This window comes from Labrus mixtus, chromosome 4 (genome assembly GCF_963584025.1).
Source record: "Labrus mixtus chromosome 4, fLabMix1.1, whole genome shotgun sequence".
Lineage (NCBI taxonomy): Eukaryota > Metazoa > Chordata > Actinopteri > Labriformes > Labridae > Labrus > Labrus mixtus.
The window spans coordinates 16667203-16934762 of NC_083615.1; the positions used below are offsets into that span (position 1 = coordinate 16667203).

Here is a 267560-nt window from a genome sequence, read left to right on the forward strand (position 1 = left end):
ATTTAGCAGGAGCAGCTTGTACTGTCATAAATACTGCTGCTTTAAGTTTCTTTGCATGTTCTGGGTTTGTGTTGCTGTAAACAGCCTTAAATAACCTTCTGCAGTAACATCAACACATAACTTAAACGGAAAGAGAGAGCGAGAGAGAGAGAGAGAGAGAGAGAGAGAGAGAGAGAGAGAGAGATATTTGACATTATAAAGAGAAACTTACACTTTGATTACGTTTTCATTTTTATTTCAAGTAGGAGTTAAAGTCATGTCCTTTAATTCCCATGTTACAGTGTATCCGTGCTCTGTTTGACTTACAGCCCATCAGACTAATGAGTGGGCGTATAAGAGGAGCTTGGTACCGCTTCATATAGCTTGAGAGTGAGCTTTGATCTGAGAAGGTAATCTGGGGAGGGATTTTTTTATTTTTTTTGGTTCTGTGCAGCATGTGAGAAAAAGGCCTATAGGTTTCACACAGCACAGCTTCAAGACTGACCTATCATGTTCAACTGTGTTTGATCTGAAGGTGCAGGAGAAGAGAAAAACAAGCAAGCAAGACGGAGAACAGATCATCAAAGCATACAAGCCTTTCACTTTTCTTTTTGAGCCATGGCCGCCAAGCGTGAGACCACTTAAAGCTGTTTTTTAATCACTTTGGCTTGTTACTAGGCTACACAAGGGCACATTTTACTCTGCCAATCAAAGTGTGTAGAGCTCAACCGAAAGTATTGTTAAATTAAAGGAAAAGGTAGGGATGCTGGCTACAATGATACCCCCAAGGCGAGGTATCATATAGTGATTTTGTTGTTATTTTTAGTCCACTTTTGTTTCCTCAAATTGGAGCAGTGCTGAAGTATTTTCATCTTCAGAGGAGTGGATTTCACACCCATTAACAACAATCCTTTGCCTCACACCCACTCCCTTTTGGAGCAGAGAAATCAACTCTGACCCACTGCAGGATCTCGGATGAAGAAACGCCCACAGATGAACCTTTCGGCTTTTGACAATAAAAACATCGGCCTTAATCTGCATTTCAGAGGAGGATTTCATGCATGGGGCCATCATGGGAATTTTCCCAGAGCTGTTTGAGAAAAGGGAATGGAGACATGGAGACAGTGCTTAAGAAGAAGTATAGCGATGAAAGTATTTCAAAAGTGCACTACGTTTGTTGTTTTAAGACAGTTTTAATGATGTATTTGTTAAGACACAACCAGAAAATATAAAACAATACACAATTTTTAGACCAAAATGGCTTGTAGGCTAAATTCGGTATTTACTGTGACCCCCACAGCCACATGTCCGATGTGTCTTTGGGCAAGACATTTAACCCCGAGTTGCTCCTGCTACTTCGTTAGCGGCGTATGAATGTGTATGAATGGGATTAGTTACTCCTGATGGACACTTTACATAGCAACCTCTGCCATCAGTGTGTGAATGTGTAGGTGTGACCTGAGGTGTAAAAGTGTTTTGAGTAGTCAGAAGACTAGTCCATTTTTCCATTTACCCCCCTTTGCTCTTTGCACCTGCACTGAACTCTTTTTGGCAGACTGTCTTGATTTGTTTCTTAAGTCATCTTCTGGTTTATTATACCAGACTTCCTTCAACACTTCCCTGAGTTCTTCTTTTGGTTTAGGATGTCATTTATGTCTTTCTCTGTGCAGGTGATCCCATACTGCCTCTATAATATTCGTGTCTGCACTCTTTGGAGGTCAATCCATAACGGTTTAAAAATGTTTTTTTCTCCAAATATGATTTCACTGAATTGGCAGTGTGCTTGTGTTTGTTGTCATGCTGTAAAAAGTTTCAACCAGGTGCTTTCCAGAGGAAATGAAGTGATAATATACAATAACATTGCTTAAAAAATGATGGCCTTTGACTTTTGCACAGTACTATATCATTATGCACATTTCATAAATATATATTAAATCTGTAAGACATTGAATACAAAATAATTGTGGTGTTTTTTTTCATGAAAAAGGGGCTTCTGAATACGATCATTAATATCATTTTGAGTTTTTCTGTTTATCTTAAAATGTTAAAACTGTTAGATAAGCTACCTGACAAAAGCACCAGAGTTTGTCAAAACCAGATTTCAAGACCTATCACCAGAAGATGTATTTTGTAGAGGTGTGCCCAACAATTGGGAAAATCATGTCTGATGCCGATACCATACCAGTGTTAGAAATAACAATAGCCGATTGCTGATTCCGATACCGATGTTTGTGTCATGGCTTCTTTTGGTGTAAGACTCCCATAATGCCAATATTTTCTCTCATGTTTGACAGTGAAAACAAGTCAGAGTTTGTTCAGCAGATGACTTCATCTGCCCAATAAAACAGCTCCTCTCCCTAACCCTAACCCAGTAGCAGTAGGTGTACTAGTTGTCAGCAGTAAATTGATTTGGCACAACAAATAAACATTGGCTAATGACATTGGTTCATGCCATATTACTTACCGATGTGCATGTGTCAACAGGGCCAATATCGGCTGATACACACACACATTATCTAGCCTTTGGACATATACGCTGACATGTGAGAAAACTTTAAAGGTCATGAAAGCGGTTGACCTAATTAATTCCAGCCATATAAATACATTGGTACAAAGTCAAAGTATTTTTCTCTGGAATAGTTGACTAAATGTAAAAAGCTTTAAATATATTAAATAAAGTGAGAAGCTTTGTAGCTACAAGCATAATTAAGAAAAAAAAGCCAACAAATAAAACTATGTCAGAGGCTGTTTGTAACTGCAGCTTAGTAAATTAAAAATATTTATCAAGACATTTTATTAAAATGCAGCACATAATCGGTTCACTTTAGTTTCCAAGGTAATTTAGGCCAAATGCCCTCAGTGTGTTTTTTTCCCCCCTTCATCAACAGCGGGAAAGAGGGGGCGGAGCTACAATTAAGAAGCCATGGCTGCGATTGGCTGAGAGTTCGACGCACGTGCTTCTGCTCTACGTTTGCTGCTCGTGAGTTTCGAGCCGCACAACAAGCTCGAGAGGCAGAAAGCGCCGACGTCCGGAGATCCGCCGTGCCGTCCCTTTAACTCTACTGTACCACAGACTGACAAAACCAGCAGCCATGAAGGAGAAGACAATTTTCCCCCTTTGGATGCAACTTTTCGCTGCTTGTCTCGTGTTTGGGGTGAACGGTAAGTTGCTTTTTCGTGTTTGTGCTGTGTTAGTTGAGAAGTCTTAACAAGCTGCTTTGTCTGCGCCTCCTTGTTCTCCCTCTTTCTAAACATTTATCCAGTAGTAGTAGTAGTAGTAGTGGTAGGGTAGTGTTTTTCGTTTTCACACACGCCTGCTGAAGCGTGTTTGGTAGACTATGTGATGACTTCAATGTGAGCCTTGGCACAAGTGGCACCGTCACTTCATCACCAGAGTAACCGAGCTGTGGACATTTGTAGCAGCACAAGTTCAAGCAGTCCTTGAATAAGCGGACAGGACGTGTGGGAATGTGAGAAGTCAGACATTGTTCAGCTGCCTCTGGCCAATCTCTTCTTCTTCTTCTTCTTCTTCTTTAAAATGCATGGGCTCAAACCAAACTATATACATTTGGCTGCAACATGTGTGACCAATTGTGCAGAAATAAGCAGTAAACAGAAATTATGAATCAATCTCACTGTTTTTTAATTCGGAAATTCTGGGGGTTGATAGTCAACTCTATATTGTTGTTGTTTTTTTTTTGTTTACTGTTACCAGCTACTTAAAACTCAATCTAAGTAACAAACAACAACTGTGGGTCATGTAAGATGTAGGGTCTGAAGTGTTTTATAGAAATTCAATTGTAAAATGTACCTTTTTTGGCTAAATTTTGAATAAATTGTTCATTTCAACTATTGCAGTCGACAGAAAAAATGCAAATGTTCGATTAGTTAGCCACTTTGGAGCAATAACTAAAAAAAAAAAAGGATTGTTTTCTTTATAAGTGAGGGTCTTACATGATCTGCTTTTCCTTTGTGTTGGGATTCAAAATGAACATCTCATATAGCCTGCTCAGGCTTTTTACTGCGAGGAATAGAGAATCAAATGTCTGTATAGGGCTCAATGATCAATATTGTCCTGAGAGTTCGGCTCAAAATGCACGGTCAACTTACTGTACAGCAGCTGTTATCTAGATCTGATGCTGTAAAACCAGAAATGTTTACATGAAGAGATGTCACAAAATGTAAGGAATGAAAATGTGGATCTCTTTATGTTTTGTAGGCCAGCCGCTCATGTCAGACTGCTGGCTGAAGAAATAACGCCTGAGGGGAATTTTTGTGCAGAGTGCCCCTTTTAAGGCGCATGAAACAAACTGGTTGGCTATTATACTCGTTCATGTCCGTATCACGCCGTTGGCAGCTGTCTTTGTTTGCATTTCCATGGATCAAACACATTTAGGCCAGTGGACAAAGGGAGAAATAGGCTATTTCACCTCCGTTCTTTCTCCTCTGCACAGACAGCCAGGCGGACAGCATCACATGTCACACACGTTTTCTTTGATGTGGTGATGTATTTTCCAAATGTAAAAATCCTGATGTTCCACTGAGCTCTTCTGCACATTAAAAAAAGGGCTGAATGTATGACTTCTGTGTTGAACCTCTGAGAAAGCCTGAGACTGTATGTCTCTTATCAGATTAAACTTTTGGACTTTTGAGTTCACACACAATCCAACCTTTGACATTTTCTCCCGCTGTTATCAATGCTTGCAACCAGGTCACTTGAGATTTGATAAAAGGTGCAGAGAAGATAAAAAAGTTAGCAGAAAAGCATGTAGAACATATGACATGTTAAGTAGCCCTGGCATTGGCTTAAAATAACTCACTTGCGTGATGGACTGACACTGCTGGATTCTCCCTGCTGCATCGCTTACATAAATGTTTGAAACACTTTTTTTGGAAATTAAACTGGAGAAAAGAGCGCAGCCAGAAGAGAAGCACACATCCCTGTTACAGGACGGGGCAGCCTCGGAGAATAGGTGTGGTTGCACTGGCCACAAGGTTGAGTCACATTTCTGGATGCCGCTCGCCAACACAGATGACACGCTGCCAGTGAACTTCCACCCACAACATTGCCCACGAAGACCTCGGGGGTCGGAGGGGACTGGACTTGTTCCTGCTGTGTCATACAGAGTGTTTACAGGGCAGAATAAGAGCTGAAGGGGGAGAGGTTTTTTGCCCCTGTTTTTCCTGATTAGGCTCAATTCAGCAGGTTGAAGCTCACTTGTCGTATCCATTTGCTGCTGAAGGGAGAAAAGTGGAAAATGGTGTTCTGTGTCAGGGCTGAGGCAGTCTTTTCTCACAACAACACCACTTAGGGCAACTGAGTGAACCAGCGCTAAATATAGCCAAACGCTGGGCCAATGGCGTGGCAGCAGTGTGTGGATGTGGGCAGGTGCATATTAATTCTTTTCAGTTGAAATTGGTGCAGATTTACATGTTGGTGCAAGAGAGGGTTTAATTGCCAATACATCAGGCAGTCATTGGACTTAATCTGAAATGTAATTTCCAGCTATTGTGAGGGACGGTCATTTCCTGCAGATGTACACATTTGAGTTACTTTTATTTAGGGTCATGTGATGAAGGATTTCAGCTCTTCAGTATTTATTTTTCTTCTGAAGAGATTTATCTTAGTACTGAACAGGTCGTAAAACAGGTTTTAAAATCTGTGATTTAAATAACAAATAAGCTATTAAAAACAGACGTAACTTAATCTGGAGCTGGATGCTATTTGTGTACATTTAAGATCATCATCAGTATCTGATCTCATGACACCAGAACAGAACAGACTTTCAATGATTGGTTGATAAATCTGTCAACGGAAAATTGAATATAAATGATTTTTCTAATAAATTATTATTTTTATTGATAATCTTCTAATAAAAAAAAAAACAGGCTTTTTGTCAGGTTCTTGAGATTATGTTTCCAGATTTATCATATCTGTCTAACGCATGGCCCAATACACAAAAATTCTTTGCAGATTCAGGTCAAAATTCTTTGGAGTTGAAAAATAAACTTTAGGAAGTCATGAGCCATCATGCCATTGTTGTATCACTAAAGTAATGGGAAGAATGTTTGTTTGCCAGCATATATAACTGCACTTTCAATTTCAAGTCACACATGTCAAATTTGATTAGCTTGATTATCCTGAATTGAAATATCAGCAGTCAACTGATCTAATCTAGATCTAAAATGTGCAGCTCATATTTGGACTGTGGGTTTTAGTTTTTTTTTTTACTATTTTCAGAGATTTAATAGACAAAATAAGTAATCGATAAATTAGGAAAATAATGAGCAGATTATTTGGTAATGGAACTTATGTTTAGTTGCAGTCCGAGAGTAAATGTTTTTTGATGATTTGTTCTGATAACCTGAAGTCTTGTCACTTAATTTTGTAAATGGGAGATAAGTATGTGTGTGTGTGGTCGATTGTGAACTCTCTCTTTTACCATCTGCCTGTGCCGGCTCGTTCCCTTCAGGCTGCTGTCTTCTTCTCAATGATGACTTTATTTTTACCTCTCTCTCCAAATCCCTCAGGACAGGAAACGACTTGGCGTCTTGTTCTTCCATTTGAATTTTGAATACCCTCCTTAATCAATGTTTCATTGCAATATGGAGTCTCTTTCTAATTTGGGACACTTTATTAGCGTGTGCCGGCCCACTTTCCAATCTGCCATGTTGAATATTTTACACACTGTCATCATGTCATCTTAAATGTTGAGCCAGGGACAGAGACAGCAGTGCATGAATCCAATCCAAGTCTGAGTAAAAGTTGTGACTTACGTGATCAGTAGTGATGACAACTCCGTTCAGTTCAGAGTGTTGTTGTGTTTCTATTCCAGGCTCTGTTTCAGTTACCCTACTTCAGAGAAAAGCTTGTTGTTACGTTGATGACACGTGTGTATTTTTAGACGCTGGCCCTTTTTATTTTTTTTGGGGGGGGGGGGGGGGGGGGATCAGCAGCAGCAGATGTCTGTAGTGCTCTGGAGCGGCCAAGATAACAGAAAGCTCACCTGCAGATGGAGCCCCGCTGAGCGCAATCTTAATAGGACGCAGGTCATTTAAGGACTCTCTCAGGTAAACCTGGCCTTGACAAATCCATTTCCTGTCATACGTGTACTCTGCACTTTCTCCTGATTTCTCTTTCAGTGCAGCAGTGAATGTTGGCAGCAGCAGATATTTATTCTAGATGAGCACTCTACAGGTCTAAAGACATCTTATTACGCCTCAGCACATCCTTAAACGGATTAAACAAGGCCTGGACATTTGTGTGTTTATGTGTGCACAATGCAGGCGTCTCTCCTTGGTATTCTGGAACACAGAGTTCCCGCACAGCCTATACACTCCAGCATGTCTGTGGGAGCGTGACAGAGCAGAGGGCTTACTGTTTTCAGGCCTCAGGACAAAGCAGAAAAGAGCACTGATGTAACCACACTCTCACATATATACACTTTAAACTCACATGTTCACTCACAAGTATGCATGTATCAGCCCTTACACTTCCACCAGGTTCTATTGGATTTATGAACCCCTTACAAACCTAAACATGGGAGCTCATTTCAAACACACACGCCTCTTTTCCCTTTAAGAAGCCACTTCCTGCAAAGCCTTCTTAAACTGTCAAAGTGTATCACTTTTTGTATTCTACTGATTTCTTCCACGTCATCGTTGATAACTCAAGAATGATTCTGATGAAAGAGATTTTTGCCCCGGCGGTGCAGTGGATGTATCTTCTTAATGCGTCATGTGAACCTCTCTGCAAAGCTGCAGCCTCCAGGAATGATTGTTTCACATCAAACTGATTAAGACTCGCCCGCTCACTTATGTCAAGCTGATTCTAGTCGCTGTTAGTGTCCCTTAAGAATTCACTCCATCCTTTTATGTCCTGAAATGCCCCCTGCGGTCATCTTTACCCTACTGCATAGCCCTAAAGGACGACAGATTTTACCATACAGTGCTCTTGTTGTGTTGTCTATTAACGTGTAAAGGGTTATGATTGGTGCATTCACCTGTGGGCTGTTCTGTCTGAAGAGCGCAAAACAAAGACATTGTATAATTTTAAGGATGTTATCTATGGCAGAGTATTTTCTGGCACAACTTCCCCGACTATCAAGGTGCATGAAGAGTGAAAAGCTTGAAGAGGTCAAAAAGCTCCAGCAACACTTTATTTATTAACAAATTAGACAGACGCTTTTCGGCTTGTGGCCTCCATCAGGAGACACAAAACAGACGTTTAAAACCCTCTGCTCCTCCTCCTACTGACAACCGATATTATACGGAGGAAGTCATGGGCTCCAGCAGGAGAAGAGCGAGTATGTCTCCTCAGGATGATAGTTGATCCACTCAGCAGAAGTTTTATAGACTCTATTTTTTTTCTGTGGAGCTCCTGTAGGAAACATGTGCCACGTGTTTCGCTGCTGCTCATTTGTCTCCATTAAGTAAACACAAGATTGGTCATGGTCAGTCGGGCCAAAGCCAGCCCTGCAGTAAAAAAAAAAAAAAGTCACTCGTTCATTTAAGACATGAGGCTGCTTTTCCAAATATTTCCTCCTTGCAAAATAGTAAAACTTTTAAGCAAAGGCATTAAAAAAGTTTCCATTACAAATATTGCAACATGCTCTGACTTGATGCCCATCCCCAGCTGTGTCATTTTATCCTGATTTCATACTTTTTTCATGATTTCATACACATTCCTGTTGTTGGTGGGGACTGGATTATTCTGTGTCTCTAGCTCTCACTGTTCTGTGTTTTTGGTCTGGTATTTGAATCGTATTCTCGGGCTGAGGCATGATGGGAAAGGCACAGACCGTGACTCATAAGGAGGGAGAATAAACACAATGCCCTGTGGAAATGCTCCGTCCTGCCAAATGTAAACTCCACATACTTCCCTAATCTGTCACTGCGGGGCTGGCACAAAGTGGGCCATGGAGTTTGCAACTTTTCACTGGGGTGTTTTTTTTTTTTTAATATGAATGAGATATAATCGGTTTCACTGCATTTTTTAAATGCTGCGTAAGATGTGTTTGTGGGCCCACCCTCAGATGAATCATAGCTGTCGTTAGTATTTTTTTAAACTTATTAGAATGAATGTGTGTTCACATAATTAGATTAGATAGATCCCAAACTGGGAAAGTGTGGAATAATGAAACAACTGCTGTATATTTTTTGGAATCCAGCCTTTAGAGGGCTGTGCCAACACTAACTGGAATGTCAAGAAAACATTTACATGCTTCGTCTTGTTTTAACTGTTAAAGAGACTTAGGTTTCACTTCTTAAGCAACAACCTTCTTTAATCACATGCAGCCCGAGGAGAGTTACTGCAGAGGTCAGTGACCTGTGGATGAACAGCAGTGAACGTTTTGTGCCAGTGCTGGGTTTATTTTTGGATAACTGATTAGTTTAGGACATTTTCCTTTTATAGTCAGCTGCAGGGGCGCAGTACACAAGTGTCTGGTGTAGTGTATAGAGAAAAAGCATTTTACACCCAGATAGTCATATCTAGCTATGCAGATAGTCTGTGTCCACCATCAAACTAGTGTTCTGCTTTTGTCACCTGCAGCATTTCAAAGTTGCATCTGAAAACTTGCACAGCAACAGTTTTCATGAGGACTATAAAACGTGTAAACCCAAAGATTCTCTGCAATAGATATCACAGGAGCGTAGTGAGGAAACATCACCTTTTTTGTGGGGGGGAGGAGTAGGAGCAATCCAACCTTTCTAACTCTCGGTTTAGATTGTTGAAATTCATTTCACAATAAATGGAACTGAAATTACAGCCGCAGATTTCCCTCAAAGTAAAAATGCATATTGATAATAGAGAAGAACACGTTTTGGTTTCTTCTGAAAAAGCGAGCAGCTTACAGTTAAATTGGGTTCACAACCACATAACATGGAACTGCATTCTGTAACTGAAACTAACTCTTCTTTTTAAGTGTCTGACGGATCCTTGTGTAAAGCTAAACTAATCTTATAATATTTCAAATAAACTTCATGAAAAGAAGAAAAATGTAATGCCTCCATTTTCTCCATGCATGTGAAATGTGATACAAACGTGGTGTTTACAGATGGTGGCATCACTTCAGGGGATTTTCATGGAGACTCTGGTGGTTTAACCACCGACTCTTGGCCGACCACTTTGACTAATACATGACAAATTTCATTTCCTTCTGAAAATAGCTTAGAGGCGTGTTTCAAAGTTTCCCCTCAGTCAGAGCATGAAACCTCTTACAGTGAGAGTTTAATGAAGAAGTGTGACTCTCTTATCACTGTTCTTATCCCAAAGAAGGTTGTGTTTTTATTTCAGGTTCATCAGTGGGACAGTTATACATAAAATATCTTCTTTTAAATCATCCATTCATCATTGTTATTCCTCTGTACTTGGAGGGCTTCCTGATGGGGGGAGGTCTACCAGTAGAGGAAGGGAGGATGTGTTCCTTTCCCAGAGATAAATAGACACTAACTTTTGGAGGGAGGATTTTGTTGGCGGTGCCAGCAAAGCCTGTTGCCCAACCGTCTCATGAGATGTGAGCGCACATGAAGGCCATGACACTGGATACAGCCCTGATAAGATATGACATCCATGCAGGAAGAGCAGTTCAGATGAAAAACAGGATGTTGGCAAAGTGAATCTCTTTCTTTCTCATCGTCCTTTTCTCTCTGTGACGATGACACAAATGTAACCTACTACAGCTCCCGACTACTAATGGATGATAAATCCACATTCTGTATATTTACAGTATGCACTGAAAAACTTCCTTAGGGTACTCTCCGCCTTAAGTGTTTTCAAGAGAGGATGTGTGTGCATTGTGAGGTTAGAACGATGGAAAGGACACAGCAATGCACAGGAAGTAAGACGCTTTTTAAAATCCCATTTTCAGCCTTGGCCTTGGGGCCTCTGAATTATACCCTCAGCAGGACTAAAAAGGCCACTCTTCTCCCTGAGAAAACTACAAAAATATATGTATCTACTCCCACGAGTCGGCTTTGTTTGAGGTGGGAAGAGGTACCCCGCTGAAACACTTTAAAAATGGGGTCAGAGCTCCTTTTTTTTGCTTGCAAGTCAGACACTGTGGGACTTAAACCACCAATTTCACACTTGGGGTTCAACCTCAGGTTCCCTAACAATTATCCAAATGATAAGTGTCAACTTGGTAAAATCCTCCCTGTCTACAGGGGTGTAAACAGGCTCCCAATTATTTACTTCCTTCATACATAAATGTCAAAACAGGGTGTAATTGAAAAGTTCCTCTCCAAAATTCTATGTGCTGTGTCTATATTAAGAAAAAATTACTGGTTCATTGTTATGCCTGATTTACTAGTTGCTACAATCCTGACAAGGCGTCCTCACATGTGCCACGCTTGTAATCCAATTTCTGCCTTTATTGTTTAGTAAGAATAGTTTCAGGACAGACATAAGAAATGTAACTATTTGTCTGTAGCTGTCTTCATGATTCTGAGAAACCACTGAACGCCTCTTGAATCCTTGTTTCCCCACACAAACCGCTATCTGACATGATTTCCCTCGTGCTCAGCGAGCTGCCAGACTGTCAGGTTCAGGCTGGGCAGCAATGATGCTGCTGGAAGCATCCAGTGTTTGTGTTGTGTTTACACTGTAGTGATGGCTTACTCAGCTGTTCGCACCGTCACATCCAACCTGCAGCAGGCTGTTTACTTTTCATTCAGCTGCACAACAAGGGGGAGAAGTGGCCGACTCAGTAAGAGGAGGAACAATACTGAATTCCCTCTATCCTACGCTTTTCTGTAATCGCTGGTATATAAACGGGTTTGGATCGTTAGAATTGACCACATTCAGTAAAAAAAAAAAAAAAACATGCATTAGACCACAGCTACAGTTTGTGATGATTCTCTTCCTGCCCTGAAATATGAGCTGGAAATACCAGATGTTTGACAGGAAATGCCGAGCTTCTTCAGGCATTTATGAGAGTGAGATGAAGAGTTCACAACCATCTCTATATTCTGCTCTTCTTTTAAAATATTTATCTTTTGTGGTATTTAGCCGTACTTTAAGTACAAACATGGGTCTGGGACACAAAACTGCTACTTGTGAATAAATACTTTCTGAATAGGTTTTTGTTTATTTGTAGTGTTTTGAGTCCAGTAGAAGTGAGTGTATCGTCTTCCTTCTTTCTCCAGGTGAATACTGTAAGGTGAACATGTGCAGTAATGGTGGAACCTGTGTTACCGGAGCAGGAGCTCCATTCATCTGTATCTGCCCTGACGGCTTCACTGGAGAAACTTGCTCCGAGACTGAGACTGGTAAGCATTGCATCTGAGGTAGAAGGTGTAATTTACTGTTAAGATGAGGACCATGGAGATAAAGACTTTACTGATTGGGTGCCACATATAGTCTTGACTGGGAGACAACCTGTTATTTGTTGCAGCTCTGAGGCTGAATATATATATATAATTTTGTCAAAAGAGTACTGTAGGTCAGAAAAGCTTATACCAATGGTGTCCAAAAAACTTTTATACCTCAATCTTAACCCTTCCCCAATTCCTGAAACAGAAAAAAACGATTACTAAAATGTCTCAACCCCTGCACCCCTGTACCTCTGTTTAACTTGACTGCCTTCTCCTCCACCCTCTTTGGTTTTCTTCCTGACCAAAAGGGCCCTGCAACCCCAACCCGTGCAAGAACGATGCCACCTGTGACGAGAGGGGTCACTCACGTCGAGGTGACGTCTTCAGCGAGTACGTCTGCAAGTGCCAGCCAGGCTTTGATGGAGTCCACTGCCAGAACAGTAAGTCTTTGTGCCCTGTTTCATAGTTGTTGTTTTTTTTAATTTCTTGCTATTTAATAACTTGTAGTTTTTTGTGAATTGGGTTATAAATGTTTATCTTCGTGAGATATTCAGTGTATTCATAGTTTTATAGAGTTATTCCCAGCTTGGAAGAATCCACTTTAGAGTGAGCAAACAAAAAGAAAGGATGACTATGACTGAGTATTCATCAAATAGGAAACCTTTCAGTGTCATCTTAAACCAACATAATACCTTTTCTTTTCTTTTCCCCTGAAACATTTAATAACTCTGCTTCATGGGAATTTAAAACACAATCTGTGTTCCCACTCATTTATCTTTTTAACTACAGGAAACATCCACCATCATTTTGTTTAATCATGACAATAAATCCCGACTTCCTTCAGCTGTCACAGAAGCACAGTTCTTTACACTGTATTAGCAACTTTAATGAGGTCCCTGTTTATCCGTCTCAACTGACACACTTACATGGAGACAGCTGCTGTGAGCGCCAGCCACCAGACAGACAGCTGTCGCCCTCATGAGAGTTTTATTCAGTCGTCACTCAAACCAGGTTAGTTCAATCAGGGTCAGCCTAAGACAGGGACTCGATGCCGGGAACATGTGCTGCGCTCCTCCAACTGCCTGCAGCCATGCTCTACTGCGAGACAGATGGCTACTGTTTGTGTGAGAAGGCGGCAGAGAAACAGTGGCCAAGTGTGCACAAAGAAGCAGCTTAAGAGGAATCAAGTGGGACTCTGAGGAGAAGCCTATTTTTAATTTGTGCTTGATCATGTTTGCCTTTTTATCCTAGGTGTCCAAGGTGCAGATTTCAGTTCAAGCAAAGGTAACAGTGGAGTGTCAAAGAGAGAAAGATGTCTGTGTGTTTGTTATGAGCTGTGGTCGCTTTTCCTTCTTGAATCCAGGTGCTCTCTGTTCTCGAGGCTGTAGAGTACAACAACACACATACGCACACATACAGCAAACTGCTGAGTTCGGCACTATCTCTCCTTGTTTCTGATTCAAGGTAGAAGGATCTCACATTGTTACATACTCCTCCTTTTATCAGTTTAACCCTCTCACGCCTCAAACCCTCAGTGAAACTCTACTTATGTATTCTTATTGTCTTATCAGTTCACCTTTCCAAACAGGAAGAGGAAGACGTCCTTTCACACTAAAAGATTTGTTATCATGCCTCAAACCTCAGGCCATTTTTTAAACAAATTTGTAGAAAATAACAGGCAGGCTCCCCCTGAAACCTTCGTCGGTTGGTTGTTCACAATTGCACATCAAAGCAGGAGACTATTCCTGTCTGACAGGAAGGGGGCGCTCAGGAGGCAAGACATGCCTTTAAAAAGAACGACACGGTAGTGAAGGACGACGCAGCAGAGTCGGTGCTATGATGACAATATATATATATATATATATACCATGACTACATATTCATAAACTCAACTAAAGAGCAGAGAAGAACGTGCTTGTGGACGGACTATATAATGAAGCAGTTTCATTATGCACATGAAGATTGTGCTGACGATGCGCTATACAGTCTATGGTCATGCGCTGGCTGCAGGATATAAAGGTCATCACCCCCTCCTACTTGCTAACTTCTCACATCACCTCACCTCAACCTCACACAGAAAATTGACTAGAGGGCTGGCTGGATAAAAATTCAGAGTAAACATCGGAGTGTAAAATGTGTCTGTTTGCATTGACACATACAGCTCACCTGTGTGAATGCACCTTCAGAGAATCTCTATTGTTGTTTCTAAGTTACCATCGATTTAAATCTCAACTCCCCGGCACTTATTCTAGTCGTTCATTAGACTGCGGAGAAAATACAGCAAACAAGTTTGTTTGTGTTTTCATTTACCCATGTGAACCACAAATCACAGCTCATCAGAATCCATATATTCCCAATTCCTCTTGGCAGACACTTTGAGCCGCGCTGCCAGAATAAGAGCCCTCTGCAGAGCAGGCTTTTACACTAATTAGATAATGCTTCAGGGATAATGATGAGGGGAATTTATTTGACCTTGTTGGTTTTATAAGAACCCCCCTGAGTGCTGCCTTGTTGGGGAGGCCCCCCTCCATTCCCAACTCCTGATGAGTGTGTTGTGACAGTTTAAGTGCTCTCTAATTTGTGTGTGTGTGGGCACTGAGTGAGGGTCACAGCAGTCGGCTTCTACGGTTTGTACGAAACAGAGGGAGACAGGAGGCTGCAGAAAACCTGTGACTGTGGTGAACCCCAGAGAGGCAGTTAAAGATTTAACTAGCATCCTCACACTCACTTAACAGATTAAAATACATATCATCTTAGACGTTTTAGGAGTTTAAAAAAAGTTCAGAAACGCCACCACAGTCCTGTTGTTGGATCGACTGTGAGAGCGTATGGAAGCCTGCTGTTTGGGAGTGGACTCAAATGTGACCGTTTTCGTTTTGGAGAAACTTGAGTCAGACATAAAGTTTCTGTTCTCATGCTAAACTACAAATAGAAAAACAGTAAAGACAGAAAAAGGGAAAATAGCAACACCCACTCCTTAAGACAATTAATGGAATGAAGGCCATATAAAGGATTTATTTTGTATCAGTTTGTACCTGAGATGCCTTCCTGTCTGAATAAAGACAGTTATTATTTCCAATAACAGATCATGGCAGCACGACAATATATACAGTGCCCACCATAACAACCACACACAGCTCATGATCTCATATTCACACTGTTTAGCATACACATAACCACAAGGTTCATCCCCTCGTTGGCAGTCCAGCCAACAGAAAGTGGCTGTCCACGCTGAGCGCTCGCAGCGTCAGCTCTGCTACTGTTGCCAGGCGAAAAAAAAGTGAACGTGCAGGCGGAACGGTGAATTAAGTCTGTACCTCCAGACAATGTCACACTCACTACTCGGGTCTGACTGTAGCACCTCTGACTGTCCTGTCAAATTGTCCTGAAAGCTTTTATGGGTTGCAGAGAAAGAGAGAGAGTGAAGGAGACGCAGAGAAAGAGATATCAGATGGACAGCAGATGGATGGGAAGGAAGGAGGAGTATTTTTTCTAGCCCACATGTTCTGAATCTGAGCTTTCATAACAGATTAAGGCAGACTTTGCTTCTTACAGGGAGCTGGAGAGGACGTGTATGCCTGTGCTGCTTTTCAGTTGTTTTAGGAGAGTTTTCAGCTCCTCCCGGGATGTGATCTTGTGGGCAGACTGGGCACCATGCCCCCTGTGGAGTACGGGGGTCGGAGTACATGTAATATATAGATACTGTAGATGCATGTGTTTGTTATCTAGCCGGTCGTATAATTCCTGGTTCACTTTTGTTTGAATTGGACGTGTCACATCTTCTCAACTCAACCGGTCTCGAAAAATGAAGCCAATGCGGAAGAACAAAAAACTGCAGTTCCTCGAGTGTCCGCTTGAGGCTGGCTGCAGCAGCGCCTGAAGTGCCATAAGCCCACAGCCAAAAAAGCCCGTTTTTACCACATGAATCAACATGTTTACAGCCTGGTTCAAAAAACGAAATATATCTGATTAGTTAGTGACCTCATGTGCTCCCACTGTGGGGTGGGGGGGGGGGGGGGGGGGGGGGGGGGGGGGGGGGGGGTTTAACTCATCGGATTTTATTTTATTAAGGAAAACGGTTATGCCCATATAAGGGTTGTGACAGATTTGATTGACAGCTCTGCGCGCTGCATCTGTCTATCAGGTCAGGAGGCTAACAGCTTGATCCGTCTGATTTCTCCTCTTTTTTACTTCGTTTGGAGAGTTTGTTTAACACATACCTGACAACATACATGGCTTGCTGTGCGGTTAACAGACCATCCAAGAAGTTGATGCTTCAGGTTTTTTCGGTAAGTGATATAGTAGTGTTATATTTACTGCATACTCGTGTCGGTATTTATATTTACGGACCTAGCTTGTTTAACGTTAGCTTGTAAACCAGTCGGCTAACTGTACTCAGTGTAGCCCATTATTTACAGTCAATGGTTTAGCCGATCAAGACTCCCATTCATGCTAAAGATGCTAATGTTAACATATCTAGCCAGCACTATTAAACTGGAGAAAAAGTAATTCTGAATTATTTGAAATGTTTGTTGTTAAGATGTTGTTGTTGAAAATAATGAGTTTGTGTGATGTTAGAAGCTAAAGGTTCACCTCGGTGGTTAACCGCAGACTGTAAATATGGTTATCTGACGTTATGATGACGTAAATGTCGACATTAAAAAACTAAACTTTGTGTAGTAATTATCCGTCAGTAACATAAACTTAACTTAACTGAACCTAATATGCTGTGTAGGTTATAGAGGATGACATTAAAGTTACATGGTTGATGTAGTGTCTTAAGATTTGTACAAACTGTTACCAAATAAAAAAATGTTTTCACTTTGTATGAGTTCAGGGAAATTTAATATGGTTATAAATATAGTTCTTAATCATTACAGATGCTCTTACACAGAATATAGCAGTAGAAATATAAAATATATAAATAATGAAAATAAGATATAAAGCAACAAGTACAAGAAATAGTTTGAAGAATACAGCCATGTACCGAGCTCATGTTAATAATAAATGAGCTACTGATGCACAGAGAGTTGGGAGCTGTTAATGATTTAAATAATTCAGGTTATATTTGTTTCATGTTAAGATGAAGTACTATCCACAATAAACTGCTCAATTTTTCCTCCAAAATCTGAGACAATTTGATGTGGAATATCATTGTGCAAGTGAGTGAGAGAGCTGAAAATAGCATGATTACAATAAGGTTTATCTTCTTAACTGAATAGATGTTGATTACCTGAATACTATACCTTTTGTTGTCTGGGTAGTACACTGTTGAATTTATAAATGTGCTCTTACACACAGATGAATATAACTGCTATTTTCTCTCTTTCTTTGCCATCCTGAAGACCCCGCACTAAAAGTCCATATTCTCCATGTCACATGCTCGAGCTTCTTCAGAATGACTTTTCAACGGTTGAAGTTCTGGTGAGAGAAGATGGCCAGCAGATAAGACAGCAGTACATCATCCACAAGCTTCAGGAGGAGGAGGAGGTTTGCACCTTAGAAGACTGTATTCATGCTTCAGCTGTTCAAATAAAAATAGATCTCCTCCAAACAACTTTCAATCAAACCCTTTTCTTCTCATTTTAAAACCCTTTGTCCAGTTTAGATGGGAGATAGTCAATATTGATCTAGGAAGACTACATTTCTAAATAATTTTTTGTGTTTTTAAGTTATTGATCTTATTTACTCTCGATGTATCTTGATTTAAGAATGGGGCTGTGTTTAAGGGCAAATTTTTGCAATGACTCTCTTCCATCCCATTTTCAGAAATAAACTGAATTAGTATTTGGTAAAAAAAAAAAAATGTCTAAAGAATAAAAAGTTGTGTAAAAGTAGACTTCCTTTCCTTAGCTATTGAGTTGAGCATTAATGCACATTTTAGTCTTGTCATTTCAAATCTAAAGTAGACATAAAGGAGTACATTTATATAGAAATATTTATTTAATCTGAAAAACCACATTCAAAAAGTCTGTTTTTACAGCAGAGATTAACATGTTTACAGCTTGGTACAAAAAACCAAATACCGTAGGTCTGATTAGCTCATGTCTCGATCGACACACACGTACGGGGGATGACTGTTTTGATGACTCATCAGTTTTGATTTGATGAAGGAGTTATTCACAATAAGGCGTGTAGCTGACCAGCTTGGCGGCGGGCTCGATGTAACAGTTTGTCAGGACGCTTAAAACCCGCCTCAGCTCTCAGCCTGTGGGTGTCATCACTCAGGCCATCCGGGGGAGACCTCCCTCGCAGCGAGTTTTTGAAGAATAGAAGCAACTGAAGTCCACCCCAGAAGAACCAACAAATGCAGATGTTGTTGAGGCTCAGGTTTCTTCCTCTGTCTCTGCAGCTCTCTGGGCACCTCGACGGACAAGTCACCAATAATCCACACTGTGTCTATAGGAGAAATACAAAGGTGTTCAATTAATGCCTCAAACAAGACAAAATGTACAGTTACCTACACGTGACAGCTCAGGCTGTTTTTTTGTTATTAGCCACATCTGCAGGGATAATATTTAACAAGGTAGCTGCAACTCATAAGATGCCAGTCTTAAATACTATTTTTTTTCTAATACTTACAGTTTTTGGTGTGAAGCTGATCACTGTCCACAGACTCCATGACTTCACGACTTTCTATAGAAAACAAATATCTTATAATAAATACTAAATAATTATTTTTAAATTGTCATGTTCACCCACATCACTGTTGACATCAGTAAATATAAGACACAGACATTCCTCTTTTTGTCAGAACAGTAACATGAACTGTATGCGTTGTAATATTGATTTCTTCTGGATGTCTCACATATTTATTTACAGTCTATGGTCTAACAGTAGTTTTATCAACAACAAAGAAACGAAAAAAGACGCCAAAGCTCTGTCTTTTATCGTTTTACAACAGACTTCTTATCCTTAAACATGTTCTTACACCCAAGTAATGATTTGTAACACAATGTTAGAATTTAAATGTAAAGATTAGCCTCAAAATGTTTCTTATATTTTATGATAAAAATTTGCTAATGTATTTCTCTGCTAACCCGGACAAAGTCTAGTAACTGCGCTGACAAATAACTAATAACCATAATTGTATATTTAAAAAAGTGTAGTTTTAAGACTTCAATAAAATATTTGGGTTGAATATAATTTGTTTTAACTGTGTTGTAGAAAAGTTAAATGTTAATTTACTGTTTCTAGAGTTTTCTCAGGACGAGCAGGAAAGTCGTAGGGGATGCTAGCAGCCGTAGCCGTTTAGCTATGCTGTCAAGTGGACTGCTAACGTGGAACTGAATGGGCGGAGTTAAGTCCCGCCTTACTGCTGTTGCTAAGTTGATCCGAAGTTAGGTTGAGACTGCAAATCCAATGTGGATGTGGCCGTCTATTGGACTCATTTGCTGCCTACGTAACAGACGGGTCAGGGTTTGTCCAGTAATATTTACAGTCTATGTGAGGAACACAATAATCTGTTTGGTGTTTAGACTGGTGATGTCAAACACTCACAGGTAAACAACAACGACAGACTTACTTTATAAGGGCTGTAAAATCAATCAAAACTCACAGGAAGGGCTCATTAGACAAAAAGAAACACAGCTGAAATGAATTCTGAGAAGAGAAGTGACGTAATGTGTTATGGACGCAATTGTTATCATCCTAAACTTTCTTGAAATAAGTTTCCTCCAAATTTGTAATATTGTCATTTAGGTTTCAATTTTTCTTGATCTTGGTTTTGTATTTGGCATGGTTAAGCTTGAGTAGGTATAGGCTATGTATGAATGTGAAGCCATACAGCCACCATTCATGCAGTTATCTGGCTGTTCAAACACATTGTTAGCCTCTTTCATGTTCTGATATCCACCAGTGATTAGCAAGGGCTAATGTGTCAGCCATCATTTAGCATAGCATTCATAGCTGGGTTGACTTGCTGCGCTTGCTGCCACCACGACCCGACATATAAGTGGAAGAAGATGGATGGATGGATGGATGGATGGGTTCATAGCTTTGATAACTGAGAGCATCTCCTCTAATGCTGCTGGAGAATGCTGACTGTGAAATATAAAATTGCTGGCAGAGCATTTTGTAACTCACCATTCATTAACCAATTAAAAGGAACCATTTTTGATATTGGCAGTCCTTCCTTCTCCTCAGATCCTAACTCAGAGGATATACTGTAATGCTACACCACGCTCATCATCACGTGTGCCACTACTGTGCAGATGACCCACACGGGTGTCAATCAGTGGAGATCGGCCACACCCACACAGTCTGAAAGAGTGGGCCAGACAGCAAATGATGCGCTCTTTCAAAGAGGTTGAGTAATAGTAAAACACTTTTTAATTTAATCCTGTTCAGTGTTTGATAAATAATCAGACTGTTATTATGTCATGCCAAAAGTCCAGTTAATTGTCGGTACCTATCTTCTAGTTGGTTTCGATAAAGAATCTTCTTTGAGAAAGTAACGATTAACAGTAAACTCATAACACAGACCGACCGCTGTATTTCAGGATCTGCTTAATGAGCAAATCATGACCATTTTATAAATAAATTAAGTTACAGAGATGGTAAGCTCTTTTTTTTTCTTTGAGCGTATCTGCATCTGTAATCCTGTAAGAAGCAGTTAAAGGGTTAATGCCTTTCTTAAAATCCTTCAGAAACACTGACAACCACAGTTGTGTTTCTGTAAAAACCATAATGTGGTGTTGGATAACTCGACAGGTTAAACTGAGGGAAACCCATCCGCTCACACTTCAAAGATGCAGTTTTTTTTATATGTAAGCCACACAAACAAAAAGTCATGACTCTGTCAGAGTGATGACGCTTTATTTCTCTGACTAAGAGGTTGGTCAGAAGAAGTTCTCTCTAAAGAAGAGAAAATCTAGTAAACATGTAGAGAATCATCATGTAGCAAAGATACATCTGAGCTGAGGGGTCGGTAAGACTGAATGTCAGTTCAGACTTCGATAATGAAAGCAATAATATTTAAAAAAAACAGCGGAAGTAGTGGCAGATCTAAGAAGAAGCACAGCTTTTATTTAACTGTGTGTAGGATCTGATGTCACCATGCCTTGATTTATTCAGAGGGAGCCTCGACAAACAGCGCTTTAAATAAAATACTCTGTCCATAAAGTTCCATCTCAGAGCTCTGCATCCTGGCAGAGATCCGGTTTGAAGCTATTCCTGGTGCTACTGGTGCTCCCTGGTGTCCTTCTGCCAGTTGAAAGAGTACACAGCAAATTACACATCTGGAAAACTTTAGGCACTTTGATTCAGTATTGCCGTTGTGGTTTTATATGGTGACCATAATGCCAGTAGAGCAACCCCCTTAGCTGCTTTACCATGGCAACAGTTAGGGTGGAGATTAGAAATATGTGATTATCGTGTGTCATGTTGGTTGGAAGACAGGACCAAATTGAATTCTCTGAAACGGTCAGATTCCAAAAGTTGTGCATAATGCTGATGACTTGTTGAGGATTTAATTATCCTCTTGGGATGGAAGATTCTTACACTTTCTTTGTGTTTCTCCTCACACTGTCTTCTCTTTGACTTTGTCGAGGAGTGTTGTTGTCCAACCATGAATATTGCAGATGCTTTAATTTAAAACTCAGTTTGAGTAGCTTGTGGGCCGAGGCGTCACACTGCGAGCTATGGAGAACTTAACTTGTTGTACAGCCCCATCCACTCCTCTCACACTGCAACAGAAACACAGATTTTGGCTTTAGATACCGACTCATACCCTTTTGTTAAGGCCCAAATCCCTCTGGCTGCAGCACAGATCCTGGGTGTTCAGTAGGTAGCTTTGCTGATCAACACATGCACTGCCAGCTGACCTTGGCTTTGCATCGATCGGGGTCAGGTTTTAAACAAGCCGCATGAGATTTTTTATTGGTTTTCGCTTCTATGCTGGGACGGATATTGACAAACTAAATATTGCGGCAGTGTGCTGTTTCTGTTACGAGCTATAGGGTTTGTTGGATACGAGCCGTGGGGATGTTCAGTCGAGCACGTCCTCTGCCCCTGACAATCTATTTTTATATGCCAACTGTGTGCTGACAATATATACCGCTGAATATGTACCAGCTGATCAGATGACAGTGTTGTTTTTATTGGTTGTTAACTTCAGAGTTGCACCATTTAACATATTATTGTTAAAGCTAATCAAAGCACCAAAGACTGTATACACTTCAAGCATGCATAGACTCGGTAATAAACAAACCCACAAGCCTTTACAGTTGTGAAAGTCCACCTGTTCCTCTACCTGTATCAGGAGTGCTCCTCAGGCCCCTCCCTCTACTGACCCACATCTGAATGTGAGATAAATGGATTAGATCCTGATGCTGACCAGGCTGCGTGGTTCTCCTGGTGCCCAATCCTCTTACTAGACAGCCACCAGCTGACACACGTGAGGACCAGGGTTTCCCTCACCTACTCATAGAGGTCTTTGGCTTTGTATGCCACCAGGTCATTAACCTCTCATGTTTGGTTGTTTGTACTCTGACATCATGGAGCATGTCGACAATCTGTCCAGTTCAAGTCTGAAGTTAGAAATGCTTAAGAAACACTCTGAATACACTCCATGTATCGGTATCAATGAAGTGAATTAATGATGAATCTTTTCCTTTGTCTTCAAAGCTGTCTGAATTTAATTTACAATCTGTAACTCTGACATGTAGAGTTTAAAAATAGGTACTGCAGTCAAAATACTCCCCCCACCCCCTCCTCTCTAGAGTTGATACTCACGCAGGTTGCCATGTGGTGGACACTGAAGCTTCAGTGTTTATCCAGCTCTGCATGGGTCTGTAAGGCTTTCTGTCTTCTAACCTCTCTCCATTTTTCAAAAACATCTCTAATATTGATCCTAGTTTGAGCACGTTTCTGCTTGTGGAGCTTATTAGAAACATGCAGAGGCTTTTTAGGTCGAGTACAATCACTTCTATCTGAACCAGTTCTCTTGCCCGCTTCCATCACCTGTTGGTTTGACCTGATAACTGGTCTCATATCTGGCAAACTGAGGGGCGTCTAAAACGGCCGTGTGGGGGTGCCTTTAAACCACCTACCTTCTCTGGTCCAAACAAATCCAGAACATTCAGGACCAGAATCTAAAGTTAGAAGGAGGACATACTGGCTGCTGCATTGTTGTCAGAGAAGCCAGCACTTCAACACAGCATGTTTCCTTAATGTCTGATCATATAGTAAGCTCACTTTATCATTTCAGTCAACAGATATCTTACATGTCTCCTTCAATAAGACTTAAATAATCTGTATTTGGTTATTAGCAACAAGCCATGTTTCAAAACCAACCAAGACTTAATGGTTACAACACCTTCAGCATTTGTTACACATCACTCATTCCTAAGTGTGGGCTGTTGCCCCCTAGTGAGTAGAGAAGGTACTGCACGCAGACTGCAAGAGGTAATTTATCATAAGTAAATAAACACTTGTGTTTTTAACCCGAATGTACCCTACATTTATAAATATTTCAGGAATCAGATACACCCAGGAAGCTGCTTCTGTTTGAATTAATTAACAGTAAAATGATGAAAGAGCTTATTTGCAAAGAGTAATAATGTTTCAAATATTCATCCCTGGTCCTGCTGTATGTAATCTGATGTGTATTATTTAGTGTAAACTAGCAGAGCCAGAAGTCTCATGACTGTAGACCTCGTTATCCAGAGTTTGAGGATGCACATTTCAACACGGCTGTATTCCTCTCGTGGCTGTGTGAGAATGAATATTTGGACACAGAGCTATTTATGGAACGCGCATGTGGGAAGGGAGATGCTGCCATGTGTGCGCCTGTCGGATTAAAACATAACATCAGTGCGCCTGGGTTGTTAGCGTGCGTTTTCTTCCATAATAACAACCACAGAGGGTTCAAGCTTCAGAGACTCACTGAAATACTCCTTCTGGTGTGCAGTCATCTGTGCAACCAGACAGACGTTCTTCCTTGTGTGTGTGGTCAACATGAAGCGTGTATGAAGCCTGTTTAGTCACACCGACAGTTCTTGTGGGCGAGAGATCCAAAGGTAGTTTTTTTTTTTTTTTTCCATTTAATGCTGTTGATTCATTTTCCTCTCTGAGTCATCGAACACAGACTTTCATACACAGCTAGCGCCATCAAGAGGCTGTACAAAAAAATACAAGACAATCAAACTCACTATGCCCTGGAATGTCCTTTTGATGATGCTTTTCTTTTAAAGAAGCATGAATCAAAGTTACTTAGTTCAACACATTATGTTCCCCCCATCCTGACTGCATGAGCTCCGGGTGCAGCTGCTCCTTCAGTCACAGATATTCTGATTAACGCTCCTCTCTCCAGCCTCCTCTCTGCTGCAGCTCGAGCCCTCTCTGGCATGGCTTCAACTAACCTCAGTATGAAGCAGCTGAAGAAATGTCCAACCTCGTCTCTTAAGCATGACATGTGATCTCCTTTCTTCTGACTCTTTCTGATGTATAATGTTCTCCTGTGTGACCGGCTCATGACAGTTGACCAATCTGCTGCTGCATGATGTTGGACTATACTGATGTGACTTCATTATTTTTCTTTACATAGATGTGAATGACTGTGCCGTCCAGCCATGCCAGAACGGTGGCACCTGCAGGGACCTGGAGGGAGATTTTAAATGCCACTGCCCGTCCCCTTATGTGGGAAAAAACTGTCAACTGCGTAAGTGTGACCAGCTAACTCTCAACTCATTTCACTCCGGACAGTTTACGGTCATTCAGGTCCTGATGTTTCCAGACTTGCCTTGTGCTTTGGTCTGTGGAGAGCTTGCATGTGGAAGGGGAGGATTCCTCAGTAATGGTGACGGTTCCTGGGTTTACATCTCTGCAACAGAATGTTTCCCCAATACAAACACAATATTTGAAAACATAATACAGACAACTGAGGCAAGCAGTGAAGACTATACAGTCTGTTGACAACGACCGCTGTATGACCGACACTGCTCCATTTCTTTTTACTCCATGTTTGAGAGTTTATTTCCCGATCACACACAGAGCAAAGACGATGTGGGTATAAGACACGAACCGTAGGCGGTTAAACTACAGGGAATATTATACATTTTGGAAAAGAGCGCAGGTGAAGTCAACAGCGCCTCTAAAAAAAAGTTGCAAGATTTTCAACTCAAGTGCTCAGAGTGGCCGGGGGAAGAAGACGCTGGGCGCTGCGCTTTTTCTCCAGGTGGCCGCCTGCTGCTGAGAACACTCTCTACTCATTGAAAACTATTGGGGGAAAAACGCTAGGTGGACACGGGGCCTTAATGTCTTTCTCTTCCTGCGTCACACAGCTCAGTTAAAGCATCAAGTAAAAGAGTTATTTGTATCAGACTTTAAAACCTCTCGTTCTGTTTCTTGTGTTATCAGTTAGTATCAGTCCTCTTATCGCGCACTCTCCATTCTCCTTCACACCCTGACAATGTGAGTGTGTAGCTTCTTAGACCCAAGCAGGGTTTTGAGGGCTTCTTGTGTGCACACATTTCATTAGAGCCCAAGTGAGATATCTTACACTGACGTCAGACCTCTCACCTCTTCTCTACAGGCTGTATTTCTCTGCTCGGCATGGAGGGAGGGGGCATCGCTGAGTCTCAGATCTCAGCCTCATCGGTCCGTTACACCATGTTGGGCCTGCAGCGATGGGGACCTGAGCTCTCCCGCCTTAACAACAAGGGACTGGTTAACGCCTGGAGCCCTGCTGGACATGACAAGAACCCATGGATACAGGTGAGGTCAACAAGTGACACAAATGAAAAATAGAAAGATTATGTTCATTTAATCAGTACACTATTTGTATTCTCTGATTACCTATCTACATTGATCTCATCCGCTTTTCATGCTTTTAGATCAACATGCAAAGAAAGATGCGATTCACAGGCATGGTGACGCAGGGGGCCAGTCGCATTGGAACAGCAGAGTTCATCAAGGCCTTCAAGGTGGCCTCCAGTCTGGACGGAAAGACTTACATGGTGTACAGGACAGAGGGAGAGAAGAAGGACCGTGTAAGGAGACACAACACTAACCAATCAACTACAGCGTATTCCTCATGTCTGTTTTAAACTGATTCAAATGTGTCAAAGTCAATACACTCAACACATGACAAGATAGTAATGAACCACTAGAGGGAGCAATGACAAATATAAAACTTGTACAGAACATACAGGAGAGGTCTGACACCATCTTACCATCATTTTACTTGTACACAGAGAAAGAAGTTACTTTTTCAAAGTTTCCTGACTACTCCTTTCTTTTTACAGGTTTTTGTTGGAAACGTGGACAACGACAGCACCAAGACAAACCTGTTCGATCCTCCCATCATCGCTCAGTACATCCGCATCATCCCCGTGGTGTGTCGTAAAGCCTGCACAATGCGCATGGAGCTGGTGGGCTGCGAGCTCAACGGTAAACTCAAAACACAAAAACATCAAACATACATCCACTGCGCGTTCAGTACACCAATGTTTCTGAACTCCAGCATGTCATTCCTATCCAAAAGTCTGTTTTTCCAGCAGTGTTGAAGTTGTACGTTTGTTTTCAGCCCGTCGCTCAGTGACCGATCATGTTTCAAAAGACGTTACTCAGATCATTGCTCTTCTTTGAAACTATGAACACAGATGCACATTTATCAAAACCAAATGATGTTCAAACACTTATGTAATATTGGCAGGCGTATCGCAGATTAATGATAACGATACAGTGCTTTTTAAACAGCTTAAAACAATTAACTCAAAGTCATCATCTCAAAGCTGCCGCCCCTAGCTGGCAGAAGTTAGACATCATTATTTTGAGTTGTTTGTATTGCAGTCAGTTTCTGTTTATATTGTCCCTTTGATGTAACGCCAGCGTGGTGATTTGGTATCAGTTGCCTCATTTCACTGTTGAATGTTCAGTTCTGGATTTCTCTCGTCTATCAGATCGCTGCTCTGTTCTTCTCCCATCGGCTGTGCCGCTCAGTTTGTGCATGTTTGCTTCATTTGTTGCATGTTTGTTTTTTTGGGCCTCTTCTAGATCACACGCAGAATGAACAAGTCCTGGCCCTTTTTTTTAACACATATTCACATTTTCAATGTTTGCTTTGGTGCAGGATACTCATTACAGTGACTGTGAACACAGTTTGTTTCCTGATGCTCATTGGCCCGAGTTTTAATTGATTCCACTTCATCAAGCAAATGAACTGAAGTGTAAAATGATGTTGTGAGAATGAGACAGGATGTTGCATAAGGAGCCACATGATGCTGGACGGCATCTTTGAAGATAAAGCCATGAGAGTATTTCCTGCATCTCTCCACCTTTGTTCTTCTCCCCTGCATGGCCAGCTGCTTCACTAAACCACACACATTGAAAAAAGTTTATTACAGACTCAATGGGCAAGTTTGTCTCTACTTCAGTGTTTACTTTCTGCCCGTTGACATAAACATGAGATATAAGACAAAGTGAGAGAATACTGAAAATCTGCTGTATGACTTTATGTTGTTGCTCTGATCAACTTGGTAAAAAGTAACATTTCAAAGCACAGTAAGAAGAGCTTAAAGAGCCTAAAGCGGCTCATTTATCGCTTCACTTGAATGCCAGATCCGTGTCCTCTTCACCTGCCGCTCTCATCCTCCGCATTGTCTTTGTTTGCTGCTTCACATCACCGACTGGCCTTGGCTGCTTCCATCTGTCCCCCTATCTATCATACTTTTTTCTTTTCTCCATGCCTGATCTCACCTCTACAGTGTATTCAAACACTGCAGGTTGTTCAGAGCCAATGGGCATGAAATCCCGGCTGGTGACTAATCGCCAGATCACGGCCTCCAGCACCTTCCGCACCTGGGGCATAGAGTCCTTCACATGGCACCCTCACTACGCCCGCCTGGACAAACAGGGCAAGACCAACGCCTGGACCGCCGCCTCCAACAACCGATCTGAGTGGCTGCAGGTGAATACGACAGAGAAGCAGATTTTTGACCTTCAATTTGCTGATCTGTGTTAACACATGTTTTTTTTGTGTCCTTAGGTGGACCTGGAGTCTCCCAAGAAGATCACAGGAATCATTACACAGGGGGCCAAAGACTTCGGCTCCATCCAGTTCGTCACAGCCTTCAAAGTGGCTTACAGTGATGACGGAAAGTCCTGGACCATGGTGAAGGATGAGACCACAAAGACAGACAGGGTCAGTCCAAGTGTGTTGGAAACATGAGCACAAATCTGAGTGAGATCAAACTGAATTAAAAGCAAATCAACAGAAGAAGGGAATGAACAGAAAAAATACAAGAAAAACTTTATTGTCATTATACAATTGTACATCAAAGTTAGAAATGCTTTACCTTGATGTGCACAAACATACAGGCATCCACAGCGTAAAACAACCGACAACCTGCATTCAAGTAAGAGCTGCAGTGTTCTACTGCAAATAATGATATTACTAGATTTATTCACCAGTCAGATAGAATTTAGTTTGCGTTTTATTGTATTACACTAGCAGTTCTCTTTCACCAGCAGAGGGCGCTATATGGATTACAACAAACATCATCACTCTCCAGAGTCAAGCTGTGATGCACGTAAATGCTCAGTTACTTTCCAGTTGAGTGACCATCTTGTCTTCATTATCAATCTTTTACACAAGTGTTTGAGAACTGCATTTGAGCGATCAACGCAATGAATGTAAATGTATATCTATCTATCTCAACAGGTTTAATAGATTTCTGAAAGATATCGGGCGATATATCAGATTTTTTTCCTCCCCCATATCGATGTCGGTATAGGCCCCAAAAACCACCATAGAAGGACCATAGAAAATATTTATTCGTCAGTAAAAAAAAATGGGATTGTAAAAAATAAAAGTATAAGTAGTACAGCTGAAAAGAGAAAGGAAAATATGTTATACATACATATTGCAGAGTGGGGAGTTCTATTGCTGATTGCACAAGAGGGTGGAGGGAGCTTCAGTTCATACTAATATGAGAATATTACGAGGGGGTGTAAAATACAAATATGAGACAAGAAACATAAAAACATCCGTAGGAAAATATATTAAACGTTATGAATATAAACTCCTGAAGGCTTCACTCATTTATAAACTTCAACATTAAGGAGTTTTCAGAGTTCTCTTAAAGGAAACTGTAAAAATAAGTTGTATTTGCATACTCATCTACACACCTGGATCAGATTATTATGACAACCCAGTTTGATTTGTGTTCAGTGTTTACTCTTTCATGATGCATCCAAACAGACACTCACCTGCCAGATGTGCACATCTAGAACAGCCAAATAAAATCATCAATCAAGGATGTGGGCGGTTGACAGTTCTCTCCGACTTAATCAATTAAACATGACGGATCAGAATTTGTCTTTCTTTACTTGTTTTCAGGCTGAACTTAATCATAAATGTTTTGTTCCTGGTTTATCCTTAGTTCAATGCCTCGCAGTGTCAGTGTGTTCATATTCAGCTAATAACTAATAGAAAGGAAGCAGTTTGTTGCTGTACGAGTTTGTTTGTATGGCAGGGACAGCAGTTCAGTTTAGTTTTAAAGCAAGCTTTATTATGAAAAAATGTTTAAATTATCAAATTAAATAATTGAAGTCTAACAGAAGTATGGGGGGAAGTTAAAAAAGCAAAGTAAAATTTTTCACTTGGAAAGCTCACAAAACGTTAATGAAAAAAACGACCAGGTGTTCTTGGTGGTGAGGTGGTGAAGTCCAGGTACATGCTTGGTGATCTTGAGGATAAAAAAGGGTTAACTTCAGCCACATGACTAAACCGACTTTTATTTCATCATGGTTTTAACATCAATTCCTTCCATAGTGTCTCAGCAGATGTTATCAGTGTTTTAATGATCGTCATCTATCCTCCGATCAGATTTTCCCGGGAAACAGCGACAACAACGTGCACAAAAAGAACATCTTCGAGCCGTCGTTCTACGGCCGATACGTCCGCATCCTGCCCTGGGAATGGCACGAGCGCATCACCCTGCGGATGGAGCTTCTGGGCTGCGACGAGTAGCACCACCCTGAACCCAAATCCCCTTCCTCCACCTCCCCCTTTTCTCTACCCACCCACCCACCCACCTTCCCTCTCTCCCTTCTCCCCTCCTGAGCCACACCTGCACTGCCTTGCTCTCAGCCCTAGGGGGCAGCAAACACCAGAGTAGCACACCTCCACCACCCAGACCCCCGGCTGCTTGGAGGTGGGGGATGTTACCCTTAACCACTGTTACCAGGACCCTGATGAAATTCAGATCAGTGTCTCCTCTTTGTTTGTTTCCTGAGGCGATCACTCGTCTAAAAACAACTCTTTTTTTTTAAACCGAGTTTGGCTGGGGTCCGATTTGTATCCCACCCACTGAGCAGATCAGAGGTGGTGACTCCTCCCTCCCTGTGTCAGAGGTCAGGGGTAACAGGACTGCTGCTGTTCATGCTGGTGCTGCCTGGACTCCGATCCTAGATCAGTTCTACCTGGAACATTTAAGCTTCAAGACCCACGGCTGGTGATGTATATACGCTCCACTTAAACGCTTTCACACATCCTCTAAGTGAACACTTCACCTCCTGTAGAGACACACACAATACGACTTCAGGTGATACATCGATAACTTATGGTTGATTATTTTCCATATCCAAAAAATGAATCTGTGTAAAAGGAAGTCTGTTTTGGTGAATAAGCTTTAGATATGATAAGAAGTGCTCCTTGCTCGTTAGAGGGGGAAAAAAGCAAATAAAAAAATAAGAAATGAGGGACTCAAAATCTCAAGGTGTCCCGCTGTGTGTGCTTTTGAGCAGTGAAAACGTCTCCTACAGGTCGTTTGTTTGACCCGCTTTAGAGGGTTAATATCCAAACTGTTATTAAAACATACTCTTGTAGCAGCCAGTAACAGAAGAGTCTCTTTAAAGCTTTTTGTTCTTTTGTGTTACCTCGTGTTGATGCTTCAGACTCCATCGAGTCATCAGCTCATCTCGGGCCAACGCCCACTCACATGTTTCTGTCTGTGGGTTTCTGCAAGTATTAGTACACCGACACTCACTCCCAGAACTAAAGATCCATCAGACACATTGAACGTGTTTCATTATGAGACACAAATCATTCGACAAATCGTCACAGTCACTCCGTTTAGCAGCCGGAGAAATGTGATCTCCAAGGCGGAGGAGAGAGAGACACCCTCATGCACAGACAGGAAGTTATAAACGAGTGTGTGAGATCATTGTTGAGAGACAAGAGACGCTTTACTGCTGTTGAAAAAGCATTAACGCCTTTAAATGAGGTTTACACATGCTGCTGTAATGAGCTGGTGGGACACGCCCAGCCCAAAAAAGATTTCACCTTTTGAGTTATTCCTAGCTTGATTAAAAAACTAATTCTCGGCATGGGACAGTTGTTCAGTATTCTTATGTTACTGGCTGCTACAACAGGAGTGTCTAAGCATGGTTTAATGACAGAAAAAGTCATGTTTTTGAAAGTTTAATTTAACTAGCGTCGTCTTTAACGAGCTGTTAGAAACATGTCAGAGCTCACTCTAAAATGAACCAAACAGTTTTAATATCAGAAGGAATCGTCTTTGCTTTTTTATCAGCGTCATAATCTGAGAGATGAACAGAAGTGTAAAGACTTTGGTAGATATAGATAAGGTAAATATTTTGGCTGTTTTTGTTTCAGGTGGAAGCAGATCTGCTCTCATGTACAGAAAAAGCTACTGACTCGCTCTGCTGCGCTTCTAGTTGTGTTCACAGTTTCATTGTTTTTTGTTTTTTACGGCACTTTGATGTTTGTGTTTTGATATTTGAAATGTCCAAAAAAAAAAGAAGGAAAAAAAACTGTAAACATGTTGATTACCACGTGAAAAAATAAAAAACACCCACTCAGTTTCTTTGTTGGATTCAGTCGAGCTTTCACAGTCTGGGTTCAAATATAGTCGATGTTTAGTGTAAATAAATAACACGCACACACACACACATTTAGTTCTTCTGGACTGAACTCATCTGTCTTGGTGGATGTTAATGTCTCCTGCAGATCATCTACGAGGAGTCCAACATGACGCCTCCAGTTCAAAGCTGAGGCCGTCCTGATAAGATCGAACGAGAGAAACAAAATTAAATCTGAATTTTACGGTTCCAGTTTAAAAAAAAAAAAAAAAAAAAAAACGTGACACAAACCGCCATATCATCTCCGCCTCTGCCTCCCCCGTCACAGTCCTCTAAACCTCTCTCCACCCCTCCATGAATTATGTATTATGGGCTTGTGCAATATGATACCGTGTTAGTTTTGATAACAATGAATATTAATTCAAGACCCTTTAAAAAATGCATGAGGGGGATAGCGGCGCGGCTGAGAGGTCGAGGGTGGATGCTCGTGTCAAGCACTGTACACTATGTGTTATTGTTGCAGACGATCCTGTGAGCTGTCACCCTTTGTTTTTCCATGTCTGCATGCTTTTTAAGGAAAAGTGTTGCTCAGCTTAAGTTGTCATTTATTGGTGACGTAGTTTCATTTTCTTCTAGATGTTCATCGACATTCAGAGTGATGTAGAAACCTTGTTTCCCCAATGTTCAGGTTTTCTATTAAAAGTGTTTTTTTTTATGGTATTAAGAGTTCATTTCTTACTAAACTGTCGACCTCAGACTTTTGACTGGATTTGTTTCCTTTTTATTTTTTACTCCAGTATTGTGTTTCTAAGAGGACTCCTTTCTGTTTGGCCTTTGTATCTTTTAAATTAAGATTAAATAGTAAATGAATAAATAAAGTACTAAAAACACATTTTCCTTCTCCTTCTGTGTGAAACCTGGGCTGGTGTTTTGAGGGTATAATATTTATTATTTGCATGAATGAATCGGAGCTGTTTTCCATTTAAAAAGGTGCGAGATCAAAAGAGGAGAAAGCACAGAGGGTCGTTTTTGCCTGTTTAGCATTTCAACACCCAGGGGGCCTAATCTCTCTTTGTTCAATCTTACCTTCAACCGAGGACGCCGTGTCCCCTTCACTGTCATTACAGTCTGAAGGTCACACACTCAAGTCCTTCACGGTAAGCTTTAAAACACACAACGTACTTAAATAAACTCAATTTAAAGGGCTTTCACACTTGCAGAAATCTCCTGAAAATCTCAGGATATTTCCAGGCGGAGCTACTACTGTACAATTCTACAATTCATTCAGCATTATTTTAGCCAAAGTGACGTACATCAGAGAGTTAGTACAACACAAGCAAGGATCTAGAAAAGAGGAAACAATGTCAGTAAGTGCAAACGATCAGCTTTGAGTCGGATTGGACACACGGGTGCTGATAGGAAGTGACCGGAGGCAAAGCACAACATCGAGGGCAGTTCTTGAGAGCTCTAATCAGTATAGAAGCCATCTTTGAAACCATCGCTATCAAACAAACCGTCATCATCATCAATAATATCCAAACCATCGTCATCATAATCATTTTTTTTTTAATCCTTTATTTTAGCAGGGAGGACCCACTGAAACAGAGGTCTCTTTTCCAGGGGTGCCCTGCAGCAATACAAAAATAGAAACAGCACAAATATAAATATATTAACAGTAAACAATAATAGCATCTAGACACTGAAACACATATTCACACATGTAAACCATGTCCATTTAAATGAATTCACATTGTGAAACAGTTGCAATTTCCTTCCTGAGGTAGTTTGGATATGAGGTCTTTAAAAACGCTGAATGAAACAAGAGAGGGCAACTTAGCTATCCTCTGAAGGTCATTCCATATAATGGGTGCAGCAACACTAAAGGCAGTCTTTCCCCATTCAGTTCTAAACCTCTGTGTTTTCAAAGTTATCCAGTTTTGAGACCTTGTCGAATGACTCAAAATGTTTATGGACAGGAGAGTAGTAAGGTAAGAAGGGAGTTTACCTATGAGTGCCTTGTAAATTAACAAAATACTGTGTTGCTTTCTTCGTTGACCCAACGAGGACCAGCCTGCAGGACGATAAAGGTCACAATGATGAGTTTGAAATCTGTCGCCTGTGACAAAGCGAAGAGCACTGTGGTATAAGGCATCTAAAGGCTTCAAGACAGAAGCAGATGCGTGTATGTAGAGTGTGTCTCCATATTCCAAAACGGGCAGTATTGTAGCCTGGACAATCTTTTTTCTATTATGCACTGTTAGGCAGGATTTGTTCCTATACAGAAAACCAAGTTGCGGTCTTAATTTTACAGAAAAACAAGAAATGTGAGACCTATACGACAAATCATGATCTAACCAGATACCTAAATATTTAAACTGTTGAACACACTCAATGTTTACATTGTCTACTGTTGACAATGTGGCATTAATGGGTTCAACGTTCTGTCTTGAGAAGATCATATATTTAGTTTTTTCGGGGTTCAGTTTCAATTTAAGATGAACAAGAGTTTGCTGGAAATAGTTAAAATCGGTCTGTAGCAATGAAAGGGCTTGAGTATTGGAGGGCGCAATGGCATATAATATTGCATCGTCAGCATACAGGTGAATTTTACAGTTTTCAATATTTTCTGCAATGCTATTTATATACATTGTAAATAGAATTTGTCCAAGGATAGATCCTTGAGGTACTCCTTTGTTGACCTCCACGAAGGGGTACTTTACATTATCCACAACTATTGCTTGGGTTCTGTTAGTTAAGTAGTTGTGGAACCAGTTCAATGCGGTCTCATCAAATCTGGAGAATATCCTCCTGAAATGATCCAGATATTTGTTAAAATGGCTTTAGTGACACTTTGCAGCAGAAGAAATGGAGGAGACTCTTTAAATGTGTGTTTGTGTTACAGCACAGCGGATGTATTTGGGGGGCCTAGATGACGTCACCCTTTGTTCTCCATTAGTAAAAAGCAAGTAATTATCATGTTAGACAACAGTTGTCAGATGAGCTCGTGTTGTGCCCACCAGCTGTTTTCCCCTCCGGAGTCACTGGTGGTCAAAATGTTGAGGGGTCTAATGACAGCTTTCTCCATGTCTCTGTCTCCTTCTTCTACTTCCTCCTTTCTGAAAGGACAAACACTGACAGGCTCTTCAACAAAGGGACGATTGTTTCCTTTCTATGTCCCGCTCCCTGACACTTCAGCATTTTATGGTTCATTTCCTGTTGTCTGGCAGTTAAATGTTTCCAATATATCATCATTTATTGGTTAGAGCTTTGATTCTTTCTGTGTGACGGCAACATGACAAAATAATCCTCCTAACTCTCAACTCTTTTTTCTAACTCCGACAATATTCATCCTCAATTAATTTAAAAGAAACAAAAAGTGGCTGTATTTTAAAATCATTACGAGCTCTTACACTACTTTTGTTTTATTGCCAGCCAAAGGTACATGATCTTCACCAAAGCCAGAGATATTGATGTTCACAGTGTACAGTTCAGGAAAGCAAAACAAGATCAGCACACCAAGAAGCTCCCGTTTGAAGGATTTATTAAGTGACGTTTTGAGCCAACATGCTCCTCCTCAGTCTACAGTTATCCACACTCGATGGCAGCAGTAAAGAAAGGGTCAAAGTGTATAAATATCTTGGCATTCGGCTGGACGAATTGTTTACGTTTAAGCATCATGTGGGAAATCTCACTGGCAAACTTCTGTTCATTGTAGGAAAAGTTTTGTTGACGCAGTCTTTATGTCGGTCCTCGATTGTGTAAAAATCTTGTAAAATCATCTCAAGGTCTTACTTGTGTTTTAATGGATTTACCAATGACATTGAGTACCACTTTGAAATGAGGTTCAATTTAATTAAGACAACCTTTTTCTTTTCACAAAGGTTAATCTTATTATTATTGAGCTGCTTTTACATAAAACAGAGAACAAAAACATGAAACTAAAGAGCTCAAATTAATACTGATGATAAATAATCAGATATAAAGAATATCAAAATATAAAAAATCTGTCAGGGAAGAAATAAAAAAGCTTTAGAGCACTAGATGTTTAGCTGTCAGCTCGATAATATCAAGAGTTTAAACCAGAAACATTCAATTCAAATCATTCCTCACTTAACTCTACGGAAGCCCTAAGCGGACAAACTTCTGAACATTTGATCAAACTCTGTTTGCCCGTGATGACGTATAATGGTTTGGTTTCTGAAATCTTGACTTATTTCTGCGTTATCTCAGGAAAACAGTGCTGGTTTTCTCGTGAAAACAGTTTTCTCCACATTCACTCATTCTCACAGGAAATCCAGAGTTGTTGTCCCGACATAAATAAGTCGAGATCTCAAGTAAATAAACTGAAAATGTTTCCATTTCACTGAAAAACTGAGTTAAATGGATGGATGTCTATATATTTATTATATCACTCAGTTTATACCATTTTGATAAAAATGTCATTTTTCTTCTACACTCGTGATCTCGAGAGCTACGAGACGTGTTTTGTGTAAAGATTGTGTATGACAAAAGAAAAACAAAGATTCTCAGTTAGGATAATTGGAAATAACACATTTAAAAAGGTGAAAACTCTTCCTTCTAGCTCTCTTAAAAAGACAGAATTTAATGCAGTATTTATTAGGGCCTGACCGATGTGGGATTTTTGGGGCCGATACCGATATTAGGGAGAGAAAAAAAAAATCTGATACCGATATATCGGCTGATAACCTGCTTCGATCTTTAGAGATGGATTGATATAGATATTTATTACATTGATCCCCCAAATGCAGTTTTCAAACACTTGTGTAAAAAATGTAAAACGAAAACTCGTCACCACTTGACACGGTGTGATGATGCTTGTTGTAATCCATATAGCGCCCTCTGCTGGTGAAAGAGAACTGCTAGTGTAATACAATAAAATGAAATGCTATTCGAGATCGACGGATATCGGCGCCGATGCAGATGTGACTTGATATGCTAATATCGGTTGATATTATCGGCTGGCTGATTTATCAGTCCGGCTCTATAAATTATTATAGTTTAAAAGTTTCTTTAAATTGGTGTAAATTGCGTAATATCTTGCAGAGTTGTCTGTTTCAGATTTAATCCGACTGACTGCCCCCTCCATCGGCTCTGAGCCTGGTTTCTCCCCGTTTGGTTTCCTGATGTGACATGTTGGACAAACTGAGGTGTCAGGCCAGAGGATTTAGGAAACTGGAGGCACCGCGGCGGGTTTAAACAGGAAGGATCCACTTTCGGAAAACAGCGGCTATTTCAAGTCAGGTATGCATCAACACAGGCAAACTCCTCCAGGGATGCCGTGTAGGAGAAGGGAAATCCTTTGTTATTTCTGCATGAAAATGTTAGAAACCGTTAAATTAAAGAGGTGGTGAGAGGCTTTTACTCACTTATGATCCTAACTGTACCCTTCAGTTACCATTTAGTTTGTTTAATGTGCACTACGGTAACATCGCTTTACATTCTTTCTTTTAATCAAGTTGGAAAGAGCCCTGCAGTTCACTCTCTTGTTTCAGCTTTCCTCTCTAATCTGTTCCCTCACACACCTTCTGTGACCCTCCATCCTCTCTATGATGACTTAACCCTAATGAGAGCGTGTGACTGCTCACACCGACACAATCAACCGCTTTGCTCTTCAGTCAAACCGCACAAACACAAACACACACACACACACACACACACACACAAGCAGTCATCACTTCGTCTTTCATGTGGTGTCTCTGGTCCTCGCTCTGCTCGACACTCTGGGACTGAATGTTGCTGTCTTGCAGAAATTACACCCCTCCAAACGCTGCAGCCACCCAGAGGTTCACAGGGGCTGCTGGTATTTGGGGCCCCAGGCCAAAAGCTTTCATCTGAGGGCTTTGGGAAGAGCACCGGTCTGGTCTCTTCAAACACACGGAGAGATAATGGCTTAGAGACACAGAGGGAGGGGAAGCGGCTGTCACACCGGCTGAGAGCGGGGGCTGCAACACACCGAGGAGAGATTTTAGGAGCTGTTGACAGCTCATATTGCTCAAAAGAACAATCTCACTTTCTCAATTCAATTCTCGAGTGAAGATGAATTAGCTTTAGGTCTTTATGATGGTATTGTTTACTGAAATTCAAACACATCCTTTTAACTTTGATTCATACTTTTAAATTGATCTACATGCTCATCATTCGGGCTGTGCATCCGTTCAATTTTATTCAATTCAATATCATTATGCACATCGATGCACATGTCTACATTTTCATCAATGGAGACAAGCAGTCAGATTAATATGAAGTCCCTTTTTAATTATTCAGAAAGTGCTTTAGAAATCAATGACTTTTCATTCTAAACCAAAATAAATGAGTCTATAAATGTTTTTTTCATGTTAAGTTTGTCGTTAAGGGTCGTCGTCTCCAACTCCCGCTGCATGTTGTCTTCAGCACATATGGTCAGAAAGGCCTCGTTGGGGGTCCACTTGTCATACGTCTTTTTCTCAGAGTCCATCTTTAAACACATTGATTTGCATCAAGATGAGAACATTTAAACAAAGGTCTTGCAGCTGCAGTTGTTAAACATGGCGCTAACTCTACTAGTGCCTGGCCAATCAGACGTTACCTAACGCTACGAGAGCCTGACCAATCAGAGATGTTCAGTGCTACAGGCGCTGCCCCAAATGTCCCTGGACCTTTGGAAAGTACTACCCCCGAGCAGGGTCTGTCTTCGAGGTAGATTATTTACCCCAGAACTAAATTCATACCCTGGTAGATTCGAAACGCACGTAGTTCTTCAAAAAGACCCCAGTTCTGGGGTAAAGTTCCTCCGGTCGAGAGAGCAGCTCAAGAGGTAGAAAACTGCTTGAACAACAAATCGATCAGAAATTGCAATCAGCAGTGGTATAGAACGAGGTGATGTGTTCACAGAACTGTGCTTCAAGAAAGCAAAGAGAGAATTCCAAACGTCTTTTTGACAACACCAAAGTGGCTAAAAAGGAAATCCCAGTGGAGGAAGCAGGCCACTGTCTGAACCCATCGGAGATATTTGGTTTCAAAGCACATCTTTTAGATGTTAATGAAGGCGAGCCAGGAAGTGGAGAGAGATGGAGAACATGACTTAAAAAGAATTCATTTCAATTCATAGTTTTAGCGTTACTGAGGAAAAAGAGGATGAAAATATTCAAAACCTTTAACCCAGACCTCCACAGAAGATGATTTAAATGAGTAAATGTTTCCTCTTTATGTGACTAATGTGGTGAATCATCACATCATCATCTAAATATCGAACTGAGTACGTTTTTTAAGGAAGACAATAAAACTTCCCATAGTAGAAGGAGGATAAGTTGGGTCTTTATAGCTTCAGGGTTCGACTGACTGACTGACTAACTGACTGACTGACTGACTGTGGTTGTGGGTTTTAGGATGATGAAGAGAAAAGACATGTTAGCAAGCCAAGCCACTATACTATTACTGCTGTTAGCATATGCTATCTCACTGCATGGCAGTTATATGTGCAGACTGAGAGCTACATGACAACATCATTCAGTGGAATAAGAAAGACGTAAAACAGAACTTCAGCTGTTTTTTTTTGCTTTATTTGTATTTCTTGAGTTCTAACGTTAACAAACATAAGCTGTTTAAATGTATAGAAATTAAAAGGACAACAACTAACAGTACAATAAATGTTAATACAACGTTGACTGGACAAAAGACAATAAAAAGATCAAAATGAAAAAAAGAAAACTAAATAAATCGACTAAATGAACATTAACAGGGATAGGGTAACTTGTCACCCACCTTGTATATATAGTCAGACTAAACTGTAGCCTTTTTCACACATGCACGTCACAGCAGAGACTTTCCCTGTCGGAGAGGTGTAGGGGGGGTCTCCGAAGGCAGGACATCATGTTTTACTGAATTGAACAGATCGTGCAGCAGGCGGTGTTTTAAATCAAGCCGGCTGTATGGAGTGTCTCCTCCTTGGTCTGCCGACCTAACATGACCTGCAGCGCACTCTCCGATCTTATTAAGCAGTGTTGGGCTCGTCTTTTCTAGGGTATAATTTCCAGATCTAGAGCTGCTGCTGTTGCCAGGACAGGATTCCATTCCATTGTTTTCATATTTTCTTGGTGACATTTTTAAAAGCGATCTGAACCAGAGCAGAGAAATGGACACAGGCCCCAAACCAGAAAGCTATTGTCTGTAAATGTTTACAGAACCACTTTCTCTTTGGAAGGGAGTCATCATTTGATTTTCATTTTAATGCAGAACTTTTCATTTCTCAAAAACTATGAGTATGGTTGCAGACATTTTGGAATGCTGTTTACAAACAAATTATGCAACCAGGATACAAGCTGGCCTTGACTGTTCACCACAACAGTGATTAAAAATGGAACCCTTGACATCCCGGTTTAAATGTATAGAAATTAAAAGGACAACAACTAACAGTACAATAATTGTTAATACAACGTTGACTGGACAAAAGACAATAAAAAGATCAAAATGAAAAAAAGAAACCTGCAAAGAAAACTAAATAAATCGACTAAATGAACATTAACAGGGATAGGGTAACTTGTCACCCACCTTGTATATATAGTCAGACTAAACTGTAGCCTTTTTCACACATGCACGTCACAGCAGAGACTTTCCCTGTCGGAGAGGTGTAGGGGGGTCTCCGAAGGCAGGACATCATGTTTTACTGAATGTTGCATGATGTAAACGTCATCATCCCCTCCCACCATTTTCCTGAATATTTCCTGCTGCGTTCCCACATCGGCTCACCCTGTCCTCACAAAATAATTTTACAAAGGGACCGGTTAGATTCAGGGTTAAATAACGAGGCTGTTTTGCCACATGCAGCTGACATTTTCCGATCAATGCGGTGCGAAGATTAAATGCAGTAAAAGTTCCATATCTTGTCAAATGTTTTTCTCTTATTCCTACAGGCCTGTGTCCGCGGACCGCGTTATTTTGAGCTGGCAGTGCTCATTTTCAATACAAAACCAATGTAGTGTGGGTTTTTGTCCCGGCGTTCCCAGCACTCTCATTTGAAAAAGTTGAACTTTTGTAACAGCTCTGTGTTCGTCAATGTCACTTACCGCCAGTGTTGGACAGGTTACTGAAAAATAGTAAATTAGTTACTGAATTACAAACTGAGGTATTGCTTTAACGTTACTGTATATTATTTGCGCCAATCCTCGTATTAATGTTGAGATTATTAAGTGTTGCTGTGGCAGAACAACAACTCGGACATTTCTAATTACACTGAAGTCATTTTCAGTTTGTGGGTATTTTACCGGTTAAATCTCTGAAGGCAACAGACTCATCCATTGATATTAAACATGTCGCCTCCAACAAACCTGTCTATGAGTCTTTAGTTCGGCTCACAGATTGTGCAGCAGGCGGTGTTTTAAATCAAGCCGGCTGTATGGAGTGTCTCCTCCTTGGTCTGCCGAGCTAACATGACCTGCAGCGCACTCTCCGATCTTATTAAGCAGTGTTGGGCTCGTCTTTTCTAGGGTATAATTTCCAGATCTAGAGCTGCTGCTGTTGCCAGGACAGGATTCCATTCCATTGTTTTCATATTTTCTTGGTGACATTTTTAAAAGCGATCTGAACCAGAGCAGAGAAATGGACACAGGCCCCAAACCAGAAAGCTATTGTCTGTAAATGTTTACAGAACCACTTTCTCTTTGGAAGGGAGTCATCATTTGATTTTCATTTTAATGCAGAACTTTTCATTTCTCAAAAACTATGAGTATGGTTGCAGACATTTTGGAATGCTGTTTACAAACAAATTATGCAACCAGGATACAAGCTGGCCTTGACTGTTCACCACAACAGTGATTAAAAATGGAACCCTTGACATCCCGGTTTTCCTCCTGTGGCTTCGAGAGCAGCTTTTCTCTCAACATCCTCAAACCAACCAGAACATCCCCACATCCTGCGTAAATTGTAGTGGTCTTGGGTTTTTGTCATGACGGCTTGGTGTCAGTCAAGTCACACGAAAAGAACATCAGTGGCTGCAAGGGGCTGACCACAGAGGAAAGCATAGCGTGCAGGATTCAGAGAGACTGTGGACTTCAGAAGAATTCAGTGCTGCAGATCTTTCGGGGTCCTGACATCGACTATATGCCCGTGTCAGGAGGTTAGCTTCCATCTGCACGTTGATAAATAACCTTCAGCCAGATAATCACGAGCAGCACATTCTCTCAGGCCCCAGTGGAGAACTGGCATTGCTCTTGTTTTTCACCATGGCTGCTTTTATTTCAGCAAATGACTGAAATATGAGTTCATGTGAAATGTGTGTTCATGTGTGTGCTGTGTTACTGGAGGCCATGGCCAAACCGAGGTGTGAAATCTGCTCTGTCAGCATCAACATACCAGGAAGACGGGAGTTGGCAGCTTTTAGAAACGCTTGGCTTTAAGAAGACATGAACGGCTTTTACACTTCAAGTTGAGCATGAAATGAAAAATACATTTTCCCAGTTTAAATCCAGCGTTCCTGCGTTAAATGTTAATTTATCTGCCAAATATCTTCAATAAAGCTTTATCTGAGTATTTTTACAGCAAAGCAACTCTTACCTTTTTTTTTAAATTTTCCTGTAAAGCGTTTCAAATGTGTGATGACTCATCCTGCAATCAGGGGTGTTTACCAATTTTCTACTTATTAAAAAGCTTTGTCGAAGCCAACGATCCAATCAAATTAATCCAAACGTTATGTCCCGCCTTCTTTTTTGTGATTGGTTCTATCCCATGTCAGTTGTTAATGCGTCATGCCTTTAAAAATCAGACCATCCTGATCTTAAAGATGGTTTTACCTTGAAAATGAAAATGATGTGTTAATGAAGGCTAACAGTCATAAAAACAATGTTTCTCTTTTGTTTGTTTGCTAATATTTGATTTTTGCCGCAGGTGAATTGTTAGCGAGCTAAAGTGGCAAATTGTCGCTGGCACAAATCCCGGGTTTGGCCCTTTGCTGTATGTCGTCCCTCTCCAAACAAATTACTTAGAAAAAATGAAATCAGGAGACTTAATTATGAGTGAACAATCATTCAATTTACAAGTGTAGAAAAGGAGAAATGTGACTCCATCGCGATGCCTTCAGGTACTTGTAGGAGTAACAAGGCCAACAGCAGGATATATAGGCCTACCCCTCGTATTTTAAAATATTACAGCTGCAGGATGAGTGTTACTAGAGGTCATGTCAGAATCTGGTTGGTTAAGTAATTAAAGCATTAACGCTCATAATCAGCTGATCACCTGAGCAGGAAGATAGAAGAAGTGAGGGAGTTTCTTTAAAATATCCAGGGTCCTGGTCAGATCATTCTTGGTTGCCTCGCCCTGAGAGAAGGCAGTAAAATACACCTGCATTGTAAACTCTTAATGGGATTCAAACCCAGCTGTTAAATTGACTAACAGCTGATAAACTCAGCGGGGTTTAGCTGCTAATGTGAAACAAAGATTTTCACCTTGGACAGCATGCACATTATACTGCACAGAAATAACTGTGTTGTTGCTGCTGCATGTTGTAAACAATAGCTGGAAGAAAAAATAGGATATTTGACCCATTTTAATGAGATGAGAAAAGGTCAAGGGAAGGATCAACTGCTCTGACCTGACCCCCGTTAACTTTAAACGATGATGCAAACAGAGTCCATGCTGAGTCTGTGAGCAAGATGGGGCAATGGAGTATCAGAATCTCAGTTATCTCAGTTAAAACCTTTATTTATATTTCATATTTTAGATCTGTTTCTCCTTCAGGAAATGCTCTTCCTCAGGAACACACCTGAGGAGCACATCACCATCTGAATTGTGTTTCATGGTTCGACCTTTGCTCTCTAAATCCTTCCATTATAAATAGCTTGCTTTGTAAATTGCCTTGTATTAAATTTAAAAAAAGAGGCTCTTAATGCTCTCCCGGGGTCAGCTGATGTGTTTCTACCTGCACTGGTTTATCTGTTGGGCTCGTGCATGAGTGCGTCAGGTTCGGAGCTCCGTTCACTTCAACATCGTGACGTCACCAAGCGCGCACCTCTGAGCTGCTCCGGGACGGTCCGGTCAGCGTAGACACGGCAGAGGATGAGGAGGGGATGAGCTGAAGACACGCCGGGCGGACGATTGCTTCTCTGTGAGTGACTTTTGACTTCTTGTGTTTTTTATTTTTTTTATTTTCCCTTCGCGAATATCAAACATTCACGCGGCTGTTTAAGAACAGGAAATAGTTCACTTAAATATCATGTTTCATGTAGGGTTTGCAGTTTAATTTTAGAGCGATGGTATAAACAGAGAGCTGAAGTGACACTTAGATTGAAAAATACATCACAAGGCTGCAGAACCCCTAAATAAGACATTGAAACAACGCGATATTTATTACAAATGTTTGAGTTAATTCGATAATTTCAGCGAGAGAGGCAGACGAGAAAACTGCGAGGAAATAATAATAAACGCACATGTTCAACTTTGTTCGTATGATTTAGATGAGGGAAAACGTTCATCTTTAGGCTATTATAATAGTTTGTAGGCCTTTTGTAATTCATGAAAGGACACTTTATTACTTTATGAATAAAAGCTGTTTTATTGTTAAGGTTTGATTATCATGACTTCTCTATTAAAAGTGGTCGCCTATCGGATTTCTTTTGGACTAATTTGTGAATTTTTACTATTTTTTAGCTCCTGTAGCCCATCAAACTATTCCGAGCTTTAATTTCATCCTGCTTTCTCTCCAAACAATGGACTTTCCAGTCTGTGATTTCACCTCGCCCCCTCCCCTCCTGCTGGTATTTATGACAGTTGAGTAGGCTACAATAAAGAGCTCAGTATTTATTTTGACCCGCAGAGGACAGCATCATGCTGAGTCTACTGCGCCACCTGCTGGCCGTCTTCCTGTACCTGCTGCTGCCCGGTGCTCACGGCAGGTTCCCCAACTACAACAACGGCTTTCACTACCAGGACATCAGCAACGGCAACGGCAACGGAGAGAGTAGGTATCGTGTGTGTGTGTGTGTGTGTGTGTGTGTGTGTGTGTGTGTGTGTGTGTGTGTGTGTGTGTGTGTGTGTGTGTGTGTGTGTGTGTGTGTGTGTGTGCGCGTGCGTGCGTGTGCGTGTGTTGTGTGTTGTGTGTGTGCGCGCGCGCGTGTGTGTGTGTGCGTGCGCGTGCGTGTGTGTGTGTGTGTGTGTGTGTGTTATTGAAGTAGCTTTACCATCCTACGCATTCAACAAAGTCTTTCTTTAATCCGCTTGCAAGAAGAAAAAAAGTTACTTAAATTCAAAATTAAAATGTAGGATATTAGTGCCAAACTAAACTCTATATAAGAGCATACCAGAAGCAAAATAACCCATCGTGCAGCAATTTCCCATTTTCAGAGAATCACATTTTATCATAGGATTCGAACAAGCAAAGACAAGCAAAGCAGTATTTGTACTTCACTTGTAAAATGGGATCTAAAGTTAACTTGTCCATCTACTGGTAACTAGTTGTGGATCAATAGTTACACCTTGTAACCCTGTTATAATGCATCATTTTTGTTTGCTGTACTTTGTACTGTAAATCTGTATTTGCAGAAAAATAAAATCAAACACATTGGAGTCTAAAGTACAGTAGCCTATATACTTTTGGGTTGAAGAACATTTAGATCCTAAAGCTGAGGAAAAACAAATTGTACACTTGAGTAAAAGCTTTATATTACTTTCTAGACGTCAGCGTGCAAACTTATCTTACTTTTTGATTTTAGTTGTTGAGTGGGCTTCACTAATTCACTGCAATTAGTAGTTTGAAAATTGTATAAAAAATGATGCCCATGTTGACAGGACTCAAAATAAATTGTGGAAAACAAACTCAAAATGTTTTCAGTGAACAAAGGGGGAATTCCTCATGTACAACATAACAAGCGTAACTTTCTAATCCCTGACAACAGTTGGACAAAACAAAAGAAAACGTTGCATTTTGTAAAACACGTTGCGATAAAGCCCCACAAGAGTGAGGGAAAACAAAGCAGCGGGAGCTATTCAGGGTTTAGTGTCTTGCCCAAGGACACTTCGGACGTGTGGCTGTAGGAGCTGGCGATCGAACCCCCGACCTTCTGGTTGAGATGACAGACTCTACCAACTGAGCCACAGCCGGAAAAAAGGAAAGACATGATAAAAAACAAGAATCCTTCAGTTGTGTTGTTTAATATGACCCAACATTGGAGGAGTGTGGGAAAGTGTTAATATGTCGCTTAATAAAACTAGATGTGTAGACAGAAAGGATGAGGGATGAACTAAATAGAAAATGGCAATTTTGTAGTAGACTATTACTGTTTATATTCCGCTTGTGGTACTGTTGTATAAAAGCAATATCTCACTTGCTTATAGTGAATCTTAGCAAGTTTCCTTCAGTCAAGTCAAAGTGTGCTGATATTCAGTACAACAGCAACCCCTCTTTGATTATGTTGCATATCTAACCCCATGATTACAAAATATGCAGAGCAAAGTTAAGCTTCCACTGCTTGACTCTTTTTGTGTTTTTGTTGTCTTGTTTAGTCTTTTTCAATGGTGTTCGTCTCCTCGTGGAATCCCCGCAGCTTGCCGTGTCGGCCTCCAGGGGGAGCAGCGTCATCCTTCCTTGTCACTTTCACTACGAGCCGGAGCCAAACACACCACGCAGGACACGTGTCAAATGGTCCTGGATTCCAGCCAACACCATCAGTGAACCTGTGTCCCCTTTAGCGACCGCCAGGGAAACTGAGGTCATGGTTGCCATGGGTAAACGTCAACGCAGCTACGGCAGCTTCAAGGGTCGCGTCCGCCTGCGACGCTCAGTGCCAGGGGACATGTCGCTGGTGATCAATGAGCTGCAACTCAATGACACGGGCAGGTACCGCTGTGAGGTGATTGACGGCCTGGAGGACGAGAGTGTGACAGTGGATCTGGAGCTGCGGGGTGAGGAGAGTGTGTGTGTGTTTTTATTACATGGTGGGGACTGCAATATGTTCAGCCACTCACAATATGGGGTCCAAAATGTGTGTGTGTGTGTAAGTGGAGTTTTATTATGACATGGTTGAGACCACAATGTAGTAAACCACTTACAGTATATGGTCCAAAATGTGTCTGTGTGTTTGTTTTTATTACATGGTGGGGACTTCAAAATGTTAACCCACACACAGTATGGCACCAGATACTGTAAAGGAGCCACCATGAAGTTTATGATGAGTATGACGATAAAAACAAAACAAAACAACCTGTTAAAACTTCCTCTGTACAGGTGTGGTGTTCCCGTACTTTTCTCAGAAAGGACGCTACCATTTTAATTTCTTTGGGGCCCAACAAGCATGTCAGGATCAGGATGCCACCCTGGCTACATTCGAGCAGCTCTTCACGGCGTGGGAGGAGGGGCTGGATTGGTGTAACGCGGGCTGGTTGGCTGATGGAACAGTGCAGTATCCAATCGCTGTGCCACGTGACGGCTGTGGGGGAAGCGATTTGGCACCTGGTCTACGCAGCTATGGACAACGACATCGCCTGGTCCACCGCTACGATGCTTTCTGCTTTTCTGCGTCCATTAAAGGTCAGTATGTGTTTATGTCTGTTACGTTCCCCGGGATGGCTAGGGGATGAGCGGAGTAACAATAATATAAAACTCAAAGAAAAGAAGGAGGAACCTAGTATAAGCAAATTATGAAATAACTTCTTGACAAAATCAGAACACCCTCCTTTGACAGAGGGAGCACAACTTCTACAAGCTGGCAGAGTAGCACGCCGCCAAATGGTCAGCTGACCCTGACTGCCAGCTCCCCCTTGCTCTTTATATGCTGCCCACTGATTGCAGAGTGGGCACAGGTGTGCTCGATCAGTGGCTGCAGCGAGGCAAGGAGCAGCACCTGAGAGAGAGAGGGAGAGAGAGAGAGAGAGAGAGAGAGAGAGAGAGAGAGAGAGAGAGGGAGGAAGAAAACGAAAAGAACAGAAAAACACAACACTGATATCCACTGGATACCAAAGTTCTCCTTTTCCTTCTTACAGTGTAATTTAAGGATTTATGGACTTTATAGTAAGCATCTAAAAATAATAAGAAACCAGTCTTAACCCAAATCTGATATTAGGTGTAATTGTGGTATTGGTAAGCGCAGATATTCATTATGAAATTCATAAAATAAAATGGTAACCAGTGAAGTAGCTCGCGATTAATATTTATTTAATTAAAAAAAGATATAAATATATGAGGGCAATAAAGTGCAAGTTAATAATTGATCAATGCACTGGATACATTTGTAAAGCAACAAAAGAGAAAATATAGTATAGTATAGTACATGTAACCATGTGACTGTCAGGTATTGTGATCTAATTTATTTTTCCTTGTCATGCTATTATTATTTATCATTTCTCTTCTACTAAGTGAGGTAAGTCACATAACTGTACATTTTTATGTTTTGTTTATGTTAGAATATAAAAAAAATATAAAAGGCAATAATTTAAAAAGAGATTAGTAAATTAAAAAAAAATTATATCTTCCTTTGTTTATTGTAAATGAGTGGTGACTTACCTGCAGTACCTTCAACCCACACTTTAGGAATTATTGATAAAAACATTTAAGCTAGCTATTTTTGATGTAGGATATCTAATATTTTGAACATTTATTTTTACTGAGATTGTTGTGGATGTTTTTATGAGTATATCGTATTTGTAACTCAACTATTTCAAACCTTTTCCTTCTCCTTTAGGGACTGTGTACTTCTTAAAGCACCCCACCAAGCTCAACTTCACAGAAGCAGTCAAGGCCTGTGTCAGTGATGGAAGTCAAATTGCCAGAGTGGGCCAGCTTTACGCCGCCTGGAGGCTGATGGGATTGGACCGCTGTGATGCCGGCTGGTTAGCTGATGGTAGTGTCCGTTATCCCATAACGATTCCCCGGGCAAACTGCGGCCCACCAGAACCTGGTGTGCGTGGTTTTGGGTTCCCCCCTGTGCATCTGAAATTCAGCGTTTACTGTTATCGATAGATACTTTTTCGCTCAACACCAGAGAAAACAAACAATTTACAAAGCTCACTGGTTGAGAGGTTCGCTTTAAATGTATCCTGGAAGCAATTTAGCGGTTAGCCAGTTTGTTCCTCCACTTCAAAAAGAGCGTAGCTGATAACATTTAAACTAAGTACATCTGAATCCATGGGCATTAATATGCTGCTAATACATCTTTGTTGAGTCTACAAGTTTTTGGAATCTGGAATCAGAAGATTTTTCTCTAATTCAGTCACAGCAGAATTAGCTAGCACATATATAGACATTGGGCATTTCACCTTTTTCCGGCATGGGAAGCTGTTATAACGTCATACCACTTTGATCCACTTCATTGATACCAGCTGTGATCTCGTCCCAACCACAATGACAGTCTGCAGAAAAGGAAAACACCTTCCTGTACTTTTATGTACAATCATTTAATTCTAGGGAACATTTAAGATATTTCTTAACATTTTGCAAAACAGCTCAGACTTTGATCAACCACCAGCACTGACATTAATTAACAGATGATTCATCATAAACTTAGAGAAGATTTCAGACAGAAAAATCTTTATGCTTGGAATACTCTCAAACCTTGCCTACATCCTTCATCTACTCTGTACTTAATTCAAGACATTTTTTTCAAACCATGCCCATTATAGTCAAACTTCAAAGCTCTAAAGCTTCAAACCACATCTGTAACCTTTTGTGTTAAGTGCCTTGCTGAATGGCACCTCTGACGATTAAAGCAGAGGAGAATGTTTCTGTTTAATTTCCCTATAAAATCTCACTCACTGTGTCGCCACACCAAGCAATCATTCTGTCTCTCCGATACTGTGAAATATACTGAAGTGTTTGTTCGTTTACTGAAATGCTTGTTTATCCCACTTTATAAAGTATAATGCGTCTCTTCTTAACTTTTCTCTGTGTTTGAGGAGAATAGTTTGTGATAAAGAAAAGTTATCTGTATCACTGTAGTATTTAAACGCTCTTGTTTACATCCGTTGTGGGAAAAGAAGAAACATTGTCTCATTACATATATTCACGTTTTTGTTTTCATTATCAAATTTTTGTATTTGTACCATTTTCTACAAATTGATTAAAACACTACTGTACAGACTTTTTGAATAAGGAAACAGTGTATTTTGGGAAAACTTTTATTTGTTAAAGACCAACGTTCATTCATATTTTAGAGTGTGTAAGGAGCGACAAAGGGGTCAACACTAAGACTTAAGAAACCATTCATGCAGTTTGCAATCTTGCCGTGGTGATGTTTTTTTAACAATGTTTACACCAATGCAACAATTGGGAATCTTTGTCCTCCATGCCTATATCAGTGAAATAATAGGATGTCTACATCGAGAGAAGAGCAGTCTTAATGTCTGTTTCCATAATCTGGCCAGCTTCTTCAACAAGGGCTGTGCTGACCGCCATTTACTGAACATAATACTTGTCAGTATCCTCACTTAACCAAAATAAATATAAATCAGAACTATCCCTTTAGCCACCGCTGGATGGCATGCTCTTGCAGTCCAAACAGGGATACCAGGATGGCGAGGTGAGTTGGGTCAGTGGTCCGTTATAAAACAGCTTCTGTATGTCAACAGCGTCACTCTGTCTGAGCTCGATACACTTTTAGGTAAGTGTGTATACGAACACGTTGCTACGCCCAATCTCCAGCTTCCGCATGTGAACAGAAGTCCCACTGATGATATGGCCAAAAGGTTTTTATAAACATGTTTTATTTACACCTGCCCATGTACCTATACATACAGAGCTACTCTCCCGGTAACACACACACATACACATACACAGTAGATCTGTTTGCGGTGACTGTAGTGATGAAGGCACTCGCTGTGCAGGTTGATGAACGGGCTATTTACTGTGTGTTTGTTCACGGCTGGGTTCCACAGGAAGGTAAAAACAAACTAAAAGCCAGTTCTGTTCCCCTTGCCTCAGAGCGTTTACCTCAGATTTAACAGCTCTGGGTAAAGACGACTTTCCAAAACCAGCAGAAAAATAATTTTTCGATTTTTACAAGAAAGATAACATGAAGCACAGGGACCTGTACAGCTGCTTTCAATGTCAATGGATTGATATCTTTACACTAAAGGACAATAATGTAACAGAGGCAGATGATTCCAAGTTTTATTTGGCACAGCACAGAATACTGTATGTTCACACATCAGGTTTTGGGATCTGAACAGAGTCATAACAGAGGTGTGAAATGTTACACATATTTTGGTTTATTGTCGAAAGATTTGCTGAAAGCTCCGTTTGTACCAGAATCCCAAGGTCACAAACCCTGATACAGACGACTACTTTCACCGATTTGGCTGGTTATTAAAAACTGTTCCTTGCCTAATCCCTTAGATTTTGTTTTTGTTATACTGAAACGTGAGCGTATCCTGATGTGAAATAGACTTTGAAATATTCATTGACACACCCATAGCATCCCAAAGTGTCTTAATTCAACAATACATTAATACAATTTTCTTGTATAAAATGTGCAAATCTTTGTGCAAGCTGTGTGTTTCACTTCACAGCTTTGCCAGACTCACTCATCATCTTCTTTCATTTTCTGTTGTGTGTTAACTGATGTGTGTTTTTGGCTGTGTCAGCGTGTATGACTCATCCGTGGAAGTCAGATATGGACACTAGTATCTGCTCTAAAGTTGAAGCAAATCTTGACCTCATGGTCAACATTTTATAATCTCCTCTTCCACCTCTACCTTCTCTATCTTTCTCATCATTTATATAAATTTCTACTGCTTTCACAGTTTCTTTTCCCTAAAATTGTTTCATTTCACGAGTTTCAAGACATACTTTTCTGTTTATTTGACCCTGTCACACGAGGAACAGCCAGAAACCTCCACAAAAACTCCTGAAAAATCAGTTTGTGTTCTTTTAAAGTTCAGCTTGCGGTCACACCCACTTAATAAACAACGCATAACTGCACCTTACCAGTTATTAAGACTAACAAATCAACAAACAGGTTGATGATAAATCAAACGACTGTCTGCTCTGCAAAAGGTTTTGACAGATCCTGCTGTTCAGAGAATTGTAGAGAAAATATTTACAGTGAGAAACTAATCCATTCCGTTAATCTAAATCTTATAAAAGCAACATTTTCGCATAATTCTCAGAGTTCATTGATTGCTCTTAAGAAGCCCTAAACATAAAACTCAACCTGCCAAACTTGGTGCACATACTTTGCAACAGTTATCCCAATGTATTGGTCTTCTGCACTGTCCTAGTTGTGTGTGTGTGTGATTGTTTTTTATAAGGTGCACTGGATTCAGATGATTAGCACAGAAGTTACTGAATGCTCCCAAAAGTGCCTGAGTGCTGACTACTTCGATCCAGGTTTGTTGCAAATCCTCTCTAAACTTGGCTTTCCGTTATCATCATCACATTGAAGAGCACAATCACCTGTGAAAAGAAGGCTCGGACTAATCCGAGCCTTCTTTTCACAGGTACAACTTCCAGATGTAAAGATGCTGCTCATGCCAGGACATTATTGCCTTACATTGTTTTTATGTTGATGAAATGTCCTTTAATAAATCCAAATATTAAGCATATGGAGCAATTATAAAATTGACATTAGTGTCACTACAGAGGAGAGTGTGGTGAGCCAACTTTCGTACCCTTGCAACAATAAGCGTCTGTGAGAAGCACTCTCAAATTATGGTCATGAGTGCTGCCAGCTCGAAAAAAAGGCAATTAATGGACACATACCCTTATTGGGCTGTTTCATGGACTTTAGGTGTCACTCTAAAGCTTCTTATGTCCCCATCTTACAGCTTTATCTACATTACTTTGTTTTGCAGTGCTGGCAGCTAATCGCAGAAAGTTTGTGCATTCAGGTAATTCTTCCAAATACTGGGTCACAGCTATAAATAAGAGAGTATAAATATATAGAAAAGTGTCTCTAGAAGATTTAGAGTGACACTCAAAGAAACACAATTTATGTTAATTACTCTACTACTGTCTAAATGTGCTTTAAAGTGTGTGTGTGTATATACATGGGGAGGAATATTATCTTTTTGGTAGGGCATTTGCATTGGTGTCCATGCCTCTTTTCAAGAGGGGTCCTTTGTGGCTCTCTGCAGTGTGTCCTTTCATTCCCGCTCAGTGCTGCTTCCTCTGTTCCTGTTGGCTGCTGACACCTTTACTTCTCCTCCTGAGGGATCTTTTGTGTAGCCTGTTGCTGTTGGCACCAGCTGAGGAAGAAAAGTTAAGCATACTGATGAAATCATACACAGTGTGTTGCTTAAAGCCTTGTGCTTAAAATTGAAGTGACTGTTGTGGCTAAATGATCAAGTCAACTGGCTAATGACCAAATTCAAACAGCAGCTAATTTCTCAGCTTGTAATTGTAGATTAATGGTATCTGAAAATTATTTTAAATTGTATCGTCTTGAAATGAAGGAGATTTGCTTTAACAACAGAGAGGGAATCTGGTCATACCTTAAGTTAAGACCACACATTTGATATCCTATCGAGCAAGATTGATTGCCAGAAAAAAGCTAAAGGGTCAGCTACAGAGGAAAAGGCATTAATTCTGAGTTTGCGTTATGTTAGCTTATGTTATGCTAACGAACTCATGGCATCTATTGCATGATGTATGGCAACAGTTATGTTGGGAGTCACAGACATAGTGATGTTTAATCCATTTGAGTATAATTACTAGAAGACAGATAGCAATTTCCTGAAGGTGTACCAGAAATAAATATCAATTATCAATACAAATGTAAAAACTAAACCTAAAAACCAGGTAAAACAAGCACTGTCTAAAACATAGCCAGTGTCAATCAAATCTGATTCCTGAATGTAATGTGCAATTCATATGTGACAATCACAGAGAACTTATGAAAGGAGGAAAAAATTGATTGATTAACTTAACATGAATCTTTGCCTCTTGAGGGAATCGAGTACTTTGTTTTAAGTTTTAAAAGAGCTTCACTTTTCTTTAAACAATATATCAGTAAATCCATATTTCAGCATTTCCATTGAAAAATTACCTTCTGTACACTCCACTTGGGGCTCCTCCCACTGTCCATCTGGCATACATCGTATGACAGGCAGGTGTCGCTGTGTGTAGCCTGCATCACACTGGTAGCGGACTATAGAGTTGACAGCATAGCGCTCTCTGCTGCTGCCCATTGGATGGCCGTGTTCCACCTCAGGAGGTGCTCTGCACATAACTTGAGAAGAAAGAAGAATAAAAAATAAAAATCAAGATTATAGTTATTGTGTCATGGTTCAGTCCAAGAGGTCTTGGAGATGTCCTGTAAATTTCAGAATACGTAGGTGGAGTGGTGGTGATGTCTGACTTCTGACTGAGATTGTCTTCAACCACAGAAAAATACAATTTATAGTAAACCACTGGACCACATTTCCTGCAATTTTTCCATCAAAAAGAATTCCCAGGATCACTTTTTGTTCAGGATTTATTCCAAACCAATAAGCCTACCTGGACCAGTCTTGCAGGTGAAGGGAAGGTGGTAGTTGCAGGGCACGTCATTCCACTGTCCACCCTCGTGCCAGATCATCACCACACAATCCTCCCCAGAGCTGAAGTAATTATCTGGCTGGTTGGGCCTCCAATTCTCAAAGGTCTAAGAAAATTAAAAGATGTTTAATTATATGGCACCTTCCAGGACAAATATACAACCGCAAATGAAAAATACAAGAAGATTGTACATAAAAGGGTATATTTTAGCTTCTTTAAAAAAACGATTGGACAAATTACATCCTTGTGTTTTAAATGGTGTCATTGTTGAGGACCTAAACTCTTGTCTTGGATGTGGAACCCAGAGAGAGCCCAGAGGTCTGTTAGTGAGAACCAAAATTACGATTTACATTAAAAACAAACAAACAGGGAGCTAGCGGAACAAGATGAAAGAGTGTTTTTGGTGTGATCATCTTTTGGAATGTGTCACAAGCCTTGCAGCAGCTTTCGGGGCGTGTCCAAATAAACTCACCAAAGGACTGCCATCTGTCCAGCGGAACTCATTCTGCACATCTTTGTCGTTGAGTCCAAGCCACTGGTAGTCCTGACCATTGGCTGTATATAAATTAGGACAGATTTAAGCTTTAAAGAAACATGTATATTGCTCTTCTTTCTATTATGTTTCCATCCATCAAAAGGCTATTGTAGTATCAAGCTTCATCCCTCCTGCAAGGCTCAATGAAAATACTTGGAAAGCAAGTTCTCCCGCACTGCATTCCTTTTTATTATATAGATTAATACCATAACCACAAGTCTCCACTGTGTAAACCTCCCCCTACTCTACCACCCACTTGATGATCCTCACTGGTTACCCACCCACAAACTGGCAAGTTTCAATTCATCATAACTTGACAAGCATTAGCATTAATAGGCTTTTAAAAAAAACATCTTACGGCTCTTAAACCATTAACTGTCTTTAAAAGTTTAAAAGCACACTGACACACACTGACACACACAGCTACTCACAATTGACAAACTGCTGCTCCTCCTGAGAGCCGACGCTAACCAGGTGGGAGTTAAGCTCCTGACAGCGCTGCTCAGCCTCAGACCAGGTGTCTCTCTCCGAAAAGTGGAGGTAACAGCTGCCCATAAACTCCAACCAGCCCTCGGCACAGCCCTGCACATCTACGTAAAGAAACAGTCACATCCAGGTAAATTATGAAAAAGTAAGAAAATACATTAATTATGACATTTTAATAGTTGTATGCTAATTCTCCTGTGTGCAATGTGCAGTTTGTTATGGTTGACTCACGTGTGGAGCAGTCTTCGCCAGTGAAACCAGTGGGACACTGACAAACAGCAACGTCTCCCTGCACAATGCAGGTTCCTGACCTGCAGGGGTTTGGTTCACAGGGGTCTGCAGAGACTGATATCAGAGAGAAAGAGATAGTACTTTGTCAATTTTGTGTGGTGTAGTTCCAGTTTATTAGTGGTACTGACACACAAGAATATTTCTGAAGATACTCAGGTGGACTAATCTGTTTATTTAAAAAATGTAGAGCATGCCACCATGGAAGTTTTAGTCTAGTTATACAGTATGTCAGTGAATTAAACATCTAAATCATATACCTTCCACGACTTCAGGCTGCTCAACAACAGAAGGAGTTGCTAAAGACACTGATGGTGTTGTGGTTGGGCTGGTGTAGGCTGAGTCGGGAGTCACGGAGTCAGTGTAGGTCACCTGGTCACCACTTCCTGACTGATGCAGTCTTTGGTCCAAAGTGCCACTGAATTCATGATGGATCCCTGACCCACTTCCTTCCCCGCTTACCTCCACCTCCCCTCTTCCTTGCGGAGGGTGGCTAACCTGTGGGGCTACAGTCACTTCGATCAAATCAATGTCTGTAATGTAGACGATGTCGTCCCCAGAGGCTGAGCCGCCACTTGAGACACCAGATGGAAAACCACTTGGGAAGCCGCTGTGGAAGGGTCGATATCCAGACACCTCCTGCTCACCAGATGCCTGAACAGTGAGATCAACAGCACTGTGGTCTATAAATGAGATGCCAGAAAATCCACCAGAGCCAGTCCCAGACATATCTCCCGATCCTGACATGCTTGATTCCAAGAAGGTCCCACTGGAATCAATGCCTCCATGACCTAACTCTTGCTCAGTGGGGGTTTTCTGAGTTCTTGGCACTTCCACCGTCCTCCCATCCACCATGATGATCATTGTGTCTCCACTGCTACTGAAGATGTCTCCACTTCCACTTGTGAAACCTGATCCTGAAACACCAAAGCCAGAATGCCTTCCGTCCAGCCTCTCCCCAGATCCAGAGGCACTACCATGTTCTCCAGATGTGAAGATGACAGAACTTCCTCCTTCGGCCTCTTGTGGGCCTCCAGAAGCAGACGGTTCTCCAGAGAAGATGTCTGTTTGTCCACTGAAGATGACATTCTGTCCTGATCCAGAGGCGTCTCCACTGGCACTGGAGGTGCTGGACTCTCCTGAGATCTGGCCACTGGTTGAATGATCGGCTGAACCAGAGCCAGATTCATCAACATGGATTGGAGGTGAAATTGTTTTCACTGGCGGAAATATTAAGAATCCAAACAAAAACAATTACATGTATTGTAACATCATGTTCAGCAAATTTAAATATTGTGTTTAATTAATTGATTTAAATAAAACTATTGCATGTTTTGCAAAAAGCGGAATACATTTTAATAGCTATATTCCTCTAAAAGTTAAAGCAAAAAACTTCGTACACAGTTATTTCCAGCCCCCTTACCAGTAGGAACAGCTTGCTGAGTTGTGATGGTCGTCTCGTTGATAAACTCCTCTATACCAGTAATATTTACACTAGTTTGAGTTTCATTGTAATGCACTGTAGTATGCACTGTAGTTTCAACTGAAACAAACAAAACATACAGAAATGAGATTTGGCAAAACATGGACTATATATTTTGATAATGATATTGGACAACAAAATCAGGCCAAAGTCATAACAAGGACTTAAGAGAGCAGATTTCATGCGTGTTACCAGTGGGAGCCACATGATCAATTGTGACGGCTGTGGTCTTGTCGATGACATCTACTGTCATTGTTGTCACATTCACAATGGTTTCTGTTTCAACATGTACAACAGTACTATCGGCTGAAAAAGACAAAATGAGAAAGGGACAAAATGAGCCAGATTACATTTTTAAGAAATAGAGTAACTTTGACGTAGGCAGCATTCGGTATGCTACTAAACGTTATAGAAATTGATGTGGTGAGAATATTTTTGATAAAACTAAATGTTATTATGAGTTGGTCATGTTTTGCCCTTTGCTCTACCTACGTAAACAATTTCTTATTATTCATATCCAACTAGGTTCAACCATTTTTTAATCACTTTGGGCTTACCACTTCAACCCCATATCATATGACTATAGCTAAGTACCTACTTGTAAATAAAATGATATTAGTTGATCTACACATCAGTGTTATGCCCCCATTGTTAAGCATGAGTAAGTATGACTGGGAATAAGTGCAATATAGTCAAACAACAAGTTAAGTTTATAGTCAAGTTTGTAGTCATACATCTTGACGGAAGCTGTATGTTTTACCTTTCGTGAGAGATCTCAACAATTTATCTGTTACTTTCAGCCAACTATTTCTACCATTTTACCTAGCTTGCTACCTCTTCAACAAGTGTTGCCTAGCGATGCCAGAATGACAAGAGTTTCCACGTGTCATTTCAAGTGGGTGATTTTGAATCTTACACCAAACAGAATCAGTTTTGCCATTAAGCATAATTTTCTTCTCTATGTCACTGTTTTATTTACAAGAGGTTTTTTGTTTCACATTAAAATGTATATGTAACTCACCTAATCCTTTCCTACCTTTGAAACAATAGGCGTCATAGCGTGAGTGCTCATCAGGAAATCCTGTCTGGTTGGGGTAGGCGTAGATAATGTGGACTCCAACCTGCCCGCCTCCACAGTGGGACCTGGGGGTTGTGATTGGGTAGCGCACGCTACGATCCATCAACCAGCCTGGACGACACTTGTCAAGGCCTTGGTTCCAAGCAGCATAGATCTGCCCAGTGTTTGCCAGGGTGGTGTTGAGTTTCTGACAGTGCTGCACAGCCTCCTCATAGGAAAAGCTGTCGTAGTCACTGGTAAAGAAGACCTCACCTAAGAGAATCACAGAGGTATTTACCAACATTTAGAGGACTTTGGATCAGTGGATAGGTATGTCGCTAGACAGTTTTCTGTAATCCACCATGATTGGGCTCCTCACCTTGAAGACGTTCCACATAACAAAATACATCGTAAAGTTCACTAGCTGGCCTCAGCCCGTAGGATCTGACTCCAGGTAGGTGGGGCAGATTACCATTACAATTATCTCTTGGTGATACAATGGGATACCTGTGAAAGAAAGAGAATGTTGGTACAGTTTATCATTTTATTTCAATGATTTAAAATGTTATCACTACTGTACAAACCCCTGAATCAAAACAAAAAGGAAAATGTTTTGTTAGAATTGCGATGTTGCTGATGTTTCCTTCATATTGATATATTTGATGTATCTCTATTATACACATGCCTCTTTCTCACCTGACTGTCTGGTCACGGAGCCAGCCAGCATCACATTGGTGCAAGCCTTTCTCAAAGGCTGCCTGTAGCTGCTGAGGGCTGGCAATGATCGCCCCAATACTCTGGCAGGCTCTGGCAGCCTCCAAAAAAGACAGCGTGTAACGACCAGTGATGGGTCGGTAATGGAACACCACACCTGTGAAATGTGAAAGCAGGAAGAAATTAAAGATAGTAGGACAAAGGGAACAACTTTTTCCAGTTGTGATGTTGTATTGTAATTCTTTAAGGTGAATTCTTAAAGCCTATATACATCTTCAACAAAGTGGTCTCAATAATAAAGTTCATAACCAGCTTACCTGTGGGAGCCATGGCAGCATATATGTCTGTCAGTCCAAGTCCAGGCTCAGGTACAACAGGAGTCACTTTGGTAAATGTGTCGGTCACACTTGGTGGGACAGGCAATGGGGACAGGGTGTCAACTTCACTACCCTTGCTCTCCTCACCCCTGGGAGTGGGAATGATACCTGGGTAAACTCCTGAGGCGGGTGTCAGGCGAATGATGTCTGGGAAAGGGGTGGTCTTCACTGGCACAGTACCTTCATCCTCACCAGCTGAGCAAACCAAATTACACAAGTGCTTGATGAAATTGATGTTTCACACAAATACGTCCATAAATGCACTAAACATCACAAACTGGTATTCCATTTTTTTCGGGAGTATGTGTTCATGAGGAATTTACCTTCGAAGCAGATGGCATCATAGCGGGAGTCTGGGTAGGGGTATCCTGTCTGGTTGGGGAACAGGTAGACGGTTCTCACTCCAAGGAGCCCGCCTCCACATTGAGGTCTGGCTATGTTGATGGGGTAACGTACACTCCTGTCTCCCAGCCAGCCAGCGTTACACACATCCATGCCAGCCTGCCAGGCCAGGTAAAGTTCTCCAGTAGTGGCAAGGCGTGCATTAAGTTTGGCACACTGATCCCCAGCTTCATAGAAGGTAAACTTCTCCACAGACATGGAGTAGAAGACTCTGCCTGGGAGGAGAGAGGAGGGAGTTCAAAAACAGTGGAATTGGTGGAACTATTTTGTTCATCTGTGGTGCTATACTTGATAGATGAGCCTACCTGACATCTTCTCAGCAAAACAGTAGACGTCGTAGGTCTCATTTACATCTCTCACACCATAGGTTCTCACACCAGGGAATGTCTCCTTGTCTCCATAGCAACGCTCGCGGGGCTCCTGGATAGGGTACCTTGAAATGTCAAGATAGATGTTAGTCAGAAGACACCAACATCAATTATTTTACTGTGTTAATTATTACAAGTCTGTTGGTGCATAAAAGGCATGTTTTTATATTAGCACTGTCATATTGGACTCTCCTACTATATCATCTCCCTAAAGTAAATTCCCTCTGAATGGCTCAGCATTAATTCATTAATTTATACGTATATAGGGCCAAACCAACAAAAACAAAAAAGATATCTGCCTCTTAAATGCTGGAAATGCTTAACGCAGATGGACAATAACTTAGATGGACACTACCTGACGGTCTGATCTGATAGCCATCCAGCATCACACTGGTGGTATCCATCATCATAAGCAGCCTGGAGCTGGGCTGGAGTGGCAATCGTGGCACTGTTCTGGATACACACTGCTTTAGCTTTCTCAAAGGTCAGGGTGTAGCGGGTGGAGATGGCTCGGTAGTGGAACACAATACCTGTACAGAAAGTAGTCGGAAAAAAGAAAAGCTGTGGAATATTTCTTACATTTTTGTGCCTATTTTGAAGAGTCATTTTCAAACAACACTTATTTCTTATGTTGGTAGCTTATTTCCATACATACCTTGAACCTGAATGTCCACAGTGTCATAGTTGTCCTCAATGCCGTGCATCACCTCACAGCGGTAGGTGCCAGAATCTTTGGACCTGAGCTCTGTTATCTCTAAGGTGGCATCAGTGGACACCAGTGGGTAGTTGATCATCGTCACTCTGTCCAAATACTCGGTCTCCACTTGAACTTTTCCCTCTGACGCCACCAGGATGGTGGTGACTTTCTCCTTGGTGACGTAGGTCCATTTAATGCGGTGGGATAGTGGGGCAATGGTTGGAGCTCCAGGGTCGTTGACAGTGCTGTCCTGAAAGTAACACGGTACCACTACCTTGCTGCCGAGCAGAGGGCGGAGAGGCATCTCCATTGGGATACTGACACGCAACGTGCCATCCAAGTCTAGGGTAAGACCAGTTAGGGTTAACTTAGACTAGATTTTTGCACAATTGTGAATATTGGTAGAGACTACATTTAAGAACTTTCTTTAAGTTTTCCAAAAGCTTACTCAGAGTAATATGTTCTGATGCTGCTTGGGGGAATCCTATGTTTTTGGAAATGACTTGCAAAGAATGGGCTCAAAAAAATTAAACGAAACTACAATCTCTACACTTAAGACATAAAAACTTGGTCACTAAAGCCAATGCCTTTAGAAGATATATCACAGAATATATTAACGATATTAGACTGATGAATACTTTCCATTGCACAACTTAGCAAGTTTTCCAATGGGTCTGAAAGGTATTTGAAAATTACACACTGATGATGAGAATGAGGAACTGTTCAACAAAAAAAAACTTACCATCGTGGTTTTCAAGCAATATTGTTGCCGAGATGATGGGCAAGGACACACACAGCAGAAGCAGGGGGGTCATGGTTACCTGAAAAATATCCAAATACCCCAACACTGGTGTTAAACATGTTGATCAAAATCATTAATGACAGAAAGGACTAGCATGGGAATGGTGCCGCTTACTTTGCCCCCAATTTGCTCAATTTAAATAATCGAACAAATCTGAAGTGTGTGCTGGGATGGACTGAAATTCTGACTTCTCTTTACCAGAAGTGCACACAGCATGAACAGTAAAGTAAGTGTTAAAATGAGTAGGAGGGTTTATGATCATTTCCTTTGCTTCTGAATGCAACTGTGTTTTTTCCTAGCTCCTGTGCACTTACAGTCATATTCCACGGGATTCAGTATATTCAGTGTGTTTGGTTGTTACGTCAGACCTACTAGCCAAAATGGAAATAGACCGTCAAAAGTCGCCAGCATCATTTAGAAATACCAAACATGCCCACTGAGGAATCAAAGCCCCTCTGTCTCTGGGAACAGGAAATGTCTTTAGCACTAAAATAACTTCAGGCGGAGACGAAGGAGTGTGATTCATTCATCTCAAATGCTTTTCCATTTGTTTCACACTTGTGCATAAAATAATGAACTGAGGCAGTTTTTCCATCTTTCAAAATGTCCTTTCAAAAAGCATCTTTGTCTCTTTGTGCTTTGTATAAAATTAACCTAAACCACTTGTATGAACTGTATTTCTTTTCTCTATATCTGTTTTCTGGCCGATGAGAGTGTCTTTTCGTGCCACACTTTAATCTGAAAATCATTAATTGTGAACTAATATGTGCTTTTGAATAATAGCTACTTTGAATCTGAGACCTCAGTTTAGTTATTTTAGTGACATACAGTAGCTCTGGGGAATGGCAATGTTGGTTGCGCCAACAATGAACACCGATTCACTAGCAATGCCCACTACTTCAACGGGATGCAATTTGTCTATTATTCATTAGTTATATTGGAATGAAGATTCTGAATCAGGTGATGTTGAACGTTTTTCTGTCATCAGTTTAGGGAAGCCTCTTAGGGGATCCGCCGTAGCTCCCGGACGTGACGAACCTAATCTGGTGTTATTAGCACCAGCATCATTTGTACTCTGTGATTACTACTAATGCTAACATGCTAAACTAAGTTGTAAGCATATTATTCTTGTTTAACATCAGTATGTAAGCATTGTCAGTGATAGCAAGTAAGCTTTCTATTGCCAACATCACCAGCAGGTTGGCTATAAACTCTGAAGACAGTTTCCAGATATTCAGGTACTGATAATATCTGGATTTTCCCTTTCACAAATTTCAACTGGAAATAGTCTGTCAGGTTTGCTGAGGTAAAGGGGGCCTTGATAGAGCATGCAAGACGAGGAGAATGACATCTGGAGGATGGTCCTCCAAGCGGGCGGCTCGGGTTTGAATCTGACCTGTGGCTCCTTTCCTGCATGTCATTCCCCACTCTCTCTCTCTCTCTCTCTCTCTATCCGCTTTCCTATCTCTAAAATAAAGACATAAAAAGCCCCAAAAATATATTTTAAAAAGTCTGGGTTAATGAATTCAGACATTTGCGTTCACTATTGAAGCCCAGTTGAACGATCTCAGGACATTTTCAGGTGAAAGGTGCATGTGTGAACGTGCTTGTCTGTAGTCTTTCTCCTTTTTTATAAGCCGTACATTTCTGTTGAAATTCAAGTTATCAATGCAGAGTCACTAACTCACACAGAGGATTAATTATACAGCTCCCTCAGTGAAAATGCTCCTTTTTGGTGGGTTTCTACCTTCGTCTAAAGACTAATCCGACCATAAATATCGTTTAATATCAACGACTGGAAACTCCAGTCCAACATAAAAAAAGCCACAAGAGTAAATGCAGCGACCTTTTCAGAACGAGTGACTCAGCTTAAAAAACAATAATTTCTTTACTTTAACAGAGTGGAAGAAGCCAGAACAACTCTGGGCAAACGCCTCACATGAGTAAGTGTGTGTGGGTGTGTGTGTGTGTGTGTGTGTGTGTGTGTGTGTGTGTGTGTGTGTGTGTGTGTGTGTGTGTGTGTGTGTGTGTGTGTGTGGTCTGCTAGCATTCTCAGAGTTCCACAGATCCAGGACATACAGTATGGTAGGTCTAATATTTGCCCTTCTGTCTAAGATCTGTCTGCGACTGAATGTTGGCCCAGTTTTGTGCGGAAACAAAAAATATGAAGATGGATGGACACATCTAAGCTGCAATATCGCACTCTGTAGTTCGAGTTCAGTCAAACTTTCCCAAATGTTGCCAACTGTCTTTTTATGGCTTTTGGAACTTTTTACTTTATATTCCATCTGACTTTTTCTGAGTTTTTCTTCAAACTTAAAGGAACAGTGAAGACACAACCACAGCACTGTTCCGCCCTGCTGGCTCCGATGTTACACATTTCCACGCCCTCGCCTCTTTTCCGTCTCTGTTTCACCACTGAAGGCAAATCAGGGGCAGGACAACCTCACCCCACCATTATGCCTCGGTGGGTCACACACTGCAAATGAGGCGTAAATATCCCACTTTGAACTGACAATGTGTAAGGGGCTTTTTCAAGTTACTGCACAGAAATATGACATTCTGCCTGATGGCCTCTTTTGTTTTAGTAGGTCATAGAGAGCCAGCAGTATTGATGTCATGATGTTACAAACTTTTCACCAAGTAGCAAAGGTAATCCTAACATTCCCACAATTATACCTCAAACTTTTAGGGTATTTAGGTTGTTAGGGGGATTTTGTATGTTTCTTAAACACAGAGAACACAAGCAAATACCAAATTCTCAACTCCTCACTGCCTACTATCCGATAATTGAGAAGAAATGTGTCTCTCTTTAAATGCATCATTTAAACTGTGGCCACTTCATAGTTTGTTTGTTTTTTTACACCAGACCCCCTCTCCACAGTGTGTTCATTCAGTCAGAGGGGCGGCTGCTGCTCCCCTGTTTGGTCACTGTGGTATGTTCCTGCTCCCAGCTGAGGAAGGGCGCTATAAGGCCTCGGTCTGTTCCAACAACGGACAGGAGCAGGGACTTTTAGGGAGGGGGTGGGGGTGGGGTGCAGACCTGCCAAGGTAAACACAAGGCTGGCATCCAGAGGAGCCCCCCTTCCCTTGACCCCCCCTCACCACCTCCCACCTCCATATACTCTCCTCCAAAGCTCCAGAGACCCTCAGCAGAGGAACAGAGTTGACATTGATACCTTACACACACACAAACACACACACACACACACACACACACACACACACACACACACACACACACACACACACACACAGATCACGTCTGAAGCTCCTGGGAGAGAAAACGCTCTGCAGTGTGTGTGCATGTGTCAGTAATAGCACTTACTGTAAGGCCTGTGTTTGACGACACACACACACACATACACACACACACACACACACACACACACACACACACACACACACACACACACACACACAGCCACAAATAAACACACACCCATGTACAGTAAAGTGGAAACATTCATATTCAAAGTTGTTTGTAGGTGCATTAGTACACGCCTTCATACTCAAAGGCATGCTTTAGAAACATGCACATTAGTTTAAATGTCAAATATCAAACATATCAAATGTGGTTGAAGTCTCTAAAAAAACATCTCAGGTGCCAAATATTAATTAAGATCCTTCTAAAGGCTTAATTGAAGATTTCTGCTATAATGGATTCCTTTGTCCCATTTCCTTTTTGATGAGTCATAACGTGTCCTAACACGGCCTGATGTCGCCATACAATCAGGAGGTCACTCTTGTTTTTAGTTTTTTTTTAAATCTTGCAATAAGAAATAGTGTTTAGAATCAAAAGCTTTTAAAGAAATCATTCTCCTGTTTAATTTAAAACATTTGTAAAGCTGATCATAAAAGAGAGTTATAGGGCTGTACATGTTTAAAATTAGCATCATGCACTGTACATAAATGTTGTGAATATTGGGATGCCAGTTTAGCTCAGTGAGTAGAGCGCTCGTCCCGCACACAGAGGCTCTGACCTCTGTCAAAGCGAATCTGGGTCTGACTCCAACCTTTAGGTCTTTGCTACATGTTATCCTCACTCCTGTTTCACTTGTCTCTCACTCTGCTTTCCAATAAGACCTGTGGGTTAACTCGAACTCCAAATATGAGGAATTATTCACAATTTGCTCTGAAGGTCAACACTTTAATTTCTCTTGTGTCTCAAAGTATTTTCCTTTTTTTGGTCTGTTAAACTGTGTTTTTTCTGTATCTCAACATCTTTCTTAATAAGGGGAACCTTAAAGATGTATGAGGTTTAAATATTTGCAAACATTTAAATAAAATAAAGGCAAAAGCCAACAATAAAATCTTGAAACACAAATGCATATTGTGTCATCAGTGGTTCCCAACAAATGTCAGATTATTTCAATGAATCATGATAGAAATCTCCGGATATACAAGATTATTAGAAAAAATTAAAAACATATTCCCGCCAATTTTTTCCAGACTTTTCTCTTGTCTTTTGTGACTTTTCTTTTTTTATATTTCAGGGCTCTAAAACAGATTCAGAAATAATGAAAAAAAGGGGTGCCGGAGTGCCTAGCGGTAATGCCATGCGCGCCTCTTACAGAGGCTGCAGTCCTCATTGCAGCGGCCATGGGTTTGAATCTGACCTTGGCCCTTTGTTGCATGTCATCCCTCAACTTTCACCGCCAAACATTTTGCTCTCCCTCTCTTCAGCTGTCCTGTCCCATAAAGGCAAACATTTCTCAAAAAATAGAATTTTGAAAGAAAAAAAAGAAATGATGAAGGAAGAAAATTGCCTGCTGATTAAAGTGGTCACACGCCATCAAGATTTTAACCACAAATAATTCAGGAAAAGAGTCAAACTCGAACTTGATATTTGATCATTCAGTAATGTGATTCTCAGCACACAGGGAAGACATCCCGGATGTGAAATAATCAATTCATATAAATGTCCTTATTCTTAATTTAATTTCCAGATCTTTCAAACCCTTTTTAGACATATTAAACATTTGAAAATCACTGTAGAAAACACAACACAGAGCAGCAATGTCAAAGCAACAAATCAAACACAAACGACTCCATTCACTCCTCAATGAAGTCAACTCAGTAAAACCTCTGAAATTCAAACCTCCCACTGCACACTGAGCGCAGAATCTGACCTAAAGTTTTCACCAAGGATCTTATCACGCTTAAGTTCTCTTTGCTGTGATTTCTACGAGTTATGGTTAACTTTCCAAAGAGCAGCCCAATATTGAGATAGAAAGCATTATCTTTATTCTAGCATCAGTACATTACCTCCACCAAACACCTGAGGATGAAGAGTTTTTTTTCCCCTTTTCACAAATATTCCTTGTTCAGGGCTCCAGCAGTGAGACGTAAACGTACCGTTGATGCTCCAAAGCTCCCGGTGCCAGCGACTCCAGGGGCCTCTCACTCCTGCCTGCGTAGGAGAGCAGAAAGAAGCTTTATTCAAACTCCAGCACACATTTAGATGTTGGAAAGAGAGAGAGAGAGAGAGAGAGAGGGGGAGAGAGAGATGTGGTCCTTTCCTGCCAGGTGGTGAGGTCATACAAACAGCCTCGAATATCAGAGCTGAAGTTCAGAAGAAAGAAAAAAAAGGAACCTGTGCTACTCCTGGACTATACACAGGATATCAGAGTTTCTTACATTTTATTCAAAAACTTTTGAACTAGGTCACATGCTGCTATAAACACAAAATACAACAAACTAGCCACGTAATTCATATACATTCATAGTTAGGTATTCATACAATAATATGCATATTTTTAATCTTTAAAAAAATTAACAACATTATGTAGGAATGTGGTTTGGTGCGCCTTGGCGCTCACCAAAGATCTGACAATAGAGGAGATTGTAGAGCTTGTTGGCATTTTTCTGCCATTCAAATGGATGTTAGGACTTTAAAACTGTTCATAGGACAATGGTTCAGGTCATTGTTAGAAGAATATGTTAACTGTGTTTAAAGGAAGACCCAAATGTATACCTTCTTCATATTCAAAATATTAGAATTTTCTGTCCATTATTTCTTGGGTCAGGCATTATAGGGTTACAGGTCAAATATTATCCTCCATTTCAACCAGTTTAAATAAGTCTCAGAGCTCCTCAAAACATGTGTGTGAAGTTTCTTGTTCTAAATCCACTCTGATCCTGTATTTGATCATGTCTATAAACCCCTCTATTTCAGCCCTGCTCAGAACAGGCTGTTTCTGTGTCTGTACCTTTAAATATGTAAATGAGCTGACAACACCCCCGTGAAAAGGCTTGGGTGTCTCGGGCTTTCTCACTCCATGTCCTATTGTTTACAGTAAGAAGGCAGACTCAGAGGGCAGAACAAACACCTAGCTGTGGGAGTTTCAACCACCTGGGGGAGGGGTTACTGCCCTTTGTGATGTCATGAAGGGAAAATCTCCAAACGGCCTGTTTGAGCACACATTTTCTGAAAAGTGGAGCAGGCAAAAGACGGAGAGGACGGACTTTTCTCATCATTGGGGGGTTTGTAGACAAACTAGGGACACTAGGGACTAGTGTTAGAGAAACATGGTGAACAGTATTTTGCATAACGTGACCTTTAAGAGATGAGTGCTGCAGAACAAATCCTGCAGTCGAGCTAAAGACAAGCTAGGTGTTTTCCATCTTTTTTACTTCATGCAGGTGGCTTAATAGCATTTACAGTATATTTACAACAGTATAAGGATTAAGAGTGTTTTGAATCTTTGATAATCAGCTGCAATGTTTGAAGTCAAATAGTTTTTCATTAATGTGTTGAAATAAGCCGTTTTCACACATGCATACAGTCTTTGGTCGTGCACGGATGGCAGGGAATAAATGTCACCAGCCCCTTCTGCTCACTCAAGATGAATTCTCCTGGTATATCCTGCTGCGTTCTAGCATCAGCTTACTCGGACTTTTGGTGGAAAAAATAGTAGGAGGCTGGCAGGAGAAACTGAGTGAAAAATTCAGCTATTTGCGTTCACACATGCAGTTTACCCTGAACATTTCTGGAGTTTTTCAGAGGTTTTGGACAAGTGTGAACAAAGCTAAACAGATTATTAGCTGCTTGGTTAGCACATGTGTCAACGGGTCAGATTAGAGGGCATAGAAAAGCTAATTGGACACATGAAGGAGGTTTGGTTTTCATTGTTAGCTTATCTTCAAGTACATAAAGGGCTAACGCAGATATTTTCACATTCTGCAATAATGCTTCAGAAAGCGTCGACTTTTTATGCTAAAAAATCTAGAGGAGTGTATGTCGATGTGTCGGTGTTTGACACTTTGCAAAGCAGCCAATAAAAAAAGCAAAGAATCACGAGTCATGCCAGTGTGAGCACGTGTTTGCACACGCCCATTCCACTTTGCGTGTACACTGCCACATGTGTGTGCTGCACGAGTCTGTGTGTATTCAGTTTAAAGTCAAACATGCTAATGTTGGCCTGAGGTGGAGAAAGGCGTGTCTCCTCTCCGCTTCCCACTTAACTCTATTCAGAGGTGTAAATACTGGCTGTGTGCTCGCTGCACTCGCTGACGCACACTCGCCGTCCACATCTTCAAAGGAGAACGTATTAACAGACGATTCAGTCTAATTTGATGCTTATTTGCAGACTCAATGTTTATTAAGCAGCTGCGGAGGGAGATGGGATGGTCACATCAGGTTTACTCGCCATCATTCATGTCAATCAGCTGTTAGATGCTCACATTCCTGAAGGAGCATTTTATGCCATGACACCTACAAACCTTTTAATGTTCAAGATTTAATTTTACTCTTTTTTATTGCATATAGATTCTCGGATTTATAGCCGAAACAACCACTTTCTAATGTTGGCAGCTCAGCAGCTTCACTAAGATGTCGAGCAAAGCTCCTTCAACAGGATTCAGTGACGAGGAAGAAGTTTCCCTACTGTCCAAGTAAGCTGGTCTGGGGAATCCATCTGGTGCTGTGAGTCACAATAAACACTCCCCTCTCATTTAAATAAAAAAAAAACTGATGAAGTATGATCAACACTTTCTGTTTTTTTGAAACCATGCCAATTATTATTAATGTTTTAAGGTTTTGTTTGTTGGCCTTCATTAGATAGGACAGCTGAAGAGAGACAGGAAATGTTGGGAGGAGAGAGTAGGGGATGACATGCAGCAGAGGGACGAGGTCAGATTCAAACCCACTGCCAACTATAACCTCTGTGGGGTGCGCAGCATTACCGCTAGGCTATATGTCGCCTCAAAGCCATGCAGATTATGACTATTTTGTAATTTATTTAAATTATTTTTAAGAGTGGGAACTTGCAAATAATTAATATACATTAAAAAAAATAACATGACACAGTCCCTTCAGGATGTCAAAGGATTTTCTGTGATCGTCGTGGGGACCTTAAAAGTCAGATTTTGGAAGCCGCTTTTTGAAAAGTTTTTAATGCAAGTCGTGATGTTTTTTAAGAATATTTTGTGAGAGAAGGGCTCAGACGTGATGGGGCTCCTGGTGGATCTTGTTTTAGATTGAAGGTTACGACTTTAGTTTAACTGAAGAAAGAGTAACCTTTTACAGATTGAAAAGAGAGTGAAAACAGTGAGAGGGAATGGTAAAGAAAAGAGAAATGTTTGATCTACAAGGGGATACGATACGATACACTTTGTTGTCCTCTTGAGTAAATTTGTCTTGGACTCAAAGTGCTGCCAAACATTCAGCTGCTTCCTCTCATAAACAATAGCAAAAAACATTCACAATTATAATACTTTTGATTCGTCAACTGAGCTGTGTAGGATTTTTTTTTAAGTGACATGAGCCGTAGTGATGTCGTTCTTTTCCATCACTCTGGCTGCAGGGAGACGCTGCAGTGGCTAAGCTATACGGTGCGTTACCGTGCTCCTAAAGGGACAAAATAGCACACGTTACATTACATTTTTAAAAATTGATATATTATTGTCTGACCTTAGTCTAATGGTGATCAACGCATCCACGCTGACAGCCCTTATAATTAAGTGTTATAATCTGATCCTCCTGTATCACTCCCGCAGTAGTCAGAAGCAGAAATTCTGTCTTTCAGAGATTTAAAAAAAAAAAACTGAACCCCTCTTGAACTTGAAACCTTCCAGTAGATTTTAGGATCATCTGGCTGAAACTGCACTGAGGTTGTTAAAAGTGTTGAGTAAATATACTGCATAAATAAAGGCTTTATGTGTGAGGTTACCTATAATTCACGGCACACAATGAGTCTCTAGTTATGGACATGTAAGGTCTGGGTCGTAAAGGATTGTGGGTGTATGACTATGGTGTTGGGCTGACTCACAGAATCAATAATGTAACACAGCAAAGGACTGTCGCATGCTAAGTCGACCATGAATGGTCCTTTTCTTCTCACAAAAAGTAAAGAATTGTGTTAATTTCCTTCTTTTATAAGAGTTATGCATATCCCAAATTGGTCCTTCTGTGTATGTGCATAGAGTCATCGCTTAAAGTGACTCCTTTCAGCTCATTAGCAGTCTCTGTGGGTGCAGACCTGACTTACAACTGAAAGCTTTAGTCCACCTGAAAGACCTCTCAGAGTGGACGAGGGAGGTCAGCACAGAGACGCCTGTGTTTGCGCTTTCCCCCTGCCTCAAATGATCCAAATATGAGCAGCCACACGCTGGAAACATGCTGGAATATTGCTGACACAGAAAGTGAGGCGGGATCAACTGAGACTGGACTGAGGCTTTTTCTTTCTTCAGGGTGACAAACATTTCAAGCTCAGAAAAAGTGCTGAGGCGTCAGTTTCGTTTGAGGGGATGATGCTCCTCTGTTCACACAGGCCAACACACATTCATTTGACTTTGACAGCTCCTTTGACACCCACACTGAAAATGTATTCTCCTTGTCTGAGTGGGCTGCATCTGACACCAGAAATATCCAAATCTGTTCTTCCTGACTTTAATATTGCTTTCACACTTTCAGAAAACTCCTGATATTTGCCGGAGGAGCTGTATGTGTGAACGCAAACAGCCAAATAATTTACTCTGACTTCACCTGTAGTTTCTCCTGACAGACCCCTCACTCTGACTTTTTACACAGAAAGTCAGAGTGAGCTGATGAGAGAACGCAGCAGGATATTCGCTGGAGAATTCACCTCGAGCCAATAGGAGGGGGAGTGACATTTATAAACTGTGACTGGCTGTGGACTGTGACCATGGCTCTTTCTGTAAACATAAATGTAACATGATTTCAGCATAAGCTTTGAACAAACATGGATTTGTATCATCACCGCGGTACATTGTGTCTGCTTCATCACTTTACAATAAAAGAGAATGTCTCCAAAAGTTATTTCATTTTGGACATTTGTTTTGTTTTGACCGTGACCTCTGCACATGACTAAAAGTCTGACTTGCACATTTGGACATTAGAAAGTCATTATAATAAACCTTTCACACATTAAGAGTCTGCAGCAGCGCCGTAAAGATGCTGTCACTTTGCATCACAACAGCGTACCATTAGTGTTACAGTGAGCAGTTCACGTTGTGTTACAGTAATGCAGGAGCCTGAGAGTTGTTAAAACTCTAAGAATCTGCTATATTTCAGACAGTCATATGTATCACTCGCTGTGAATCTTTGTCATTAAAAATGTGAGGAAAAGGCTTTTTCTGCAGCTGTTAATCGCCTTGTCTTACACCTGCCGAAAACATCAGGGGTTTCAGGAACAGACATAACTGTAAAGACAAAAAAATTAACTTTTATGCTGACGCAGTGGTTTGATTTTTTAGGTCATATAGAGGCATCAGTATTAATGTAAGACTGTTTTGTAATCATCTAATAAGTCCTAAATACAGATCTGTTAGCACGAGCTACCTGCACCGCTGTGTTTGTGTGGAATTCCTACTTTTGTGGTATACAACTTAATTTTAGAGTCGACCTTGGCAGCACTCCAAGCCAGAGGGGGGAACCGACTTAAAGACATGTATTTATACATACAGGTTTAAAATCTATCGGTATGAAACAGGTCATACATACTCAGTAATGTATACAGGCGGTACCTGGTCGAGCATGGACACAGAGAAATTGTACACAACCACTTAATTTGCAAATGCAAATATTCCATATTAGAAAATCTAACGTTATTAATGTCAGCGGTTTCAGATATAAAACATGTCCGCAGCTTACAGACCTAAACTTGTCCTGTCTGATTTTGTAAGTTCTGAAGGCTGTAAATCAGAGAGAGAGACGAGGAGGGGCTTAAAGACGGACAGAGACCAAATTAATGGATTAAAAAAAAGAGAAAGAAACTTAACTGAACAACAGAAACTTTCAGATGTTCAAACTCAAGTAGCATCCTTGGGTCCAGTGACCGAAAATCATGACACCTCACATTACTCCTCCCTGTATTTTAAAACTTTCCTGAAATAGTCGCTCAGTTTAGCGTTTTGTGGTGTGAAGTGTGCGTGAGGAGTTTCTTTCTTTGTGTTACGGCCTCCTCAACCAAAATAAGGAACGTAAGGCTGAAAAAAAAAAACACATGGAGACAGAAAAAATATGGACGCTTTATTCAAGCTTTTTATTCAAAATATAAATATCCCCCTCACCCCAAAGTAATCAAAGACAAATGATGGCACAAAAGGGAGTGGAGACCCCGGTCAAAAAGAACAAAGTATGGGAAGGCGCCGAGCCAACCTCGCAATAGGCCGTCCCCCTAAAACGACCTAAGAAAGAAACTAACCGACAGAACAAGAAAACCGAATCGAGTATCTCCAGCCAGAAGTAAAATAACAAAACCCAGAAACCCCAAAAATGTCAAAACAGAAACAACAGGGAACAAAATCACTAGATATTTAACAAAATCATTGAGTCCCACCTTGTCTTACTACAGGAACCTATAATTCCCAGTTCTACTGATTTCTTCTGGTTTCTTCATTTAATTTGATACAGTAACAATAAGTTTGATATCATGCTGAAAGTCAACTCAACTCAACTTTATTTATATAGCACTTTAAACACAACATAGTTGATCCAAAGTGCTGAACATTGCAGAAACAAAGCAGTAGAAAGTAACAGACAAGAACAACAACAATAAAAAAAGAAAAGAACAAGTGACAGTGAGTTAATTCCAGTGTAACACAAGAATAACAGAGCTATGGGTTTTTGTGCTTGATGGGTTACTGAACATTAAAGGCAATTGAGTAAAAATATGTCTTAAGGCGAGTTTTAAAAACACCAATAGTGTGAGAGAGACGGATGTCTAGGGGCAAAGAGTTCCACAGTTTTGGTCCTGCAATAGAAAAAGCATGATCCCCATTGCACCTTGTCCTGGATGTAGGCAGTGACAGAAGGTTTTGTGCTGATGACCTAAGACCTCTCAACAACCTGGCATCACTGAACTCCAAATTAAGAGTTAGGAATGTTTAGCTGAGAATAAAACATCATGTATTTCTGCAGTGTGTCCTGCAGCTTCTCTCCTTGGCCAGCAGAGGGCATCAACTATTCTGTACCAGAGCCGTTACAGTAAAATGAGATACTGACTTACATTTTAATATAACGCTGCTGATGACAAAATGCAATTGTAAAACCTACTTTGCTCTATCTTGCTATGTCGTTTCTTTTTCTTGCCGTCTTTAAGTGTGTGTGCGTGTGTGTGCGTGTGTGTGTGTGTGTGTGTGTGTGTGTGTGTGTGTGTGTGTGTGTGTGTGTGTGTGTGTGTGTGTGTGTGTGTTTGTTTCCCTCTCATAAGGCCTTCTTTCAACTAGTCCTGGCTGGGCATCTCCTCCTGCTATCCATTAAGGAAAGGCAGCAGTGTGTGTGTGTGTGTGTGTGTGTGTGTGTGTGTGTGTGTGTGTGTGTGTGTGTGTGTGTGTGTGTGTGTTTAAACAGCCTCTTGCAGTCAATCAAGTGGGAGGGCTGCATTTTTCTCTTTACAGCCTCTTCATAGAGGTGAATGGCTTCTTTATGGATGTCGGGGCTCGCTCACTTTATATAAAACTAAGTCCGAGTAGGAGACACACTGACAGCTCTTGTTAAACACATATGTACAAAATATCTCCTCCTCTTGTCTTCAAGGCACTGTTGATGTATTATTTAGTTTTAGAAGATTATTCTGTGACTTATTTTGGAAATCAGGGCACTGTAGTGACACTCTCAAAGATCATTTAAAAGTAAAGCATGTGACACAGATGCAAAGGGTAACACACTGACTGCAGAGAGAATACAAACCAGCGTGACACACATTGGTTTGTATAACGTATGTTGAGAGTAAAGCCTGGTTGGTGTGTCTGCGTAGTAGTGTTGTAGTCAAGACCACAACTGAGACTAAGACATGACCAAGACCAGAGTGCACTGAGACCCAGTCAAGACCAAGACCAAGACCAAGACCAAGACATTTAGGGATCGAGACCAAGACCAAGACCAAGATCAAGACCAAGACCAGAGTGCACTGAGACCCAGTCAAGACCAAGACCAAAACCAAGACCAAGACCAAGACCAAGACCAAGACATTTAGGGATCGAGACTAAGACCAAGACCATAAATATCACAGAAAAACCCTCATCTTGCGTTTAGGGGGTGTGTCACTCACTTAGATCGTAACACGGGGAAGGTTGCGGACATAACTGGAGGATAAAAATCAAATTATGAATGAATTGAAGTTATTTGTTATTTTAGAAAGAGGTGTTTTCCTTCTAATCACAGTGATGAAGTGGAAAAATAGCCAATCAGAGGTGGTCTTGATCGATCTTGATTTAAAATCCAGAGTCCACCCCGTCCGAGACCGAGACAAGACCGAGTAAAAATGCTTTCGATTCCGAGACGAGACCATCAAAAAGTGGTCTCAAGACCGATTTGAAGTTCTACAACACTACTGTGTATAGCTCTGCAATACTCTGCCTAAATATCCTAGTTGGCATTATTCCAACTTCTATGCGTGTTATATTTCTTGTTTTTCTGTTCTGCCATTTTCTCTGCTTGTTTATAGGAAACCATGGCAACTGAAAGCGAGCGTATTAAATTGATGTCAGAGCTGATGAATATTGAGCTGTAGCTTTCAGCGTTTGTCCTTCTGAAGAATTTCGGAAAAAAGGCTGAAATGTTGTAAATGCAGTTAACGGTAAACCCAGCGGTCCAATCACAGTGCTTGAGGTTGCGTCATTTCAACATTTAGTTATGCATGTCAGGCTACATGCATAGGATTTTCCGTAGATACAGGTCTAAGCGAACTTATGGCGTGGATCCGAAACAGAAGAATAAATCCGGTTTAACTCAATAACAGTTTTTAAATATGGACAACGCCTGTCTTTCTCCTTCCCTTGTACAAAAGCGAAGCCAAAATACATATTGACATTTTGCTGGTGACGTATTTTAGAGCCAAGACGTGCGCAGAAAGGAGCTGGCAGGCGGAGCAGCAGAATAACTTACGGACAAAACGTCAAAGATCCCTCAGGCAGGGCGCTGGTGGCCCAGTGGTTAGAACGTGCGCCCAATGTATGGAGGCTGTAGTCCTCCAAGCGGGCGGCCCAGGTTCAAATCTGACCCGTGTTTCCTTTCCCGCCTGTCATTCCCTACTCTCTTTCTCCCTGATTTCCAACTCTGTCCTATCTCTCCAATAAAGGCACCAAACACCCAAACATAAATTTAAAAAAAATAAAAAAGATCCCTCAGGCCGGTAAGTCCACAGCAGGTCAGATTCTTGTGTCTGTTTGATGTCGCTTTTGTTAACAGAGCGGCCAATAGTGATGTTACATTTACTTTAAGGAGAAGTAGGTGCACATGTGTATGTGTTGTATTATTACAAAGTCACTTTGCCATCTACTGTCCTGGCATGTATACTAGAGTGTTTTAGTCTTTTTTTGTGGATCTGTGTGCACGGCGTTGTCGTCTGTTCTGACTGAACTTTTTTTAAAACGGAAAGCGACGCAGTTTCAGTGGATCATTCTGGTGTAAACGTGGCCTTGACGTATGCCCTCTTCAGTAATGTATCCTTCATCGCTCCTCATATCTTTGTATGTCACACTGCGGTTTAGTGACCTACCTTTTAGAAATGTTTTATGGTGTCACCTGGCTGCAAAACGAATTTCCCCTTGAGTGACGACAAAGCTGAAGTTAAAGGTGGAGAATCTGAAGTTCGGGACGGGATGAAAGAACCAGAAACATGGAGAGCCTCTTCTTGAACCCGTTTACCTTATTATCTGTCATTAGAGACTCCACTCGCCTCGCATGGAAACTACATGAAGGAAACGTTCCTGTTGTTGTTTTAACCATATATTTGGGTTAGGAGCTAAATTGGTCACAGCGCATATATTTTAACAAGCTCTCTCTGTGGGTGTCTGTGTTAATTTGACTGCTGACAATCTTATAAGTCTAATGTTACAGCTTTAAACGGACCTTTTCACCTCTGTTTCCTCTCTGTTTCTGTCTCCTTACAAACTGAATATGACTTAACACAGACAAAGACGTGTTTGTCTGCAGGCTTTAAAAGTCCAAGACATGCATCGATGAAAGTGAACTCATTGAATCAGTGAAGACAGGCTGCTACAGATACATTTTTGTAAACGTATTACATAATTTAAGGGTTTAAAAAAAGGGGATTTTTGGATGCTAGATAGGTGGTGAGAGAGCGAGGATGAGGAGAAGGAGGGAGCGGTGGTCACTGTTTTTTTTAGTGAACACTGCTTCCTTATGCAGCAACACAGACTGACTTCTCACGTCCTGCTGCTGCATGAGGGGGGGCCACGGAGCCGCTCCACTTTTTCTTGACAGGTTGCCAGACTCGCATCAGCCTCACCGGGCTGTGTGGCAGCGTCCGGAGCCACGCCGATGATGGGAACGGCTCGACGGGAAGCAAAGGGAATGCTGGGATCATGGACATCTATGTGAGGCTTGTTTCATAGCTCATCTGACTGTGTGTGGCTCCTGTGTGAGGCAGCAGTGTGTGATGAATGACTAATGAAATCAAAAGTCTGAGAGCGTCCCTCTAATGTAATTCATCGTTTATGTGAGACAGCTTCTTCTACGGAAGCCTTTGGTGGACAAATCCATACATTTTATGTACACTAATTTCCTTTGATAATGAGTAATTTCTTCTTTTTTGGGGGGCTAATCAGTCCCTCCATGCTAAGTGCTAAAGCTAGCTCTTTAACTCAGTGTGATGCCAAATGGAGCAGCAAGAAATTCAGCCAGTCTCACAGATGACTGGAGTAGATCCTGAAGTATGTACTAATTCATAAACAGACTTTGAATCAATGAATCCAGAATCATTTTGAATCTGAAATCTATTCTGAATAAGGATTCTGAGGCTGTTTCTGTGTCTGTAGCTTTAAATATGTAAATGAGCTGTGTCTGACCACGCCCCCTCTCTGGAAGTGCTTGGGTGTACTCGGGCTTTCTCTCTCCATGTCCTATTGTTTATGGTGAGAAGGCAGACTTAGAGGGCAGAACAAACACCTAGCTGTGGGAGTGTCACCCACCTGGGGGAGGGGTTACTGCCCTTTGTGATGTCATGAAGGGAAAATCTCCAAACGGCTTGTTTGAGCACACATTTTCTGAAAAGTGGAGCAGGTAAAAGACAGAGATGATGGACTTCTCTCATCATTGGGGGGTTTGTAGACAGACTAGGGACACATATTAGTGTTAGAAAAACATGGTGAAGTGTATTTTGCATAATATGTGACCTTTAAAACATTTAACATTAAAGTGGGCCTACAGTAATGGAGTCCAAATAAATACTCCTTCTACTTGAAGGCCATAGTTTGTAAAGCAAAAAACCTTGTGGAAACACTACATGTATTCATTGTTAAAAAATATATATCTTGAAGCCGACCTACAGTACCTTCACTGCCCACCAGAGGGCCAGAGCCCACACTCAGAGAATCACTGATTTAGACAGTTTGGCCCCAAAGCTGTTACTCAAACATACTGTGGGGACTTTTGAAGTAGTCATGATGAGACTGATTTAGAGTAACACTGATGCCTCTTTTTACAGACACAAGAAACCAAAATCAACAGCCAGAAGATTCATAAGATTCATTATTTTTCGATTTCTCTCAGCACTGCCACCAGGTCAGATAAAATGATATTCAGCTTGCAGACCAAAAGTGATTTTTTTCCCGTCCTCTGACTTTGCTTCTTGCTCTGTTTGTTTGTTTTATCTTTTGACTTGTTTGTCAAAGTCAGTTGTGGATTATCACTGCAGAAGTACTATATTTAAGAGCTCTAAGGATGTGTCGCCTCCTAGTGGACTATAAGAGAAGCACACGGGAGAGCAGCAGTTCTTAGTGCCACACAGAAACCCTCTTTGGATTTTTTAAGTTTGTGCATCCTTGTTTTCATTCCTCTCCTCGTCTCCTTATTTTTGCGGTCGCTCCTACCTGAGATATGAGCGGAGGAGGTGAGGAAGCGTCGGATGACGGAGCAGTTCAGGACTCAAACGTTCATCAAAATGATGCCAGGACGTCAGAGCGGCCTTTTAAAGCAACAGATTCAAGCTAACATCACTTCGTTAACCATCCATTGTTTTGTTAAAGTATTTGAAAAACTGGTTTTATACTGTATGTGCAAAGAATTATCATTTTATTTACATGTTTTGTTTTGATTTGTTCTTGTTTTGAAATATTTTTTGGGCCGTGGTTGTCTTTATTGGACAGGACAGCTGAGGAGAGTTTCTTCTCAAGTTGCAGTCGGATTGTGAACAAACACAAAACAACAGAAGGACATACTGGCTTGAAGTCATTTAATCACAGACCGCTGGCTGCACTCCATCACTCTCAGAGGTTATAGGTTATTAGGCTAGAAATGATTTGATATCCATATCCACATCCTCAAATGTGCATCCTCAACATGTAATCATCACACAGACCTTTGAAGTAAACTACTCCAGAGTCTGTAAGGCTACACAGATAAAGAAAGAAGGCTTCAATAGACATGTTCTAAGATTTATTGTGTATACATTTTCTTTGATTTTATTATGAAGGGATGAAACACGTGAATCTGGTTTCAGGGACCAACTGGATCCATGTTGCCAGGTTTGATTTGATCACCTGTCGGGAAAAAAAAAACATCCAAATCTATGAATAGAATGTTTTCGTATTTTACACTTGTTGTTGTTATTATGTATAATCCATTTCAATTTAATCAATTCAATGTCTGTATATATGAAGCACACATGTTATTATCCTGTGACATAAAGACATTTTCAGGTGTGCAGTGCTTTAATTAAAGGAAGAATGTGTGACTTTTTGATCCAGTAGATGTCGCCCTGGAGCATCAGCATGAAACCAAAACAAACTGTTGTTAGGTGACACCTCCTCCGTACTGTTCTCCTCCAGCGACACACCTCCAACCCCTCTCCACTCGCACTACAACTTACCAAAATTGGAAGGATCAATCCCTTTTATTGTATTTTAATTTACCGACCTCCTGGTCAAGCAGGACAGTTTTTAACTGAGTTCACTGACTTTTTAACATCTTGTATTAAACTGGACAGAATACTTTTAGCTGGGGATTTTAACCTGCATATTGATGATGTTTCCAATTCTGCAGCCACTGAATTTCTCAATATTACAGATTCTTTTAACCTCAAGCAACATGTTGTAGGCCCCACGCACATAAAAGGCCACACCTTGGACCTGGTTTTTTCTCTAGGGATAGATGTCAACCATGTCCGATGTGAAGACCTACTGATCAGTGACCATAGAAGTATTTTCTTTGATCTTTGTGTAACCATTGATCCTCCCAGTGTTGTAAGAACCTTCCACTCCCGCATCATTACAACAGATACAGCCGATCAGTTCTTAGCACAATATGATTGGGATTGTCATTCACACCTAAACAATACTGACCTTTTACTACAATCTTTTAATCTTCATTGTGCCACGTTACTGGACACAGTGGCACCTTTAAAGACGAGGACTAAGGCCATTCCTAACATTTCCCCATGGATGACCAATGCTGTCCGCTGCCTGAGACAGCAATGTCGAAAGTCTGAACGACTATGGAAATCCACTGGACTAGAGGTACATCGCCTTTATCTCAAAGATTTGCGGCATTCTTTTAATGAAGCAGTACAGGAAGCCAGAACTGCTTACTTTGGCACTTTAATCTCTTCCTCTAGAAGAAATCCAAAAGTTTTATTTGACACAATCAACAATATTGTCTCACCATCTCCATCCACCTTACCATGCTGTTCAACTAATGACTGCAATAAGTTCCTCTACTTCTTTGTTGATAAGGTATTGGCTGTAAGGTCCAATATGCAGCCGAACTCTCACCCACCTAGAGACAGCTCCTCTGCTACCCCTACTGTCTTGGACTCCTTCCACCTTGTTAGCTTTGAGGATCTTATGGATTTGACACTGAAAACAAAGCTGACTAATAGCTCCTTGGATGTCTTACCACCTTCACTGTTTTTAAAACTTTTACCTACTATTGGTCCTGCTGTTTTATCCATTGTAAATTCCTCATTGCTTACAGGATGTTTCCCTACTTATTTTAAACATGCAACGATTCAGCCCATCTTAAAGAAACCAAATTTAGACCCAGCGCTGCCTATGAACTATAGGCCAATTTCAAAGTTGCCATTTATGTCCAAAATATTGGAAAAAGTTGTGGCCAATCAACTCACTGCTGTGTTGGAGGAACATAACATCTATGACACATTCCAGTCAGGGTTCCGGAAAGGGCACTCCACTGAAACCGCTCTATTAGGGGTCTCCAACGATATTTTAATGTCTGCTGATGGAGGTGATTGTTCAGTGTTGGTTCTTCTTGACCTCAGCTCCGCCTTTGATACGGCTGACCACCCTAACCTCATACTGGCCCTCACTTGTCAATCTGGTGTAGAAATCAGCATACGACAGGGTCCATGTGAGACCTATGAAACGTGCGTATCTGGCTGATCACAGCGTATGCAAGACCGGGTGATCTACGTTTTATTGTGCCAATTACTGTTCCTGGTTATAGCATTATTTTATAATGTCATCCATGACGTACTAATTTTTTATTTTTTCTTCTTTCATTGTATGGATGCTGTTGTTGTTTTTTGTTGATGTAAAGCACTTTGTGTCCTTTGTCTGCGAAAAGCGCTATATAAATAAACTTTGTTATTATCATTCCTACAAAGGTTTTAGCACAAGCGGCAGACAAAAATGTCCTTTGCTCGAGCTGCATAGTTGAGCTAGCATGCTAATGTTAGCACTCTTTAGTTAGCTCGTAGCTTCATGTTGCATGTAAATTGACACAGAATGACTGTGATCTAAAAACACTTAAGTGGCATTCAAATAATCAGTGAGTATGTTCTTCTTCTTCTCTCTAGTCCTTGACTAAAACAGCTTTTATACACAAGGGGAGGAGCCGGCCGTCCTGTCCATGTTAACACATCTCTAACAACAACACAGCCAGCGGGACTCGAGCTTCTCACTCATTGTAGACAGTTATGACTCAGAGACACATTTACACAGGATAGACTTGATGTCTGTTGTATTAATGGGTAAAATGTTGCACATTCTTCATTCTTCCACAAGTCTCTACACTAAACTCAAGGAGGGCAAGGCCAGGTGAGTTCATTTTAAGAGCACATTTCAGCAACAAGGCAGTTCAAAGAGCTTCACACAAAACATCAGAACATCATGACAAGGAGAAAAGAAGAGAGAGCACAGGACAATTATTAGAACACACCTTCTGAAACAACTTCTGAAACAGAAGCTTAAATATAATAAAACATGATGTAGTAACAGTGTCGCTAACTAAATAGTGCCAGGATCATTTGCACCAGAAGAGGGAGAATACTGAAAAAGATACTGCTTCAAATAAAAGATGTGTATTAGGATTTGAATCTTCATCAAAACATAATAAGTTGGGAACTCGCTCTGAGGTTGTTGTTGTTTCAGTAGGCGACAGGAAAGTAAAGGACATTAACGAGAAACAAAGCAGAAGAGGAGAGTCAGATACTTACTCACTGTTTAACATTTGTACAGCCTGTTCAGTCTGGTGATGTCGTTTTGGCTCATCTGGGTGGCCGTGCCGAATTCAACATTGGCGTTGGGGATGGGAGCCATCGTGGGCTTATTGTTCCCAGAGAAGGCGTACCTGGAAATATACACGATACAGATAACGATCATTTATTTTGTTGTCTTGGGAAGTAGAAAATGATTGGTTCACTATCAGCTGTGTCAAAAAAGGCTCAGGGAGTGTGGAAAATGTATTTGGACTTGTGGAAAGCACCACCCCCCTTTAAATATGCATACTTTCCCAAGGTTGATTCTGCTTCAAAGTTTGGCATTTTAAAATACAGTATAAGGGGATTGACTCACTTTGGATCCCAGCCCCAAGTGGTCATTTGAGGTACTGCAGCTTGTGACACTTCCTCAGTGGCTGCATTCGCTTGTTACAAATGTTTGTACTTCAAGCAATAGTCACAATAGTGTCGCTTTAAGGAGTTAATAAGGACTTATAACAGTTCATGTTGCAGCTCTTTATAGAGGGTTTTTTTCTTGTCTCTTAGTAAAACAGATTATCTAAAAAAGTGTTGACAGAAGCCGAAGAGGATTCCTGCTTGCTTTGATGAAATGAAACTAAGATTCCCCTCGTCTTTATCCGAATCATATTCATAAAGTCCCTTAAATCAAGATTCATACAAAAAATTATCGCACAAAGTTATTAAAAGAAAAACTTTTGAAAAATCAATTAAATATCGAAAAACAAGAGATGCTGGATGAAATGAAGTCTGGCCAACCTGTGGTACTGCATGACAGAGTTGTAGTCGTAGGGGGTGTTCTGGTTCAGAGTGTTGATCTTGTCGAAGGCGTACTCCCACCCTAAAGACAAAAAATAAATCACAACAAGGGTTAAAAGAAAAATAGAAACTGTCAACTGTCTTTTAGTTTGCCCGGTTAGATCTCTGGATATTGCATTGAGGGAAAATATGAAATGTGTAATTTAAATTGGATTTTTTGTGCCAGTTTTTATCATTTGTTAGCTGTGAAGCAGGAGGATTACTTTTGTGTTAAGATTGAATTTAAGCTATAAACCTGTTTCACAGATGCCATGATTTCTCAGCTCATCTTTGAGTTTTGGACTTTCTGTTTACAACAAGTTTACACGACATATATTAACAAATAAAAATGTCAAAAAGGCACGCACATCTGGGAGAGTTTAAGTACTGGGTGCTGGACAAAAAACATCCAAACATAAAAAAAGTGCTGAGTCCGCACACCAGAAGCTGCTGCAATTAAATTGAATTGAATGGAATATCCCATATATACAACCCCGAGGTCACCTGACATCATATCACATGACCTGTCAGGTGACCTCTGGGTTGTGTACATATATATATATATATATATATCTATGTGGAGGTGTGTCCATTAACTTGTTCATGTCTGATGAAGGTAGAGAGCCTGAAACGTTACATGTGATATTCCATTAAATTCAATTTAATTGGAGCAGCTTTTGGTGTGCGGACTCAGTACTTTTTCTTTTTTTATATATTTATGTTCATATAAACCTCCAGGTTGTATTTCAAAGATGAAGATATGATCAATTTAAAAAAGCAGATCTATCAGAAGTTTTTTTTAATCCTCAGTTGGGTCCACTGATGAGTTTATCCTTCTTCTAAATGTAACATTATAAGTGTCTCTTTGGTTTGTGTGTTAGAGGCTGAAATACAGACCGGACTGGATGTTCTCCCACAGGATCTTGATGTATTGGTCTCTGTCTGAGCGGCACTGTTCGTGGTTGAAGCCGAGCGCGTGGAGCAGCTCATGCTGCACAGTGCTGTGGTAGAGGCAGCCCTGACGGTCCAGAGACACCGTCTGAGAGTAACCACGGCGACCGACGTACGAATAACAACTGCAATCAAACAGTGAAATAAAACATGAGATGATAGAAGCAAAAGTGCACGGCTCAATAATTTGCTGAATAATTAAGAAGATAGTTATTTAATATGAAATAAAGTCTTCACTGACTCTGACGCAGCCGTCTCCCCCCGCCCCCTCCTCTCTAGAGTCGATGCTCATGCAGGTTGCCATGTGGTGGACACTGAAGCTTCAGTGTTTATCCAGCTCTGCATCAGTCTGTAAACCGTTCTGTGTTCTAACCTCTCTCCATTTTGAAAAAGCATCTCCAATATTGATCCTAGTTTGAGCACGTTTCTGCTCGTGGAGCTTATTAGAAACATGCAGAGGCTTTTTAGGTCGGGTACAATCACTTCTATCTGAACCAGTTCTCTTGCCCGCTTCCATCGCTGCAACACCTGTTGGTTTGACCTGATAACTGCTCTCATATCTGGCAAACTGAGGGGCGTCCAAAACGGCCATGTGGGGGGTGCCTTAAAACCGCCTACCTTCTCTGGTCCAAACAAATCCAGAGCATTCAGGACCAGAATCTAAAGTTAGAAGGAGGACATACTGGCTGCTGCATTGTTGTCAGAGAAGACAGCACTTCAACATAGCATGTTTCCTTAATGTCTGATCATATAGTGAGATCACTTTATCATCTCAGTCAGCAGATATCTTACATGTTGCTCAATTTTCTAAGAGCTGATATTAATTGATTTGTATTTTCTTGCATTGCACAATCACATGTTTGAGGTAATAAAAACATCACCCATTGTCGGACTGGATGTTCAGGTAATCCCTCTGGCTGCTGCGCTGGACGAAGCGAATGCACGAGACGTCATGGAAGGAGACAAGACCACGCTCGATGATGGAGCGCTCACGAGAAGCTGAGAAAAACACAAACACAAATGACTATGATCAGGGGTTCAACATGTTGACGAGCAGCACCTCTGGAGGCATCTTCATCTTTACTTGATTACGAGTTCAAATCTCCGTAGAAGCTTAAAGAATTTTACTCACAGAAATGTCCTGCGATGGTATAAGGCACATAGATTTTTCCATCGGCTGATTTTCCCCACATGCAGCCTTGGGAGGTGCAGGGATCAGCGTTTCTCTCGTTTTCATTGTCATAGGCGATGTCATCGATAACCAAGGGCTCGTCCTTTGTGCGCACTGCAGGAGGACGACAAACAGGATAGGTCAGTGACATCATCGCCGAAGTCCGGTTACTTTGACCTTTAAAAGTGTTTAACTGGAAAGGCTGTCTAAGGGACAACTAATGTGCATGGACTTTCGCGTCATGGACTGTGGCAGCCTTCATGGTCCCCCGTATGGGACACTTCATGTAAGACACCCAGGTCTAAGATTGGCCAGTGGCAGCTGGGATCGGCATCAGCAGTATAGAAAATGGATGGATATTTCTCCATCATTACCTTACTATGTTTTAAAGCCACCATAGCTTTTGCCACATTTGACAAATGACTTCAATGTATACTGAATTCATAGAATTATGAAATGATTCACACTATCAAAGTTAAAATGTAATAAACACATTTGTCTTACCTACATCTTTGTTGGCCCTCCACAGGAGCTCAGACACAGACAGATCCTAGATCAGGAAGGTCATGTCATTAATAAGAGGACAGGAAATGATAAATGGTCTTGAGCTTGTAGAGTGCTTTTCTAGTCTTCTGACTACTCAAAGTGCTTTTTCACCGCAGGTCACACCAATTCACACACTGATGGTAGAGGCTGATATGTAAAGTGACCATCAGAAGTAACTAACCCCATTCATACACATTCATACCCCGCCACCGAAGCAGCGGGAGCAATTCAGTGTCAAGTGTCTTGTCCAAGGACACATCGGACACGTGGCTGCAGGAACTGGGGATCGAACCCCCAACTTTCCGTTTGAGAGAAGACGGACTCTACTGAGCCACAGCAGCCCCATTTAAACAAACGGTCTGCAAATTCAGAAATGCAGAGGACGCATTTTTGAAAAATATATGTACAACAGTCCAAAATAAATGCAACCACTGAAACCCGCCCACACAGTTATTTGAAAAAAAAGAAGCATAAATAACAAACGTGCTGTTGTTGCAGGTTCAAACATAAAGACATAGATAGTAAAATAACTCTGAAACAGTAAAATAGATAATTTTTAAGGCACAATGTTGAGACTGAATTGTTGTTGTTACAGAAATAGCCATTTTAGTTAGATGACCAATTAAAATGTAAGTAACTTCAAATCAATCGTCTGCTCTTATGAACATATTTGTTGCTATAAATTCCGGATGCAAATCTTTTACAGTGTAGTTTGGATTTAGTTGCAGCAGATCTTTATTTTCTCTGTTATTAAACCGGAAATAATAACAGCAACAACAGAGGGCGCCGATAGCCTAGTCACTATAGGCTACCTTGCACTGACGCTATAGTCCTCATCACAGTGGCCATGGGTTTGAATCCGACCTCGACCCTTCGCTGCATGTCGGCCTCACTCTCTGATCCCAACGTTTCTGTCTCTCTTCAAAGAAGCCCGAAAAATATCTACCAAACAAAAAAAACAGCAACAACAGGAAGAAATCCAGAGACTAAACTGAGAGCTCTGATCTGACCCTCGTTTGACCTCTTTCTTCTTTTCTGTTATTTTAAAATGTGAAAGTTTCCTGACCGTATCTTCAGCCCAGGAGCATTCAGAGAGCAGCAGCAGGACAACGAGGACACCGAGCGAGCACTTGAAGAGAGCCATGTTTCCGTCCTGCAGGTGAACAGAGTGGACACCTGGGTCCTGCTGCAGATTCCATTTATAACCTTCACTACATCTGCTTTGCCCGGTGATAAGAGGCACATCGCCTTGAAAACATGCGGCTGATTCCCACATTAAGTCAGCAAAATAAAATCTGTTTATGGAAGCAAAATAAATATTGGAGCACCTTCATGTGACATCGTGGGAGTGAAGGTGGGGAGGACACCTGCTAAATGTTGAAGTCTGATCCATGACAGATAAAGTCGAATATTTATAGACTTGATTGTTTAAACTACAGATAACTGTTTCCTTAGAAAACAGCATGAGGGATTAAGCTAGACGTCATTTTTTATATAACAATGTACTGGCCATTCATACAAGGGGCTGACAAAATAAACGTTCTTCTCTTAGCAGAAAAAGTAAATTCATAAAGAAGCAACACAAGATGTGAAATCGATGTTTTTTTTCATTTTGTGAATTCATCTTTCGACTTTACATCTTCTTAAAGTACTTTGTCTCTGTGTTGTTATTTTGACTCAGCAAGTTTCCTGGCGGGTACCACAGCAGTGGCTCAAAATGTGCTTAAGTTAGCAATGACAGTAGGAAACCTCCCTAAGGGGGCCGCATTGTACAGCACTCACTCATATACCAGTAAATGACTGAAATCGTCTGCTCTTATGACCTGAAGAGTCATAAGAGCCACAACCTTAGAGCCACAGCGCTAATCATTCAAGTGATGATTCTCTCATCACTTGAATGGAATCATTTCCACTAAATTCCTAATGTTCTTCATACTTTTATTTAGAACTAATAATACTGATGTGAAGAATGGTGGTGAGTGCTGGTTGAAGGGGCCCCCTGTGAATCTTTGTCTTGGACCCCAACAGACTCAAGAATCGCCCCTGGTTTGAATCTGAACTTTGCTGCATGTCATCCCCCTACTCTCTCCTCCCAACATTTCCTGTCTCTCTTCAGTTGTCTCATCCAATGAAGTCAAAAAGGCCCAATAAATAAATTGTATAAAACAGGGGTGCAAACTCATCAGGGATGAAAAAGGTGACCCCCTAGGGGGGTCTGGGGGCATGCCCCCCCCCCGAGAAGTTTAAAAAAAATATCAGCTTTAAAATGTTAATTTACAGACCATTTTAGCATGCAGACCGACTAAAGAAGCAGTGCAAACAATAAGAAAAACACAATTGCTTGTCGATATCTATGTCCTGTATCTCCCAACCTTCAGTTCCTTTTTATAAATGGGATGAATTTGCAGAACAGGGCTTACCATGTTCTACTAAGGGCTGATGTGAAGTGCAGTCACTATGCAAGTAGCTCTCAGGGCGAGAGTCTGATAGAGCATCATCATACAGTCATCAAGTATGACAATATTTTCACATATCTATCATATATATGAAACATTATCAATATATGAACCTGATGTTTTGCTCCTGCTGATTCTCATTAAGTTTATATTCCCTCTCTTATTACATGTGTTGACCAGCTGTCACTTTAATGTTGCCTGAGATAATAATGAACCAGAAAGCTGGATGAAGTTACCTTCAGCTAGCACACATTTCTCTCATCATCTTTACCTCTGGCTACCAAACAGTAAATATGATCAGACAGGATGTTTAACAGAACTTGTCTTGGCTTGCTAGCCAGACTTTGAATCTTTCCAAAGTGTTTTCACGGAAAACTAACGTTATGTAAATTGGCCATGTGCTGCACACTGCGACTCATTGAATCAGGTTTCATGCTTCTTGCGGTGGGCGCGAGAATAGTCCACGGAGTGTCTGAGCACCCAGCCGTGCATCTCCAAGATTTTGTAACAACGTGGACGACTTTGTGCCAACCGCGATTGTGCAATATCGCCGCGCAGGACCCGGAAGTACTTTCTTCGGGCCGTGTTGAGCAATCACACCGCTCTGACCGCAATCAGTATGAAACGACTCAACGTTTGCGGGGACCGTGGCGCCGGCCGCAAGAAGCATGACAGCTCACGTCATTGACCTTCTTCTCAACTCTTGTTCCAATAAAAAGGAACGGCAATGATCATGACAACACATTTCACAGAGGGGGCTCACAAACCAATGGGTGACATATCGGTGGCTGCGTCCACTTCTTGTTGTCCATTTTAAAAAACGCACCATGTTGGTTGCCTGAACACAAAGACGCATCAACAGCCGTGACATAAACAACATTTATTCAAACATCGATAAGAGCAGCGAGACAGACACAAATAAAAGTACAATCAGGTGCAGAAAGACTTGGGGAACCTTTCATTATTTTCATTTAAAACACATAATACTCTGATTCAGTAAAGGACTTCTCTGATTAAAACTCTGTACTTTACATTGTTGGATTAGCCTCGACAGTTTCTGAAAACAGAAACCTGCTGAGCCCAGTTCATCACAGGAAACCAGATCCAGCTGTTCAGGAGGATCTGGATCAGAAGGACAGGTTGATGAGCGGGGCGTTGTTCTCTCTTTTGTCTTCTGGACTCCACTTCATGAGCGGAGAGGTCAGATCGATCAGCTGCTGAAAGAAATACATCAAAAACATTCCCCTATGAGGTGAAGCTTGAACATGTCATTATAAGGCTGAAACTATAGATGATATACTAATCAGCTGATTGTTTTCAGGTTCATCACAATCCTTCTTACAGGCAGAAAACGACATCGACCAATTCCCGGCTACAAATTCTAATGCCACACGCCGCATCCCAAGTCCCACTTTCAGCATTTAGCAGGTCACATTATGTAGAATCCACTTCACCATGTTTCTCTAACACTAATATGTGTCCCTAGTCTGTCTACAAACCCCCCAATAATGAGAAAAGTCCATCCTCTCCGTCTTCTGCCTGCTCCACTTTTCAGAAAATGTGTGCTCAAACAGGCCGTTTGGAGATTTTCCCTTCATGACATCACAAAGGGCAGTAGCCCCTCCCCCAGGTGGGTGACACTCCCACAGCTAGGTGTTTGTTCTGCCCTCTGAGTCTGCCTTCTCACTGTAAACAATAGGACACAGTTACCTGAGAGGACGGGCAGGTCTTGCCGCTGGTCCGGATCAAGTCGGGGGTGTTGGTCAGGTCGATGAGCAGTTTCTCTTGAGGGTGCACAATGGGGGCCGGAAGATCCAACAGGAGGACCTGAGGAGATTAAAAAGAGAGAGGATGACGAGTGAAGAAAGTCTGAAAGGCTCTCTCAACTGAGGAGGAGGAGGAGGAGGGTGAAGTTCAGATCAAATTATACTTTCAGAATATCCTGTTCTCTGTTAACCAGGCTCTGAACAGGTTAATCTGCAGCCAGCCTCAAGTGGAAACCAGAACCTGCCACTGGTTTGTGTTTGTGTGTCTTCTCTGACCTCCTGTGTCTTTGTGTTGCTCTCCTCTGTAGACCCGAGTTCGATCAGGTCTCTGCTGGGCGCTGGTTCCACCTGAGTTGGTTCCGATACAGGCTCAATGCTCTCCGATTGGTCGGTGTGTGGAAGGCTTGGGGGCGGGGCAGCAGTAGACTCCTCCTCCTCTTCCAGACAGAAGGGCCGGACCTCAGGGGCAACAACAAGCTCTGCCTCCTGAGTCTCTGCTGGGGTGGGGCTACACAAAAAAAAACGACAAAAAAAACAGAAATAAGTGACAAAAGTGCTTTCAATATTCATTTGTACAACTTAATCAAACTGAATGCACAAAGTTTGATTTTTAAAATGTGTATACATCAAAGTGAACAGGTAAATATTTCAGTATGTCACCTGCAGCTTTTCTCTCTCCTGGCAGCACTGTGGCAGGGGGCGGGGCCAGAGTCAGATGTGGTTGAAGGTCTGGAGGGCAGGGTCCGGTTGGTGGGCGTGGCCGGGGGAATGGCGGACATCCTGCGCTTCACAGGGGTGGGAAGGGCAGAGGGACGCCGTGCCTTCATCGGCAACACCCTGCCACTGCCAGCAGAGGGCGTTACAGGACCGGCAGAGGCCTTCTGAGGGAGACTAACCTCAGCACTGTCAAAGAGGTGGATTAAAATGAACAAACTTAGATTTGAGACACAGAACTGAGTGGCAGCAGAGACTGGACATGTGTTCAGGTGTGTTTTTTCCACCTGGATGACACATCTACTTTCTATAAATATCCCTCTGTACTTTAAATTAGATTAAGTTTGGAGCTGTATGTTGACTTTGTTTTAATTTAATTAAAGCTCTCTGTAGAGAACAAATTTGTCTTTGTGTAACTCCAGGACAAAACTCCAGGACACCAAATCCCCTTAACGGCATAAACTTGCTCCCTTCAAAAGGATGTAAGCCAGCTGTTTATGTGTACAATTTGTAGGGTTTCATTGTTTGCATCTTCATCAACATCCAAATGACAAATTAAGCTACATTTACTCTGCTCTGTTTTTGGACATGTGTCAGTCACATGACCAAAATAATAATAATACTAATAATAAAAAAAAGTTCCCTGCTGATATAAAACTGACTCAAGATTAAAGATGCGGTGACAGTGGGGTAGTGGAGGTTCATTTACCTTTCCACGCTGCTTGTTGACATCTGCCTCTTTGGATTAATCATCTTTGAGGCGTCTGGAGACGAAACACAAAGTCAGAGAGAACGAGAGATTTCAACTTTTACTCACAGACAATAACACCCAACAACACTTTATAAAAGATTTCATGTCTTTGTAAAGAATGAGATTTTGTTTAATACACTGCAGGATGAATGACTTTAACTATTTCACACAAACTACTGAAGATGAAATTGAGCTCTCACCGTCTTTTTGAGCGAATCCTCTGAATCCTCCGCTGGGCGTTGGTAGGACCAAAGCTTCAGGTTTGGATTTAGTTTTCAAACCGCTCTGCAGCCGTGTCGAGGAGCTGCAGGGGATGGAGGCAGTCCTCTCTGAAAGTCTTTTGGCAGGCGTCACCTGGAGGGGCGTGGCCTCAGCTCTCTTCAGCGGTCTACACTTTGTGGTTTTGGGGAGTTCCACCTCTGAGGGCTTCCTCACCTGGGTGGACAGCGAGCGACGGCCAGCGTTGGACGACGCTGGTCTCGCAGTGCCATACACACTTGAGCGGTTTGTTCGGCTGGGATTGGATGGTTTGGTTATGCTGCTGGGGGCGGGGCCAGTGGAGCCACTTAGACTCTGGTTCAGAGAAGAGTTAAGTTTACCTGAGAAGAGACAACACCTGAACTGTGACACACTGTGACTTGATAGTAATAAGCAGGAGAGAGCGTTGCAGATGTTAGTGATTGGCTGTTGGCTGTCGGTCTTCAAAAAGAATTTCATCTTCAATACTAAACTTGTAAAAAAAAATAAAACAGAAGTCAAAGGGCTCTTAATATCTTTTTGATTAACCGAGATAGCAGACAAACTCCTGCATACTGTCTGAGGGAGCTCTCACACTAAGTAATCAGTACCGTGCCTAAGCACACTTCACCCCTAAAGTCCGGTTAGTTTGACCAGTGAGAGTGCTCCGATCCGAGCTCAAACACGGTACACTTCCTCAGCCCTTGCACGCTTGGAAGGTGTGTGCGGCACGGTACAGTGCACGGGCCCACACCGTGGACAGTCTTTGTTATGGAGTAATCCTGGAGTGTTCTGTCTGTATCTGACCAAAATGACTCAAAATAAGACACAAAGTCAGTAAAGTATCTGTCATGTTCTCTGTGTTGTTCTCAGATGTGCGGACGTGGACTCGACCGCCCGTCCCTTGAATTATTTAAATTTTCGAGTCCGTCTGTCCTGTAAACTAAGCACACGTCATAGTTACGTACAATCCTGCATGTGTTGTATTACAACGTTACGCGGGCTACAAGAGGTTACCATGCTCAGGCCCGGTTAGTCCTGGAGCAGTGTGAGTGCAGGCCCAGCGGGGGCAAGGGGAGGGGGTCAATCGTGCTTAAGCAGGTTACCAGAGCACGAGGCCTAGTGTCAAAGAGTAAGGTCTTTTATCTGCTTTTTGTAAAGTGTCCAAAACAAAAAAAGGCAACGGTATGTTGACAAAAAAAAAACTCCTCCCACGAGCTTTAAAAAGAATCTCATATCTTAGATTTGAAATTAGTTTTGCGTTCTTCCGAAAGATTTACTTTTGGGCTTTCAGCCTTCATTTGATAGGACAGTGGATAGAGTAGGAAACAGGAGAGAATGGGAACGACATGTGTGAAAGAACCCCGCAGGTCAGACTTGAACCCCAACCGCCAGCTCGGAGGATTATAACCTCCGTACACGAGGCGCGACCCAACAGCTAAAGGAGTTTTTTAAAATGTTTTATTTTGTTCATTCTTTGCTTTTGACTTCATGGCCTGCCTGTTTGATTCTGCTGCCTTCAGGAAGCACTTTTGTATCGTGAAACGTGTTTTATAAATCAAAGTTATTAATAGAAGATGATTTAGAAAAAAGGAAGAGGTTTGTGATGAGTTAACTTTGAGGTCATAGTTTACCTTTAGGCTGGCACAGGGAAAGACTGTGGGTGTTTGAATACAAAGTAAGCTGTAAGCAGTTAGCTTATCTTTAGCTTAAGGGGATAGAGACAAATGTTAGATGTTTGTGTATGATTGAGCTGTTAGCACTTACATACCTTTAGCAGGAGACAGAGATATGCTGGAGTTGAAGCTGGACACTGATGAAGAGGACGAAGACGTGTTCTTCCTGTCCGTCACTCTCCTGCTCTGGAGGGGAGGAACTTTCACAGCTGACATGTTCCTCGTAAAACTCTGAATCAAAACAACATGATCGGCGATTTGTTAGGAGGTTTATAACAGCACACACAGTCAATATGATAAAACAGACATATGTCGGCCACAATCGTACTTTGCTGGGAGGAGCCATCGTGCGTTTTCCCAGCAGGCTGGAGTTGAAGGAGGAGTCGCTGATGTCAGATGTAACACTCGCCGAGTCAGAGAGCAGATCCTCACTTGAATCTGCCCAGCTGGAGGGACGAGAAGATGGACTACGTTTCCAAATCCCCAAAGCCTACAACCAGTCAACAGCTGACATCAACATGTATTCATCCATTTATTAAAACATCAAACCAAACTGGGGGTCAGGACTCCTGTATGATCAGTGGGACAAGTAAAGAATTGTGTATACTCCAGGTCCACTTACTGGTTTGATCTCTCCGACTTTACTCAGGGGCTGCAGTCTGGTTCTATCCACTCTGCTCTTGCTTGCTGAACAGGAAGCCCTTGGGCCTGCTGGTTTGCTCGGCAGCACGACCCCCAGCGCGGCTTTCCCTCGCAGCCCCATCCTGGGCAGAGCCTTGACCCCGACCACAGGGCTTGAGGTGCTGAGTCTGGCGCTGGTGGAGAGGCGGGTGGATGATGTGGATGATGAAGCTGCATTGTTAGGGCGGATGGCGGAAGTAGTGTTAGCTGAGGCAGGGCGCTTTGATGAAGATGTCGCAGGGCTCGGGGATGGAGCTGTGTTGTTGCTGCTGCTTCCTCTCAGTAGGCGGCGCTGGACAGCAGGCGGCAGCTGCTTCAGCGGACTGTCCTGCACTAAGAAGGTCTGCCGTTTGATGGGGCTGAGCGTGCTGAGCGAGCTGGCGGTGGTCAGAGCAAGCACGCCCAGTTTGGCTTCAGCGTCCTGCAGGAACTCCTCCCCGCGGTTTGTGGCCGCGGATGGCTCTCCGGCCTCGCCGTGTGACTGGCTCAGTTCGCAGCTGTGAATCTGGTCCGCAAGTTTGTGAGCTTCCTGACACACAGCGTCCAGCAGGTCTCCTGTCAGCGGACTCCAGCTCACCCGAGCACAATCGCTGCCCTCAAGCCGAGATGCCACTTTCACAGAGACGCACTTTTCTTTATGGCTGAGTGGACCCACAAACACCTCATCTTCATCTTCGTCTCCTTTGGAGCTGCAAAGAAGAGAGAAATGACGGACATCCCAGCAGAGAGGAGCTCCAAGAGCTTACAGAAGAAAGTTGACGCCTCAACGTCGACCTCAATTAGAACAGTTGACTAATGTTAATGGAAAAACTTTAACATTATGAAAGTTGTTCAAATAACAGAAAGATGTGACCAGTTTGGTGCTAAATGTTTTTTTTTTGGCTCTTCAGTAAAGTTTTCAGGAAATGTTCTTCCTACCTGGCAGGTGACAAAGAGACATCGAAGTCAAACTTCTCATCAAGCAGAAAGGACAGATCTGTTCAAAGACAAAGTTCATAAACAGACAATGTGATTACAACAGTATATATCAATAAAGTTTTATCCTATCCTATATAAAAAACAGACTGGGGGGGTCAGTGAGTGTTCACTTACCGCTGTTAGCTCGAGAGTCCATCCCGCTGTTTGTTTCTGAGGGAATCAGACTAAACCGGACAACACCTGCAGAGGTAAATAAAGATAAAGTTTATAAAATATTCCACATTAACACTCTGACAAAGAGCGGAGACTGAATCCAAGCATAATGTTGAACAGTTCATCGTCATGCTAACGTTAGCTTGTAGCCCATTGGCTCCCCAGACAACGCAGTTAACTCAACTCTTAATCGATATGAGCTTTGAAGTGAGCATTTAAATGTGAAGTTGCGTCCATTCAGCAGCTCGTGGGAGTAAGAGTTTCATTTTAATCAAAACTACAAACCTCAAGTTCTTCTTTTAAAACTGACAATTCTTATGTTCTTCTTCGCATTCAAACGGCGACACGAAAACACGGCCAGGGCAAACGATTCAAATCGGCTGCGCTGCTGGTCACATGACTCCGGCGAGCTCAGCCATTGGTTGGGAGGCGAGTGACGAAAGCACGAGTAGAGTTGTGGGGATTGTAGTCCGTAGAGAGAAACCGACCTCCTGCTTGCATAAAAATAAGCAAAATTAAAGATAAAATACTCAGAATTAACCGAAAAACATTAGCAGATACATACCAAGTAATATTAGTCTTTAACTTATATTTTTATTTAAAGATATTTAATTTACTTCAAACTGTATTTTGCACCTGTATATTTGCACACTTGACTGCTTTTTAAAAAAAATAATAATTCTTTATTTATCTATCATACTATGCACTGGCAGAGCTAGTATTTTGTACTGTTATCTATGAGTAACAGCTACTTATGCACATGCACCATCCATACCACTTTTTTTATCCTGGCTATGTATTGTGGGCTCATGTTTTTTTGTGTGGGTGGGATATGTATGTATGTATGTGTTGTGTTGTGTGTTTGTATGTATGCTGGCTGCTGGAACACCTAAATTTCCCTGCTGGGATGAATAAAGTATATCTTATCTTTATCTTATCTTCCTGAATCCAAAATATGAACAAAAAGGTACATTTTTTAACCCCTTAATTGGCAGTGGTACCATCTGAGGGTATCTGACGACAGCTTAAACTTCATTTGACTGCATCTAAATTGTGTGGAAGTGTGAACATTGTGACCAGGTTTCCATCCATTTTTTAAAATGTGAGAAAGCATTGTCTATTTACCAGAAATTATTTGTTTAACACAATAAATTCAGACTTCTGCGATCAGTTTATTTCAAATGGTCATGTCGCGAGAACGGTACAATTGTGATCAATTGACCAAATTAACACTGTAGACGAATAGCAATGCCTCAAACAATGGCTAAAATTAAAACAACAGAGCTATCATAAATATCTAACCAGAGGCGCTGCTTGTCCACAGGCAAGGCAGGCAACTGCTTGAGGCCCCAGACCAGTAGGGGGCGCCAGAGAGCTGACAAAATGAAAACTAAAGAAGAGACCCATAATTAGCAAAATTTTGCTATGACAGTTGGGAACCTCCCTAAGGGGGCCCCATCTTATAGCATTCACTCTCATTGCCCTGCTGAAAGCTGGATGGAGGGCCACCCCAACTGATTTTTGCGTTGCATCCCAACAGACTCTAGAATCGCCACTGTATCTAACAGCTGTTTGACCGTCTGATCCTGTTACTTTTATGGTACTTTTATTTTACTGGTATGTTCAGTATATAATACTGAATATATTTCATTCTCTTTTTGTCCTTTCAATATTTTTGTACATTTTATTTTGTGTTGCTTTCTCTCCTTAGCCATTAGTTGGGAGTGTTTCTCTTTCTAGAATTCTAATTCTCATTATTTTTACTCTACTTTTCTCTCTTTGTATTAAGGGGGATGCATGCCACTCAGTTGGTATAGTCGGTCGTCTCTCAACCAGAAGGTCGGGGGTTTGATCCCCAGCTCCTGCAGCAACATGTCCGATGTGTCCTTGGGCAAGACACTTAACCCCGAGTTGCTCCCGCCGCTTCATCGGCGGCGCATGAATTTCATTAGTTACTCCTGATGGTCACTTCACATAGCAGCCTCTACCATCAGTGTGTGAATGTGTAGGTGTGACCTGCTATGTAAAAGCGCTTTGAATAGTCAGAAGACTAGAAAAGTGCTCTGCAACCTCGAGTCCATTTACCATTTACCAAAAGCCTCCTGTGTGGTGAGAATTAGCATGCGTGCTAAAACACTCAAAGCATACATCCGGTGCGTCCAATGTAATTGTGATGTCCATGCCGAATAAAAATCTAAATATTCTTATGTAGATGAGATAGTTAATAGGTTAATTCTTTGTATATTTAATGGGGAAAATGATACAAAATAATACATGATGACATGGTATAAAAACTTAATAGTCATTTTAATAGTTAAAGGATAAAAGACACCTCGTTGAAAATGATGTTGGACACATTTCTGAAACATTTAATAGAAAAAAAAGAAATAACTTTTACAAAACTTGTTGAGTTAAATATTAAACAGTTAAAATAGCTAATGGGAGAAATGTCAAAGCATTTAATGGATGAACTGTAGTAAGAGATAACAGATACATTGTTGAAATAGATAATTGCTAAATCATGAGTGAGCATAACACAGATGTCAAAAGAAATAATTCTAACAATTTCCAATGAATGAATGAGTTCAAGAAAGCACATCTGGAACATGAGGGAATACGTGAGGGACACACAGTCACTGGTTTCAGCTTCCACTGTGAGTCAGCACTATCTGTCCACCAGGGGGCGCTCCCTCTGTTTGTCCAGCAGCTTCACTAGAGCAATCCTGCCATCAACAGGGAGAATGCACCAATATCTCAGGTTACAACAACAAGTGCACAGCTAGAAGAAAATCAGTTTAATGGGAGGAAATTATTTCACAGGCGCTTCTTCTATTAGCCAGTGGAAGTCATATCCGCCTCAACATGGGTTTGTCGATTGGATTGTTGAGGTGAGATAAGATGTGCATGTTTATGCACTTCCTGACTTTCCATGTAAGCTGTAAAAATGTTATTTTCCATTTAGCTTTATGATCACATTGTTTGTTCATACAGTTTTACATTTAAACTGTTACTGAGAAACTGATCAAATAAATGACAATCCAGTTCCACTAACACTTTTTTCTTGTAAAATTATGATCTCTTCAAGGTTGCTACTATATTTAAAAAACACATCTATTTTTCCAGATGAAGTTATAAAAATACCCTTAAATCCTCTTTTTTTTTTTTTTTTTTTTTTTTACATTATTTGTCTAAAATGTATCTCTTTAAGCTACAGTTCACATTTTGATAATTGTTTGTGACTGAATTAATTTGAAACGTCCCTTGGTCTGAATCCACCAACCAATCAGGGTTACCCTTCATGTAACAAGCTAATCACAGAGGAGAATGTTTGGGTTGCTTAGCAACAGTCATCCAGATTGTACATGACTTGTGTTGACAGCTCCCTCTCTTGCTCTCTCTCCTCACCTCGATGGTGCTTGGAGCTCACTGCACTACGGCTGTGCGGCACATTCAAGTTCCTACTTTTTAAGTTTTCTAGGATGGAAACTGACAAGCTTTTAATGTTTCTCTCTGAGTTACACATACCTAGCTGAGTGGGTCAGACAGTCAAGGGCGTACAGTGTATGATTTCAGCCCGATTCACACCTGATCTTTGGGTTATACCACTAATTTTGAAGTAGAGTGGTGGTGCAGTGTACAGAGGGTCCTGTCTGATCAGCTGCTCCTGACCAGTCGGATGCATTTCTGCATGTTTGAAATTTTGGTCGTATGACTGCACACACTCCCACAATGAGAGCAGAGACACGAGCTGATTCAAAGACTTCAGGGAAAACAACAGTTATCACATAAATACTAAAATAATTATTTACAATCTTATTACAAATTTTTATTCGAAAGCCACATATTATTATTTGTCTGTTTTTTTCTCTGAACCCGGACTAGGAAATGAAGAAAGAAGAAAACCTTTGTTTTCATCTTTGTTATATTGTTTTGTTGATAATGAAAAGAGATTTTTAACGTATAAATTGTGGGAACAATCGTTTGTTTGTTTTAATATGATCCCCTCGATTCACAATCACAGTAGTTCCTTTTCTCTCAGATAGAAAACTTGATTAAACACAGCTCATTTATGATGGGCTGAGTTTTAATAAGGTTGATTTCTTAACATTCAGTTTTATAATGTGAAGGGCTTTAAACCGCCTGTCTTGTGTTGTGCAGTGAGACAGCTGTCTGTGGGCCTGTGTGATATTTTCAATTAGATGAAGGCAGAGCGTGAAGACCCTCTGATGTGGTAAATTAATCTAATGTCTCATGAAGGAGGTGAAACATCGGCATGGCAGGACCATGAATGACAGTTTGAGTATGTTTGTAGTTTTTGTTTTCCTTTACAAGTGAAGGTAAGGTTTCTATCTCGTCTCTTTGTGTAGTAGCTGTGTCACAAACATCCTGCTCCATAAGTTGCTTTGTTTTTTATCTTTTAATAACATCTTTGAAACAACACCCTAAAAATAAAATCAGACATTAGAGATTTACTACAAAGGTCTCTAAATATTTCCGCCACAGTCCTAAAGGGTTAAACCTTGCAAATAAAACGCGCTGACTACTTTTGAACATCAACATTGATATTTACAGATCTGAAACTGATTATTGATCGATCACCTCACAAACACTCTTCTCCTAAACAACAACTGCAGAGTCCATATCTATTAAATTAAAGAAGAAATCATCAGTCTGTGCACACGCAATGCTCTGTGCACGTCCACAAACACACCTGGGAACATTTCTGCTTCCTGGATTCTAAAAAAACAGTAGTGAACATCTGATAGGAACCAATTAGAGAAGTCTTTTTTTAAAAACATTTCTTTGGTCTTCATGCCTCTGCTCTCAGAGCAACCAGAACTCTTGTTGTAACAAACAGTACGAACAGACCATCGTCACAGGAAGTGCTCAGGTCAGGGGTTCAGAGCGAGGTCTCCAGGCTGTGCAGCGGGCTCCCCGGACAAGGCGGCAGAGTTGCTGAGTTGGGCTGGTTCAGACCGGGCCTGGAGGCGTCCTTAAGCAGCGGAACAATGCGCTCCGTGGCATTGTTGTTCTGGTTGGTTGAGAGTGGCTGCAGGTTGGACAGTACGGTCAGCGGGGGTGGAATGACGCCAGTGGAGTTCCGTTTAGTAGGAGCCTCGTCCTCCCCATCGACCTCATCGATCATGGGTATCTGAGGCTCAGAGTCCTCAATGCGGAACTCGGGAGCGGTCATGAAATTGTGGATGGAGCTGCGAGACTCGGGCGTCTCCAGACCTTCGTAGGGAGATACGCTGTCCCTGAAGGCGTTCACCACACGGATCTGAGAGAAGAAGGAACACAGTCAGCTTAGCATTTGACGACAGAGCTAATAAGAAAATTTGTGGTAATTTTTAACCTGGTTCTTTTTCTCACTGTGTCTGTTTTAACCATTCATAGTTTATTGTTCACATACAGCATGATTCTTTTCCTACAATGAGTATAAAGCATCCAGGGCTGAAAATGCAGCCAAACTAGGTCTGTGACAAACAGCTGATTTAGACGGGCTGGCTCCAAAATGAGTCATCTTAGTAAAGGCCCATTTTGTTCTAATAATATTTAACATTTAAATTGAACTCAACCTTTGGTTTGTGTGTGTTGTGTTTTCCCCCAAAGATGTTTCCATGTCAACGACAGACACTAAGGCTCATGTGGAGTTAAATGTACTAACAAGTTTCCACGTAGTCTGTGCTCCAGCTTTTTCAGTCATTTAAATTCTAGTATTATTATTATTTTTTTTAATGCCATAAATCAATAAAAAATGTCACCGTGATTAATCATAGTTAATCACAATATTAAAATACGATAACATATTTACTTTTGAACATTTTAAAATACTCAAAATGTCCATCATTGAAATGTAAAGAAAGCTACTAGCAGCTTGTTGCAGGACACCAAATAGTGTATTTGGGATTTTGGGCCACCCCCACAATGGGCACTATTACAAGGCATCATTTGGGGGTACTCAGAAAATAAACCATACCTGTTTCTGAATGCGGTTTAGGCCACGACACCAGAGCACATGGCTCCTCCTCATTTCCATCTCAGCGTGATCGATCTCCTCATGGTCCTTCATCTCCTCCAGCTCTTCCTCAGGGATCTCCTCCTGCTGCGTTCCATGACCCGCTGTCTTCAGGAACTTTAGCCAGTTGGTTGGGATGCTGGACACCAGCTAAGAGGGCGACAGACACAAATATTACACCTCTGTCAGATTGAACTCACCTGTCCTGTTTGTAAACACCTCTGTGAACTGAAAATGTTATCATGTCTCAGATTTAAGTCTGGCCAGAAATGTTTGCATATCATCCCTTCCTTTTGAACCATGATGTTTTCTATCTACTTAAAAAAATTGCAAAAAGGTGTCTCACCTGTCCCCAAAGGAGGCTGCCGAGGCCCAAAAAGGTACACCACAGCCACTGCTCAATGTTCAGTCTCACACAGCTGAATGGTTTACCTCCAAACTGCACAATGACGAACTACAGGAGAGAACCAACATACAGGTAGTGTTTTAGCACGTCACACAGTTAACCTGAACAGGTGTGTTGATTATTTTGCCCCTCATAGAATACCTGAATGACAAAGGTTCCGAGGATGATAGAGCAGAAGATTGGGTTGTTGAAGACACCCTCAAAGACGTTCCTCTCGCCGTGAATCTTGCGTGCGTTGAGCTCGTTGAAGATCTGCATCAGGACAAACGTGTTGAAGACAATGGTGTAGTGCTCAGAGGGCGGGGCATGGAGGGGGGCGTTCCTGCCACTGTCGATGTCAAATATCTTCTCACCTATGAGCAAGATTGTAAAAGACCACTGAGCATGTGAAGAATTCAAAGTTATACCCATGATTTTTAATTAAAGTTAAAAACATATAAACATAAATTATAATGGAATACGGTATTAAACTGAATTAAAATGACTAACTGTATAACATGGAGACATTTGTTGCTGTTTTCCCCGCCAAGTTAAAGGATTTTTTGTTTTTCAAACCAGTTGGCTGTTCCAATAAATCCTACAAATCCCCCAAAAACAAGAATCCCTATATTTCCATGCATATACAAGGGATGTGACTCAGACATCAAAGTAAAGCCAAACAAACAAATCAACCTCAACACATTTTATGCACTTTTGCACAACGCCTTTATGTACTTTCAGGATGGAAAAAAGAGATGCAGTCAAAAGCCATGTCAACCAAAGGCAGAATACATTGTCTAATACAGGGAAACATATATTCAAAAGAGTTGTGAGAGAACTGAGAGATTGTTTTGATCAGTACCAGTAAATGTGCATACAGTCAATGTGCAGAATGTAAAGCAGTCTTTGATCTATAGCCCAGTAAAATACAAACTATAAATTTGAACAAGAAACAACAAAGCTCAGCCTGTACCTCAATCACATCGCCTCTATTTTGAGATTAATAATAATAATAATAACAAATAGATTTAGAATGTTTGGGCCTTATTTGCCTTGTAATTGGAGTTGAACCTGCAATAAAAGGGTTCGAAGACTGTAGTCCTAGTACATGAAGCGCCTGCTCTACCAACTGAGCTCGACTAGCGCCCCTTTATTATTCAAAATAAGAGTTGATTTCTAAATAAATACAGCATAAATATATCTGTTCGCCTCTGATCCCTGCTGCCTCACAGCTTGTTAACCGGATGCAGGAGTCACCTGGTTATTCCTAGGACTAGGTCTGGTATGAGACAGTCCACACTGTAAGGGTTTCTAGAGTATGGGTCATTTCCCTGAATGTACTCAATTCTTTACTTTTGTGTCAACAAACAAACTCTTTTAATGTTCACAAGTTCCTGACAGCTAGTTGCTCCTTTATTATCAAGTAGTAATTACGTATACATATTTGTATTTATTAGCATATTCTTCTTTAAATTTGAAATCTTTCTTTTTCTAAAGATATTTTTGAGCCATTTTAGCCTTTATTGGATAGGAAGCTGAAGAGAGACAGGAAATGTTTGGAGAAGAGAGTTGGGTATAAAATGCAGCAGAGGGTCAAGGTTGGATTCGAAGGACTGTAGCCTCTGCACATGGGGCTTGGGACATAACCGCTAGGCTATCCAGCGGCCCATGCTAGATAATTTTTACAATTAAGAATATGCACACTTTGCAGTTCATAGAAAATAGGATGACAAAGGTTATCTGCATTGGATCATAGTTTTCAGAGAAGTGCGGTTCCCATTATACATGGTTGGTTAACTGTATAAACATCCCCTAATCAATACTCTTCTGTATAGTGACAATGAAAACCTGCCATTACTTCTCTGCATCTCAACTCACAATAATTTAATCACATCCTCGTGTAAAGATATGAAGCTGTGGTGTGTTCACTGACCAGCAAAGAGCAGGGTGAAGATTACTGTCAGCTGGTAGACTCCGTGTCCGAGGATGTTCTTCATCATGGTGCGGGAAATAAGCGGCTTCTTGCGACCGTAAGGGTCCCTGAGCAGCAGCGCCTCGGTCGGGGGCTCGGTGGCGAGAGCCAATGAAGCAAAGGTATCCATGATGAGGTTGACCCACAGCATCTGCACAGCTTTCAGAGGAGAGTCCTAGAAACACACAGACAAATGCACAATCAAGGTCTGTCAGCAGAAACCAAAGCCTGATACACCTTGAGCGTTTTGGTTTTCATTCTTATTGCAGTTTTGACTTTTAGAGTTTAAAATATAAAATGTATTAAATGATAACCGTCCTGTTGTTTGTCACTAGCTTAGTTACTACATTCGCAAACTGCAGCGAACTTCTCTTTGAAAAATAGATTTCTGAAGTTTAAGTATCTGACCCTTTATTTGCATTTATTGCTTAATGTGATTTCATATCTTAAGAGTATCTTCAAATGCTTTTTATCCGTAAAGCCGTCAGGTAAAGATTGTAAAGCTTTTATTATCATAGTGTAGCGATTGTATTTCTTATTTAATAAAACATTTGAACATTGTAATCAATGATCTCCTGCAGGCAGATCACCTGTTTTACTATTTTATTGTAGATACCTTTAAACAGAATTACAATATGTATAAATAATCTTCCATGGTCTGTTTATCAGAGATTTTGTATGAGTCTGTTGGTGAGCTCGGTGAAAAGAAATGTCTTAAAGCCATGAACCACCTTGTCTGACAAAGTTAGCACGGCCAGTTTGACTGAACAATAAGAAGGTTACTAATATTTTGTCCATCCTTGTAGGCGACAGCACTAGTGTCAGGTAGAACTGACCTGGGTGATGCAGGCTCCGGTGAAGGCCACAATGACAGCAACCACATTGACAGTGAGCTGGAACTGCAAAAACTTGGAAATGCTGTCGTAGACGTTCCTTCCCCACATCACGGCCTTTACGATGCTGCTGAAGTTATCGTCAGTCAGGATGATGTCAGATGCCTCCTTTGCCACATCAGTACCAGCGATGCCCTGCAGAGCAAAGCGTGCAGGTCAGCTTACACTCACCTAGGTTTAGACTAAGGAGGATGTAGGATACTGTTGACTGAAGGACATGACGTGATCATAGAGCAGAATCAAGAATCAATCATCAATAGTTGGTCTTGTAAGTTGTGGGCTGCTCTGGACTATTTTTATTTCTCCTTCAAAATAATAAATGTGGTATCTGAATACTAATCTAAATATAAATCAATGTATTCATGAGAACTTATACTTTTTTACACCTCTTTACTACTAAGTTCAGTTTTTAGATGAATAACTTTTTACCTATGAATCCCCTCTTAATATTTAAAAATGAGATTACAACCGCTGTTTCATCAGTATTAAATTCAGCGTGTTTTATAACCTGTCAAAAACTCCTCACAGACCATAAATCAATAGGCAGCACTTTGATGACATTGACAGTGACTGTTACCATGGCAAAGCCAACGTCTGCTTTCTTGAGGGCAGGACCGTCGTTAGTTCCATCCCCAGTCACTGCAACAACCTGCCTCTTCTCCAGCACAGTGCTGTCGATGATACCTGTTAAAACGGCAGAAAGAAAAACAGCTGAGACACACTTACAGATGGAATAAGGAGTGGCGGTGTAGACCGACACTAGGAGCCTTAGAATAGTCTTGACACTCTTTTCTTTTCTCTGAGCTGTGCATCATTTCTTAATTACTTCTTATTAAATTATGTTTTTTCACACTTTAATGTTTCTTTTCCCTTATAATGTTTACATGTATCTGTTAAGCACAAAGAAACTGCATTGTAAATCAGGCTGAGTGAAGTGTGTCTAACCTTTCACCAGGGTGTGTTTATCCGTTGGAGAAGATCTAGCAAGGACTCTAAGTTTAGGCCAAATCTTATCAATACGCTCCTGCTCAATCTGAAGAAACACAATAGACATGAATACAAAGTTAATTTAAGTCAGTTTATCAGTTCTTGACAGTGCAATCATTCAACAGCCACAAAATGCAAATGTCATGGGGGTGATAAGTATTGTGTAAGGTGGTCAGAGGACTTCAGCTGCAGACACTGATATCTTATTTTCACATTTTTGTCTGTCTGACCTCTCCCATTGGGTTGCGGATCCTTCGGTTAAACTCTTTGCCCTCTATGCACAGGAAGTCGTCCCCGGGTTGCAGTATGCCACACTTGGAAGCAATGGCCCGTGCTGTATTTATGTTGTCTCCCGTCACCATTCGGACTGTGATCCCGGCGCGCTGGCATTTTCTGATGGCCTCTGGTACCTGATGAGAACAAGAGAACAATACATGTAAGGAGTGTTCAACGTTGAGGTTTTGTAGTGCTATGGACAGAACACTCAAGAAATACAGTGATGATGTCACAACCTGTTCTTGGACTACAGTTTGCTGTTCTGTGAGTTTTGACTCTTACTGTATTTCTGTGTAGAGACAGGGCTCACGTACCTCAGGTCGTACAGGGTCCTCAATACCAACCACAGAGATGCAGGTGAGACCGGAGAGGATGTGTGCCTCATCTTCCCAGTCAGGCTCTCCTTCAGAGGCTGGGAAGTCTCTGTAGGCGAGGCAGATGGTCCTAAGGCCCTCTGAAGCCATTGGCTCAATCACCTTCTTCACCAGATCATCTCTGTCCCGAGGTTTGAAGGATTTGGCATCGCCGCTAGACACAAGGATCTTACAGCACCTATCAAGCACAGGCAGGAGTCATGTAATAATTATCTTAATGAGCATAGAGGTTCATCATCATCAGCCAAAGTAAACTTACTTCCTGAGCAGGATTTCAGAGGCCCCCTTGCTGTACATCCGGTAGCTGCCATCATAGTTCTTCAGTACAGTGCTCATAGACTTCCTCACAGAGTTGAAGGTGTAGACCTTGAAGAGCTTCTCCTCTGGGATTTCATTGCGAACAGTTTGGTAGTCACGTCGCAGGTCCAGGGAGAATCCCAGTAAGGCACATTCAGTCTTGTTTCCTATCTGACGAGGCAGCCCTCCCTCCTTCTCTGGAGGCTGAATAGAGCAGCAGCAGAGTGGATGTTAAATTACAATATTTACAACATATGTTTCAGTTTAAATGGCTAATTGGTTTCTTATAATTTCTGAAGATAAAAAGTAGCAGCCACATATGACAATAACATCGATTCAACATCAGGAGCGTGACACAAATGGGGCAATGTCTGCAAGCTAGTTCAAGCAGACAATTGGAGCTGCACTGATTTCCCACTTGACATGCGTCATTATCCACAATCACCTGACAACACCTCCTTCCAATTGGCGGTCTATTTAAGCTGCAAGATTTCCAATCTCTTTCTCTGCTCTTTCATTGCCAGATCTGACCTGCAACAGTACTGCATTCTTGCTCAGCCCCACCACCACCCAAATTCCCACCTTTAGGCTCCGACTGGGGGCGATTTAGATATCTCATCCCTCCTTAAATTTCTGTATGTAAAATAAAAATGCAAGGAATAATTAAGTCAGAGCAAAGACTGCAAAGACAAACTCTGTTCTGATGCTGCAATAAATATTTAAAACAAATACAAACATGAGTTGTCTGACTAAACTTTCAGAAAACACAAAAGAGGTAATAGTGTTCAGTGTCCCAATAGATTTTACACAGCAAATAATAACTACCGGTAACTGCTAGAATACAGATCATTCACATTTTTGAGACACAGATCAGATATTTGTTCAGCTCAGTCTCTGTCTTTGCCTCTATCCCACTCTTCAAACCCAGAACAGTCGCAGCACATGGCTATTCAACATGAATCTGGTTCTACTCGAGTTTCTGCCTGTTAAAAGGTAGTTTTTCTTTGCAGCTGTTAATTTGTAAATGTTGCAAAGAATGTCTAATCTTTAGTAAACCACAGAGACACCATTTTAAGTCATAACACTAAAACTCTTCATTGTGAATTAGTTAGTTATTAATTTCTCATTTTTATTTTCCAGCAAAAATTGTGCCCTAGGGGCCTGAAACCCCAGGTTAAGAACTATTGTTATATACAACATGACAACTGATAATGGAAATAACGTACAGCAGTCTCAGGAGTGAGCTGACAAATGAAAACTGATTAAAAATGTCTTGGTATTTAGTGAGCGTTTAGGTGACCGGTTCATCTCCTCGATTCTCTGATCTGTGCAGTTGATCCAAGAGCTAGTGATCAGATGAGTCCTGAGCCACTGTGGCAGCTCTCCAAATTATCTTCCACTCTAGGTCAAATGATTAACTAACAGTGCTTCCTGAATGGAAAGCTATTTTTACAGCCTACCATAATCTTGGTGGTGTAGGCGCAGTTGACCCCAATGCCTTGGATGAGTAGGTCCAAGATCCTCGCAGGAATCAGGCCCGGTTCCGGCACCTTTTTGTAGTAGCGTCCTGCAATGTACGTCTGCACCACTGTCATGCGGTTCATAGTGAGGGTGCCTGTCTTGTCGGAGCAGATTGCTGTGGCATTGCCCATCGTCTCACAGGCATCCAGGTGACGGACAAGATTGTTATCCTTCATCATTTTCTGAAAAAGTAGGAACACAGGGTTGCTAGCTTCACTCTGAATTTATAAAGCCATTCACAGTAGGGGCCGTGTTTGGTCCAGGATTGTCTGGACGAAGTCAAATAGGCCCACTAGGGGGTCACTGGTACAACCAACATGGACAACAGCAATAGATCATCGAATCAATAAGTAACGAAAAGAAAATGATCTGACTGAATGTGTACATGCTTGCAGACTGGAAAATGAAGATGTATACATTCAGAGTGACACTGCTGTGTAGGACAGACAGACCTTGACTGAATATGCCAGGGAGATGGTGACAGCCAGAGGGAGACCTTCAGGCACAGCTACCACCAGCACTGTCACACCAATGATAAAGAACTTGACAAAGAACTGCAGATAGATGGGCATACACTCTTTGGACCAGGGAACCCCCTGCACCCAGAAGGTGTCGATCAGGAAGCGAGTGATGAGGATGAGGACTGTGAGAGCCGACATAAAAAGACCTAGAAAAATACACAGAAAGATAAAGCGTTGTGTTAACATAAGCTAACCTCAGAGTTGTACTGTTAGTTACAGATGAAATGAAGAATGAAGCATTATTCCCACTCTGTTCATATTTATCTTGTTTTTGTCTATACCTGCTTCGCCAATCTGCACAGCCAGTTTGGTCAGCTTCCCCTGGAGAACTGACTTCTCCTTCTTTGGTAGGTTTTTCTTCTTCTTGTCTAATTCTCCATCTTCCTTGAGTGGCTGCATCTCCACACCATCCTTGTCTGTTCCTGCTGAAGAGATATCATGCAAACATTCAGGTGTTTGAACACAATCCTTTACAAATTCGACTTAACAGTATCATTCATATAGCTCAGTCATATTTGTCCAGAGTAATGCCTGTGCTGAAGATACTGACTCACTCAAAAAAGAGCTATGTAAGAAAAAAAGGAAATGGCTGAAACAATTGCCTGTAGTTTGCTGTTTAAATGATGTCAATGGCATGAAGCTGTTTTCAGATGTTTCTCTTTTATATATTGAAAAGGAAAGGTTTGGATGGTATTTACAATCTGTATTTTCACAATTAAACAGTGTTCGCACCAGCCATCCCCCCCCCCCTCTTATATCATGCTCTCACAATTTATTTTGTTTGGATAGAGAAATTAACTTTTGACGTTAAATATGAGCTGGAATCAGGCATCCCCTGAGCCAGGGAAATGATTTTATGTTGACCCAAAATCCTAGCAATATTAAGGAACATGAATTGGCACATTGTTGGGCGTTGAATGGTTGTGACAGGAGTGTGGTAGATTGATCTTATTGGGCTCTTAGTTCATTTATTTTCTGTTTCCTCAGTCAAGATAAAAATGGGCAGGACTACTCAAAACATCTGTGCTTTGACTGGTAGAGCAGAACTATTAAAACATACGAGACATAGTGGTTTTGAACTGTGAAAAATCTACATAATACAGTCTGTCCATCCTGGATTATATACTTTTTTGCATGTGTTTTTTTCTAAATGTAGAGCATGTGATGTGTACTTTTCCCTCACTTACTTCAGCGGGTTCTAAAACGTTCATGTCGACTGCCTGATGCGTGCTCTACTCTCACACACTCGGAAGGCTGATCTTTGAAAAATACTTGATTGCCAGTGTGGCATCACTTGTGATAATTTTGTAAAAATGTATTGGTCTGTGACTCTCTGAGGCCATTGCAATTATTAAGGTGAAAAAGCTGTGATGTTTAAACTAGAAACCCTGGACAAAATGTTATAACAGGCCAGGTCCGAATAGGACGGCATTTTGGTGAGGAATTGGTTTCTTGGTCTGTCATTTGCTGACCAAGGCCTTATAGACTTAACTATCACACAATACCATGCACAACAATCCTTCATTTTGTACACTTTTTATATGAATCCCAGAGCTGGAGCTGAGGATGATGATAATAATAATATTAATAATACATTTTATTTAAAGGCGCCTTTCAAAACTCTCAAGGTCACCTTACAGAGCAGAGATAAAAACAACAAAGTAACAACACAACGATAAAATTAACATTAAAAACACAAAAACATAAATGTACAGGATGTAAAGGAGTTATGAGACCGGGTGGGGAATGATCAGACTGAATATGCCAGTTTAAAAAGATGTGTTTTGAGATGGGATTTGAAAATGGAGAGAGAGTCGATATTACGGATTTGTGGTGGGAGGTATGATGTCAGTGTTGGAGTCATACTGCCTATTTGTCTCGTGTTAATAGAGGGAACAATCAGTCAGAGTGTGATGGACAGACTAGTGAATGGCAGAGTCTTGATCGTACCTCTCTACAAGTGATTAATGTTTTTTTCTGTTTCTAATGATTTTTGTTAATAAACTTAACATATGAATGGGAGCCTCCTTCCAAACTTACTTAATTAAAAACAACTCAAGTAACTAACTAAAAGGGCAGCATTATCTCTTTTGCCTCCAGATCGCCACTGCAACAATATACGGCACTGCGGAGTCAAGTGACACATAGCTCAATGTCAGAGAGTGAGGGTATCTGAGTGTGTGTGTGTGTGTGTGTGTGTGTGTGTGTGTGTGTGTGTGTGTGTGTGTGTGTGTGTGTGTGTGTGTGTGTGTGTGTGTGTGAGCTTGCTGATCCCAGCTCAATAATGAGGTTATTAGTGGACAGGCCAGGCAGCAGCAGCAGGCAAGAGAAGAAAGCAGCTGCCGAGCTTAAGGCAGATAATCTACTTGCTCCTAATCACTATCAACAGAGTCAGGAGCACCTGCTCCTACTCCTCGGACCACAGGGACACACACTCCACCAAGTGGAACCACAAGGAGCTAGGAGGATCTGCCAGGGACCAGGAAACATGGGCAAACTCAGAGCCATGATCTTCAGCAGGACCAGACTTTTTTGAGTACCAAATCATGATGTACAGAATCAAATTGAAAAAGAATAACTAAAAGAAAAGCATTATCTATTTAACATTGCAAAAATGTTCAGTAGTGAAAGATACACAATAAGTCTCACCTAAATAAAGATGTTTTTGAATGTTTGGAATAGTTCTTGTATAACATAAACCTGGTACTTTAAGGACTGCCTTCAAGTGTTGGAAAAAGAGTAGGTATAACAGGCTAAAGTTTTAAAAGCAGGCTAATTTGAATTCAGGAGCTAAAAAAAACAAGTATAGAAAGATAGTTTAACATTTTATGTCTACGTGAGACTACAAAGTTTTTGTTGACATCAGTAGCTCAGCTTGCTAGTGAACATCTGTACACTGTTTCATGAGTGGGATGCTCTCCCTGGTGGACGGAAGGGGGAGGGGGGATTTCACAAGTAGGCTGGCAGGAAAAACTCCAGGTACAGTCGGGTTGGAAAATCTTAATCTGTCAGTGTGAGTGCTGAAATCCATGCAGTCTATCAACTAATACATCACTGGCTATATCCTCCACCATTGCGGCTGAAAATACAAGTCTATTCAAAACATAGGATTTTGAGTATTCTTGCAATTCACAAAAGTGCAACGCCAGAAACCAAAGAAGGCCCAAAGAAGGCCCTAAACAACTTTAAGGCTGCATTAAATCCTCCTTACAACAAATTACTGTTTAACACAGTGCTTAGTAACAACTTCTTTTAAAGTATATGTATTGTGAAAAAGTTCAATCATATTATTTTTCAGTATGCTAAGCCAGGGTTAGCCAGTGAATGGTTTTGGAAAGCTGAAGCAAAGAGTTGCACAGCTAAACTCTGTTTAATGCTGTTAGGCTTTTAATAAAGAGAAGTTATAAATGCAGTGCCTATTATACATGCTTCGTTCATTATAAATATGATTTAAAGTGCCCTATGTGTTCTGTTACTCCAGGAGCATAACATTATTTTTTTTATTCCTGCTTAAATCAAACTATTACCTTTTAATCAAACTTGCTGACTGATGATATATTTTGTCTGTGTAAAGGGTCTTGTTAATTTTGTCAAATTATGAACATTTTCTCTTGACAAAAGATACAGATTTTCAAAAAATACATTGTAAATGGTCTCATGTCTCTTGTGTGTCATTTTACCCATAAACAAGCTAAAGTCAGTCTGATTAGTTAAGTGTAATCATATTAAGTTGTTGTGGACTTTCCAGTGCTTTGCATTTTTGTAGGCACGCTAGTTAGGACACAGTAGGAAAGGTAAACTGGTGTGATCATCACTGTAGATGTCTACAGAATCTGTCTAACATCAGGGTATCTCTTTAGCATACTACACATTTTTATTACACATTTTTAATTTGAAATGAGAACATTGTGCAAAAACATCAGGAAAGTTTGAAAATAACCCAATACCTATTTTTGTTGGAGAGAAACTCCTCCACTTACTCACAATACCACATTCTTTTAAGGTGAAGTCTCAGCTACCAAGTGCACTCTTGAGATCGACCTATGGTTTTGACTACTTTTTGAGGCAATTTTAAATGGTTGCTGTTGATCCACACCTCAAAACCACCAAAAGGAAATCAGGAGTCTGAAGTGGTCAGTACAGATGAACTGGACCTGCCACTGTTCAATACCACTATTACATCCACTCACAAACTGAAACTGACAATCGATGTGCAGCTTACCTTTCTTGCTTTTATCATCTTTTTTACCTGTAAAGGAAAAACATGCAACAGAAACATGTAAGTCACAGCTACAACACCAATGACAAGAGCATATGATGAGGCTCCATGCAGAATCAAATAAGGTAAATCATGAATTTTGATGATTAACACATTTCAAACTGGAGTGGTGATCTCTGATTTCCTGTTAATGCATTGACAATTTCATCAAATAATCGATCACTAAAATCTGAACTGCTTGAATATCAAGTAACTGTTTGTAATAGTGATGTTACGGTATGAGTATACGTTGTGAACCTTCATGTCCTTTCACAGGCATACAGGAGTGCTAAATAAACAAGATTTTTCTGTGCATCCAGCTGCAGCACTAACAACAACTTGTCTTATATTTTACATTGTAATTATTTAATATTTTCAAATCAGGAGATATCATTCATTTCTGTGTCGTTTTTATTTTGTGTCTTTATTGGCTTCCTCACTGTTATGTCATGTTTAATACACTACAGGCTATAGCAATTTTCTCAGGGTGATCCAAACAGAACTATGGGCCATACTCTAACTTGCACTACTGGACTTTTTGTTGTTTTTTACCTGTAGTACCAAACTCATACTGAATAGTGATCCCAAAATCGAAGTATTAACTGAACAGTGACTTCTTTGTTCCATGACACCCCTCGTTCGTATGCTGCTGTATTAAACCAACAAAGCAGGCACGCTTATCATCATTTCCCTAATTAGCTGGCTAAAATTTGCTGCCACAGTGGCGTCACAGCAACCCATTCTAACAATGTATTAGTAATTGTATTATGCATTCTTCTTATACATGATGAATGGTTAATTACTTTTAATGGGCATGTATTTTGTTAACTAAATTCTTCAGAACCTCAACATTTAATCAATCATGGTAACATAGGAACTCAGTAGGAAAAGTGAATTAAGGTTTGAGCCCCAGGTTCTTGGGTGCATGCTTCAAAGTGGTTATAACAGAAATTGCTAAAAGGTTGTGATAAGGCAGTTTATAAAGTCAGATTCAGTCCAAATGTTTTAACAGAAGTGTATCTACTTTCCAACACAGTGCCTTAAACAACCACTTTAAAAATCATGTCGATATGAACCATACTTTAGAGTTCCCTTAACTTCCAAAAATGTGTTGAAATGTGAGCTCTGTTCGATATCACAGTCTGGGGTCGTATTACTCTGTATTATTTTCAGCTATGTAGATGCATGTAACACATAGATGCACAAGTAATTCTGCTCTTTATGGGGCCCTTAGCTGTGATCTATCACAAGAAGTGATAAAGAGCATATGCTGAACTTACTTTTTTTGTCCTTAATCTTCTTTTTTTTCAGTTCCTCTTTCAGCTTCTCTTTTTTCTTTTCTTTTTCCGCTTTCTCCTCTCCATCTTCTTCACTGGCTCCAAGCAACGAAAAGATGATTCCAGTCTGAGAGTTAATACCGACAGCACAGACCAGAATCTTGCCAGAACCCTCCATCACATGGGTACCTGAGAGTGTGAGAGAGAGTGAGAAAGAGAGAGAGAGAGAAAGAGAGAGAAAGAGAGAGGAGTTTTACCATTGTTATCGCTGTCTAAGCTTTAAAAACTACACCAGGAGTATAACTTTATGTTCTGTTAGAGGGATCTCTTCTTTGTTGCTCTACTTTAAAGTTGTTGTACCAAAAGTGTGTGCACTGTTTTCATGTGTTGCTTGTTTTACAAAGTGTCTGAATGTGAGTGTTAAGAGTTTAAGTTTGATAAATGCATGTGAACAAGATGATGTAAAACCCATCAGTAGCTGTGTTTAATAATCTTGATCTCAATATTAATACGAATAATCTTGATTAGGATTTTGGACATAATCGAGCAGCCCATATGAGATGGTTCTATTTAGTTCCTTTGTACAACCCTTAGGATAGGATACATGAAGTAATTTGAAAAAAATCTGCTGTGTGTTGATTTTGTTACAAAAAAAATATTTTTTTGTGTTTTTTTCCTTTTTTTTTATTTTTTTCCTTATAAGGATAATTTACTGTTCATTCCACACATGTTAAGACTAGAAAGATAGTCAGATCTAATAGTGGAGTTGACAATAACAGCTCAGGTCACATTGACCTTGGCAGTTTTTTGACATGAATGGAGTTGAGAGAAGCACCTGACAGCAGCATGGGATCTTTGTCAAGAGTCTTCTTGACATGATCTGACTCTCCGGTCAGAGAGCTCTCATCAATCTTCAGATCGTTGCCCTGAATCAGGATGCCATCAGCAGGAAGGAGGTCACCTGGTACAAAAAGTCACACAAGTATGCAATAATTAAAGCTCACCCTCATCAATCGTTATGTTACATCATCCTTACAGCATCTGTCTGTGGCATGACAACTGCAGGAAATACAAACAATAACCAATCCGAATATCATGATATTTATTTCTTAATATTTTGAATAGTTATGTTGAGACTTGATGAGGAAGGATTTCACTCATTATTTTTAGAAACCATTAAAATGCAAGGAAACTGTTACCTTAACAATACATTTTGTTATTGTTAAAGGTTTTGGTCTCTTACCATATTTTACTTGTGCAATGTCGCCGACGACAATTTCTGATACTTTGATCTGGACCATCTGGCCCCCTCTGACTACGGTGAACTTCTGCTCTTGCTCGATGCGGCTCTGAAGGCCACGGAACTGCTTTTCTTTACTCCAGTCATTAAAGGCCGTTACCAGGACCACACACACCACTGACAGTAGAATGGCAGCACCCTCAATCCATCCTGCCTCCGCTTCACCATCCTCTTCCACGCTCCCGGCTGCACTGCCACAATCTGAATAGTGACGACACAGACTGGATTTAAAGTTCTGGAATAATTCAACATTAGTTAATTTTCCTGCCTTTCCATATACTCAACCATTTCACCTAGATAGGAAGAGACCTCCGATTGTTATGCGAGGATCCAAGATTCAAAGGACAAGTCACTCTTCCTTTGGGAAAACAGTCCCCAACTACTTTTCCCTTTTGCTTTTACAACAGAAAGTAATCATTTAAAAACAATAGTCTGTGTTGTTGTCACAGAGAAGTATTTTATTGGGATTACAGCTAAAAAGTAATTTCATTTTAAACATACTGGTATTTTTTCCTGTGTAGCCTTAATATTTTGTTGCCTATCTGACTTATAGTCGATTCAGACAAACGAAGCATCCCAGATGCTCTCCATGATTTCCTACCATATCCAAATAAAAATGCTGAAAGCCCAAAACAAAATAAAAAAAGAAAGAGATGGTAGCTAAATGAATGTTACCAAAAAGTATGTCAATTAACCAGGGTCCGAAATGAACAACCGCCAAATGCGGGTTGATTTGGCAAGTAAATTTCAGAGGGCTATTGGCCACATGTCATATACCGTAACTAACATATAAAGAATCATCATGAATATTGAAAATAGGCCGAGCTATAAACATGTTTGGTTTAGCTGCAGCTTCTTTCTCTCCCTCTTCTGTGTCTCAGGGGCACTGTCACAAACTAACATGCACTGATACACAGGAACGCTAAACATAGTTGGTTAGGAAAGCAAGTGATTTTGTCGAATGGTCAGTTCGACTTCTCTCCATTCACTCTGACCGTGTCTGCATTTATCAACAATCAGTTACTAAACGATCGTAACTTTATCCAGCAGCCTGCTGTTGTCTGTAAACGTAAACGCAGTCAGTGATACATACACATCCGCTAGATGAACGGTCTGGAAATGTTACATGTTTAACATTGTCAAAGTTAAGTTGAGAAAAGATAAAGTTTTGTGGATTAAAGCAAATTTATTATTCACACATGAATTTTTGTGTGTTTGTAATTCTGATAAACAAAGTCTGCAGGGGCAGATCCAGGGGCTGGGCCCTGCTACTGCAAGCAAACATTTTTTACCATTTCTTAATTTCCTGATCTAATGAAATTATTCAATCTGTGTCTTAAATCTGTGATCCGATCCAACGGAACATAATACCTTATTAACTCAATTGAATATACTGAAACAAATGTGTATGTGATACAAAAACAAAATTTATATCATATTGGCCAGCAAAAAATGTTGCTTGTCTAGTGAATTTTTTAATCTAACTGCCACCTTGGCCGGTGAGTCAAAAAGTTAATTTCAGGCCCTGTTTGTAACTGACTAAAAGCAGAAAGTTTGCATGTTCCACTCTGCCTACGGGACCAGGGAGAGAAAATTCAGTCTTTTTAGTACTGTAAAATATTTTTTAACTGCACTCTATTATTAGTGGAGTCCCTAATTACCAAGACAATCAGAGATAAAGGTTTGACTGGAACAAACAATCAACTTACTCTGTCTCTCAGCATCTGGTGGTTTGTAGAAAGAAAGGCCTAGTGAAATAATGGCTGCCACTTCCAGGATTATCAAAGTCACATCCTGCAGGGCTTCCCAGACTAACTGCACAAAGGTTTTTGGCTTTTTAGGAGGGATGAGGTTCTGTCCAAACTCCTGTTTTCTTCGGTCGATGTCCTCTGAACTTCCGTCTAAACCTGCAGGTGGAGACAAACGCATGGCATTAAAAACATGTCCTCCTCTGATCCCTGCGACTTCACATTTAATCTTACATCCAAGTAAATTCTTAATCCTAACCTTTTTGAAACATAGGTCATAAGTTATTAAACACTTTGTGTAGTCATCCCAACTGCAGGATGAAGTTCAGTCAAGTGATCACATTATAGTACTTTTTTAATCTCTTATGATCCTCCAATGTCTGCTTCTTTACAGAATCATCATGTTTGTTAAAATGTAATCCTAAAGTCTTATTGTAAAGTTTCCAGAGGTCCATAATGTGTAATATTTTAGAGCAATGTATTAAAATGATTATTAGGGTGCACATAGGTCAAAGAGTATTTCTGACTGATAAATGTTTAAAACCATTTGTTAAAAAATATATTTATTTCAAAAGAACTAGGATAAAACTGGGAATTTTTCCAAGCGTACAAATGTGTTGCCATCAAAATGCAAATGTGACTCTTCACTTTGTGATGAATGTGATCCATCACTAACTAAAACACACTCTTGAGGTTTAATCACACTGATGACGATCTAAACCTCGAAACAGTAACAAGTAACAAATCATTTCAGAAAGACGCTGAGATAAACAAAATAAACAAGTTCCACCTACAGGCATTTACAATAGAAAGGAAGAACATATTTTATCCCAGCTTGATCCTAAAGTATCGGTATTTAGATAAGCACATCTGACATTTGCTTTAAGACACCTCTGAAGTCTTGCTGAAGATGGGGTACGTTTTGGTCTTCTGGATTGATTGGTGTACAGTTGTCAGAAAGCTCTATTTGAGCATTTAGAAAACAGTGTTTTCTTTTTACTGATGTTCCAATAAAATATAAACATTTTCACAAACGCTGCGACCACTGTGCCCTATGGGGATGTGTTCCAAAAATGCTATCCATCTGACCTCATGTATATTCTGTTGTCTACAGTCAAAAATAAAGCAATTGAGAAATATTTTAAAGAAATGCTTTTGATGTATCAATATCAAAAGGTAATAGGTCAGCACAGTGTGGCTAACTATTAAATGCAACTACCTTTGCCCCACACTAACTCAAGCCATGTTCAACTATTTATTTATTTATGTCTATTTGTACAGGGAAAAATATGGAGCAAGTAAACTTATGCCACATCAGTATCAGTGAGGAATAGAAAACATTCTTCAAATTGCTGGATAGTTTAGTAATGGCCACCTCAGTTGCTTCAATCTGTTTTAAATGAAGTCTTAAATCCAATAAACGTAACTTTAAAGAAAGGGGACATGCTTGGTGTTTGTGTCTATCTCCAGTATGTTAGAGTAGTGTTGTATGTGAGCAGGGAGCAGACTGGTTTTCTCTGGGGAGCAGAACAACATGTCGGAACATGCACAGGTCCCTCTGGACACAATGCATGCAGCACCTGACACGGTCACTTTGAACAGGTTTTAAACCGAGCACTCTTCATCATGTTTGAAAATCATACATCCATTACAGAAAATGAAACTCAGGTAGCAGAGTACTTATTATTTTGTATGCTTTCAGGTAACAGAGGTTACATTCTATAAGTAAATGGATCCCCCCTGCCGGCTGTCACCCTCAAGACACAGAGCAAAGCAGTGTGATGGATTTTCCACTGATTTCAAGCTGCTACTGACATTTTACCTCTCTCTGTCAGCAGGAGTCGAAATGCTGTAGGTGTTTACTGTGCAAGACATACAGACAGACTGAATGAATTAATGATGAGGAGGAAAATGTCAAAGGGCAGACGTATTAGAAACACTAAGTCCACAAATGCACAGAGTCCAAAGCACCCACCGATTAGAGGTCAGCACGACACGCACTTAATTCACTGTCCCAAGGTCAGTGTAACACACGTCAGTGTCATTAATATTAAGTTTGCCTCATCTTGACAAAAGTTGACTCAGTATCACCTGAAGTAAAAGCCTGTAGTCAAATAAAAGCAAGACTTGAATAACGGCTGTGTTTGGCCACAAACAACACAATAAAGAACAAACAAAAATAGGCTTTTCCTAAATATAGTCTGTGGGTCTCTGCATTTATAAAAAAAATAAGTTTAAGCATTTTTTTAAGGATAGAAGGTCACTGGTCTGAAAACAGACTTGCTGTTTGTATTACAGGCACTGAAACATACAAAAAGCAGGGTATTTATTAAAAAGCAGTGAAGGGTTCTGTCAAAACTAGAAGTCCCAGTGGAGTCATGGAGTCTTTTTTTTAGCATGAAATGTCTAACACAAAACACCTCTGGTCATCTGCTGACACTGATTTTTTAAATGACATTGATGATGAAACACTGCTTTTAATTTGGGTTGGTGATCCCAAGCCGATTCCTACTGCTTAATAAGATTACTATCACTGCCAATACCATACAAATGACTGATTTATTCTATGTTCAATGCATCCCTGGTTTAAGATACTCTGTGATTGTTTTACATCATTGATGAAAGTTCCTGCTCAGAATTGAACAAAAAACAAAGTTCTCAATGGCGTTCTTTGTAAAAAGTCGCTTAAACTAATTCTGTGAAACTTCGGAAAACACATCCCTTATAAGTTCGAGCTGCTGTGAACTTTACATGCATTTTTTTTTAACTGTAACTGTCTTTGTCTGATACTGTCCTGAAGTTAACAGAGGGCAGAGAAGAAAAGAGGCTGCAGGTTAGTTTTAGATTCGTATTTCTGAGGCTTTGGTGCCCTAGCAGGCAATGTGACCTGTTGGTTTATAAAGAATCTGCGGACAGAAAATGAAAAATGACAGTGGCAATGGCAGAGCTTTTTAACATATTCACCATCGACAGGCGATGTCCTCAGTCTGGCACACAGTCCATTAACATCTCCATAACACTCCTGAATCTTGGTCACAGACTCTGGTCCTCTGAGCTCCATGAGAGCGCGCAGATCCTGTAGTGAGCAGCTGAACTCCGCCTCATGGTTGGCCTCGGCGCGTCGGCCATGTCTGGACCCCCGAACTGAGTTGCTGGCCATGTCTTCCACAGGGACTCGACAGAGGCCTTCCAGATAAACACAGACTCAGTGGTCAGCCTGAGGTGCAGATCTGGCCTGATGGGGACTGTGTGACTGTAGGGTGACAGAAAATCTTTGTTTTATCAGAGGTCCTTTGGAAATCAAATTAGAAACTCTGGGGAAAAATGTAGAAACATTATCACACAAATGGCATTAAAGCGCCAAAATGTTGAAATTGGGCACACAGGATACAAAGGTACCTTAGCATTGTTTCCACTTTGCATTTTCTTTCTTTTTTTATTTGGGGTATTTTCCCTTTTTTTAGATAGGGTAGTGCATAGAGAGTAGTAAATCGGGAGAGTGAGGAATGGCATATGGGAAACGAGACACAGATTGGACTCGAACCTGAGCTGCCTGTTAGAATGACTACAGCCCACATAGATGGGGTTCGACCTAATCGATAGGCCATCAACACCCCTTCATTCTACATTTTCATACAAATTATATGGGAGGGTTTTTTAAGGACAAATATTTAGTAGGAATCAATATATTTAGTTAGTCTTTTTCTGGCAAATAATATGATGTCAATAGAGTAGTAATAGAGATTGTTGATGCTTGGAAATAACGAGATCATGCGAAACAATAACAACATATACATTCTTTTTTATGTGGTTGGGATTACCCAGGGGGAACTTGGACTCTGTCAGAATTAATTATTTTCCCCAATTATCAATACACAAAAACAGTATCTTCAAATTAAAACATGTGGGCAAGTGCAACATAACTGATAGTGTAATAAATAAAGTGATGCTGCAAGCATTAAACCTCCACTGTAAAGCATTACATCAGTTCTCTTCAAGAGTCAGCCAGATGGTTTAAAATCAGCTGGAAAGAAACTTTTTTTCTTAGATCAGCAAGCATTCAATAATGCTTTACAAGATTTCAATAACAGCAACAGCATGGGGAAGACATTAAAGTAAGGGAAGAACAAACTACTCAACAAAAAGTGTTCACAATAGTGGCTTTATCCTGGACAGCAGGGCTACATTAAGCAACCCCTTCCGCTTGTATCATCTCATCAGTTACAAGCCGTATCACTTAAAAGCCCTAAACCAGAGAAGAAACACAGAAGAAAGAGAGCCAGGACCTGAGCAACCCAATCCAATCACCATCCCTCACACTGCTATGATTGCCGACCCCAGTTCATAAAAACAATCTGTACATTTAAACTGTTGATTGACTTGGAAAAGACTTGGTCTTTTAATTTACACACCTGCTAGTACGTGAACTAAAAGCATTTATATTTGTTCTTTACAGGTTGTGACCTCTGTGCTTTCAGATGTAATCTGTGTCAATCAGTCAGTCAAGGCTTAATCTGAGCAAGAGAGAAGCAGCCTGTTTAAGGCTGAAGGAGAAAGAAGGAGCTTCTGAGAGCAGAATATGCTGAACAGAAGTCATGGCAGTCATATCAATGAATAAAGCCTGCAGCTTAATGTGTCCAGAGCAAGAGCCTCATAAGTGTTTCAAACTAAAAGTGCAAAATAAATTCAGTGTACAGCAGGAAACACAGCAAGGCTATAAATCTTTTGAATTTCGTTATAGATTCGTCATTCTCTGTTTATCAGTTACAAATGAACTTATCATTAGCAAAGAGGCTAATTATTTGATATACACAATACATTCAGGATATTAATACAAATAGTCAGGATACAGAAAAAACTTTTTGTATTCCTGCTTTAGCATTATTGTCTATTTTGCAGCAGTGAGGACAAGAAAGGCTTTACTTACAGAAACTTCCCCCATCGCCTCTTGTTAGCAGCAGCAGGTATTAGCGACACTCTGATTACTCTGAGCAGCTTCACGCTCCCAGGTCCAGAAACAGCCCATAACCTGACCACAGCTCCTCAGCTGGCAGTCTGCACACCTGCTCCAAGACCACAATTTATTCCCAAAAACAGGCTCTTGCTCAGAAATTCAGTTTGACCTTCAGCAAGCTCACAAGCACAAGCAGCACTCCATCGTAGGAAAAAACAGGAGCCGGCTAAATGATTATCTGTGGAAAGCCTCGCTTAATCTAATTAGACAATCTGTGGCTTCAGTCAGCGCCAGAGAGACGGCTGCTCCTGCTGCTGCAGCTCCTCCTGCCGATAGGGACAGACAAGGTCTTCAAGTCACACACCTACACATCTCAGTCCAAACTTACAGAATCAATCAAAACCATATCTAAACAGTGGCACAGTCCAAGTCTACAACAGATACACACAGACCAGGTACTCACACTCGGTCTCAACAGACCAGGTCTACTCACAGCAGGGCAACAGAGACTAGGTCCACACACTAGTTCTAAACATACCAGGTCTCCATAGACCAGGTATACTCACACCTGGTCTATACACACACCAAGTTTATATATGCTACCACAAAAGCTATTCCTCCAGGTCTAAACACATATAAGTAGAACATGTAAAATCACAGACAGGGGGTTAAACACACACACAAAAACTCATGCATTAAATCCCTTCCCCCACTGAGCAGTGATGCAGTCTGACGTCACATCAGGTTCCACACACGCACACACAGGTGGATTACAGCACATGGAGACACAGGAGGATTAAACAAACACACACCCAATGCACAAAGGGTGAAATCACTGATTCACATTTGCATGATAGCTTTTTTTCAGTCAGAACTGGTATGACCTTTGACCCTGCAGTCTTAAAAAGACCAACACAGCAGTAAGTCACAGGATCGTTTGACATTCAGCCAAAGATTGACCAAGCCCAATGCCATCACCATTTTCCAATCAGAGCTCTGGTGACCTAATATTAATACCAATTTTTAAATCTTAATCTACAACAAAAATAAATGCATGTTATAACTCTTATAGGTGGAGTGAGATAGAGACTGGTGTGGATTGAACGGATATATTCAAACCTTAAAACAAGAGGAAAGTCTGTAAAATGACTTCATATATATATATATATATATATATATATTATGTATAATATATACATGTATATATTATATATGACATATGTATATGTCATTTTATGGAATATGTCATAATTCCTAGTGTCACATATTATGACATTATTTTTTCTTAAGTTATTGTAAAGAGCTTAATTCCTCAGGACAAGTTGACCAAGCATCATCTCAACTGTCTGCATTGTGACTTCTGTAACTTGTGTGTAAGTGTAATGCCACTTAGTGGTCAGACATTGACAATACACAGCACATTCTTGAGCAACTCTGAGTCTAGAAAACTTCAGATTATGAGATTAAATGTCACATGTCTGATAAATAATTAAAACCAGAGGCAGAAACAGGAAAAAAAGAAAAAAAAGAAAATAAGAACGGGATTAGTTTTTTATCACGTGCATCGATCAACCTAAACGCAATCGCTGTACACACAGCTGATCGTGACGTCACTCGGCAACATGGCGGACTGGAATAGAGGTATTTATTTTTTGACACGTATTCACTTCTAAACGTACAACCATTAACCGTCTCCATTGCTACAGATTAAATGTAACATTCGTGTAAGGGAGGTTAGAATCTTAACGTCAGGACAGACCGGTTTTATGTTTGTTGTTTTGAGCAGTCACTTTACTTAGAGACAAATACAGACCTGAGCTTAGCTAACAGGCTAACTAGCTGTTTGGTAAAAATTTAAAATTGAACTGTCTAAAACATCAGTCTTTGTTTACTCGGTCCACAAATCCATTATGAATATTAGTTTGTACGCAAGACGTAAAAAGCTGATACCGAATTTAGACTCCATCATCTAATATTCAGTTGAAAAGGTGATTTCTTGTGTATGGTATAACTTAGGTTGGCTTGCTTATATTAGTTTTATATTCTGATTTAAAAAACTAGAATACATGTTAATAAGACGCAGTAGTCTGGGTCGATGACTTTAGCACACACTAACAGCACAAGCCCTTCTTGAACCGGACCGTCCTGTCCAATTTTCCCCAATGTTTTTTTTTTTTTTTTGTGGCCAGACCAGCAAAGGACAAACAGCCTCTGTAATAAAAAATTACATGTATGACTAGTTTTGTATATTTAGTCAGTGTGTACTTGCCAATTAGAAACAGAGTAGATAGACTGATACCTTCGCCATCCTAGGGGAAGAAAATGCAGTATAATACTCAATATTACAATTCAATCAAAAGGTGTGAATAAGAGGGAATCACCCTATGGAGACAGAAAAATATGTGGGTATAGGTAGTATACCTCCCTATACAACAATAAATATGTAAATATAACAACAATATACTGCCGACAATACTAAATATATAAATATAACAACAATATACTGCCGACAATATTAAATATGTAAATATAACAACAATATACTGCCGACAATACTAAATATGTAAATATAACAACAATATACTGCCGATAATACTAAATATATAAATATAACAATATACTGCCGACAATACTAAATATGTAAATATAACAACAATATACTGCCGACAATACTAAATATATAAATATAACAACAATATACTGCCGATAATACTAAATATATAAATATAACAACAATATACTGCCGACAATACTAAATATATAAATATAACAACAATATACTGCCGACAATACTAAATATATAAATATAACAACAATATACTGCCGATAATACTAAATATATAAATATAACAACAATATACTGCCGATAATACTAAATATATAAATATAACAACAATATACTGCCGATAATACTAAATATATAAATATAACAACAATATACTGCCGATAATACTAAATATATAAATATAACAACAATATACTGCCGACAATACTAAATATATAAATATAACAACAATATACTGCCGACAATACTAAATATATAAATATAACAACAATATACTGCCGATAATACTAAATATATAAATATAACAACAATATACTGCCGACAATACTAAATATGTAAATATAACAACAATATACTGCCGATAATACTAAATATATAAATATAACAATATACTGCCGACAATACTAAATATGTAAATATAACAATATACTGCCGACAATACTAAATATGTAAATATAACAACAATATACTGCCGACAATACTAAATATGTAAATATAACAACAATATACTGCCGACAATACTAAATATATAAATATAACAACAATATACTGCCGACAATACTAAATATGTAAATATAACAACAATATACTGCCGACAATACTAAATATGTAAATATAACAACAATATACTGCCGACAATACTAAATATATAAATATAACAACAATATACTGCCGACAATACTAAATATATAAATATAACAACAATATACTGCCGACAATACTAAATATGTAAATATAACAACAATATACTGCCGATAATACTAAATATGTAAATATAACAACAATATACTGCCGACAATACTAAATATGTAAATATAACAACAATATACTGCCGACAATACTAAATATGTAAATATAACAACAATATACTGCCGACAATACTAAATATGTTAGCTGTTAGTCAAGTCCAGTTATCTTTATTGTCATTTCAACCACATACAGAGTACAGAGTACAGAATACAGAGTACACAGTACAGAGTACACAGTACACAGTACAGAGTACACAGTACAGAATACAGAATACAGAGTACACAGTACAGAATATAATCAAAGTAAATACGGATCAAACTTATTTATAAACGCATCGCAAGTTCTCATGAAACAGCCGTTGAGGTGACATTTTAAACTTACACGTTGACATCTCTACCGTTATGTGTGTTCACGTTCTCCACAAATGCTCGGATATTCTACAATTCACTGAGCAGATATTCTATAATGAAACATTACACTTTAAATTCTGAATTGGAAACCACATAAAGTGGGTGCTGTACCCTTGGTTAGTGACATACATACGTTTTCTCAAACTATCCGGTTGTTGTTCCGACATGAGGAACACTTCAAAATGTATTCCCGCTCAGAAACTTCTTTTCTCCATTTTTTTATGACAGTACGTGAATGCACGGTCACTTAACGTCCCCATTAGCATACAGGCTATTACATTTCACCAGTTTTAAACTTATACTTACTTAAAAAAAGATCACTTTTAACAAGAGGGTTTGTATTTGTTTTTAGTAATATGTGATTAGCTGCTTAAAAAAAACAATTTTATGATTGTCTTATAGCTTTCTACTGCAAGTCATTTATGCTCGATAGACGTTAACGTTAGCTAACCGACAGCGCTAGACTAACGCCCGTGTTTTAGCCTGTGTGACTATCCCATACTTTACCACAGTAATCTCTTGCAAATTTACCTCAAAATAATACACTAATTCACATATATGTATGAATTTACCTTTTTTTTATGGAGATCCGCGGATATTTGAAGGAGCAGTCACAATCGGAAAATGTTAAACCCTGCCGCCAGGGGCTGATAGATTTGGAAACCCCGTGCCGATGAGGAACCTTTTTTGATTATGACGTCACACAAAAAAAATACTGCCATATCATTCTGTAATAATTTCTCGTGATTTTATTTTTTTCCGGGATATTTTGCAAAGATATATAATCTTACACGCGTTTCAGATGTTTCTCCTGGCATTTACAAATTATTCACTTTTAGGTGATTAGTAGGTTATTCTATGGGGCTTGTAAAATGAAGTGTTAGGCTTACTCATTGACACATTACAGCAGGTTATCCCAACCTTGGGGTCCTTGGAATTTAAATGGGGCCGACTGAAATTATTATTTATATTACATTAAACACAGGCTACTGTTGGAAATAGCCAATGCCAAAATAAGAAACTTGAAGAGTCTCTGTCTCTCTGTCTGAAACGTCATCCCAGCCTTTCTTCCTCGGTCCACAATGCAGGAGAAAGCCTTAATGTGGTCTAAAATGAATCTGTGTACTTGACACTAGGAAAGCTATGACTGAAAACAATAATTTGAGCAAAAATCTGTATGTGTTTTGGATGACTGGGGTTGCCAGAAGTCAAAGTGTGGTCATGAGCAAAAAAAATGTGGCTAACCACTGCATTACAGTGTAGGCTATACTGAATGAGTTTGTTTATTGAGTTAATTCATTTCAATGTTTTGTGAAGGTATGGATCAACTGCAGAACTTACTGAGGACTTTTAACAGGAAAATCGTTTTTAACATTAGTGAAATGTGTTTGTTTTACAGGACATGACTCTGTAAATGACATGCTGGATGCTGAAAACAAACGGATAGCAGAGAACTTGGCCACCAAAGTCTCCCGACTGAAATCTGTGAGTTGTTAAAAAGAGACAACTTATCTCACTATTTGTCTTATTATGTCTAATCATTTTATCTGACCAAACCCTTGTGATATTTATGTGACTCTGATATAATCAAAACGGACTGTGTGCTTAAGCAAATATAAGATGATGTAAATATTAATTGAGTGCCTTTAACCAGCACGTTTCTAAAAAAACAAAAAAAACCTAAGTGGTAGATCTGTCAGATAACATTGATTCCATGTTTCTAAATCCAACAGCTTGCGTTTGACATTGACAGAGAGGTGGATGATCAGAATGACTATCTGGACGGCATGGTGAGTCCTTTTTTTCTGTCAAGCACTATAGTACAAGAATATAATCAGCGTGTGTTAAAGCTACCCAAAACTTATTTGGAAAGACATGATTTCTGATGGCCTGGCAGGTAAATCATGCAATTCATTATTTTTCTCAAAGGATTTCTTTGTAAGAGGCTGACTTTTGTTTTACATGTTCTACAACAGCATATATCCCATGTTTCTGAAGTTATCAGCACACATTTAAAGCCTCATAGGTTCTGTAGTTGTTGAATGGCAACCAATTGATAATTGTTTTAATTTTCTAAAGGTCCTTCTTCATGAAGGCTGTCACCATTTTAGATACTGTGATACTTGCATGTGTTTTAAAACAATATGTTGGGAACTAATATTTACAGTCTATGGTTTGGAATGTATTTTTGCAATTTAGACAGTATGCAGGAGTTTCCCAGAATTTTTATGTAGGCTATAGGAAACAAGAAATGGCCCAAAATTGGGTGCGTAGCATACCATGGTTACCATGGTATGGAAAGGGTATCCGTTTTTTTTGTGTTTTTACTTGAATAAATTCCAAGTTAATACATCTGGTATCATGACAACCCTTTTCTACACAGTCAAATGTTTAAGCTGACCTTGAAAAAAGTTACCAACATGAGAATTAAATATGGAAAACATTTGTTTCTTAAGTCAAAATGGGGGTCCTAGCTCGAACCTGTATCCTCTTCACATGCATGCTCTCCACATGCCACAAGTGTTTCTGAGTATGTGAGAATTTTTTTTTTTTTTAAGTGTTAAAAGTAAGAGAGACTGACTGTTAAAAAAAAAAAGTCTACGGTATAAAACAGATAAAATAGAAGTGGATATGTTCTCATTTTGATTAAGGTTTGTAGGGCTTAAATTACATTCTTCTCTTTCCTCTCAGGACTCAAACTTCATGAGTGCGACCGGCCTACTGAGCGGCAGCGTGAAGCGTTTCTCCACCATGGTCCGATCCGGCAGGGAAAACCGCCGCATCCTCTGCTATGTCTCTGTGGGCATGGTCCTGGTCTTCTTCCTGCTCTACTACATGATCTCCAGGATTCAAAGCTGACAGAGAAACCAAAAGGGCTAGAAGCTGGTCCTGATGCCGAGCTGAGACTGTAGACTCTTGATTCAATCATCTGTTGTCAGGAGAAGACTTATTCTGGAGTGAGAACACAAACTCGAAGAAGACAGAAAACATGTTGAATCCTTGAACTGACCAGCAGGGGATGTCTGGAAGCTCAACAGGGACACTGTAATGAGATTTGTCTTACCAAAGATGCTGGTAGAAACAAGTTGCTTTCCCTTCCTTCTACTAACAGGATTTAATGTGTGCAAAAAGAAGGTGGAGCTCGACTGATGCTGAGGTTGGAATGACGCTAACCAGATGATGTTAATGGACCGTCAAACCTCTGTCATGAAAAACCTGCCCCACAAAATGTGATGCATCACAGAGGCCAGGGTGCAAATCCTCTTTCCTTCAAGGGGGATTGATTTTAGGAAATCTAGACATTAAATCAAATATACAAAAATTTAATTCCATTTTTGCAAATCAGATCCAAGCCACGTTTGCAGGTGGTATGAAATACAAATTTCATTGGATTTCTAAAGATGCATCTCAGTCTGGAGGCTCAAATTAGATTTCAAAGTCTCTTTTGCATCTGTCACAACACGCAACAATAACATCACTATAAACCCAAACTGTTCACTTACAGGTGACATTGCAGAAAGTCAGTCGGAAAAAGCCTGAACGGAGAAATGAATCAGATTTTCCTGCAGTCTGAACAAAGCCAGAGTAGCTGTGAACTACTTCCAGACTAAAAAAAAAAAACAATGTCAGCAGGATTTTGAGATTTGAAAAAATTAGTAATATAGAATTAAACACACATATGCTGTCATCTCATATCATTTCACAAAGGAAATAGAGGATCAATACAAAAGTGAAAAGATGTCATTGAATCGTTTTTAAACCTTTTGATATTACTAAAGGAAGATCAATGCAAAGAAAAGGATTACATTGTGATTAACAGGGCTATAGAAGAATACTCAAACTTTAAACTTCAACATGTTAAAATATTATTTGAATCCTTTAAACATCAGTTAAATTCCCCTTTAATGTTACAGCACATAAAGCTCAGTTTGTGTTTGAGGGTTCAACCCGTTTACTTCTAACATTCATTGAAAAATGTTGACACCTGTTCTGTTCATAATTTACAGAAATGTTTCATACCATTATTACATTTTGGCTTTATCCTTTCTATATGTGTTTACATTCCAGGTGTCTTTCTGTTAACTCTCTACAGACTATATTTGGTATATTAATGTATCTATAAATAAAATGAAGGGTTTTCAGTGGGGTACATGTTGAAGGTGATTGGGATTGTTTTGGGAATTATTTGATGTATGCATAAGAATAATTTATGGCTTGAATTTATCAAAACTTTAAGAAAGGAGTATATTTTTATTTTCATAATAATAGTTTAACTGAAAAAATAAGATTTTTTTTTGATAAATAAATGAAAATAAATAATTCAATTAAAAAAAAGTTTAATTGAAGTTGCGTCTCTGTCTAGAAATCTCTAACATGAATCAATCAAACAGATCTAAAGGTAGAAAAATGTAGATGTGTGTTTACGTGTCTTTCTGTATGTGCGGATATTAGCCGCTGGGTGTCGCCCCGGATATGCTCGTATTCTTTCGGCAGTCTCCGGTGCATCAAGAGATTTCATGAAAACAGCCGATCGGCCGTCCTCTCTCGGATTTACCCACCTGAATTTTTGTGGAGTCCATTTTTATTAAATAGTAATCGTTAACATTAGCAGTTAATCTCTGCTTCGTACTGGGCACGGTGGCTTTCGGAGCGCGCTCCTTCCCACAGTCGCTCGTTCATATTCGGCTCTTGTCGTTCGGCGGAAGAATGGACGAAGCGGACTCGGCCACGAAGGCACTCGGGCTGGTTGAACCGCCCATCGGCATTCAGCCGGGGGATGGCTCGGATACCGAATCGGAGGCCGAAGTTACCACGATGGCCGTGATGGCCGAACCGGGAAACATCGAAATGGGAGCCGAATCCCTGCCGAACTCTGACGAGGCCGAGGCAGCATTCGCAGGCAAGGCGTGCTTTAAGCTAGCAAGCCGGCTAGCTCGGCGGGGTGGCGCTAAAAACACAAACTGGCTATAACAGTGATCATGTAAATAAGCCTTACTCCATGTTTCACTGAGGACACAGCAGCCTAGTGAATGTTTGAATACAACTACTAAATCAACGACATTTCACACGAGAATTATCATCTCTAATATCTTTAATAACTACATTCAGTTTCCTTCGAATTTGAGATAAAAAGGACCAGTACGTCTGCTGCCAAACCCCTTTCATATATTTTCCATTTTTGAAAATAGTACCCTATCGATAGGTTATACTTTGCATATCTCACAATACAAATATCCCATATATTAAATTATAATTTTGCCTCAAATTCGGCTTTGACTGGAATCATTTATCAACTTCCCAACTTTAATATTTACACTTTTAGAGCTGTACTGCTATCCAAGAGTTAGCACAACATAGTGAGTTAAGGGGTGGATTGGATGGCTTTTGGATTAGATGAGGTGAAGTCTCTTGTATTTTTTTATTATTTTAATAAAATTAAAAGGATGTCGTTTCGTCTATCCTCAAGTTATTAAAGAATAAAATATATTATTTCTGTACGTAATTTGGTTAGGGGTTTAAATTGGGCTCTCCCAACTGGCCAGGCGGCCCCAGTTGTCAGCCAAACAGCTCTAAAAACTTATAATTTATTTATTTTTAGCATAAAAAATTAAACATTTCTCATCTTTGGAATTAAATTTAAAATCGAGCTTTAGATTAATTCAACTCTGACTTAGTTGATGTTTAAATTGATGAGGATACATCTGAACAAGAGAGCTTTCTAATGTAAGCCTTCAGCACTGTGAAGTCTATTGTCAGGGACATCACCTACAATATTAATTATTTTCTGACAAACACACTCACTGGTATGTCATAGAAAAGGTTTTTTGATATTTCCCTTAGTTTCCTGTATAACCCCGTGTAGCTTTATACACTGTCATCTTATCAACATGTTGAGTTTTACCCAGAGACATTATCATTTGTAGTGAAAATGACAATTGTAGTAGAAATTTTGCAGTATAAGTACTGATCTGAAGATTTCTGTGAATATAAAATATTTTAATTTCTTGTTGTTCAGAGGTGACGGCCGTGACGGTGGGAGGAGTTCATTCTGCAGAGGACAACGTTTTTACCACAACAGTTGCCACGTCAGGAAGTCTCCCTGAACACATGCTGGTAGACGAACACACTCACTGTTTCTATGTGCATGCAGCTCATGCTATCACAATACACTCTAAGATTTCATACAACATGTAACACTTAACAGCTCCAACATTTACTCACAGTCCTTGGTATAAGTTTGTTATTTTTATTATTTAACTTTTTCTTGAACCTGTTTTATTGCAATTTTTGATTTCAGTCCTTTGTTAATGTGTGTGTCTCTGTGTCACAGAGTGGGAGGACCACCCTCCAGCTTGGTGAGGGTCTCAGCACGCAGAAAGCCACTTTGATCGTGGTTCACACTGACGGTAGCATCGTAGAAGCTGCTGGCCTAAAGTCTGCTGCATCCATGGCATCAGGTACATGTTGTTGTTTGTGTTTGTTTTGCATGTGTGAGGGCGTGGTCTCACTGGCCATCCGTACCGTGCCCAAGCACGCTTCAACGCTAAAGTCCAGTTCGTTTGGCCAGTGTGACCGCTCCGTATCGTGCTCAGGCACGGTACACTTCCTTGGCTTTGGCACACTTCGGAGAGGTGTGCTTCAGCACGGTACACTTCATGCACGAGCACAAGCATGCGCGTACACAATGCTGACAGCCTTCATTATGGAGAAATCCAGAGTTTCATGTCTGTATCTGACTAACATGACACAATATAAGACACAAAGTAGCTGTCATGCTCTCTGTGTTGTTCTCCGATGTGCGGGTGTCCGTGCGTCTGTTTTATTTTTTAATTTATTTATGCAAAGTCAGTAAAGTAGCTGTCATGCTCTCTGTGTTTTTCTCTGATGTGCAGACACGGACTCGACTGCGCGTCTCTTTTTCTCTCTCTCTTCCTCTCTCTCTCTCGTCCGCCTGTTTGTAAACTGAGCAAGCTTCATAATAACATAAAGCGTGCATGTGTTGTATTACGACGTTATGTACAAGAGGTAATCGTGCTTTTAGGCACGGTTAGTCCTGGCCAGTGTGACCGCGGGCAATCGTGCTTGAGTACAGCACGGTACAGATGGCCAGTGTGACCGCGCCCTGAGTGTTGCAGTACAAAGAATGCCCCCCTCTCTCTGATGTGTCCATATTGAGCCAGGTTTTTCAAGAATAATAATAAAAAACTGAATCTAAATGACAGTGTAGTCCACGGGTTTCTGTGTCTGATCTGGGTCTGTTTGTCCCATCCTCCTGTGTGTCCCTAAGGCCAACAGACTCCACCGACCCCGATGACTCCACCACAGGACAAAGACTCTTGCTCCAAATACAACTGGGACCCCTCGGTCTACAACAATGAGCTGCCGGTCCGCTGCAGGAACACAAGTGGAGTGCTCTTCAAGAACAGACTGGGATCAGGTGATCAGCATATCATAACCAGTAAACCAGGCATTTTGTCTGTTTCAAAAAGGCGATTTATACTAGTATGGCTGCGATAGAAACTTGGAAACTTAACCCTCCTGACTGGCCTGGTGTATCACTCACACTGAGTGTTTTGTGTACAGGGGGAAAAGGTCGCTGCATCAGACACAACCAGCAGTGGTTCACGCCCACTGAGTTTGAAGGCGTTGCAGGAAGAGCGAGCAGCAAAGACTGGAAGAGGAGCATCAGATACGCCGGCAGACCTCTGCTCTGCCTCATACAGGTACTCCTGCTAATGCTTCCCCACAGGCTAATTGGGTCCTATTTAGTTGTTGAAAAAAACTGCTTTTTGTATTTGTTGTGGGTTCAGGACAGACATGTTGCAATTGTGTTAAATATGAAGAACAACAGAGTTAACTTTGTCCATGGACTAACTGTGTGTGTGTGTAGGAGCGTATCCTCAACCCTCACGCTGCCTCCTGTACCTGTGCAGCCTGCTGTGATGACCTGACAGGGGTGAGTCCTGTGTGACAGTCATTTAACAATCGATGAGAGTCAGCGGTAACGACAATATTGTGAGGATTCTTGAGTTTATCTTGGTAACTTGATTGGCCAGGTTAGAGCTGGTGTAGTTTCTGTCCAGGGTTGAATTGTTGAATTAATTATTTGAAGTCCCATATAAATAAAATATATCATATTTAACCTCATGAGCTGAACTTTTTTGTGTTTGTCTCTGATTCTCTCTCTCCAGTGTTCAAAGGAAGGAGACAATGTGGTTTCAGAAAACATCAGTATGGTGAATATATATTTATATTCTTTTGATGAAGCTGTTGCCTCAGTATTATAAGTCACACCTGTTTTTCTCTACGACTAAAGCAGTTAACAAATGCCTGGTAACATTTTTGACTCTTTGATCACGGCTGCTTGTTTTGGAGAAAATTAACAATTCACAACTTAATCAGATAATCAGGTTTATATATTTTTAAACAGCTTCATATTGAAGTAGCTGTGAAACACTAAACCGTCCTGTCTTCACTGTTTGTCTGATGCTGTGTTGATTTCATGTATTTCTCTGTATCCTTTCTTGATTCAGACCGGTCCAGTCCGCCTCTTCGTCCCGTATAAAAGACGGAAGAAGGACAATGACCTTCCTGTCAGCCCTCCCAAAAAGGAACTTCAAGCAGCCAAAAACATAACTCTAACGCCGGGAGCCACATGTACGTCAGGTGACTTCAGTCTGATTTGTTTTCTTGAAAAGAAGCAGAGCCTCTATGCCAACGAGAGAAAGTATTGACATCTCTCGAGTCGGTTTATTCCACAGGTGCAGTCACAACGTCTTCCTCTGAAACGTTTAAAAAGATGAAGGGAAATGTGTCATTTTTAAACCTGTTCTTATTCCTTTGGAGGCAAGGTGTCTGATCAGACTTCCTTCATTAAAAGTTTATTTTTTTTGCCGCTGACTGACTCAAACAAAACTGTCTTATTTCATTATGGAAAGGGTTTTTTTAAAACAGAAAAACAGCAGATCACTGCCTTCAAAGCCACCAGACTCCATATCAAAAACATTCATTTCACTTCACAAAGTTATGGTCTGTCGTTTTGGCTCCTTTGTTTTTGTTGTTTGCTGACTTTGGAGCGTTAAATTGTTCATTATGATCCAGCTCTATATTTGTATAACACACAGTAACATAAAAAATAACAGATCAAGACAGCTGTAGCGATGTAAGTCCTTTGTTCTTCAACGTTAAAATACTGTTTTAGTCAATAGAGTCTGGTGGCTTTGGCCAAAGGATCCCTTCTTATCTTGAGATCTTAAATAAGAACAAGATGTTTCTTAAAGAAAATCAGTTGTCAAAAACAAGAACTTGTGTTGCAGCCATCACAGCCCGTTTAAGGTTTCATGACTTAACCAATCGACTGGAGCAATGCCAAAACCTTTTGTCTCCCATAAGTCACAACAACTCCAAGAGTAAGGAGGGAAAACGTCCTCCATTTATGAACTCTCTCAATTTCCAATTCAATCATTTGCAGTACTGTTGTTATGCTATCTTTTAAGTATTGAATGAACATATTGCTTGTTTTAGTTGGCCACCTTCTTAATGATATGTAACGTTTATAAAGACTTATTGAATGCCGTCTTTGGATCTCTACAAACACGTCTGACATGTCTGTCCTCCACCAACAGTCACCATGTCCCCGTCGGGACAGTTCACCACCTCCGGCACCCTGACTTTTGACCGAGCTCCTACGAACGATGCCTCTGCCGCCGCCGCTGCTGCCGCCATCATCTCAGAAGGTTCAGCGCAGAGCGAGGTGTTCGCCAGCACAGCAGGTACCGCCCATCGCCGCTGTCATACCGCTGAGCTTCATCTGTGTGTTGTTGGCTGTTTGTGACATATGTGGAGTCGTTTAGGGCAGTTAAAATAAAAGAGCAAAATTAGAAGAAAAGCAAAAACTTGTTTTTGGCATTTCAGTGACAAAAAACAATTGCATTGTCTCTCCACTAGATGGTGCTGAGGAGACATTCAGGCAGGATTGGTAGAAAGTTGCTTTAAATGAAGATGTAGAACTGATTTAGATTAAATTCCCATTTAACTGTTATTTAAATGGACTTTTCTGTAAAAGTTGCATTACATTTTCTTTCAGTTGAGTGTTAACGACATAATAGAAGGTCACTTTGTCAGGGACATGCGACAAACTAAAATATCCAGCTTAACGTCGACAGAGGAGAAATGATAACGATAAATAATGGCATGGATTGGGGGCGCATCGGTTAGAGCGCACGCCCCATGTATGGAGGCTGTGGTCCTCCAAGAGGGCGGCCCAGGTTCAAATCCCACCTGTGGCTTCTTTCCCGCATGTCATTCCCCACACTCTCTCTCTCTCTCTCTCTATCTCTCTCTCTCTCTCCACAATGACTATACACTGTCCCTATCTCTCAAATAAAGGCACAAAAAGCCCAAAAATAAATCTAATAAAAATACTTTTTTTAAAGGTTTATTTTTTGGGGCTTTTGTGCCTTTCTTGCGGGAAAGGAGCGACAGGTCAGATTCGTACCCTTCGGCTTTGAGGATTACAGCCTTTACATGGGGCGCCGGCACTGACCACAAGGTTTCCAGCGGCCCCGACTGAATTTTTGAGAAGTAGTGAGAACTCATTTATGTGTGCTTACAGACTCTAGGTCCCGTGCCTGTCATCATCATTAGAAAAAAACAAACATTAGTCTTTTAAAAATAATTTACCCTTCATTAAAAAAAGCTTCTAGATTGCGTGTGTTTTTGTGTTCCATGCAGGTCGCTCTCTGTCCGCGAGCAGTCAACTTCCTGCTCGTAAAAAGCATTGTACCTGGATGCATGATCGTATCTATTGCTTGCTTTGTGGCCATCAGTTGTACACTACTTTTCACAATGCATTGTGGGATACAGTGAGTGCACTATATAGGGTATGATGAGAGACGTGCAACGATCAAAATGTTTACATACTGTAGCTGTACTGCGGCGGTAGGTAGTACTTGGGTTGGGAACCAGAGGGTCGCCGGTTCAAATCCCGGTGCAAAATGTGGAAGTTGGTCTGGTTGCTGGAGAGGTGCCGGGTCAGCTGAGTACTGCCGAGGTGCCCTCATGCAAGACACGGCACCCCCAACTGTTCTGGAGCGCTCCCTGTGTAGCAGCCTCACTCTGACATCTCTCCATTAATGCATGTCCACACGTCCTGTTTGTGCACGTGTGTAATTCTGTCCTATGCGTGTTAGAAGCATGTCTCTAAATAACAGAAGAAGAAGGAGATATGCTTTATTAATCCTGCGAGGGGAAATTCAATTTTTTCACTCTGTGGTTGAACATGCTACACACACATGCACAAACAGGACCTGTGGACATGCATTAATAGAGAGATGTCAGAGTTGGGCTGCTACGCAGGGAGCACGCCAGAGCTGGGTGGGGGGTTGTGTGGTTACGGTGGCACATCTTCAGCTACCAGACCAATTTCGTCGTCCGCATCTGTAATTGACCCGACGACCCTCCGGATCCCAACCTAAGTCCCTACTGACTGGTTGCAGAGTGTGAAACCAGAATTTCCCTGGGGGATCAATAAAGTATGTACAAAAAAAGAAATTTAAGAAGCTAGTTGAATTAGTGGAGAAAACAATATAGTTACTACTGTTTTCTTCTAGATGTCGGTCGTAGAGATGTTGTATAAAAGTGATATCACACTCAAGATCCAGATGTTGACCTTAATATCTTCAGTGTTTCAATTATTTCAGGCACTAAGCCTGCGGCCTCGTCTCTACAGCCGACTCACAGAGGTGCTGATATTCAGCTCATCACTCCCTCTTGTGTCATATTGATTCATTTTGCCTCGAGTATCCCGATAATATTAATTATTTGGGCCTATGGGGATTCTCAATCAATCAGTATTTGTACAGCGCTAATTCATATCAAGTGTTATCTCGAGGCGAAAAGTGGGATAAAATGCAAGAAGGATTTCTGACACTTGTTGTATTGTCAATAATATAGTGGTCACACCTCACTGAAGTGTCACATCTCCGTGATCTGTGCAGAGCTTTTCAAACCATCTCCTGCATCTCTGTAAAACCTGCAGCCTATCCAGCATCCTATCAAACATCAGGGAGGCACCACAGCTGCTTCCTGATTGGCCGTTGTACACCTGTAATGAGCTCTCAGGAGAGGCCTGCTCGCTGTGTGTGACTCACTGTACTGACTTCTCTGCCCCATCCTAATCACCTCTGGACTCATCAGATATTCTATTTAAATGACAGATCTGGTAAAAGTCGGGAAATAAAACTGAATGTTATTTTTAATTATGTTTATTATTATTATTATTGAGGTGAATATTTTTAGTTTCAATCAGCTGACAATCAAAACAGCAGACAAAACATCTACCATTTAATGTGTCAACTGAAGATGTTGATGTTTTCATCTGAGTGCTGGGAAACGCACGCACACACACACATACACACACACACACACACACACACACACATTCACAAACCCCAGTGATCCAGCTGTCACTACTGTCTCTTTGTCCTTCAGCCTGAGGTTAATGAAGCACCCTGGGAGTTTGTGTATTTTTGAGTTTCAGATGATGGAAACAGATCAAAGGCTCAGTTTAAATCATTCAAATCTATACATTTTAAATTAAATTTAGTGATATTCAATATCAGTCAGAAATCTAAGTGATGGTTTGAATATTGGATCTGACTGAAACTTGTTTATTTCAAAATGATAACAGTTTTGAAAAGTTTCTATCTGGTTCTGGAAGTGTCACAGCACTGAGACAGCTCTGCTCGCTGTAGCAAATGAGCTTTTAATGGCTGCTGTGCTCAGTCCTCGTACTCCTCGACTTAAGCGCAGACTTTGACACTATATTGATGATGACATCGTATTGGACAGACCGAGGCACTGAGTAGGGGTCTCAGGTACGTGCGTCATCACGCCTTTGGACATTTATATTGAATCTGTATCAGCCTATTGTTGTCCCAGTTTGTGAATTCTCATTGCTTCAAAGAGTTTCAGAAGAGGTTCCTGTAACTTCTTTGTTTATAGCCCCCCAAAGGCGGCACAGAGAGGGGATCACTTCGTCCCCCCATTACATCTCCAATATATTCATATTGAAGCCGAAAAGCCACAGGCTTATATATCATGCCTTGCTTTTTTAATAGGGCTAATGACAAATTACCCTAAGGGGTCACTGGTAAAATCGTATTGTATCACATCCCAAACTTGGAAATAGTGTAATTTTTATGCCGATCAATCAATCAATCAATCAATTTTTATTTGTATAGCGTCAACTCATAACAAGTGTTATCTCGAGACACTTTACAAAAGAGCAGGTAAAAAGACCTTACTTATTGTTATGTTACAAAGACCCGGCCTATCCATCATGAGCACTTTAGCAAAGCAGCAAAAGTTACAGTGGTAAGAAAAAACTGCCTTATTAAAAGGCAGAACTCTTCGGCCGGATCCCCGGCTCATGACGAAACAGTCTTCACAGGCCTAGACTGCGCTGGGCTTGGAAAGGGATAGGGGGAGAGATGATGATACACAGTTGTGCCTGCCTGTTATTAACACAGACCGTGGAAGAAAATCAACCAGAAACAAAGAGTTAAAACCAAAAATAACGCCCGGATAATCCTACGATTTTACAAAACTCTTTCCCGGAAGTGTCCTAGGATTTAACACAGTTGCTTCATTGTAGTAGAAATGTATATGTAATATGAAATGTAGAAATGTTGGCTGTGGATCTCAATACAGATGAGATAAACAGAGCTTTATTTGCCTGCAAGAGCACACACACACACACACACACACACACACACACACACACACACACACACATTTCCCCACCAGGGACGAATCGGAGCCTGAGATGGATGTCCGGTTATTTTTGGACTTGTCTGTTCTTGGTGGATCTCTGCACAGACGTTAAAGCGGCGTGTATGTAGGTCAGCAGTGGATGTATAGGGGATCCACAGACACATTTGGATGTCTTTTGACCACCTGCGCGGCTCAATTTCACATGCCTGAATTCTACCTTAAACACCTGAAAAACAGGTAGACTCCTCAGAAAGCACCTAGCTGCTTTAGCTTTCATCACTGGAGAGATGCTGCAGCATGCACTCCACATGTGAACCAGGTGTGTAAATATTCATCAAATAGATATATCTACAAAATGTTTCCTGAGCCACCACACTCATCAGTGATGTCATGGGGTTTTGAAGTACACCTGTACAGCACTGCAACCAGGTGTAAAGGTAAACCTCGGTCGAGCACACTGGTTCAGACCTTTCTGATGGCTTCATGTGGCAGTCTTGCGTTGCTCTGTTTTCTCTCCATTCAAGATTAGACCCTGTATCAATCGCCTCTGTCCTTCTCTCCTCTTCCTCAGTGCTGACGTCGTTACCGGCGCTGGCTGTGTCGCCTCAGCCTGTTCATGCCAAGATGACGGTGACGACTGCAGCGGCGACATCTCCGTCGGGGTCGTTGATTAGCGGGCTGGAGGAAGGGCCCGTAGGTGGGGTGGGGCCCATGGTTAGCGAAGGGCAGAAGAACACCTGGCTGTACCTGGAGGAGCTGTCCAACACACTGCTGAGCAACGTCCAGCAGCTGAAGGCGCTGATCGAACAGGCCAAGAACTCTGCGGCGGACACAATGGTTGCCAAAGGACAGACAATCAGAAAGGAGGTGAGAGAACATGAAAATTCAAACGTAATTTAACAACAACTCTTTAGCCTTTATTACTTAGAATATTTGTGGGTTTTTTTGTACGCTTGTGTGTGCCTCCAGTGCGGTCTCAGTCAGACATTTCAGAACCAGATCACGTTTCCACAGCAAGACGACTCGGAGGTCAAAAGGGGCTCTGAAATCACAGAGATCATCATCAATGTAAGACACAAACACAAACATTTCTGATGAATGCTAGGAGAAAACAAAATCACATCCTGCTACCTGTTCTGTCCTCCTTTGTGTTCATGTGTGTTCTGCTGTTTCTGTTCTGCAGCAAATGTGTGTAAACTGTGGTCGGGTGGCGATGAGCGAGTGCACCGGCTGTCACAAGGTCAACTATTGCTCCGCCTTCTGTCAGAGGAAGGTAAGACCCACCACACTGCCGACTCATTGCTCAGAACCAATTTAGTATTAGATGTGTTATTGACACCTGATCATGATTAAAGTCAAACCCAAAAAAAATGATGAATGAATATAAATGATCATTGCACAAAATCACAGGTCGGTCGGTTCATTTTCACTGCAGGACTGGAAGGATCATCAGCACACCTGCTGTCAGTCAGCAGGGGGCGTCACTGTTCAGGAGGAGGAGGAGCCAATCACAGCTATGGACATGGACAAAGTGAAATGAAAGCACAGCAGGCTCCCCCCCCACACACACACACACACTGTATGAATAATTTATTGAAGAATCCATCTGTTCTGAAGACTTAAAAGTCAGGCTGACATCAGAATTAGATCTCTGTTTTCATGAGAGCGGAACTTATTATTTAAATAATGAAATTAACTTTTTTTGCCCCGTACCTTTAATTACAAAAGCAGCTCCGAGTGGACTCTAAAGGAACTGCAGCTCAATGCACTAATGTAAAAACACATGTCAAGATGTTTCCAAGTATTAGCTCTGCCATTAACTATGACTTCTTATTCATCAATAAAAGTTCTGTTTGTTATTATCGCAATAAATGTATTTTTTTAAATTGGTGACCCAAATGGTGGTTTTTATTTCTGCTCTTCCCTCAGTTTTTTCACAGATCTTTATTGATGACAAATTGGACTATCGGACTTACTTTTATTCTGACTCTACCTTCAAAGAGACCTCTCTCCTTCTATATTTATTTTTCCCTTCAGGTGTTTATTTAATTAGTTACTCTATTAATAAAATAAAAGTTTCCGGCTGTATTTTTATCCAACTAGAGTCTCAGGGGGAAAACTCAGCGTCTTCATTTCCTACAGGTTCCACCAGAGAGAATTGTGTTTTTTTCTGTCAAGCTTGTATTCTGTGTTCAGTTTTGCATGTTTGACAGTTTACTTTTTAAAAATCTTTCTGTCAGTCAGCGGTGAAGTGATCTGTCAGAGCTGCTCTACATGAGTCACCTCAGACGTGTTGACATTTGATTCTGCAGCGTCTCAGTCTCGGAGGTCCCCAGGTGTCTGCTGCAGCTTGGTGACAGAGAAGTGAACCCCCCCCCAGGACCAGATATTTCCTAAATTTATCTGAACTGTAACAGGAAAAGGAAACTTGTTTCTTGTAAAGGTTAGACTCGCATAATTTTCACATCTTTCTCAAAACAATAGTCATGTCTCATACATATTTTGTTAGATTGATTTGCCAAATTTAAAGAAGAATTTGTTTCTTTTTGTCATTCAGACTTCTGGAGATTCATTAACTTGAGTGTTTTGTAAAGAAAGACGGTTATGAACTTCTGTCCTCAATCTTCTGGAGATTTCAAGGAATTGTTCTCTTACTGGAGCGAGGTGAATAATTAATTTATTCTTGTGTATTTCCATGTTACCAATTTCTATTTTACTCCACTTAAATTATTTGACATTTTTTATCAAGTTATTTCTCATATTCAGATTATAAATACATCGGAAGAAAAACTAGTGATCAAATGACATCAGCACCACCTATATGTGCTGAAGAAATAAATGAATATTAATCTAATATGTATTATATGCATCATGAAAACATTTCTTTTGGTTCTTTTTTTCTTTCAATCCTGAAGGCTAACTTCATATTTTTGCATTTTATCAGGAGTGCGACTCTATGTGTGTGTGTGCGTGTACTTGTGTGCATGTTAAACATACATTATGGGGACATAATTCTGAAACGTATTCAAACTGTGGGGACCTTTTGTACCAAAGGGGAAAAAAATTTCCTCATACTGAAATCAATTTAATTTTAGGGGAAGACTTGGTTAAAGGTGTCATATCCTCTGAAGGGATTGCAACACTAGTGTGTGTGTGTGTGTGTGTGTGTGTGTGTGTGTGTGTGTGTGTGTGTGTGTCAGTCAGCCTGTCAGTCTGTCAGTCAGTTTGACATCTGCTGACAAGCTTTTAAAGCTTCACATCTGTTTGTTGTCTCTGATCATAAAACTTTGATGTCCATCAGGTGACTTTGTGGAGACACCAAGGACACTCTTGAGTCAGTCTTCATCATACTAACAAGTTTGTTGTAGTTTAGTTTTAAGCTTTGGTCTGGTTTCTAGTAGTTATATGAACAACTAGTTACTTAGTGATTTCATCCCTTGATAGTATTTTTTTGAGTCTAAGACCATCTGTAGCTGACGTGACTTCAGGTCTTTGAGTATTTTAGTTAGTTACTTACAGTGTCTTGCTTGTTTATTGTAATGTCTTCTGTGTGAAGTCTGGGGTCACCGACAAAAAGTAAGCTGTAGCAAAATTGCCAGAAGTCCACAAACACACACTCCTTAAAAAGCTAATTATTTATCATAAAAACTTTATTCGGAGAAGGAAGAAACTCATCATATAAAATCCTTCCTTGTCAGTTGTGTAATGTAGATATTTTACTGATCCTCTGAATGCTTTGCTCCTCAGACTGCAGCTTTTTCACAGCAAATATCAAGCTAAAACAAACTTTGCAGTCATCAAATGTAGAAAAATAAAATCCTCACAAAGGAATGACACATGATGATGAACAGAGACAATAGAGACAATAGACACTAAATCAACAGTCAGCAGCGTCTCTTGCAGCTGTAAAAATTTGTGCAGCAGTAGCGTCCTTATCGGGCGCTCTTGGAGCAGCAGCCTCGAAGGAATTTCTTGAAAAAGTTTCTGAACTCAGTGTTAAAGACGGTGTAGATAATAGGGTTGATGGCGCTGTTGACATAGCCGAGCCACGTCACCACGCTCATCATGGCCGGTGGGACGTTGCAGTCCTGACAGCGGGCTCGCAATGTATGGAGGACAAAGAAAGGTGTCCAGCAGAACAGGAAGGCACCTGCAGAAGGAGGAGAGATAGAGGAATCATAGATTAGGTGAGTTTCTCTTTTTTGTTAGTCAGGTATTTCAGGTTTATTTAGCTTCATCCAGCCAACCCTGTAAGGGTGGGAAATAAAACCAATGTGGAAAGTCCTAAAACTGCAGTTACTGAGTGGCCACTTGAGGCTTGATCCAAAAGCAGTCAGTCTCTGTTAGGCCCCGTATCAAAATGCTAAAATTTACAGCAGAAATAACTATGTTTACAGCCTAACAGCTTTTGTCTCAATGGCCCTGTTCACATCTTGCATCAACATCCATCCTGGGTAAGCTGATAACAAGTGGATATACTTAATGCTAGGTCAGTCAGACAACTCAGGTTAGCATTGTTTCAAATATTTATTTCAGCAGCAGAACAAAGTTTGAATGTGGATCATCACTCCTCGCAGATTTATTTTAAATGCAGTAATTGAGGAGTGATGACACAATGTCTGTAACCCCAGAGCCTGCAGGTGGATGCTGGGGTGGTGGGGGTATTTAAGTGCAGCACTGGTACAAGACAGTAAAGCAATTACAGGGAGACACCAGAAAGCTTGCTGCTTAAATAGACCTGCTCAGTTGGGAGGATGTGTGTTGTTGGCGGTAGTGTGGTGAGTTTAGTTGCTCATTTAATTGCCTTAGAAAAATTAAGAGATTTGGTTGAACACAGCCAACTCACCACTTGCTTTCCCTTACAGACACTTATCCTGTGATGGCACAGACTTTTTGGAGCACTTTGGGTATCGTATATTTCAGTATCATGCTGATGGATTAGCTAGTGACCTAATTGGAACTCTTCATATGGGGTAGCTGTTAATCCATGACATTTACTGTTCACCCTACATCGTGACATAATCTGTTCCTTGAGAAGAAGGAAATCCTGAGATGTTGCTCTCTGGTTGGGATGAAAGTTGCATTATTTTGTTTATAGTTTAGTTGAATACTCCTTTCTGATTGGTCAGATTAAATGTCAAGGCATGGACGAACAGCTGTCCTCAGACTCAGCCATCGTTACCACAGATATGTTTGAACTTCCTTGGTTCAAACTTGTAGGATGATCAGTACAGACTTGGATTTAAATGCATACAAACTATTAACCTTTCAGGCTCATTTTTGTCTTTTTTTTTTTTCAGACATCAGTAATTCTCTAAATGCTTCCATGCCAAACACTGAGTTTGCCTCATGAGCCATCAGGTGAGCAGTTGCAGATTGATGAGAACTACCTGCACACTGAAAATTGTGTCTCACCAGCTTTGCGTAATAATTGGATTTCAGATTAAGGAGCTGCAGGATTAGCTACTGTGTGCTAAAGGGAAGCACTTCTGCGCATTAGAACCAACACTGGTTGCTATTAATAGTTCAACCTTTTGTTAAAGTGGCTCTGAACAGACATCAGAGGTAGAGGTCAGGCATCCAAATACCAGATACATTATCAATAATGTGTTTTTTTTTTCTTCTTCCAATAACTTAATTTAAATGTTTGTGAAATAATCTTCCAAGAGTGACCAAATGTGGCTGTTAGCTAACGGTTCTTTAGTCCTGTTTTCTTTTGGAGGTCAAGCGAAATAGAGGGTCAAACTTCAGCTGCCCTTGTAATGATAGCAATTTTATTGTGAGACATTTTGGCATCAAGGCCCAGGTCCTTTGTAGTGAAGATCATTATATTGATCATTATTGAGCTTCATTAGCCTGCAGCCTTTTGATTTTTCAACATTACTCACTTTTTCTCTCTTTTTTCTTTTTGCACCACAGTAAACATATTACTGTCAAATTACCAGACTTCTTTCTGTGGGTTGAAAGATTACAAGTAGTCATGAGAGCTATAACTGCCCAATCAGGGTCTCCATCGTAAGGACCATGCCATGCTATACAAGGCCATGAGATGCCATGCTATACGCTGCAATGCAATGAAGGAAATGTCTGAAGAGAACATTTGTTTTGATCTGAAAATCTGCTCTGAAAGTGGCATTAGAAGCCTTTAAAAAAGGAAAAGTGAACTCACCCACGACCACAGGAAGCACCTTCATGGCCTTCCTCTCTCGGCTGTTGATCTTAGCCGTCTTCCTCCTGCGTGGTTCAGGGTTGAACTTGATCTCTGCTAAGCTAACTGTTCGCACGGGGCCGTCAATGTACACCGACGGGTTGAAAGGCCGATCTTGATCGTCCGGTGTATCCGTAAGTTCTCGCTCTATGATGGGCGGGAGAGGCGGTGGCAGTGAGGCCAGCGGTGGCAGCGAAGCGGCAGCCTCCTGCAGTTTGCGGCAGGCTTGGATGCTGTTCCTCAGTTTGGCTTTGCGCGCCTCCTCCCAGCGCCGCAGGCCACGAAACATGCCGCAGTACAGGAACAGCATGATGGGACAGGGGATAAAGAAGGAGCACACGGACGAGTACAGGACGTAGTCGTCATTCTCTAGTTTACATTCCGTGGGGTCGCGACCCGGCACGTTGTTGATGCCGAACATGACGGGTGATGCCACCGCCAGAGCCAGGATCCAGGTGGCTGATAAAAGCACCGTCTGACGCAGGTCCACGTGCTTCCTGTTGTAGTTCAGAGGGATCAACACGGCGATGAACCTGAAACAACACATTTTGGAAAAAGATCTATAAATGCAGTATATAAAATGTATGTTTTTAAGTATAGTTATGTCCTTATTCCTTCCCACGAGAACTATCCAACATTCCTTCCGGGAAGTTCAGTTGGGAATTCGCATGAATGTCAGAAAACATTTGGGCATATTTGTGTAGAATTTGTTGAAAATTTCAGGGTTTTCAGGAATTTTTCAGATTTTCTTTTTTTTTATTTTTACTTTTGGGATTATTAATAAGGATTTTTTTGGAATACTTCGGGAGGGTAGAAATTGTTGCCTTTTCAGAAACATACTGGAATTTTCCTCAGGATTTTGAACAAAAATAGTTAAACAAAAAGTTCCCCATGGACTTCTATTCAGCACAGAGAAATGTTGTGTAGGTTTGTCGGGAATATTCATGGATTTTAGAAAACTTAAACATTTTTTGCAGAAACTTTAGGAAGGTTTCCATTGTTTTTGCTTTCTTAACTTTTACCTGAAATTTGCAGAAACCTTTGGTATTTTCTATCAGGAATTTCAAGAAAGTATTCACAAAAAAGTTTGCCATTTTTATAAGCACTGAGAAATGTTAGTAGGTAATACTTAATCGTAAGATTGAGCAGCATGTGTGAAGCCTGAGAGGTCAAACTCAGGGCAAGAAAAGTTGAGTTTCTCAACTTTATACAACAGCTTTCATACATTCATGAGGCCTGAAGTGGCTCACATATTCAATACCATACAGATGGAAAGCTTTAAAGCAAAAAGTGAAAGCAGTACAAGACATTTTGACAGACAAACAAAATTAACTATCAACAAATAATGTCACTAATGACAAAAAAAACATGCTTTAAGATACAAAAACTCAGACTATAACATTACTTCTAATTAAAAGACAGATTTAAATTCCTTTAATCTTTAATTTCTTTTTAAGGCTTAACATTAAACATTCTGAATATTCAAATTGCAACAACCATCTATCCATTATCTATAACGCTATTCCTATCCTGAGAGAGAGCATTTACTTTGGTTTTAAAATCTGCTACTAAAGTCGCATTGTCTTACTTAGGGTACTTAATAAAAAATACAGAGCAGAAAGGCGCTCCAGTCTGTGCTTTTTTGGTACATTTGAGAATGGTGTGAAAAGAAAAGCGGTGAAGAACTTTTGTGATCTGTAACAAACAAAATAAAGTAAATCTTTGATGCATCGGGTGATAGATTCAAGATTCTGCTTATTCTCACCATGATAAAAAATGTAAGCATGGGAGCGAAATGTCATTCTTCTCAAAACAGACGCATACATAAAAACAAGAACAAGATTAATGCTAAAAACAGTAACATTACAATATGAAAAAAACCCCTTTATAATTGATTTTAAAAGATCAAGGATGCCTGTGCTGTGTCTAATACATTAGGGTCATGTGAGTCATTTTCTGACTTTTGTGACGCTCGAGTTAGAGGGAAGTTACAACAATCAATACAGACTTGTGATAAAAGCATGACTTGATGTTTCAGAATTTTCCTGACTTAAAAACAATGTGGCTTTGACCCGTGGACCTTGATGAATATCAAGTTGAATTTTGTTCTTTCAGGCCTCTGAGGATTGAGTGCAGGTTTTTCTCTGGATAGTTAGGTTGTTTCCTCATTATTTCAGTTTCTTCAAAAGATGATTTGTTTAATGACGGCCTCCGCTGAGTGAAACAACATGTTCTATCCAATTGAAAACTCCTCCAATGTGAACTGTACAGAACAATGTTCACAGATATTTGAGTTTAAAGATCAACCTGAACATGAATAATTGGGAAGAACAAGCTTTTTTTAAATCACGTCAATGGAGTTCATCCTGTGAAGAAGATGGATAGTCATGTCAAAGTTTTATCAGTCATCTTGAGACATTTATCTTTGATGTCAGTGTTAGATGGATGGACAGACAGCTCTGGTAAAAGCGTAGTGACACAGCTAGCTTTGAATCAAATTAAATTGATCTTGGAGCCCTGACCTGCATCTTTATTATGTGTTTCTGTTTGACCAACAGAAAACTTAGCTGTTAAACTTTGTTGTAAAGAGTCTGGCTTCATGTGTTCAGAATTTTATTCTGACTTTTTTCTTTGTCAAATATTTTTCAATCTTGTTGTTTCCATCAATCAATCTTAATTTTTGTACAGCGCCAGTTAAATTTCTTTTTTTTTTATCTCAAGACGCTTTACAACGAAAGCAGGTCCAGGCAGTACCCTTAATTATATTTTTAACAGAGATCCAACATTACAGGCTAAGCATGGAGATTCCGCCACCAGGGGGCTCTCACTCAAAACAATAACAAAAGATGACGGCGAGGCTGGCGGGGAAACATGGGAGTTCTCTCTGCCCTCCATCACCCATGAAAACGAACTCTGTGATGACTATAGTCAAGACAAACAGGTGAAACCGAACTGAGGAAGAGAATGTGTTTACCGACGATGTATCCAAGTATAACGTACATGACGTTTTAATCACAGCAGCACATACAGCAACTTACTGTATTCAGCGGTCTTTGACGTAACATCCGGTGTTATCACAGTAACGATAAACATGATGTGTCTGACATGGCAGCCGCCACAAGACACATACGTTACAACTATAAAATCACAGATTCCTCTCTCTTTAAGACCTATTGGAAATATTTGAGGTAATGTAAGTACGCAACAAAATAATATTACATAGGTTTAGACCATTTTTTATTTATGTAGATGTTTGAATGTAAACATTGTAGTAAAACTCTACATATTGTAGGTTAAAAAACACAATGAGAAGAAGACTTGGTACATTTAGCAGAGTAACAGTGGCGAGGAAAAACTTCCTTTAAGAAGCAGGAACCTCGAGCAGAACCAGACTCATGTGCATGTAGAAATATCAAGCCAAAACGATGACTATTATGATAACAGTATATTATTTATGGTTTCATTTTCTTCTGCAAACAGAGCATTAAAAGTGAAGGTTCTGTAAATGGGAGAATCTGTTAAAAACAACCCCAGTTAAAGAATATAAGGAGCAACACAATAAAAAAAATCTAAAAATGATAAGAAGCATGATATAAACACGAATAACTTCAAAATAACTACACGCACTAATCATGTTAATAATTTCAATCCTCCGAGGTTGAGCAGACGCTTGTTTTTTTCCGTCTGATATAAATCTTCCTAACCTAAATCTTGACAGAATCAGAGCACTCTTGTTTTCTTCTTCTTCAGCGTTCCCAAATGAATCACACTCACAGACTTTTTATTTTTTCTACTGGAGACACTTTGACCTTTCACAGCTCCAGAGAATCACAAGTGGAACTAATCCCGTTTATGATATCTCCTTACAGCAATTATTGCAAAATAAGAAGTTAATCATGTCATTAGTTTCACTTTTGATTGGCGGGTCAGAATATCTGCTGTGACAGCTCTTTATTGAATCCTTAATTTAAACAGATTGATAGACGATAATATCTTTTTTTACAATATGAACATGGAAAACAATACCAAACTGTTAAAAAGTTTAATGAAGAGAGAGATTTTTAATGACTGATTGCATTTGATAGATACTACAATGTGAGCTGCAGCGTTACTGAAAATGGACACTTGCAGTGTGCCAAACACAACATGTTCATTGCCTGGTACTTTTCAAAGGAAGCTGTAACTCTCCTGAAGCTGTTTGGAGAACGATGACTTCCTTTTCGGCATGATAGCTAGCCTGCCTGTCGCTGCGCAGCAGGTCCTGTTAGTATGATAAGCTAGGCTATAAGCAACAGCTGCAACCTTGAGATTGATTGAGGTGTACAGACGAATCAGTGTTTAACTTTGACTCGTAGTGGATTGGTGATGTTCCTCGGCAACAACATTGATTGACATTTATGCTACAGACAAATCAGTGATGCTAGCATGGTGTATTGTTGTGTTTGGTTAAAACCGGGACAGGGACTGTTAAAAACCAGGGCATATTAGTGTTTTATAGATATTTGAGACTCAGACAATGGAGCTTGAGAAGGGGTCCTGGTCAAACCGGGGATGGAAGGTCACCCTAAGCAGACAGCCTTCATTAGCTTCAAATAGAGCCAGGCATCAATCCACTCATCAAATTCTCTGCAAGAAGCTAATAATTGCTTAAAATCCTTAAAAAAAAAAAAAAAAAGCTTGGATCATGTGGATCATGATCCAAATCATGTGATACGGATTGTGGAGTGACCTCTTTGACTTTCAGAAACAAATATGAAATATCCGCCCCTTCATTCAGAAACCATCAGCCCTGAGGTTCCTGCTCCTTTTCAGGAAGCTGGTCATCTTTCAGTTTGTTCATCATCAATCATTAGACCTGCCCAGAGACCAGAAGATTCCCTCCTTCAACAGCAGGTGGATTCTCTGCAGACCTTCAGGATCTGTTCCCTGTCCGGTCTGTTGAATAATTCAGACTCTGTCGTCCAGCTAAACCTCTAACTGCTGCCGGCTGCCTCAAAAAGCTTCAGATCATCACCATCAGTCCACGTTAGCCTCACTACCTCCATCAGTCTTTGATGTAATCATATTTTCCTTGAGTTGGGACATCAGATTTAGGTTTTTTAGCTCAGATTTTCATCCTTCAACATCATCTGAGAGTTTGGATAATCTAATTTAGTAAAAACCGCACAAGCAAAGAGCGAGTGCTGGCAGTTCATCACCCCAGACTCATCCCTCTTTTGGGGCTCTAAGATTTGCTTAATTTTTCTTTTTGTGTAGCTTTTACAGGAAACAGACAAAGTTAATGTGGTGTTTTTTCAGAGTGATCTGTTTTGTGACAGTCTGACCCTGACCACCTTCAGATGGAGACCTGAGAGTCTCAGCAAGTGGTCTTCAGGGCTCACGTTTGATAAATAAGCTGGTTGTTTCTGGGTGACCCCGACCTGAGGGTGATTAAATCTCTGGTTATGACGCTGGATGTCTGAGTTATAGCTGAACTTTGGCCTCATCCTTTTAATCAAGTCTACAGAGTTTCCTCTGATATCTCTGCAGGAGTTTGCAGGAGAGCTGGATCTGGATCACTGCAGCTGGAGAAACTGTACTGTTTGGTATTTTGTCATATCTTACTGTATCATATTGTTGCATATTTTATTGGACTGTATTGTTTTATGTCTTGTTGTAAACCAATCTGTAAGATATCTACTAAATGATAAAGTGAGCTTACTATAAGATCAGACATTAAGGAAACATGCTATGTTGAAGTGCTGGCTTCTCTGACAACAATGCAGCAGCCAGTATGTCCTCCTTCTAACTTTAGATTCTGGTCCTGAATGCTCTGGATTTGTTTGAACCAGAGAAGGTAGGCGGTTTTAAGACACCCCCACACGGCCGTTTTGGACGCCCCTCGGTTTACCAGATATGAGAGCAGTTATCAGGTCAAACCAACAGGTGTTGCAGTGATGGAAGCGGGCAAGAGAACTGGTTCAGATAGAAGTGATTGTACTCGACCTAAAAAGCCTCTGCATGTTTCTAATAAGCTCCACGAGCAGAAACGTGCTCAAACTAGAATCAATATTGGAGATGCTTTTGAAAAATGGAGAGAGGTTAGAACACAGAAAGGTTTACTGAGCTGGCTAAACACTGAAGCTTCAGTGTCCACCACATGGCAACCTGCTTGCACATCGTCTCCGGGGATGAGGGGGCGGGGGGAGACAGCTCTCTACATTGTTTCGAAATTGGACTGCAGTATCCATTTTAAACTCTAGGTGTCATAGTTACATATTGCTCCTTTAAAGCACTTTAAAGAAACACAGAAATAAAAAAATAAAAAAATAAAAATAGTAAAAAAGGCAAGAAAGGAATCGTAATGATAGACAGATGTTTGCAGGTGAGCACTGACCTGTCGATGCTGATGGCGCAGAGGTTGAAGATGGAGGCGGTGCACAGCATCACGTCCATCGTCATCAGACCGTCACAGACGGTGGTGCTGAGGGTCCAAACTCCACCCTCGAACTGAAACACACAGAAACACGTTGGGTATGTTTACTTTTAAACAACACACAAAACTTTACAGACACACAGGCCGTACATTATTCATCACATGACATTCCCGGGTCTCATTTGTACCTGCTGCTATTTGTTTGTTAAATAGCAGATTCATTTTAATTTCTTTTCTTTTTTTTAAGATTTATTTTTGGGCATTTTGTGCCTTTATTGGAGAGATAGGACAGAGGATAGGGTCTGAAATCAGGGAATGACATGCGGGAAAGGAGCCACAGGTCGGATTGGAACCTGGGCTGCCTGCTTCGAGGACTACAGCCTCCATACATGGGGCGCGCGTTCTAATCACTGCGCCACCAGCACCCCAGATTTTAAGTTCTTGCTCGTTGCAAACTGCACTTTTATTTGGATGCTGGAGCATCTTTGCTGGGCTTTCTTGTTTCATGTTTTATGTATTTATGAACCATATCTTTCATGGATTATTTCTTAGTTTTGTTAATGTGTTGTATGTTTCCGTCTGCAAACAAATTTCCCTGTGGGAACAATAAAGATACCTTCGACCTTTGACCCTTTGACTACACACACAAAAAACAGGGTATAAAACAAACAATGCCAAACAGCAATCAAAAGTTCATGTTCAGCGAGGCCTTTTGTTCAGGACTGCTGTGACTTTTGTAACAGCAGGGATCAGACTTTCCCCAAGGTGACCCCCTCTGCCCCTCACTGCTTTAAGGACACTTAACAAAACAATCAACAAGACACAAGACATGGGCGCGGTGTGGAGTCAAACAGAGTAAGGTCTGTGCTGTCGCTGAGGAGTGTGTGCCAGTTTAACCTTTACTTTATACTGGTTTTTTTCCCAAATTTTGGTTCAGATTTTTTTGTCATATTGCCTTCAATGTATCCTTATTTTGCCTTTATTGTAAAGCACTTACTAAACTTTAAAAAAACGATAGGTGTAGTAGCAATTTAAAATAAATAATTTGACTGATTTGCAGTGAACCAGGACACATAACCCAAAACAATGTCAACACAATGCTTTGTTCCTAAAGGGGGGGCGTCTCTATTTGTTGTTGTTTTTTTCTTGAATATTTGTGACAGTTTGTCCCGATCAAATCGACCGGCCTGAATGACGTGTTTGTATTCATTGTTGTGATAAAAACAAAAACAGTTATGATAACAAAACGTGAGGTGTGAGGGTAAAAGCTGTGATGAATAAAGAAACTGACACAAAGGCACGCGACAAAAATAGACGCCACAAACGGACAAACTTTGACCCCTTCTTATTGTTTTTATCCGGTCCATTGTTGATGAGGGGCCCCTCATGGGAAGTAAAGGACAGACTGTGTATGGGACACAAAGACTGACTGTTTCAGGAAATACACTGCACCAACACACATTATTTTACTCCTGAGGTATGCATGAAATTCTGTTTTCCTGTTTCCTGTTAAATTCAAGTTAAAACAAGTAAAACAGTAAAAAAAGGAGGGGATGAGTAAAAAAGTTAATTAAAATAAGGTATGGTTCTAGGTCTGCACAGTGATGTCACATGAGGGGGCGGGGCTTCTTCAGAAGGTCAGCTGTAGTTCAAATCTGACATTTAAAGTTTAAACACTGAGGGTACAATTATTGAAATGAATCCATACAAAACATACATTTAAAAACTATAAATACAAAAATATAAGTATTTTAGATTAGCTTATATATAAGTACAACAAAAACAAATAGTGTTAATAAAAACATCTAAAAGTTCAATTCTTTTTGAGGGCTAAAATGCAACAAAATATAAACATATTAACCATAAATTTTGTTACAGAACGTTGAAATTAAATGCATCAATAAGATTATGATAATTATTGACACCTCAATGTGTTCTTCACCTGAATACTGTTTGATTGTTTTATTTTCATGCTTTTCATAGGATTTTATTGTTGTGTACTTTACGGTTGGGATTTGATAAGTGCTTTATGCTATGTATCTTCTCTATAATAATAATAATACATCTTAATTTGTTAATGTACAAAATGCCATGTTTAAAGTTATCTTATGTATTATTATTATTTAATATTATAATTTCATTTAAAGGCCTTTACATACATGTAGTGAAGTGACAAACTACAAACTGATCTCTTTAGTGAAGTAAAAGTTCCCAAAGGTGAAATGAATCTGAAATAAAAACATAACTTTATTCTGACAAACAGAATGTTTAAACTTTCTGACTTTACTTAAACCTTCTGTTCCTTCTTCTTAGTCTATGTCAGTGGTTCCCAAGCTTTTTCTGCCAGGCCCCCTTTGGCAGATGAAATATTTTCACCCCCCCCCCCCCCCCCCATCCCTCACTGTATCGAGACATCAACATTTATCGATATACTATATATCGATACTAAACACAGCGTTAGTCACGCTCTTTGATAACACATTCCTACAGTTTTAGGATTGAGCTCTAACATAGTCTGCAAAAAGTTCAGAATAGAAACTTCTGAGTTTGAGACAACAAATAAAGAGAAAAAACTGACGAGCGGCTTTAACAGAGGAAGCAATTAAAAGTGACACTGCAGCATGAAAACTTCCACATTTTTAAGATGTTAAAACACTCATTGCTCTAAATAGATTTTTGTAACCCGACTCTCTGAAGATGAACAACTCCTGAAAAATAAAAACCAGATGAATGTCTTCTAAGATGTAAACTTCCAGTGCTGCAATAATTTAAAGGAAGAATGGACAACATGTTACACATAAATCAGCAGAGATCAAGTCTATCCTGTGTAAATGTGTCTCTGAGTCATGACTGTCTACAATGAGTGAGAAGCTTGAGTCCCGCTGGCTGTGTTGTTGTCAGAGTTGTGTTTACATGGACGGGACGGCCGGCTCCTCCCCTTGTGTGTAAAAGCTGTTTAAGTCAAGAACTAGAGAGAAGAAGAAGAACATACTCACTGATTATTTGGATGTAAGAGTTTTTAGATCACGGTCATTCTGTGTTAATTTATTTTCAATGTGTAGCTACAAGCTAACTAAAGAGCGCTAACATTAGCATGCTAACACAACAATGCAGGTCGTTGGCAACTGCAGCTCGAGAAAAGTACAATTTTGTCCGATGCTTGTGCTTAATGGTGTTTAATTATGGTGCATTGTAATTCATAACTCCTTAGTGTGAACGCGAGTAGAGGAGGGTTGGAGGTGTGTCGCTGGAGGAGAGCGGAGGCTTCAGAATAGCAGTTTGTTTTGGTTTCATGCCGGTGCTCAAGGGCGACATCTACTGGATCAGAGAGTCCCATTCTTCCTTTAAAAGACCAGTGTGGGCTTGTTTTCTGCTCCAGATCTCCTCAAGTCCTGAGTGCAGCTGTGAGACTGACCCCCCCTTGTCATAACATCGGGCCCCCTGAGGGTCCACGGGCCCCACTTTGGAAATCACTGGTCCATGTGAAATTCTGTAGTTAGTTTAAATCTACACTCTGATTGGTTAATATTGTTAATAATCCTGGCTGAAACAAAACGAGGAAATCCTCACACACGGATGTAACTCTTTTTGTGTGTCTTTAAAATGACTCCTCTTCTCGTTGTGAGCGTCTCTGCGGGTCGTGTCTCGTGACCTCACTGCAGTAAAAAGACGAGTGACATGTTATACTCCACATGTTTCTCTGAGAAAGTCTCTGTTGTTTAATTGATCCATATTTATTCATTCACATATTTCAAAATATTTTTTTATTGCCAGCTTAATTGCTGAAGGAGAACTTGTATGTCTCACGCCTTAAAACGCCATAAAATTTACACTGCACTTTCTTTACTGACGTTCATGGACTGATGTATTGCACTGTCCTCTCTTTGACGATGATCATGAGAAATTAAGGTTTCAGAAAATTACATGAATCAGGTTCATATTTTAGCAAAGAGTCAAGGCAGACTTTCTCTCTTCTTATGTCAGCTCTTCCTCTCATTTCTGCTCTTATTTGTCACACTTTTTTCATCACTTGAAGTATCGTTATGTGTTCATTAATTTTACGTTATTTTTCCCCTCCTGTAGGACGATAAAGATCTAAACTGTGAGGTCAAAATGTCACAAGATCTGAGCATCAACTATCGACAAGAAAGGCTCCTGAATTTAATCAGTTCACCTCAAAATCCATGAAAACCTCCATAAGTACCAACAACCCTAAAATAATGGAATACTAACTGAATAATACACCAATTATGATATTTTAAGGCTATTTAATGGAGAGATAGGACAGTGCATAGAGTTGGAAATCAGGGAGAAAGAGAGAGTGGGGAACGACATGTGGGAAAGGATTCAAACCTGGGACGCCCGCTGCCTACTAACCACTGTACCACTGCACCACTTTTCTTGACTTTAGTTGTATTATCATTTAAAAACTCTGTAAACCCTACAACTATACGGTTAAACATTCTGCATGTATCTGAATCTGTTAAGTGATGAATCAGAGATGGATTGGAGCTGGATGTTGATGCAGATTACACGAGCTGAATAACATGTTACAGGCAGTGGTGTAGAGGTGCCTGAAGAAGTGGGTACACTCTAAATTTTTACCCAAATGAAGCTTTTAAGGGGCCGCTCCAGCAGAGGATAAACAGCCTCTGCAAACAGTGACATGTAAGACTGCATATTTAATTCACCTTAAAAGTTGATGTTTTGTATTTGCACATCAACACTCGATTTTTAGAGTAGGGATTGTCATGAAATTAGCATTAGCCACAGAAGAGGAGCAGATTTTGTAACTGGTCAACAGACTAAAGGATGAGACAACTCACATAGTGACACATATACGTGCATGGTGTCGGAGGGGATGAGTTACAAAGCAATCAAAGGCGGTAAACTGGAACACAATTACCACCTGAAATAAAATTGATTTTAGACTTAAAATCTTTTATGAAAAAGGTGAAATGCTGAAAGCAAACTAGAGCTGTACCCACTTTTAAATGTTCTGTAATTTAAACTGGTTTATAGCAGTTGTGTTGTCATATTGTTGTACATGTATTTTAATGTATCCTCATGCACTGTAGTGAACTAACTCTGATTCTTTTTTTAATTTAACAAGTTACATAATGCATTGGTTTTGCAATTCAAGTAATCAGTTGTTATTATTATTATTATTATTATTTTTTTTTTTTTTAAGATTTTTTTGGGGGCTTTTTGTGCCTTTATTGGAGAGATAGGACAGTGGATAGAGTCAGAAATCAGGGAGAGAGAGAGAGTGGGGAATGACATGCGGGAAAGGAGCCCGCTTGGAAGACAGCCTCCATACATGGGGCGCACGCACTAACCACTGCGCCACCAGCGCCCCAATCAGTTATTATTTAGAAGTGGGTATACCCTATGAGACTGAAAAATCAGCAGTATACTAAATGCATATATCCTGGATATAGGGGAATGTCACCCAACTTCTTAAGGAAACGACTAAGGGCTGAAATCAAAGTGATGTGAGGGAGTTTGGACTCATGAGTCGATCCATAATAAATCTTAGTAATTAGAAATATGTCACATGTCAATTGAGGAAAAGTCAAGCACATCTTCAGGGCTTTAATTTAAAGTTTTAAAGGGCTTTGACGTTGCCTTCTGAAATTAATAAATGAAGGGATCTCTGGTTGCCAACTGAAGTAGGATTTGAGTTTGTTGTTGGTGAATTAACGTTTCTTTGAGGGGCTTTGTCACACTTTTAACAGTTCCAGGTGGAGAAAGTTTCCACAGATAGATCTGAAAGGGAAAGTTATGATCATCAAACCTGCAGAGATCTGCATCTGGACGCCAAAGCTTAAGAAGGTTTTTATGGGGACCCTTCTACAGTTTGGGGTTCTCTGAGGCTGTGGATGCTGCTGTAAGCTGAACGTGTGAAGGAAAAAAGAATCACCTACTCTCTAACTAATTTGTAACATCTTCTCGGATTGTGCTCAGGTTGATCTCACCTCGGAGTAGACGAAGAGCGGCAGCACGAGCACCGCGAGCATCAGATCCGCCACCGCCAGGCTGACGATGAAGTAGTTGGTGGTGGTCTTTAGAGCCTTCTCGGAGAACACGCTAAGACACACCAGCATGTTCCCGCAGATGATCACCACGATCAGCAGCACCCCGAACACCAGCGCCGGCAGGTTGTGCTCCCTCGCCACCGCCTCCGGTGCTGACGCTGCCGCCGCCGCCGTGCTCAGGTTGGACGCCATCTCCGCCGCGGCTCCTCCGCTCCGTCCCGGTCCGAGCCACAGCAGCGCGGCCAGCGGGATCTCATGAAGGCCGGGCCAGACCCTGTTCCCCGCACTGTGATATCATCTTGGCTACTTGACTCAAACTCTGCAGTTGAGCTCCAGGGCGCACCGGTGCGCACTTTACGCAAAGAAACAGCGCGTAAAACAAGATGGAACCAGGTGGAATTTGGTCTTCTTCACAAATTTGAACGCTAACTCATGATTATTAAAAAGATGCAGGAAAAGTTTCGGCTTTGCTCTGGAGAAAGAACACTTATAGCCATGAAGATGGGGAGGATCAAGAGCGCGTTTAAATCCTCAAACCGTTAGAAAGTTGAGGAGCTCCATGGCTCCTCGGTTAAAAAAAAAAAGAAAAAAGAAAGAGCTCAGTTTGTTGAGTTGCCGACCATCCGGAGCGTCTCTGGGGTCAGTGAGTGTGTCGGACTGCGGGTGGTTTGAGCTCCGGTGTGTGTACCTGTAGCCTGCTAAGGGCCACCGGAGCAAAATTAGTCGATTAAAGCCGCTTATCAGCTGCGCTTTAGGTAGCGTGTCCTTCAGTCCTTGAGCTCTAGCAGGAGACAGTCTGTCCACCTATCTGCCTGTCTGTCCGAGTATATGTATGTGTGTTTGTGTGTATGTGTGTCAGAGAGAGGGAGAGAGAGAGAGAGAGAGAGAGAGAGAGAGAGAGGAGCGACCACTGCAAAAAATATCAACAGTTTTATTTAAGAAGTAATTGAATTTAAAAAGGACAGTAAATGTCACAGAGAAGAAAAACAACATGTAAAATTTGATAGAAGAGTTTTATGAAATCACTATCAAGAATCATCAGATATTTTCCTTTGAATTTTCCATTATTTCACCTAAAGATGTATTTTAGGTATCCATCTTAAAGGTCACATGTTAAACAAAATAAACTTTACCATGTCTACAAACCTCCTTATTATGAGAAAAGTCCATCCTCTCCATCTTTTACCTGCTCCACTTTTAAGAAAATGTGTGCTCAAACAGGCCGTTTGGAGATTTTCCCTTAATGACATCACAAAGGGCAGTAACCCCTCCCCCAGGTGGGTGACACTCCCACAGCTAGGTGTTTGTTCTGCCCTCTGAGTCTGCCTTCTCACAGCAACAATAGGGCATGGGGCAAGAAAAGTCAAGCCCTTCCAGAGAGGGGGCGTGGTCAGACACAGCTCATTAACATTTAAAGCTACACTGTAAAAAAAAACTAGTTGTTATAACTTTAAAAAGTTAGTGTCCGGGCTGCCTTCAAATTTTAAGTTAACTGAACTTAAAAAGATAGGTTGAGATAAATTTGTGATTATTCCAAATAAATACAATTTTCTAGTCAATTAAACTTGACATCAAGTCAGTTGTACTTCAATCTTTAAGTTCACAAAACTTTTGATCACAATTCAGTTCCTGTGAAACTATTTAGCAAAACGGTCTTTCACTTTCTTTTAACTTGAAATCCAAAGTTAAAAATACATCATCAAAAGTTGAATCCACCTAAAATATTGAGTTAAATTAATTCATCAATTTAAATTGAATATATGTATTTCTATTTTTAAACTTACATCAGTTTAGTTTATACATTTTTAGTGATTCTCTTTGCTTTTGTGTTTTCAACTTCCTTTTAAATTACAATTAAAAAAAGGTCTCACGTGAAACCTCCTCTCCACCCTGCAGGTGAGGGGGCTTTGCTTCCTTTAAAGGGCCCATATTATGCTTTTTCTGGTTTTATATGCTCTTTAGTGTGTTTTCCAAGTGTCCTGTGCATGTTTAGGCACATCTATGTGCAAAAATTAAAAGTCCGCGGAAACGCGGCTTCTCCTACGTCCTCCTGTTAGCTGTAGCATTAGCTGCATGTAACTCTCGGTTCTAGCCCCCCTCGATAAAAAATTGTCAGTGCGGCGTCATTGTCAGTGTGAGATCACTGATCTAAGCTCATTGGCTCGTTGTGGCAAGCCCTGCAGCTCATGTTGCACGCCCGTTAACTTCTGTAGCACGCCCACGATATGCCGTAGCCTGCGGTAGCACAGTAGTGCTAAAGTGCTAATGTTTATGCTCCCCTCGGACGGAGCCAGTGGCTGCATTCCCAATATGGTAAAAGAGGCGGGACATTTCCGAGAACCGTGCTGAGCAACTGACCAATAACGACAGAGCGGATCGGCAGACCAATCAGAGCAGACTTGGCCCAGGTGGGGTCTAACAGTGGGGGCTCAGCAGAGCGTAGCTGACGGACTCAGAGCGTAGAGGGAGCAAGAAGGAGCAGTACATGAAAACAGACACTTTTTTCAGACTTTAGCTATTGTGAACGTACAAAAGTAGGTACATAGATTAAATATACGAACCCCAAAAAGGGCATAATATGGGCTCTTTAATCCAAAGTGTCTGGTATTAACACGTTTCAGAGTGACAGCTGCATAGAAAGAGACTTGAAGAAAAAAGTTTGTTGGTGTGAGACTTCTTGCAGTGTGGAGTGACGGGTAAGTCTGAGCAGAGGGCCACAGGGGCAGAGAGGAGGAATCCCCCCCTCAGACAGAAACCTGCGGGTATCCTCTGCTGCTGTTCAGTGTCAATATCTGGACTTCATCACGTCAGCCGAGGCAGAATAAAATCACAAACTATAAACCACTTCTTGTTGTTGTTCTTTGATACCCAATCACTGTACAAAAGTTGAAACAGCACTATCATTTGTCATACAACAGGCCTTTAACGTAGACTGTAAGATAGACCAGTGGTTCTCAATTGGTGGGTTGGGTCCCAAAAGTGGGTCGTGGAGCCTTCTTAGTGGGTCACGATTCTGTCCCTGAAAAAAAAAGGAGTGTCATGAAGTCAGTGAAGCGCTTTTTAAACGTCTTTGTTTTATGTTGCAGACATATTGTGTCGGTGATGTAATCTGGAGCGAGACTCACAGTATTGAAGCCCCGCCCCTTCTGCTGAGCTAAACACACATTAAATATAAGGATTAAACGCCAAGACCCCTGAGGTCAAAACCTATTATCACCATCTAGTGTGCTATTAAGTAAAAAATAAACATATAAACCAAACCATTGAAATACAATTCATAATCATACACGCACTAAACAACGGCTCCCTCAATGACGACCTCCATTGATCAGCTTCAGAACGCCCAACAGATGACTGCACTGAGACTACGTCCATGTTTACATCATAAGAAAGCACAGTTGAGTCTTTGTAGATAATATAACAAAGTGTCTTGAGATAACATTTGTTATGAATTGCCGCTATACTAATAAAGATTGATTGATAGAAAGTGTGTCTTTAAAATGTGTCCTATACAAGCTGCAACCTCCTAGAAACCTCCGTCTAGAAAAATGAAGTCAGTGCGGAAGTGCAAAATCCTGCAGTTCTTCGAGTGTCCACTAGAGGCTGACTGCAGGAACACCAGAAGTCACATACACACACCAGGAAAAAAAAACGTTTTGTACAGCATAACTAAACATGTTTACAGCCTGGTATAAAAACGAAATAGGTCTGATTAGTTATTGTCATCATGGGCACACACTGTACGGGGGGTGAATTTTTGTAAACGGCTCGGTTTCGATTTTATGAATGATATGTGTTATCGGTGTGTAGCTGACATGATCGACAGGTGGGCGCGCTGTAATGGTTCATCAAGAGGCTTAAAACCCACCTCAGTTCCAGCTCTCAGCCTGTCGTTAGGTTGATTGAAGGTTAGACTGAGACAGGATTTCCAACATGACGGCTGCTGCTGATGAGCCTCCAGAGCCCCCTGCAGGAACAGATGGGTGAAATCACTCAGGCTTCATCTTTTAATATTTACAGTCTGTGCTCCTATCAATTGTTTTTTGACTTCCAGTTGAACCACTTTTACATCTTCGACTCCCATGAAACCCTCCACTGGAAATGTATTAATAGATATGGTTAAATATAATCAATTAACCAAGTTGTCAACAGAAGGCTAGAAATAGTCCTGAGAGTGATGGAGGTCAATAAATCCTTGAAGGAGACAGCTCGGGCAGACCGACTGCTCGTCTCCTCCGCTCTATGTTTGTCGTTCATCAGACGTATGAATGATGAAACAGATTCAAGCTATGGTGTTTCTCGAGAGTCAGCCGCTGTTTTCAGTCAGTGAGTCAAGAATCACTCTCTAGCAGCTTGAAAACTGAACACTGAAAATCAGGAATAACGAGCAGAGGTCCAGTGACATGATGCAGCCATGGGAACCTCTTCTTTCAGGTGAAACTTTTAGAAGTCTAGACATTTTTATGTAAAAATGTCAGAGCTAATCCAGAGAGAGAGACAGGTCCAATATTTTAAATAACAGAAATATTTACTGGTGGGAAAGTATAATGAAGTCTTATTACAACACAACGGGACTCCATGAGTTGTTGTTGTTAGTAACATTTTCACTATAAATATTTTTATTATTTATTTTATAACTTTATTACAAATATGAGATTGATAGAAGAAATCTCCTGCAAAGTTATTGATTTTGAACAGGGCTGTCAAATGCTAAAATTGACTAGTCGCAAAATTTCAATAGTTAATTGCGATTAATTGCATTTTTTAAACCCAAATTTGAAATTCTATATTTTTGTATTATGAAAAAGTGTTAGGCTTTTATTTTGAAATGTTGTACTGTTTTAAGATGAGTACTTTACTTGCTGTTTGAATTTAACCCAGCTTTTACTTTGAAATAAGGTTCCTCAGGATCTTCAGACCACTTTATCAATTACACAAAGTTGTTCACTTTTCCTCAGCGGTAAATAACTTGTGACGCAGTTCTTCCCAGATCCTGAACTTTAAGGACTCCTTTCTTTCCACGTCTTTTTCCACTTGACATCTTTGATTCTTCTATGAACCCGTGTATCTGTTGCCTGTCCTTCCAAAACGGTGGTCACCGTCAGCCCTCTCTTATCTTCTTTTTTTATTTTCAGTCCGTGCTGTCTGCTGTGCTGATGGATCACCTGAGCAGTGATGTCAGTCAAACCTCGTGGGACACCAACCTGTCTGTTGTCAGGCAAGAATTGTTTAGAAAATGAGGAATGGGATACATCACCGCCGGTATGTAAATGTTTGTCTTACATGTCAGTGTTTATTTATTTTAAGCAAACTACTAAACTACTGCTTTAATATACAAACATTTGTTGACATTTATGGGGGAGCTGGACGATCACGTCCTTCACGTCTCCAAGTTTGCAAAGAACCGCACAGTGGAATAGAAAGTCACAGAACGTGTGTAACTCTGTGTCATCAGAGCTCTCGTTCACTTAATGATGAGACAGTGGGACAGCACGAAACACTCACAAACAAACCCCACAAGAGTGTTGGGTTTGGGACTGGGCCAAAGATGACTTGGACCTGTTTAGAAACTATTGGAACCACTTTTAGTTCAATGACCTCCAGACTAAAGGATAATCACAACGGGCTGTTTCAGACGACTGACAAGACTTTTCCTTCAAATTCAGCTCAGAGTCTTGGAGAAAACTGATTAACCTGCAGGCTCTTCTGGAAACACCCTGGCCCTGTCTGCTTCTACAGTGTTTCTGAACATTTATTTGGGTAACCTGAGTCTCTACCGACCCACAAAATGTGAAATAAACCCATCCAGTCCTTTGTTTGTGGTCTGCATAAGTCTTACAACACAGAGAAAAATGCTCCGTTTCTAATGTGCTTCCTTGTGATGTCACAGTGGGATTCTGGTTAAAAAAGAATCCCCAAACTTTTGTGCAGATTAGCCATTTTTATTCTCGTTATAAAGGAGTGATGTCTACGGGGGAAACTCAGGGGGGGTCAGTGCATTTAAAGAGACACACACACCAAAACAGAGCGTTCTGAGAGAGCTGGTTTATACAGGGTCACAAACCTCCTCTGGTGCTTGAGTCATGTTATATTTTGACCAAAGCACAGCACAGATGTTTCATTTAGACCACAGGGGAATGTTTGAAAAGGTGGAAAAGGAGGATATGTCCTCTTTAAACAACAGCAGTGGCTCAAAATGTGCAAATTTTGCAATGACAGTAGGATACCTCCCTAAGTGGGCACCAGCTGACAGCACTCCCTCTCATTGCCCTGCTTAGCGTGGCATGCATTTTTACTTATTTACTTCATCTGTCAATGAAAGTGGTGGAAGAAAAATGAAGAGGAATTATCTGTCTGGGAGTGAAAAAAGAAAGACGAAGACGAATAAGCGTCAGAAAAACTGGTAGACATATTGGTGATGAATGCAGGCTGGAGGGGCCCCCTAATGAATTTTTTCTTAGGGCCCCAACAGACTCTAGAATCGACACTGATTAACATCCATCTCGGAGTGACTGGATCACAAGTGGATGGCCTAAACGCTATCAGCCTACATACGCAGGTGGCCTGGGACCCTGTTAACACCTGGTACCAACATGTGGTTTCAGTAATTTGATCAAAAGTTATTTTGATTTCAATCAATCATTGTTGGTAAAGCGCCAATTCATATCAAGTGTTATCTTTAGATGCTTTACAAAAGAGCGGGTAAAAGACTGTATACTTGTTAAGAATAATGGGATAGGGGGAGATGGGATAAGATGCAGGAGCTCAAGTCCATTTACCATTTACTGAATCACAATTTCCCTGAAAACAACTTAAGGCAACCTGGAAAAATCTTGTTTGGCAAGCCTTTCCAAGGATGATGGGAGCCCTTTAAAAGACCTCTCAAAGGACTGCTCGAGTCTCTTCATGGAATCATGGAAAAATCTGGAGGACCCCTGTAACTCCCATAGGACTGCTAGGAGCCCTGGAGTCTTCTCAAGGACCTCTTTCACATGTAGCAGTACAGGAGAACCTCATGTCTCCGTGTCATCCCGATCGACTCTCCAGCTGCAGCTCTTCTTTTTCTGTTCAGTGTTACAATGATGGGAAATAGACATCACACTGCATCCTGAAAACTTCCTCAGGATCATTGGAGTCATCCCAAAGGATCAATGGAGCCTTTTCAATGACCTCTGTAACCCTCCTAAAGAATACAGGAACTTTCTGAAGGACCCTTGGAATACCTTCAAGGACTTCTGCAACCTTATTAAATACCAGTACTATGGACGTCTATGTAGTTTATTGTTGTAGACTTACTGCCTCTCTACATGGGTTATTCACTAAAGCTCTCTGCTGCCACCTGCAGGCATTCGTCACACTACAGAATTAAAAAAAACACTCATAATGGCAATATTTCCACTTTCCCTTTTAATATTTAATATAATGATTTTCTTCTAAAACCACATCTTAAGACCACAGATGTGAGAAAACCCTCTCACTTAAGATTTAACTTGTGCTCACATGATATCAAGCTTTTTTTTTTTACAGGATATACATCTCACTGACCATATACACTTTTTCATACAGTTCTCAGAAGAAAAAAAAAAAAAGTCAACAAACACTCGCTCACAACTACCACATCGTCTACCACATGGACGAGACACGTGAAGTGGATTTAAGGAGTTGAAGGTTTTTGGAACTGTGCTAAAAGTAAGAAAAAGAGCAGTAGTAGCAGAGTAAACAAACAAACAGGTGCTGCAGGTAACCAGAAAGTAACAGAAAAATTAAACCTTAGGATTGGTTAGATTGACACAGCTATAGAAGACTAACAGACCCTGTTAACAGCTTTAAAGTAACATATCATGCTAAATACAGCTCACCATGTTTCTCTAACACTAATATGTGTCTTTAGTCTTCAAGATATATCTTTTTTTAACAATGAATACATGTAGTGTTCCCACAAGTTTTTTGCTTTACAAATTATGGCCTTCAAGTGGAAGGAGAATTTATTTGGACTCCATTACTGTAGGCCCACTTTAATGTTAAATGTTTTCAAGGTCACATATGCAAAATACACTTCACCATGTTTTTCTAACTCTAATATGTGTCCCAAGTCTGTCTACAAACCCCCCAATGATGAGAAAAGTTCATCCTCTCCGTCTTTTGCCTGCTCCACTTTTCAGAAAATGTGTGCTCAAACAGGCTGTTTGGAGATTTTCCCTTCATGACATCACAAAGGGCAGTAACCCCTCCCCCAGGTGGGTGACACTCCCACAGCTAGGTGTTTGTTCTGCCCTCTGAGTCTGCCTTCTCATTGTAAACAATAGGACATGGCGCAAGAAAGACCGAGTACACCCAAGCCCTTCCAGAGAGGGGGGCGTGGTCAGAAACATCTCATTTACATATTTAAAGGTACAGACACAGAAACAGTCTGTTCTGAGCAGGGCTGAAATAGAGGGGTTCATAGGCATGATCAAATACAGGATCAGAGTGGATTTAGAACAAGAAACTTCACACACATGTTTTGAGGAGCTCTGAGACTTTTTTCAACTGGTTGAAATTGTCACCTTTAAGGGACAAATGTCCAACAATAACAGTGTTTAAGTGAAAGCTCATATTTCCTTTTGTTTGTGACATAATTGGTTTTCCTTAAATTGTTCCATTGCACAGTTACTTATTTGCGTCTTCTGATTATTTAACATCTCATAATGTAATTTTGCACCTCAAAGGTTCATGATCTGAAGAGACTCCTGAAGTGTAACAATGACAAATCCTGTGGTTTTAGTTTCTGTGGTGGGCGGGGCCTCACTTTGGTACACTTATTGCTCAATGAGCGGAGAAGATTTGTTGGATGAGCTGTTAAACTTCCAGTTTCATATTTGGCAGCTTGTTTTTAAAGACAGAAGCTGTGTCTCAGTTCAGAGGAAGCATCCTTCACAGGCTAACCCAAACTGAAATAAGACTGTCAGCGTCACCAGCTGTCCTACACTTTTGTTACCAAGCTCAGCTCCTGTCTCTTAGCAACCTCAACAGCTGTACCAGAACTGGTTAACATAACTAATTGGGAGCTTTTGATTGAGATGAAATCCATTACATTATTATTGGCTGCTTTGAGTCTGCCAGCTCCTTTGTATTGGCATGCAATGGATCTCCAGATTCATCGGGCCATGAAAAAGTAGGACGGCTATTTGGTCAAATTTGAAGTAGCCTTGGACATAGGACAGCCGGTAACACGCCTCTGTGACATTACCTGTCTTGTAATTCGCCTTCTGAAGGATGCAGCACCTGATTTGGGACACACTTACAGCGATGTTCTTTGTGAGATCATGAGACATCATGACGTCCTGTCGTCATGTCATCACTTCTCCAGGCCACTGGAGCTGATGCTGATCATGAAGTGAGGCTGCAGCACCGACAGGATTGGACCTCGAGGCGCCCCGGCCAGGCAGTACGCCTCGTCCACGCTCAGACCGCTGGAGCGTAGCGTCAGCAGGGAGTCGGCGCAGCGGTCCCTGCCGCCGTGCAGCGTCACCAGGATGAAGCTGAGAGGGCTGTCGCTCAGCCTGAACCTCCGCCTCATCTCACCCATCTGAGCCGCGAAACTCTGCAGACGGAGAGAATAAAGAAAATGAAGGTCCTCAGCACGAGTTGAAAAGTGATGTGCATTTATCCACAGTGTACCTGAACGGCCCGTTCGGTGCTCGCCGGCGTATGTCCAGAGTCAGGCTGGATGACAGCGTCCTCACAGAACATTACTCTGAGCTGGTCTGACGGAGAGAACGCTACCCGCTGGTCCAGCAGCGCCGAGAGAACACCTGGACCGAAGAGCACCGGACACCTCTCAATGTGTTATCAATAATTATTACTCTATGATGCATTCTGGTTCAACTTCACAGTTTTTGAAATGGTAAATAGACATGAGCTTGTATCGTTCTTTTCTGGTCTTCTGACTACTCAAAGCGCTTTTACACCTACACATTCACGCTATATGGTGATAAATCATTCTGCTGTGATGATCTCCAAACTCCTTTATGTGCTCCTTCTGGTTTTCTTCTTCTGTGGTTGTTATCTTATATCTCCCCCCCCCCCCCCCCCCCCCCCCCCGTGGGAGCGCTGGGTGCGTCTCGAGTTCATTAAAGACAGAAAGGATAAAAACGCCGCCTTTACCTTTCTGCGCTGCCTGCGACGCCTCGTTCCTGTCTGTCGTCAAGAAGAGCTGCACGTTATTTTTCTGCAAACCCTCGGCGAAATCGTCCTCGCTGGCGAAACAGAACCTGCTGATTTCAAGACCTGAGAACAGAGCAGCGTCGTGACAGGAAGTCAACACGGTCATCGACGAGGATGCAAACTGATCAGCTGTCAGTGCTGCTGATGTAAAGTCACATTCACACACTGATGGTAGAGTTTGCGATGTAAAGTGACCTTCAGAAGTAACTAATCCCTTTCATTGCAGCGGGAGCCACTTGGGGTTAAGTGTCTTTCCCAAGGACACGTCGGACATGTTGCTGCAGGAGCTGGGGATGGAACCCTTGACCTTACGGTTGAGAGACGACCGACTCTACCAACTGAGCCACAGCTGCCCTGGGAGTGTGGTTTCAGCTGATACTGTTTAGGGTCAAATTAGCATGATATCCTTGCAGCTGTTGACGGTGAAGTTAAATGACTGTAATGTGTGAGACTGCTGATATAGTTAAAGAAAGTAAATATGTTCGGTGACACTCTGGTACAAGTTAAAATGTTTATATGTTATGTTTGTATTACATTTATCTCTGTTTCTGCTGGTTACATTTAAATCACATCTCGTCTTTACAGCTGATAACGGTCAAGGCAAAATGACCACAATGAGTGAGGCTTTTTGTAGTGGTAGCTTAAATATTTAATCAACATGCTGTCTGGTGGTGCTGCTGTAATGCTTTCTATTCAGAGCGAAATTACCGTAATGTTTCGTGCTGCTGATGATGCGGGAGCTCTGCTGCTGCCGCTGGCTGTCCGTGGTGATCAGGATGACATCAAACAGGAGAGGCTCTTCAGGATTTTCCTCCTCCAAACGTTCATTAACTCGGTGCAGTAACTGAAAACAGGAAGACATAAGAGTTTATCTTTAGATGTGGATTGATTCTCTTGTTGGTCCTTGTAGCAGCTGGATGATGTTCGTAGGATGGAGTCATAATAATGGGACAGGCTTTATTAAGAGACAAGCTTTAATTATTGTCTGACAACACATGTGCACAGAAAAGATGGGAGAGACTACACAATTGTAATTTTTTACCACAAAGAGAGAAGGATAGCTCCTGATAATATCATCACTAACGGCTGCAGTGCAGATTTTATAGCGTTAAAACGATAAATAACCATCTCTAAAGGTCAGCACAAGCAGCAGAGTCCTCCCCGTCTCCCTCTCTCCGGTTGCTCACTGAAGTTAAAATGTCTTTCGTTTTTATCCAGATCATGCAGGAGACTCTCAGAGAGCACTCATGCATAATGCACTCTATTCTGCTTTTAGTTGTTGAAATGATTGATGTTGAAATCCATCTTTAATATTTGTGTCTTGCTGACTTTTTCACCACTGAATGTCTAATGATTTTTTGCCTAGGGCCCCAACAGACTCTAGAATTGCCACTGGTGGTAACACCAAGCTACTAAAGAGAACAGGGCATTACATTGGGATGGGCTGGTAAGATAATTGAGAATTATGTGATCTGGTGAAAAGGTGATGGCTCGTTGCTGTGTTTTCATAAGGTATATGACCAATAAAAGAGCTTCACAGGACACAGAAATATCATACATCAGCTTGAAATACAGACTTTGATGGATTGACGTCTTTTTACATTTTGACTCTGACCTTCAGCAGCAGGTGAGACTCGTCTATTTCCAATATTTCACCGCCATCATCGGGTCCATTTTTAAACACTTCACGGGACGTCACGGCCACAACCACCGCCCGATCAGCATCTTTCTGCAGCGTGGGACACACAACGTGAATCTTCATCTGCACTTTTGTTTGAGACATTTAAATAAGACAGGACATAAAACCAACGCCGAACCATCAGAGAACCATTGAAGCACCAATGTGAAATCATTTGAAGACCAAAACAGGACCAACATGGATGTCTGCTTACAGTACGATAAAAAGTACTGAATTTGGAGTTCAACACGGCACTTGACTCCATTACTCCATGATTTAACCAATTTGATCGCACCAAAAAAAATCTGTATTTAAATACTAATTTAATTGACATGTTTTGTCTGTTCTGGGAAAGAGTGTGCTCTGCATCCAGATTCTGTTGAACTTTACCACAAGTCGCACCTTATGGACTCAGATTTTTGCATGCCGATACCCCTTGCAAAATATGCAAGTTAAGCTTTTAAACCCTAATAAGTGATCAAACTTCCCAATCAAAATAACAACTTCAGGCGTCATTTTAATCATTATGACTCACTGACAAATTCGGCACAAGTTATTTCAGCTATAGTACATATTTTACATTTATGAATGCAACTTTTAAATGGTATGCACTGTAGTTTTTTCCACTATGAAGTTAAGTTTGTCATGATAGTACAATAAGTGTACTCCACAATAGACAATAGTGTAGAGGGAAAAAACACACGAAGAAATGCTGCAAAATACAGGATGGACTTTCTATTGTGCGTCAGAACGATAGACTGCAGGCTTTAAAAATATATACATTTTAAAGAAGTCCTATTATGGTCAGAAGTTCATGGGTGTTGTCTATGTTGTAAGTTCTGCCACTTGTCTCTTGGGTTGAGATAGCCCTGCAAAACACCCCCGAGGTGAGTCCCTTACCTGTTTTACGTCGGTGTTCTGGATGGTGGAGGCCATGTCCTCCTCTCCGCTGAAACTCTGCTGGATATAATCTGCAGGTTTCAACAGGGAAATCCACCGGTATGTTTCCAAATACTTCCACGGAAACTCCTATCAAACTTACTTCATATTGCCCCCAGAAACAGAGAACTGCCTGTTCGGGTTCCGCCTGATGTGCCGATCACGAACGAGTCGACACGAAGAGCCGACTCTTCTTGGAGAACGAGTCGAGATGACTTTTCTTATGTTGGTTAGTTGAAGGGATAGTATAAAGGCTTTCTAAAGCTGCAGCCTTGGTAACATTCACAGCTCTTTATTATGATAACTACGGAGCCCATAAGGTGACTTACTGTTTTGGGCACCCGTTTTATAAATTCCCACGCTTTTTGGTAACTTGAACGCACATCTTTATGAAAACATAATTTTTTTTTTGATATCACATGCATTTTCTACATATTGAACTGATAAGTTGATTCTCTGCAGTACAACTTTCAAACTCTTCACAACTTCTAAACTTTCTTTCATTTGAGCCATCACAAGAAAAATAAGAATGTCAGGTTATCAAAATCACTAAGGCATAAGCCTACATGTATATTCCATAAATATCTACAGCATGGGGTGATTGTGGTGTCAAAATGGTGTCAATAGCACCTTTTAGTAAAGGAAATAAACGAAAGAACAATCAAGTAGTTTAATTTATTTAAATAAATACATGCTTGCCAGTTACTTCAAAGTGTGCGCAATTAATAAAATGGGTGCGTGAAATAGGAGTGTAAAAAAACCCCAAATAAATCCATGTCACCTCCAGGGCTCCGTAGCTATGGCCACCTGACAGTGAACTGTGCAGGGACATACAATATTAGACACAGTTGTTTCTATGAATATAAGCAGGGTTAAATTCAAACATCAAGTAATGTACTCTCAGTTTAAGACGGTACAGAAATGATAAATAAAAGACTCACAATTTTTATTTTCAAAGGTGAAATGAAAAAATTTCAAACATTCAATTAAAAATAACTACTTACAGCTCCAATTTAAATTAATTTAAAAATAAATTTATCGCAAAAAAGAGAAAGTTATCAATGTATTAACATATGTAATAGGCTAATGTTTGATATATATTTTGTTTTTTTACACATAAAATTGGTATTCTAGAAATTGTAAGGCTTAGTAAAAATCATATTTAATAAATTAAGACTTAAAACTTTACAAATATCCATGATAGGACAAAAATTACTAAATTTGACGGAAGTCGTTTTTTAAAAGCGAAAGAACCTATTTTAAATTCTGAACCGAGTCAAATGTTTCGACTCACTGAAAATAGCCGGACTCGCCACCACTGCTTCCGCTTTCCTGAACCGCGACGTTCGTTTTCAGAGCGCGGCGTGATGACGTCACTTCCCTGTTTGTCTGCCGCTAGCAACCCCGCCCACAGCAGTGATTATTGTGTCAGGTATTGAGAAACTCGGTCGGGTTTACCTCTTTTTTTAACCCTCAAGATCTTTGTGAATTGTTGGGAACGGTTGGAAGTGGATTTGACCCGGGTTTGGAGCGGGTTTGTAACGGATCCGGACCGCTGGGAAAACAGAGAAGGAGGGAAAGTTTGCTTCAGCTTTATGCTCACGGTGAGAAATCCTCTCCCTGTTCACTCTTTCCCTTCCTATGGTCTATACCTTGGTCGTCTGAGGAGTCCCGTGTGTTCAACCTGATCCCCGGTGACTGGTCGGGTTCTTGTGAATCCTCCTTGAGGTCTGCAGGTGAACAGCGTGTGATTGGCTGTCACCGGTACAGGTAGCTAACAGAAACAAAACAGACTCATATCAGACTGACAATCAGGAACACACAGTGTTAGCTGCCAACCAGAAGACGATCAATCAATCAATCACTCAAATAAAAAAAACAGACTTTATTCATACAATTTAATGCAACACGATCCCAACAAGCTCCAGGGACTCACACAAACATCCTGCATCACACTTATGAAGCAGGAAATGGACTAATGACTCTGTCAGTTTTGTGTGGTGTAAAAAGCTCAATCAATCTTCACTTGTAGCAGCAATTCACAACAAACATTATCTCAAGATCCTTTAGAAAAGAGCAGGTGGAAAACCTTACTCATTGCTCTTTTATCTACTGAGACTCAACGTGAATGCACCATGAGCACTTAATAAAAAAATAAAAAAAACATTTAGCAAAGTTGCAGTGGCAAGAAAAAACTTCCTTTAAGAGGCAAAAAATGTTGGGCAAAACCAGACTCATGATGAACAGCCGTCTGCTGAAACTGCACTGGGCTTGAAAGATGGAGATAATAATGATAGTAATGCATTTTATGTATGGCCTCCTTTCGCGTCAGTCAAGGTCGCCTTACAGACACAGCAGTAAAACAGTGAGTGAAAAACATGAACACGATCAACTACATAAAAACATGAAAACAAAGACAGCAATAGTGAGATGGGTGTGGTCAGACAGAATAAGATAAGCTAAAAACTTCGATTTTGAACTTCGATTTGAAGGTGGAGAGAGAGTTAATGTCACAGTTGGTTTGAGAGTTCCAGAGTCGGGGGGTTGCACGGCTAAAGGCTCGAGACCCCATTGGAGATGCATGAAGAAGGCTAGGGACAATCAGAGGGGGGTTAGAGGGTCCATAGCAGCAGGCCCCCATGGTGAATGGATGACTCTCCCTTCTCTGTCTCTAATTGGCTCATACACACTCACTAAATATTCAAAAGGAGTCTTACATATCACCGTTTATAACACAGGCAGACTATCCTCCGCTGGATGGGCCACATAAAAAAGAGAGTATACCCACTTCTTTGGGCCCCACTACACCACTGCATGCAGTGATATAAATCCATGAAAGGAAACTGGTGGGGACACATTCAAAATGTGTAATACTAATATTGAAAGAGTAATGCTTAACATGAAAACAGCATATTCATTATATCAAAGGAAACAATTTCAAACCCCTGTATGAATCTAGAAATATGTCAAATTATAACAATCTGTTGCTCACTTATTGTCCCTCACATATGTTACAGTGTAGGGGTGCAGCGACTCATCGACTACATTGATATATCATTTTATACCCCTACGATCCAACCGCATCAACAGGTGCTCGCCAAGTTCTCCTTCACGGGGGACATGATTCGATATGCAGGATTAATAATCTTTTTAATGGATGCTAAGAATGTCCACATTGTGTTTAAGCGAGATAAACTACATATGGATGTACACTGATAAAAGTAAAGAAATGTTACACTGATTCACTCTCCCTGTATGACGTCGTCATTGATTTTTTGACATGATTGATGGGCCGTTCTCTGTCAACCGGGCTGATATCGACTTTAAACTGATTCATCCCTATCGTTATTTAATAGGCAATAAAAAGTCAACATAGGGAGTCTTTAGTGCCTACAGTAGTAGTTTAAAATCACTCATTCAGCTCTCAGTGGTTCAGTCAGTAAAAAACAGTCTCTCCATCTCCTCTCAGTCAGTAAACTGTCAGTCAGTCAGGCTCATCAGTGTGAACAGGGCGGCAGTGTGTGTCAGAGACTGAGACAGTAATCATGCAGTTGCTCTCTGTCTGTCATTCAGTCTGAGCAATTACACCTAACAATGTCGGCAGAGAGTCAGTCAAACACGTTCAGACGGTGTCGTAGAATCAGATAGAAATCATTAGAAGCAGTCAGACCAGTCGGACAGCTCAGTGATCCTCAGACTGACACCTTCACCCTTTAATGCACAGCAGCACTCCACCATGAGAGCGTATCAGACCCAGGCTGAAGCTTTAAGACTCCTCTGTTTTTTAAAAAGATTTTTAAAGATTTATTTTTGGGCTTTTTTTAATGCCTTTAATGGAGAGATAGGACAGTGGATAGAGTCGGAAATCAGGGAGAGAGAGAGAGGGGAATGACATGCGGGAAGGAAGCCACAGGTGGGATGTGAACCTGGGCCGCCCGCTTGAGGCTACAGCCTCCACACATGGGACGCGCGCACTAACCACTGCGCCACCAGCGCCCCAGACTCCACTGTTTGTACACACTTTATGATCTTTTTCTAAAGTCACATCCTGAGTCAATATCAAGAAGATAGGTACAATCATAGGAATATTTAATATCATGGCAAGCATGCTAATCACTTACTGACTGAGTAAGATGTGAAGATTGAAACCACTCTTAGCTGAGCTCAGCATTATGACAGGAAACGGGGAAAACCGCTAACCTGGCTCTATCCAAATGTTACAAAATCCATTTACCAACACCTCAAAAGCCCGATGATTTAAGTATTACCAGTAGTGGATGGGACAGATAATCGATACAGTGTAACATTGAGGTCCTGACTCGTGTGATACAATTATCAAACCCCTGGTGCAAAATGTTGATTTTATAATAACAAAAGAAGTGAATGCTCTAATTTCCTTGGCAAGTTTCTCACCACTTCATGACTCCTCGTGGTGAGAGATAGACAAAGAAGATGATAGTGAGATATCGTCAGACTCAGTGAAAAGACGTCAAGTGATGAATCAATCAGTCAATCATTATTTGTATAGAGGCAATTCATAGTGTTATCTGGAGCCGCTTATCGTTTCCTCCTCCCTGAACAAACAGTGATGATGACAGCACAGTGCTGCATCTTGGCTGCTCCACCTGTTTGCATTAGTGGCTCAGGTGTTGATGCTCCCTGTGTAAATAAAGTTCAAATGTAGTGTTGAATAAGCCTCACATTCAGGTCAGTAATAAGATTCTCTTGGAGATGAGTGAATCCAAACCGAAAGTTCATATTAAATCTTTGGAAAAAGACAAACTGTCAAAAACTTACCTCAGAAGTCCTGAAAACACCTTCAATATAAAGATCCCATATTGTCCTCAGCTGCTGTCTCTTTAAGGCCCCCCTCCCCTTTTGCCCACTTTTGTCTGATTGGCCAGCTCTCTGGAAGCCTTCCAGGGGGGCAGAACGCTGCAGGGCTGCCAATGGAGGGCTAGTCTCCAGTGCTGGGAGAAGAGAGTCTATGTAAGAGGTTTCAACGGCTCAGGTAGAGACTTGAAGCCGTCTCTGGAATTTCTTGGTTTCATATTGGGGAACGATGGCTAGAATATGTACAGGTGTGACTGAGGCTCCAGAGTGTTTCTGAATCCTTTGTGACTCATTTTGAGTCTTTTCCCCCCACTTCCTGTCTCTGCAGCGCCAACATCAGTCATGTTCAGGTAGAGATCGACTCAACAGCGCCCAACCATGCGGAGGCATCTAGACAGGATCCGGTTCCGAGGCCAGAGACGAGACGAGTTCCAGGATCTGGCCGAGTCTCCAAACACGTCCGACACAGAAAGCGCAGACGATGTCGGGCTTAAGCCTCAAGCCTCCATCATAGAGTCTGTGGAGCTGAGGGATGTGGAGGGCGAGCAGCAGAGTGACGCTCAGGTAAACAAACACACCTGCAACAGAGAAAATCAGAGACACACCGTATATCATTCAGGAGTTCAAAGGGAAACATTTTTCCTTCATTATTATGAAAGCAATAGTATAGAAACTGAACACAGAGCTCACACATCACAGGGAATCAGCAAATACTTTTAATGTTTACATTTTTAAAGGGGCTATATGTAACTTTAAAAAATACTGTGTTTGTAATTACTATAAAATTAAGGGATTTCTCTGATAACTTTTCTTCTAGATCCTTGCTTGTGTTGTACTTACACTCTGATGTACGTCGCTTTGGATAAAAGCATCTGCTAAGTGAATTGTAGAATTGTAGAACTGATGGAAATATTTGAGGTAATATAAAAACTTAACAAAAATAAATTACATAGGTTTAGTCAATTTTCAATGAATTTTGGATATTTTAGTGTAAGAATTCTACATAGTACATGTTTAAATTCAATAGTAACAAAGTGTGAAAAATAGAGGACCCAGGATTGAACCCTGTGGAACTCCACATAGAAGTGAAATCATGACTCACGTCACTGTCATGTCTTCAAACTGATACTTTTGATACTTGTAATTCAGTTTAGTTGTTTGTGACTGATTTTATTTAACTTATTCTGTAGTATTCACAACCTGTTTTTTATTTCTTCATGTTTCTGTCTGTGTGTTTTTTTTTCTCTCAGGCTGGTCCGGGCTCATTTTCTGCAGCTCTCCAAGATGACACCAAGACAGATCTCAACGAAGTCAAAGGTCACCTAGAAATCGCCTTGTTAGAGAAACATTTCTTACGTGAGTAGTCTGACCTGAACTACAGCCTGTTCAAGTTCTTATTCTGCCCTTAATCTAAAAGACTTTGCGAGCAAAAAGTTTCCAATGTTGAGCTAAAAACGGCTAAGCATTACACCTCAGTCCATACTGTTTAAAGTACTTCTTTTCTTGTCTTGATATTTTCGTGTAAAGTCAAACATGTTTTACGTCGTATCGCATTGTATCATATTGTTTAATTTTGTGTTTAAGCTTTGGGGGGGGGGGGGACCCTGAATTAATGTTCTTGCTCAAAAAAATAAATTATAAAAAAAAGAAAGAAAGGCATCTCTTTTAATCTGTGCAGTAAGAGATTATGTGGATTGGGTCATTGTTGCTCCTCTCATTAGTGTGGAGTTAAACGTCCTACAGCACAACGGCATGCTGGGTAATCCATCAATATCTGCCTGTCAGCTTTATGTAACCAGCACGCACACACGCGCACACACACACACACACACATACACACACACACACACACACACACACTTCTATTAATAACCCTGCTGAATTCATCTGACACACAAACACACATGTTGTACATAATGATTAAATAAGCATCTTGTTTATCCTTATAAGGTATTAGAGGACAACTTCCTGTCCTATGTTTGGACACTGAGATAATTGGTGAAATATGATTAAGAAAAAGTAATAGTTTTAAGAACGTTGGCCCCACCAGAGAGAATATATCTACAACATTCTAAATGCCCCAAGGTTAAAAACCACCTTCATTCTCAAACCACAGGGAGTTAAAATACAGAGAGAATAAATATTGCCATTCAATAATGAATCCATATAAATACAAAAACCAAAAGACCAAATCTATAACTTTCACAACACTTCATAATCTGTCCGGTTCAGTTTCATCAGTATCTAAAATGACACGGATGAATAACCGACCGTCTCACCTTCTTCACTGTCCATGAAGGATATTAACTATGAATTTACTCCAAATAAGATTTATAGGTCATTAATAATTTAAATGTTTTATATATGAGCTCTGCAGCTCTTAAAGGGACAGGATCGGATTGTTTCAGGTCTGTTTCAGAACACTAGGTACTAGATTTATTTTTGATTAGTATTATCATTTAGCTACAGCATCAACTATAAACAGAAGATACTTGCAGCTGTGCCTGACGACATTTACTGGTGAATGGATCTTTTTATTCATATAAAGGTGTTTAATTCTTATGAATAAATCAGTATTGCTTTTGTGAGGTGTCACTGATGAGTCGGCCTTCTGAAGCTGAAACATTCAAACATTTGATTTCATGCTGGAGGGAAAAGTCAAGTCTATTTTATTCTCTAGATCTCAGTATCACAGTTTGACCTCAAGCGGGATAAATACTTGCTGAGCATACGACACTTTCTAGATTTCAATTTGTGATTCAGATCTGAAAAACGTCCCTAAAAAAACTTGAACAGAATAAATGGAAGAAACATAACAAATGACACCACAGGAAGAAGACACAGATGCTCTTTGTTTAGAAGTCAGCACAATTATAATCCCAGTTTGACAATCAAAATTTCAGAGTAGTGTAAACATTTTAGGGGCGGCTGTGGCTCAGTGGTAGAGTTGGTCACCTCTTCACCTTAAGGTCGAGGGTTTGATCCCCAGCTCCTGCAGCAACATGTCCGATGTGTCCTTGGGCAAGGCGTTTAACCCCAAGTTGCTCCCGCTGCTTCGTCGGCGGCGTATGACTGGATTAGTTACTTCTGATGGTCTCTTTACACAGCAGCCTCTACCATCAGTGTGTGAATGTGTAGGTGTGACCTGCGGTATACAAGAGCTTTAAGAGGTCAGAAGACCAGAAAAGCGTTATACAAGCTAAAGTCCATTTACCATTTTAATTATATTTAAAGAGTATGCATAAAGAAGGAGGACGCCGAGCAGCCTTCCATGGGGTCAGTCATGGTTTTGTCTCCTCTAAGAAAGACTCTGATCTTGTTGTGACTCTGCATCTGTTTCAGAGGAGGAGCTTAAAAAACTTAAAGAAGAGTCCAACGTGGACTCGCTGAGGCAGGAGCTGGAGAAGGAACGCAGCAGATGTCTCGAGCTGGAGCAGAAGGTGAACGACGTCCTGAGATCCAGGTGATTATTTAACCAAACGAAACGTCTTATTTTAGGAGCTGGTTTGAGACATCAGTTAACACAGCGCTATCCTGTGCTTTTTACTTCTTGTCTAACTGTTTATTTGTTTCCGCAGCCTTGAAGACTCGCCGCCTCTGGCACCCAGAGCCCCGCCCCCTCCTCCACCTGCAGTCAGCAGCACAGGTGAGAGAGTGAGAGAGCTAAGATCTCCAAGTAGTCCAGTTTGGATCCAGCATCACATTTTTTTTTTTCAATGTAAACAGCCGTCCGAGTGCAGATAAAAATCCGGTCGGTCTGCTCTAAAATTGTCCACTGTTTCCTTGTCTTGTCCTCAGACAAACAGAAGGACACTTTGTCCGACAGCTGCCTGAAATGGCTCTACGACCGTTACGGCGTTTACATCGAGGATTTCCGATTCCAGCAGGAGGAGCATACGGTGGAGACGGAGGAGCCGCTGAGTGCCAAGAGGTGAGCGGGATAATCCAGAACAGCACAGTGACTTTTTTATTTATTTACACATAATATCTGAAACAAACCAAATCTTTAACCTGTCTGATATTGTTCTTGTTTTATTCTTAAGAGCTTTGTTTGTCTTCAATCTAAATAAAAGTCTGGTTTCTGATTTGCAGGTTGACTGAAAATATGAGACGTCTCAGTGAGTACGAACCAATAAAAAAAACGTTCACACCTCTGATACAGCAAATATGCCAGAGCAGGGCTGTCCACACACTTACAAAGTTTAATTTGACAGCTAATCATAAACAAACATGTTTCTCTGTCATGATAAACTCGTGTCTCGTCTGTGATTGGTCAGTCGGTCTGTTGTGGTGTTTCCAGAACGAGGATTCAAACCTGTGACAAACTTCATGAGGAATCTTTCTGCCTTATCCAGCTGGTACTCCGTCTACACATCGGCCATCGCCTTCATCGTGAGTCCACACACAATCAGTAACTTTACCATAAAATATATCCTTAAAGGTCACATATTCTCCTCCTCTTCAACTCACTGTAAATAAGTTTCAGAGTTCCCCAGAACATGTGTGTGAAGTTTCTTGTTCTAAATCCACTCTGATCCTGTATTTGATCCTGTCTATAAACCCCTCTATTTCAGCCCTGCTCAGAACCGGCTGTTTCTGTGTCTGTAGCTTTAAATGTAAATGAGCTGTGTCTGACCACGCCCCCTCTCTGGAAGGGCTTGGGTGTCTCGGGCTTTCCATGTCCTATTGTTTATGGTGAGAAGGCAGACTCAGAGGGCAGAACAAACAGCTAGCTGTGGGAGTGTCACCCACCTGGGGGAGGTGTTACCGCCCTTTGTGATGTCATGAAGGGAAAATCTCCAATTAACAATTCATCAAGACACACAAACCTCTGACTTTGACTCTGTGTGTGTGTTTGATACAGGTCTACATGTACGCAGCGTGTAACGGCTGGGCCATCCCCATGTTCCTGTTCCTTGCCATCCTCCGCCTCTCTTTAAATTATCTCATCGCCAGGTCAGTGCAAGCCCTGCCCTCTTTCTTCAGCCAATCAGAAAGGCAGAATCAGATAATGTGTCAGTTTCTTTGTGAATCAGGCCTTTACACTCAATTACAGCAATAACCGATAGGATCGGGTTAATGTGCTTTAAATCTGGATTAAACTTCCAGTGTTGTGTCTATCAAAACCGATTATTCTGATCCGTTTGGATTCTGACTTGCTGACATTTAAAACCATTAACTCAAAGATGTTTTGATTTCATGTTAAATTATCTCTTTTATCTACCTGTTTGTTCCCATGATGCACTGCTCTCAGGGGCTGGAGGATCCAGTGGAGTATTGTACCTGAAGTCTCCGAGCCCGTGGTAAGAAATCTCTCCTCACGCCCGCCTGACTGTTTGCTCTGTTGCTACATGCTTTGCTTATTGAACTTGGATACTTAAACCAGTAGTATTGTAACCCTGGCTGGTAGTAAAGCTATCTCTGCTTTAGTAAAACACCTGAAAAGCAAAGTTTGCCTTTCTCAGATATGAGCTTGCTGTTTATGAATTCCATTTAAAATATATATATATATATATACTAAACCTTGTTTGAGACATTATTGCCTGCAGTGTGCAGGTGACGTCAGGTGATTGACAGGTGTCAGTGATGACGGAGTTGTTTCCCCCTCTGTTTTCCAGGAGCCGCCTAAGGAGGACCTGACCGTGTCTGAGAAGTTCCAGCTGGTTCTGGACGTCGCTCAGAAAGCTCAGGTGGGACAGAAAGGTTATGTACAGTAAGACAGGTTTCTAAACAACAACAACAACAACAACAACTTTTAATGTGTGTTTCTCGTTCTGTCTTACAGAATCTGTTCGGGAGGATGGCTAACATCCTGGAGAAAATAAAGAAGTGAGTTTGTACGCACGAGGTTGGTTCAATGTCCGAAGAACCAGGACCAGTGTCTTAAACTGTGTTTATGTGTGTGTCTAGTTTGTTCATGTGGGTTCAGCCAGAGTTGACCCAGAAGCTGTACATTGGTCTGTGGGTGGCCTTCATCTCCTCCTGCCTGCTGCCGTACAAACTGCTGGGATTCATCATGGGTACGTTGTAAACACGCACACTTTTTTTAATTTAGTAGTAGTATTAAAGGAAGAAGTGCGTTACTGAGGTTCATTTCATTGAATTGACTCAAAAGGAAAACTGAAACTTGATTTAAAAAGTGTCGGAATAACATAAAACTATCAAGCCTTAACTTTCTCTGATGGGTCTCCTCCTCCTCCTCCTCCTCCTCCTCACCCTCCTCCTCTTCTTCCTCCTCCTCTTCCTCCTCCTCCTCCTCCTCACCCTCCTCTTCTTCTTCCTCCTCCTCGTCTTCCTCCTCCTCACCCTCCTCGTCTTCCTCCTCCTCACCCTCCTCTTCTTCCTCCTTCTCCTCCTCCTCTTCCTCCTCCTCCTCCTCCTCCTCTTCTTCCTCCTCCTCTTCCTCCTCCTCGTCTTCCTCCTCCTCACCCTCCTCTTCTTCCTCCTCCTCGTCCTCCTCCTCCTCACCCTCCTCTTCTTCTTCCTCCTCCTTGTCTTCCTCCTCCTCACCCTCCTCTTCTTCCTCCTCCTCCTCTTCCTCCTCCTCTTCTTCCACCTCCTCACCCTCCTCTTCCTCCTCCTCCTCTTCCTCCTCCTCCTCAGGTGTGTACGCAGGTATAAAGTTCTTCATCATCGACTTCATCTTCAAGAGTTGTCCGAAGCTGAGGCAGCGCTTCGACACCCCCTTCATCATCTGGACCAATTTACCCACCGACCTGCAGCTGAAGGAGCGCAGCAGCATCACCATGAGCAGACGGGTCAGTGCAAACTCTCTGAGAAGAGTCTCTCAGAGACAATCTCTGAACTGGAAATCATTAATATTAAAATATAATCATTAAAAACAAACTGCAGCATTTTCAAATGGGGCACCTTGGTCTTTCTCAGACTCATTGGCAACAATTTAAACCAACAAAAACATCAATGTAGCTGAACCAAAGATATCGCCTTTTTTACTGTAGATACTTTCTCCATGGTCAAAAACAAGTGCCTACATTACCCACAATGCAACTCAACCACTCTCACTTTTTTGATATATAGAGCTCAATAGTGAACATCCCATTCATGTTCTCCACAGCAGATTTAATTATTGCCCATAATGTCATAACCATCCAGAATTTGTTTTCTGAAAGTCATCGTTCTGAAATCTGTCTTTTTTTGTTCAACATGATTTCTGCAGTGAATCTTTTCTAATGTTTGTGTAGGTTCTCAGTCCTCCAGGTCATGGTACATTTGAAGCTTGATCCAAAGGCAACTGGACTGGTTGAAGATCTTGAAGAGATCACCTCACCTCTCCTCCTCTGAAAGGCTTCTTCAGTTCCAAACTATCTGGTAGACAGAGCTAGAAATGTAAGCCTCTGTGGAGCATTAGCATTAGCATGCATGATCATGGTAAGAGATGGTTTTTCCGCCTTAAAGGACCTGGCACACCAAGGAGATTATCGGCCGATGGTGAGAGATCGTCGCCCTAGTTTTTGCTGTGTGTTCAGCTCCGCTCAGTTAGAGGAATCTCTCTGATTGGCTGTTTGGAGGTTTCATTTATCTCCAGCTCTCGACACAGGTTCAGGAAAGCCCCTTGAGCATGTCGCTGTAGTATCCATGCTTTCACCCATTAGTGTGGTTTCTCCTTATTTGTCGCCTCCGCCGCTTCTTTTCTTTTTCCACTAAAAGACCAAGAGCGGACAACGCCAGCGCCATTTTCAACTTTTTATCAGACATTATTCTCCATTAGTAGTCTACCTATAATACGAGTGGAGAGCGACAGCGGTGTGACAATGGTCTTCTCATATCATAACAATGGACTAATGCCGCCAGCTGGCATGGAGAGTTATTTCCTCTCACGCATGTGCAGAATCTCGGCTGGAGTCTTTGCAGTGTGTTCAAGTTCAAATTTTTGGCCGAGACGTGAGGCGACGCCACAGCCGGCCTACATCGCCACTAGTTCTTTGCTGTCTGCTTAATGTGTCAGGGCCTTAATATAGATGACTTCTATAATGTCATTTCAAACCAACAGTCTTCCCTGGCCAAGATAAGCTCCACAGAGGCAAAGGTAATAATCCAAAGAGGCTTAAATTTCTATCTCCGTCCACCAGATAGTTAAGAACTGAAGAAGCCTTTCAGAGGAGGAAAGGTGAAACGTCTTCAAGATCTTCAACCAGTCCAGTTGTCTTTGGATCAAACTTAGAATATTATCTAATCATATAAACTCTCAGAGAAAGTTTCTCTGAAATATTTGTTTTCAAAAGTAGGATCATTCACACCACTTTCCTCTGAAGGGTAGATCAATGATCTGGATCACTGTCATACTGGTTCTTACTGGTCCCAGCAGGTCTGCTCTGTCTGTTTTCAGTTCTTTGTTGTTTTTCTTTCTCAGCCGTCTGAGTGTGAACAGGTAGGACTCTGATGTGTGTATTTACAGGTCGTTAGTGCGTAGTTAGAGTTGTATAGTCATGATGACGTCACTGAGTGTAACCAATCAGCTGCTGTCATTCTCCCGAGTGACAGCAATGATCATACGTGGTCGTGATCCTGAGATTTCCCAGCACTTCCTGCTCAAAGCGTCAGTAGATTTCCCGTCCTGCTCTCCAGAAGATGAACCCTTAAGACTTTAAATGACTCAGTCATCTCCCTCTAGAAACAAACTTCACTCAGATCTTACTTGAATTTTACCCAAATTTTCAGGTCGGTATCCAGATTATGTTTTTTCAACCGAAATAAGTTTCTTCTCCAAAATCTTTGAGTTTCTTTTAATTCAAAGTGTTGTGTCTGTTTGTGAACGGATCTAAAAATTTGGGTTTTCCTACTTAATAACTCATTTTCAAGTCGTATCTTGTCTGAACTTTTAGGATTTTCGTCTCAGATTTCACCGAACACATGCTGCAGAGTGCAAACCATTTCTAATGTCCTGTAGTGTTGCCTCATTGTGACATCAAATACACCTTACAGACTTTGTTTTTGGGGTTCAGTTGACTCTCAGGTAGATGATACAGGTGTTTATGTCCTACAGATATAAAGAAGACAAATTTAAACACAGAGTTCATAAGTTATGTCACAAAACCACTCAAATTATCTTCAGTTTTTAAATGTGTTTCTTCTTTTGACAATTTATAGATATATGTATGTATAGATGGATGGACGATGGATGGATGGATAAATGGATTGACGGATGGATAAATGGATGGATGGATGGATGGATAGATGGATGGATAAATGGATGGATGGATGGATAGACGGATGGATAAATGGATGGATGGAGTGATAGATGGATGGATAGACGGATGGATAAATGGATGGATGGATTGATAAATGGATGGATAGATGGATGGATAAATGAATGGATGGATGGATAGATGGATGGATGAATGGATAAATGGATGGATAATGGATGGATAAATGGATGAATGGATAAATGGATGGATGGATGGATAGGCCAGGACAGTGGAAAGAGTAGGAAACCAGGGAGAGAGAGAGAGTTAGTGGGGAATGACATGCGGGAGAGGAGCCACAGGAAGGACTAGAACCGGGGCCTTGGAGGACTATAGCCTCCATACATGGGGGGCAATCTTACCTAATTGCTAGGCCATCTGCGTACAGATTTCATGGTACAGATTTCATACTGTCGCTGTATTTAACAACACATACTGCAGCTGTTGACCGCAAAGTGTAAATGAGGATACAGTGTTTTAAATTACGATGCAATCAGTCAGAATACAGGTGAGTTATGTTGCCCACTACTTCACTCTCTAACTCTGGGATCTAAAGGTGGGTACATCTGCTCCCAGTTTGATTTGTTGGTACAATGTCTGACCCCTCTGCTCACCTTTTCAGGTAACCGCCACGGGAGGTCGTGGCAGTCTCGGCGCCGCAGCACCTCTGGGTGTCGGCCGCGACGAGGACGGAGGGCGAAACTACAGCACCAAGAGAGGAGCTTTTCATGAAGTCTTCAGCCTGCCGGAGAGTGAGCACCCTCTGTCAGGTGGGCGAGGAACTGCAGAGGGGACTGATGCACCTTCTTACTTCAAACAAGAAACTAATGTTTTACACATGTTTTACAATGTTTTGTACATAAAGAGTAGATTTTCTGCTTGTTCAAACCTCTGAAAATGGAACCCCACATGTGCGATCAGGTCTTACGACGCATTTTAATCCCCTAGAGCTCTGAGGGTTTTTTCCAAGTGTTCCAAGTGTTGAGGATTGAACTCTAAAGAAAGAGGATGTATCCTTAAGTCTTTTATGGCCCATAAAGGAATGGAATACTCTGATTCTCAAACACTGCATCTGTCATATAGATAGATACTGTAGATGGATAAATACTTTATTCATCCCCTGGGGGAAATTCAGGAGTATAGCTCACAAGTTAGAAAAAGTAGAGAAAACAAAACATCAATATTCATTTAAAACTGTATGGATATTAACAGATAATTAAAATACTGACAGTTTTTATATTCCTAAATGCTTCTCATAATGGCACAAATCACCAGGGTGTTAGGGAGAGAAACAAGAAAAAGGCAGACAGTGACTTTCCACCCTCAGCTCCAGTCATGAGCTGATACCGTTGGCCTGTGTGTTAAAAAGCCTGATGGCTGTGGGGACAAAGGATCTCCTGAACCTCTCGGTCCTGCAGTGAACTTAGCAGTCCACTGCAGCTACTTCTCTGACCTGCAATAATGTCATGAAGAGGATGACTAAAATTGTCACATTGTGCTCTGTAAGCTCCACCCTGGCTGCTGTAGATACTAAATATTTCTGCGCACAACCGTACAGTATGTATAATCTCTCCACTGTGAGCTGCAGCAGCTGATTATTTTCCTGTGCTGGTTTTCTTTGTGTTGTTGTCTCAGTGTGCGAGAACGGCTGGCGCTGCTGCCTCATTAACAGAGACAGGAAAACACCGACTGACTACATTCGCAACGGTGTCCTCTACGTCACAGAGAGGTAAGTCCTTCTCTTTCTGTCAGCTCCGCGCACACAGAGTTTAGAGGCACTCTTCACAAAGTCATTTAGATTCTAGGTGTAACAGTGCCAGCTTACAACTCCAACACAAAGTCTTGTACTTATCTTAAATCTATATTTAAGGGATTTTAAGTAGTTCATGGTTCCAGCTTCCACCTGGAGGATCTGCTTCTCTTTTATTTATTCATTTATGCGCATGGCGGTGCAGTGGGTAGCGCTGTCCCCTCACAGCGAGGAGGGTCCTGGTTTGAATCCCCGTCAGACAGGAGCCTCTCTGTGAGGAGTTTGCATGTTTCCGGGTACTCCAGCTTCCTCCCACAGTCCAAAGACATGCTCGTTAGGTTATTCAGTGACTCTAAATCACCCGTAGGTGTGAATGTGAGTGTGGCTGGTTGTCTGTCTCTATGTGTCCGCCCTGTGATACACTGCTGATCAGTCCAGGGTGATCGACTCCAGCCCCCTGCAACCCTGAACGGGAAAATTGGTATAGATGGAATGGAGAGCAGTTTGCAAATCTGTTGGCTGCAGCTCACTAGTGGACCTCCAAGCATCTGCAGCCAAAGCTCATTTAGAAAAAATGCACATGTATGAACAAATGTTCTTGTCATGTTTGACTGATCCATAAATGTTAATACTTCTGAGTATAACTGGTCAAAGAGCTAAATCGACTCCTGAAATAGACATACTGGTATTATAAGAGAGTTCAACCAGACTGGAGCTACAATATACATACCTGCAAGATATTAGACTTCATGATACAGTAATCTTATCTCTGTGTGAACCGAGTCCGATCTGTCTCCTCAGCTATCTGTGTTTTGAGAGCTCCAGCTCCCGGTCGGGATCGTCCAAGAGGAACAAAGTCATCAAACTCATGGAAATTACAGACATCCAGAAGGTACACAGTTATAGTGCACGAGTACGAGAGTTCAGCATAAAACATAAAGAATCAATTGCAGACTTAAGGGACAGTCAGTAGAAATACAAACCACTGAATTATAGAAATATAACAAATTTGATAGAACACAGAGGCGAAACCATCTACCACATAAGACTATCAAACGTAGTGTGGACTGAATACTCTGCATACTATGTTAAACAGCAGTATGTAGTATGACTGCCAGTCTGGGGTTATTCTGCAGTATGCCAGGCTCGGCTAAGCTGGTGTCCGGTTTTGGAATGAGGAAGTAAACAACAGACCGGCTGAGTTAGCATCTACTTGATAACTGGTGGTATCTTTGTTTGGATTGGTCTGATTGGGATTATTTACTCTGTTACGATGGCCGTTGCTGTCCACCATTTCCATCTCTGACTGGCGCTTTGCATTGTGGGAAACAGTAACAGGGACACAGAATCATTACGACATCCGGGTAGATTTGTCATACTAATCTCTTACATTTGTTTGCATACTGCATACAGTTGCATTTTGGCCAAAATCATAAGACTAGTATAGTAGGTGGTTTGGAAAACAGCCCATTGAAGGTAAATGTAGATTTAAATGTGTCGTCTTCTCCCTCCCTCACAGTACAAAGTCTTGTCTGTGTTACCTGGATCTGGGATGGGGATCTCCATAGCAACACCATCCACGCAAAAGGTAAGAGCTCGGAGAGAGGAGCCTCTTTACAGAGCATTAAAAAAGGAATAAGCTGTCGAATCAGAAGTGGATACTATAGTTCTTTCAGAGACAGAGACTAACAGGCTGTTTACGCTAACCCCCGATGTTCCTTCTGTTCTGCTGCAGCCGATGGTGTTCGGCGCCATGATCCACAGGGACGAGGCCTTCGACGCCATCAACACTCAGTACACGAAGATCAACGGCATGGCAACAGCCGACGACCCAGAGACACAGTAAAAAAAAAACTCAAGAAAACAAAGAAATCACAAGAAATCAGCCTACACACACACACACACACACACACACACACACACACACACACACACACACACACACACACACAGAAACTTTAACCCTTCACCCACCAGGAAACATCTTCAAACTGCTGTTGATTAGAGTGTCATCTTCAGTCGTCAAAATGAGTGATGAAGGGCTTCAAATCTCCGATTGTTACGACACCAGTGAACACATCAAACCAATGATTTGATGACGTCATCAGCCAAACAATGCCAAATCTGAGAGTGAGTTTTCAGTTAATTCTCACATTAATGGCTGGAAACATAACAAATAAAGTCCAGTGAAAACACGTGATCAATTCAACATAAAGTAACCGGTACATCTCCGCTGCGTTAAAACAGTCGGTGTAGGACTCATGACGTACTCACCACTCTGCAGAAATCACTAATGCTGTTCCTACTGTTGTTGCTTCCACTCTGCCGTTTTATAGTCCCCGTCGAGCACCAACTCTTGAAACTTAATTCTTGCACAAACGCTTCATCTTCAAAGTCTTCCAAGGGCACAACCCCTCCCTAACTTGGACGGCTCGTTATGTTCTTCTCCTCCGCTTAACGTTAACAAAAAAACACGGGATAGTTCGCCGCACAATGTATTAGCCCTGAAATGATGAATAGATTAGCAGAAATTTAACCGACGACACACATTATAAAGTATTACTCCTTTAAGTAACATTTTAATCCAACTCCCAAACGTTTGAGTCTGCTGCTTTTCTCTGTCGTTTCTATTTAAGATGAATATCTTCAAGTTTGGGAGCGTTGGTTGGCGGGAACAAAACGTTATAATGATGACGTCATCTTTTTAACCCCTTATAATTGTGACTGATGTTTTTGTTTTGTTATAAATATGATTATTGAGACAATAAAAAGACAGCATTTTACTCAAACAGTTCAGGCTGGCTACACTGGACGATTTTCAAATCTTGACCAATTTTTTTAAACGTGGGAGAGGACAGATTCAACCGATTTCTAACGTCATAGTCCACTAGACCAGCGGACCCAAAAGTGGGTAGCTTAGCCGTTTTCAGAAGGTCGCAAAAGTGCCTGGGGAAAATGTGTGCCTCTTTGTTCCGTCACACGTTTTGTACCATCTGAGGTCCAAACTGCACCTTTTTTATTAGACAAATCTCATTGGCTGAAAAAATATCAGAAATTTTGGTTGAAGTTTTCTCATTAAGGAGTAATGAGTCCTGAATCTAGACCAGTTGAGAACCAGCGTTCTGTTTTGTACTCGTGTTGTTTCTATAATTCCATAAGCTGGTCTCTTTTTTCAATATTCCACTCGGCTTGGTGCACAGTTGTGTTTGTGAGCTGTAAAAGTTGGTGACACTTCCCGGTCGGCTCGCTCTCATTGGCTATTGCTGGTATTCAGTCAGAGGCAGCTTGATCTGGAATCATAAATTTTAAACATATTTGGTCAGGCTGCGACTTTTTTTGGAGCAGTAAAATGATCGCATTGACACCGCACACTTAATCCGCACAGGATTATTTGGACAAATAATCGTTAAACCTTGAATCAGGCCTTGAATCTTCTAGTGTGTAGCCAGCTTTAGAGAACGTAGGAGACACTTGCATCAAACTATGCAGCCTGTCTTGCTTTCCTGGTGGTTTTAAAGCCTTTATGAAAATGTAAGACTTTGGCGACTATTAGTGGACATCTTAAAAATTACAGTTTGTCCCCGCTGTATCCAGCAATCATACCAAAACACAAAGACCATGTGTCAATTTGTCTACAGTGTTTTCCGTTTTGTGTCGACTGACATTTCAAAACTTAAAATATTCCTGTTCAAATTATTTAAGACGGAGAAAAGAAGCAAATTCTTATATTAGAATATTTTGAATTGAATTTGTTTTTTACAGTGTAACGAGCAGTTAAACACGTTTAAACGTCATTATTTGCATTAGTGTCTTCAGGGAAATGTAAAAACTTCAGTGTCTGTATTTACTGAGCAGTTAAGCCTTACAGTCTGTTAATATTACAAAATGTTGTTCTTTATATGGTGGAAAATATTTCTCTTCAGTATGAATGTCCTAAAACTAGCTTGTGTGCAACATTTGATGTAGCATTAAATCACAAATTAACCACAGTGGTTAGCACATTTTCTTTCTTTGCTTAAAAAGCTAAAGCTACGCTATCACAACCTGTACTACTGTTTGGTTTCTATCACAGTTAATTCAGCTTTTTCCAAAATGTCTCTCAACTTTAGCTTTCCTAGTGGCTAATGTAGCTAAAGCTAAATACTAACAAAACAATGATGTAAAATTTGAGATTTTAACAGCACTTTTACCTTACAGGTGTTCGTTGTTTTCGTTGTCAATCAGCTAAGGGGATAAAAAAAGAGCTAATTGTTACGTGATGTGTTCATATTGTAATTTCCCTTCTTGACTTCTTTAAGCCTAGCTAATCGGCTAAAGCTAAACTAGCCAGACAACAGAAGAAAGTGCTGAGAAGTTTTTGTTTTCTAGCTTTCAGTTTTAAATTTCACAGAGCTCAAAGGTGACAAAAAACAACTGATTGGTTCACAGAAAAAAAAAAACAGGTTTTGCCTTTTAAAGGAAGAGTGTGCGAGTAAATGAGTGAGAAGCGAGAGTCCCGCTGACTGTGTTGTTGTCGGAGCTTGTTTACATGGACGGGATGGCCTTGCGTATTAAGCTGTTTTAGTCGAGGACTAGAGAAAAGAATAAGAACATACTCACTGCTTATTTTAATATCACGTAAGCGTTTTTACATCATGGTCGTTCTTTGTCAATTTATATGCAAAGTGAAGCTACTAGCTAACTAAGGTGTGCTAACATTATCCTGCTAACACAACACTGCAGGCCACAGGCAATTGTGGCTCAAGCTAAGGACAATTTTATGCGAGCGCGAGGGGAGAGGGGTTGAAGGTGTGTCGCTGGAGGAGAGCGGAGGCTTCAGAATAGCGGCCGTGTTGCCAAACAGAAGTTTGTTTTGGTTTAGTGCTGGCATCTACTGGATCAAAAAGTCGCACATTCTTCCTTTAAATTAAAAAGAATTGCTCTCAAATTGTCAGTCTGGTTAAAATGAGCCTTCTGGTGTTGAAATGTTTATTTAAAATCTGATGTGCTGTTTTCCTTTAAGTCCCACCATTCATCAACATCAGTGTGATTTTTGTTGTAATTTTTACAAATGTAAAGTCTGACACTGGATTAGGCTAAAGAGCAGCTATGGAGTTTTTAAAGTGTGTCTGTAACTTTGTTTTTTTGTCTGTTTCTCACAGGAAATGAGTGTACTAATAGTCGGCCCTAAGTATGGAAGCCCTAAGAGGATTTAACTCCATTTTCCAGTAAGGAGTACTTTTCGATTGGTTACTCGAGGTCTCGACTTAATTATCTTGTTTACTCCGGATAATCAACGCTGGTCGTCCCGTGATAGCTTGTTGAATTTAGTTTTCTCTAAATCTCAAGACATAAACTCATCCTCGAGGGAAAATCAGGATTTTCTCAGGATAACGACAATAAATGGTTTGAGATCTTGAGAAAACGAATGGAAATAATTCCTTATTGCAGTAAAACAGAGTAAAATAAAATGCATCCGCCTTCAGCGTAAAAGAACGCTGTGTCCTATATATTATATACCGGTGCGACCAATATACCAGTATAAAATACTGACACACGCACCGCCATGACCACTAGTGCAGCTGCCACAGTCACATATTAAACAAGACCGGACACTATTGAGAATTTGGCCCCATTCATTGTGTATTTCAAAAAGAAACTGCACGATTTGGACTTTATTCAATACTGTGGAAATCATCACGCCGTTTAAGACCGTTTAAACTTTTCGTTTTTATGGAAGTCGCCCAAAAACTCTGTCCTTAATTACCAGTGCCACATATAATCTGGATGTTATGGTTTGTCTGCTTAGGGCTTCCGTACCTAAGGTTGTAACACCAGCATTTGTCGCATTCAAATCCCATCATCTCTCCTTTTGTAAGGAAATTTCTTAAATTTACATCCTGACCATTAACACCCATTAAAATGAAGAGTTCTTTTAATGAGTAGATGATAAGATAGACTTCTTCTAACCACCATCGGCACATCAAACATCTGAGACATTGGTTTGTTTTCTTCTCAAGTCCACAAAATTCTTCATCACTTTGTTTTTAAAAACACAGTGTTGGTAAATCTTTGTCACTGTTCAGATTCTGCCACACAAAGCTCTTTTGTTGCCAAATGTTTTTGTTATACAAAAAGTTCTAAGTGTTAAATTTTTTTTGCAGTATTGATGCCAGTTGTTTACGCCATGTTGCCTCATTCAGACTTTTGTAGTTTTAATGTCTTTGATTCAGCTCCTAATCCTCATCATGTAGTTGTAGTTGATCCGGTTTTAATTTGGTCCTGTTTAAAAACCTGTGAGCATTTCTCTATGTTGTGTTTTTCGGATGTAAGGGTTTTATAAAATGGTGTCATTGTACGACTGGTGTAATATTTTTAACTGAAATAATTTCCGTTGTAATTATGTGATTTTGATTTTTTATTTAAGTAAAATCAAATGTCAAACCTCAACAGTCTCCTGGTGTTAATTCAGTGCAGTACACGCTTCGTCCTGTTGGTGTTTGCTTCGATTTTATTCCCTCAGTGGTTTGAAGAGGAACAGTTTTCTATGGAGCCCCTGAAGTCCAACTATCCTTCCATTGAATAAAACGCTTTTCCCATTCGGGGTCGTGGTGGGCTGGAGTTGATCCCAACTGTCATTGGGCGAGAGGCGGGGTTACACTTTGAACTGTTAGCTAGTCAATCACAGGGCTGACATATAGAGACAGACAACCAGCCACACTCACATTCACACCTACAGGCAATTTAGAGTCACCAGTTAACCTAACGAGCATGTCTTTGGACTGTGGGAGGAAGCCGGAGTACCCAGAGAGAACCCACACATGCACGGGGAGAACATGCAAACTCCACACAGAGAGACTCCTGACAGACGGGGATTACTTACAAGGAACCTCCTCACTGTGAGGGAACAGCACTAACCACTGCACCACCGTGCAGCCCGCCTTGTCCGCACTAGATTAGTGTTTAACTTATTAAGAAACAGTACCATTATTTTGTGCGTACAAGATATGATATTTTGTTTCACTTTTTGGGACGACACGCTCTACTAATGAAAGGAGTCTGATCCAACCTTCACAACAGGGTCCTAAGTCTGTAAGTAGACTCTCCTCCTCTGTGCCCCCCGGTGGTGGAGCAAACTACCAAACTCCATTCAATCTGCTTTGCGCCTTTAAGAAAAAGCTAAAGACCCAGCTCTTTATGAACACCTACGACCTTAATGAAATAGTTGGCGATAATGATGATGACGATGGTTTTGTTTGATAATGGCGATTATAGGACGGTTTTGAGGCTGATTAGAACGTTCAACAACAGCTGACAGTGTTGTGCTTTGCCTCTGTGCATTCCCAGTCATCACCTGTGTGTCTGATCAGACTTAAAGGCTGAGATGCTTGTGGCTGAGTAAGTAGAGTCGGTTGTCTCTCAACTGGAAGGTTGGGGTTCAATCCCCAGCTCTTGCAGCCACATGTCCTGTGTCCTCGGGCAAGTCCTGGGGCACTTAACCCCGAGTTGCTCCCACTGCTTCGGTGGTGTATGATTATGTATGAACGGGATTAGTTACTACTGATAAAGCGTCTGCTAAATGAATTGTAGAATTGTACAGGAGCTCCGTAGTTTTCTTATTTTACAAAAAAAAACAGACGTAAAGTTCTGGTCTGGAGCAGTACGCCATCAAAAAGTTTGCTGAAGCCTTCGAGGCTTTGCCTCATGCGCTGGCTGAGAACTCTGGAGTGAAAGGGAGCAAACTCATCTCTAAACTTTACTCCTCACATCATGAGGGAAACAAAAATATGGGAACTTTAGTCATCATAACCCTAACTGCTCATATAAACTGATATCATTAAGAACTAATTTATCCACACATCAAAACTAGGAACTAGACTAAGAAGTCTTCTTTTATTTACATAATTTTTTTTTATTGAAAGGAAGTTCAAAGTTTCAGTCATAATGTTTTAGAGTCTTCGGTATCAGCTGGGAGGGTTTTATTGTCGCTGACGGATCATTTCACCTGCAGTTTCCCTCTGTTAATTTCTAGTTTCACACAGTGTGATTAATGCAGATATTTATCTAAAAAAATTATTTTAAAATCCCTTCCACTAAACATCTGCAATACTAGCAATGGCCACAACAATATCTGCACTCCATTTCTTTGTGTCCACTAGTGTTTAAGTCAAGACCACACTAACTGAGACCAAGGCAGGGCGAGACCTAGAGACAAGACCAAGTCCAACCGAACTACAAATTAACTAGTTATTTGTTCCTTATGAAATGGGTGTTTTCCTTCTTCACAGTAATGACATGAGAAAATAGCCTGTCAGTGGTGGTCTTGACTGGTCTTGATTTAAAATCTGGAGTCCGCCCAGTCTGAGTAAAAGTGCGTGAGATGACAGGACGAGACCCAAACCTTAAAAAATGGTCACGGGACCGGCCTTGGTCTTGAGTACTACAACACTAGTTTCCTCTACATTCATCTCAGCAGCATCAACTTTTTTTTTTAAAAACATGGACATTATACTCTTTTTATAAAGTTTTTATGATACATTAATTTTTAAGTATTTACATAAAGAATAAAAGCTGTAAATGATTCACTCGAGATCTGAACTGTCATGCACAGAAGAAAGGATAAAATTGAACTGAGATTAATATAGACTTTTTCTTATCTTTTTTAAGGCGTGTTCAGTCCTGCATGGGTTTGTGTTAGCGGACTTCAGTCAAAGAGTGATAAACAAGATTTACAATTTGATTATAGGTGGCTCCAGCTGTGTGCTCTCGTGTCCCATTTAGTGCCTATTTCACAGATCATAAGTCACCCTCTCTCCCCCCTCTGAGTCCTCTGCTGGATCCTCGATCCTCACACCAAGTCCACTGTCAAGATCTGCATCGTTGAAGACTACTCTTGGGGTTTTCACGCCGAGGTTGTCATCGTCATCGTCGTCGTTCTCTTCTCTGCTGCTGGATGACTGTTCTTCCTCTTCTTCGTCCTCGCTGTCGTCCTCTCTGCTGTCTGGGATAATCACCACCTCCTCTTTGGCGTCTGGATCAATGTCCTCCTTAAACCAGACTGATTTGTACCCGTCATCCATGCGTTTCTCTCTGGTCAGGATGGGCTTCATCTCCTTATCGTTGTCGTCCTTGTCTGACTCTTCCTGGATGGCATCGCCACCCAAAAGGGCATGGAGCGGCACTGTGGACTTCACAATGGCTTCTTCAAGCATTAAGTCCCCAGAAGCTTTCTGTGGCTCTTCGCCCGCCATCTTCTTTCCCACCTCTGGGCTGTCTCCGCCTTCATCGTCAATGAAGGCGTCATTGGTGTACTGCATACCCTCCTTTGGACTGCCTGAACCTTGACCCATCTGGGGAAGAACAACAAAAGACCTGTTGAAGTTCTGCAGTTAAAAACTACAATTTCTATTCGCTATGAATCGCTACATTTCAATAGTTAATTTAGATTTATCACATTTTTAATCACATGTTTAAAAATCCATTATTTTGGATTTTAAAATAAAAATTGTTTGGCTTTCATTGTCATTTTAGTAGCTAAGCTGATGGAACTTTACTTGCTGTTTGTAATAAAGTAAGGACATCCTGGTAAATCGTAGGTTACGACATTAACTTGTTACGGATTAAAACGTCAAAGAAACGGTAACAAAGGTCAATGTGTGATGTCATAAGGTGGATATTACTTTGGACTCGTCAGCTGAGCTGTCTGAGAGTTTGTTAAAGTGAAATGAGACATTCAAAGACGCAGCAGTGTCCTTTTACATCACTGTGACTACAGGGAGACACTGAGGACGACTATCTACGGTGAGCCTTAAGGGACAAAATAGCATGCAATTAATCCAGATTAAAAAAAACATTATTGCATTAATTTCAGACCTTAATTAACTAGTTAATGCTGACAGCCATAATTTAAGAATATGGTCATAAATAGGAGATTTCAAAGAGTTTTTAAATTGCTATGAGGAACCAAATACATTTTAGTTTATCTTAAAGACCATTATTCTCCCCCAGATTTGGAAGCGGGCAAGAGAACTGGTTCAGACAGAAGTGATTGTACCCGACCTAAAAAGCCTCTGCATGTTTCTAATAAGCTCCACGAGCAGAAACGTGCTCAAACTAGGATCAATATTGGAGATGCTTTTGAAAAATGGAGAGAGGTTAGAACACAGAAAGGTTTACAGACCGATGCAGAGCTGGCTAAACACTGAAGCTTCAGTGTCCACCACATGGCAATCTGCGGGAGCATCGACTCTAGAGAGGAGGGGGCGGGGAGAGACAGCTCTCTACAATGTTTTGAATTTGGACTGCCGTACCCATTTTAAACACTAGGTGTCAGAATTACACATTGCTCCTTTAAGTGAAATGATAAACCCAATAATTGTAGCTCAGAGTCAGGGATGATTCTTGTAAAGCATATTAACAACTTTATGGACTTACTGTGCTTCGGAACGTGCTGGTTTCATGGATCTTTTTCCAGTCTGTTTTTTCCCTCTGGATGCGAAGGGCAAATACCACGATGACAACCAGACAGATGAACAGAAGGACACCCAGCGTTGCACCAAGCGCTGCCATGTCTGCTGGCCCATAGCCACCAGACGGTATGATCACTGTGGGGGGAAAAGGTCACTTCATTAAATTCCCCCAATAGATATCTTACTTTGCAACCACAAGGTTTATGATTCTAAAATTTGTGTTAATCATTTAAATAATATATCTATTACGGTCTATTGGTGCCTTCAAATGGGTCGTGTTTACAGAGGAGACCATATGAACGCCCGCCCTCTTACGCTATTCCCAACATCATGCCCAAGTCAAATTTTCCGGTAAACTTTGAGTTCAGGAGTTGTGACGTTTGTTTTTCAGAAATGGAGGAGCCCATGATGTTAGCCACCCAATGTAGTTTTCAGACGTGAAAGGGACCAAAAGGATCTATGGCACCTTTCTCATGGTCCTCTGCGTGGCGTTTTAACACAAATAATGTAATATTAGCATTTCCATTTTAAAAGCAAGGAGGAGAACAAGCAATGTTTTGGCATCCATGTTGCCGTTGCCTAGCAAGAGTGTTCATGGTTACCACTTGAACGTCAAGCCTTTCCTGTACACGACTTCATGCCACAATTTCACAACTTTATGAGTTCCATTTGAAGGCTACATATGGTTAGAGTTGAATGAAAGGAAAAACCAAAAACCAAAAGAAGGGAAGGATAGGCTGGAATGTTCGAACTTCAGGCCAATTAGCGTCTTAAACCAGGACTACAAACTCTTCGCCTCTATTCTAGCCAAGAGACTAGAAACAATTCTCCCAGACATCATCAACTTAGATCAGACGGGATTTATTAGACAGAGACAAACCCGGGACAGTATCAGACGTACACTGCAATATAGAAGCTGTAATACTAGGATTAGATGAAAAAAAAGGCATTTGACTCTGTAGACTGGTCTTTCTTGTATAGAGTGTTCGGGTTCAATTTCCATGAAAAGTTTGTTAAGACAATTAAAGCATTATATGACAGACCAACAGCAAAGATAAGAATTAATGGTTCCCTATCAAACCCGCCAGGTGTGAACACAATGAATGACTAGAGTGGCAGCTAGTCGTACGTCGTAGTGTGCGGCGCTGACGGACCGCAGCGCGCACGGAGTATGTGTGAATTGGCAGTAAGGAGAAAGGTGGCCTTTCGCTCCCCAATATCAGAAACTACTATAGAGCTGCACAACTAAAAACCCTGGTTGAGGTATGTAATCCATCCTATAAAGCATGGTGGAAAGAAATAGAATGCCTGTTATCGAGTGATATTCCCCTGCAAGCTGCTATTGGGGACAGTGCTTTAATTAAACACATAGAAGAGGCCAATCCTTGGATAAAGTCTTCTCTTAAACCCTGGTTTCATGTGATGACAGTACATCGAGCCAAGGGACCATTCGAGCTGTTGAGATGGATAGCCTATGATTCCAATTTCATACCTAATAAGACTGACATAACATTAAAAAAATGGGCGGATAACGGCCTGGTAAAATTCAGTGATCTCTATATAAACGGCAGCTTTAAGAGTTTTCAGGAGCTTAAAGATCATCATGGCCTAACAAACAGAGACTTTTACAGGTTTCTACAACTTAGACATTATACTGATAAATTAATAAAAAAGGATGACTTAGTCAATATGAATTCTGCCATATTGAAGGATTTCTTAAATGCATATGACTCAGATCCAGGCCTTAGAAACATCTCTAAGTTGTACAATGGTCTAAATGAGCTAGATGGGGACGACACGACTTATGTAAAGGAAAAATGGGAAAAGGAAGGAAATCTTACATTACATTCTGAAGTATGGGAGAAACTCCACAAACAACAATGGAAAAGTACATCTGCCCTGTCCTGGAGAGAGTTCGTTTCTTTAAAACGTCTGCACAAAATAATTTTGTTAACAAAAACACATCCTGTTGGAGGTCTTGTGGGGAGAAAAAGGCAAACCACAACCACATATTCTGGCAATGCCCTTTGCTCCAGAATTACTGGATTCAAGTTAAAAACGTTATGGAAAAGGTGCTCAAAGTGCCGACCCCGTTCAATTTTGCAACGCTCTATCTAGGTCTGAAGTCAGACAACATTGAGGGCTTTTCCAAAAAATACTTGTTTAATATTCTACTGATATCAAGCAAGAAAGCTCTCACCAGAAAATGGATGTCAATATACGCCCTCACGGTTGAGAACTGGATCGATGTAATCCATAATATTTTCGTGATGGAGAAACTCACATTTATTTTACGACTTGAACAACAGAAGTTTAAAAGTGGTTGGACACCTCGGACCACTTATACATCCTCATTAAATCCTACAACCAATCTCAAAATATGGACCTAATACACCTCTTCCCCCTAAGTGCTTACTAGTTTTCATTTTGTTCTTTACTTTTTGAGCTACTAAATTGTACATAGTTTATTGTTGTCAATACAAGTTTCTCTGATCAAGGAACACATGCAAGCAGCTAGGCCTAGACCCCCCCGCCCTCATGTTTCCTTTTCTGTTATATATCTCACTATGGGAGATAATAAAAGGGTCCCAAGTTGTTAATTTTAATTTGTTCTGTGGCACAAGTGACAACTCTGACTTGTAAAGTGTGTTTTTTTTTCACTAAGACTTTACTTTTATTCATCTGATAACTGATCACTTTTACAAGTTTCTCTTGAGCATTTCTCAGTATGTGAAGATTTATGACTGTAAACTTGGGTATACGTTTTTGTGAGAGTATATTTACTTTAAACTTATTTACTTTCTTTCACTGACTTATCAGTTTGCCTGAATGGGTGCGTGGGTTTGTATGTGTGCAGGTATATGTTTTTAAGTTTATCTATGTAAGCGGGGACATGTACATGTATTTATATGTATACAACAACAATCCTATTCACTTACACATCTTGGCATATGACTTTTACTCACAATGGCTTTGCCAAGCTTTGAATTTCCTTTTATTTGTCTCACCACTATTACAACCTAATTTTGAATGCTTAGACAACTGTAGCTTATACCTGTTTTATGTATCTCTTTACGTTCTGAAAAACCTTTGTAACTTTGACTAGCTGTGAAACATGTTTAAATTTTGCTCTGAATAAAAATGTAAATAAAAAAAATAAAAAATAAAAAAAGATTTTAGGCAAGCTAAAAAGAAACAGCTGCTCCTCGTTGGATGGATTCACTAATATAAAATCCTAAGCTAACAAGTTTCTTAACATTATTAATATTTTCTGTAGAAAACTTTTCTAAAAGGTATCTAGCAAATTTAGGATGAAGCTAAAGTTAGGTTTATGCTGTAGCTAATTGCTAATAAATGTTGAAGCTAATCGTCTTAAAGTTAACCAATTGAAGCTCAAACGTTTATAAAACACAGGTATCAAGCTAATGTAGAACAAAACAGTTGTGCTGTAAAGCAAAGTTAAAGCCAAATCTAAAGGCTATACAGTTAAAGCTTATACTCCACAATCAGTGTACATCTTCTTAGACTGTACTTTAAACTTTCTTGAATCAATACTTACCTTATAAGTATGGCTGTATACTTTATAATTGTTATGGTAAAGGTAAAGACGATTGAGGAAAAATTAGACACAATCTCTGTGCTTTGAAAACAACTTTGAATACATCTTCTACTGCTCATTCAGCTTGTTAGTTATTCTAGATTAAAATCCAAGTCTGAGATATTTGGATAAACACCAGTAGCTAGCTTAGCACTGATTTGCAAGACAGTCTTCTTCAATGTGTTAGCACCTGGTCAGACTGCTGTTAAATAAAAAGACAATGCTCTGGGATCGGTCACTTCCAACAAAATGTTTTTTTTTAAATTCAAAGAATGCAGCACCTGAACACAACATAAGCCCCTTTCACACATGCACTATTTCTAGAAAATTCCAAGACCGCCCGCCCCTCACATTTTCCAGTTTCCCAGAGTGGGCGATATTCCCTGTTGAACTGAAGGAGGTGGGGGTCTCAAGGGGCAGATAAAACGTATAAAGGAAGCAGTGGAAGTCACATTGAGAGTCTTTTGCGATGACCGTTTTTTCCTTGATAGGAATGCTACAGATAACTGGAAAATTGAAAGCCGCCTTGAATGCACGAAGACCCTACCAGTTTGCCGAAGGTCGCGTGATATGAACATCATCAATTTTCATGCATACCTACTGTCTTCACACTTTGTGTAAGCCTGACTTCTTGCAGACTTTCCAATTGGGGGGCTAGCAGAAATGCTTTTGGTTAAAATCGAGGTGAAGTGTTCGGCTGTTTGTGACGCACATGCAGCTCACCTGGAACGTTTCCAGACATTCTTAGGAGTACAGTGAGTGCGTGAGTTTCTTGTGAATTACAGGAATTCTCAGAGTAGCGTTTTCAGAGTAGCACAACTTCACCTACATCAACGCCGCATGGAGAAAGAAGTCTTGAAGAGGTCAAAAAGCTCCAGTCACGTTCATACTGTACACTTGAATATTCAAGAACAACTTTATCGTGTTTCGCCTTGTGGCCTTCATTGATGACCCTGATGAAGGCAACAATCTGAAAGGTGTTGGTCTAATAAAGTGTTCCTGTAATTCACAAGACACTCACTGTACTACAGGATCACTGTCCCTTAGTAGTCTTATTTCCCTCAGTGGGAAAAAAACGGGATTTAACTGAGCTACTGAGAGATAACCACCTGTTGCAGGGTGAGGTGAGCTGGCTGTCGAGATGCCTCCCTCACTGGTCACACTGGAGGAAGTGACGGAGATGGTGCTTTGGCCAGTTGTGGCGGGGTTGGTGGTTGGCACGGTATCTTCAGTGGTCTGGCTGTTTGTGGTTGATTCCCCTACAGACGGCGTGGCCGTACTGTCTGTAGTGCTCAGAGGTAAACTGGTGGTGGTGAGACCTGGGAGTACGACAAACTTTGTAACCTGCAATTTCCACATAGTCCGTGCGCACTGCGTTCTGTCAGCGTTGTGCACTACGGCGCCGTTAGCTCCAGCTCTAGTTAATGATTGTGTTTCCACAGCACACGCCGAGGTCCGTATCCATCTCTTTTTGACGGAGCCTGCTGCAAGCCCACTTCAAGCTCAACAGAATAGATTGACCCCCACAGGAAGTCAGATAGGGGAACGCAGAGTAAATTTCAAAATAAAACACAATAAGTATTTTCCATCACTTCATTATCATTACGTCAAAACAGGCACAGAAGAATCAGCAATTCAACCAGAAAGACAAAGCAACATGTTGTTTGCACGTTGTTCTGTGTACCGCTGCTCATGGCTGTGCTCCCCTGTCCTCACGGGAAGAAACGGACCCAGTAGGGCAGGGCGCACACCGACAGAGCAAAACCGAGCCGCTGACAGAACACAGCACGCACGGACTGTGTGGAAATTGCAGGTAAGGCTGATCCGGAAGTGTTATTAAGTTATTCCTACGAACTCGACTGCTAGTATTTTAAAAACACTTGTCCTATAGCTAAACCTTCAGCTGGTCTACAGTGCGCACATCAGTGTTTTTTGTGTACTTTAGAGTAATGAATCTACTTTTTGATGAGCATAGTCTGTCATGAGTGAACATCCACATGACATCCCTGAATTATAAATGTCATCACTTATATTATAGTTAATGTACAAACTCTGCAAACACACAGTTGATAAATGAGGCATCTGGATGGCTCTTAAAAATGTACCAGGAACTACACATGTTCTCCTTTTCTCTAGTTTTATACGTGCGGCCTGTATATTTGCTCAGTAGGAATCGACAGCTTCAGGCTGTGCACAAATCGCTCGCATGAGAGATGCACAAGCACTCACCTGGAGATTCTGTGGTGAAAAGGCTGCTAATGCATAATGTTTTGAACATCTGCACTAAGACTATGTTTTTATTTATCTTTTCTCCGCAAAGAAAATCACCAAGGCCACTCCCTTCACACAGTTGAACCCCCTCACTTACAGAAGAATTAAACATCAGAAAATAACAGCTGGGATGCAACATAAGTTGGAAAAACAAACAAAAAAACAACAACAGCATTTCCTGTGTTTTTCTTTGCTGTCCAGAATTAAAAACTGGATTAAAGAAAATATTCTTGGAAGTCTGAAAATGGCACAAGATGGCCTGAAAAGTTGAACTCTTATTTCTGTGTATCCATTAGAATAGACCAACCACAGGACTGTGTTATAGTGTGCGACACAATACACAGAAAAAAATCGAAATAACAGGGAATATTCAGCCTCTTATTCCTCATACAATGGATGAAGCAGTACCAACAATGCTATCAAGTTACTACATGCACACCTTGGTTCAAATTACCGTACATTGTCTGCTTGTATAAAAAAATTCCTGACCATAGGAAGATTTCAGGTGGGTACATTTCAATTTCTAGCCAAGAAATAATGTATTGTAGACAGTTTCTTCCTACCTGATTTCACCTCCATTGACAGCTGAGCTACAGCTGTCTCGTCATTAGATGTATCTGTAGCCACGATCTGGGAATGAGACATGAAGTTGAGTGCTTTGTAAGAAAATAAGAAAACAACTTAAGGTTTCCTAGATTGGTAACTCACCTGCAGAGACAATGTGGAGTCTGCGAGCTGCTTAGTCATGAATAAATATCCGTTAATAACCGAGAAATCAGTGCTGCCAGTTATGGAGTAGGTGATGTAGGGATTTAGACCCTGTGGGACCAGGAATACAAAGGTTAGTATGAGTTTCATTCCTATCTTTATTCAGAAGAAACATTTTCCCAAAACCTTTACCCTCGCTTTAAGAACAGACCCTGCTTGTGCTTACATTTGCTCTGCTTGTGCTCAACCTGGATGCTTTCACTGATTTCCTGCACTACTACTTCAGACTTTTTCCTCACACTCAGACTGCTTCCGTATGCTCTTGAAACATTTGCTGCTAGATTCCTGCCATGCTCATGTAATTGCCTTTCTGTAAGTGCAAGCTTGCAGGGTTGGGCAAAAGCAGAACACATTTAAGCACAAGCAGCAGCTATTTGAGTGGGATAGCAGTGTTGGACTTGACTGGTCTAGATTCAAAATCCGGAGTCCAACCAGTCCGAGACCGAGACAAGACCGAGTAAAAATGCTTTTGAGACCTTTAAAAAGTGGTCTCAAGTCCGGTCTCAAGACCTTTTCTGAGTACTACAACACTACCCATTCCATTGCATTAGAGGCATTTTAACTTGATTCAGTACACGTTTGCATCTCAGCCTCTAAATAACCCTTTTTTTGTGCGATGTTTAACTTTTTTCCATTTTTCAGTGTTTCTGCTCAGAAGTGCACAGAGTCTGGAATCAGTGCTTTACCCCAGCGGCAATGTAGTCATCGTCTGTGGCGAGGATGTGCAGCAGATCGTCTGTGTTGTTGGAGTCCATCGCCATGGCCCCCACTGAAGAGACGACAGCTTCATACTGAGGCCTTTGAAACCGTGGAGCGTGGAGACTCTTCACCTGAACACTTATTGTGACAGAAGTGGTCGCAAACTGAAATCTGTTCGTCTTCTGGGCAGCCTAAAAGAGAAACAAAATGGATAACAGCTTTTTAAACATATAACTGTCAAAATGTGTTACCACAGAGCTCAGGTTTGGTGATTTGAAGTTGTAAGGCAGGTAGCTCACTAAACAAACAAATGATTTCTCGACTGATCCAGTCTATTTGATTTTAGATCAATTTTAGCCTTCTACTATAGTTAAAAAACTGCAGATGAAAAGATGCGATTAAAAATTTGATACAACTCTATTAAAGACAGGGTTGGTAATTTCCTTTTTGGTTGAAATTGTCTTCAGGACCTGAAAGAAATTAATAACTCATGTCCCCCTAAAAAAAGAACAAAGAAAATCTGTCACCTGTAGCAGTTGTAAGCCTGTAAAAACTTCAACCAATGTCTGCCACAAGGTACCAATCTGATGAACCAATCAGACGCCCAAATGTTGAAAAATGCGCGCTAAAGTGCCCGCTTGGGAGCCAGAACGCGCTAGAATACAGGAAATTGCATCTACTTAATTGAAAATCTCCCCCAGACCCCCTAGGGATTTATTTCCTTCAGACATCCATGTCTCTGTGTGTTCTTCACAGTCCAACATTGAATCTACACAGTTCTCGTGGATGCTGATCCTAACTACAAACTAACTTGAGTAGTCTGTCTAGTTAGTCTGTTTTAAGGCTATATAATGTGCCATTTGTATAACATATAAACATGTCTAAAGTGCCCTCGAAAAACATGCAGAATTTAGTGCCCTCTTCAATGGCGAGAACGCGCTGTATGTGCCCTTTTTTTTCTTTTCGCCCCTGCCCTTCAAAAAGTCTGTGCATGCCACTGGTTGTCAGTGGTAGCTATGGCTCTTGTTCAAAGATGTTTAGGCATCTAGGTAAAAGCTGAGCTTCATTCTGTTGATTGTTTGTCTTAGATTTATGTCATAACTGGGTCTCTGTCGTTCCAGTTACACCAGCACGTTACGCACAACGCCTGCTGGTATCCTGGGTTAGCACGTTCTTTTCAAAGGTGTTAAATACAGACACTGTCATAATCACCGCAATTTTTGTCAGGCTTGGTAAATCGCAATGCGTGTACTAAGTTAACTTGTTTGCATTTTCTCCTCCCAGTATTTTGCATGTTAGGGCAGAAACGCCCCATATTGCATATTCAGTAAGGCAAACGTACTAAATGCTCATTTGAAAGACGCAATCCTCACTGCGCGCCGTTAGTAGATCAGATAGCACTTTTTTTGCTGGTGGTATCAAGTTTGCACACGTTTTAAGACACGCAAACCTTTAGTAAATCTGGCCCTAAGAGTATGGAATACTAAAAACACAAAGAAAAGATCATGTGAACACATGGGATCAGCTCAAGTGAAGAGTTTGTTTTTACCAGCACAGTCAGACTGATTGTCCCCACCACGTCGGCCGGCTTCAGCATGGTGATGAGTCCTGTGTTTAAGTCTATTGCAAATAGACCGCCACCATCTTCTCCTAAAACACACACACACACACACATGCACAGGTTGAACTGGTCCCACCTGCCTATAACCAACAACTTATTTCTGAAACACAAAACCACTAACCGCTGTTGATTCATTACAATAGGAGATGCTTACCGCCCACAAAGGAATATGTTATCTCCTCATTTATCCCAGAGTCTCCATCGATGGCCTTAAGTGGTCCTGGTTTCAGGGGCAATGCACCAATCTGCAGAGGAGAAAACACTTTATCATGATTATCATGGATAATAATAATAATAACGAGGAAAAGTGTCCTTTAGAAAGAGAGGGAAAAAGTAGAAGGCAGACTCTGAAGGCTGTCTTAAGAGTCAGATTTTTAACAGTTTCTCCAACGCTGCAGCAGCATCCTGCAATTTATGGAAACTCCTGAAACTGTCAATACCACAATCATGGATACTTTTTGCAGTGTTTAGTCTGTAATCCTTTTTCACATCACAGTTCAGAATAAACTTTTTTTTTTAAAGTGTTACCACAATGGAAGCATCACCTCTTGTTCATTTAAGACAACCCTCCCGGTGTAGCCTGCGCTCTGGCAGATCAGAGTCCCGTCCATGTTGTGCATGGTGCATGGCTGGAACCACGGCGGTCTGTTATCCACATCCGTGATGGCAACATTGATGGTGGTGGTAGCAGTGTGAGAAACACCGCCACTTCCTCCTGTCAACGGTGTGTCCTTAAAAAATTTAATAAAAACGTATCACAAATGATATCGTATGACCCAAATGTTTCAAGTTAAAGGAGCAGTATGTAACTCTGACACCTAGTGTTTATTGGTACTGCAGTCCAAATTAAAAACATGGTAGAGAGCTGTCTAACCCCGCCCCCTCCTCTCTAGAGTCGATGCTAACGCAGGTTGCCATGTGGTGGACACTGAAGCTTCAGTGTTTATCCAGCTCTGCACCGGTCTGTAAACCTTTCTGTGTTCTAACCTCTCTCCATTTTTCAAAAGCATCTCCAATATTGATCCTAGTTTGAGCACGTTTCTGCTCGTGGAGCTTATTAGAAACATGCAGAGGCTTTTTAGGTCGGGTACAATCACTTCTATCTGAACCACTTCTCTTGACCGCTTCCATCACTGCAACACCTGTTGGTTTGACCTGATAACTGCTCTCATATCTGGCAAACCGAGGGGTGTCCAAAACGGCCGTGTGGGGGGTGCCTTAAAACTGCCTACCTTCTCTGGTTCAAACAAATCCAGAGCATTCAGGACCAGAATCTAAAGTTAGAAGGAGGACATACTGGCTGTTGCATTGTTGTCAGAGAAGCCAGCACTTCAACATAGCATGTTTCCTTAATGTCTGATCATACAGTAAGGTCACTTTATCATTTCATTCAGTATATATCTTACATATTGCTCCTTTAACTTGCCTTTTATCAAAGTTAGACAGAACTTCTACTTAACAAGCCATATGCACTTATGCACTCTGAGTTATGTTTATGCATTTTATTCAAATATGATTTGCCGCTAATTCACACATCGATGGCAGCAAGATAGGATGTAAGCAACACTAGATCAAAAGCAAATATATGGATAGGTGGAACCAAGGTGGACTGAGGCCTGGGATTACTGAACAACCTGCTAAATCGGCTTAGTTCATGACCATGTTCATTTAATGTCTGACTTTCAGAGTCTGAAAGAAACATAAAGTTAGAAAAAAGGAAATCAGTACTCACCTGGGCTCTTAATATCAGCTGGACATTTTTGACTTTGTCGTATTCCAGAGGTGTCTCAACGAGGAGAACAGCGCTTCTAGAAGACGCTAGTTTGAATGCATTCTGCAGGAGTCAAAATCAAACAGGAGGAAAATTAAACTGTTTAGATCTGACTTTAATCGAGCGTATATTATTGAAAAGTCAACAGGGTACCTCGTTACACAGCCTATACGTTCTCAGGTGCGCACGGTTGCAGGAACATAACATGAAAGATGAATAAAAACTCTGTGGCCCACTTAAAGTAACTTTACTGTATTATAATCTTGAACTGCCTCAGTCCGTGTGCTGTATGAACAATGGACGTAGGCTCCGTGATTCCTGCTTTTGAAACCTCAAGTTTTAGCATTTTTGCCTTTGTCCTCTTGTTTTTTTTATGTTTCTATCCTGGTTGTCATCACACCTTGATAGCGACTTGTTCGTAAGTGGTATCAATGCCCTAAAGTAACATCTGTTAAACTCTAACTGGGACCAAAGCTTCCAAAGCAATAACATGTTGCTGTATCATAAAAGACTTGAAGCCAATGACTGAGACCATAACCTCATGAGGAAAGATTTTTACTCCTAACTGGATTCATAAAATCAAACTTCTTTTTGCAAACAGGGGAGTATAAATATAGGCAAATCTGTGTTATATTATTTGTATGCATGAAGGAAAATCATGTCCGGCATGAATTTTGAAGACAAGGATTTTGTGCTCTTTGGATGGCCATTTTTTTCTCTTCTGTATGAACTTTGTTAACTATAGGAGCTGGTCTTGCTGCTTGTCTTTATTTTGTTATATTGTACTGTGTATAAGTGTGTATGACTGTATGTGTGTTGGACCCCAGGAAGAATAGCCAATGCATATGCTGGTACTAATGGGGATCCTAATAAAGAAAGAAAGAAAGCCCCGTCTGGCTTTTAGATAAATATGAGGGTGAGGGCTCTTCCGAGAGCTGGTTAAAAGAAAGTCCATTTCTGTTCTGGCAGTTATTTATAAATGGTAAGAAAATATGAGGGTCAAACTAAATAAATGGATTCCACATTAAAAAATCAACATGAGGTCTTACCGAGTCCGACGTCAGTGAGTAGAAGATTTCTGAAGTTTCGTCTAAATCTATGGCAGGGAAGTTGCCCACTGATTTGTCTACAGGAGACATCTGGGACAAAACAGTACAGTCAGTGTCTGGGACTGAACTCAAAGAAAAATATACTAAAAAACACTGTTTGGTTTAAGGTGTTTGATCAACCCTCACCTCTTCGACGGTGATATTGTAGGGGTTCATATCAAAGGTTGGAGGATTATCATTCACATCCTTCAGAATTACAACAATGACGATGCCCAACTGGAAACCAAGAGACACATATTTTGTTATTGACTTCATTATATTGTTTATAATATATTATGCCTTATTACAACAATATGTTAATTGTTTTGTTGAAAGATATCAAGAACTAGAGATGAGTCAAACACTGACATCCGACTCTGATCTGCAATAAGAGCCAAACTGTGACACCTCAGGGAACTCCCTGTCTGTATAACGTGTTCAAATGTGTACAAACCCTTAGCTTTTCCAGCCTGCTTTAAAAACCTTTGAATTCTCCTCCAGAACCTGTTAAACATCTTTAAGCCCCAGAAGAACTACTTGACAAACCTTTACGACCTTCCCATGCCTTTGAGAAAAAAACGTCTCATTTACATCCTTTACGAAGAACCCGTACAAGATTTCTAACCTCCAGGTTATCCTCCTCCCAATGCATTCTTCTTGGCCGTTCTTAAGCTAGCTCAGCTCACTTTAGAGTGTGAATGACTCGGCTCATGCTCAATGAGAACACGTGTATATGCACAAGGTAGGCTTTTCTAGTCTTCAGACTATTCAAAGCTCTTTTACAGCTCAGGTCACACCTACACTTTCACACACTGATGGCAGAGGCTGCTATGTAAAGTGACCATCATAAGTAAGTAATCCCATTCATATTCCGCTGACAAAGCAGCGGGAGCAATTTTGGGTTAAGTGTCTTGCCGAAGGACACATCAGACATGTTGCTGCAGGAGCTGGGGATTGAACCCTCTAACTTCTGGTTGAGGAACCACAGACTCTACCAACTGAGCCACAACCACCCCTAATGTAAGCCATCCAATTATTTTGTTTTGAAGTAGATCCCATTCTGTTCTGTTTTTTGCCAGAAAACTTGATTTAATATTCGATCTAGGAATGTGAGAATATCATCAAATATAAAAAAAAGTGATTGTAAGAGGGGAAAAAAAGCCTACCCTCTCTCTAACAAAAGACTGAATTAGTCATTAAAAACCCCATTTCCAGGGCGCTGGTGGCACAGTGGTTAGTGCTCGCGCCCCATGTATGGAGGCTATTGTCCTAAACGCGGGCAGCCCGGGTTCAAATCCAGCCTGTGTCTCCTTTCCTGCATGTCATTCCCCACTCTCTCGCTCCCTGATTTCTGACTCTATCCACTGTCCTATCTCTCCATTAAAAGCCCAAAAATAGATCTTAAATAAAACCCATTTCCTAAAACCTTGTGACACTATGGGGGGGCTGGATAGACTAGCGGTTATGACGCCCGCCCCACGTAGCCTAGACTCGGCCCTTTGCTGCCTGTCATCCCCCTACTCGTTCTTCCCAACGTTTCCCGTCTCTCTTCAGCTGTCCTATCCAATAAAGGCAAAAAAATCAACCAAAAATAAAAACCAAACTATCAAAAACTAAAAAGAAAATTTGTGACGTTGTGTCAAATGTAGATAAACGCAGAATGTGATGATTTGCAAAAATGTGAAACCCATATTTAATTGAGGGCCTGAAGATCACGACTATTCAATATTGGTTTTCTGCCCACAGAGATTTCTTCACATTCTCTGAATCTTTGACTGATAAAACGTAGACGACGAAATTCCCAGATTCTTCGAAATTTTATGTTAGAAACATGATTCTTCTGCTAGCAAATCCCCTCCCCATCAGTATTTTAACCAATCATGTTACTTCCCTGTTGCCGGTAAACCTTATTAACTGGGAGATGCACCACCAGGTGTTTTCTTTTTTAAACATTATTTACAGTCTTTTGATGCTACTATCATAACTTTTTAAAATTGTGATGCTGCCATAAAATCAAAAATGGGCATATAATATTCCAAAACAATTTAATGTCTCATCATTTTGATATGTTGATATGTTTGAAATAAATACGGGATGTCAGTGTTCTGAGAAGCGTCACATTTTCTTTTACAAAATGGGGTTGTAAATAGTTTAAATATTATAAAAGCTTAGAAAATAAATAGTTTAAATATTATAAAAGCTTAGAAAATAAATAGTTTAAATATTATAAAAGCTTAGAAAATGTAAAACAGATTTTAGAAATCTCTAATGTCTCAAATCTCTTCAACCTGAGTGGATGGTTTTACCGTAATGCTGGAGGCGGGGTCAGTGCAGGCGATGTTGACTGTATGAATTTTCGATTCCGTCTCCGACTGTGAACAAAACAAACGTCATGCTCAACAGCCGGGTATTTTAACAGAATACATCAACTGAGTTAGACATATTCTACCGTACCTCAAGGTCAAACACCCTATTGGATTTCAACTTGTGTCCTTCGAGCCTGAATGGGTTGTCAGTGGCTGGCGATGTGAAAGCGAGGGTTATCGTTGATTGGGCAGTGATTGTCACAACATCAACACCAGCCGCCTGGTTTTCTGCAAAATCAACGTTTAGAGGAGCAGAACAAACTGGGGAGAGAAGAACACAGGTGTACAGTTAAAGAGACAGTATCCATATTCCTCTATTGTTATATCCATTTACTGTAGGGTGACCATACGACCCGATTTGACCAGGACTGTCATATTTTCAAGCTCCCTGTCCCAAGTCACTACAAATATCTATAAAACACTAATATGTCCTGATTTGGAAGAGTCCATGTCCCGGTTTTAACCACCATGCGTGAAAAAACTGATTTGTCCGTATATACATTAATCTGTGTGGTGCCAAGGTTGTTGCTGTTTTGACCAATAGAAGAACATCAACAATGCACCACGTGTCAAAGTTCAACACTGATTAAAGTGTACATGTGTCAATCAATCTCGGGGTTGCGTCTGTTGTTTTGCTATCCTAGCTTATGCTAACAGGATGTGCTGCATAACTAGAGAGTTATAACTTCCCAAAGGCCATCTTGGAAGACCCTCAGCACCCCCTACATACAGAGTTTAGACTTCTGCCGACAGGGCTGAGGTTCACTTATGTTAGGAGGGCCAAATCAAACAGATACCTGAGGTCGTTTGTCCCTTCAGCTGTTGGGTTTTTAAATAAGCTGTAGGCATTGTTGCCTCTACACTTTTACTATGCACTGTTGGTTTTTGTGTCCCTTATCTCACTCACGTCCATCATGATGATTTCCATGGTAGTTGTGTTTAATATGTATGTATTTATTTATGTCATTTTGATGTTTTTTTTAAGGATGTATTGCCTGTATGGACCTCTGTTGCAAACCAAATTGCCCCTCGGGTACAATAAAGATTTTCCAAATCCTCGAAAAGTAGCAGGAAATGAATATGTTGCGTTCTGCACACACTGAAAGTGTCAATTTTCAGTCACCCACGGTGGAACTATGGGCATACAAAGCCATATTAAAACGAGCAAACACAAGCGGTGGCTACAGGCTGGAAGTTGCCTTGCTAAGATCTACTTCAGTGAGGAAAACGCTGGTGACAACCAACTTAAACGGGCTGCTCAGGAGGAAACCTTGTGTGACCAGTGCTAGGTATTGATCTGGTAATAGACAAATGAATATGCTCTATTACACCAATGCAGTCCTTGTGTTTTGTGTTTACTGGTGTTATATTTTTCAAATAAAGTTTTGGATGATCTTGGGAGACATTTTTCCTATGCTCCTTTGTGCAAACTCAAGTGGAGGGGGATTGGAGGTGTGTCACTGGAGGAGAGCGGAGGCTTCAGAATAGCGGAGGTGTCGTCAAACAGAAGTTTGTTGTGGTTTAAGCTGGTGCTCAAGGGCTCATCTACTGGATCAAAAGACACACATTCTTCCTTTAAATGACCATTATATTTCCAGTCAAGTACCTAACAGGAGTTACTAAATGTTGTTATATTGCAAAGTGTCCCATGTTTATACAACCTGCAAACTGGTTAAAAAAAGTAGTGTATGACAATATTGCCCTCATATCAAATTATAGCACCTATAGAGTTTGACATCTGAGGAATATGGCCACTGTGTAAAAATTGTGAATTTTACCAACAAGTGAACAAATTGAAGAGGAAATAAACAAGTATATAAAACAGGGTTGACTTTATACTCTTGGTTAGTTATTACCATTCCTTGACTGATTTGTGTTCAAAAGACATATCCATACACAAATTAATAAAAAAAAAGCCTTAGTTGAAATAAAACATTTGAAACATCAGCACTCATAGTAAATGACTCCAACCCTCACATTTCTGGCCTCAGCATACATATCGATTTTACTTCCTGGTTCAGTTTCATGAGCTCGTCCTCTGGTTTTATTCCAAGTCTACATAGTTTTCCTTCATCGACACATCGTGTACTAGTTTAAACTGGTTTTCGGTACCATATGTACCAATAAGCACACTGTTATAATAATAATAATAATATATTGGTTTTTTATAGCGCTTTTCTAGGAACCCAAAGACACTTTGACAAAATATAAAACCATAAAACAAAACAAAAAACGACGAGGACAAAACGCTTATCAAGCACGCTGTTTTCTAAAAAAGTGTCACAGTCGGTTAGATTAAACAAACATGCCTCAGTCGGCAGATTTCAGTACTCACTCTGGGCCTCAGTGGATGTTTGGAGCAGAATCAGAAGTAAAAAGCTGAAACACGTCCTCACAGTGAATTGTGAATAAATCCCCTCCATGTCTCCGACTGTAATGTCTGAACTGATCGTCCTCTGTCTCTGTGTTTTCTGCTTATCTGCTCGGCTTTATTGCTGCAGTGGACTTTTCCCCGTCATAAAAACATAACACACGTCTGTTTGCTGGGAAGTCATTTAAGACCCTTTTTTTCTCATACTAATTGTCCTTAATTTGACTAGTTTGACTTAAAGCAGGTCATGGTTTAATGATTACAGAAGTAGAGAGTATTAATAACAGCTGTAATTTAGTTTTCTATCGATTAGTATTGTGTATAAGCACAACCTCGACGATCCTCCCCTCCCACTCTGCTTTTATCAAGAGTTTCCTGGTTTCCAACAACATGGACAACATGGCAACAACACAGGACAAACAAAACACAAATACACAGATTTCAAACATTTAACATGTATATTGTACATGTATATTATAGGTGGGAGGAGAGATTTCTAAGGGGTTCACGTTTGATAAGAATAATAAGGTATCATCTGCATACAGACATTTCACTTTTTCTTACATTACATTGTACACTTTACATTACATTACACTTTACATTTTATCTTTATTTGTTTCTCTGTTAATGTAGGATCGTTCTGGACAATCAAACTCCCACACATAGAGGATAGATACAACTTGGCATTTACATGTAACATATAAACAATGTAATACTTCTGTTTACCAGGACAAAGATGCACATCATAATTACTTTTAAAATCCTGTCTTTTGGTGTAATTCATTGCCATTATACTGGAGATACTGAGCTCATTTGTTTTATTAAGCCAGACCATTGTTGGCATATAAAGTTATATAGGTTTACATAATTAAGCTGGTGATGTCATTTTGGAGTCTGCGCAGGGAGGAAATTCTGGTGGAGCAGAGGTATCTGCTTATCAAAGTACATATTTAATTTACAGATAAAACATCAAAGAGCCCTCTGGTGGTAACAGTCAGAGGTGCTGTTTGTCAATAGGCAAGGCAGGCGACTGCTTGGGGCCCAAGTCCAGTAGGGGGCCCCCAGGGGCTGACAAACTTTAAAGCACAGCAGTGGCTCAAAATGTGCAAATTTTGCACCAACAGTTGTAAACCTCCCTAAGAGGGCCCTATCCGACAGCACTCATTGTCATTGCGCTGATAAGCGTTGCACGCATTTTTGCTTTGGAAATCAAAGTTTGTCATGGAAGGAAAAATGAAGAGGAATTATCCGCCTGGGAGTGAAAGAAGAACGAGAGAAAGAGGAAGTCAAGAGTCGGGAAACTGGCAGACATAATGGTGATGAATGCTGGTTGGAGGGACCCCAACAGACTTTAGAATCACCACAGGGTACAGTCCACAGCAGAACAGATTCTTGTGTGTGTGTGAAGCAGACACTGTAGTGGAAAAATACTATCTGTCTGTTGCCTTCGTCTGACCTTAAAAGATTAGGATGTTTGTGCGTCATTTAGCAATTAGAAACTTAATTAAAAACTCTGTATGGCCTGGGTCTGTATCTCCAACAGGAATACTCCTTTGTGGCCTCGGTCTGTATCTCCAACGAGGACACTCCTCAGGATCTGGGTACAGCATGACCTTAGATCAGTGCCCTCCTGACAAAGGAGTTTCTGTTGATGTTCCTCTGTACCAGGTGCCTTATAGAAGCTTGCATAGATAAATCACCAGACAAACTAGCAGAAGGTGTAGTCACTAGGGCAAGCTGAAACCAATGACGATATATCACTCATGTATATGCAAAATACCTACACCCTATGAAAGTATAAATATGCTCTGCAACCTGGACTGCCCCGGGAATCTTTGATGCACTTGTGACTGATGTTACTTTTGTAGCTGATTACCCCTTTTGCAAAAGAACTTTTTACTTTATGCAATAAAATACACAAAGACAAAAGACTTTGACTTGAGATCTTTTTTACCAACAGAAAAATCCACAACAACACTCACAGTCATGCAAAGTTCAATAACTATTGTGTTTGTTACATTTCTTCTCACTGTTCCTCCTCTACTCTGATATTAAGCTGCCCACAGCGCTGCAGGAGCCGCATTTGTCAACAGAGCTGTCGATCATGGCGATAATCTCCTTTATATAGCATCAAATCACAAATTAAAACTTGGAAAAGTGAACACATGGGCATAAATCAGCATAATAAAAACTATAATGACAGAAACAATATATGAGTTAAAATGTATTTGACGTGTTTTTATTTTACAGTTAACATTTGTTAACATTGAGGAGGCGGAGCTTATTATCTATAGTTAGCGTGCACTCACACTAGGCAAGCGAGCATGCCCAAGCACGCATCACCCTCAAAGTCCAGTTAGTTTGACTAGTGTGAGTGCTCCGCTCCAAGCTCAAGATCGGTACACTTCCTAGGCCCGGGCACAGATGGAAGAGGTGTGCTTCGGCACGGCACAGTTCATGCACAAGCACACGCAGGGGTAACAACATGGATTCATGTCCTTCATTATGGAGAAATCCCAGAGTTTTCTGGCTGTATCTGAATGTAAAGACAAAAAAAAAGCCACAAGTCAGTAGCTGTCTTGTTCTTTGTGTTTTTCTCTGATGTCAGGACGTGGACTCGATCACGTGTCCCTTTTATTTTCTTTTTTTGTCCGTCTGTGTTGTAAACAGTATGGGGCAACTGCAGTCAGTCGGGGGAGCTAAATGTTTTGATTCTCTTTCAGGGGCTGCCTGCCCTAGCCTCCAATGTCCCTGGAGCTTTAGAAAGTACTGCCCCCCAGGGTAGGGTATCTTTTATAAATACTGTAAAACTCTACCTCATGTAAATGAACCCATCAGTCACATCATTACATTTTTTTATTATCATGTTTACTTCAGCATCTTTAGAACAACTCACCACTGCACTATTATCTAATTTAGTCTTGTTAGTCTTTGATTATTTTGTGTTTATTGTGATATTTAAAGTTATACCTTTGTACAAAGAGAGCACAGTTCCCCAAAGTAAAATTCCCTTGTGTGTAGAGGCATACCTGGCCAATAAAGCTGATTCTGATTCTGAGTCTTTTACCCCAGAACTAAATTTAGACAATGGGTCCTGAGGTCGAAATGCACATAGTTTCTCAAAAGGTCCCACGCTCTGGGGGAAAGTTCCTCCGTTTTTTTTGGTCTATTTTTATTTCTAGAGATTGGAAAAAAAGTCAGGATGGGATATACACAATTTCCCAGTTTTTCCACAATTTCCCAGTTTGGGATCAATAAAGTAAATCTATGTCTATGTCTATATTTTCTTTTCTATTTATTGTATGTGTAAGAATATAATTCTGGTCTCTTTTACTAGATGAAGATGTCTCATTAGCCAGTTGTGTAGCCTATACGACACAAAAACAAAATAAACTGGATAATAAACTGTGTAAGTAGGCTAAATGCTCCATTCAGTTATGAAATACAAGACACAACTTGAGTACTTTCCAAAACATATTTTAATGACAAAGATATCTGTTTTTCTTCATTACATATTAAAACAGCTGCATTTATTCTTTATTCAGAACATCAGAGACAAGTGTGCCCTCCCTAAACGAGCTCTTCTCTCTGTTCTGTCACCGTGGAGCGCCCTCTACAGGTCGTTCGGCCAGTTGTTGAAGACAGACGGACACATGTACTGTTTCAGCAGCAGGTTCACTTTCTCCACGTCTCCTCCCACCCCGCTGAGGACGAAAACACACAAAGTGAGGTACCAAAAATCCGTTTCTGTGTCTGTATACTTATGACGGCAACAGAATGATCCTTTAACATTGATGTGTCTCTCACCTCTTCTTGACGCTCTGTACGCGGCGCAGGAAGGCGCAGATGGAGCTGTGTTTCGCTTTAGATCGCAGGAACTCTGCGTATCTGTTGGAGAACTCGATGTCTCCCAGCTGCCTCCTGCGCTCCAGACCTGGCGACAGCAGCTGCCTGAAACACGCGGCACGATTATACCAGCATGCAAACACATTATCTGATTTTTTATTCACCTCACAATGTAGCCGACTTTACAGGGTTAACTTAATGCAATTTGGCTGTTGAAGCCAAAGCACCACATGAAAATAAATATTTATTGTCTCACCAAAAAGATTGTTTTTTTTTATTGTTTTGTTCTTCTTTCGGTTTTAACACAGTGGAGTTTAAACTCACCTGAGTCTCGCCTCGAGCAGAGCGTCGGCTGAGTTCACCTCGGACAAAGACCACGGTGCGTTCAGGGGTTTGATCTGAGTCAGGAAACTCTCCAGCTCATCTTCTTCCCTGTGGTTACACGACAGAAAGAGAAAACATTCAAACAAACATAAAGAACAATTTCAAAGATTAACAATTATTATTTTGTTACTCAGCAGGAGAATTAAACAAGGTTTTATCTTTACTTAGCTAACAGTTTAATGCAAATAACTTTGGTTTATGGTAGTTTTTTTAAACATAAAGAGACGTATTTGGATGATGTAGAACTGTGTGCGTCTTTTTGATCCAGTAGATGTCACCCTTGAGCACCAGAATGAAACCAAAACAAACTTCTGTTTAGTGACACCTCCTCTATTCTGAAGCCTCCGCTCTCCTCCAGCGACACACCTCCAACCCCTCTCCACTCACAGTCACTCAAAGGAGCTATCAAATGCAATGCTCCACATTTAAGCACCATGAAGCACAAGTGGCAGACAAAATTGTCCTTTGCTGGAGCTGCAATCCCCTGTGTCCTGCATTGTTGTGTTAGCATGCTAATGTAGGCGCCCTTTAGTTAGCTCATAGCTTCACATTGCATGTAAACTGACACAGAATGAGCGTAATCTAAAAACATTTACAAGACATTTAAATAATCAGTGAGTATGTTCTTCTTCTTCTCTCTAGTCCTTGACTAAAACAGCTTTTATACAGAAGGGGAGGAGCCGGCCGTCCCGTCCATGTAAACACAACTCTCACAACAACACAGCCAGCGGTACTCGAGCTTCTCACTCATTGTAGACAGTCATGACTCAAAGACACATTTACACAGGATAGACTTGATTTCTGATATTTTAATGTGTAAAATGTCCCACGTTCTTCCTTTAATCTTATTTTTGACTCTTCAGTGTGTGTGTGTGTGTGTGTGTGTGTGTGTGTGTGTGTGTGTGTGTGTGTGTGTGTGTGTGTGTGTGTGTGTGTTCAGGTACCTGAGAGGAAGTGATGTGGCGAGATGGAGAAGGGCCAACAGCAGGAACATCTGAGTCACACTGATTGAAGGCATCATGATGAAGATGAGGATGAGGATGATGGTTTCCAGACTCCTAATACTACATTTGCAAGAGCAATAAAATTAAATGTGGAAGCTCACAGAACAAAAATGACTGCAGCTAAACATGATTACAGTGATACTTAAAAACCCTGCAGACTTTCAAAGGAAGAAGAGCTGATGAAAGGGACCATTATTCATTTATAATATTTGGTTTCATGACGCACTTTTAATCTTGCAGAATCTTATTGTTTCTATCTTGTGTAATTTACATTTTACTCTTGATCACCTTTTTTTCTAAACATTTGAATGATAGTTTTTGTTCTATAGCCTACTATAATAAACCCTGAGGAGATCACAGACTCTTTTAGGCTTTACATACATTCTCAGAAAACAGTTTTTGAATATAATTTTTTTTCTGATTACAAATTGGGTTGATATCAAAAAATTTGCACTTAAAAGATGCACCTGTGAGGAAATGATGATTGTGTGATCATTTCAATTAAGTGATAAAAACAGCAATGTTTTCATGTTCATGATTTCTGACGCTTATATTAAAGGGATACTTCACCCATTTGCATTAAGCTTTGTATCATTAGAAACCTGGTAGTATTTTTGCTGGGGCGGACTGGTAGTGTAGGTGCTCCCCCCCCCCTCCAAAGACTAAACTCCACACCATGGGAGGCCGGGCCTTTTGCTCCACTGCTCCCAGTCTGTGCAATACTCTCCCCGACCACCTTAGGGCACCACAGTCTGCGGACGCTTAAAACCCACCTCTGCAACGGAGCCTTTTTCTAGTGTTTTTAGTTTCCTTAGCTGCCTTTCTGTTTTTATGATCTTTTTTTATGAACGTAACTGTTTTTTTCTCTCTCTCTCTTTTTTTTTTTTTTTTTTAAAACTTTGTAGCACTTTGAGATTTATTTTACAAAAAAGTAAAGCGTGTTTCAAATCAAATGTATTATTATTATTATTATTATTATTATTAATTCCCTTACACTGCAAAAACTCAAATATTACCTAGTGCATTTCTCTTATTTCTAGTCAAAAACTTCTTGTTACACTTATTATTATAAAGCTCAGGTACCTGACAAGAGCTCATAAAGATTACAGTCAAAATAATAACCTTTATCTTTAGAGCACTTTAAAGTGCTTTACAAGGACAGAAATAATTAAACACATGTACAAACAGGCAGGTTAAAGCAAGGCAAAGATAAGAAATAAACATTTTGAGACACACCATTCATTTAAAGGGATGTAAAGATTACTCGTGAGGCAATGATAAATTGATTCAAAGGAGTCAAGATTCACATCTAAAAAATGAATCTCAATAATATGGTGAGCGTCAGCAGCTGTAGTGCAAGATTTAGAAATTGATGACGCACAATCGTCTTTTAAATCGGAGGTGTGGAAGCATTTTGGCTTCCCCAAGACATAAAATGAAAGAGGTGAGAAGATAACAGAGGAGACAAAAACTATGTGCAAATATTGCAAGAAGACAGGTAGCTATAAAATAACACAACCAACATGATGCAGCATTTAATTGACAATGAGAAGCTCCAATCACCTCCCCTTGTTGGGAGAAAAAACACACCCTGTGGGTTTGCAGCCCCTAAAGGAATCTTTTTCAGTCATAATTTGTCAGTCTCATGAAAATGATACAGTCTTATTTTGTAAAATAAATCTTGTGAAAATCGTTTCATGAGTTTAGTGATCGTAACATCCCTATTTAAAGGAATTAAAAAATCCACCTTCAGTCAGGAAAGGCTCTCCGGTAAAAGTCTTTAGAAGTGATTTAAAAGAGATTAATGACTCGGCTGACCTGATCTCCTTGGGAAGGTCGTTCCCAAACTTTTAGAGCCCTCACAGCAAACCCTATATATCCCTTTTAGAGCTTTAACATCTGATTAAAACAAGACATGAGACGCTTCTCATGTGTTAAAAAATAAATCTACCAGCAGGGCGAGCAAATGTTTAGGTAGGTGTCTTGAAATAAAACATCACAGCTCATTTTAAGGAGTCAAATTTGCCTGATTTTAAAAGACTCATAACAAACAGCACACACCTTATATTTTTCCCCTCGTTATATCTTGAAATAAGATGTGTATGAGGACTCCCTCAGGTAGATGTGGCTCATAAAAAGTTTATTGAGAAGTTTTGACTAGAAATTAGCCTTGCTTAGATTCTAGTTTTTGCAGTGTAAGTCAGTCGAAACAAGCTGATTTAAGTCAAATGGCCTGTAAAATGAATAAAGTCTGTTAGCAGTCAGAGGAAGAAGAGACTCACCTAGACAGTTCTCGCTCACAGACCGGATCAGATCAGATGAAGACTGGTGGTTCAGGTCCTCATCGGGTCCTTTTGAACCCCCCTCACGTTTCTACTCTCACTCGTGTTTTATTGCTCTGATTATTTACAGTGTCAACATGTTCAGTCAGGGACCGTATTTTCCTGCAGCGGCTTCCTGAGATGTTGATAAAATTATCGGCTTTCTGACTTCCCTAATGAGCTCTAATCACCTGTGAGGGCTGCCGGCTGTTTGTTCACATGGAAACCGTCATCAGATCGATGCAGAGTATTGATCCTCAAACACACCTCCACATCTCTTTATCACTCGGAGCTCTGCTTCTGTTTGCTCTGACACAACTGGATCTGACCTCGGAGCGCTCAGCAGAAGGTTTTCTTCGTCTTTGTGGAACTAAACTGATGAATCAACAAACCTTATCTTCTTTAACATCTCTTTACTCCTTTAATATGCAAAGAAATAAGTTGTGCAAGGCTTCCAGCGATGACCTTTCTTTCCTGATGCCTCCATTGTTTGGTGTATGGTGGTCATTAAACTACGAGTATTAGGGCCACGCTAAAAAAATGTTTTTTTTTCTAAATGTTTGAGAACAAACTCATTATTTAAAGACTTTTTATCTCATACATTTATGATATTATTCTTGTAAATGTACGAGTTTTAAATATTGTAAATGTATGATTTTTATTCTCATACATTGGGGCGCTGTTGGCGCGGTGGTTGGTGCACACCATGGAGACTGTCCTCCAGGCGGACGGCCCGAGTTCGTGTCCGACCTGTGGCTCCTTTCCGCATGACATTCCCCACTCTCTCTCTCTCCCTGATTTCTGACTCTATCCACTGTCATATCTCTACAATACAGGCACAAAAAGCCTAAGAAAAATATATATATGTATATTTTCATTCTTGTACATGAAGGAGTTTTAATCAGAAATGTTAGATTTATTTCTTTAAGGAGGCCCTAACACTCATCTTATATTAAACCCTCCTTTTATCTATAAAATCTATAAAATCTAACATCTTTAGTAATTGTACGTTAAGTTTTGATCATTCTATTAAATTGTCTATACGCTCAAACTCATCCATAAATGTTTACATCATCCGTCTCCTGAGGTGCTCGGTGACCTCGTTGTTACACTGAGATTATCGGGCTCTGTAACGCGTGGAGCGTATCGAGACTGTGAAGGTGCCTTTTCAGTCATTTTAAAATCAAACTGAAGTCTTAAAGAGGACTCAGTCTCGTGGTCATGTATGATCCTGCTATTCCTGTTTCACTCTGGTTCATAGTACGACAGTTTGTATCCTGTACTGTTCTGTCTGGTTATTGTTGTGCTTGTTTGGTTCTTTATGTGTATCTGTTGTTGAGTCTTAAAGGCTCATCTAGGGACGGCATTGCAAACTATCTGAGGCTATAAATGCTGTAGCGTGTGTGGCAACGGTTTACTTTCTGTTTGACTTGAGCAATAAAGGCAACTATCATTAATAAAACTCCAAAATCTGCTTTGAATGTCAAACTGATAAATGAGGCGAGGCCTGCGCGCTCGTTCAGGCAGACAACATGAGCAGCCCTTTGATCTGCGTCATTACCAACAATCACCTCACAACACCTCCCTCCTATTACCGGTCTATTTAAGCTGCATCCTGCAGCTCCAGTCTCTCTCTCTGCTCTTTCATCGGCAGCTCTGACCTGCAGAAGTTCTGTACTCTCGCTCAGCCCCACCACCACCTGGCTCCAACATGGGGGGGGGGGGGGGGGGGGGCGTTATGATATCATACATATAAACAAATACAAACGTGAGTTGTCTGACTGACCTGCAGCTCCTCACAGACAGACCGCAGAAGCCTCAGAGGCCTCTCCACCTGTCATTGGGTTCTCTGAGACAGAAACTGGGAAAGCTAACTGGACAAAGAATTGGACACATACTGTGCCGGACACTGTGCATCATCTCATAATGAACCTATTGATCCATTTTTTTTTGTACACACATGCTCACACCCACACATATCTTACAAAAGTCACTCCCTTTCTTTTGTGTTACATGCACACACTTTTGAGACAAACAAGGAGGGAAGAGAGGCTTGCAATCAGCCGCCTCTTCTCTTCTCTGACTTACGCAATAAAGGCTATCTATTATTAATAAACTATCATCAACTATCAATAACTATCATTAATAAAACTCCAAAATCTGCTTTGAATGTAAAACTGATAAATGAAGCGAGAATAAATATAATAGAGGAACTTTGGCCCCTAAAAGTTGAGATACCCCTACCTGAGGTAGAACAAAGCACAACCATATTTTTTCAGAACTTTAAAGGCAGGGTTGGTCATTTTTGAAAACTAGCATGATTTTGAAAGTAGCATTCCCTCAGTGCTTCGTCTGCACCCACCCCCTCCCCTCTGTCCTCCCTAAGCCACGCCCCTCACTAACATGCACGAGCGCCGTTGCTCCAGAAGTGGACCTCAGCTCATCTCTAGCATTGTGTAGAAACTACGTCGTCTCATGTCTCATTCAGCAGTAAGTAAACTCACAGTATAAACTCCGTCATCAGTGACATGCTTTGAGTGTGGACTAGAGCACGCAAGAGGTAGAGAGCGAGCAGGGAGACAGGGAGGCGTCTGATTGGTTCATCAGATTGATACCTCGTGACAGACATTGGTCAAAGTTTTTACAGGCTTACAACTGCTACAGGTGACGGATTTTCTTTGTTCCTTTTTCAGAGAACATGAGTTATTAATTTCTGTCAGGACCTAAAGACAATTTCAACCAAAATCTTAAAAAGTGTATCTGGAGAAAATTACCAACCCTGCAATGGTTGTATGAAAATATTTTACTGCAAAATAATTTTTTTTGGTTGATTTAGATTTCTTACCAAAAACTAAAAAATTGTGAAAATTAGGGCTTCTCTGAAAGGGAAAGTTTCTGCCTTATCACATATATATCCTTTTTATCAAAACCATTTTAATTTTTTTTAAATACACACTTAGACACACATGTAGTTTAGGCGGAAATTGAAATTTCCAAAAGAAAAAATCAAAAGGTATGTATATCAAAGTCTGTCATTTTTTAAGAAAGGACATCAATCATCAAATTATGTCATTTCTATCTTCTTAAGACTATTATCTTAACATAGAAGCAAGTTATTTGACCTTTCACTTGACCCTCTGCTGTTTCAGAATAATCATTTTAACTTATTTAAATAGATTCATGGATTTCATACTGTAAAATAAAGACTTTATTCTTGTAAATGTAAAACTTTATTCTTGTTTGTTTACGACTTTATGAAAAATCCTTTAACGTGGCCCTATTAATATATGTTGTACAAAGTATGATTCTCGCTGCATATTGTTTGTATGTTTAACAGCTGAGCCAAAGTGTTGTGGAAAAATCTCTCTAACAAAGATCATTTTTATTAACCAGAACTGTGAAATTCTGAAATTATCTCTGACATGAACCTGAAGAAACTCAATGGTTGCTCTATTCAGCTTGATTGATGATCAGAGGGGCAGAGTTTTTACCACCATTGTTAACACAGGGATCAAAGTATGGGTAGAGCTTCTCAGTGAAGGAGTAGATCAGAGCATCGATGTCATAAAAGGAGACCACACCCTCCTCATAATCCACAAACACCCCCACCTTCTCAGGACCAGACTTCAGAGAAAGACTGACTGGTGGGCCAGCACAAGCTTCATACTCGTTTTCATTCCTCAAACATATCGTCCAGAAACCATTCTGATGAGACAGAAAGATTTGTCCCTTCCTGTCGATCGACCCTCTGGCCACTCCTAAATCCCACTTTGTCTTCCCTTTAACCTGAACCTTGTAGTAAAATCTGCCTGAAGAGAAACTCTGCTTTGCAAAGACAATAGGACAAGTATCAAATCTCTCTGGAGTGTCTGGCAGATTTTTCTTTTCATCACCATCTTTAACTTGTTTTCCATCATCAAACAGGATGAGATAGGGATTTGCTGTATCAGGATCGAGTGTCACATCCACCTCATACTGCTGGACCCTCTTCAGCTCCACCTTATAGAGCCGCTTCATCTGTTCACTGATCGTCTCCTCCAGCTGGCTCACAGCTCTCACCACAGTCCCCTTATATGAAGTTGGATGGACTCTCACTTCAGTCCAGTTCTTGGTGGGTGGAGCAGCGTTCAGTGATGTGAAGTTTTGGAGGAGGTGGAGGTGGTCTCTAGAGCCTGAGAGCTGCTTCACCTCAGTGCTACTCTTCTCCAGCTCAGAGATTTCCTGTTCCTGCTCTTTGATAAAGCCTTCAGCCTGTTTCTCTGTCTTCCTCTGCTTCTCTTTGATTGTGTCGATGAGCTCGACCTGGCTTCTCTCAACAGATTATTTCAGAGTGGTGAAGACCTGAACACCTTCTGTGATCTCTCTCTCTGCATTCTTATCACTGAGCTCCACTGAATGATTGATCTCCTGAATCTACTGTTGTCTCTTCTGGATCATCTGCTGAATTTCAGCCTCTGTCTTCCCCAGCTTGGCCTTCTTTCCTTTATATTCTTCTTTCAGAGGAACAACATCATGTTTCTTGTGGTCTTCAATTAAGCACAGCATGCAGACACACATCTGGTCGTTCTTGCAGAACAGCTCCAGCAGTTTGTCGTGCTTCTTACACATCTGGCTTTCCAGGTTTTCCACGTGGGCGATCAGCTGATGTCTTTTCAGACCTGACATTGTCAGATGTAACAATAACATAAGTAAAGACATCATACACGTCACTTAAAAACACTAAATCATTTATTTTTGGTAAAAATGACAGGCTTATAAAAGATCCATCCTGTTAGCTTCTAATACAGGATGATCGTGAAACTCACTTTGCAGTTTGTGGGGTATAAGGTTAAATTAATATTTAACATTTATGGTGATTCATCACGACTGTTTGAGCTCTATTGTGGCTGATGATTCACTAAGCAGCTTCAGGTGATCATCAAGCACAATTCAAGCTCACACATTATGCTTAATACTCTTCACCATGTTTCTCTAACACTAATATGTGTCCTTGGTTTGTGTACAAACCCCCCAATGATGAGAAAAGTTCATCCTCTCCGTCTTTTACCTGCTCCACTTTTCAGAAAATGTGTGCTCAAACTCATGACATCACAAAGGACAGTAACCCCTCCCCCAGGTGGGTGACACTCCCACAGCTAGGTGTTTGTTCTGCCCTCTGAGTCTGCCTTCTCACCGTAAACAATAGGACATGGAGCGAGAAAGCCCAAACCACCCAAGCCCTTCTAGAGAGGGGGCGTGGTCAGACACCGCTCATTTACATATTTAAAGCTACAGACACAGAAACAGCCTGTTCTGAGCAGGGCTGAAATAGAGGGGTTTATAGACATGATCAAATACAGGATCAGAGTGGATTTAGAACAAGAAACTTTACACACATGTTTTGGGGAGCTCTAAGACTTACTTACACTTCTTAAAGAGGAGAATATGTGACCTTTAAGTGTGTTATTGAGCCCCCCTATTAGCTGACATATAATCATTTTTAGGATGTGTTGACACAAACTGAAAAGAGGTTAAATGTAATTTAATAATGAAGCCTTCATTAATGATTCCAAAATAAAGTTGTTAAATGCACCTTTTGTAAGCTTATGATGGATTTATTTGACATTTTTTAAAGAAGATTCAAAGTCCTCTACTTATTAAATTCTAAACTACTTACAGATGTTTAATTATTGCAAATCTTCCTTAATTAATGTGTTGTAATAAATCACTCATCGGTCTGTTGTCCTCCTCAGCGTTGTGTGTATGTGGGCGTGTTGTGGAGGAGACCTGGTTTGGATCCTGCAGTTTTTACTTCCATTACCGCAAACACATTTAAACAGTGGGCAGAGTTTTTTTTATAGGTTTGGTTTGCAGCTGGACCCTACTCAGAGCTACAGCCAGTCTATGGTTACAGCCCCACCTAGTGGCAGGTGGATGCATTACGGGTTGAGCACAACAGAGAGTGGAGAATCATGATCCTTTTTATTAAATGACAAAACATGTAAACATTGCATAAATGGACTCACACTAATGCTAGCTGTAGCTGCTCTCTGTTACACCTTAAAGTTGTCAGAGGTGAGGCGCTGTATTTGGGGATTTACCTCTTTTTGAAAAAACACTTTTCCTTTATTTTAAATCAAAATGATCCCTTTATGATACTTTATGATTTTTACATGGTGCAACAGATATTTTTACAAAGTAAAAAGCACATTTAAATATTTACTCAGAGCATTTTGACCTTGTAGGGCGCTGAACTCACCGATGTTTGAAAGAGGCTGCTGGAAAGTTGTGAAAAACTGGAAGGATTCACCTCAATTAGTCATCAGAGAGAAACAGACTTTTCTTGACTGCAGCTCTGCTCTCACTACGACTGACTTTCACTTTAACTGAAAATAATCTGATATCAAAGCTCCTCCTCCTTTTAGTGTAGCTCTGTAAGGGAGGTTTTATTGCCTCCTTTGGAAATTCGTGAACAAAGCATTATTTATTCTACCAGAGAAAACATACAGCAGCCCAGCAGCCAAGAGGGGTGGCTGTGGCTTAGTGGTAGAGTCAGTCCCCAGCTCCTGCAGCAAAATATCCGCTGCACAAGACACTTATCCCCGAATTGCTCCCACTGCTTCATCAGCGGCGTATGAGTGTGTATGAATGGGATTAGTTACCTCTGATGTAAACTTTACAACCTCTACCATCAGTGTGTGAATGTGTGATCTGCAGTGTAAGAGCTGTCTACTGTCAGATTGTGTAGGCACCTTTCAACTCAGAAGCACCCAGGGTGATTGTAAAAATATCGAGTGACTGAGTAAAGGCAGGTGAACAGAGGAGCAAAACTGTGACAGTGTGTGATAAAGGACAAATTGTAAGCTTATTTTGAAAAGGCAATTTAGTGCAGGTACCCATATTGAAACATGTATAACGGTATCAATGAACACCAACCATCACCACCAAGACTTAAAAAAAGTGGAGGAAAATGTAAGACCAAAACAAGCGTAGGTTTAAATAATCCAGGTCCAGACACTCAGGGTGGTTAGAAAAATATAAAAGGCCTTTAATTCATTGGGCTAGAAACATTCAAATAAACCAACGCGTGCAGTCTGCACCCTGAAGAAAGCGCAAGCCGATATGCGTTGGTTTATAAGAATGTCTTCAGACTATTTTTCCCCAGACTAAAGCTGCAGTTGCTACATTTTTGTTGCATGTAAAGTGCTATCCTAATAAAGTCTGATTCATAAAGATAATGGCTGTGGTTTCTCATAAATTCCACAAGGGCGTCCTTACATGTCCCTTGGCATAGACTGTAAGGACGTCCTCATGTTTTGAGACCAAGACCGATTTGGAGAACTACAACACTACCGCTGGGTCCCCACTGAATTTCAGTGTTACATTTTAGTGTGAAATATATAAAAAATGACACTTTCTTACCGTGAGGAAATCCCTAAAATGGTTCGAGCCGGCCCTGATGAAAAAGGTCTGAGGGGTTTGGCATAAAATGATCACTCTGTACACGAAAGAGTTTAATTTATTTTTTATTCCTGATAATGAGCCCGCTACAGGAGAAGGTAAAGATCAGTTACAGCTCAGATAACAGCTCGAGGTCGACTGATTTACTCGATCAAACTACTTTTCAGGGTCACATTTAAACAACACTAATGAAGACAAATAATATTCTTTGTTAGCTGGAGAGGTTTAAATTGGGAGAATCTAATACTTGAAAGCTAAATTAAAAAAATGTTTTAATTACATAAAAAGCAAAAAATAGTTTGAAGAATCACCGGACTTTGAGTTTATTCTGAAATATTAGAGATGATCAGAAAGATTTAGATTTATTAGCAATATAAAATAATAATTTGTAATGCTTATCCTTCATCCTACATCCTACATGTTTTTGGCTGAACAGCTAATACACTAGTGATTTTCTCATTTATTATCTCTAATCCTACTTGTTCACTTATACTATAGTTTTTACAAACACTTCACTGAGTTGCTTTAAGGACCTGGTCACCACAGCAACAACATCTGTTACTTCAGCGTTATCACCCTGCTCTCTTAGCTTAACTTTTCAGTTATGTGACTCTTACAATTTTAGTTGAACTTTGTCCGCCTCGTAAAAACTTCTTCTCGACAGAACCATCGTCATTCAAGTCATTTTTTAAATGAACTTTGTTAGCAACACGGCTAGCTAGCTTCCTAACTCAAAATGCTGTTTCCACTGTTCAGTTCTCATTTTATTCATAACATGAGTTAACATGTCTCTGCCTAGCAGAGCCGTATTAGCAAATAGCTACTGCGATTGAGTAGAACTAGCATGTTCCTAGCTTGCTAGCTTTTAACTGTAAGCTTGCGAGATACAGCAGTTCACTTTTTAGCCCTGTGAGTTGAATGAATTTTGCTGTGTCATTATCAAGTAGGCTACAAAGACCGGGCCTTTTCTGGCAGAACTTTTAGTGTGCCTGATTAGCTAGGAGGTAACTTGCTAATCAAGCTAACTTGAATGCTAGCTGTTCTGGTTGAAAATGCTAGCTTCTGCCTTAGAGCAACTGAGCTTGGCTCTTTCATGGCTAAATAGAGCCATTTAGAAGCATTTTAGCAGTTAGCTAATTTGCTAGATAACTTGCTAAGAATTATTTTAGTTAAGCAAATTTCCTGCAATCTATTTTTTGTGAAAACATGCACATTTGCTAGTTCAAGTCTTCAGTTGGCTCTACATGTACACAAAAACAATTAATTACAGCCCACTAAATGTAAATACTTTTATCATCTCCAAAAAAAAAAAAAAAACTCCCATCAGTCGACCTCTTTGAGTGCATGCTTGAAACATTTGGTTTGTTGTTCGTCAAGGTTTTACAGCAAACATTTAGTTTCTGATTGTACATCAGTATAACATGAACAGATCAGTCAGAGGTCTTCACAGGTCCACTCAGGTCCTATCAAACAAGATGCCAGGCGGTCCACGTTAATGTCAGTCTATTCAGGTCTGTCAGGATTTCATTGTTGTCATTCTCTTTAATGTAAGTGCAGCATCGTTCATATTTGCATGTAGGGTTCGGGTAGTGTACAATGGGGCGTTTTTAATTTGACCCAAGATTTTTGGACCTGTGAAGACCTCTAGACTGAGCTACATACACACAGCTAAATCATTAAACCTCGGCTGGTATTTGGTTGGATGAGGATCAACAGAAAGCTGATTGGTTGGTTTTTCTGAGCACCATGAGCTGCTACTGGTTCACTCCACTGTCATTTAGAGTCCAGCTCAACAACAGCAGAGAGGAAACAGAACTGCTGGATACCCAACAAACAAAACAAAACAACAGCATCTATGGTCTGATAGTGCGGTGCTGACACTGGACTTTCTGTCTGGTTCGTCTCAGGGTCAGTAACATGAAAAGTAATTATATTCTACACATCACCAGTGTTAGAGGGAGGGACGTGCGGCTATTAAAACCATAAAGAATCATCCATTGACCAAACTATTGGATGGACCAACATCACTTAATTTCTTCACAAAGTGAAGAAAATGCAAAAAATATATACATAAAACTTGGAAATGACATTCCAGATGATGGTGCTACATGCTGATTGGATTTTGTATAAAGAAATTCACCTTTTGGAAGAAGAGAGCAGTGGCTACACAGACGGTTAACATCAGGCTACAACGTGCTCAGAGCTGCCCGCCGTAAATGTTTAAAGGTCACATATTATTCTCCTCTTCAACCAGTTTAAATAAGTCTCAGAGCTCCCCAAATAATGTCTTTAAAGTGTCTTGTTCTAAATCCACTCTGATCCTGTATTTGATCATGCCTATAAACCCCTCTATTTCAGCCCTGCTCAGAACAGGCTGTTTCTGTGTCTGTAGCTTTAAATGTAAATGAGCTGTGTCTGACCACGCCCCCTCTCTGGAAGGGGATGTGCTTTGGGCTTGCTTGCTCCATGTCCTATTGTTTATGGTGAGAAGGCAGACTCAGAGGGCAGAACAAACACCTAGCTGTGGGAGTGTCACCCACCTGGGTTACTGCCCTTTGTGATGTCATGAAGGGAAAATCTCCAAACGGCCTGTTTGAGCACACATTTTGTGAAAAGTGGAGCAGGCAAAAGACGGAGAGGATGGACTTTTCTCATCATTGGGGGGTTTGTAGATAGGCTAGGGACACATATTCTTGATAGAAAACTTGCATTTTGTAATTTGCATAATATGTGACCTTTAATTAATGTAAAGATAAGATTTCACTCTGAGAAAATGTGTTTTGAGAGCAGGTGGTTGCATATTATCACCGGTCTTTACAGTGCAGTTTCTGTCAGTAAAATTCATTTAAACTTCTAATCTTTAACACAAATCCCACAATGTCCCTTACTGGGTTTTAGATGTAACATTTCACATTTTAACACAAAGATAGAAACGTTAACAGCCATTTTACGGTCGTATTTTTGGATTGTGTAGATACAAAAGTGTTAGTGTAGATAAATCTAACGTTTAATGATTTGATTCCCACATTGTCTGACTTTGTCTTTATGATTTGTTCTCACAGGTTGCATTGTTTCCTGGCTGTGAAGGGTTAACATACGACTGTATTTCTATTATACGTATAGAAGAAACGCTCAGGATCAATTTAAATTTAATTTTGACCTGATGGTGGTACTAGAAGCAAAAACAACCACCAGAAATTATTTCAGTGCCTCTATTGGGGAATGTCGCTGTACATACTTTAAAAGCAACCTGTCCGGATATTGTTTGGCCATTTATGTCTGGACTAAAGTAGTCGATTGACTATCTCTAAGGCTACATGCTTATGTAGAAGAAATTTGTTTTTTAGTAGCTTTTTTCATTATCAGATTTATTTTGCAACCATTTGGGGAAAGCCTGCCCCAAGTTTCTTTTTGTTTCATGTGAATTTAATAAGATTTTTTGTTTGGCTTAGATGATTATCTTGTAGTTATATGACAAAAAAACACATTTAAAGTTCCAGCTACAACCTCAGCTCATTTCGTAGACATAAAACCTGCAGAATCTTTGTGGACTATTGGTGTTAAAGCAGCTGTTTTTAAAAAGGATCCACTTTTATTTGTGTGATTTTACTTGCATATGCAGCAGAAATGGAAGATTAAAAACGATTGAATGTGATTCGATTTTTAGGAATATAAATAAAGTGAAGATTGAGCTCAAAGGATCTGATTTAAAATCAGAATGTAACAGAAACCTTCACACAAACGTCGGACACAGAGGGGTTCAACATCTGAAAACAATGAACCAACTGCTGACCCACAATGATCTTTACGCTGAGAAAGAGTTGCAGGTGTCTGGCATCCTTAAAAATATGAAACAGCTAATTCAAAATGCATGATCAGTTTGGAGTATTTGAAATAATTAGAAACTATTTTTAAAATGCAAATAAGCCAATATGTAACATTTTCTAATCTTTAAAAAAAAAATCTAAACGCAAACAAGAACTTTGCGGTTTAGACAAGTCTGAGTCAAGACCTTGATAAGCCAGAGTCACAACAAGTCTGAGTCAAATCACTGATAAGACCTAGTCACAACAAGTCTGGGTCAAATCCTCGATAAGACATCGATAAGCTAAAGTCAGAACAAGTCTGGGTCAAACTACCGAAAGCTAGAGTCACAACAAGTCTGAGTCAAATCACTGATAAGATCTAGAAAAGCCAGAGTCACAACAAGTCTGAGTCAAAGAAGATAGAGGTAAGACCAAGTAAAACATTCACAAGACTGTGATGAGTCAGAGTTAAGACCAATCCAACTCAAACCAACCACCAGAATAAGATCAGTCAGAGTCAATATTATTCCAAGTTACAACAACCACAAACGAAGGACGGAGTCAAGTCATGTCAAAATTAAATCTTTCAGAGAGACATGTAAGAGCCTAAACAAGTCCAGGTCAAAAGAATAACAAGACATAGAAAAATCTGGGAGGACAAGTTCAAGTCAAATTACTCACAAGACCGGCAAAAGTCCAAGTCATATTACAAGCAAGAAGTGGGACAAGCAAAAGTCAAGACAAGCCCAAGTCAAAAAACTCCCCAGACGGAGCAAAGTTAGATACAGGATGAGTAAGAGTCAAATCCATCCATCCAAATCGGAGGAGTCAGAGTCACGACTAGACCAGGTGATATCAATCACAAGACTGGGAACAATGTGAGTCACAAGTCCTGTTTGTATCCCTCATAAGACTCAGGCAAGTCAGGGTCGAGACTAGATCTGACCAAATACATACAAGGGTGAGACAAGGCAAGTCCCTTACAAGCCTGAGATGAGTTAGAATCAATCAAGTCCGAGTCTTACTACTTGAGAAACAGAGAGAACTATGAGTCGAGACAAGTTTACATCCAAACAGCCGTAAGACTGAGACGAGTCAGAGTAACAGCTCTAAAGGCAGTGACTCAGGCAGCAATGCTTTGTGCAACACAGAAACACTTGTATCACTTGGTTTGCACCCAAAGCGTCTGACTTTTGTTTATACATCATATTACCTTTACAGAAAACATCTGTAACCTCAAGATAAGACCATCAGGTCATGGTCTCATCTGCAAAACAGGAGATCAATAATACTAATAATTTGGATGCCAGACACCCCATATTCATTTGGGTGCGGCAGTAAAACAACAGCGTCATGCAGGAAAAAAATTCAAAATCTATTTCCAAGTACGGCCTTTCTGGCTATTCAGGACGTTACTACACCTAAATACCTGTCAGTGGGGATCAATGTTTATGACTTTCAGAGCCAGAAAGTGATGTTTTTTTTTCTATATTTACTGGAGATCTTTGTTGTGTAACAGTTTTCAATGATGGCAGCAGAAGCAGTGGGGTTGAAAACAAAAAGAAGACTCCAGTGTCTTGCAGGGATTCATTTGGGTTTAGGGTTTATATTGCACAGGGGTTGGGGAGATCCTCAAACACCGTTGGTTCTTCTATGCCTCGTGCAAACAGCTTGATCAACTGGCAATGCACTCTGGGGAGAAGAAGAGAGAGTTTTTAGGAGGGTTAAACTATTTGATAATACCAAAGTATGAAATACCCCAAGTGTTGTGTTACCTGACATCAATGGCTGTGTGGGTGAGGATCTCGCCATCGCAGTTCCAGCTGCTGTAGGCGGGGGCACAGCCACAAGCTGGGTGGTCTCTGCATATCTGACTGAAGATCTGTCGTTTGCCGTGCTCCCGCAGATCCAGCTCCAGGTCGGAGTCGCTCTGGCAGTGACGCGGAGTGAAGCGGAAACGACGCACACGGTGGACTTCAACAAAAGTCAGGTCAAACTGGAAAAACAGAAAAAGGTGTGACTCTACCAGCTGTCAGCAAACTGGACCAAACGGTTTGATATCCCCAGCACAAGATAGTTTTTTCTTTAAAAGCTTTTTTATGATGATTTGGGGAGAATAACCCACATTGGTGATTCAATACCTGGTCGTCTTTGCTGGTGTGTCTGAGGAGGTGTCTGAGGAAGTCAAAGCGGGAACATTTCCGCACCAGGATGAGGTCGGTGGTGCCATCAGCCAGGTGAGCTGCAGGTGAGAGGCCTTTGGGGCTGCGAGGACAAGCACAGCTCATACTGGCAGCGTTTATCGCCAGAAACTTCCCTCTGATTGTCCTCCACTCGCCATCACTCTCTGAGACCAAAACACACATTTTTAGATTTTTTTTTACTGCTGCTGAACAAAGTTAGTCTTTTTTTCAAAAGGAAAGTTGATATTACTTTACTATATTACTTACAGGAAAACAACAAAAAGCAATTGTCTTCCAGAAGATCTCTGGAAGAACTGTTTCTTTGACCTTTAACTGAGTTTTTATCATCCAGTTGCCGTGTTAGGAATGAACTTAAAATCACACCTTTAAAGCCAACATTGATAAGAAGTTCTTAAAGTGCTGACGAATTCAACATTTGAGCATCTGTGTTTCCATGACGACGGTTTCAACTCTCTGTCTGCTAAGGTAGACCATGAGATATGATCGATAGTCCAGAGCAGCGACTACATGGTTGAAAGGATATTTTTTCTACTTTAGGAGGATACATTTCTTAGCCCTAGTGTCTTGGTACAAGACTACACACAAGATCCCAATCCTTTCTTAGACCACTTAAGTTTTTCGAATAAAGAATAACGCATTTTGAGATACAAAACAAATCAACATGTAAGAAACACAGGTAGGGATAGTAGGAAACAGCAAACCAGGTTAATGCTTTTACAGCTTCCGGGATGAGTGACTTTTTCAATAGAAATACATTTATTAAATGTACAAGATGGTTAGGCAATTTTCTCATTCATTGTGTTTGAGGCATCTGATGACGTTTTTGTTGGACTCACCGCTGTCTGATGTTTCATCCATCTCGTACCTCTCGGCTCTCTCTGAGAGAAGGTGCCCGTTGTGTTGACAAACCACACAGCTGGAAATTTAAAGACACATGGATGTTATTGTAAAAGAGGCACAAAATAATAATTGCTCAACTGATCTCAACTGTTGGGTTCAGGTGATTTGACAGTTTAGTCTAATTAAAAGCAGGGGCGGCTGTGGCTCAGTTGGTAGAGTCGGTCGTCTCTCAACCGGAAGGTCCTACAGCAACATGTCCAATGTGTCCTTGGGATAAGACACTTAACCCTGAATGCTCCCGCTGCTTCGTCGGCGACATATGAGGAGATTAGTTACTTCTGATGGCTACCTTACATAGCAACCTCTGCCATCACTGTGTGAATGGGTGTGAATGGGTAGATGTGACATGCTTACCCAGATCGACACCTGGCTACATCCCGTGGGGTACCCATGGTTCCTCTGGCGGGTAGGTAGGACACTGTTCCCTCATAGTAATGATGAGTGAGAAACATCTTCAGACCTGCAGGAGTCAGAGTGTCAACATGAAGCCAGCTCAGGTGTTGAAAAAAATGAAAGGGACAACCAAGGATCACTGTCACAGACACAGCTTCTATTCAAACCATATCATTATACAGTATCACGTCTATATAGAGGGATTAATTTGACCTTTTTGTTAAAGGTCGTCATAGAAAGAGGAGCCATTATCACCGTGTTGGATTTTCTATTTAAAACAATTCAGCGTCATATTTTATTTCTTTTTTTAAGCACATGGTCTGTTCATACCTGAGAGGTCGTATCTGGCCGGTCCCATCCATCTCTTCCTCTCACTGTCAGTTAACACATCGCCGTAGAAACCGTATCCAAGCAGGGACACAGAGTACCGCAGGAAGGTGTTGTTGTGGTGAACAGAGCACACGTCCATCGGCTGAGAGTCTCCTAAACAACCACCCACACAAAACACATAAATACACATCGTCAACACACTCATCTGGAATCATTCCCTGGTAGACTCTGAATATCCATCAAGAACATGTAAAGTACTTTTCTTAATATACACTAGATGGCAGCATGAGACCATGGAGAGCCCAGAAGTGTAATGTGGTATGAGTCTATTGAAGTAACAAAGGGACAGATTGAAATCATTGTTTAAAATAGCACACAAAAGAAATCATAAACTTGAGCCACATATTACTGAATTATGAAAAAAACCCACTGATTGGCTGTTATATGAGCATGGCCTATGCCTGGGGATGTAGCCATTTATGAGAAACCTGCAGACTTATTTGATTGATTGATTGATTGTATTTATTTACGTGTCATGCACCAAAGTGCCTAACCTTCATGAGTTTATAAGACACCAGAAATGCAGTGGTTTACAGTAACATTTCATAACATTACAAATTTGCATGTTCCTGTCACAGCTCAGTCTTAAACGCCCCCTAGTGATACACATGTGTCATAGGGCTGGATGATATGACCTCAAATCAATATCACAATTAATGAACGATTTTTTTTTTTTTTGCCCTCATGACATGACATGGTCTCTACTGTAAATAAAGCTGGGACAGAAAGAGTGCATATATGATGAACTATTTTGTGGTTATTTATTGAATACTTGGAACCGAAATCAAAGCATCGATTGAAATAAAAACGACACATTTTAGTTTTAAAGTAGAAATGAACGTCTCTAAAAACAGTAGAAAATGAATAACTTGCATTTCTTGCAAACAGTTTTTCAGCAGTGTTTACATTTTACTTTTTTTGTTAGGTGTCGTCTTCCCTAAAGACAAAATGAATCCAAACGACAGACACTGCTTCCATGTCCGAATCGGACATGTCGTCACATGACTCTGCCCTGAAAATAATCAACATGGGCAAGATTACATCAGTTAGAGGTTCTGAATGTTGGTTTTGATTAATTTTCGATTGAATTGCCCAGCCCTAATGTGTGATTTTATTTTCTACTGGGGAGGTTTGTTAAACTGAATCACTGCAGCACAATCATCATCCTCCGAGTTATTTATTTATCAGTGACAATACATGTAGGCATTGTTACATCAATTAAAGTGCAACACATGCGATGTATATAGGGCTTCTAGCCATGGCTAATTTACAGTCCTTGTCCCTGGTTAGGCTTTTAGGAAATAACACACATGATACAACAACGCTGAAAAATAGACATAAAAACTGACGATTGCAGAAGACTTAAGATAAGCAGTGACATAAATGCATAAAAACATATGCATGTCTGATGTATAAGGTTATAGATAAACCGTCTGATACTGAAATGACTTGTATTGTTTTTTTAACTTGATGTGACTGACCAACAATGATGTGCAGTGCTGAGGTCACGGGGTCGTTGCTGCCCACAGTAGCGAAGCAGATACAGTCAGTTGAACCTGAAACACAGAGAGGAACATACATCATCACATCCATTTGTTCTTATCGACGTATCGTTCATGTTCAGAACGTCCCCGAGCTCGACTGACGGTACTGAGAACCTCACACGTTTCATTGTTTTTAGAGATGTTGCCGGTTTAAGTTCAACAGTTCTACACAAACACAATACTGCACTTTTCAAAGCAGGTTGAGCTGCTCAGAGAAAACAATGTCTCCCTGACGGCTGTGTGTGTGTGTGTGTTTGAGCGAGCGAGTGAGAAAGAGAGAGAGGGAGAGAGAGAGAGAGAGAGAGAGAGAGAGAGAGAGAGTTTCTCGGTTTTATCTATTTTAATGTATTTTTATTTATTGAACGCCTTCACAGACAAGTAAAAAACAAAAAGGAAAGAAACAAAAAAGGGAGAAATGAGGCCACTGTCATTTGTTCTTTCTATTTATACCATCAGGATGTTGAAGTTCCAGCACTCAAACTTTGCAAAGAAAATACATATGCTGTTTTCACATCTGCACTCCTGCAAATATCTAGATCATTTCAGGAGGACTGCTCTGTATATTCTCCCAACCTAGCTGTTCACATTATACTCCTCACAGCGGGAGACTATCCCTGTCAGACGGGGAGGGGGGGGGGGGATGACGCCAATCACAGCCAAGCCAATCACAGTATAGAAACGTCAATCCCCCTCCTATTGGCTCGAGGTGAATTCTTCAGATAATATCCTGCTGCGTTCTCACATCAGCTCACTCTGACTTGCTGCGGAAAAAATACTAGGGGGTCTGGCAGTACAAACTCTGGGTGAAGGCAGAGTGAAAAACTGTTTGTGTTCACACATGCAGTGTGAGTTTTCTACAAGTGTGAAAACAATAATAGACAGGAAGAAGCAGTCTTTGAAACAGTGTAAGTCCAGGTCACAGCATGTTTTGTTATAAAACAACTCTTGGCCTACTTCTCGTTACCTGTTGGGGCATTTAACCTCCAGTCGTCACTAAGAGAATAACTCGGGACAGAAATATAAAAGCAACACTTGTGGTGAATTAAAAGATCTGAGCCTGTTCCTCTATGTGTTTCAAACTGTTAGTGAGCAGCTCTCCTTAACCAAGATAATCCACCTGACAGGTGTGGCATATCAACATGCTGATTAGACAGACTGATTATTACACAGGTAATAAAAAGGTCAGTCTAAAATGTGCAGTTTTATCTTGACAAGAGACATTTATTTGGCACTGAACTATGGATTACACAGATATGCAGGGAAGGGTCAGAAAACCTGTGAACGTGTGAAAAACACGTGTTAAACACTGCAGATGTAAACTCCGCCGCCAGGGGGCTCTGAATCAAAACAATAACAAAAGATGACATCGGGGCTGGCGGGGAATCATTGGAGGGCTTCTCTTTTTAAAGGGGTTTGCTTCATTTTTCATGAATTTTGATTGTGTGTCATGTTACCACTCTGTTAGATGGACAAAACATCAGATAATAAAATAATAAAATATAAATAAATAAATAAATAAATAACAAAAATTAACCTCAGTATATTTTTTTCAATATTTTTTTTGGAACCTTTTTGCCTGTATTGGCAAGGAAAGCTTGAAGTGAGAAAGGAAATGTTGGAAGGAGAGAGTAGGGGACGACATGTAGCAAGGGGTCGAGGTTGGATTCGAACCCACGGCCGCTGCACAGAGGACTATTGCCTCCGTACATTGGCCGCATCATAACTGCTAGGCTATTGGCCCCCCAGGAGCATGATTCTTTAGGCTACATTCATCCCTCTTCTTCAAGGCCCTCTGTAAGCTCTTCAGTGACCAAATCAATCCCCACAAGGACCTCCTCCATCACCTCCTCAAGCCCCCCTACAACCTCCAGAAGGATGTTTTGACCCCCCTGAACGACCTTTACAACCTGCCCAAGTCATCTACATATTTTTGCTACTCTGAAGGTTGGAGGCAACACTTCCTACGGTTCATCATCACCAAAATAGAACCAGCGTGTTGAGGAGTTTCTCACCTGCAGGGATGATTCCAATGCGAAGCGAGCAGGAAGCCAGCGCTTCGTCCGCACAGTTCGGATCGACGCCGCCGTCCATCTGAGTCCTCCAGATCAGGCCGTGGATGATCTCGCTGAACATGCCGTCTCCTCCGACACACACCACCCTGAGCGGGGGGCAGAGTCACATGTTAGCTAAAGCTTTAGAAAGTCATTACTCCTGATGGTTGATGTTTTGGAGGCTAATTCATTCATCGACTCAAACTGACTGAGCCTTATTATTTCTTGCACTGTTTTTCCGCTCTGTGGCGTCAAAGAGCGTCAGCGACACGATGCTCACCCATCATACTTCTTCAGCTCCGCCTCCGTCCTCAGATGATCCCTCGCATTATTGGCGTGCGCCGTCACTATGATCACAAACACAGCGAGTTTAAGATGTACAATCCGTACTTGGAAAGATCAGAACACCGAATGTGAAGGTTAACGAGACGAACCGATGACGTCCGCGGAGACTCCTGCCTGGGCGAACAGCGGCGCCACCTTCTGCTCGTAGATGTGTTTGCCCTGCCGCTTCCCGCTGTACGGGTTGATGTAGACCAGCAGGTGTTTGGGTCGGCTGGCTGTAGAAGAAAACAACAACCCTCATGGACTCGCAGACAGAACATCCGGCTGAGTATTTGAAGGCTAAAGATTGTAGAACATTTGTGGTGTAATGTCAGCTCACACCGGATGACTTCAAGCGAGTTCATGTGCTCACGCAGTACGAGTTAAATCTGGACAGAACATTCACAAATATTAAAAGAAACCTCCCACAGACGGAGGTTGAAGTCAGATATATGTGTATTTCCGTTCTCTCATATGCACAGCTCAAATATGCCTGCTGGCTCTCTCGCTCTCCCACACACACACGATCTGTATCACATAAACACAAGCTTACATGCAGCTAAATCATCACAAATATTCTGTCAGCTGGAGGTCCATATGGCCTTCCTACTATAATGATTCATGAATTAAAAAAAAACGTTTTTCTCCGCTCCAGAGCAGTTTTGGGGTTCAGTGCCTCAGTGCTCAGGAGGTGGACTGGCACCTCTCCTGCTAACAGACCAATTTCCGGACTTGAACCAGCGACCTGATTCCCAACCCAAGTCCCTACAGACTGAGCTACTGCCGCCCCATTCATATAGTTTATCAAATTAGAGAGACTGCACTTAAACAAAAACAGATACAAACTGAAGGTGTCCTTTTTTTGTGTTACTTATTTTTAATTCATCTTCTTAAATCACTTGAGCCTTTGTGTACTCGCACTCTGCTCACACCGTACGTCCATTAACTGTGGAAGATTTTAGTTCAGAGATTTTGACGTGGAGCTTGTGATTGTGCCTCAGCGTGTGTGTTGGTGTTAAATCTTACTGATAGCGGCGAGCTGATCTCTGATGCTGCTGACCCAGTGTTGACACAGCGCCTCCTCTGGACAGATGAAGGTGACCTCGGCACACCGCCAGCGGTGCTGCTGATTCCTCTCCACGTACATCACTGAAACCGAACACACACACAAATCTTTAAAAAAATATATATATATGTTCATGGTCTGTTTTTGCCTTTATTAGAGAGGACAGCTGAAGAGTGACAGGAAAAGTTGGGAGGAGGGGACATGCAGCAAAGGGACGAGGTCGGATGTGAACCCATGGCCGCTGGGAAGAGGACTTTAGCCTCTGCATGGGGCGCAGCAAAACATCAGGCTACAGGCGCCCCAAACACTTAATTTCTTATCATTTAATACAGTTTAACAAGTACAGAAACAATCCAAAGTCTTCCTAGAATACTTCAGAATTAGTTCTCGTGCATACATCATTAAGGTATAAAGAGTTCATCCATGTTTTCACAACATAAACTGTTATAATTACAGGTGAGTTTTTTGTTGTTTTTTCTATTTTGTATCCAACTTTATTCATCCATTTTTTCTTTTCATGTGTTTCCAGATGTTTGGACTTTTCTAATATGTTTGATTCCTCTCGTGTTAAATATATTTTCACGTTTATTTGCTGGGTAAATCATTTCTCCTGGGTTTAATGTGATCCTACATGTCTCTGCTGTCTCATGGGCGTGTTTATTCTGTAACAGATGTTTTTGTAAATGTGTTTTCAGGATTGTTCCAGGTGAGTGTAGAGGAGTTTAAAGAGTTTCTTTTTTCGAGATTAATTTGGATATTTTAGCAGGTATTTTCAGGAGGTTTATCTAGAGTGTTAGCTGTGGGTTTACCAGATGTATTTTCAGGGATTTGTGCAGTGAATGCACAAATGTGTTTCCAGATGTTATTACAATATGAACAGATGTGTTTGTATTAACGTGTGCAGGTTTGTTTTCAGTTATGTGAACAGCTGTGATTCTAGTTTTACTGTCTGTCCACGTGTGTGTACAGATGTGTTTTTAAACATGTTTCCTGTATTTCCAGATGTTTTAACAGATGTAGATGTTCTCTTGGTGTTCTCTGTATATACAGGTGTTTTCACAGATGTGTTTAAAAGTTATGTGTAGTTGTGACTCCAGATTTAATTTCTATGCTTCTAAATGTGTTCATTTTTAGATGCCCCCCCCCCCGTGCTAAAGGTGTGTTTACCTGTGAAGGCCTGCCTGCAGTCCTTTCCTTCTCTCTCTTCGATCTTCTTCCAGCTGCCATCTTCTTTTTTTCGCCTCCTGCTGGTCTCATCCTCTTCCTCTCGGACAGAGATGATCTCTGACACTGGCACGCAGTGACACACACCTGATCACAAACACACACACACAGTTTCTTAGCTTGCCAATCTTTGTACACGTCTGGTTCAACTGTTCATCAGGATCTTCTTTGCAGCGCATAAATCCAGCGTCAGATAGCCCAGTTTTTTCATCCATAGATGTTAGACTGTTCTGTCTGAACGTCCCCTTTCTTAGGGAGGAAAGAAAATCCAGCAATTTTCCTATAACAATATTTAATTAAAAATGATTTATCTCTGGGGCGCCTGCGGCCTAGTGGTTAGTTTGTGCGCCCCATGTTCAGAGGCTGCAGTCCTAGAAGTGGGCTTCCCTCCCGGGTTCAAATCCGACCTGTGGCTCCTTTCCTGCACATCATATCCCTCTCTCTCACTCTCTCTCTGTCCTGAATTTCCGACTCTATCCCCCGTCCTATCTCCACAATAAAGGCACAAAAATAAAGATTTCTCTAAAGCAGCATCAGCGCATGAATCTGAAAAGTGAACTACAGCAGATGAGCAGAATATCTGAGACTACTGAGCCAAACTACACATCAGAAACAGACCGAGCAGCAGCAGAAGGAAGAGAGCATGTTTCTACTGGATTTGATGTAGCACTAAAGCTCACTCTATCTACTTCTCTGAGGTTTATTCCACAATGGGATGTTTGATTGATCTTTAACTCATTTAAGTTTTAATGGATGGGGGAAGAAACAGACGCGATGTGAGCATGGTCTTGACACTGGAGAGGTATTTTAAACTGGCATCATTTTGGAATAGAACCTCAGGCCCAGTTTGGGAACACACAAACAAGAGTTTGTAACATCGCAGCAAACACAGAAATATGTTCTGACAGCAGCATCACGATCACTAAAACCTGCAGCCGGTAGGTGGACGAGGCCCGCTGCGTCTCGGTAGCTCAAATCTCCTACCTTTATCTGGTCGATGAGGGAGCGAGGGAACACAAAACCCTGCAGGAGAACCACAGAGTTTCAAACATTAGACGTGGGTGGAAAAACCAATACAGCAAAGTATCCCGATATTTTGCGTTGCGATATTACATCGATTCATGGCCGCCAAGTATCAATATTTTTATTGAATTAATAGCAAATATGATTTTTACATTTTTAATTGCTGAATGGGTTGTACTATTCATTTTGAACAGTGATAAAAATGACCGCAGTTGTACTGTCATCCCTACATGTTTGTTTTCATTTAAGTTGGATTAGACTGAAATACTAAAAGTTTAGATTGTGATTTATCACAGTGTTGGTCAGTCTGTGGGCTCGACTCTCATTGTGTCGAAATAAAAAGACTGAAGAGAGATGGATAGACTGGGAATTTATATACTGTATTGCAATTCTCAGCATTTCACAAAAATGTTGTAATAATATCGTATCGTGGCGCCTCCGGTAAAACCCACCCTCACCAAACATGGTAGCCAAAATGTTGCCAATGTTTTTGTGCAATTTAGATAGTTGCTCCTCCCCGGTCACCTCGTCTCCTCTGTCTGTCTGTAAGAGACTTAAAGTGTGCAGGAGTTTGCCTGCAATGTTTGGTAATCAGAGACAAGCTATCCATTAGGGGTGCAAACGAGTACTCGGGTACCTTTGGGTAACGTTTGATCATCCAGGACAGAGCAGCAGGGTTGCCCCTGGCCAAATTGGGGCCCTAAGCAGAATTTTATGTTGAGGCCCCCCCCCCCCCCCATTACAAAATGACTGTATCAAGAAATGCCATTTGGGTTTACAACCTTTATTAGTAGGAACAAATCAAATGAACAGCCTCTATCAACAATGGAACAAGCCTTTTACAGATGCACACGTCTGCATTTGATGCAAAGTCATCAATGAGGTCATCATATGGCAGCCGCTGTGCCTTAAAAGGCCCTCGGCGCACAAATTCAACCCGATCGACGTCTGATAGGTGTGCTGGCCACAGAACAGGATCAACTGGTTGTGCACTTGGAGTAGTGATAGCATCTGTAGCTGGAGAGATGTTGCTTGATGGCCCTGGTGATATGCTGGGTGCTGCTGCATTTGTACCTGTTGACATGGTGCTTGATGGCACTTGTGACGTACTGGGTGAGGCTGCTTCAGTAGTCATGGTGCTTGATGGCACTTGTGACGTACTGGGCGCTGGCTCCGTGTCACCCTTAGTAACAAACTTCAGCATTGACCCTGTTATGACAAGAAATCCATCATACAAGCAGACTATTAAGATTTGTTTTGGTCTGGTTTTGGTTTATTTTTCACAATGAAATTAATGTAAATACTAGCCTCACAAAGATTAAAATGCAATTAATGCAAATACGACTACAACTAATAATAATATTCATTATGATTTGATGATATTTCTATATTTAAATATTTGTATATACTTATTTTTACATTTCATACTTAGGTTCTATATTCCTACACTGCTGTTTGCTGCTGCAACGCTTTAAATGTCTCCATTGTGGGTCAAATAAAAGATTATCTTAATTTATCTTATTTTACCTAATCTTATATGACTGTTATGAATTAAATTCATCAAGAGATGGCAACATTTTACCTCTATTAAAAATAGCCCAAAACTTGATAGCATAGATTGATAGGCTATAAACCTGAGCCAACATACGACCACCAACTGGTCAATTAAGCACTCCTTTTTCAACAGAGGTGAATGTATATGCAGTTAACAAGACATTCAATAAATGATAATCAGGGCCGCTGGAAAATTTAATCTCCAGTCCACATCTAGACAGAATGATCCTCTCTTCTGTCTCATGATTAGCAGGCTAGCAGCTGGGGTGTTTATGCCACAAAGGTTTTATTTTTTATTTCAACAACATACCTTCAAGTGAAGCACGAGCCTCCTGTTGTTTTGACTTTTTCTTTCTTTTGCTTGCTCCCGATTCATATTGCCGTTTGGAGGCCATCTCTCCACCTGCATCCAACTGCCTGTCGGCGCATCTGACCGCTGATTGGTCAGATGCTGCGTGATGTCAATCATTGCGGCAACGCGTGCGGTGTCAGATTAGTGATCTCTTTATTCTCTCTCCTGCCTCGGGCTGACTTGGTGCTCTACGCGCGCCTCACGGCAGCGATGCGCATCCATTTGCAGAGAATGCGTCCCCTTGCGCAAAATGGGGCCCCCCATGGATCGTGGGGCCCTACGCACAACGCGTGTTCTGCGTGTAGGGAGGGCCGGCGCTGCAGAGGAGCATAACTAGATGTTTTCCTATATTTTGGAATTTTAGATGATTATTTCAAGATATTTTAATAACTACAAAACGGAACAACCTTATAGGGAGAAATAGCTCATAGTGGACGGACGAGCGAGATTGAGCGAGTGTGTCATGACGCACAGAGGAGAAAGATGAAACAGATACTTAAATCGTTCACCTGTTCTATTGTAACTTCATTTCCCAGAGTAAAGTGTGCTCTACACTGCAGACTGTAGTCTCTGTTAACAGAATGTTGCTGTTTCAACGTGCGAGGAGTGCGCATTGATGTCTGATGTCCGCTCGCCACATTCACTGCTCCAATTATAATAAAGTGTTAAAACGGTCATAAGATGTCTGAGTGAAGTTTTATTTGAGGTTTGCTGTCTGTTGAAGTAAGAAATGTCCTAATTTGAACGTTAATACAAAGGCCTATCACTAACAATTATTAAAATCCCGAAGAGTCAAATTAATCAATAGATACAGTCAGCATTACGTCATAGTTGGGGGCGGGGCCTCCCGTGGGGGAAAGGAATCACAGAAAAAAAAAGAACTACAAAAGAATTACTCGAGTACTCGCTTTAACAATGGGAACAGTAATCATTTAGAGAAAATTTTGCATTTCTGCACCCCTAATATCACTAATACCAAATATTGGATGCCTACTTTGCCTAGGAAGTCAAAATGTACTTTTAAACTTGAAGTCAATGTTACAAAACTGGCAGCATCTCCTCTCTGCAGCAGGTCAGACATTAAAGATTCACACCTGAAACACAAACACACACACAGTTGTCTCAGGGTTACACACCCCGCAGGTGTTTCTGTTGTCCCCATGACGACAGAAACTCAATGCGGTGTTTATGAAAAACAGCTGGTCTGTGATCAGCAGAAACACTGAGTCACTCCAGGAGCTCCTGCAGGTAACTGCTTCATGTTCAGATGTGAGCTGACCCTCGTTATAGGGACATAACAATCTCCCAGATAAGGAAAGATATAAACTACAAAAGAGGACATCTGACATCTTTCATTTGTATAAGATATAAGATACAAGATTTCAGTTTTTATTCCTGTGACATAAAAACTGAAAGAGATGATTGACTACAACTCCCATGGTGCAAATCAGTGAAGACATCAAATGACGTCAAACCTTCAAATTCTGTTTTGCAGCCTGTCCTGCAGACAGTGAGCAGGTCACAGTGAAAAATGAAGCATCCTGCAGAGACTGAGCAGGTCACAGTGAAACATGAAGCATCCTGCAGACACTGAGCAGGTCACAATGAAACATGAAGCATCATGTAGACACTGAGCAGGTCACAGTGAAACATGAAGCATCCTGCAGACACTGAGCAGGTCACAGTGAACCCTGCAGCATCATGTAGACACTGAGCAGGTCACAGTGAAACATGAAGCATCCTGCAGACACTGAGCAGGTCACAGTGAAACATGAAGCATCCTGCAGACACTGAGCAGGTCACAATGAAACATGAAGCATCCTGCAGACACTGAGCAGGTCACAATGAAACATGAAGCATCATGTAGACACTGAGCAGGTCACAATGAAACATGAAGCATCCTGCAGACACTGAGCAGGTCACAGTGAAACATGAAGCATCATGCAGACACTGAGCAGGTCACAATGAAACATGAAGCATTATGTAGACACTGAGCAGGTCACAGTGAAAGATGAAGCATCCTGCAGACACTGAGCAGGTCTTAGTGAACCCTTCAGCATCATGCAGACACTGAGCAGGTCTTAGTGAACCCTTCAGCATCATGCAGACACTGAGCAGGTCTTAGTGAACCCTGCAGCATCATGTAGACACTGAGCAGGTCACAATGAAACATGAAGCATTATGTAGACACTGAGCAGGTCACAGTGAAAGATGAAGCATCATGTAGACACTGAGCAGGTCACAGTGAAAGATGAAGCATCCTGCAGACACTGAGCAGGTCTTAGTGAACCCTTCAGCATCATGCAGACACTGAGCAGGTCTTAGTGAACCCTTCAGCATCATGCAGACACTGAGCAGGTCTTAGTGAACCCTGCAGCATCATGCAGACACTGAGCAGGTCTTAGTGAACCCTGCAGCATCATGCAGACACTGAGCAGGTCTCAGTGAACCCTGAAGCATCCTGTTTGATCTGATACCTTTTGCACCAGCTTTGAATAGTCAAATTTCCTGAACACAGATTCACCTGTCTGATAAACTTCCATGAACAGGGAGGATCTGCTGATGAAGATAATGCTGATCAGAGACACATGTTAACATGTTAACATGTCGGCGAGGTACTCTATAAACAGATATCAATATTAAACGCACAGAATGTTTCTGAAGAAATGTCCCGTTACAAGTATAAACTAAAGGATATCTCTGGCTTTCAAAACTGTTGGATGTATTCGAGGAAATGTAAGTACTCGATAAAATAAAATTAACCGTGCACGTGAGTGTCTGTTCAATCTCTCTCCGTCAAACTGCTCAAACGAGTCATCAGAGGAAACTGGCTTTAAACACCTGATGAGTAATTATTAACCGTGTTACCCGAGAGGGATCTTTATTTTTAAATAATATTTATTAGTAATAGTTTCTAACAGTGTTCATAGCTGTAATGGATTGGTTACAGACGTTTAGTTTAGAGAAAATGGGACATAAACTCTGAGTTATCAGCTGATTTAGAAAAGAATAACACATGTAAAGTCACCTGGATGATATTAAAACCTTTTGTATTCATACGTGAGTGTAAATATGATGAGTGGGGCGAGACGAGGTGTTATATCGAGCTAACAAACTTTTTTTGTAGCAGAGAACTCCCATGATTCCCTAGCCTGAAAGTTATCGTTTGTTATTGTGGTATTGATTGAGCGCCCCCTGGTGGCGGAATCTACACATTGAATCTTTAATCGGCCAATATATCTGCACTAAAAAACCTCATATCAGTTAGGCCCTAATAGGTGCATCAAGCTTGCTCAAGTAGATACTTCAGATGGCATCAGTTAAATTGGCTGTAATAGCTTCGACTCAACAGTTGTGGCTAAATCCATCAACATTGTTTTTCTGAGTGTCTGATAACTTCATGAATAGTAACGCTACGAAACGACACCTCTTTGTAACTGTTACAGTGAGATAATTACCAGAAAATAAAGGGGAACAAACTGAGAAAAGACTGCTGTTGACACACGTTGTCTCCTCTGTATCTCCATACTGTGTTCAGAAAACAGCTTGAGAATTGAATGAGGTTTGGTGAGTTGCCTGCAGCCTCAGTGTGACCTCCACATATTGTGTGTCAGGCTGCTGGATGATGTGTTACGTAACCAGATATATCATGTCTCACTTAATAGAGCGGTCATTATCTTTTTGCTGTGCAAATTAACACGTTATCTACGGGTCCGCACATTATCTTCGTTGTCCCCTCCGGTGTGTCCCTTTGTTTATCTCACAGGATATGAGTGTTTTTAAAGGCCGACAGACAGAGAGACAGACAGACTGACTGATTGTGTGTGTCAGACAAACAGAGAGATAAATAAACAAGTTTCGGGTCTTACTGGGTCTGAATGGATGGTAAACGGGGCTGGAAACCCGTCTCTTCCAGGTGAGCAAGGACCGGCTCAGGCTCACATCGTACGCCGCGTTTCTGACGCGAAGCTCGGAGAGCAACAGCAGTCTGCTCGGCCTCTCCATCTGCGTGTATCCGTCCTGCTCCGTCCTTCAGCCGGCTGAAGAGGCAGCAGCAGTTCCGGGGAAGGTTACCTGTCACCGGGCATGTTCTCTGTGTGTGGCCAGCAAGGCTCCAAACCGCGAAATTAAACGACTTTCAGGCGACGTTGTCAACAAAAGTGCGTCCGTGTAGCGGATTCTGGCTCAGGATGTTTTTTTTGACACATAGCGGTTTCTAACCGGAAGTGGGCGGGGCTCAGGGGAGGTGCGTTCAAGTTCTGTCCGAAAACTCTGACTGTTCTGCTCACACGTGGAGTCAGGTATGGCTGCATCCTGGCGCTCTCTCCTCTGTGTACTCTCGCCTGGATGAATAAAGCCGAGCCACCTGAGCTTCTAATTTTCAACATAAAGCTCCGGAAATAAAAATATATGTAGTGTACATGTGATATATTACAAACATACTAGGTGTTTATGTACGATGGAGGATTAGGGCCATGTTAAAAAATTATATATCTTTTTAAATTTCGAGATTAAAGTCGTAAATTTACGAGAATAAAGTTGTAAATTTACGACTTTAATCTCAAAATAAAAAATAAAATACAAATTTTAAAAAATGGCCCTAGTCCTCCATCGTACTTATACATTCAAGACTAAATTAAAAATAAGCAACTGCTTGGGGCCCCAGGCCAATAGGTGGCCCCCAAGGGCTGATAAACATCAAACCACAGCAGTGCCTCAAAATGTGCAAAGTTTGCAATGACAGTAGGAAACCCCCCTAAGTGGGCACAACTGACAGCACTCACTCATATAATAGTAAATGACTGAACGGTGCTTGTCTAGCCAAATTTGAGGAGGAGACACTTTATTAAAATAACTTCCGCAAAAGAAAAAAAAAAAAAAATGTTGGTGTCAGATTATTAACAACATAATGGGGACAAAAGCTGTTTGGAGGGGCCTGCTGATAATTATTTTGCCTTCGGCCCCAACCAACTCCAAAATCGCCACTGACTAAAGTAGAGTATTGTTTAAGAATTGTATTTGCAATTTCTTGTATTTCAATGTTATTTATTTTTACTGCAGTTTTGGAGTTCAGATCAACATTTTCTGACACAACCTCAGGACGTGAGGAGAACTTTAAAACTCTAACGCCTTATTGACACAGCAGCACGAGAATTTTATGCTCAAGTTGAAAATATTTCACTTGCTGCAAATTTGTACGATGCGAGTGATATAGGGGCAGTAGCTCAGTCTGTAGGGACTTGGGTTGGGAACAGTGGCAGTTCCAGAGACCTCTGGGGCCTAAGGCATAAATTCAAAGGGGGCCCTTCCAAACAGCGTTTATCCTCATTATGTTATAAATAATCTGACACCAACAAAAACATTTAGCAGAAGTTATGTAATTAAAGTGTCTGTCCCCCATATTTATGGCTAGATGAGCATCATTCAGTCATTTACTATTATAAGAGTGAGTGCTGTCAGATGAGGCCCCCTTAGGGAGGGGGCAGATTGTAAACTTTGAGCCACTGCTGTGGTTTAAAGTTAATCCGCCTTTAAGGGCCCCCAACTGGCCTGGGGCCCCAAGCAGTTGCTTGCCTTGCCTGTTGACAAGCAGCGCCTCTGGTTTGGAACTGGAGGGTTGCCGGTTCAAAAGATGCTAGGTCACTTCCCCCTTGAGCAAGCCACTGAGCCCCCAACATCTGAAGGAGCCCCACTCTGACTTCTCTCCATTAATGCATGACCTCCTGTTTGTGCATGTGTCTAATTTGGGCCTATATGTGCACTCTCAATCACAGAGAGTAAAACAGAATATATTGTGGTAATCATATTCAGTTCACATCTTTGCTTTGAATTAGTTTGTAATGAAGCTCTGCAAACTGTTCACTGAATATCTGATGTTTTGATGAACTAGATACGTTCTATAATTTAATTTGACCACATGAAGCCATAAACTTTGTCATTTATCGTTTCTCTGTTCTGTTGTTTATTAGTTAGTTACCTTTGTGATGTCTTATCGGGGAACGCTACATTTATTTACTTCATCCAAGCCAAGGCTCTATCACCAATCTCTCTCTTTGAATAATGTGATCCATCATTTGAGCATCAGTGTTGCATGTTCCCTCCAAGAATCATCGACTTAACATGGCCAAGAGGTTCTTGGAAGTACTTGGTCTTTTCAATTCTCTGATTTTCAAAAATGTTCAAAAATCCAAAACAAAAAACACAACCCAGAATTTACATTTTTAGATCTTTAAACGGTCCAGGTTAAAGTCTGCAATAATTTATATGTAATGATTATCAGGTTGTAAAGCTACAATGATTAATCCATGTTCTCCAGTGCCTGTTTAATCTCTGGATCAAACTCTTCTCCTTTATGACATTTATCTTCTCCTCTTCACCCTGATACAAAAGTCGACACTGATAAACTTGCATCATTTCACATATCACAGGTTTGAGACTTCAATAAAATAACACCTGCAATGAATAATAATAATAATAAAAATTAGTTTATTATTATTATTAACAACAATGACAAACTCATTCTCTGTTGAAATCAAATACATCAACACTATACAACACAAGTTATAAATACTGATTCAGATCAAGTGTAGAAACATTTGATTGATTAGTAAAAGGTGAAAAATGAGACAGACTAAAACATCATTTCATTCTCTATTTTTTGTTTTGATTGAGATCCCCTTTAGCTTTTGCATAGCAGCAGCCATTCTTCCTGGGGTCAACACGATTTACCCAAATAAACCACCCTTTGAACATCCATTTAATAAGACAGGTGTGTAGGAGAGCAATGAGTCCATCCAAAACTTAAAGATAAACTCCCGCACACTGTCTGACTTGCAAACAAACATTTATTGGCGACACTTCGACACTAGACCTTCATCAGGCGAAAAAAGCAAATGAATCATCGACACATTGTCCATAAATGTTTTTTTGCAAGTAAGACAGTGTGCAGGAGTTTACCTTGTAGTCAACATGATTTCTAAAATGAAAAATACACATAACATCACTGTACAATCAAGCGGCTTTACGGTGTTGAAAATTGAAGCCAATGCCGAAGTGCAAAATCCTGCAGTTCGACGAGTGTCCACTAGAGGATGACACAACGGCAAAAGAATCAGAGAAGAAGATTCAGATGAACATTATCATCATCATCACAATGAGCCATTTCTTTTTCTACAGTCACAGAGACCGTCCCCGGTAAAATCCTCAGCGGGTGTTCCCCCCCAGTCCTGATGTATGGAAACAGTTTTTCTGAGAACTTGTGTCTGAAGGTGTGTATGTGTGTGTTAGCGTTGGGATCAGAGAACGACAGCTCTCCTCTGTCACAGTCCAGATTCACTCTGATCCTCTGGAGCTTCGTCTTCAGCGAGAGAGCAGTGTTTGAATGGGATGTGGATGATGCTTTGTATGTTTTACAGCTGAGCAGTATCGTCCATAATCCAGACTGTGTGAAATTGTCCCTCTCGACAGACTCTATCACACCCAGAGACCAGTTTGTGCTGTCTCCAACCTCGATGTCCCAGCTGTGAGTCCCTGAGTTAAAGCCCTCAGAGCCCAGGACAGAACAGAATAAACCGAACCTCTCCGGATTATCAGGAAGCTGCTGTCCCTCTCCTCCTCTCACACAGCTCAGATCTTCAGACAGGATGAGTTTGGGATAAGCAGTGTTTGGATCCAGAATCACAGGACTGTAGGAGACCATGTCCTTCATCTTTTTCCAGATGTTGAAGCTCAGGTTGCCCAGGTGTTTGGCCTGGTTGATCAGAGCTCCCGAGGGCAGCTGTGGATCCTCCAGCAGGGGGCGCTGCTGCACTCTTTCCACCGCAGCCTTGTAGTTTTTCAGGAATGAGACGTCTTCGGCTCTCAACTCGTCCTCTGTGGCTCTGATTGTGAGTGAAAGAGCGGCTATCTTGCCGTTCAGAGCCTCCATCTCCTCCTTCATTCTCTGATTCTTCTGCTCCTTTTCCTCCCTCAGTGCACACAGCCTGGCCTCCTCCTCCTCTTCTAGAAACCGGTGAAGCTTCTTAAACTGCTCCTTAATCTCCCTCTCTGTGTGTTGTGCCTGGACCTGAATGTGTTCTGCTGTTTCATCAAACTTTACTTGAACTTCTTTAAAATCCTTTAACTTCTCCTTCAAGGGCTCCAGAGTGTCCTGAAGTTTCTTCTTGTGTTGTTGAGCGGCTTCATCGATGGGTTTGTATCTGTGTTCGCTGTGTTTTTCTGAATCTCTGCAGACGACACACACTGACTCCTGATGGTCCAGACAGAAGAGTTTGAGTTTCTCAGAGTGCACGCTACAGAGAGCGTCCGAAGCGCTCTGATCTCTCTCCTGCATAAAAATCTCACACAGATTCTTTAAAACAAAGTTGGTAGGTAATGCCTTTGAATGCCTTCTCCTACAAACTGGACACTCCTGATTTTCCCTCTCCTCCCACCAGCTCTGCAGACAGTCTTTACAGAAGCTGTGGATGCAGGACAGGATGACAGGATCTTTAAAGATGTCATGGCAGACCGGACAGCACAGAGATTCCTCCAACTTGGACGCCATTTAGCTGAGAGTCAAGCTGAAGCAAAGCAGACGAACAACGTCAGTCACTCCCTGTCAATTAAAGTTATTTTAAAGTTCTTGTCCAGTTTGTGGATTCAGTTTTAGGTTGAAGCATAGGTATTCCCAGTATCCTCGTATTCCCAGTATTTCCTCCTGCAGCTGTCTGGTTTTACTCTGAGGGTGAATGTCAGTCCTTCGTCCTTCAGTGCGTCTCGTCTCAGTGAGGCAGAACAACAAACCTTTGACCGGGCTGTCTCAGGTGTGTCAAGACATGGGGATGGAGATTTATGACTGTGGCTTATTGGGTTCAAGGTTCATAATTTGGTACTTTGAGATCATTGGCGACTGACCAAAACGGCCATTTTTCTGGACGGATTCCATTACTTACAACTGTGGCGTTGTGTTTCAGCTGTGGAGCTCCTGACCATCCGTCTCCACTGAGTGAGAGCGGAGATTCAAGAGTCCGCTCGGGCCCCGTGCAAAAAATCACAAAGGGCCAATCCAACCAATGTTGAAAATTAAATTCCAAAGTTCACATAAGTATTTGTTTTTCAAAATATTTACATTCACCTGAAAGAAAATTCAGTGTGCTCAGGAAAGAACCATGCAGATCGCCACCTGTGGACCTCAGAGGGAGCTGAAGTCTGATGTCACTTTCCTGCACAGCTTGTCATTTCATTTTCAAATTGATTCAATTCATGAGAACAATTTAGCAGGGCAGGTTTGGAAACAAAAAAGCAATGTCCCCATTAATTTTCTTCTTAATTGCGTCAGAGAATATGTTCATGTTGACTTAAAGATCAAATTAAAATACAAATGATACAATTGCATTTTGATTTATTTTTTTTTGAGTCAAATGATGCATGTTTGATCTGAAAAACTCAAAAGTATTTGTGTTAAGACATTTTTATTTTCATATTTGCTTTTTCCATTTCAATCATGAGAACTGAATTTTAATCATGTCATACAATGTGCTATGTTAAAATTAAACTGCAAACTTGATGAATTCATTCTCTTTTACTTTTGAGTCAAACAATGCACCTTTATGAAAATTAAAAAGCATTAATTTGCTTTCCAATTTATTCTATGAGAACTATTTAGTGGAGCATTGTACTTTTCTTTTATTATTTTCAATCATGTTATACAATGTGCATACTTGGAGATGGAGATTAAACTGCAAAGTTGATGAATTAAATTTAATTGTATTTTTTTGAGTCAAACAATGCATTCAAAAGCATTTATTTAAATGCATCTGAATTTTCAAATTAGATTTTTATCATTTGAATTCTGATCCCGACTTGCTTTCTAAGACGTTGAGCAGCACAACAAGACTGAGTGCTGTCACATGAGGGGTCCCTTGGGGAGGTTTCTTACTGTCATTGCAGACTTTGCACATTTTGAGCCATTTCTGTGGACAGATCAACATTTTCTGACACAACCTCAGGACGTGAGGAGAACTTTAAAACTCTAACGCCTTATTGACACAGCAGCACGAGAATTTTATGCTCAAGTTGAAAATATTTCACTTGCTGCAAATTTGTACGATGCGAGTGATATAGGGGCAGTAGCTCAGTCTGTAGGGACTTGGGTTGGGAACAGTGGCAGTTCCAGAGACCTCTGGGGCCTAAGGCATAAATTCAAAGGGGGCCCTTCCAAACAGTGTTTATCCTCATTATGTTATAAATAATCTGACACCAACAAAAACATTTAGCGGAAGTTATGTAATTAAAGTGTCTGTTCCCCATATTTATGGCTAGATGAGCATCATTCAGTCATTTACTATTATAAGAGTGAGTGCTGTTCCCCCCTTGAGCAAGTCACCGAGCCCCCAACATCTGAAGGAGCCCCACTCTGACTTCTCTCCATTAATGCATGACCTCCTGTTTGTGCATGTGTCTAATTTGGGCCTATATGTGCACTCTCAATCACAGAGAGTAAAACAGAATATATTGTGGTAATCATATTCAGTTCACATCTTTGCTTTGAATTAGTTTGTAATGAAGCTCTGCAAACTGTTCACTGAATATCTGATGTTTTGATGAACTAGATACGTTCTATAATTTAATTTGACCACATGAAGCCATAAACTTTGTCATTTATCGCTTCTCTGTTCTGTTGTTTATTAGTTAGTTACCTTTGTGATGTCTTATCGGGGGAACGCTACATTTATTTACTTCATCAACATGGCCAAGAGGTTCAATTGTCCCTGTGAGCCCTTGTTAGATTCTGTACCTATTAAACCCTTTGGTTTGATCTTTTGTAAATCACTATACTTCTAGTGATGAAAGATACAACAGAAAAGTCAAAGTACTTGGCCTTTTCAATTCTCTGATTTTCAAAAATTTTCAAAAATCCAAAACAAAAAACACAACCCAGAATTTACATTTTTAGATCTTTAAACGGTCCAGGTTAAAGTCTGCAATAATTTATATGTAATGATTATCAGGTTGTAAAGCTACAATGATTAATCCGTGTTCTCCAGTGCCTGTTTAATCTCTGGATCAAACTCTTCTCCTTTATGACATTTATCTTCTCCTCTTCACCCTGATACAAAAGTCGACACTGATAAACTTGCATCATTTCACATATCACAGTTTTAAGACTTCAATAAAATAACACTGGCAATGAATAAGAATAATAATAATAAAGATTGGTTTATTATTAACAACAATGACAAACTCATTCTCTGTTGAAATCAAATACATCAACACAACACAACACAAGTTATAAATACTGATTCAGATCAAGTGTAGAAACATTTGATTGATTAGTAAAAGGTGAAAAATGAGACAGACTAAAACAACATTTCATTCTCTATTTTTGAATAGACACAACGGTAAAAGAATAACAAACCTTTGACCGGGCTGTCTCAGGTGTGTCAAGACATGGGGATGGAGATTTATGACTGTGGCTTATTGGGTTCAAGGTTCATAATTTGGTACTTTGAGATCATTGGCGACTGACCAAACCGGACATTTTTCTGGACGGATTCCATTACTTACAACCGTGGTGTTATGTTTCAGCTGTGGAGCTCCTGACCATCCGTCTCCACTGAGTGAGAGCGGAGATTCAAGAGTCCGCTCGGGCCCCGTGCAAAAAATCACAAAGGGCCAATCCAACCAATGTTGAAAATTAAATTCCAAAGTTCACATAAGTATTTGTTTTTCAAAATATTTACATTCACCTGAAAGAAAATTCAGTGTGCTCAGGAAAGAACCATGCAGATCGCCACCTGTGGACCTCAGAGGGAGCTGAAGTCTGATGTCACTTTCCTGCACAGCTTGTCATTTCATTTTCAAATTGATTCAATTCATGAGAACAATTTAGCAGGGCAGGTTTGGAAACAAAAAAGCAATGTCCCCAATAATCATACAATATGCATATTTGGAGATTAAAATTAAACTGCAAACTTGATGAATTAATTCTCATTTACTTTTGAGTCAAACAATGCACCTTTATGAAAATTAAAAAGCATTAATTTGCTTTCCAATTTATTCTATGAGAACTATTTAGTGGAGCATTTTCTGTAAATTAAAAACAATTAATGTATTTTTATTTTATTATTTTTAATCATGTTATACAATGTGCATACTTGGAGATGGAGATTAAACTGCAAAGTTGATGAATTAAATTTAATTGTATTTTTTGAGTGCATTCAATGCATTCAAAATCATTTATTTAAATGCATCTGAATTTTCAAATTTGATTTTTATCATTTGAATTCTGATACCGAGTTGCTTCCTAAGACGTTTAGCAGCACAACAAGACTGAGTGTTGTCACATGAGGGGTCCCTTGGGGAGGTTTCTTACTGTCATTGCAAACTTTGCACGTTTTGAGCCATTTCTGTGGTGTATATTTCTCAGCCTTCAGGGCCACCCCTACTAGCCTTTGGCTCCAAACAGTTCCTTACCTTGCCTGTTGAAAGCAACATCTCTGAACAAAGAGTCCTCAGACACAATATGTGCATACCAAATAAATGAAGATGCAGGCGATTTCACGCAATTTGACAAGAAAAATAAAGAAATGAAGGAAGATCTTACAAAAATGTAGTTTCTTCACAGTCGATAGCCAAACACATTAACACTCATCACCCTCCCTCGGTGAATGGTTCTGGTGAATGGTGAATGAAATCTCCCAAATTCCAAAGTTTCACGGAGCACTTGAACGCATCTGAATCTGCTGCGTCCGTCTAAAGTGACGTCATCACGTCCTCTGACTGATCTTTTATCTGGAGAAAAAACAAGTTCCCGAAGCTGGAAACTAAAAATAAAACTTTGTATGTTTAACTAAATACCTTGTGGACATTCATGCGATGTATCTTTAAATGAACCATGATGAATGACGTCATAGTTAACATGTTAATCTCACATTTTTTGTTACAAATAACTTATAGAAACATATATTTTGAGAACAACAGATACAAACAGTTTTTTTAATAGATTATTAAACTGTTTAAAAATATGGCCAAATCCAGCAGACACAATTAATAAAAATGAGAATAAATAAAGAATACAATGAGAATGAGAATAAAAATGGCAGACCTGTTTTTTTTTAACCAGAATCCCACTGTGACATCACAAGGAGAGCACATTTGAAACAGAACATTTTTCTCTGTGTTGTAAGACTTATGCAGACCACAAACAAAGGACTGGATGGGTTTATTTCACAAGATAATTTCTTTGCCATTCAATTGTTTTGATAACAGAAGATACCTGCTGAGGTACTGCAGATGTAAATATTTATCCCAAGGCTAACTCTGGTGCAGTGCATCAAATTGCAACATTTATGTTTAATATTGTACATGGTCCCTTTACAAATAAAAAGTTAAGTAATAAATTATTAAAGAACAGATCATTTTCATTTGGCGTGGTCGATACAATACAATCGTGTGATGGTAACTTTCCAGATTGTCAGAAGGCAAGTCCATTTGTTTACACTGAAGTCCTTCTTTAACATAGTTCATAACACCAACACCCTTCCTACATTTACGATCTCACCTACAGACACTACAACCTGGAATAAGAAAAACACTAGATCTGGTTAAACATACCTCACCCTGGTCAACATATACTTATGTTTTCATGCTCGTTTATGATCTACACTGACAAACTTAATTATGACATTATACTAAATGCGTTATATACATTTTTATTTATTTTTTTGTTGATGGAAACAGAAGTGTTTGTGACTGAAACCAAACCCAGCTTGTTGAGACCATCAGCTGATTTAAACTTACTTTTTTATTCCAGGAGGTTTGTGAAGTGTCTCGAGATAACATTTGTTATGAATTGGCGCTGTACAAATAAAGATTGATTGATGATTGATGAGTGTTTGCAGGTTTCCCAGGATGTGCGGTTAATTTTCCTGCACCTCCTCCTCAGAGGCAGCAGGGGGCGCTGTTGCTGCATACGCAGCTCTGTTTCAATCCACTCTCTGGTTCATTTCAGTCTATTTTTTTCTTGGGTATGAATACTCCCACACTCTGACATATTTATTCAACTTAACTCCAACAATTTAACTGCACATATCTTCTTTTTTTTAAATGTATTGATTCTGGCTCCCATATTTTCTCTCGTTGGGTTTTTTGTTGTTAAAGTCAAAGTCCACTCAGTCTGCCGACCTTATAAACGTTTCCTCTGGTTACATTTAATTCTTTTCTAAACTGAGGTTAACAGAAAATACTAAACTGATGTTAAGATGACAAAGAAAAAAAACAGCTCTATACTTCTACTCTGAAGCAGAAGCTTTTTAAATGAAGATATGCAACATGTGTTTTAAATGCTTGATCAATTATTCATCCTTTTAACTGTAACAAAATAGATTAAGAAAATGTAAAAAATATAATCTTATGTTTATTTACTCTGACACATCTTTTTTTCACTCTACTTTTCTTTTACTACTCTAAAAAAAAAAAGGTTAATTTACAGTTTAAGGAACAAAAATCTGTAGTCGAATTGCTCCCTGCACCTTTAGCTTATCAAAAACCTTCCTGCTCTCGTTTAAGAGCTGAAGCACTCCATCAGAAAAACCCTAAAGACTCTTTCATAGGAGTGGTTCTCACCTGGTGGGTCATGGAGCCGTTCTCAATGGGTCGTGAATGTGTGCAAGGGAATTTTATTTTGGGTCAAAAAGTCTTTGAGGCGCTTTTTAAACACGTTTGTTTTGTTCAGTTTCTTTGTTCAGTCACATGTTCGTATCGTTTGAGGTCCAAACTGCACATTAAATAAATCTGATTGGTTGAATAATATCAGACACTTTGGATTTTGCATGGAGTAGTTGGTCTGCTCTGCACTGTAGGGTTGTCCACACCAAGAACCAGAACTAATAACTGTTAGTCTCAGTCAGGAGTAAAGTCACTTATTGAAATACAAGGTGGAAGTTTTCTTACTTCCTGTTGTCAGACTAACACCCCTCTGGCATTCAACTTTAGAGAACTAATAAAAAGACTACCACTGAGTTTTTTTAAATTTAGACTTTTGTGAAGGCTTTGATGTTGATTTTGACCCCGTGACCTCTGAGTTTCAGGTCACACAGTCGTCCCTCTCCTCCCCTGAGAGACAGAGCGTAGAGATGGATGAGTCTGACAGGAAGCTCCCCTCCGAACCGTGATGGATGCAGCTGCCTGCGACACTCCAACCGCGGCGAGGGAACAAGGCAGCTTCACGTGGAGGAGGAGCAGCAGGGTGGAGGTCAGGGTTATATATAGAAAACAGATGAGGCACTTTGCCCCACCCTCTCTGTGATGCATGATGACAGCCACTCCAGCTGCGTCCACTCAGGTGATGTCATCTAAAATGGACGATGGGTGAAGTGGCAGAGCAGCTGTCCCAGCGTGGCGCCCGGACACCGCCGGCCCACAGAGTCGAGTAAACTCTGCTCACCACAGCATGGAGGACCAGAGACCGGACCGGTCCGAGGGGGTGGTGACGTTTACAGTATTTCCTGAAAACGGTGGAAGACCATATAGACTGTATGCTCGAGATAGTTTTGCTCTCTGTATTGAAACTTCTGCCTGATGTTTTCCGTTTGTTCTTCTCCGCTCTTTTGTTGATATTGTGATTCTTTTACACTCACAGCTTAGATACAAAGGTAAACAGTCTCATCTTAGCATCGTGTGGTGGACTGTTGCTTTGTTTCACGTGTGAACAACCACAAGGATTTCAGGGGCGTTTCTCCTGAAATGCAAGTGTGAAAACAGCAGTTATGTCATCATGAAAGAGTGAACCTTTTTTCTCAAATCATCACCCTGAATATTCAGTTTTCCCTGATTGAAAACCTGCAGACAACCACACAAAAACACACCACAACAACCGGATCAGAATATGAGAGGAGTCTCGTTCATTTATTTAGTAAAAAAGTTTCTGGGTTGTTTTTTCACCGTTGAAGTCTGTCCTCCACTTTGATTGGACCAACAGCTGTTTCATGCTGCCACAGAGTACCTGCAACATAGAAACATAAACCTTAATGCATTCTATAAAATAAATTACTGTAGAATGTGCCAAAAACTACACTATAGTCACATCTTATTGTCATAACAGCATAAACTTGATTCTGCTGGTGTATTTAATCTGCAAGCTGTCAGAATGCAGCGAAATAAAATCAGCTGCAAAGTCTTTGTTTATCTTCTTACCTCCTCCTGTCGGTTGACTCCGGCCTCGTGCTCCACAGTCTGTATCACAGCAGGTACACGCGTCATGCCTGCCACTGGCCTCCCTCCACCTGTCAATCACAAGCTCAGCTGCATCAAACTGATCAAAGACTCAATAATGTCTCTTAATTCTCAATGGACTTGTGTAATACATTACCAGTCACTGATGCTACATTTTATTTTATTGGACAACGCTGATTTCTAAGAATAAAAATCAGATAAAACCTTTTATTCTGGAAGAATTTCTTGTCCCAGATGGCTCTAAATAGCAGCATGGTGAAACAAGAGTCACAATGATGCATTAAATAATAGTGCGTGTAAAAAAAGGAATTGGCTAAATAGAAAATAACTAAAGTGTTGAAGACAAAGAAAATGATGCTTTACTTTTTTGTACCCATCAGTGTATATGAAATAAAATAGATTTTATTAAATTGGTAACTGGTTCCTCCATATTTGAGCAGTAAGGAAGAGAGTAAAACAATTTGTTCTTTTAAAAAAACATTTTGCTTAATTAAGAGGCGTTTAAGGGAAGGATCAAAAGCCCTGTTTCCACCAAGCAGTCCAGTACACATTAATTTCCACTGTCCAGATATGGGAATGGTACCAAAATAACCGATCTGTACCATCCCACTTTTTGGTACCCTTCTGTTGGAGATCTGATCTTAAAGGTTGGCGCTAGACACTCTGCAGTAGGGCTGGGAATCTTTGGGTGTCTCATTATTCGATTTCGATTCTTGAGATCACTAGTCGATTTGATTGAGAATCTATTCTCGATTCAAAACGATTCAAAGTCTATTTTGAATTAGTCCATACTTCAGGATCTCCTCCCGTCACCCGAGAGACTGACTGGATTTCTTGCTGCTCCATTTGGTATACTGCTGACTTAAAGAGCTAGCATTAGCACTTAGCAGGGAATGGCCGATTAGCCCAAAAAAAAAAAAAAAAAAAAAAAAAAAGGTTTTTGGAAGTTATAAAATATGCTGTGGATTTAAAGTAATTTCAAGGCTGTTTTTGTTTTTTGCGGCTGCTGTCTGGACGTAACGCTGCCCCATGGATGACCTCGAGAAGCGGTCCTTGGGAATCATTGATCTTTGTTTACTTTTTATTGGCTGTCTGCTCAGTGGAACCAGGGATCAAGAGCGGTAAAGTTAAAGCAATGTTCAGAATGATATATTTGAGATCATTAAACTTTTTAACGAATCAAATCTGCACCAATCTTCTTTTAAATCATGGCAGTCCCTTGAGAATAATGTTTGTAGCAGACTGGATGATGGGAGTTGTAATGTTTTACCCGTTGGAGAATGAGCAGGCCTTGTTTGTTGCATGAAGAGCTGCAGACGCTGCTGTGGCTCTCACACTGCAGGTGATGTACATCTAAGAAGACAGCGTTACATTTAAAATTAACTGAAACGTAATGGATATTCAGACAGAGATGAAACAGTTTGAAATGTAAGAAAAGTTAACGTGTCAGAAACAGTTTGAATGATGCGTATAAGGACTCGCCATGCCGCTGTCGTCCTGCTGGAACCTGAATGCCTCCAACTCAAACTGCAGTCTGTCGTCCTGAGACCGAGGAAGGAACTGAGAGCTGGAGCCAGTTAGCTGGCTGTCAAACAGGCACCTGAACACAACACAAAGGGCTGTTAAGACAAATCATACTCTACCAAAGAAACAAAAACAGACTCTCAGACAATGTCACATGGGACAGAGAATGTGCCTGAACACAACACACAGATCATCAGACAGACAAGACACCTGAATGGAACACCCAGGAATGTCAGACACATGAATGCAACAAGTTATACGTGATGTCACAAAATCAAGGTCATGCGTGGTTGACTGACCCGTCGTTTCCAAGGAAGGAGTATCGAGGGACCGTGTCGATGTTCGGGACGACGGTGGCCACGCAGTTGTCGACCATCACTCTGAGAGGAGCGTGATGAAACTGTTTGACCGAAACTTCAAACTTCATCATGTCTCCCAGCAGGAAGTGAAAGGACGGGCGCGCGAACTGCCAATCGTCTGTGAAGCGGGAAGAAAAAGTCATCAAGAAAATCCAATAAAATTCAAAGGCAATCAAACGGAAAAAGCAAATACAGTCCACAAATAAACCATCTTAGGCCCCGTGTCCATCTAGTGGTTTTTACTAAGCGCCAGCGTCTTGTCTTCAATGAGTAGAGAGCGTTTGCAGCAGCAGGCGGTCGCCTGGAGAAAGAGCGCAGCGCCCAGCGGTTTTTCCTCCGAGCTCTTTCCCTTTTTTGTGCGTCCGCACCAAGCGCTCAAGTTGAAAATTTTAAGAAAAGCGCTGTTGACGTCACCAGCACTCTTTTCCAAATTTATGACATTCCCCGGATGATTGCCGCCTACAGATCGTGTCTTGTACCCACATCCGCCTCGCTGATTAAAGACAAAGACAATCTCAAATATAAAACATGCAGTAAAAAGTAAGAGAGCCGTGTCGGTCATACAGCGGCCGTTGTGAACAGACCGTTGTCATGGAGACAGGATGGACGTTTAGCATTTTTCTTAGAGCACCTACGCTTCATGCCAACACTCCCGAGCGCACAGCCAGCGCTTTTCTGCCCAGAAAAAAAAAACGCTAGGTGGACACGGGGCCTAACGTCTTTAGAGGTTAAGTAGAACCTCTTGACCACAACACTTTAAGGAAAGTTACCTTCCATCATGAATTAGTTGGAACAAACACTCACCAGTCATGATTCTGAAGTCGAAGTAGAGGTTTTCCTCTGAAGCTTTGGTGGTGCTGAATGGCGTCCAGGTCGGCTTAAACACGTCGCTGCTCACATCGTGTTTCCTACAAACAGGAGACACACATTAAAAGTAAAACATTTCAATGACATGATATTGTAAGATAAACTCAGTTGTTCTGGTTCAGAGTGTCTAAATCGGACCTCTGGTATTGACACTGGATGCTGACTGACACGTCTCCGGTTTGGATGATCCGAGCGTCTCCCAGAGGAGTGGGGGTGTAATGCAGCGTGAAGGCGTAGATGAACAAGTCCTCAGTCATCTGAAAGAGTTTAAAATACAACAAGGCAAGTTTAGATCCCCCTGCTGGCTGGCAGCAGTATAGATAATAAACCCCACCTCCTCCATGGTAACAGATGCAATACCAGGGTCGGCCACCATGTAAAATTGAAATCAACAGTTGGCGCACTTCCTGGTACTTTAGCGTCACAATCAATCTCCTGTTGGGGTCAGCCATGTTGTTCTTGTTAAACTCTTACCATCAGCTGGCTCCCACATCCGTGCAGCTCCGACTCAAAGATCAGGACCTGAGCGCCAGCGTCCTCTCCTGTGGCCGGACATCCTCCTAGCGTCACGTCTGAAGTCAGGACAGGTTTCCCGATGCCCAGCAGGTCTTTTTTGGCCTCCACACGGACAGAGGTCTCCCCACAGACGGCGCTGACGCTGTCGGCTGCTGTTGGGATCTTCAGCTCGAACTCTGGAGGGAAGTGAGGCTCGTCCTCCGGGGGCGGCGTTGGAAACCGCCAGGTTAACGGTTCATGGAAGGACTGCGTCTCCTGTAGGGGATCTAGGAGGAAAAGTTGATTCTCGACTTTGGAAACTGACTGAGATCAATGAATTAAAATAGTTTTAACCTTAAATGCCAAGGCAAGAAGCAGCTCACTCCATCTGGTCTTTTCTTTTTTAACATTTCATTAAAAGGATGAAATTAATTTATTTTGGCTCATTACAACTGCAGCGCGCATCAAACTTAAAGTGGATGTTTTCTGCACACCAGCCACAAAGGGGCAGTAATGAGACCAGTATACTTAGAAACAGCTGAATAAGGCAAAGTTATAATACACAGTATATAACATGGACAACATTTAAGCTAAAAGACTCTTTGCATTCCTCTAGATAATTTGTGTATTTTCAACATCTGTCGACCATCTCGGTAAGTCTTCTTTAGGTCTGTGTAGCTGTTATACATACAGTATGTAAAGACAGTGTTGTAGTACTCTATTTCAGTCTGGCGCTCAAAACCACTTTTTGGAGGTCTTGGGCTCGTCATCGAAAGCATTTTTACTCGTCCTTGTCTCGGTCTCACACTGGGTGGACAATCAACACTTCTCTTGATCTATGTTACAGAGAATGCTGTCGTTCACAAATACCTGCTGGTTCCTGGACTCTGGTCTCCTGTGGTCCCTGGTTTCCAAACTGGTTCCACTTCCACTGAGCTGCTGACAATCCAAACAAGAGACAGAGAAAAAATCGAACACACAGCTCCATGCTGAACTTTTTTTAGCTTCCTCTCAGAATACACCTTGGCCTCTGGCTGCAGGAGGCTTTATAAGGCTGATATGTGGCGCCGCCCACCGTCTGATTGACCTCATGGTGCTCCAGCTGTGCCTCGTTCACCTGCACAGACCTGCTGAGACTAACCTGAGCTCCGTTCAAACACCCACACAGCTTTTTTTAAAATACAAGCTGACAAAGATGTCTGACTTGTTAAGGTGGATTGTGGAGGAATCATTTCAAAATGCAGAAAAAGACACTTCATTAATAAATAAAATTAAACTAAAACTAAAAGGTGAACAAGAATATTATTATTGTTGTTGTTATAATTTGGATCATGGGGTTAATTGAAGTAAAATAAGACGATTTAAAAAGTAAATGGACTTGGGCTTATACAGCACTTTTCTAGTCTTCTGTCTATTCAAAGTGCTTTTACACCACATGTCACACCCACCCATTCACACACTGATGGTAGTGATCACTATGTAGTATCATCCATCAGAAGTAACTAATCCCATTCATACACCACCACTAAGCAGAGGGAGCAACTTGGGGTTAAGTGTCTTGCCCAAGAACACATTGGACATGTTGCCCAGCTGGGGATTGAGCCCTCGCCCATCTGGTTGAGAGGTGATGACTCTACCAACTGAGCCACAGCCGCCCCTTAGGGTAGAGTAAGTAGATTCATCATCTCCATGTGGGCGCTCTCTGACCGCCATGAGGCAGATCAAAGCCGTGGCACAGACGCCGCATTCAGACTTATCCTGGATCAGCTAGGCTCAGAACCTGAGACCTGAGCTTCGGATCAAATCAGACAGAAATAGATCAGCTTTGCTTTGTGTTTATTTGTTTCTCTTTACCGGGCAGCAGCTCAGGTTTACAGTTAACATTTTAAAAAAGCCTCATTGTTTGTTATATTTCACGTCGCAATGAAGTTTAAATCTG

General features: G+C 40.8%; 15 protein-coding genes and 1 pseudogene across 22 annotated transcripts; 5 read left to right on the forward strand and 11 right to left on the reverse strand.

The window, feature by feature from the left end:
* The first annotated feature begins 2965 nt into the window (after window positions 1-2965).
* On the forward strand, window positions 2966-33013 carry mfge8b (milk fat globule EGF and factor V/VIII domain containing b). 4 transcript variants are annotated; one of them, XM_061036106.1, is made up of 11 exons: window positions 2966-3141; window positions 12127-12249; window positions 12603-12734; window positions 13546-13578; window positions 24842-24955; window positions 25829-26010; window positions 26130-26285; window positions 26541-26685; window positions 28002-28204; window positions 28283-28438; window positions 30125-33013. In XM_061036106.1, exons 1-11 carry the CDS (start codon window positions 3072-3074, stop codon window positions 30266-30268), a joined length of 1458 nt encoding a protein of 485 aa, XP_060892089.1. In that variant the 5' UTR covers window positions 2966-3071; the 3' UTR covers window positions 30269-33013. The 4 variants fall into 4 exon arrangements, with proteins under 4 accessions (XP_060892089.1, XP_060892091.1, XP_060892092.1 ...); XM_061036108.1 differs by having other exon boundaries at window positions 28020-28204; XM_061036109.1 differs by lacking the exon at window positions 13546-13578.
* An 11090-nt stretch (window positions 33014-44103) lies between these two features.
* Window positions 44104-50177, forward strand: hapln3 (hyaluronan and proteoglycan link protein 3). Its single transcript, XM_061036097.1, has 5 exons — window positions 44104-44215; window positions 44924-45067; window positions 46609-47007; window positions 47330-47632; window positions 48783-50177. Exons 2-5 carry the CDS (start codon window positions 44935-44937, stop codon window positions 49058-49060), a joined length of 1113 nt encoding a protein of 370 aa, XP_060892080.1. The 5' UTR covers window positions 44104-44215; window positions 44924-44934; the 3' UTR covers window positions 49061-50177.
* A 1014-nt stretch (window positions 50178-51191) lies between these two features.
* Window positions 51192-67212, reverse strand: acanb (aggrecan b). Of its 2 annotated transcripts, none has more exons than XM_061036094.1 (19): window positions 67139-67212; window positions 61721-61799; window positions 60937-61320; window positions 60637-60811; window positions 60219-60346; window positions 59835-60128; window positions 59452-59706; window positions 59117-59291; window positions 58800-58927; window positions 58400-58693; window positions 57556-57669; window positions 57304-57423; window positions 56141-57100; window positions 55824-55937; window positions 55538-55696; window positions 55044-55126; window positions 54533-54677; window positions 54081-54263; window positions 51192-53280 (listed from the first exon to the last, which is right to left on the reverse strand). In XM_061036094.1, exons 2-19 carry the CDS (start codon window positions 61791-61793, stop codon window positions 53189-53191), a joined length of 3876 nt encoding a protein of 1291 aa, XP_060892077.1. In that variant the 5' UTR covers window positions 61794-61799; window positions 67139-67212; the 3' UTR covers window positions 51192-53188. The 2 variants fall into 2 exon arrangements, with proteins under 2 accessions (XP_060892077.1, XP_060892079.1); XM_061036096.1 differs by lacking the exon at window positions 67139-67212 and adding an exon at window positions 67049-67105.
* Window positions 67213-79633: 12421 nt separating this feature from the next.
* LOC132972951 (hatching enzyme 1.2-like) lies at window positions 79634-87371 on the reverse strand. 2 transcript variants are annotated; one of them, XM_061036112.1, is made up of 8 exons: window positions 87216-87371; window positions 86108-86153; window positions 85565-85717; window positions 85314-85431; window positions 84379-84557; window positions 83443-83524; window positions 82667-82796; window positions 79634-79750 (listed from the first exon to the last, which is right to left on the reverse strand). In XM_061036112.1, exons 1-7 carry the CDS (start codon window positions 87291-87293, stop codon window positions 82670-82672), a joined length of 783 nt encoding a protein of 260 aa, XP_060892095.1. In that variant the 5' UTR covers window positions 87294-87371; the 3' UTR covers window positions 79634-79750; window positions 82667-82669. The 2 variants fall into 2 exon arrangements, with proteins under 2 accessions (XP_060892095.1, XP_060892096.1); XM_061036113.1 differs by having other exon boundaries at window positions 82663-82796.
* Window positions 87372-89470: 2099 nt separating this feature from the next.
* On the reverse strand, window positions 89471-95961 carry gtse1 (G-2 and S-phase expressed 1). 2 transcript variants are annotated; one of them, XM_061036104.1, is made up of 12 exons: window positions 95847-95961; window positions 95523-95588; window positions 95349-95406; window positions 94372-95119; window positions 94078-94239; window positions 93845-93980; window positions 92037-92435; window positions 91795-91849; window positions 91032-91274; window positions 90648-90879; window positions 90316-90432; window positions 89471-89819 (listed from the first exon to the last, which is right to left on the reverse strand). In XM_061036104.1, the coding sequence occupies exons 2-12, from the start codon at window positions 95542-95544 to the stop codon at window positions 89733-89735; spliced, it is 2259 nt and encodes a 752-aa protein (XP_060892087.1). In that variant the 5' UTR covers window positions 95545-95588; window positions 95847-95961; the 3' UTR covers window positions 89471-89732. The 2 variants fall into 2 exon arrangements, with proteins under 2 accessions (XP_060892087.1, XP_060892086.1); XM_061036103.1 differs by having other exon boundaries at window positions 89471-89822.
* A 3805-nt stretch (window positions 95962-99766) lies between these two features.
* Window positions 99767-122639, reverse strand: LOC132972942 (plasma membrane calcium-transporting ATPase 1-like). Of its 2 annotated transcripts, none has more exons than XM_061036099.1 (21): window positions 122317-122639; window positions 120354-120642; window positions 117351-117548; window positions 115585-115842; window positions 115177-115302; window positions 114345-114530; window positions 113029-113055; window positions 109088-109228; window positions 108738-108952; window positions 108225-108467; window positions 106727-106968; window positions 106408-106645; window positions 106048-106227; window positions 105776-105863; window positions 105408-105514; window positions 104774-104965; window positions 103899-104112; window positions 102128-102339; window positions 101927-102034; window positions 101542-101730; window positions 99767-100842 (listed from the first exon to the last, which is right to left on the reverse strand). In XM_061036099.1, exons 2-21 carry the CDS (start codon window positions 120547-120549, stop codon window positions 100462-100464), a joined length of 3741 nt encoding a protein of 1246 aa, XP_060892082.1. In that variant the 5' UTR covers window positions 120550-120642; window positions 122317-122639; the 3' UTR covers window positions 99767-100461. The 2 variants fall into 2 exon arrangements, with proteins under 2 accessions (XP_060892082.1, XP_060892081.1); XM_061036098.1 differs by having other exon boundaries at window positions 109088-109231; window positions 122317-122638.
* A 1282-nt stretch (window positions 122640-123921) lies between these two features.
* Window positions 123922-130623, forward strand: bet1l (Bet1 golgi vesicular membrane trafficking protein-like). Its single transcript, XM_061036100.1, has 4 exons — window positions 123922-123984; window positions 127688-127773; window positions 128022-128078; window positions 128980-130623. The coding sequence occupies exons 1-4, from the start codon at window positions 123966-123968 to the stop codon at window positions 129145-129147; spliced, it is 330 nt and encodes a 109-aa protein (XP_060892083.1). The 5' UTR covers window positions 123922-123965; the 3' UTR covers window positions 129148-130623.
* Window positions 130624-130760: 137 nt separating this feature from the next.
* On the forward strand, window positions 130761-141950 carry deaf1 (DEAF1 transcription factor). Its single transcript, XM_061036101.1, has 13 exons — window positions 130761-131188; window positions 132305-132402; window positions 132620-132746; window positions 133577-133726; window positions 133873-134012; window positions 134180-134245; window positions 134481-134525; window positions 134823-134946; window positions 135915-136061; window positions 140636-140931; window positions 141034-141132; window positions 141248-141337; window positions 141500-141950. The coding sequence occupies exons 1-13, from the start codon at window positions 130996-130998 to the stop codon at window positions 141602-141604; spliced, it is 1680 nt and encodes a 559-aa protein (XP_060892084.1). The 5' UTR covers window positions 130761-130995; the 3' UTR covers window positions 141605-141950.
* A 1746-nt stretch (window positions 141951-143696) lies between these two features.
* Window positions 143697-160067, reverse strand: drd4a (dopamine receptor D4a). Its single transcript, XM_061036102.1, has 4 exons — window positions 158666-160067; window positions 152649-152761; window positions 146234-146805; window positions 143697-144214 (listed from the first exon to the last, which is right to left on the reverse strand). Exons 1-4 carry the CDS (start codon window positions 158915-158917, stop codon window positions 143997-143999), a joined length of 1155 nt encoding a protein of 384 aa, XP_060892085.1. The 5' UTR covers window positions 158918-160067; the 3' UTR covers window positions 143697-143996.
* A 6046-nt stretch (window positions 160068-166113) lies between these two features.
* Window positions 166114-171705, reverse strand: LOC132972953 (cytosolic 5'-nucleotidase 1B). Its single transcript, XM_061036115.1, has 6 exons — window positions 171510-171705; window positions 170547-170660; window positions 169640-169775; window positions 168872-168994; window positions 168386-168519; window positions 166114-168308 (listed from the first exon to the last, which is right to left on the reverse strand). The coding sequence occupies exons 1-6, from the start codon at window positions 171543-171545 to the stop codon at window positions 168063-168065; spliced, it is 789 nt and encodes a 262-aa protein (XP_060892098.1). The 5' UTR covers window positions 171546-171705; the 3' UTR covers window positions 166114-168062.
* Window positions 171706-172944: 1239 nt separating this feature from the next.
* On the forward strand, window positions 172945-193763 carry LOC132972952 (GRAM domain-containing protein 4-like). Its single transcript, XM_061036114.1, has 20 exons — window positions 172945-173152; window positions 176710-176945; window positions 177632-177737; window positions 179724-179844; window positions 179960-180027; window positions 180180-180312; window positions 180474-180499; window positions 180682-180773; window positions 181246-181337; window positions 181636-181684; window positions 182000-182071; window positions 182167-182210; window positions 182292-182401; window positions 182985-183139; window positions 186207-186354; window positions 187220-187313; window positions 188136-188226; window positions 188854-188922; window positions 189070-189330; window positions 189367-193763. The coding sequence occupies exons 2-19, from the start codon at window positions 176760-176762 to the stop codon at window positions 189178-189180; spliced, it is 1767 nt and encodes a 588-aa protein (XP_060892097.1). The 5' UTR covers window positions 172945-173152; window positions 176710-176759; the 3' UTR covers window positions 189181-189330; window positions 189367-193763.
* Window positions 193764-196034: 2271 nt separating this feature from the next.
* On the reverse strand, window positions 196035-214456 carry cdhr5b (cadherin-related family member 5b). The gene is made up of 15 exons (XM_061036979.1): window positions 214300-214456; window positions 212053-212225; window positions 211887-211970; window positions 209746-209892; window positions 209560-209649; window positions 208472-208573; window positions 207285-207470; window positions 206894-206984; window positions 206668-206768; window positions 205106-205309; window positions 204360-204470; window positions 204215-204281; window positions 202490-202699; window positions 197748-197917; window positions 196035-196663 (listed from the first exon to the last, which is right to left on the reverse strand). The coding sequence occupies exons 1-15, from the start codon at window positions 214385-214387 to the stop codon at window positions 196103-196105; spliced, it is 2385 nt and encodes a 794-aa protein (XP_060892962.1). The 5' UTR covers window positions 214388-214456; the 3' UTR covers window positions 196035-196102.
* Window positions 214457-225234: 10778 nt separating this feature from the next.
* Window positions 225235-226558, reverse strand: LOC132972956 (E3 ubiquitin-protein ligase TRIM21-like; annotated as a pseudogene).
* A 2824-nt stretch (window positions 226559-229382) lies between these two features.
* On the reverse strand, window positions 229383-250370 carry cerk (ceramide kinase). The gene is made up of 13 exons (XM_061036116.1): window positions 250031-250370; window positions 243176-243319; window positions 241969-242091; window positions 241053-241178; window positions 240899-240965; window positions 240580-240725; window positions 238505-238579; window positions 236964-237116; window positions 236595-236700; window positions 236177-236256; window positions 235278-235483; window positions 234912-235132; window positions 229383-234828 (listed from the first exon to the last, which is right to left on the reverse strand). The coding sequence occupies exons 1-13, from the start codon at window positions 250164-250166 to the stop codon at window positions 234741-234743; spliced, it is 1671 nt and encodes a 556-aa protein (XP_060892099.1). The 5' UTR covers window positions 250167-250370; the 3' UTR covers window positions 229383-234740.
* Window positions 250371-252628: 2258 nt separating this feature from the next.
* On the reverse strand, window positions 252629-254972 carry LOC132972957 (E3 ubiquitin-protein ligase TRIM35-like). Its single transcript, XM_061036118.1, has one exon. It carries the CDS (start codon window positions 254704-254706, stop codon window positions 253273-253275), a length of 1434 nt encoding a protein of 477 aa, XP_060892101.1. The 5' UTR covers window positions 254707-254972; the 3' UTR covers window positions 252629-253272.
* A 7054-nt stretch (window positions 254973-262026) lies between these two features.
* LOC132972970 (zona pellucida sperm-binding protein 3-like) lies at window positions 262027-266652 on the reverse strand. The gene is made up of 9 exons (XM_061036133.1): window positions 266492-266652; window positions 265601-265908; window positions 265265-265383; window positions 265064-265167; window positions 264200-264377; window positions 263859-263976; window positions 263647-263729; window positions 262338-262426; window positions 262027-262146 (listed from the first exon to the last, which is right to left on the reverse strand). The coding sequence occupies exons 1-9, from the start codon at window positions 266607-266609 to the stop codon at window positions 262082-262084; spliced, it is 1182 nt and encodes a 393-aa protein (XP_060892116.1). The 5' UTR covers window positions 266610-266652; the 3' UTR covers window positions 262027-262081.
* Window positions 266653-267560: the final 908 nt, after the last annotated feature.

Excerpts from the sequence above, each read along its gene's own strand:
- drd4a (XM_061036102.1), bottom strand. The coding sequence starts at position 158,917 with ATGGCGTCCAACCTGAGCACGGCGGCGGCGGCAGCGTCAGCACCGGAG. Across the intron at positions 146,806-152,648 it reads TGCGCCATCAGCATCGACAG|GTTCATCGCCGTGTTGATCC; the intron begins GTCAGTGCTCAC and ends GTGTTGTTTCAG. Across the intron at positions 144,215-146,233 it reads GGTGCTTCCTGTGGTCGTGG|GTGCCTTCCTGTTCTGCTGG; the intron begins GTGAGTTCACTT and ends CTCCTTCTGCAG.
- LOC132972951 (XM_061036112.1), bottom strand. The coding sequence starts at position 87,293 with ATGGCTCTCTTCAAGTGCTCGCTCGGTGTCCTCGTTGTCCTGCTGCTG. Across the intron at positions 85,718-86,107 it reads GAGGGCCAACAAAGATGTAG|TGCGCACAAAGGACGAGCCC; the intron begins GTAAGACAAATG and ends GTCCTCCTGCAG. Across the intron at positions 84,558-85,313 it reads AACATCCAGTCCGACAATGG|TTGTTATTCGTACGTCGGTC; the intron begins GTGATGTTTTTA and ends GTTTGATTGCAG.
- LOC132972952 (XM_061036114.1), top strand. The coding sequence starts at position 176,760 with ATGCGGAGGCATCTAGACAGGATCCGGTTCCGAGGCCAGAGACGAGAC. Across the intron at positions 182,211-182,291 it reads ATCCTGGAGAAAATAAAGAA|TTTGTTCATGTGGGTTCAGC; the intron begins GTGAGTTTGTAC and ends GTGTGTGTCTAG. Across the intron at positions 187,314-188,135 it reads GTCCTCTACGTCACAGAGAG|CTATCTGTGTTTTGAGAGCT; the intron begins GTAAGTCCTTCT and ends CTGTCTCCTCAG.
- acanb (XM_061036094.1), bottom strand. The coding sequence starts at position 61,793 with ATGACCCCCCTGCTTCTGCTGTGTGTGTCCTTGCCCATCATCTCGGCA. Across the intron at positions 60,812-60,936 it reads TGTGGACATTCAGGTTCAAG|GTATTGTGTTCCACTACCGA; the intron begins GTATGTATGGAA and ends CTTTCTGTACAG. Across the intron at positions 59,292-59,451 it reads TGCTGCCATGGCTCCCACAG|GTGTGGTGTTCCATTACCGA; the intron begins GTAAGCTGGTTA and ends CACATTTCACAG.
- bet1l (XM_061036100.1), top strand. Across the intron at positions 127,774-128,021 it reads AAGTCTCCCGACTGAAATCT|CTTGCGTTTGACATTGACAG; the intron begins GTGAGTTGTTAA and ends TAAATCCAACAG. Across the intron at positions 128,079-128,979 it reads ATGACTATCTGGACGGCATG|GACTCAAACTTCATGAGTGC; the intron begins GTGAGTCCTTTT and ends CTTTCCTCTCAG.
- LOC132972953 (XM_061036115.1), bottom strand. The coding sequence starts at position 171,545 with ATGGCCTCCACCATCCAGAACACCGACGTAAAACAG. Across the intron at positions 170,661-171,509 it reads AGAACACCGACGTAAAACAG|AAAGATGCTGATCGGGCGGT; the intron begins GTAAGGGACTCA and ends CCCACGCTGCAG. Across the intron at positions 168,309-168,385 it reads GCACCGAACGGGCCGTTCAG|AGTTTCGCGGCTCAGATGGG; the intron begins GTACACTGTGGA and ends CTCCGTCTGCAG.
- mfge8b (XM_061036106.1), top strand. The coding sequence starts at position 3,072 with ATGAAGGAGAAGACAATTTTCCCCCTTTGGATGCAACTTTTCGCTGCT. Across the intron at positions 3,142-12,126 it reads TCTCGTGTTTGGGGTGAACG|GTGAATACTGTAAGGTGAAC; the intron begins GTAAGTTGCTTT and ends TTCTTTCTCCAG. Across the intron at positions 24,956-25,828 it reads GGGAAAAAACTGTCAACTGC|GCTGTATTTCTCTGCTCGGC; the intron begins GTAAGTGTGACC and ends TCTTCTCTACAG.
- LOC132972957 (XM_061036118.1), bottom strand. The coding sequence starts at position 254,706 with ATGGCGTCCAAGTTGGAGGAATCTCTGTGCTGTCCGGTCTGCCATGAC.
- LOC132972942 (XM_061036098.1), bottom strand. The coding sequence starts at position 120,549 with ATGGCCAGCAACTCAGTTCGGGGGTCCAGACATGGCCGACGCGCCGAG. Across the intron at positions 115,843-117,350 it reads ACCAGATGCTGAGAGACAGA|ATTGTGGCAGTGCAGCCGGG; the intron begins GTAAGTTGATTG and ends GTCACTATTCAG. Across the intron at positions 102,340-103,898 it reads CTTCACCCTGCTCTTTGCTG|GTGAGAAGATATTTGACATC; the intron begins GTCAGTGAACAC and ends TCTTGCTCATAG.
- deaf1 (XM_061036101.1), top strand. The coding sequence starts at position 130,996 with ATGGACGAAGCGGACTCGGCCACGAAGGCACTCGGGCTGGTTGAACCG. Across the intron at positions 132,403-132,619 it reads GTCTCCCTGAACACATGCTG|AGTGGGAGGACCACCCTCCA; the intron begins GTAGACGAACAC and ends TCTGTGTCACAG. Across the intron at positions 134,947-135,914 it reads TCTAACGCCGGGAGCCACAT|TCACCATGTCCCCGTCGGGA; the intron begins GTACGTCAGGTG and ends CTCCACCAACAG.
- hapln3 (XM_061036097.1), top strand. The coding sequence starts at position 44,935 with ATGCTGAGTCTACTGCGCCACCTGCTGGCCGTCTTCCTGTACCTGCTG. Across the intron at positions 45,068-46,608 it reads CGGCAACGGCAACGGAGAGA|TCTTTTTCAATGGTGTTCGT; the intron begins GTAGGTATCGTG and ends TGTCTTGTTTAG. Across the intron at positions 47,633-48,782 it reads CTTTTCTGCGTCCATTAAAG|GGACTGTGTACTTCTTAAAG; the intron begins GTCAGTATGTGT and ends CTTCTCCTTTAG.
- gtse1 (XM_061036103.1), bottom strand. The coding sequence starts at position 95,544 with ATGGACTCTCGAGCTAACAGCG. Across the intron at positions 95,120-95,348 it reads GTCTCTTTGTCACCTGCCAG|CTCCAAAGGAGACGAAGATG; the intron begins GTAGGAAGAACA and ends TCTTCTTTGCAG. Across the intron at positions 91,275-91,794 it reads TCAACAAGCAGCGTGGAAAG|TGCTGAGGTTAGTCTCCCTC; the intron begins GTAAATGAACCT and ends CCTCTTTGACAG.
- cdhr5b (XM_061036979.1), bottom strand. The coding sequence starts at position 214,387 with ATGGAGGGGATTTATTCACAATTCACTGTGAGGACGTGTTTCAGCTTT. Across the intron at positions 207,471-208,471 it reads AGCTGATATTAAGAGCCCAG|GACACACCGTTGACAGGAGG; the intron begins GTGAGTACTGAT and ends AAATTTTTTAAG. Across the intron at positions 205,310-206,667 it reads CAATCAGTCTGACTGTGCTG|GCTGCCCAGAAGACGAACAG; the intron begins GTAAAAACAAAC and ends TTTCTCTTTTAG.
- LOC132972970 (XM_061036133.1), bottom strand. The coding sequence starts at position 266,609 with ATGGAGCTGTGTGTTCGATTTTTTCTCTGTCTCTTGTTTGGATTGTCA. Across the intron at positions 265,384-265,600 it reads GATGTGGGAGCCAGCTGATG|ATGACTGAGGACTTGTTCAT; the intron begins GTAAGAGTTTAA and ends AAACTCTTTCAG. Across the intron at positions 262,427-263,646 it reads GCCTGCTCATTCTCCAACGG|GTGGAGGGAGGCCAGTGGCA; the intron begins GTAAAACATTAC and ends TGTGATTGACAG.
- cerk (XM_061036116.1), bottom strand. The coding sequence starts at position 250,166 with ATGGAGAGGCCGAGCAGACTGCTGTTGCTCTCCGAGCTTCGCGTCAGA. Across the intron at positions 240,966-241,052 it reads AGTCTCCGCGGACGTCATCG|TGACGGCGCACGCCAATAAT; the intron begins GTTCGTCTCGTT and ends TTGTGATCATAG. Across the intron at positions 234,829-234,911 it reads CACACAGCCATTGATGTCAG|AGTGCATTGCCAGTTGATCA; the intron begins GTAACACAACAC and ends TCTTCTCCCCAG.